The 288,358-nt window shown below is 36.8% G+C and overlaps 1 protein-coding gene across 2 annotated transcripts; it reads right to left on the reverse strand.

Moving 5' to 3' along the window:
* Window positions 1-25,269: 25,269 nt before the first annotated feature.
* Tet2 (tet methylcytosine dioxygenase 2) lies at window positions 25,270-162,878 on the reverse strand. Of its 2 annotated transcripts, none has more exons than XM_005339807.5 (11): window positions 162,557-162,878; window positions 120,510-120,655; window positions 73,797-77,257; window positions 71,939-72,029; window positions 70,512-70,605; window positions 69,571-69,779; window positions 54,340-54,490; window positions 52,900-52,989; window positions 34,367-34,504; window positions 31,863-32,217; window positions 25,270-30,007 (listed from the first exon to the last, which is right to left on the reverse strand). In XM_005339807.5, the coding sequence occupies exons 3-11, from the start codon at window positions 77,209-77,211 to the stop codon at window positions 28,518-28,520; spliced, it is 6,033 nt and encodes a 2,010-aa protein (XP_005339864.2). In that variant the 5' UTR covers window positions 77,212-77,257; window positions 120,510-120,655; window positions 162,557-162,878; the 3' UTR covers window positions 25,270-28,517. The 2 variants fall into 2 exon arrangements, with proteins under 2 accessions (XP_005339864.2, XP_040148950.2); XM_040293016.2 differs by lacking the exon at window positions 162,557-162,878 and adding an exon at window positions 161,709-161,827.
* Between the last annotated feature and the right edge of the window lie 125,480 nt (window positions 162,879-288,358).

Genomic DNA, 288,358 nt, shown 5'->3' on the forward strand with positions numbered 1-288,358 from the left:
TATTATTTATAAATGCACTTTCCACTGATTGCTTTTTTAGATTAAACTATATTATTTTGTCCATGATTAAATCCCATTTGATTGAAATGTATCTTTTTGATAAGCCATTGAATTTGGTGTACTAGAATTTTGCTAAGAATTTTTACATCGAGATATTCATAAAGAATTTGGGTCTTTGGCTTTCTCTTCCTGGAGTGTCTTTACTTCGGTGCCAGAATAAAGCTGGCATCATGGAGTGACTTAAGGAGTGTTCTTTCCTTTTCAGTTCATTTGGAAGGGTTCGAGGGAAATTTATGGACCTTCTTTATTCAGTAGAAGTCACCCTGAAGCCATCTCAAGGGTATTCATTTCTTGGGAGGTTTGTGATTGCTGACTCAATTGCCTTAATAGTTACTAGATCCATTCAGATGTTCTACTTCTTCATGATTCAGTCTAGGTAGGTTGTATGTTTTTAGGAATTTGCATTATTTCATATAGGCTATATAATTTATTGGTATATAATTATTCACAGTGATTTCTTATAACCTTTAAAAAATACAGTATTTGTAAAAAAATTTTATTTGTTTCTAATTAGTTATGCATGACAGTAGAATGCATTTTGACCTTTTGGTTGCTCTTGGTGTGCAATTACACCAGTTGTATAATTATTTATGCACACAAGGTAATAATGCCTGATTCATAAAGCAGTTTTAGAGTCATAGACAAATTGGAAAGTACAGAGATTCCCTATCTGTAATCTGCCTCCAAACCGGCATAGCCTTCACTGAACATTATTCATATCTCCCACCACTGTGGGTAGAACTCATTGACACATAATTATTGCCTGGAGTTCATAGTTGATGTTTAGATTCACTATGGGTGTTGTACATTCCTTGGGTTTGGACAAATGCATTATGACATGTACCTACTACTATAGTATCACACAAGAGTAGCTTCACTTCTCAAAGTCTTCTCTATTCTACATATTAATTCCTCCCTAAGCTCTGGCAATCATTGGTTTACCCGTTTCTATTTTGTAAAAATGGTAGTAAAGGCCCTTTTACATTTAATTTTGTTTTAAGTGTTATCTTTTAAAACATTTTGGATAAAGATTTTATTGTCAATTTTGTTGATCTCTGTTCTAGTTTTCTAATTGACTTTTTTCTTTTTTTTAAGATTGTGTCTTATGGGCTGGGGATGTGGCTCAAGCGGCAGCGCGCTCGCCTGGCATGCGTGCGCCCCAGGTTCGATCCTCAGCACCACATACAAACAAAGATGTTGTGTCTGCCGAAAACTAAGAAATAAATATTAAAATTCTCTCTTAAAAAAAAGATTGTGTCGTCTTATGTTTCCCAGGTGAACTAAAAAATTCCTGCCTCAGCCTCCTGGGTAGCTGGGATTACAGGTGTATGTCAGCCTGCCTAGCTTCTTCTCTAATTTTCAATTTTTTTCCTTTTCCTAGCTTTTAGTTTAGTTTTTTCCTTCTTTTTATATTTCCTTAAAATATAAAGTTTGAAATCGTCCTTTTTAAAAAATGTAAGCCTTTATAGGTATGCATTTCCATCTTAAACCTACTTTTTCTGTGTCCTATAAGTTTGGGATATGTTGCTTTCATTTTCATTTTTCTCAAAACATTTTATAATTTGTGATTTTGTCTTTAAGCCATTGCTTTTTTAATAATATATTGCTTTTAGCAAATACCACATTATCACTCTCTTCTTATTTTCCTCTTACAACAAAACTTCTTAAAAATGTTGTTTCTTCATCTTTGAACACAAAATACTAATTCCAGTTAGTTGGATTATACACTGCTGCAGATTTAACAAAATTTTAGGGAAATTGAAAAAGACATGTATATTTTGTCCAGACATATAGTTAAGATATCTACTTACATTAATTTTGTAAATACATTTTAGTCAAGATTTAAAATCAGTAATTGCCAGTGATTATGCATTTATAGAACTTCTAAAGTTTCCAGGATGACTTTTAAGGGATTTTTATTAATTTAAAGGTAAATAAAGTGAGCTGAGTCCACAAGTTTCTTATTTAATTTCTCTCTAAACTTAAAAACAACAAATCTGTGAATACTGCAAGACACACATTGTACTGTCAACCTATTGTTATTACGGTTATAGACTCTCTCACTCCAGACTTTACCAAGAGTCAAACACTGATCTAAATTTTTAATTTCTATTTTTTTAAAATTTAAATTTATTTATTTATTCTAATTAGGTATATATGACATTAGAATGCATTTTGATTCGTTGTACACAAGTGCAGCACAACTCTTCATTTCTCTGGTTGTACATGATGTAGTGTCACATCATATGTGCAGTGACACATATACCTGGGGTAACGATGTCCATCTCATTCCATCATCTTTCCTGTCCCCATGCTCCTTCCCCTCCTCTCCCTCACTTTAACCCAATCAAAGTTCCTCCATTTTTTTCATCCCCCCCCCCCATTATGGATCAACATTCACATATCAGAGAGAACATTCAGCCTTTGGTTTGGGGGGATTAGGTTACTTCACTTAGCATGATATTCTCCATCTTCATCCATTTACCTGCAAATGCCATAATTTTATTCTCTTTTAATACTGAGTAATATTCCATTGTGTATATGTACCACAGTTTCTTTATACATTCATCTATTGAAGGGCATCTAGGTTGCTTCCACAGTTTAGCTATTGTGGATTGAAGAGCTATAAACATTGATATGGCTGCATCACTATAGTATGCTGATTTGGGGTCCTTTGGGTATAGACCAAGGAGTGGAATAGCTCTGTAATGGTGGTTTCATACCAAGTTTTCTAAGGAATCTCCATACAGCTTTCCAGATTGGCTGCACCAATTTGCAGTCCCACCAGCAATGTGTGCCTTTCCCCCCACATCCTCACCAACACTTACTGTTGTTTGTATTCCTGATAAGTGCCATTCTGACTGGCATGAGATAAAATCTTAGAGTAGTTTGGATTTGCATTTCTCTAATTACTAGAGATGTTGAACACTTTTTTAAATGTATTTTTCCATCACTTGTATATCTTCTTCTGAGAAGTGTCTGTTCAGCTCCTTAACCCATATATTGATTGATTGTTTTTTTTTTTTTTAGTGGGTGTTAAGTTTTTTGAGTTCTCTATATATCCTGGAGATTAGTGCTCTATGTGATGTGCATGTGGCAAAAATTGGCTCCCAAATGTAGGCTCTCTCTTCACATCATTGATTGTTTCTTTTGCCGAGAAGAAGGTTTTTAGTTTTAATCCATCCCATTTATTAATTCTTGATTTTATTTCTTGCACTTGAGGAATCTTGTTAAGGAAGTGGAGGCCTAATCTGAAATGATGAAATTTGGGCTGATTTTTTCCTCTATTAGGCTCAGGGTTTCTGGTCTAATTCCTAGGTTCTTGATCCACTTTGAATTGAGTTTTGTGCATGTGTGAGAGAGGGGTGTAGTTTCATTTTGCTGCATATGAATTTCCAGTTTTCCCAGCACCATTTATTGAAGAGGCTAGCTTTTCTCCTAAGTATGTTTTGGCTCCTTTGTCTAGTATGAGATAACTGTATTCATGTGGGTTTGTCTCTGTGTCTTCTATTCTTTTTTAAAAATATTTATTTTAGTTGCAGTTGGACACAATACCTGTATTTTATTCAGTTATTTTTTATATGGTGCTGAGGATTGAACCTAGGGTCTCACATGTGCGAGGCGAGTGCTGTACCACTGAGCCACAACCCCAGCCCCTATTCTGTACCATTGGTCTACATGTCTATTTTGGTGCCAATACCATGCCGTTTTTTTTTAAAAAATTATAGCTTTGTAGTATAGTTTAAGGTCTGGTATTGTGATGCCTCCTGCTTCACTCTTTACTGCATAATGTAAAGTAAAAATACTAACAATACTTTTAGAAGGAAGTTTTAATTCACTTCAAAATGAATAGTATCAAGATATTTCATATATAGGATAGTCTAATTATATTTGCTTAAATATGTTTTATAGGTCCAGATTGTAAATAATAATATCTCCAGTCAGTAATATCACTGTCTATATGTTCCCATGTCATATGTGAAGATGTTAATAAACTTGCGTTAAGCTACCTGCTTTGAATTCCTATAATTTCCTCTCTCTCTCTCTCTCTCTCTCTCTCTCTCTCTCTCTCTCTCTCTCTCTCACACACACACACACACACACACACATACACACACACACACACACTGACCCAGTCATCCTGGGTTGGCATAAGGAAGTATGTTTGGCTTTGACTCTTACAATGAAACTAAGCTGATGTAAGGAATTTGCTTTTTTGTGTTATGCTGTTTCCTTGACCTACTCAAGCTACCCTTCTTAAACCAACCTTTCTGCCATTCCCAACAGAGCTACCTCCATTCTGTAAACAGAATATTTAGTGACACATGAATCACTAATAAAAGACAATTTGATCTTTAAACTATAATTGTTAAAATTTTGCTTTTTTAAACACTCAGGCTATCCCACATTATATGAAATATATACTTAAAACATTGTTTTAATGATTTTTCAGAAATTATTTCTTTTAATAATAATAAAGGAAACAAAGAATTGAAAACTTTTTTTTAACTACATAGGCTGTCATTCAAGGAAAATTTTATAGGATTAAAAAAATGCTCTCTTTAAGAGAGTCTATTCTTTTCTGGTTATACCACTTTTGGATCCCTGGTTTAAAGATAGATTAACATAAAATTTGTTCATCCTTTTTTTTAAAGCTACCTGCATTGTAAGTGTATTAATAACTTATATTTTTAAAAGAAGAAAAAATTGTTGTTTCTTCTTTATGTCTCTACTTACTCTGCCCTCACTTGATCCCACCCGAGTAAGGCTGTGTTCACCACCACAAGAACAATTTTTCCTGCCAGGGTCATCAATGACTTCCCTCAGTGGCTTCAAAAAAGAGTATATTTTTTAATTTACATGAATGTATTGATTTTCCTTCTGATGTTGAGTTCTAGTTTCATCCCAATGTGATTAGAAAAGATTTTGTATGACATCAGTCTTTTCAATTTTATTAAGAGCCAGGTGCAGTGGTGCATGACTGCAATCCCAGTGACTCAGAAAACAGGAGGATGACAAGTTTGAGACCAGTCTCAGCAATTCAGAGACCCTGTCTCAAAAAAATTGAAAGGTTGGGGATGTAGCTCAGTGATAAAACCCCATGGATTCAATTACCAGTAAGATATATAATTAAATTAAATTTATTAAAATTTAATTAAGATAATTTTGGTGGCCTTATATATTATATATTCTAGAGAATGTTCCATATGCACTTGAGAAAAATACATTCTGTGTTGTTGGATGGAGTGTTCTACACCTGTCTTTTGGGTCCAATTGGGCTACGTGTTTAAGTCCTCTATTACCACTCTTAGGGTTGGTTGTTCAGTTCAATATTGAAAGTGGGATATTGAGATCTCTTGTTACGGTAGAACTGGTTATTTCTCTCTTCAATTCTGTCAGTGTTTGCTTCATGTATTTTGGACCACTGATGTTGGATGTATATGTGTTTATATAATCTTTATGGTAAGTTGACACTTCTATAAATATATAATACCTGTCACGAGCCATCCATGGGCTGCATGTGGGCCACTGTGCATTGAGCCTAGTGGATAGGAACATCTGGTTTCTGGGAATGACGAGTGGACATTTTCTCTGGCTAACTGCCCTGACACATTGTGAATTTCATCCTGCTCTACCATGTGCCACACAGTGCCATGGTCTCGTGTGACCTGCCAAGACACCAATCAACCTGCTGACTGCAAGACATCACGAAGCAAGAGTCTGCCCTAGAACCCTGCCTTTGATGTATCCCCTTAAATAAACCACTGGAGCCATCTTTCCTTTGTCTAGTTCCAGCTCTTGTGTGAAGTGGATCTATCACTATCTTTTTAAATCCTTTCACTTTCAACCTAGGTGTTTCCTCAGACCTAAAGTTAGTTTCTTAACACAAGATAGGGTTGAGTCCTATTATTTTCATCTATTTTCCTGATTTATGCCTTCTGATTGGGGAGTTTAACCCACTTATATTTAATGTGATTACTGACTATGAAGGACTTTGTCATTTTGCTTGATGATTGCACATCTTTTACATTTTTTTCCTTCCTTTTTGTTTAGCTGACTTCTTGTCATGACAAATTTTGACTCCTTTATTTCCTCTTATACATATTTATGGATATTTCCTTTGTGATTACTATGGGAGGTTGCATATAACATGTTAACATTAATTTATTCTAAATTGATACCAACTCAACTTATAAAAAATACCCCATGCTGCCTTATACTGTTCTTCCCCCTGCTTTGCTATTGATGTCCCAGACTACATCTTTTTTAAAAAATATTTTTGTTGTCGATGGACCTTTATTATTTATTTATTAATTTACATGTGGTTCTGAGAATAAAACCCAGTGGCTCACACATTCTAGGTGCTCTACTACTGATACATACATCAGACAATTTTTATAATCAAAATCATAAAAATACTTATTTTTATATGCCCATGTTTTTATCTTTACCAGAGACTTTCATATGTTCATGTAGCTTGGAGTTACCTAATATCCCTCCATTTCAAATTGAAGGTCTCCATCTACCATTTCTTTTAGTCTATTGATTATGAACTCCCTCAGTTTTATGAAGAAATAATATTTCTCCCATATATTTTTTAACTTTATAAAGAAAAGAAGCTTATTTAGCTCATTTTCCCTCAATTTTATAGTAGTCTTGCCACATAATTGAATTTTTTTTCTTTTATCACTTTATATATATTATTCCAGTGTCTCCTGACTTCCAAGGTTTCTCTTTCTTTCCTTCCTCTGTGTGTGTGTGTGTGTGTGTGTGCGCGCACACTGAGCTACACCCCTAGTCCTTTTTATTTTGAGACAGAGTCTCACTAAATTGCTGAGTCCTTGAACTTGGAATCTTTCTGCCTCACCCTGCCAAATCACGGGTGTGTACCAACATGCCCAACTCTGACAGCCAAGGTTTTTGCTGAGGCTCTCTTTTACATAAGTTATTTTTCTTTTGCTATTTTAAACTTTCTCTGTCTTTGGACAGTTTGAATATAATGTGTTTTGGTACTGGTCTCTTTGGGTTGATTCTAATTCAGTATGTTGAGTTTCTTGGATTTGAACATTATCTATTTTAACCAACTTGGTAAATTTCTAGTCATTACTACTTCAAGTAATTTCTCTGCCCTTTTCCCTCCCCTTTCTGATTTCCCATAATGCTTATATTGGTCAGCTGTAGGATATTTCATAAGTCCCTTGAGCTCTATTCCTTTTTAAAACATATATTTTCCCTTTTTGCTCCTCATACTTGACAATGCAAAGTCCTATCTTCAAGTTTAGTTTTTCTCTTGCGATGGCTCAAATGCATTACTGAACCTTTATAGCGTAATTTTCATTTCAGTTGTATATTTTTCAGCTCTAGGACTTATTTGGTTCTTTTTTATAATTTCTATTTCATATTCTTATTTTGTAAAGGTAAAATTTCCAAGCTGATTCTAAGCCGCAGAGCCTGAGTTAAAGTGTAAAAGACCAGGCATCCTAAAGTTTCCAAAGTGCAGGGATTGGGTTAAAAAGTAAAAGACTAGTATTGTTAGAGTCCCTCTGCTACCCCCAAAACCTGTAATCCCTGTAGCTGTTAGGACAATACTGGAACTGCCCAGTAAATATTTCCACTGACTTTCTGGTTGTTTAATAGCTAAGGGTTCCGAGTTGCTTGGCACGTAGGCATTGCAGGACCTAAACCAATCAGTTTGAATGTGTACCCCACCTAGGAGCACCAATCACTCCTGCCCTAATTGTTCCTGCCAATGTATGCACTAATCCTGACTCAGGGTTGTTGTTCAATTTTCCCGCGCCTCATGATGATTTGTTCTGATGTATGCAAAGCCCCCCACCCTCTCCAAAAAGTGTACTTAAGCTCCGCTTGAACTCTGCTCTGGGCTCTGGGCTGCTCTCCCTTCATGAGTGGGCACAGAGTCCCAGCGCGCTGGAATGGATCCCCAATAAATCCCCTTTTGCCAATTGCATGGAGTAAGTCTCTTGTGTGGTCTCTCCTTCCGATGATCCGCTGGACCCCCCCCCTTACAATTTGTATTATTTTTCTGATTTTTTTCAGTTCTTTGTCCATTTTTTTTTAGTTCTTTGAGCAAATTTAAGATAGTTGCTTTTTAATTGTGGTAAAATATACATAGCATAATATTTACATTTTAATCATTTAAAATGTATAGTTTAGTGGCTTGAAGTGCATTCACATTGTTGTGCAACCACCACTACCACCATTTTTAGAACTCTCTTATCTTTCTAAACTACAATTCTGTACCTAACAACCACCAACACCCCTATTCTCAGCCCCTGGCAATCATCATTCTAATTTCTATTTCTATGCATTTGACTAAGTTGGTTACCTTGTATAAATGGAATCATACAGTATTAGTACTTTTGTGTCTGACTTATTTCTCCTCATATAATGTCTTCAAGGTTCATCCATGTTGTAGCATAGGTCAGTATTTCCCTTTTTTTTTGAAGCTGGATAATATTTTATTACATGTATACCACACTTTGTTCATTAACTGTCAACAAACACTAAGGTTGTTTCCACCTATTGTGAACAAGTCTTCTATGAACATTGTGTGTGTGTGTGTGTGTGTTTATGTGTGTGAATTGTTTGGGGTATATGCCAAGAATTTAATCATATGATGATTGATTATATTTTGAAATTTTTTTAGTAATTGACACACTGTTTTCCACAATGACTATACCATTTTACATTCCTACTATCAATGCACAAATGTTCCAGTTTCTCAATATCCTCACCAATATGCTATTTTCTGGTTTTTGGTTTTTTTGGTAATTCACCATGACAATAGGTGTAAAATCACATCTGAGTGTGGTTTTGATTTGTATTTCTCTAAAGACGAATGATTTTGAGCATCTTCTGATGTACTTGTTGGACATATTTGTATATTTTGTTTGGAGAAATATCTATTCCATTCCTCTGCTCATTTTTAATTGGGTTGATTGCTATTTGTTTTGTGGAATAACAGTTATTTTAAATGCTTTGCCTAGTAAATTTTACGCCTGTGCTTTTGCTTTTCTGGTGGTGGGGAGACAGGTAATGTCTGCCACTTTACCTTCTTTGAAATGAACCATGCATGTTTTCTTGTTTATTTGTATGCCTTCTGAATTTCTGTTGAAAATCAGGCATTTGGGTATAATTAGAAGCCACTAAATAAATAAATAAACTTTGAGCAGTTGGGAAACAGCCATTTTTCCTAGTCTTTATAAAATGGCTTTGCTTGGGGGAATTCTTCAATAATTAGCTGAGCATGCTCTAGGCTTTAAAATAAGTCTAAATTGAAAGCTTAAGGTGGTCTTGGGTCATTTCTGAGCACAAGCCTTTTCTGGGCCTGTGTGTGACTCTTTTAACAACCCCTGGAACACTACAAGGCTGTTTTGAATGTTTTACTTCCCCAAAGAATCTCATAACACCTTCTCAGGGCCTTACATGGCCTACTGCCCTTCTCCACCTGTCACCTCTTGTTCCAAACAACTGCTGATCTAGTTAACCTGAAAATTTTCATGAAGAGCAACCACTGTTCTTCCCTGAGCCCACATTGGTTAGATCCTTGCAAATAAATTCTTCTCTGCCCTGTATTTCACAGGAGGGAACTGAAATCTGAAACGTTGCCTTTTCCACATCAAGATTGAGCCTTGCCAGGAGATGGTAGAATGAAGATGTGCTAAAATTTGTTTCTTAAAAGGGGAGGTGGAGTGGGGGACATGGACATCATGACTTTTGTGGTTTAGATATGGTGTTCCCCTAAAGCTCATGGGTGACACAATGCAAGAAGGTTTGGAGGAGAAATGATTGTATTATAGCCTTGACCTAATTAGTGGATCAATCCCTGGTGGGATTAACTGAGTGGTAACTGGAGGCAGGTGGAGTGTGACACTTTGGGGTATATATTTTGTATCTGGAGGTGGAGTCTCTCTCTCTCCATCTCTCTCTCTTCTTTCTGATCATCATGTGAGCTCGTTCACTCTGTCACACTCTTCTGCTGCTGTGTCCTGCTGTTATGTCCTTGAGCTCTGAGGATTGGAGCCACCCACTTATGAACTGAGACCTCTGAAACCATGAGCCCCTAAATAAACTTTTCCTCCCCTACAGTTGTTCTGGACAGATCTTTCAGTCACAGCAGCAAAAACAAAGCTGACTAACAGTGATATTTCCTACCATTTCAAATGTGGATTTTCTTGATTGGGTGCTCTCTTGATTACCTTTAATTATTTTCCTAGAGGTTCTATAAGGTTATTTTAGCTGGTGGGTTTTTTTTCTTCCCTCTTTTAACATTTCCATGGAGAAGTGAGGGCTTCAGCTTTCTAGCCTGCCATTTTGTTGACATCATGCATCAATTACGATTTTGTGACTTTTGGAAGAATAGATTTTGGAGTGTTGATGGAAATTAATGTTTTTGAGTACATGCTTTACTAAAATTTCTCTTAGGTATTCTGGATTTCTCAATTTTGAAACCATAAAAGTAACTAGAAATTCCTACTAGAAAACAAAATAAAGAGGACTTGGAGAGTTATATTTGAAATTGGGGAGGAAAAAAAAATCTTTCTAATGTCTCCTAAGAGGAACTCATTAAAGGAATTACTCAGAAGATCAATATGTGTTATTTATGAGAGTCCTAGGGGAGGTGTTTATCTCTTTTCCTGATAGGGTTTAGTGCTGTGCCCCTCCCCTGACTCAGGCAATGGCAAAGCCCTACTGAGGTGAATGGCGCAAGGCGTCCATCCTCTGGAGGAGCGCAGTATGTTTCTGGGAATGGGCTGGTTTGATTTGTATTCCTTTAATAAGTATAGTTGCGACTTCTCGTATGACCATTAAGTATGAAGGAAAAAACATGACTTTCCCAATTAATGCAACTACTTCTAAAGAATAGATCTGTTTGCTCTGAATGCAATGATTCAGCTGTGGAGCGTAAATTGTTAATGTCTAATGAAAAACTCCCTGTATTCCTGTCAAGGAAGTTTTTGAGAAATTAAATTAAAATCTAGAGAAGAAAAATTAATGTTAAGAAGACAGATTAGTGCTTAGTACTGGGCAACTTGTTCTTGTTCCTGTGCACAATGGTTTGTGCTCTTACTCTTGTTTGATTAAAATTAATAACAAGTTAACCACTTGCCGTAACCATGGCACCGGTTCCAGTCAGTAAGTCAAGAAAGAATAGTCAAGGTATAGGCCAATAGTCTGGGACATTTCTAACTATTATTAAAAGTTAACTAAACAGAAACAGCTCAAAGCAAAACTCTAACTGAAAGGAAAAATGCTTGCTTATGCATAAGCCAAGATACATTCTTCTATTCTAATTGTAGCTACGTAATATTTTGTTTCTTTGAATAATGATTCCTGTTTTGTAACCACAAAGTACTGTGAGCCTGCCAAAATGAAAAGTATATATGATCAACTTCACAAGTAAAGATTGGGATCAACACCTTCACTTTGGTGTCTGTGTTGTTTCTCCACCCCCCTTTCGCCTTCTCCTCACCATCCATTCGTCTCCTGAGACCCCCTGCAGGAGCTGGACTCCGACAGTTTAGAATATATAAATATACTCTGAAAAGTAGGGAGGACGTTTGTCAAGTCCATTTGCCTTGTGAAGAAACCAAAACTTAATAGATAGAAGATTCAGGTGGCATTCTCCCCACTCTACCCTCCCTGAATATGGAAGATTCCTTTGCAGCGGAGAGCAGGATGTCTCCTTTGTTTGCTGGCCAACCCAAGAATGGTGCCTGGCACACAGTAGGTATTTAATAAGTGTTTGAAGTTAGAATAAATGATGAGAGCTTCTTTCATATGATAGGAGAAATGAGGACTTTATAGTTTTTAAAAAACATTCTTTCTTCAATGAAAGTTATAATGAAGGCTAACATATATACAGAACAGTGTAACTATCATAATTACATAGGTCTGTAAGTTTTCATCAAGTCAACACACTGTGTAACCAGCTTCCAGAAACAGAAACAGAATATTACCGGCACTTGCAGAACTCTTCCTATCTCATGCTGTCTATTAATCACTACTGACCACCAAACTGTATCTCCCCGGCTCAAGGGTAACAACTGCCTTGACTTCCTAAATCTATGAATTTCTTTTGCCTCTTATTGAACTTCATAGAGGATAAAAAATACAATTTGAACTCTTTTGTGTTTGCTTTTATGCTTAACATTGTGTGAAACTTTATAAAAACATTTTATTTTTGAAATTAATCAATATCATGTAAAATCCCATATTTCTAGAAAAATAACCTCCAGTAAGTACCATTTTTTTGGCACAACGTGACACTCTTCTGAGAACTCACATACGTGAATGTTGTTACTTGACAGTTTCCTAAGTTGTGGGTATCATTATCCCCAGTTTATTGATAAACTTAAAGAGACGTTAACTAGCTTGCAAGTAAATAACAAACTTGGAATTGATGCCACCCTCATTTGGACCCGTGTCCCTCTGTCAACCATGCCCAAACTTTACTAACCACAACTCTAATTGGTCTTTCCCACATAGGACTCCTTTAACAGTTTTAAATAAAGACACATTTGGACAAACTAGGGAGAAATGTGGGGCTGGTACTAATTTAGAAATGGCTGTCTATGGCCATCTGTACCACATAATACAAGTTTCCCAGGGCCTCTTTGCTGCCTTGAACTCTGCGTATGGTGAGTCCTTTGGGTTCTTTGCCCAAGGCTGACTCAGGGATGTGGAGCCCAAAAGGAGAGGAGTGGACCTAGCCTGGCCTTTGTCTTACAGATGTGGGCCTCAAGATGAATTCAGGGAGGACTGTCTCCCTCCACGTCCTGTTTATCTATGGGTCCCAACAGTCACAGGGCACAGGCCCAGTTAGAGGTCAGGTTCACACCAGCTGTTCTCAATTTCTTTGTAAAAGGTGGTGACCTTGGTTTGAATCGGTCCCAGTTGAGAAGGGTATTCCTTTTTCAGATTGTGATCTGCATCTGTGGAACTTTTCTCCAGAGGCAAAATCTCCCAGCCAGGGATTTAGTATGTTTAGTTCCCAGCTGTTTTTAACACACTATTCCGAAAGATGAGGGTTTTTGTTTTTTTTTCCCCCTCTTATTAGGATTTCCTTGTGCCAACATTATGCCTTTCCTATTTTTGTAGGCCTTTCATGCTTCAGGCTTACACGGGCTCTTGCTTTTGCATCAATTTTTATAAGATGTAAGCAAGCAAGGCTGGAGACATCCATTTGGCACCAGCAAAGGCTGTACTTAACATTGTGTTGTCTCACCAGATGTAGCTTATTTCCTCTGCTGATGTAATTCTCTTTAAAAGTTTCCTTTCCCCTGGCTCTCCTTTTCTGTTGTGCTTCCTGTTGTCTCAGAGAATGACTGTAAGGTGGTTAAGCACAAATTCATTCTCCCTGCAGCCTCCTCATCTATCTCTAAGAGCCCAACTTCTGTTGTTCCTGACATCCTGCTGGGCACAACCCCACGCTTAGTTTAGCTCTTGTGGTCCTCACAGCTACCTCTGGGGGAGACACACTGCTATTTCCATTTGGTACAGATGAGGCAATCCTTTCAAAAAGTTGATGTAACTCACTCCAGGGCAGAACTGGGAATTATTTAAATTATTGAAAGTCAAATGGTCGGTTTTATCCCATTGCCTCTAAGTACTTTGACCATTAATAATTATAAAAGAATACTGTCTAGAGGAAAAGAGGTCCCATCTTTTAAAAAAGATATTTAAAAATATTTTTAGTTGTAGATGGATACAAAACTTTTATTGGTTTATTTAGTTTTATAATGTGCTGGGATGGATCAAACCCAGTGCCTCACACGTGCTAGGCAAGTACTCTACCACTGAGCTACAAACCCAGCCCCAAGAGGTTTCTTTTAGTTTGTTGGGGGAACTTCTAAAATAGAGATCCCCTTGTGTAGTATTTCTCTGTCTGTTGCCCCTATCCAAACACCTCCATCCTGAAAGCCCTCTCTAGGTGCGTCTTCTCAAGCATTCCTTGGGAGTGGTTCCTCCCAATGCCCTCCATGAGTATGTTTGGTCACCTATCTGGCACCTACTTATTGGACACTTTTATTTCATTTTTCAAATAACAGTGAATTCCTACATCCCATCACCAACCTTTTACTGGTGGCAGTTTTCTCATGTGTTTTATTTTCCAAACTGCCCTGAACATAGACTGTACCAGGAAATATATTTTTTTCCTTTTATTTTTATTTTTTGGATACTGGGGATTGAACCCAGTACCAAATGGGTTCAATGCACTTAACCTCTGAGCAATATCCCCAGCCCTTTTATATATTTTATTTAGTATTTTATTTAGAAACAGGGTCTCTTTGAGTTCCTTAAGCCTGCTAAGTTGCTGAGGCTGGCTTTTGAACTTGGGATCCTCCTGCCTCAGCCTCCAGAGCTGCTGGCATGTACCACTGAACCCAGAAGGAAATATATTTTGATGAATGGGGCATATCTCTGGGTTTTGCAGATGTTTTTTCTTTCATTTGGATTCTGTCTCCTCCCACCCAAATCCATGATTTTTCTCTTTAGTTTCTCCCTTAATTACTTCTCACAGAAGCCCTTTCCAGTTTTCTCAAGAGTCACCATCCAGGCTGTGTCAACCCATGCTGTTGTCTTCCTCCTTTGAGCTTGCATTCACATCTCTTCAGTCTTGAGTGAAATTTAAATTGTTAGCAAACTCTAAATTATGGCATTTGCCAGTCAATGGATGAAACTGGAGAATATCATGCTAAGCAAATTAAGCCAATTGCAAAGAACCAAAGGCTGAATGTTTTCTCTGATATGCATGCAGATGCTAATTAACAATAGAGGGTGGGGAGAAGGTACTTTGGACTAGATAAGGGGAGTGAAGGTAGGGGAGGGGACATGGTGGTAGAAATGACAGTAGAATGATTTGGACATTATTAGACTAAGCACACATATGAGTATATGGCCTGTGTAACTCTACATCATGTACAACCAGAAGAATGAGAAGTTATGCTTCACTGTATCCGATGTGTCAAAATGCATTCTACTGTCCTGTATACCAAATTAGAAGAAATAAAAAATATTTTAAAAGATCTAGATAATCTCATTAATAATCTCACAATTCTTTTAGGAAAATACTATTCAATATCATTTAAGATGCTATTATGTACCAGGCACTGATTAAGTGATGGCAGAATGGGCTAAAGTATAAAACCAAGGCCGTAGTGACCTGACTTCAAGGAGCTTGACCTCATAAATGTCATGAGAGGGCTGCAGGGGGCAGAAAAGCTAACCCAGGTTTTTGGAGGAGTTACTGTAGAGGAGGAACTAAAAAAAATCCAGCATGACTAGGGTGGTGTCAAATGGGATTGAGGACAGATTGTCCAAAAGGAGAAAGAGATGTGACCAGAGGCAAAAGTGGGGTCCATCACAAAGGGCCCCACAAACCTTGGTGAGGAAGTGAAACTCAAATCTGAGCACAATGAGAAGCCTCTGAAGTGGACCAGTCAGGAGCAGGAGCCACTCTTTAAGGCCTGTCTCCCTGACGATGTGCTAAGGACTTTGAAGGCAGATGCCAGGTGTCCTCTTTTTGTAATTCTACAGTCCTTACACATAATCACTTTGGTATTAATAGTGACAAGACCTCAGAGGCAGGGAGGTGCATAATTGTGGTTTTCCTTCTACCAGCCTGATTACCTGAAATGGAACTGAAGGAGGAAGGAATTGGGTAGAGTTACTCTTCAGTACTTACTCTGTTCTAGGCTTTGTGATACATATTTTGTTTTGAAAACTTTCTATTAACACATATTGATTGTATACATCAATGGAAATCACTGTGATATTTCCAGACATGAATGTAGCATGCATTGATCAAATCCAACCTTCCGGTTTCTACCCCCACCCCGACACTTCCCAATCTCCAGTGATCCCTACTCTGACTTTCAGGTTGACCTTTTTTTCACTTCTACATATGAAGGAGAAAATTTAATTTTTTAATCCATTCAACTATTGATGGTCCCCTACAGAGATTGGACCCCTATCATAACTATGGTGAACAGTGCCTCAAAAAACACAGGCATGCAGGTGTCTCTTTGATAAGCTGATTTCAATTCCTTTGCATATATAACTAGGAGTGATTATAGCTGGATCACATGGTGGTTCCATTCCTAGTCTTTTGAGAAATCTCCACACTAACTTTCTAACTTTCATAGTGATTTCACTAATTTATACTCTACATTTTCATCAGTTTTTTAAAAAATAATAACCATTCTAACTGGAATGAATGGAATCTCATTGTAGTTTTGATTTGCATTTCCCTAATGGCTAATGATATTGAGCATTTTTTCATATATTTGTTGGACATTTGTATTTTTTTGAGAAGCATCTATTCAGATCATTTTGTCCATTTTTTAATTGGGTTACTTGCTTTTATGTTAAGTTTTTTGAGGTCCTTATATATTCTAGATACTAACTCTATCAGATGAGTAATTGGCAAATATTTTCTTCCATTTTGTAGATTGTCTCTTCACTAGGCTCACTGTACAGAAGGTTTTTTTTTTTTTTTTTGTGTGTGTGTGTGTGTGTGTGTACTTTTGGGGTCCTTCTCAGAAAATCATTGCCTGAACAAAGATCTTTAAGAGTTTCCCCTATGATTTTTTAAAAAGCAATTTCAAAGTTTTTCTTTTTTTTGCCCCCCTTCTTTTTGTACTAGGGATTGAACCCAGGGGCACTTAACAATTGAGCCACATCCCCATCCCTTTTTTGTTTTTTTTAATTTTGAGAGATGATATCACTAAATGTTAATGAGCCTTGCCTATTTGCTGAGACTGGCTTTGAACTTGTGATCCTCCGACCTCAGTCTCCCAAGCCTCTGGGATTACAGTCATGGGCCACTGCACCTTGCCAAAGCTTAAGGTCTTGTATTAAAGTCTTTGAACTATTTTTAGTTGATTTTTGTGCAGGGTGAGAGATGGCTCAAATTTCTTCTTGTACATGTGGATATCCCTTTTCCCTAGCACCATTTGTTGAAGAGGCTGTCCTTTCTCCAATGTACATTTTTGGCACTTTGACTGGTGCTCACTTCAGCAGCACATAGACTAAAATTGGAACGATACAGAGAAGATCAGTATCAGTTTATTTCTGGAATCTCTATTCTGTTGCATTGTTATATGTTTTTGTGGTTGCTCTGGCTCTTTAATATGTCTTAAAACCAGGAATTGTGATACCTCCAATTTTGCCTCTTTTGCTCAAGACTGCTTTGACTTATTTGAGATCTTGTGTGCTTCTACATGAATTTTAGGATTGTTTTTGCTAGTTCTGTGAAGAATGTCATTAGTATTTTGAATGTCATTGGTATTTTACATTGAATCTGTAGCTCACTTTGGGTATTCTGGACATCTCAGCAACATTAATTCTTCTAGTCCATGAACATGGGAGGTCTTTCCATCACTTAGTGTCTTCAGTTTCTCTCATCAGTGTTTTGTAATTTCATTGTAGAGATCTTTTACTTTCTTAGATAATTTATTCTTAAGTATTTTATTTATTTTTTTGTATCCTCTGTGAATGAGTTACTTTTTATGATTTAGTTCTCAGCAAATTCATTAACAGTGTATAGAAAAGCTACTGATTTTTGTGCATTGATTTTTGTATTTTGTCTCTTTAATGAATTCATTCATGAGTTCTGAGTTTGGTCAAGTCTCCAGTTTTTTCTATGTATAGAATCATAGCATATGGCTGGGCACGCTAGCACATGCCTATAATCCCCACTACTTAGGAGGCTGAGGTAGGAGGATTGTGAGTTCAAAGCTGGCCTCAGAAATTTAGTGAGGCCCTAAGCAACTCAGTGAGACCCTGTCTCTAAATAAAATATAAAAAAGGGTTGGGGATGAGTCTTAGTGGTCAAGTGCCCCTGAATTCAATCCCTGGTACCAAAAATAAGTAAAAAATAAATAATTTTATTTACTATTTATGTGATTTTACAGTGAATATGTTAACCCTAATTTCTCATGTGTAAACAAAGCTGAAGAAGGTTTGTGACTTAAAAATACCAGTATTTAATAATTATTATTAGGTAAATCAGGTTACTGCAATTGAAGTTGCCATGAAACAATGTAGCCAACTATGTTGGTTATATTAATTTTATATTCTCCCTCAAATCTCTATTGTATCTTCCTAATATTCACAATGGAGGTGTGTGTGTGTGTGTGTGTGTGTGTGTGTGTGTGTGTGTGTGTAAGAATAAAACTCTGCAAAGTTAACTCTTATACAAGTTCTACAATGATTTGGAGTAGACAGTACTGTGCCCTTGTAAATGTTTTCTAGTTTAAATACCATGTACATAGAGTAAGAGATATGTACCTACTTATAGTTAAAATAAATCTTTTCAGCATTTGGGACATATATTATCATTATACAATTTTTATGACAGTTGTAAGCCTCATTTATGAAAGACCTACTGCATAAGGAAAAAGACCGACTTTAGTTAGAAATGTGATGCACATTTGATTGCAATAAAATGACACTCAGTGAAGAAATGGAATTTATCAAGTCAGTGGGGTTTTACCTACTTCTGTCTTCCCCTTTCTGTTACAAAGCATGCAGCTGTGGAAGAAGTCTTGGAGGAAGTAGAGGAAGGCTGGGGCTCTACCCCTCACTGCTGTGTTTCCTCACCCAAGTTACTTTTCCCCCAGGCCTCAGTTTCCTTATCATTTCTTTCTCTAAGATAGCTCTTGAAGCTGGACATGGTGGTGCACACCTGTAATCCCAGTGGCACCAGAGTCTGAGGCAGGAGGATCATGAGTTCAAAGCCAGCCTCAGCAATGTCAAGGTGATAAGCAACTCAGTGAGACCCTGTCTCTAAATAAAATACAATATAGGGCCAGGATGTGGCTCAGGGGTTGAGTGCCCCTGAATTCAATTCCTCATGCTAAAAAACAAAGCCAAGGATGGCTTTTTTTTTTTAAGAGGCAACTCATTCTTTATTCAGTTGGTGTTCATTGCATACACATATGTACCAACCAGTATTCCAGAAGCTGGGGACAAAATTGATAAAAATTCCTGCCCCCACATAAGTCATGTTCTGTTGAGAGAAAAATACAATTAAAAACATGTGATATTCTAGATGATGGTAAATGTCATAGAGAAAACTGAAAGGAGAAAGAGTACAGAGAGGGTTGTTGGGGAGGGGGTAAAAGAGCAGTGATAGAGTCAAAGACAGCTCTTGGGTCTGGAGACGTAGCTCAGTGATACTTGCTTAGCAAGTTCAAGACCCCAAGTTTGAGCCCCAGCACCAGAAAGTAGAAAGGGAATCTCTTATCCAAGTTCTACAGTGACTTGGAGTACATAGCAGAGTGCCTTTGTATGTGTTTCCTAGTTAAAAAAAAATATTCTGTATGTATTTGGAGTAAGAGATGTGCTACTTACATCTAAAACTAATCTTTTTAGGAAAGAAAGTCTTCTCATGTGTACAATTCCAGAAATTCCTCAACTCTTTCTTCTGTACGATTTTCCATCACAACTGAACCATTCCCGTCTACCTACAGAGAAAATTCTGTATCCTATCCCATCTGCTCTTTCTTTGCTTTCAACTATAATGGAGATAATGTCTGATTTCACTTCTCTCTTTATAAAAAATCTGCTTAAAGAACAATCTTGACACATGGTCTTCAACTCCTTTCCTTCAATTCTCTCTTGAACCCTCTCCAATCAGGCTTTGGCCCTCACAATTCCATCAAAACAACTATAAATATTGTCAACAGGAAGCCAGCGGTTCTTTCTCAGGTCTCCTTATTTCAGCAGCATTTGACATAGTTGGTCAAATATAGAAGAGCTTCAAGCTTTCTTTTCGAAGCCTTTCCTTCAATTGTTTCTAGAAAATCTCCCCATCTCATTCCATTTCTACCAACTGCATCAACTGTCCCTTTCCTATCCTCCTTGTAGGTTTCTTTCCTGCATCTCAACCTCTGACTACTGGTGTAGCCTATGGCTCTATCTTTGGGTGTCTTTTCTTTGTACACGCTTCTTCTCATCATCTTATTTAGTCTACTAGATTTAATATACTGTGTATGCTGATGACCCCCACATCTGTATCTCCGCCACACTTCTTTTTTTGGGGGGAGGGGGTATCGGGAATATTGAACTCAGGGGAATTCAACTACTGAGCTTCAATCTCAGCCCTTTTGTGTATTTTTCTTTTCTTTTTTTTTTTTTTTTTTGAGACAGGGTCTCACTGAGTTACTTAGTGCCTCCCTGTTGCTGAGGCTGTCTTTGAACTCCCTATCCTCCTTCCTCAGTCTCCTGGGCTACTGGAATTACAGGCATGCACCACCACACCCAGTTCTGCCACACTTCGTTTCTGAACTTGAGATTTCTTTTCCAAGTGTCTTTTCAGCACTGCCACTTGGATGTCTAGTATGCTTTCAAACTCAGCTCTTAAAAATAAATTCTGGACTCCTTCCACTCCAGTGCTCAAACATTCTTTCAGTTTCTCATACCAAAAATTTGAACTGACTTCCTTGACTTTCACACCTACATCTTGGGCTTAACCACTTCGTCTGACTTCTACCCTGAGAAGCTTTGTTTATTACAGTGGCCCCCTCGTTAGTCTCTTGTTTTCATCTTTGCCTTTTAATATTTATTTTTCAGGGTTATCTTTTAAAGCCTGAATTAGATTATGCCCTTCCTCTCCTGACAGTTCTCCAATATTATCATCTTACTTAGAGTAAAGGCCAAAGAACTTACTGTGTTCTACCATAAGCCCTGGAATGTTCTGAACTCATTCCCTAGTAGGCTCTCCATCACTCTGCTCCAGCCACTGTCTTCCTGTGCCCACGATGCCACTTCAGGGACTTCCACTTGCTGTTTTCTCTACTTGATTTGCTCTTTTCCCAAATATCCACAAGGCTCGCATATTCACTGACCCCAAATGTTTCTTAATCCGTGAAGACTTTCTTAAGCAATCTATATGTTAAAAAAAAATCCTCCATCCACCCTTCCCAACAGCCAGGATTCTCTATCCATCTTTACCTGCCTTTTTCCTCTCCACAGAACTTAATGCCTTGTGTGTGTTGTCCTAACTCTCCCAACTAGAATAAATATCCCAAGAGAAAGATGCTTAGTGGCTATGTTCACTGTTGGATACCCAACACCTGGAAAGGCACCAGGCACAGAATGAGCTCCTAAAACTACGTGAATGGATGAAGGAAGGAATCCATAAAACCAGTATTAGAAGAGGTGATCCCTAAGATCTCATTCAGATCAGCTTTTTGATGACTTGGTTCAGCTAATAAGTACTTATTATTTCTCATTTATGATTTGAAAATGCATAAAATAAAATCACGATGGTAAGAAATGGCCTGGATTGAGCTGATCAATTATAACAGCTAACATTTTTTAGTTCTTCTGATGTGCTATAAATGAGCTTGCTTATTCCTCACTAAATCCTTGTGAAATAGATATTATGTCTATTGTTCAGATGCAAAAATTTTAAAAAAGGAAAAATTAGCACCTAAGTTATGGTCACAGAGTAACTGGTGAAACTGGGGCTTGACCCCACACACCAGACTCCAGACTTTTAATTCTTTAACATGCCATCTCCCATGTGATACACAAATAATTGTCTCTTAAAGTCAGTGCTTTATTTATTTTTTTAAATTAACTTAAAATTAATTTTCTAATCATACTTAACAGTGGGATATATTGTGACATATTTGTAGGTATACATAACATAATTTGGTCCATTTATTTCCTCAGTGAATCCTTTTTTCCTCTCTTTTCTCTCCCTGGGTCTCCTTTTTCTACTTATACTTAGTCTCCATTCAATGATATGTTTAAAGCATAACTAGTGTCTCTCTTCTTTCTTAACATACTCTGCTTTAAAATATTTTATTCAAGTACATGTTTTAGACATGGATATTGCAAAAATTAATTTTATGATCTATATCCTGTTAGTAGGTGACATTGTGCTGTGCATGGTGGTGCATGCTTGTAATCCTAGTGGCTCAGGAGGCTGAGATAGGAGGATCTCAAGTTCAAAGCCAGTCTCATCAATGGTGAGGTGCTAAACAACTCAGTGAGACTCTGTCTCTAAATAAAACACAAAGTAGGGCTGATGAAGTGGCTTAATGGGCAAGTATCCCTGAGTTCAATCCCTGGTACTTCCCCCCCAAATTTTATTCAAGTGCATGTTTTAGACATGGATATTGCGAACATTAGTTTTATGAAATATAACCTGTTAGTAGGTGACATTGTAAGTAATAGAAATAAAAACAGGTATAAATCCCTGGCATTTTTTTTTCTTTTAGCTCAGAAATGGTTTGCGCTTCTCATTCATCTTTGTTATATATTTGGTTTGTTAGAAATCGTAAAGTCACTACAACTACTGGAGTTTCCATCATCACCAGGGGATTGTAGACCCTTTGACAGTGATGTCAGATTACAGATGGGGAGCTATTCCCTTGTTTTGTGATTGTCTTCTCTCTAGCTTTGATTTTCTAGTGATGGGTCCTGATCTTGTGTTTTCATGTAAACCTGTTTTGTTTGGGAAGGGAGCCAGGGGTTCTGTTCATAGGGAAAGGGGGAGGGGGAGGGGGCCACAGGAACCAGAAGTGGGGCTCTGATATGGGGTCAGGAGAGGAACTTGCTAGCATGAAGCAAAGGGGAAGAAGAGAGCTGAAAAACTCTTCATAAAAATTACCATTTATTCTACTGAAAACCATTTATTCTACTGAAAACCATTTATTCACAACCTTATGATGGGTGCACACTGATTTTTCAGAGGAGACTCAGCAGCACTCAACTATATACACTACTACCTGATCTTCATCATATTCTTTAAAGCCAAATCAAGAAACTACCTGTGAGAAGGGTCAGGATACCCTAGGCAGCATGTTTACGTGGCTATGCATGGAATTAAAACCACATGGTCAGTGGAACATGCCAATAAATCTTTACTTCTGAGAATTCAGATTATTTGAATTCATTCTTGGGCAGTAGGAGGTTGTAGGGTCTTTATATAACTACCATTTTACCCAATCACTTAGTGGAATTCACATTTCGGTTTGAATTAAGACTGAGAGAGGAAAACATGTCAAGTGCAGTACACTAAAGTCCTTCTAAAACAGCATAAAAAGAAACCCTCAAAGACAGTGTATTGGCCAAAGCAAGAAATAGTGGCTCCTTTGAAGAGTGACTGTTGGACTAGACAACCAAAGAAATGTGTGAGAAATTACCTGGTAAGGGAGAGGGGAATTTAAGCAAGTGATTCCACATGGGAACAAAAATATCTTTGTTCTTTGAAATGGAATTATTCTGGTAAAACTGAAGTAATGTAAATTGCAGTTAATTCTTTTCCAAGCATCAATTTTGTCCATTTTCTCACTTCAACAAATGGAGTGTACTTCTCCAGTGGGGATTGGGGAGGGAGGCCAGCAGTTGGTACCTGAACCCAGACTGATGTGTGGAGTGGCTGAAGTCAATGTTTCATGCACCAAGCACTGTCCTTACCTGAAACATGGAAAGAAAAGAGGCTTCCACCAGACCTCTGTTTTTGTTGGATATTCACTTCAGATGGTCTTTAAAACAAAGTACCAATTTAAAAACTCTCAAGGACTTGAGGACCTGTCGAATACTGACTTTTCTGCAGGAGTCTGGTTCTCTAGACAGCTGAGAAGTGCAGAGAGGTAGAACCAGGCAGGAGTCACAGCTGAGCCTGAATTCTACAAAGCAGGAAGGTTTTCACAGTAAACCAACCAGAGGCCAAAGCAGCAAGTGGCACAGCGTCACAGGGCAGTTGTGTGCACCCCTGCCGGCATAAAAAGGTTTGTTCTTGGCAATTCTTTCTAGGGGAGGCAAAGAGCCAATAAAGCTTTTTGAATACTGCTCATCTGTCATTTCCAGCTGTCTCCTGCTACAGTATTATAAGCAGCAGGCCTGCTTGCAGCCCCATCTGTAGCAGGCCAGCCTCCCCAGCTCCATGGGTCAGTCATATGAGGACTGGCAGGGGCCTTAGCAGGAAGTCTTTGAGCTTGCAGTCTCAAATTCTCCCTGCCCTAGGCAAGTGGAGACCTACGTGCGAATGTGAAGAACAGGTTTCCAAGGTTCAGCCAGATGACAGATGATGAAATGAGGGTTGATGCAGGGCCCAGAGTGTTGAAGTTAAAAGAAAAAAAGTTATTGAGTCACTGCTTTTTAGTGATGTTGCTTTCCCCCCACCCCCCCATAATATCCTGGCTTGGAGCAGAGCCCTGGAGGAATCTCCCAATAAGCTCAAAGGTTAGTAGATGGTAGTCACTTCCAGGGTGGCTCTGTTCAAATCAGATGTGGTCCTGTCTGAATAGAAAGAAGTATTGAAAAGGGAATTCCCTTATTTTTTTGCAGATAGAAATGATTTGTCTGCTATTTTGGGAAGGGTGGAGGGTGGGAAGGTTCTATAACTATTGACAGTTTCACATCTAGTTCTAGGTACTAATTCAGAAGAGTGCACTGGGGTAATGGGTGATGATTCACATGACAGAGAATGGGTGGAAATGAGGATAATTTTGCCTCAAGCTCCCTGAAGCCATGCGTGATGAGATGAAGACACATACTCCTGCCTGATGCCTCTCAGGCTACCTTTCCTCACTTCTGATGCTTAAAACTTAACTGCCTTTGTGATGGACATGGAGAAATTTTCATTAAAAGTGAGCATGAATAGGAAGCTGACAGTCCAGAAACAAAGTTGGCCTTAGATTTGCAAAACAATTTCAATGTTTTGAAATTGTAAGAGCTGATGGGAAGAGCTCTCCTAGACAGCACACAGTCCAGGATCAGACATGTTATTACTTCATTCTTGATTTACACAATCTACACAGGAAAAACATAACTAAAAAGTAAGCTGGGGGGAAAATGAATATTTAGACTCTTTAGCCAGAAATATACATTGGCCTTAATGTTGGTATTAGATATATTTAACACTAGGAATAACTGCAAAGTGATGGGCATGGTGGCTCATGCTTGTAATCCCAGTGATTCAGGAGGCCAAAGCAGAAACTCAAGTTCAAAACCAGCCTTAGCAACTTAGTGAAGCCCTGTCTCAAAATTAAAACAGCTGGGGAGGTAGCTGAGTGTTCAAGTGCCCCTGGGTTAAATCCCCAGTACCTCCCCCACCCCCAAAGAATAAATGAAAAGTATTTTAAAAAAATTCTTCATATTTAGTTTTACCTCAGTGAGGGGCAGTCATTCAGGAAGTAAACTCCAGCAACATGACACTTGGAGTGCATTAAATAAATATAAATTTTATTAAAAACACTCACATAGCGTTATCAGGAATGATATAATAATAAACAGCTTTCAAATAACCTGCATTCATAACATTACAATACTTACAGTATTTATAACCATCCTCAGATTTTATAAACAAACCAAACATCTCATGAAAATGAAATAACTACATTAAAAAAATAAAGCATAGAAAAATGCACACAGAAGTTCATTATCTTAGTGTCGAACTGCAAAAATCTCCTACACAAGTTAACCACTAGCTTTAGAAGTGAACTGTACATCACTGTGCGTCAAATCAAGATGAAAAATTCATTCAAGTAAAGTTGACACCACTCAGAAGCATTTTCAAGTATGGCTATATAGTCAACCTGATATTCCTATAAGCAAATTGTAGATCTGCTTTCCATTCATTCTGAGGCAGGTTTGATATTTACAATGATAGATCTGGTATTTACAATATGCCACTTAATTTTCTCTCTTCCTAACTTCTTTCCAACCTCCCCCAAATATTTTTACTGCTCTTATTGGCCAGCAGTTTGACAAATGACAGTGGATGATATAGAATATTTGTTCATTAGGGATGGCTGACTCAGAATCACCAAATGCACATGCAGTAACCAAATGTTCTGGGTTAAATATTATGGTATATGTAAAACATTAAATATGTGGTGCACAGCAAACATTTTAAAAATGCTTGAGCAATTTATTTTAAAAACAAAAATCAAAAAGGTTTCAAAAAACCCAAAGTCTCCACTGATTAAAACCCAAGTCTCTATTGATTAAGAATTTATTTGAAAAGCTAATAAACAAACGTGTTTAGACTGAAATGCAATTGTACAGTCCTATTGCACATCATACCTCCAGATGTCAGGCATGTATGGGAGTCCTCATGGAGTATGTACCTGTTTGATTACAAAATCATAAAAGCTTTATCGAGAGTTAAAATACTATGGCCAACAGCCACTTGCCAAACTCCTGCCTTACAATTTTCCCTTTATCAGCTCAGTGCATTCTATTTTCATTTTTTTCTCCTCCTCGAACAGTCAAAAGTCCTCCAACTTTTAAAATGCTTTTCTTTACAATTAAAAGCCAACAGATTTACAAAATTAGTTTTACTTACATCAGTACATATACAAGTAAAATAGGAGGGATTCAAAATAAAGGGTTAAATCCCTGAAAAAAGAATATATTTATTAACCTACAACAATTTTACATAAACACAGGTGACACATTGGCATAAGGAGAACATGAGCTGAAATTTCCCTGAATTTTTAGAACAAAAAGGTTGAAGTTCAAGTTACACTTGCTAAGAAATCAAGTATTGAAAAAAAAGGTATGTTTTTTAACAATTAAAAAAAAAAAGACTTGGAAAAAAAATGATGGTACACAATGCTATTAAGCTTTCACTCTCAGTTCAATATCCTATTGCCAAACTAGTGTTGAGGTATATGACAAGTAGGAACATCACTCAAACCTTTAATGAATTCTTTGCTCACATTATGATATATTTGTAGCAGGCTGAATAGCACCATCATGATGTGAATTCTGCTTCAATGCCATATATATAGATATATATGTATATATTTAAATTTTTTACAGTACTAAAATACTAAAGCATTGTTAAAAAAGTTTTGTTTACAATTTAATTTACTATACAACTCTTTCATTTCTTCTTTATACAAATTAATGATTTTAAAACCACCACAGCAAACCAGCTGCCTGTTTATCTTTTTAACCAACAGATTCACATGGAACTAACCCTGCTTATTCATCTTCTACAGGCATCAGTCCACTCAGTCTTCCTTGGAAAGGAGGACACGCTAAGAAATGACAACATCACAAAGTACATAATCATAGACACAAAGGCAGACTGCCATTTAGTTCTCTGAAGAGCATATAGATCCATAAAATAGCATAGGTTGAAGTGTACAAGCTTTGCTGAGTCGGTAGCATGCGGCTAATTGTTACCTGCAGTTAACAGAAAATCATTAAAACTGTACATATTTGAGCAATGACCTTGTCATATAATTCTGTGTAAAACTGTTTTTACAGTATAGCATGTGAGATGAGCACCAGGAAACACATGTTTTGTGGACTAATATATCCCCTTGAATCCAGTAAGCCTCATTTTGGATTTAACTGGCTGTGTTAAAAATGAACACATTGCTCATCAGCAGATGCATGGCTAAAAGCAAAAAATGTTTTAAAAGCTCTCCTTTATTTCCTTTAAAAAAAATCAACTTTTCATACTAAAATGAAAGTAAACTATATTTTTAAAATGTCTCCGTACCTTAGCATTGTTCAAGTTGCCAAAGCTTAGGTAGACAAAGTGCTTCTAAAACACCATTTAAAATATTTATACATATACATGTATGTGCACATATACAAAGGTGTGTGCATATATGTACATATATACGTTTACTGTCCTACAAGGACGTCACTGGATGAGCAAAATCCAGAGGCCGTTAAAATGTCCACATCTTAAAAACTAAGCTTTGTGTAAGAACAAGTAATTATGATAAAAACTTGAATGAAAGGTGCCCCTTCTTTAAGGGCACTGGAGTACACTGATAGCATCTTGATGACATAAAGGCATTAAATTTTTAGCTATTAAAGACACCATTTTCTTAGCACCATTTCGGAGAACATCCAAACAAATTCAGTGTTTTGCTGCTATTCATTTACACTTCCTGTAGCTATTTTGATAAATAAAAGTTAATAAGATTACAGTAAAAACTGCATGTTAAAAAGTCATAATTCCAGTATTTCAGTACATTGTGTATTCAGCACCAGATGGTATGTTAAGATTCCTACAACCGTAATACTACAGTACTTGTGTTCCATGACTATGCAAACTTGGTATTATTAAAAGTGGTCACAGATGTGTAAAATTATAAGAGAGGGGAAAAGAAAAGCACATTTTACATATCATCTCATCCAATAATAGAACCAGTGTTTAAAAATGTAAATTGTGGAACACTTCCTTCCCCACCTTCTTTTTGCATAGAATGCTTTGGTCTTTTTCCTGGATGCCATCTGTGACCACCTGGGAGTCGGCTGAAATTAAGTGCTATGGTAAGATGACCTTTTTTTTTAAATTTTTTGCTGGTGAGTGGAGGTTTTTCCCACCGCATTTGTCATAAATACTGTGACCTTTCCCCACTGCCCACGTCACGAGAGCTACACTACTGACAAATTGGTTGTGGTCTATCCAAACGAGGTTACCAACAAAAAGGACATCATCATATGTATCTGTTGTAAGGCCCTGTGACCCGAGTGAAGGCATATGGAGATGTAGTTATTGTGGAGTCTGTGGTCCCAGATGTGGTCTTTTCAGCAAGGGACTTGATGAAGCGCAGGTAAGTAGGCTCGGAAGGCTCATGCGGCTCAGTGGGCTCCCGTTTCACTTTTTTGCCATGGGTTTTCTGAGGCACGTAGTCCGGGCCATACTTTTCACACTCCTCTTCTTTCTCACGGGCTTTTTCCGCCATTTTGGCCTCCCAGAGAGCCAAGCCATGTTTTGGCTCATTCATGCTCTTGTGCTGGTAAAAGACAAGGGAGATCCTAGTGGGGTGCATCCTATTGGGATTCTTTAAGGGGGTTGTGGCATGCAGCTCGCGCTTTGCACACTCGATGAGAATTGACCCATGAGTTGGAGCCACAGCCACTCCCCCAATGTCAGAATCTAGAAAGCACTGCTCACTGTCTGACCAGACCTCCTCCTCCTCCTCTGCAGTAGGAGCCACTCCCTGGACTGGTGTGGCAGGCTCCTTCTCCTGACTGTTAGCATCACTTAATTTATGTAATATACCTTGGACAGAAGCAGTTCTATCATGGTTAAGCCCTGGAAGCATCTTAGCTAGACCATTAGCTGTGTGGGAAAGCATGTCATTCTCTTTGTTTTGGAGATGCAGGGCGTGAATAGAGCTGTTGATCATGTTTGAAGCTGCGTTGTAGTTATGGATTATGTGAGAAGGTGGATGATGTTCACCGCTTTTACAGTCTATGTTTGGATTGCTCAGATTAGGTGGTAATCTAGAGGCAGCACCCATGAAGTGGCCCTCCATCTCGTGAGTGGAATAAGGAGGAAATGTCCCTACGTGGTGTACATTTGGTCTAATGGTACAACTGCTGAAAGTATCTCCCTGCATATTTTGGTTTCCATAACCCAAGTACTTAGTGGTAAAACTCTGGCTATTTCCAAACCTGTGCTGGTAAAGTGTATGGATAGGTGGCAGATTCAGCTTAGAGAGATGGTCTTGGCTTGGATACCTATACAGATCCATCGGCTGAGACTGGGGAGAATAGGAACCCAGATAAGGGGAGCAGTTGTCCATTGACACATTTCCATTGCACTGATAGGATGGATATTGGTTATTTGGATTTAAAAGTCCAGGGTAGGGGTTCATGGGATTAGAAGAACTCAAATATGAACTTGCAGCTTGGGATGAGGTGGAATAGAGGTTCATAGCGTTGGCGCCTCCATAAATCTCCGAAGTATGTGAAGAGCTTGGATAAGGATTGATGGGATTGGGCCGTCTCATGTATAGATTGGTGGGTCCAGATGACGAGTAAGAGCTGACAGACTCTGACTGAGGGTGATTATTCAAGGTGTGGTGGGGCTGCTGCGGCTGCTGATGAGTGTGCTGGGGCTGCTGGGGTCGCTGCTGCTGTTGTTGGGATTGGGGCTGCTGGGACTGCTGCGTGACTGGTCCTGAAAGTCGCAAAAGTTCTGTGGAGAAGGTAAGAGAGCAGGATCAAATGCTCCATTATTATTTTATGAAGGCTAACAAGGAAACTTAAATGTACAAGAGAAAGCCCACCAGGATTATAAAACCCCTGTTCATCAAGGGCTTAACCCTAAAGCAAAGTCAAGAGTTCTCATCACTGGCATAATCTTTTATGTCTAAAGCATTAGAAATAAAATGCAGAACTTTTAACTTGTACGGTTTTGTAAGTAAAGAGATATATAATAAACATCTAAATGTATTCCACGGAGAGCATCCTATCCTCTGGAGTTTCTAAACAGCTGTATGAAGTACTCTCCTCTCTACCCACTTTAGTCATCCCTACCTCAAGAAAGATCTGAGACCTCACCTTCTAGTGCTTTTGTAAAAACCCACTGCAAATGTGGGTCTGATGAAGCAGGGGTCACAATGCATTATAAACCATCTGTTTTTAGCACTCCCTCACCACCTCTACTATGAGCCAAATTCCTGCAGGGAAGGGAACATGTCTTATCTTACTTATTTCTTCACATTGCCTAGCATGCACTAGAATTTGTTATATTATTAAAATAAAATTTTGGGGGGGAGATTTATCAATGGTAGGAGACAAACAATGACATTCGTTGAAACGTAAAAAGTATCTTATATAATTAGCCAGCTCTACTCCATGAGTAGGTATTCCAGAAAGGAAATTTGTATCATGGTAAATAATACTTTAATGAACTTTCAGCTTTGTAAGTGAAACTTTTAAGTCATACTTCTGTTTTAGGACCTTATTCTACAAAAGTCATCTAAGTTGACAAATAAATGGGACTGCAGTGATACTTTTGAGAGCTGACCTGATTATTATCTGCAAAAAGCAGAAAGAACCAGAGACAAAGTTTTATCTGGTTATATTTTACAATTAACCTAAAGGAGATATCAGGTAGTAAACAAACTTGAGTTTTTCATGTAAATTAACCAATCAAGAAACAGTTATTAAGCATGTTTAGCATAGTGGTCTAAATAGTTTCTCTGGACTTAGAAATGAATCACTAGGGAAATTTGACTTTATGAAGCAAAGATAGTTGGTTCTAAGCAAACTGCTACACTAAATTTAAGACACTTTTGTTGTGGCTGCTATTATTAATGGTCAGACCAATACCATTTCCAAAATTTGGAATTTTTATTGTGTAAACTATAGACATGAAGCAAGGGCCTACGGAAAGAAAGTATCCACTTAGTATTAATAAATAATACTCTATTGCTATTACTATTCATGTAACCTTTTCTGATGGTGAAGTTTTTTTAGAATAGTTACATGTAGGACCCCAACTAAACCAGACTCACCATGGCTAAGGAAAAGTATTAATTTCTCTCTTAATCACATCTTCAAGCCTATTTTAATAAGTAGTTTTAAGTCATCCTTAAATTTTTCTTGTCCTTCATTCCAATGGTTTGTCCCTAATGTATCTAACACCTCTCCCCATTTTAGAAGAATTGCCTTGCATCATTTTTGCTGCTACCACTAAAATTTAAGGTTTTGTTACCTCAGTCTTGGTTTATGATACCTATCTCCAAACATTCTAAGTTGGCTACTGGCTACTGGTCAAGCAACTTGAATTTTACCATATCACTATTGGGGAAACAAAACAAAACAAAACAAAATTTTGCTATTTATCATAGAGTAAAATCTCATCAAGCGGGGGTTGATGGCAACTCTCTGCCATTTCCATGAGTAAAGCCTGCCCCTGAATACTTCAGGAATGATTCTGGTAGGGAAACAGGACCATGAGGGATAACGTTCCCAACTGACAAGGTCCATGTTTAATCCAAGTATCACACAGAACAGATACCCACTAAACTTCTAATTAAGCTTACCTGTCAACTGCTTTGTCTGGTTTGTACTTTCTGTGTGTTTTGTGCGTGATGAGGCCACCTTTTCCTTTTCATTCTTGTTCGAGTTGTTCTCCAGAGAGGAAAGCTTTTCCGCAGCAGCTTTCTTGGCTTCCAGTTTCCTCTGTCGGCAAGTCTTGACGGGCTCTGCTAACATCCTGACCTTCCGCCGAAAAGAACTCAGTACCTGAATGGCACCACTTCGTTTTTTCTCCTCCTGACCTTCTACACTCCCAAACTCATCTATATCAGAGACTTTATATAAAGGCAATACGTGGAGCTGTTCCTCCTCAGGTTGTACTCCAATTTGTCGATTGTCTTCTCTAGTGAGGGTGCAGACCTGGTAGGAGAAAGACATTACAGCCTCAGTTCTAGGTCCCAGAGAACTGTGTGTGTGTGTGTGTGTGTGTGTGTGTGTGTGTGTGCGCGCGCGCGCATCTCTCCTCAATATTTAGATCTGTGCTCATCAGGGACATGCACATTGCCATAAACCCTTGTTTCTGTTATGAAGAAGTGGTGCCATCCCACCAAATACAATGAAGTAATTTGTTTCCCATACTTTAAAAAAGAGGGGATAGAGTTAAAGTTTCTTTCAAAAGTCTAAAAGCTGTTTCTACCTAATGCCCTACTCTGATGTTGGTAGGAATATGGTTGTTTCATCTTATACTTTTGTACCCAAAGAAATTTCATATCTTTTCTCATACCCAATTCCTAACTCTGTTTAAGAAATCCACTGTGTTAAAAAAAAGTCTTCAAAATATCTAGGTGAGATTTAAATAATGAAAAGTTGAAGATTTGGCCAGTAGAGATTACGTGCCACATAACACTTTTCTTTCCTCTGTACTCTGTCAAACCTTATTGTTTCTTTTTCCTCACTGTTTTTCTGAAATATTATCACATAAAAGTGGGTACTCTGAAGAGGAAAAATGAAAGCTGCCTCTTTTGCTTTGATTATTGGGATGGTATTTTTTTTGTTGTTAATCATAGTCATTTGGTTTTGATGAAAGATTATCTGTTCTAAAAATACTATTTTTTAAGGTATTTAGTGTTTTCTATCAATGGAGAAAATAACAATGGAAGGACAAGGTAGTATGAAATCACTGGAAGATACCCCTGAAAGGAATGTGGTCCTAACAGCCTGCTCTTTATAAATACCTGTAACATGAGGTGGTACATTGAGCTTTTCCAAATTCATGTCTAAGCACCTTGTTACTTTTTCGTCACACATACTGAATCCTCACTCAGTTTTTATCTGGTGCTTCTTTCTGTTTTATCTCCTATATCCTGTGATTTATCAGAGGCAAACCCCCTTGGATTCTAAGCATCCTTCTTGACTTCCCGATCCCTTGCCCTGCTGGAATGCAACATGGCTACCTTCAGGACCTACTACAGCAGCACTTCCTAACAAGCAGATTCTCAATGCATGATGAATGATGATTTTAGATGTTAGGCTGGTTAGCAGGCCTTGTATTTATTCTTCTGGGTCAATACTCAGAAAATTAGGGCCTGTGGTTAATCTGCTTTGCAGCAGGTTTTTAGATGACTAGCAAACTAAGAACAGCTTTTACATTTTCAAAGGGTTAAGTAAAAGCATCCTTTGAAATAAAGAGTATAACAGATGTGACCTATAAAGTCTGACCATCTTTGCCCTTATAGACTACTAAACCTATACTTCTCTGCTCAACAAAAACATTGCACCAGCTTCTTCAAATTATTTCAGTTATCATCTACTACTTAGCTATGTGCTTTTTTCCATCCTAAAAAGAACTTCAATGCCTGTCATCTACTTTTCATCTGAAATTTCACTGGCCATCATCCTTAATTATACCCAAAACCATGTAAATGGTACATCAGGTAGATTAATTTATAACTTTGATTTCTTCACCTGAATTCCCTCCTGTCGCCCAGCACCTGTTTACTTGCACCCTGGATTGACCTTTTAGAGGTGAGGCAAAATATGGTACTTTGTCAGTATGGAGCACTGCTGTGCCTAAAGACCTTATCCATACCTTCCCCTCATCACAGTCTCCAGAAACAAGACCTAGTCATCCCACCCACTGGAATATGTAGTAACAATGAGCTCTTCCACACTCTTAAATGTGGGATAGTAGACATTTTGACAATGATGATGTCTTTTTAATCTGTACTTCTCTCTGTGATGTGAACTGGTACCTTGGCCCACCAAGATTTATCTTACATACCAGGTTACTGAAACTGAATTTTGAAAATATTGTCCAGGTGGTTAATTGGAAATGACAGTGTATAGACATGGCTTAAATCAGCATGAAGATTTCTAAAATTCTCACGTGCCTGCCAATGGCGTTCCACTAATGTGCCAACCTGTTCTGAGAGTGCTAATTATACCAAAGGGTACCCTGCAATTGTAGTTCATGAAAACACCTACAGAGAACATACTCTGCTGACCAAGTGCTACCAGCATACTCCACTTTAACAAGAGTTGCCGCTAAGGGGGTCTCAGCAATACTTACCACTGTGCTGCCATTCTGCATGTTGTGCAAATCTCTATGGGCGTGAGCACAGAAATCCAAACATGCGGTGACCCCTGAGAATGGACGGCCTTCCTTCAGACCCAGACGGCACTCTGGAGCTCTGTGTTCATATTCAATCTGAGAGAAATAAAAGTGTGTATTGTGAATGGAGAAATACTTAGTTTTACTCTTAGATGAAAACATTCCTTAGTATTTAGGTTATTTAGATATTTAAAAATGTTTTGTACCTTACATCCAGAAAGAAAATGGAATGACTCAAAACAGAACAAATACCTAGACATAACGTTTTTATTTTATTGTGTTATTAGGGTATGATCAACATACCATTTGTTTTTGGCACACTGGGGATCATGATGGGAACTGAACACAGGGCCTCCTGCATATGAGGCAAGCATTCTACCACTAAGCATATCTTAAGAAGCATATATAAGGTATAATTTGATAATGTTCAATATATGCACACATTCACATAATCATTGCTATATAAAAAAGTACATACGAATTAGTCCCAAATTTCTTCATGCCCCTCTGGAAGTTATGCCTCCTGTTTTGTTTGCAGATAACAATTGATCTGCTTTCTGCCCCTACACAGTAGTGGGCCTACTCATAAACTCTCGCAGTTCTAACCTGCTGGTATATAATGGTGTGTGTGTGTGTGCACACGTGCCAATATCAAACTGTTTCTAATACTACTAAGTACAGATTTTTAATAAATCCTGAAATCAAGCAGGATACATATTAAAATTGTGTTTTGTTTGCTCATACACACATGAATAAACAACAGTCAATTCCTTCAAAAAGCCCTCAAATTTTGATAGGTCATGTATTGAACCCATTAGTTCGGGGAGAACTAAGATCTTGACAATATTTGCTCTTGTTTTCTATGAACATGGTATATCTCTCCAGTTATTTAGGTCTTTTATAAAATTTATCTCTAATTTTTTGTAGTTTCCAGTACACAGATCTTAGAAATTTTTGTCAAATTTATGCCTAAGGATTTAATATTCTTGATACAATTGATTGTTACTGATTATTTTTACATCTATTTTTAATGATTACTAGTAAACAAAAAATTTTTGCATTCTACAACTTGGCTGAATTTCTAAGTTGTAGGAGTATTCTGTAGATTGAGACATTCTCAGTATACAAGATGACCATGTGTAAATAAGTACAGTTTTATTTCTTCATATCTGAATGCTTTTGATTTCTATCTCCTGCTTTATGGTACTGTCTAAAATTTCCAGCTTATATTAAAAAGAAATGATAAATATGTTTTCTTATTCCTAATATTAGAGGAGAGCAATCTTTCATACTTGAAATTTGTAGGATGAAACTATAACACATTTAGAGATATTTGTAGCACTTAGATATTATGACGTATAATATTAGCTGCTGCTACTTTTTAAATCCATGCTCCATTTTAAGGTAGAAAAAGATCCCATCTATGAATGTTTAGTATTGTCAATGCTTCTTCTGCCACCCCTCCCCCCAATAGGAACTGAACTCAACACCTCAGCTGGTCTTGAACTTGCAATCCTCCTGTCTGAGCCTACTGAGTAGCTGGAATTACAGGCATGAGTCACCACATCTGACCTTATTCTCTCTTTTAAATACCATTTGATCCCATTGACTAAAATTCAGGAACTTTTACATTAATATTTGTAGAAGCACTGAACCATAACTTTTTCTTGAATTCCCTTAACTAGTTCTATTCATATTTTTAGCTTCACAGAGTGAGTTGGGAAGTGTTTACATCTTTTCTAGTTTCTGTAGAATTGGCATCGTTTCCTCCTTAAATACCAGGTTAATTTTGCCAAGTAGACTTTGAGGTCTAGTGTTTTCTTTGTGGGAAGGCTTTATTACAATTTAAACCTACTTAATAATCTATGACTATTCACGGTTTCATGGTGCCCCCTTTTTTAATGTTTCAAAATTTGTGTCATTAAAGGACTTTTTCATATAATTTGCTCGACTTATCAGTATGGTTTTGCTAATATTCCTTCTTTTAATGTTTAAGGATCTTTGCTCTCCAACTGTCTTCCTAACTCCCCCACCCAGTGTTGGGGATCAAACCCAGGAACTCATGCATGCTTGGCAAGCTCTTTACCTCTGATCTAAATGTCCATTCTCCAATTATTGATACTGGTAATTTATTCCATCTTTTTTTGGGGGGGGTAAGTCAAATTGTTTCAAAGTATAGTTTTTTGTTTCTCAGACTCAAGGTTTTTATTTATATATTTTGTATTTTCTATTGCGGATTTCTCATCTTTTTTTTTTTTTCCTCCTTCTTTTAGGGCTAAAAAGTTTCCTAGGGTAGATGTGTAGATTGACCTGGTAGTTTACATTTTTTTTCTAGTATGTGTTCAATGGCATAAATATCTAAGTAAGTCTTAATAGTTGTATCCCACAAATTTCAGTATAATTTCTTCATTTTCATTCCATTCAAAACATTTTGTTTTCCAATATCTGTGGATTCTTTGGGCCCATGTTATTTGGAATCATGCTGCTCAGTTTCTAGACATTTAGGCATTTTTGTGGATATCCTTCTGGTACAGATTTTCATTTTACTTCACTGTAGTCAGAGAACATATCTGAGACATAGGCTGGAGTTGTGGCTCAGTGGTAGGCATGTGTGAGGCCCTGGGTTCAATCCTCAGCACTACATATAAATAAACAAAAGATTCATTAAAAAATAAAAAAGGAATATTAGAAAAACCTATTGATAACTGTTTTATAAACCAGAATATGGTCTACCTGGAAAAGCTAATATATAATGCAAATTCTGACTTGAGGCTGGAGCTCTATACATGCATGGTACTGGGTCAAGTTGATAGAGTTTGTCTTCTGTTCCTCTCATGCTTTTCTTTCCACTTTTTTTCTACTAGTTGTTGAGAGAGAGATATATATCCAAATCTATTTGTTTTTTCTATTTCTTTGGTTAGCTCTCTTAATTTTTTAATGTAAATTTTGAAGCTGTTATTAGCATGTAAGTATTTGAAATTATGCTTTTGATGAACTGATCTTTTTATCATTATTAAATAATATTATTTTTCCTTGAATTATTCTTGGCTTTGAAATCCACTTTATCTATTTGTTTTACTCCATCAGTTTTAATTAATGTTAACATGATGTATTTTTATCATCTTTTAAATTTTATATTTAAAGCAGCTTCCTCGACTTTACCTTTTAAATAGGGGTGCTAAAAGCATTTACATTAAGAAAGGTTATTAATATGGTTGGTTTTATATACCATCTTGCTATTTTTTTTTCAATGTCTTCTATTCTCTCTCTCTAAGTTTCAGGATTATTTCTAGTTTTCTCTCTATAATGGCTGACTAGCTGCACCTCTTAGTGGTGCTTAAGGTACACCATACCTTTTTAAATATATATATATATTTAGTTGTAGATGGACACAATATATTAATTAATTAATTAATTAATTAATTAAGTGGTGCTAGGGATTGAACCCAGTGTCTCACACAGGCTAGGCAAATGCTCTACCACTGAACCTGCACCATACTTTTTTCACTTATGACAGTCTATGGTGGAGTAATTTATCAAGCTGCATAATAAATAGTATAATAAACTATCAACTCCAAGATTCTGTGCTACTTCTGTATTTGTGAATTCAGTATAGGTGGTGAATATTTTAATATAGCAAGTTATGAAGATATTTTTAAGTTAAGGAAAAAAGTTACATATGTTTAGTATTTCTAATACCTTTCATTCCTTTTTGGTAGATGTGTATTTCTATTTTGTTTTCTTTCTGTTGAAGGATTTAACGTTTAAATGATAGTTTGCTAGTGCTGAATTTTTTTCAGCTTTTATATGTATGAAAAAAAATGTTTGTCTTTTTTTTTTTTTTTTTACCTCTGAGAGTTGTTTGTGCTGGTTATAGATTTCCAGGTCAGTAGTTTCTTTTCTTTTGTTTTTTTAAGTACTTTAAATATTCATCTATCTTGCATCATTTGGACAAAGTCTCAAGTCTTATCACTTTTTCCATTATATGTAACTTTTAAAAATTTTTTTCAATATCACTAATTAAGCAAATTGATTATATTGTGCTTTTATGTGCTTTTATTTTTCTTTAAGAATTTCTCTTTCCTAGTTTGATGTTAACACTTTTTTTTTTTTTTTTTTTTTTTAGTCAGGCATTGAACCCAGGGGTGCTTGACCCCTGGGTCACATCTCCAGTTTTTTTTTTTTTTTTTAAATCTGAGACTATTTCTATTGGTTAATTACTGCCTCTTTCACTGTTGGTTATGTTTTCTTTTTAATTTTTGAATGGATGCTGGAAATTGTAAATTTTACTGTTGGTTCTTGCATTTTTTTAAAAAAATATTTTTTTCTCCTGAACTGCTATTGATTACTTTGAATCATGACCTTAAACATTTATAGATGGACTCAGAACAGCCAAATCACGTGAATACAATTTGAGTATTCTTTCTGGAAGGTATGAACAAGAACTATTAATGAGATCAAAAGATTATTCTGCCTGCTGTTTTTGAAGGTACTTGTCCCCAACTTTGGTAGTTTCTCGACATAAAATTCTGCTCAGGACTCAAGTGAATACTAGAGCCCCATTCTTTGGAGCTCTTCTCAAGGAAACTTTCTCCTCTGTCATACTAAAAGTCCTGAATAAAAGCCACTTCATCAAGATTCTTCACGACAAGATGATAATAAAGTATTTGATGGATTATTATCTGCCATTGGGTTCATATAGCTTATTTTAATGTGGATTACTAGAAAGTTACCTCCGTTTCTGGAAGAAAGTTCTAAGTGCCTAGCTTTCTGATAGTCTCAGGTTATGCTGTCTAATTGGCAGGTACTAATCATATATAGCTGTTGAGAGCCACAGCCAAAGGGGCCCCAGCAAACTTCCAGCTGCCGGCTGATGATTGGCTCACAGCGGCCCCAGCAACAGCTAGCTGATTGGCTCCTCTGCGGTGATGTTCATTGGGCTGTTTCCCTGCCCTTCAGACTGCCAGCTGATGATTGGCTCACAGCGGCCCCAGCAACAGCTAGCTGATTGGCTCCTCCATGGAGCTGCTCATTGGGCTGTTTCCCTGCCCTTTCAGACCACGGAGCTGCTCATTGGGGGACTTCTTTGGCTCCGCCCACACGACCCAGCCAATCAGCCTCAAGAGCAGGAGGATTGTGGGAGGTGGTGAGGTTTGTGTGGGTGAGAGGCTTGTGGAAGCCAGTGGTGGCAGTTGGGCTCTGAGGGCTTTTTCCTGAGGAGCTGTTTTGCTTGGCGTTTGTAGTTCTAAAAATAAAGTTAGTTTCTTTTGACAAGTGGCTCCTGAATTGTGCCCAGCCAGACTGCGGCATTTGGTGGCTCGTACGGGGAGCAACTGAGGGTAAGTAAACTGCTTGCCCCTGAGGGCAGGGCGAGAGGATGGGTAGCCATTCTAAGTTTCCTCTTTTGTTTTGCTTCATTTTTGTTTTAACTTGCCTGTCCCTGGAGATGAGTGAGATGGAAGAAAAACCACTCACATCTGAGGAAAAACTATTTACTTCTGAGGAACAGATAGGGAGAAAGGACAGATGCACACGTCAGGAGGATAGAAAGGCTATAATGAATTTTTGTTGTTCCATTTTTATTGGATTCTGTCTCGGTGTTGTTTGGTGTTATCTTGTTGGGTTGTATTATAGTAGAAATACGGGATCAGCAATTAGTAAAAAACAAACCGAAAGACTGTTAAGTAAATTGTTAGAGGAAGGAGGCATCTCAGTAAAATCAAGAACAGTCAGGGCATATGTTGATACAATACAAAAATATAGCCCATGGCTTTTTAAGGAGGAGTTGTTAGATATATCACAATGGAACCATCATGGTGAAGGTTTAAAAAGAATAGAAAAGAACAACCCAGGGACTCTGCCAGTTGGCACATTGACATTGTGGGTGTTGGTATCTGGTTTGCTTAGTCAAAGAATTCAGTTCAGACAAAGGTAGAGGAAGGAGAAGACATATTGATTCAAGTAAAAGAGAAGGTCTCTCAAGTTAGTCAGAAAGAGGAAAAGATTCAAGTAAAAGAGAAGGTCTTTCGAGCTAGTGAGACAAAGGAAGGAAGTTTAGAGCAGAAAAAGCCATCAGGGGAAAAGTTACAACAGGAGACTGCTAATAACACCTTTCTATCAGAGAGCGTAAGTGTCCAACCAACAGCACCACCTCTACAGGAGACTGCTACTAACAGCATTCTATCACCAGAGGGCATAAGTGTCCAATCAACAGCACCGCCTCCATATGCTAGGAGACTCCCAACCCCCGCAGTTGATAGTTGGGATCCTGAGACAGGATCTCAAGTATGCCATGTATTTGAGGTAGGAGGGCAGCGAATTTACCAGGGTTTAAATTTCAAATCAGTGAAGGAGCTAAAAGAGGCTGTAACAACCTATGGTCCTCAAGCACCCTTCACTGTAAGCTTGGCTGAATCCATTACCAACTTAAACATGATGCCAGCAGATTGGGCTAATATTTGTAAAGCTGTGCTAAATGGAGGACAATACCTGTTATGGAAGGTTGCCAATGAGGAATTTTGCAAGGAGACGGCTAGGGGAAATGCAGCAGCTGGTTATCCTCAGAGAAATCTAGATATGTTGTTAGGAAAGGGACCTTATGAGGATCGGCAGCAACAAATTGCATATGATCCTGGTGTATATTTACAAATTGCTGTAGATGCAGTTAAGGCATGGAAGACTTTAAAAGGACATGGAGGTTTACAAGGTCAATTATCTAAGATAATACAAGGAGCTAATGAACCTTACGCTAAATTTGTAGATAGGCTTATTCAAACAGCTAACAGAGTTTTGGGGAATACAGAACAAGCAATGCCATTAATAAAACAACTGGCTTATGACCAAGCGAATCATTAGTGCAGAGATATCATTAGACCATGGAAACAGGAAGATTTAAACACATATATTAAATTATGTAGAGACATTAATGAATAAGAGCAAGTCATGGCAGCTGCAGTAAAACAGACTTTAGATGCCAGAGACATTAATGAACAAGGGCAAATTGTGGCAGTGCAGTAAAACAGGCTTTATATGCTAGGCCAAGAACATGCTACAATTGTCAACAAGCAGGACATTTTAAAAGGAATTGCCCCATAGGAGGTGGGTTTAACAAAACTAGGTATCAAAGGAGTAGAATACCGGGTATTTGCCCACGATGCCATAGAGGGAGACATTGGGCTAATGAATGTTGTTCTCAAACCACCATAGAGGGTACTCCATTATCAAAAAATGAACAAGGACAAGGTGTTTATCCACAATATTGTGGACAAAGGCATCGGGCTCTGTTGCCAAAAAATGGACAGGGGGCCCCAATGCTCTGGGGCCCCAAACCACAAATATACGGAGCACTGGAGGAACTCAGCAACCCCATCAACCCCATCAGGGTAGTGCCCAGGACATCAGATCCCTCATCAGACAAACCAGAGGGAGTACAGGGTTGGACATCTGTGCCTCCGCCAGATCAGTACTAATTCCAGAGATGGGAGTTCAAATCATTCCCACAGGGGTGAAAGGACCCCTTCCCAAAGGGACGCAGCTCTTCTACTCTAAAAGGACTTTTGATAAGTTCTGGGGTAATTGATCCCGATTATAAAGGTGAAATAAAAATTATAGCCAGTTCTCCAAAGAGTATATCAGTAATTTCACCAGGAGATAGAATAGCACAGTTACAAATAATACCAAGCCTACATGATAAATTTTCCAGTCAGGCTGTAGAAAGAGGTTCCAAGGGATTAGGCTCCACAGGTGTAGATTGGGCTATGCTTTCTTTAAATTTAGATTCTCATCCCATGCTAAAACTAAATATTCAAGGACATGAATTTAATGGGCTACTGGATACAGGTGCAGACCTTAGCATCATCTCTCATCAAGAATGGCCAAAACATTGGCCATTACAACAAGCCACTCAAACGCTTCGAGGCCTAGGAGTGGCGACTAATCCCAATAGAAGTGCAATGGTATTAGATTGGAAGAATCCTGAAGGATGTGAAGGAACTATACAGCCATATGTATTGGATCATCTTCCTGTAAATTTATGGGGACGAGATGTCTTAGATCAATTAGGTTTGACATTAACAAATAATATCAATCAAAATGCACCCACTATTATGGCTAGACAAGGTTTTAGGAAAGGAAAAAGATTAGAAAAACAAGAACAAGGTATAGCAGCACCAATACAAATAGATCAAGGAACAGGCAGACATGGGTTGGATTTTCACAAAGGGCCACTGAGACAATAAAAATTACATGGAAATCAGAAAGACCAGTATGGGTTCCTCAGTGGCCCTTGACTAAAGAAAAGATACAAGTAGCCCATGATCTGGTCAAACAACAATTAGCGGAAGGACATATACAACCTTCTGTATCTCCCCATAATACTCCCATTTTTGTCATCAAAAAGAAATCTGGTAAATGGAGATCACTGCAAGATTTAAGAGCCATTAATAATGAAATGGTCATTATGGGACCTGCTCAATCGGGGATTCCTCAATTGTCTGCTTTGCCAAAAACTTGGTATGTTTTAGTTATAGATATTAAAGATTGTTTTTTTTCAATTCCAATTCATCCCGAGGATAGTCCACGTTTTGCATTTACTATCCCTGCACTAAATCATGAAGGTCCTGATCAGAGATATGAATGGAAAGTACTCCCTCAAGGGATGGCTAACAGCCCAACTATGTGTCAAATTTATGTTAACAAAGTAATCCAGCCACTTAGAAATCAAAATCCTGAACTACAAATATTTCACTATATGGATGATGTATTATTAGCACACAAAGCTAAAAACACATTGCTAGAATGTTATGCCACACTTACAAACTTATTAAAAAATTATAATCTAGAGATAACAATAGATAAAGTACAATTAAATTTTCCAATTAATTATTTAGGAGTTCTATTATCCTCAACCATGGTCCATCTACCAAAAATTCAAATACGAGTAGATCAACTCAAATCACTTAATGACTTTCAAAAGTTATTAGGAGACATAAATTGGATAAGGCCTTATCTAGTTATTCCAACAGGAGAATTGGGACCTTTATTTGATATCCTAAAAGGTCCATCAAATCCAAATTCACCCCAAATGTTAACGCCTGAAGCAAGAAAGGCATTAAAAATCATTGAAACATGGAAAATATGCATTTGGATAGAATTGATATAAGTTTGCCTTTATTATTTATTGTACTATCAACAAAAAATATTCCTACAGGAGTATTTTGGCAAGAAGGTCCATTATTATGGATACATTTATCTTATTCTCCTAACACTATTCTTACTAGGTATCCTGAGGCTGTAGGACAATTAATACTCAAAGGAATAAAAACAGCAAAGGCAGTGTTTAGAATTTCTCCCAATAAAATTATTACTCCATATACTATGAATCAAATTGATGAATTAGCTAATGAGTTAAATACTTGGGCAATAATCATGTGCAAATCTAATGTTTCATTTGATAACCACTTATCATCCAATCCTTTATTGTCTTTTTGGTCATTGCATCCTGTAATTTTTCCAAAAATGACAAGAAAAACACCTATCATGAATGCTCCAAATATATTCACTGATGGGTCAAATAATGGCACAGCAGCAATAGTTACACCTGATCAAACTTTTACATTTTTAGTACCCAAACAATCAGCTCAAAAGGTAGAGCTTAATGCAGTATTACAAACTTTTGTGATGTTTAAAGATTCTGTATTTAATTTATTTTCTGATAGTCAGTATATAGTTAATGCTATAGTATCCCTTGAAGATGCTGGTAGGATTTCCCCTTCTTCTACTGTTTTCTCTTTGTTTTCCACTATACAAAGTTTAATCTGGGACAGAAAAGATCCATTCTTTATAGGACATATCAGGGCACATACAGGATTGCCTGGAGCCCTTAGTTTGGGCAATGATTTAGCAGATAAAACTACACATGACATACATATTTTCTCTACACTAGAAGAAGCTATAAATTTTCATAAAAGGTTCCATGTCAATGCTAATACTTTACAAAAGAGTTTTAAAATAACTAAGGAACAAGCTAGACAAATAATAAAACAATGTCAAAATTGTGTGACCTTTTTACCACAAGTTAATCTTGGAGTCAATCCTAGAGGATTGATACCTAACCATATTTGGCAGATGGACATCACACACTTGCCAGAGAATTTGGAAAATTAAAATATTTGCATGTTACAGTTGATACCTCTTCTGGATTTTTGATGGGCTCCCTTCATGCCAGAGAAAAAACTAAAGATGTTATAGCTCATTGCTTACAAAATTTTGCCACTGTGGGCATTCCAAAACAGTTAAAAACAGAGAATGCCCCTGGTTATACTTCTACCTCTTTTAAACAATTTTGCTCATCATTTGGCATTACTCATATAACAGGAATCCCATACAATCCACAGGGACAAGGCATAGTTGAAAGAGCTCATCAAACTATTAAAATATACTTATTAAAGCAAAAAGACAGAATTGGGAAGGGGTATATATTCCCCAAAGATAAACTTAAAATAACCCTTTTTACTCTAAACTTTTTAAATTTGGATTCATCAGGACTTAGTGCTGCAGAAAGGCATATGTGTCCAAAAAATGTACATAATCCCAAGGTACTTTGGAAAGATATTCTAACAGGACAATGGAAAGGTCCTGACCCAGTAATTGTCTGGAGTCGGGGGTCTGTTTGTGTGTTTCCACAGGGAGATCAGCAGCCGATTTGGATTCCAGAGAGATTAACCAAGGTCCTGACCCAGTGATTGTCTGGAGTCGGGGGTCTGTTTGTGTGTTTCCACAGGGAGATCAGCAGCCGATTTGGATTCCAGAGAGATTAATTAAAGCGATTTCTACAGACCAAAAAGAAGATGATTTGGCTCAAATCCATAATAGCTGATATCCAAAACTCTAATTTGGCTATCCTTACATCTGCGACAGAACCAGGATGATTTTTTCAATATCTGTTTTATTATTGCCCTTTCCCATATCATGAAGTTCTATTTTGTTTTTTGAGCTCATACAGACCTAGGTTAATGTTTTGCTGATCAGTTCTATTTTATTTTTTTTGACTATAGAGTTTTTAAACATTGCAATGGAGATTTAACCTGTAAAGTTATAAGGCCTTTACTATTATGTGTTATATGTATTATATTTGTGTGCACACTTGTGTTTTGTGTTATATGTTTGAATGTACGTATGTCCATATATCATATATGATGAGCGCTCATGAAAAAATGGATCCAAATATTTTTTTTATTCACGTGATTTAAATAGTTTAATTTAAATTGGGTAAATAACTGTGAAGAATTGTTTTAATATGTAAACAAAAAAGGAGGTTAACAAATCTGTTTGTTTACTTTCACCTTTCCTTTGCATTATATTTAATAATTCTCTTCAAGATAATGTAAATTGTTAAGAAAATTGTTTTCTTTTAGTGCCTTCTGGAATGTTACACAATTTTTTCTTTAGCCATTATTGCCAGAATTCCTATCTTCATCCCAGTGCCAGTGAAGACAATGTAAATTGTTAAGAAAATTGTTTTCTTTTAGTACCTTCTGGAATGTTACATAATTTTTTCTTTAGCCATTATTGCCAGAATTCCTATCTTCATCCCTGTGCCGGTGAAGACAAAGATAAAACTAATCTACAGTTTCTGCAATAGCCATCACTGAACCGCTTACAGAAATTGCCTAAACTATGTGTCATTTGTATGCATTGTGAACTCACTTGTATGCATTGTGAACTATCTGTTGGTGCAGCGACTTGTGGTAGTGTTGGGGTATTTTTGCTGATGATGTCATCAGTGGTACAATTTTCACAAAAGGAGCCGTCAATTGGCTTGGTATATCTTCCTCCCTTCTGCTTGTCATGATCGTTCAGCTAAAATTTGGGGGCCAACAGAGGTGAGGCAAAGAACCTCACCCCCCCCCCCGCCGGTACCTCTCCACAGGTTTGGCTGAATACTGGACCGGTAGTCAATGACGGGTAGGATCCAATTACAATGGTACCAACCTAAGACAGGAGGCTGACGCCCTGAGGTCAGCTCATCCGAAGACGGGTAAGGACCATATGTAGTATTGGACAACCTAAGGCAGGCACAGTCCCTAAGCCACATGCTTGTTGTTTAAACAGAGAGGGGGAGATGTTGAGAGCCACAGCCAAAGGGGCCGCAGCAAACTTCTAGCTGCCGGCTGATGATTGGCTCACAGCGGCCCCAGCAACATCTAGCTGATTGGCTCCTCTGCGGTGATGTTCATTGGGCTGTTTCCCTGCCCTTCAGACTGCCAGCTGATGATTGGCTCCTGAATTGTGCCCAGCCAGACTGATTCCCCTGATGGCTTTTTCTGCTCTAAACTTCCTTCCTCTATCTCACTAGCTCGAAAGACCTTCTCTTTTACTTGAATCTTTTCCTCTTTCTGACTAACTTGAGAGACCTTCTCTTTTTACTTGAATCAATATGTCTTCCCCTTCCTCTACCTTTGTTTGAACTGAATTCTTTGACTAAGCAAACCAGATACCAACGCCCACAATGTCAATGTGCCAACTGGCAGAGTCCCTGGGTTGTTCTTTTCTATTCTTTTTAAACCTTCACCATGATGGTTCCATTGTGATATATCTAACAACTCCTCCTTAAAAAGCCATGGGCTATATTTTTGTATTGTATCAACATATGCCCTGACTGTTCTTGATTTTACTGAGATGCCTCCTTCCTCTAACAATTTACTTAACAGTCTTTCGGTTTGTTTTTTACTAATTGCTGATCCCGTATTTCTACTATAATACAACCCAACAAGATAACACCAAACAACACCGAGACAGAATCCAATAAAAATGGAACAACAAAAATTCATTATAGCCTTTCTATCCTCCTGACGTGTGCATCTGTCCTTTCTCCCTATCTGTTCCTCAGAAGTAAATAGTTTTTCCTCAGATGTGAGTGGTTTTTCTTCCATCTCACTCATCTCCAGGGACAGGCAAGTTAAAACAAAAATGAAGCAAAACAAAAGAGGAAACTTAGAATGGCTACCCATCCTCTCGCCCTGCCCTCAGGGGCAAGCAGTTTACTTACCCTCAGTTGCTCCCCGTACGAGCCACCAAATGCCGCAGTCTGGCTGGGCACAATTCAGGAGCCACTTGTCAAAAGAAACTAACTTTATTTTTAGAACTACAAACGCCAAGCAAAACAGCTCCTCAGGAAAAAGCCCTCAGAGCCCAACTGCCACCACTGGCTTCCACAAGCCTCTCACCCACACAAACCTCACCACCTCCCACAATCCTCCTGCTCTTGAGGCTGATTGGCTGGGTCGCGTGGGCGGAGCCAAAGAAGTCCCCCAATGAGCAGCTCCGTGGTCTGAAAAGGCAGGGAAACAGCCCAATGAGCAGCTCCATGGAGGAACCAATCAGCTAGCTGTTGCTGGGGCCGCTGTGAGCCAATCATCAGCTGGCAGTCTGAAGGGCAGGGAAACAGCCCAATGAACATCACCGCAGAGGAGCCAATCAGCTAGATGCTGCTGTGAGCCAATCATTAGCCAGCAGCTGGAAGTTTGCTGGGTCCCCTTTGGCTGTGGCTCTCAACATATAGCTAAATTATAATAACAAATACTTGCACTTGTCATATAGCAACCCTTTAAAAGACACTAGCCACATAATGAAAGTACCATATGTTATACTGAACAGCATAACCAAGAACATCATATAATATCTATAAATGATGAAAATAGTACAATTTAGAGAGTTGAATCTGTTTCAAGTTTACTTGAAAGACAAAGATAGAACATAGTTATCTATCATAGGTTAAAAAATTAATTTAAATTGATAAAATCCAGGCATTAATTCCATGAACCTGAAAGAATAAATTCTGTGATGAGTCAATAAAGCTTCCCTATACAATAAAACTATGAAATCAAGGAAGAATGTTTAGATGTGAGACATGGAGATAAATCAGCTAGAGAAAAGTGGTAAAGATCAGATGGTAAGTTTTATGAAGCCCATAACATCAAATGATCTTCACACAATACTGTGTGGAAAGATCACATAACTATTGACATTGATGAACATTGCCAACAGTACCTACCATGTGAAATAAAACACCTTATCCATTCACAACCATTAATTGCCTTAATTTAAATATGCATTGCATCTGTACATACACTCCCATATCTTAGGAATTAAGATTTTGTTGTAATGTCAAAAAGATTCTGTACACTCCAGGTTCAGGGAATAAATAAAACAATTTAAAATTCTCCAAAACAAAATGTAATATGGTAGAATATAAATGCTTAAGAAAACCAAGTGGCTATGAGACAGTCTGTAATAAGAATCAAGGTTATAAAAAAGAACAATGCTTTGTTATTCTGTTCCTTTCTCCCAAGAAAAGCCACTTGATTAATAACACCTATAAAAAAATTCATTCACTAGAACATGTCCAAACTTTAAATCTAGCAACAGACTGAATTCATTTTCTTTTTTATAGCTTAATTTATTAGTTATCTCTTACCCAGCATTAAACTTTTACAAAAGTACCAAAGCATTCCTTATGCTTTTCTGTGATACTGATTAAAATAAATAAGGTTGTGAAATAACAGCATTGCCCCCAATATTTTTTAATGGCATTTAAAATAATTTTCAGAATTATTTGCACAATTTATAAAAGCAATGTTGTACATAAAATATCTATTTAGGGTAAGTCTAATGTCTGGTTTTGCTATATAGTCTAAACACGTTAGCATCTTAAAAAGTACCATGCACTTGCAAACATTAGTTATTAGCTACTATATTCTCTGCTGACATCTTCTCACCACCTCCAGCTTTCCTCTATCAGGTTCCCTCTTTCCCTGTAATCTTTAACCATCCTCCACTCCATTTCTCCAACCCTCTCCCAGCTCTTACTTGACTAGCTTCTCTTCCTCCACTTAAAACTAAAATATGGATGGGTGACATCACTAAGTGGCTGCTGCACTTCCCTTCACAACAAAGGTCCAAACCAAGGGGTAAAAACAAAAACAAAAACAACAAAAAAACACCCAGCTATTTTGCTGGTATGTTTGAGGCAAAGTGTCAGAGGACAGTAGGGATGCGTCAGAGATATTGTGCAGCATGAAGATACACACGATGGTCTTAAAAAGAAGGAAACTAAGTGTATAGCACCTGTCACATCTCAGACATCAACACTGAACCAAGAGGGACTTCAGTTGGTTGGGAAAGGCAGAAGATCCCCAGCAATCCCCACTCACATGGATACCTGAAGCATTTGCTGCTGGAGAAGCCAGTGGCTTAGTCTGGGAAGCTGAGTTACCACATGGCTGCATTCACCTGCCTGTAACATGGGAAATGCCTACTGTGTCCATCAGAAACGTTATATGACCCATCCTCCATCTCTGAAAGGAGCTTGGTGGACATCTGAGTAGTCGGTCCCCTGGAGCTCCTCAAAAGACACTGATGCACCCCCCAGAAACCGACAACCAATCACTCTACTATAGACACGCCATCCCCACCTGTGCCCACAGTGATGGCTTTACCCTCACATGACCCATAGGAGCTCCACACTCAGAGCCAGATCCAGTGCCCAGAGCTGTAAACAAACCAGCCTTGCCTAAGAGCTACATCCCAACAAGTAGTTCATACTTTCTGAAGGAATCTAGATTTGATGTAATCCTTATCAATATACCAATTATGCTCTTCAGATAAGCACACACAAAAAAGCATGCCTAATATTTGTAGTCCAAAAGATCCCGAATAGAAAAAACAAATCCAGGGCAAAAATATCAAAGCTAAAGATGTTATATATAGTACCTGACTTGAAAACATAGCACAAAGCTAGAGTAACCAGAGCAGTATGGTTGCTTGCATAAATAGATTGGAAAAATAGCGTCTTTTCAAATAGCATCTTTTCGAACAATAGTGTTGGGAAAACTGGATATCCATATGCAGAAGAACAAAATTCAACCTCTACACCATATATAAAAACCAACTCAAAATGGACCAAAGATTTGAATTTAAGGCCTAAAATTATGAATCTACTAGAGGAAAATATAGGGTTCAAAACGTTTCAGAATTTTGGTCTTGACAAAGATATTATTTTGGTAGGATCCTAATAGCACAAGTAACAAAAGCAAAAATTGACAGGGATTACAACCTAAAAAGTTCTATAGATCAAAGTGAAAGGACACTGTGGAATGGGGGAAAATATTTATAAGCTATTCATGTGATTAATTTCCAAAGGAAATTAAGAAATACAAAAATTTAAAAATTGTAAAATGGACAAATGACCTGAATAGACATTTAACAAGAAAGTTAAACAAATGGCCTATACATGAGAAAATGCTCAACATTGATGATCACCAGGAAAATGCAAAAACAAAGCCACAATGAGATATCTCACACCAGTTATCAAAAACACAAAAATTAATGTGGTGAATATGTGGGAAAAGGAGAACTCCCAAACATTATGGGTGAAAATGGAGATCAGTACAACCATTATAGAAAATACTATGAAGATTCCTTGAAATATCAAAAATAAAACTGCCCTACAATCCAGCAATCCTACTACATGTATACATACACAAAGAAATTAAAATCTGCATCAAAGAGAAATCTGCACTCTCATGTTTGTTTGAACACTATTCATAGTAGCCAAGATATGGAATCAACCTAGGTGACCATTGATGGAGAAACAGATAAATTGTGATATAAATACAGAAAGGAATAGTATTCAGACACAATTAAAAGGATAACTGTGTCATTTGCAACAAAATAGATGGAATGGGAGGGCCATGCTAAATGAAATGTCAGGCACAGAAAGACAAACACCACATGTTTACACATATGTGGAAGATAAAAAAGTTGATCTCAAAGAAGTAGAGAAAAGAAGCATGGTAACCAGGGCCTGGGGAAGGTGTAGGGGAGGAAAGGAGGGAGGGCATGGACAGTGGGCATAGGGGTGCAGTAGCCATACGTTCTTTAACATGATAGGATAACAATGATGACAATAATTAATTAAATATCCCAAAACAGCCAGAACAGAGGATTTTGAATGTTTCCAACAGAAAAATATGAGATAATAGGTCTTTCTTCTATTGTGATCATTACACATTTATATGCATTTTGAAGTGTCCATATACCTCATAAATATGTACAATTACTGTGTCATAAACATATGTTCTAGAATTCCATCAACCCTTTCTCCTCTTGATAATGTCTACTCTGCAAAATTTCTTTAATTCTTACATATTAAAATATTTCATCTCCTTCCTATGTTTTCCTAAAGCCCAAATAACCAATGCTAGCTTACGTTTTTCTTCTGATTCTTTAGTTAACCTAGAATCATGTCAAACCAATCATGTCAAAAGTAAAATTTAATCATCTTCCCTTCTCTTACCAAAACATACTATTCCTCACGAGTTTTTGGTACCGGTTAATAAAACCGTCTCTCCAAATTCTGTTGCTTGTTCTCACAAAGAATGAGAAATTATATTTCTTTGATTTAAGACCTTAAAAATCTCTTGACCAATTATAATAGCTTCTTTTTCTCTTTAAACTTACACCAATCCAAGTTTCCATATCAGAAACATAATTTGTCTTGTTGAATGATCTTTTTAAAATGACAAACTATGGCCTCCTCCCTCATATCCAACACATCCTCGAAACACCTCAATGGTTACTTCTAGAATTGGGTCTAAAGACCTCTGTTTAGATATAATGTCCTTGAAGACCTCTGTTAGGCATTCAAGGACATTATATTTATACTTTTTATTACCTCAGAAATGTTCATAGCCCTATTGTTTCTGTTATTTCATCCTCCAGTTGCTATTTCATATGTCTCCATCTCCCTTAAAAGGCACTGCTTATCTTTATGTCTCCAGTGAATACCCACTGTTTGATTTCTATTGTTGATGTTGTTATTGAAACCATAGAGCCTTAGAGCCTTTTATACCCTTTTGCTTAAGTAATGAAAAATTTTTGAACAAATCACTTAGTTATCTTACTATAGTAGCCTAGCATACAAAATAGGCCACCCCCCACCCCAGCCAACCCATGGTTTATGGAGCCAAGGCCAAACAAAAGAAGAAAATATGGCAAAATCTAACATATCTGGACATATATATGTTAGACATATATGACACTACATCTCTACTTCTGGGAGTAATCTGAAAGTGTACAATACAGTATATTCATAGCTTCCTATTTCAAGAGCTTCTGTGAAAATCATTAATGTATGATTAATTGAGGTCACATAATTTTGATGTAATCACAAAACTCTGCTTAAAGAAGCAAAATTAGTCATGTGAAAACAAGATTAGTAGATAGAACACCTGAGGCTTAAAATTTCATTGTTTTTAAAGTTTAGAAGATCACAACTCTTTTGGATCATATCAGAAACAGAACACTGCAGCACTTCCAAGAAGGAATAAAGAAAAATAAGGGAAAGCTATTTCTTTAAGACTATTTTTTATTTAAATGGATCAATAATAACGAGGCAGTTAAAATCGTTGCCAATAACTGTTTACACTTACCTGATTATTATACGCATCAGGTGCAAGTTGCTTGTATATTGGTGCGATAAGAGTTGACAGGTTTTGAAAATAAGCCTCTAGTTTCTCTTCCTGTATAAAATAAACCATTTGACATTAAATTCTAAATCTATTCTCTACACGTAAGAACACTATTAGTTATATTATTGCCCCAAATATTGGACACAAAACAATGAATGGTGCCTTTCTTATCAAATAACTAAATCATGTTAAAAGTATGGACACATCCAACATCACCTATTTTTGTGCTATGAAATAAGTAGCTATTTGGATTTTTTGTTATATTAACTGAATTTCTACTAGGCATGTAGATAGTTTATGTTTTACATATGCTACGCTTCCCTATGCTGTGTGTGTGGGGGTAGGTTAAGGAAGCTAGATATTATAAAGGGGTCACATTTCCACAGTCATCATCCAATCATTTATTGAAAGGATTTGTTTGGTTTACTTTGTCTATTCTCAACCTCTATTTTATAGTGTTTATAAAGAGCAAGTCAAGCTTTGCTCCAAAGAACTAAAAAGTACTGAAAATTTCAATTGTGGATAAAATTCTCAGAACTAGAATGTGTTTTCTATGAAAAAGTTGATAAAGTTTACTTGACAAAGGAAATGCTAACTTATAATCCTACCATCCAAGTTTTTACAAATAATATGCTTTTAAAAATGGTAGGTGATAATACTTGGCTATTTCATTCGAACACAGAAGTTCTCATTTCAGATTATTGTGAGGGGCGGTGTGGTGGGGAGGGAGAGAAAGAAACAGGGAGCGACTGAGAGATATACACACTTGACAGAGAGGTGAACTTTAGAAGGTGGGCAGTTTCTGTGCAGAACTTGAGAGGAGGGGGTTTCCCAAGCATCTTCTGGATTGGGTTTACGTGCAAATTGCTTAAAGTTATAAACCTGTATGAACTAGCCATGAAAATCTTTCAGAGTGGAAAATTGCTACTTTTTATCAAGTCTACTAAACACTTTCTTCTCTTATCAAACAAAAGAGGATGCCCAGCATGCTTAAACATTATATTATCGAATACATGATTGTTTGAAAAATATACCATGATTGAATTTTATGTTCACTTACTATTTATTCAAATAAAACTTTTAAATTATAAGAACAACCCCCCTGGTGTACAAGTGTGTATTTTAATTGTATTTAAAATCTGAAAGATAAGGTAGAGGAAGTGAAAGGAAAACATTTTTCATATTCAATTGCTAAACATATTGAGGGTTTTCTAATCTTTTAATTAGCATACTGTAGACTGCATGAACCAATGGCTTCAACAAGAAATCAAGGTTCATTTGATTTACCCGAGATGAAATTCCCTCTGCTAATGAGACTGTAACAATATATATCACAATTTACCTTACCCATGCTCATCAGTTTCCTAGAATGAATAGTTTATAATCAGGAAATAAACCAACCTCTTTTGGATCATCCCCAAGTAGCTTAAATTTCCTTGGAATCTTGCTTCTGGCAAACTTGCATCCATTATAATACATACTCCATGAACAACCAAAAGAAAAGGAGGCACCACTGGTCTTTGGATCTAGCCCCTGACAGGCACAGGTTCTCCTAAAAAATTAAAGGATCAAGTTCAAGACTATGAACAGCATTACCTAGGTTGCCAATCTCATAATCTGGGTGTGTATATATAAAATGAATTTGAAAATAAGTCTAATAACTATTAACCTGAGGCATAATCACACCCAGAACAATCGCAATTGACTTTAAAACACAATTTATGGGTGAATTATTCTATCACACTGTTGCTTGTAGTTGTACTTAATTTTCATTGAATACCATATTCCATTTGCCACAAATTAGCTAAATCTACCATTGATGGGAATTTGAGTGCTTTAGAGTGTGTAGCTAAAAGCATACTATTACAATTGTAACAGCCCTGGTCAGATATATTTTAATAACAATAAACAAACAATCCAAAGTACAAACAATAAAACAACCTAGAAAATAGGACTTAAGTAGTCTTATGAGTATTAATGTTATTTTGACATTACTCTGTGTATAGTGATATAAAGAATTGCTTAATGTAAATAATCTTTACTAGAGATAGGAAAAAAACAGCATAAACCCATGATATGAATTAAAAACTTTTATTTCTAAAAAATAATTACTTCATGTGTCTGCCTAGTGAAATGACATCTCAGTAAAAAAGTTCACATGTAGATACATTGTGATTTCCAATAAAATGTATATAGATTATTTTTAAGAATTTGTCATTGATGACCCTAAGCAACCAAACAGCTGGTAAGGAAAAGTTCTTTTAATTTATTAGTATTATTTCTATTAATTTATCAGAATTTCAGCTAATAAATGCAGGAGAAATTACACAAGTAAACAGAAATTCCAATACATGAATGTTCACAAAAATGTCAGAATAAGGATCTTTGAAAATTCCTCCATAAAGGAGATGAGGACTGGAAAAATTTATCATAATCAACTTTTTCAGAAATCTGGAATTAATAAAAATCTTATAGCAATATACAGTGTGTTAATTAAATAATAGGAATTGGGGCTGTAAATCAGTGGTAGAAGGCTTACTTAGCATGCATGAGGCCTTGAGTTTGTTTCCTAGCATCACAAAACCAAACAAAAAGCACCAGAATTTCAGTAAGAGTCATCTTTGTGGTGTTTGAACCCTTCCCTATTTTCATTCTCCCGAGGCAGCCTTAAAAACAGCTCATTTCATTTCATGATGAAAATCAAGCAGGCTGGCACTAGGTCACCAAATGAGTTCTATAACCTCTAAAGATCCATTCCCAAAGTGCTGACATTATTTCACCTATTTAGTAGTTCCCAGGAAAGAACTCACTAATAAGGTTATCTTTATTTAATATGACTTGGAGCTCACTTAATGTGAATAGATTTTTCCCACCTGAAGGCATTTGTTGAAAATAATCAGAGGTAACTGTTGAGTACTGGCATTGCCTGACATGGTAACAGCAAAAAAAATAAATAAATAAATAAATAATAATAATAATAACGATGACCAAAAAAGGTTACAAGTAAAATTGGAGATCCGGGTATAGTTCAGCAGTAGAGTGCATCCTACCTAGCTTGCACAAAGCCCAGGGTTTGATCTCCAACACTTAAAGAAAAAGTAAAGCATGGAAAATTAGGTGTTCATAGCTTTAAAATGTTCCAATATATTCCTGGGAATATGGAAAGCCATATGCACACATGGTAGGGTTCTTTGCATGATCACGAAAGACCTGAGGAAGCCTTCAAACCTCATCACCATCTAATCTTGAGACCCTACACAAGCAGAAAACGAAGGGTAACACAGTGTCGTAAACATCTTGGTTGTGTGTTGAATGCCTGCCCTACCACACATAAAGACTACCACAGCAAACACTGACTTTCTGGATTTTGGCACCTAAGAAACTGTCTAACCATTAACTGGCTACTAAGCTAACCAAACAGAGAGTTACACAAGAAAGAGAATACAAGGTTTACAGAAATAATACAAAACCGTCATAAGGCAAATAAACAGAAATCAGAACTAATTCATGGGATGAAGGGTAGTGATATTTCCAAAGTTACATTATTCTAAAATGTCCAGTTTTAACAAATAAGGTCCGTACAAAGAAACAAAGTATGAGTCATACTGAGGAATAAAAGTTAAAATGTCCTGGGGATGTCCACTAGACCAATACTTTATATCATCTATTTCAACTATGTGCAAAGAACTAAAGAAAACTATGTTCCGGTAACTAAAAGGAAAGTAGAAAAACACTGTTGCCTACCATTTATTGATTCTTGATTTTAATTCTTGCACCAAAGGAGTCTTATTAAGGAAGTTGGGGCCTAATCCCACATGATAAAGATTAGGGCTTACTTTTTCTTCTATTCGACATAGGGTCTCTGGTTTTATTCCTAAGTCCTTGATCCATTTTGAGTTGTGTTTTGTTCATGGTGAGAGATAGGGGTTTAATTTCATTTTGTTCCATATGGATTTCCCAGCACCATTTGTTGAAGAGGCTATCTTTTCTCCAATGCATGTTTTTGGCACCTTTGTGTAATATAATTATAATTTTGCGGGTTAGTCTCTGTGTCCTCTATTCTGTACCAGTGGTCTACCATTCTGTTTTGATGCCAATACCATGTTGTTTTTGATACTATTGTTCTGTAGTTTCTTCTTGGCAAAAGAAACAATCTGTGAGGTGAATAGAGAGTCTACATCTTGGGAGCAAATTTTTACCCCTCACACATTAGATAGAGCACTAATCTCTAGGGTATATAAAGAACTCAAAAAGTTAAACAACAACAACAACAAAAACAAAAACAAATAACCCAATCAATAAATGTGCCAAGGACCTGAACAGGATCATCATCTCTAGCAACTAGAGAAATGCAAATCAAAATTACTTTAAGATTTCCTCTCACTCCAGTCAGAATGGCGCTATTATGAAGACCAAACAACAAGTTGGCGAGGATTGAGGTAAAATGTCATCCACTGCTGGTGGGACTGTAAATTGGTGCAGCCAATATGGAAAGCAGTATGGAGATTCCTTGGTAAATTGGGAATGGAACCACCATTTGACCCAGCTATTCCACTCCTTGGTCTATACCCAAAGGACTTAAGAACAGCATACTACAGGGACACAGCCACATCAATGTTTATAGTAGCTCAATTCGTAGTAGCTAAACTGTGGAACCAACCTAGATGCCCTTCAATAGATGAATGGATTAAAAAAAAAAGGGCATATATACACAATGGAATATCACTCAGCAATAAAATTTAAAAAAAAAGGAAAAACACTGTCTCATAAAAGAGATGGGGAAGAAAATTCCACAGAAGCTGATATAATAATGTGTAATACAAATTGAATTCTGGAGCTAAATAGTATAAATGAAGTGAAAAACTCATTAGAGAATTAGCAGATCTGAACAGGAGGGAAGAGGAAGGAAGGATCTTGAAGCTACATCAAATGGAATCTTTATTTATTTATTTATCATTTTTGCTTTTTAGTTTTTTAGACTGAATAAAAGAATGAAACAGAGCCCTGGAGAGGTGTGGGACACTATAAACTGTAGGGACATATTTATTATGGGAGTCCCAAAAGTGTTGGAGCAAGAGTAAGGAAAAGAGAAATAATGACTGAAAATTTCCAATGTTTGTGAACATTAATCAACATGTTCAACAAGCTTAACTATTTCTATAAAGCATAAACTCAAAGACAATCCTGCAAACAGCATAAACTGCTGGAAGCCAAGACTAAAGAGAAAATCTCAAAAGCTGCAAAAGACTCATGTATTAGGTAGCCACGGTAAGATCAACAGTGGATGACCCACCAGAAACAATAGAGACCAAAAGGCAGGAGATTAAATATTAACATAAGGGAACTTTAGATAGGACTAAGAAGCTCTGGTATGAATAACAACCATACAGTATCTATCTCAAAAGACTAGTAGACAGGATTGTGAATGTTTTCACCATAAAGAAATGCCAAAGGTTTGAGGCTATACATATGCTTAACCTGTTTTAACCATTGCACAATGTATAAATGTATCACACATCAAATTATATCTCATTTAAATATACAAATTTTGTTTTTATGTATCATTTATAAAGTGCTACCATTAAAACACTATAAACAAAGGATTTTATATCTAGAAAAACTACCCTTCAGAAATGGCTAATAAATTAAAACATACTATAATAAACTGACATTTTATTGTTATCAGGTATGCCCTACAAAAAATCCTGTTTCCTTCAGGTTGCAAGGAAATAACACTAGGCAGAAACCTGAATTGTATCCAAGAACTTGAAGAACACTGGTAAAGGTGATTACATAAGGAAACAGAAAAGACAATATGTTTGTGTATGTGTGGCTGCATATTTGAAACTACTTTTTATCCTATTTTATTTTAAACAATTGCCTTAAATAATAATTTAAAAACTATGTTAATGTGTTTATACAATATATAAAAAAGTAACCTGACCAGGCACGCTCATGCATGCCTGTAATCCTAGTTACTCAGGAGGATGAGGTATGAGGTAGGAGAATCAAAAGTTCCAGGCTAGCCTCAAGAGAACTTAGTGAGACCCTGTCTAAAAAAATAAAAAGAACTGGAAATGTAGCCCAGTGGGAAAGTGTCCCTGGGTTCAATTCCAACATGATAAGAAAAATAACTTCTATGATGTAGGAACAAGTTTTCCTTTTATTACTGTAACTAATTGGTATTATTCCAAACTTAGTTGTTATATAGTTAATTCCAGGGCCATAAGAAAATGACTAACAAATATAGAAAAAGAAATAAAAAGGGAGCTAAAATGGTACACTAGAAAATATTTACTGAACACAGAAAAGGCAGTAAGAGAACAATAGAGAAACAAAGACAAAAAGGCAGAAGTAAATTCTACCTTATCTGTATGGATATTAATGCATATAGAATAAATGCAATTAAAAGGCAGACACTGGCAAATAGACCTTTACGTAACCTAATTATATGTTCTTTATAAGAGAAACACCTTAGTTTTGAATACACACATAGCTAAAAGTAAAAGGACACACACACACACACAAGTAAAAGGACTTGTGTGTGTGTGTGTGTGTGTGTGTGTGTATAAAGTAATGCAAATAGTAGCAAAAATTAGAATGCTTGTTTAGCATGTGCAAGACCCTGGGTTAAGTCTCCAGCATTGAAAAAAAGAATGTATTGGAGTAACTACACTAATATCAAGTAAAATAAACCTTAAGATAATATTACCAGAGGGAAAATAGGCACATTTTATAAAGGTCAATCCATTAAGATGATATAACTTTTTTTTTCAGGGTGGGGAGGGGGATGGCGGGGATTGAACTCAGGGGCACTCAACCACTGAGCCACATCCCCAGCCCTATTTTGTATTTTATTTAGAGACAGGATCTCACTGAGTTGCTTAGCACTTTGCTTTCGCTGAGGCTGGCTTTGAACTCATGATTCTCCTGCCTCAGCCTCATTACAGGCATGTACCACCATGCCCGATAAGATGATGTAACTCTTACAAATATATGTACCTAACAAAGCACAAAAATAAATGAAGCAAAAAAAAAATGACAGAATTAGAGAAATACACAATTTAAGATTCCATTTACAGCAATGGATAGAACAATTAGTTGAACAAGGAAAAATCAAAATCTGTGAAAGTGCTACACACCAAGCAGACACACAACCATCAATAAAACACTCCACCCAATAACAGAAGAATACACACTTTCTTCAAGTGTACACGGGCCATTCTCCAGGATAGAATATATCATGTTCTCTAATGAAATTAAAATTTAAAAACAGGATACTACAGGGACATAGCCACATCAATGTTTATCGCAGCACAATTCACAATTGCTTAACTGTGGAACTAACCTACATGCCCTTTAGTAAATGAATGGATAAAAAAAAATGTGGCACACATACACAATGGAATATTACTCAGCAACAAAAGAGAATAAAATCATGGCATTTGCAGGTAAATGAATGGAGCTGGAGAAGACAATGCTAAGTGAAGTTAGCCAATCTCCAAAAAACAAATGCCGAATGTTTTCTCTGATATAAGGTGATTGACTCCTAGTGGGGTAGGGAGGGAGAGTATGGGAGCAATAGATGAACTCCAGATAGGAAAGAGGGGTAAGAAGGAAAAGGAGGGGACATGGGGTTACAAATGATAGTGGAATGTGCTGGATATCATTATCCAAAGAAACATGTATCAAGAAACAAATTGGTGTGGATATACTTTGTATACAACCAGAGATATGAAAAATTTGTGCTCTGTATGTATAATATGAATTGTAATGCATTCATCTATCATATATAAATAAAAAAATAAATAAAAATTAAAATAAAATAAAATTGGTTAAAAAATAGTGAGACTGATAAATACAAGATTTAAATAAAATTAGAAATGAAGAAGGAGACACTACTACTAACCTTATATAAATTTTTAAAAAATTAAAGGGAACACTATAAAAACTACATTTCACCAAATGAGATAATGCAGATGAAACAAAAACATCCCTATAAATATAGAGTCACAAACTATATATGATGGAATGAGGTGGATATCATTACCCTAAATACATGTATGAAGACACGAGGAAAAAAAAAACTGACTCCAGAATAGAAAGTCTGAATTGACTTAAAAATAAAAAGATGAAATCCACAATTACATGAACCCCACCGTACTTCCAGTTTCTGATCTGGCATGGAGGAAGTTTAGAAGTTGTCACTTGATCTTAACATGTCAAGAGTTAAAAAAAAAAAATACAAGAAAATAAAAAACAAAATCACTGCTTAGATGCGTCAGAAGTGAGGTCACGGTCCTGCATATTGGAGAGACAGGCAAATAGAAGGAAACCCAAGGCAGAATCCTCTGTGGGATCCCAAGCTGGCACAGGAAAAGCTTAACTGTAATTGATGAATTGCTAGAGGCTCAGGGTGGGCAACTCTGAGAGCTGAAATCTCTACCGCTATCCATTAGTATGTGGACCTAAAACTTTTGTTGAGTTTTTACTCTAGGAAAGGGATCTGATTTTCTCAGTGAATGCTGGAAAAACTCCATCCATGCAGACAGAGAGGGAGAAAGGAACTGTTCTGGAAAATGTCACACCATTTTATTCTTAAGATCTGCCCTAAGGAAAAATGAACTGGAATCTAGACTGCAGGGGTTTTACCTGTGCATTGACCTGGAGGAAGAGGAATACTCAACACCAGCACACACTAGCCTTCCACAGGTAAGAAGGGAAATACCAACTCCACTACAACAATCAGAGATGGAAGAGGGACTATAACTCCAGACTCCATGGATAGTAAAAGAATATTAAGAAATCTATGTCCACAGATTTGATAATCTAGCTGAAATGTACCAATTCCTTATAAGACACAATCTAGCAATATACACAAAAAGAAAGACAATCTGAATAGGCTTCTATATATTAGAGAAATAAAATCAAATTAATAAAATAAATTATTAATAAATAAAATGAAATTAATAAAATTCCAATAAAATTAGTAAAAATTAATAAAATTAATAAAATTCCAATATAAAAAGCACCAGATTCTGATGGGTTCCTAGGTGATATCACACTTATATTTTAGGAAGATGTTGTGCCAAATCTCTACAATCTTTTTTACGAGACATACGTAAAGGAAGAACCTCATAATTTATTTTATGAGTTGTGCATTTCTTTAATGTAAAAACCAGACACAGTAATCACAAGATAATTTTAGATCAATATCTCTCATGAATATGGGTGTAAAAGTCCTCACCAAGTAGCAAATTGTATAAAAAGAGTAATATACTACAACCTAGTGAAATTTGCCCAACATAGAGCAGATTGGTTAAAAAATTGATAATCAACTAATGTAGTTCATTGCATCAACAAGCTAACGAAGAAAAAAACACATGTTCACATCACCAGATGCAGAAAAAGCACTTGACAAAATTCAGCATCATATCTAATCAATAGATCAAAATACAGAGGCCAGAAACAGACCCATGTAAATATAGCTAAGTGCTCTTGGACTAAGGAGCCAAAGCAATACAATAGAGCAAAAATATTTTGCTATTTAACAGATGGCACTTGGACAAATACATATCTCCATTGCAAAAAAATGTGAAATTATTCAGACTTTTCAGTTGTTACAAAAATTAACTCCAAGTAGATCCCAGTCCTAAATGTAAAAAGCAAAACTATATAAAACTCTTAGAAGATAACACAGCAGAAAATCTAGATGGAAAGGATAAAATATTTTCAAAATATTTTCTGATACAAGACTCTTGTCCAAAAGTACACAAATAATACTTGTAAATAATCTGGTTGTAAAATGTGCCAAAGACCTAATAAACACCTAACCAAAGTTGATACACAGATTAGAAATAAATGTATGAAGAAATGTTTCACATCCTATGTCTTTAGGCAAATATAAATTAAAGGAGTATTCTAATGTCATCTATTTGAATGGCTAAAATTCAAAACACTGACAATACCAAATGATAGTGAGGATGTGGAGCAACAGGAACTACTATTTACTGCTACTGACAATGAAAAATGGTTGTTACTGTGGAAGGCAGTTTGGCAGTTTCTTAACACAACTATACTCCTGTCAATACTTAGAAGCAATCCAAATGTCCTTTAGTACGTGACTGGATAAATAAATGGTGGTACAGCAAGACATATTTTTTGGCTCTATAAAGAAATGCATTAGCAAAACATGGAGAGAACCTAAATGCATATTATCAAGTGGAAGAAACCACATTGAATGATTCCAACTACATGACATTATGGAAAAAGCAAAAATATGAAGACAGGTGTTAAAGAGATCAGTGGTTATGATGGCAGGGGGTGAGGGGTGGAGATGAACAGGTTGAGCACAGAGATCTTCAGAACAGTGAAACTACTCTTTATGATACTTAATGGTGGAAACAAATCATTAAATACTTATCAAACCCACAGAATATTGAACACTAAGAATAAACCCTATCATAAAAACTGAACTTTGACATATGTGAAGCACTGAGTTCAAGTCTTAGCATGACATATAAATAAACAAATAAAATAAAGGTCCATTGACAACTAAAATATATACATATAATTTTTTTTAAATTTTACCTTTTTAAAAAAATTTCCCACAAAGAAATGTCCAGGGGTAAATGACTTTGTTGATGAATTCTATCAAATACCTAAAGATGAATGAACATTAGTTCTTTACAAACTCTTCCAAACAACAAAGAAGGGAACATTTCCTAATACATTCTATGAAGCCACCATAATACTGACACTAAAATCAAAGACAGTACATACAACTATAGACCAATGTAACTCATCAATATAAACGTGAAAATCCTCACTAAAATGTTAACAGACTGAATCCAGCAACATATAAAAAGAAGTATACAATATGGCTGAGTGGGTTTTATCTCAGAAATGTAATCAGTCCAATAAACAAAAATTAATTAATACAATATGCCATATTAACAGACTGTAGAAGAATCCCATGATCATTTTATTAGCTGCAGACACACCATGAGAAAAGTCCAAGACCCCCCTTTTTTTTAAATTAGCAAACCAATTATAGAGGGGAACTTCTGAACTTGATATATGGTACTATAGCTAGTACCATATGAAATATTGAAAGTAAGAAAATTGCCCATTGAAATGAGGAGTGGGACAACGATGTTTTCTTTTGTTCACTCTATTAAACATTTTTTGAGGTTCTAACAAAGGTAATTAGGCAAGAAAGAAGAAATAAAAGCATCTGAATTAGGAAGATATAAAACTTTCTATTTCTAGATGACATGATCTTATATGTAGCAAATCCTAAGGAATGCACTAAAAAGACTTAATAAATTTAATAAACTACTATAGCAAATTGGCAGGATATAAAAGATAAACAAAATCAAACACTAAAAGCACAAGTAGCAAATTTAATAAAAGACTGAATTTGAATTAAATTTAAAAATGCTTTGCTTTAAGGCATTATGGATAAACTGAGGACAGGACCTATGGAATAGAAGAAAATACCTGCAAACTATACATTTGAACACACAAAGAACCCTTCAACTCAAAAAGGAACACAAATGTGGGCAATGATTTACGTAGACTTTTCTATAAAGAAGATATGTGAATGAGCAATTCATGTGAAAAATGCCAATGTTACCAGACATTAGGAAAATGGAGATTAAAACCATGTGATACCCTTCATATACACCGGGATGGTTATATTTTTAAAAAGACAATTAATAACTAGTTTTCCTGATGATACATTATTGGGAGGAATATAAAATACTACCGCTGCTTTGGAAAGCAGTCTGGTATTTCTTCAAGAAGTAAAACACAGAATTACAATGAGAAAATGTCATTTATAGGTACATACACAAGAAAACTGAAAACATGTCAATGCAAAAATTTGAACACAGATGTTGACAGAAATATTACTTATAATAGCTAACTGGTGAAAACAATTCAAATTGCAATCAACTATTGCATGGATGAAGAAAATGGGCTTTATACACACAATGAAATATTATTCAGTCATAAAAAGAAAAAAAGCTGCTGACTAATATTACAAAATAATTGAATTTTGAAAACACTAAGGTATATGGAAGATGCCAGATAGGCCAAATGTTATGATTCCACTAATATGTAATTACCTGAATAGACTATTCTGTTCACCATAGAGACCAAAAGTTTATAAGTGGTTGCCTCTTAGGAGGTGAAAATGGGAAAGGACTGCCTAAAAAATATGAGGTTACCCCCAGGGAGTGGTCCAGGTGTTTAGAACCAGGGAGAAGTAATGACCATATAACTACTTTGTATACTATAACAATTGAACAGTATAATTGAAAACGGCGAATTTTATGGGTATATGAATTTCCTCAAATTAAAAAAAAAAAAACTCTCCATAACAAGTTTCAATAGCCTTAAATTGATTTTCCTCATGAAATGGCTACAAAAGGGCATTTTTATGTCAACCAAGGGTCTTTCAAATACTATTAAAAATAGCACCAAGACAGTTTTAATGACTCAGATTTTGGTTCATGATTAAGTGATGATTTAGTAGACTAAATATAATAAAAATATTCATCTATATAATAGATTTTCTAAAAATTATTAACCTTTAATTGTCATCTTATAAATATTTAAAAAAGTGAATATATATCTATATCTAAACTAGCAAAATACATTGATTTGGGGCTGGGGATATAACTCAGTTGGTAGAGTGCTTGCCTCACAGGCACAAGGCCCTGGGTTCAATTCCCAGGACCAAAACCAACCAACCAAACAAAAAAATACCTACATTAATTTAAACTTAGACAACACTAAAAAAGATGAAACTATCCTTTTGCAAACTAATAAAATAACGGAGACAGATAATGTTCACCAGTGAATTTTAAACCATCACATGAGAGTTTGCTGGGTGGTTAGATCAGATTGACAGCTCCTAAACACACTTAACATCACTAAAATTAGAGCCAAGAATATACTGTGTGCTGGTCATGGTGGCAAACATCTGTAATCCCAGCTACTTGGGAGGCTGAAGCAGGAGGATGGAAAGTTTGAGGCCAGCCTGGGCAAATCAATAAGACCTTGTTTCAAAACAAAAAGAGCTGATATGAAACTCAGAGAGAGAGAGAGTGCTTGCCTAAGATGCATGAGGGCCCTGGGTTCATTCTTAGTATGTTCCCACCCCTAAATGATAAATGCCAGTGTAGAGAAGATACGGGGTAAATAAAGGAGAAGAAAATTAAGCCAAAGAATAAGGATGAAATCACCCAAATCTAGAATGTGGGAAATTTCACAGAGAAAACCATCTGGTCATTTAACAAATGAATTCCTGAAAAGAGGGGGAAAATATTACACATAAAAAGAAGCTTGTGAATCATAAAAGTTATTATCCTAACTGGGACACTTTCAAGAGAGAAAGAAGTTCTATTTAATAATTATGCCAGAACAAGCATAATCTGGAACCATTTCATTCAAGAGCTCCATCAGATGTAAACGGTATTTGCTTCCTTTAAGTCATTATCTTTTCCCATGTCTGTGTTTAGATAAGATCTTATCAGGGAATTTCAATAGAGTTTGAATATTAAATGATATGAAAGCATTCTTGCTTTTAGGTGTTTGAACATTTTACAATGAAAAATGTCTTAAAATGCTTCACATCATCCACCATGGCAGAAGGCAATTTTGGCTTTGACTTCCTTATGATGACAGATAACACTCCCACAACTCTTAGTTCCCAAAAAAATATTGGTTAGGCTTAGTCATAAACTAGAAATCTCAAAGGAAAATCTTTAAAAGAAAAACAGCTGGTTTTGGTTCAATAAAAATGTAAAAATCACTTTTTGACTTTCCCACTGCAAAATGTTCTCAGTGTTCTTCCCCGGACTCACAGTGGGTGGTTATGGTGAGTGTGGACAGAAGGATTTGTAAGAACTTGGTGATGAGGGGGTCACAAATCTTTAACCATGCAACTGAATTAGCAATCCCAGAGATTATTCTGTTTTTGGCACAATTTTAACTTCTAACAGCCATAAAATAAAATTTACTTAAGGGATAGACAAAACTTCAAAAGGTTTTTCTTGCTTAAGTCTCCAATGCCAGTGGATAGTGTCTGATTTAATCATGTATTTAATTATTTTGGAAAATTGCTCTAAGTATGCAAAGACTCAAGTTAAAGCATCTCTTGGTAATTACACCTTTACTCAATACAAGAAAAACAAAAGTGTATAACTAGACCTTTAACATGTCTTTATATTGGAAGCATATCTTTTTTGTGTATGTGTGTGGGGTGTTGTGTATCAAACACAGGGCCTTAAGTGTGATAGGCAAATGCCCTATCACTTAGCTATATCCCAGACCTGAAGTGTGTCTCTTAGTAATTTTGTGCTTGCGAAGACATAAAACTATTTAAAGGAGTTAAAAAAAAATGATCCCTTTTTGAAGTCAGGCATGATGGTGCATGATTAATCCCAGTGGCTCAGGAGGTTGAAGCAGAAGGATAGCAAGTTCAAGGCCAGCCTCAGCAACTCAGCAAGGCTCTAAACAACTTATTGAGACCCTGTCTCAAAATTAAAAACAAATAAACAAACAAATAAATAAAAAGGGCTGGAGATATAGGTTAATGGTAAAGCAAGCCTAGGTTTTTTTTTTTTTTTTAAAGATCACTATTTGAAACTCTGGTCCAATCATTATCAATGGTTTCCAAATGCAAATTAACAAAATTTAGGGAAATTCTTAACATGAAAATTTCTCTCTTGGGGCTGGGGTTGTGGATCGGCGCACATGCGAGATCCTGGGTTCGATCCTCCGTATCACATAAAAATAAATAAGTGAAATAAAGGTATTGTGTCCAACTACAACTAAAAAAATAAAATAAAAATAAACATTTAAAAAATTCTCTACATATGTCAGATTTCACTCATAAAAAGGCATTTATAAGAAATTAAAGAAATATCTTCAGGGAAAAATACCAGAAATGGGCTGAGGTTGTGGCTCAGTGGAAGAGCACTCACCTATCATGTATGAGGCCCTGGGTCTGATGCTCAGTACCATGTATAAATAAATAAAATAAAGGTATTGTGTCCACCTACAACTAAAAAATATATATACATATTAAAAAATACCAGAAGTACATGAAATTAATGACAAATGAATATAAAAGTTTGCATCAAACTTTAGTTAATTTAGGGCTGAGGATGTGGCTCAATCCCTGATTCAATCCCTGGTTTAAAAAAAACAAACAAACAAAAAAAAACCAATAAACCAAAAAACAACCACCACCACCACAAAAAAAACTTCAGTTAATTTAAATGTAACCACAACTGTCATTTTCATAAGAAATCCTTTGGTGATTCATATCTTCAAGCCATCAAGTTTAAGAGGAATTCTGCTTTGAAAACAATGTAGTGTTGCTGAATTCCTGAGAACCAAATGCTACTATCAATATCAGCCCAAGATGTCTTAATTTTTATTTTCATTCTGATTAAATGTACCTCCACACACTTTTTTTTCCTACGGGACTAAGAAATCAGTGTAGATTGAAAAGTATTTTATGCCTAAAGTGGTTCATCATTAAGTTACAAGTCATGAGTTAGGAACTGGCAACTTGTGCCTTCCAATTAATGATTTGTAAGAGTGAACTGATGTCAGTTAAGTACACAGTATGAAATTTTGGGATCATAGCCATCATGGAAACCCAAGTCATCCTTTTGGAAGAATAACTTTCTTAAATACATTATTAATTGACGATTTGACCCCTATGACCCAAAGAGTGACCCAAAGAGAGAACCTGTGTTAATAATGTTAGTAAAGCCATAAAAATTAGTTCGGTCAGCAAACACATACATTTGATCAGTAATGGGTGGTTGCAATGAACTGAATGAGTACTTCCATAAGCTCAGCAAACTAATTTGTAGTTTGGTGGTTGCAGAGTTAGACTAAAGAAAGTGAAAAACTGAAATCATTTTTGAACCAACTACTGATTTGAGCATAGTACCAAGAACCTTCCTATATTTTAGTGTTATGCAGGAATAATATATAGCATAGGTATACTAAAACTGAAACTCTTTTAAAGCAACAGATTTGACTTCCTGTCAAGTGGAGAAAGTTAACCAAATATTAACAACTGAACGCACTCAATATATTTAGCCACATACTCTTGCTATCCTATTCCAAATTTCAATGTTCTTGGAAAATAATGTTCAATCTATAGTCTGTAACTTCTCAATTATATAGTAGCAGCAGTAAAAATGGAAGCAATTTTGATTACTATTGCAGAAATAATAAACTAGATTTTATGAAGTAAAACTAAGCTTGCTAATGTGGTAGCCAGGCATAAAAGAGCATTTGGAGCATAAGATGTATACATTTTCAAGTTTATGGTGTATTTGAGGTCATGTGGGTACAGATAATTGGATTTCTAATAAACTGCTCCTAACGAATATATATACTGTCTGAATGTACAAAATGTTAATGAAATAATCTGAAATTATTCATGTTAGCAAATAATAGCTTAATTCCCTGATTACGACATATGCGTTTTAGTCCCCACTTTAAAAAATGCAAGTTCAACTCTCTTCCACTAAGCCCAAAGTTAGGCTTTTCTACCAGTGGCCTCAGAGAGGGGAAGAAGTCTGAAGTTTCACTTACTCCTCATTCAGGGCACAACGACGATTAGTGAACGCGCCATATTTCCTCAGGGTGCTGGTTAGCTCCACGTAGAGTGTGTCAGCCAGAGACAGCGGGATTGCTTCCCACACCAGGATGAGAATCACAATCACTGCAGCCTCACAGGTGTGGCCAGCTCGCTCACGCACCAAACATAGGAGCTTCTCCTCGAGGCAGCTTCTGCGAATCACCTGTGAGGTTCACCATTGCACCACCCCACCACCAAAAAAGAAAAAGCCCAAAACAGTGAGATAAGAGCATTGGTTTATGCATCTTTTTAAATGTCTCAATCAAAATTATGGCAACATGTCTATACAGTGGGGGCTACTGATGTCAGAAAAGGGAGAGAAGCAAAAATAGTCCTTAATGTTTAGCAGACTATTCCCAGTTTGGGACGAGGGAAAGGAGGCAAGAAACTAAATGCCATCTGAGTTAAACTCAGAGCTACAAAAAAGATATGCAGGGTCTTAGTTCAAGGTTTTCATAAATGACACTAGGGTATTTTAAAAACTAAGAACCAGACAGGCACGGTGGTGGCCCATGCTTTTAATCCCAGCAGTTTGGGAGGCTAAGGCCATGTCTGGAAAAAAAAAAAAAAGACTAAGAATAATTTTTCAATTTGTCATTTATTCACATTCCAAGGAGGCAATACTTCTTTATGTAAGCAACAGCAAAGACCTCCACCTCACCACTGAATTCTTCCAATTGATATGGTTTGCTCATGATTTTATAATTAATCTGCCTTCTCCTTAAGTAACGCACTTCATAAAACACAGTCAATATTTAAAAAGGAAAAAAAAAACAGTGATGTTCCTGTCAACTGGCATGACCTTTTTAATCTGTGCACCCCAGTTCTCAGGGTTAGATTAACTAATCCAAATGCCCGAGATTAAAGATCAAAGGCAATGCAAAGTCATACTTACCCATTTGGCAATAGGACATCCCTGAGAACTTTTGCCTTCTTTACCAGTATAGATGACTCTTTCAATCCTAATAGCTCTACCCTTCTGTCCATACCTTAAAGAAACCCACAGAAACACACACACACATAATTAGCAAATGACTTAAGCGGCAACCAAAATATTTGAAACAACTGAGTATGATTTTATTCTATGTCCATATCCTGAGAAATGAATGGTTTGAAATTTAAAAATTTAAAATAGGTCTAAGCCAAGTAAACTAGATATCAGCTTTAAGTCTTGTTTTTCTTCCACATCAAAATATAATATAATAAAACATGTAATGAAGCATTTTGTAATTTACATGTTAGATGAAAATAATGGGAAACTTATTTTTATACATAATTTCACAAAGCACAGAATGTTAGTTGGCTAAATTCAGTCTTCTAAAACATATACTATTTGATTTTGTTCTTTTCCAATTGAGCTATTTTAAAACTTGAGAAAATCATAATAGATTTAACCTGCTCTAACAAACAATCCAGCCATTTATGAAAATACAAGATGGTTCTAGAAACAAGACTATTTCCCTTTATGACCAAAGCATGTATACTGCTTGCAAATTTTTTTTTTAAAACTATGTAGATTAATTCACTATTTCTGCCAGGCCACTGGTGATTATTTGGTGGATTACTACACATTATTTAGAAATATTTGGAAATGTATCAAGAATGATACTGAATTTGTCCTTGTTGCCTAAATGTATCTATATTTTTCTAGATAACACTGTCTACCTCTAATAACAAGACACTTAAGTGGGATAACAGCTCAGAGCTGAAGATACCTATAGGAAATGTCTTACAAGCAGGAGTTAGCTGTAGGTACAGGAAAATACTTGCATACATGTGATTCACAGTAAAAATGAACAACAAAAGAACAAACAAAACAAAGCAGCTACAAATGGAATCGTCTCTCTATTCAACTTGTCATACTGGTTCTCTGTTCATAAGAGAAAACTTCCTTAGAGATAACTATCTGCTTACAACACAAGGTAAATGTATTGCAATGATTCTTTTTTCACTACTTTCCCTCTTTACTCTCTGATGCTTTATCATCAAGTGGGAAAGCTGGAGTGGGGTCCCTCTTTGCAGCCTGTGCCAGTAACCTTGTGCCTGGCAGGCTGGCTGGCTGGTTCTTGTTCCTGCCTGGGTTTTCTGGCATTCATCTCAAAGTGGGCAGCCTGTGCCAGCTAACAGACTATTAGTCCTGTCAAATATTGTGACTCTCTGGTGAATAGCACAGTGTGTAGTATTGGCAACCCTGGAACAGCTAAGCCTACTAATAATTACTCGATTTGCAATTGTTTACTGCTTTGTGTGTGAAAGCTGAAAAAATTCTGACATATACAAAAGGATAAACGTTAATCTGCCCTGTGCCTTTGCGTTAATTACCTTTCTTCCATGATTTCTCTAATAGCTGCCACATTAGGACCTGCTCCTAGATGGGTATAAAAAGGACCTTCATCTTTTTCAATAATTTGCTCTGTTGAGATAATAGAAGATTATTATTTTAGACCTCAATTATACTAAATATAAAGGCTACATCCACAAAGATTATCCCCCAGATGCACAATAAGGGCCCTAAGTGACTTTAAAAATTTTTTTCCTTAAAATTAATCAAATGATGTACTATCTATTAGAAAATGTGCCAAATAATCAAGTATATGTACATGATGGCTAATGGAAAAATTATCAAATTATATTTTAGATATGGTATAAGAAATTATTTTAAACCAAATAAGTGAAACAAAACAATAAAGAAATTAGACTATATTATATGTAATACCAACTACAACTGAAATTTCTTAAACTGAAAAAAATTTTTAAAGCTAAACTAGAAGCTACCTGCCATTTGGATATTAAAAGATTATAAATAAAATTTGCTGCTCTGGCCCACCCCCAGAATATATTCATTTTATTGCCAAGAACCCCCTTTTCTGCTCATTTCCCCCACATTTAATTACTGTTTTGACAATAAGAATGTTCAACCCAACCCATATCTGTGTGTACATTAGAGTCAGGTGGAAGGGGTGGTGGCGAGCCAAAGATGGAAGAGTGAGAAGCCAGGATCATAGTGATAAGGGAGTGAAATGATCATAACTTACCTAGTATTATCTATGACACATGTAGCATTTAGCCCAGTGAGAAAACTTAATAACCACACACAAAGAAGGGCAGGATGGTGCCTTTCTCCATCAACCTACAAAGTATGGGGCAGCTCCCAGTAAGAGTGATAACATGGGTGGGTGGGCCATTAGCCACACTAATTCACATACATTTGCTTTTTCAAATGTCTTCTGCTACTATATGTTTGCTTACTAGCTAATAAGATTTTCTCTGCCCACGTATGATGATGTATCCATCAGTTAAAATGTTTTCTTATTCTCACAGACCTATAAACATTCTGTCTTTTAATAGAAGGTGTCTGTTTAAAAAAATGAAATTACCATTTTAATAAAAAACATGAAAGGTTAGGGCTGGGGATGTAGCTCATTGGTCGAGTACTTGCCCAGCACGTGCAAGGCCCTGGGTTTTTCCAGCATTGGAAAAAGAAAAACAAAAGAAAAAAAGAAAAATAAAGAAATAAAGGTTAAAGAGAAAATGAAATCAAAATCAGTATAAATCACAATGATTCAAGTGTTTTAATGGAAAAGGGGTATTTTCACTAGTGCTCAGAGTTTGGCATTATAAATTCACCGACTCATCAACACTAAAGATAATTGCCTCATTATCCAGATATCCAATCATAATTTTAGAAAAACTATCCAGTAGTACTAGTAGTCTATATACTATATAATCATACTACATAAAACTACTATATACTCAGTCTTGAATTTTCAAAAACAAAAGGTTTCTAAATTCATTTGATTGTGGCAGTTATTTTCTCACATTAATGATTTTAACTAGTCTCCCCAGGAGATAATTATTCATATAGGTGGATCAACCTAAAACAGATACATTTTTATTTTAAAGGGTCTGAATAGAAGGGAAAACAAATGTGCTCATTATTAAAAAAAAAAGAAGTTTTTTTGGGGGGGCGGGAAACAGTGCATGTAAATGAAGTTTTCTCTTGCATAGCAGAAGCATCTGTAATTTAAAGACAAAAAAAATGTAAGCTTCAGATTTTTATGAGCTTTATGAATTGCTCCCAGATTCAAGGACTTAAAAAAAGAAAGAAAATCCCATATCTGAAGATCATTTGCTAATTCTGGATAAACACCATGTGCTTCAGGACATTTCTGGCACTTACCTACACATCTGCATGATGGGAAATCATATTGAGTCTTGACAGGTGTATCCAATAAATTTTTTACAGGAGTATCTAGTAATTTGGAAGGTGACTCTATAAAAGTACCGAGAAGAGAACCACCTGTTCTTTTGGTTGGTGTCTTTTCTGAAGTTGTGGGCTGCTCTAAACCTGGGGTGTGGTTATCAAGATCGGCAGCAGTGGTTTGTCTAGTTAAAACTGTGATGGATCCTGACATTTCAACTTTTACTTGTTTCTGTGATTTGAGACTAAGAGCCTTATGGTCAAATAATGATTTGACATGAAACTGCTTTAGATGCTGCTCCATGGTCTCAATGATGCTCTTCTGCTGCACACTGTCACAGCTTGGAGATGAAATCTCTTGCTTAGTTATTTTTTTCCACGTTTTGTTTTCTTGCTGTGCTGACACGGGACGCATACAGGCATGGGGCTTGGATCCAGGTTCAATCTTAATTGGCCTGTGCACCGGATTATGGCAAGACTCAGGTTGGGTTTGCTGCGCTTGCTGCTGTTCTTGCTTGTGTAAGAGGTGCCACCTTAGTGCAGCGTGCTTTTGAACGTCCTTCTGGGGAGGGGTCTGAATGTGACTTCCTCCCTGGTCAGGCACTGGGAAAGTCTTTGCCTGGTTTTGCATCAAGTACCTTTGCTGAACTCCTTGTACAGCTTGTTGTCCAGATATATCTTGGTTTCTGTTTTTAAATCCCTGTAGAACTGAAGCCTGTTGAGACTTCTGCTCTTGTTCTTGAAAGCACCTGTGAAGAATATTTTGCTTTGGGGTCACATTATTTGGAAAATACTGCAGTTGATGCAAGTTTTGGGTCTTGTTCACTGTAAAGAGTTCAGAACGTATAGTTTGTTCTTTATTCTCTGGAACTGGGTGCGTATTGTTTGAACAGGAAATTTGCACTTTGCTTGCACTTGATTTTAAGATCTGGCCATAAGATGAATTTCTATTACTTGTATTCTGTACTTGCTCCAATCCCATTTGAGCATTCTGCGTTTGGAACTCACTTGATTTTGAATACTGATTTTCACCACTATAGCATTCTTCCATTTTAATCTGGCAAAAAAATGATCCTTCTCTTTGCTGATCACTGTGACCTTGGGGATGAGGCAAAGTCTGAGGCATTTGTTCTTTATTCTTCATTTGTAACTTTTGCTGCTGCTGGTTTCGAGGAAACTGTGAATTCTGGGATGGTTGTGTTTGTGCTGCCTGTTTATGAGGCTTATATTGCAAAAGGTGTGAGTTTGAAAATGGCTCAGTCTCTGAAGCCTGTTGATTCAAGGGCTGTTTTAACAATGGGGACATGAGTTTCTCAGTTTGGGGATCTGTTCTTTGTTGAAAATTATATCTAGGGGCACAAGGTGCCTGCACATGAGCTTCAGTTAAAGGGTCTGTCTTGGAGACATGCACCTGGTGTGAGTTTTTTTGGAACTGGAGATGTTGGTCCACCATACCTTGAGGCTGCCCTTGATTCATCTCAACTTGGTACATTTGTGACTTCTGCTCTGGCCTCATTGTTTTCTGGATGTAAGCTTGCCTCTCGAGCCCTGCAGGTGTGTTGGAATTTCCAGTGTATTGTTTGGAGGTCATTTGATTAGGTTTGGACTGAAACTGAAGAATGGACCGCAGTGATGCCTCATAACATTTTGGATGGGATTCTGCTTGGTGGAAATGAGGGGACTTCAATTCGATCCATCCTGGTTTCAGGTAGTGCTGTGCTGGGAGCGCAAGATCTTGTGTTTGTTTCTTGTCTCGATCCTTCAGCATCTCTTGTTCTTTGTGTCCCATCAACTGCTGGCAGTGATCCTGCAAATCTCCACTGCTATCAAGAACTGGTGGATGATGCTTGAGATGTTCCGATGATGGTCTTCTTTTCTCAGGACACATCGGGGCAGTCATTGTCCCCGGCATCAGTAGGCCATTCTTACTAACACAGTTATTCTGAGGCTCTTCTGGAAGGATTAGGGAGGGGGTGGATACATGTATAGATGGATTAGGATTCTGTGATGTTGGTACCTCAGGTTGACCCTCCACTTTCACTTCCCCCAAAAGAGTTGCGTTACTTTGGTTGGGGTAGTGATGGTGTTCTTCCAAAACTCCATTGTGCAGAGTGCTCTTTCCTTCTGAAGGAAGGTGAGGAAGAGCAGGAGAGAGAGGAGGAAGGGGAGAAAGAAGCAACTGAGATGGTGGTGGTGTGGTAGTGGCAGAAAAGGAATCCTTAGTGAACACTGAGCTTTGCTTGAAGTAAGCACCATTCATTTCATTTTGCTTTAAATACTGTTCAGAGCTGCCACTGGGAGCTTGCATGTTGCTGCTGGGACCTGAACAGAATTCTTCACCAGACACTGGCTTCGTGTTTCCTTGGATGTTACCGTTTTCTGCAGAAGACGGGCATATCTCAAAAGCTGACTTTTGTTGTTGTTGTTGTAGTTGTTCTGGTTTCTGGAAGGGACAGGTACCTAGCACTGCAATCTGTTTACTGGCATTATCAGCATCACAGGCCTCAGTCACCACGGCAGCTGGCTCTGGAGGCAGCTCTGAGCTCGAGGTCTGTGGGGAATTGATCTGCCCTGAGGTATGTGATGGGTGAGTGATTTCACAGGACAACTCATTAGTAGCCTGACTATTAATGGCATTTATGTGAGATGTGGTTTTCTGCACCGCAATGGAAACACAATCTGGATAATATGGAGACAGTGTTTTTTCCAGGAGTTCACCGTGTGTGTTTTCCATGGAAGAGGCAGAAACTGTAGCACCATTAGGCATTAGCACTGCCTTGTTTTTAAGAAGTAACTCAATGTTCTTGTCATGGTAGTTGTTAGCATCTTTTTCCTTCTGCTCATTTAGAATCTGAAGCTCTGGATTTTCAGACCCATTGCAGTTATGAGCGGAAAAACTGGTGAAATCTTGAACTGCATTTTCTTGGGTTGTGGAGCTTTCAGATTCTCTCCTACCACTCGAATCGGAGACGTTTGGTTGACTGCTGCTTTCACCTGGATTTCTTTCTTGGCTTTCCCCGAAGTCATTTTTTTCTCCCTTAGCTTTTTGGTCTGCTTTTAACTTCTTGTTATGATGGAGCCCAGAGAGAGATGGTTCACTAACTGTGCGTTTTATTCCTCCATTTTGCAAGTGATTGGAATACCCTCTGTCTTCCTGCATTAAGTCTGGACTTCGGCAAGTACTCTGGCTACCCTTCATGTGGGGTATTCCATAACTGTTGAAAGACTGCCACTTGGTGTCTCCATTTACCTCTGGAGGAGGTTTCTCAGTTAGTGGGCTTCCATTCTGGAGCTTTATGGCCAGAGGGTCTGTCTGGCAGATGGGAGAAGGTGATGGAATCAGGAATGGACTTAGTCTGTTGCCGTCAGCATGGTTGATTCTATCCTGTTCCATCAGGCTTGCTTCGGGGCCATCCACAAGGCTGCCCTTTGAATGAATTCTAAAGAGCATGAAAACAAAAAATTAAAACACATTAATATGTCTAACTCGTAACACAGCAAATAGAATAATTGTATACATTATATAAGGATCCCTAGATATAGCAACCTGTAATACCGGTACCCATTTCTGGTCTTTTGTAGTGAGAATGAATAGCTACTCAGCAACTCTCAAATATTTACAGTCATGGAGAACAAGGATAAGAAAAGTCATCAGCTAACAGAACTCATATTTTATTAGTTTTTAGTATCACCTTCCTCCCCATTTAATTGTGCCTATCCCCAACCCTGGGACTGGGCCCAGAGGTGCTTTACTATGGAGCTACAATCCCAGCCCTTCTTATCTTTTGAGACAGGGTCTCACAAGTTGCCTGGGCTGGCCTTGAACTTACAATCTTCCTGCCTCAGCCCCCTGTATAGCTGGAGTCACAGGTGTGGGTCATTGTAATCAACGAGGCCCAGGTAATTACTTTTGGTCCAAACTAATAGAGAAAGACAATCTTTCTATTCTCTAGCACTTCACTTATCCAATCACTTGCTAAGTTCTATCGTTTCTAGTTCCTGTATTTTCCTTGCAGCATCTTCACTGCCACTTCATAGCTCCTATCTACATCATCTTGGCTCACGATCATAACAGTAGTTTTTAAAATGGTTTCTCCCTTAGTCCACCCTACTCTTCCCCACAAGCCTGTCAACTGGCTGTCAAAGGGAATGTTCTAAACTACAATTCTGATGTCATGCCCTTCTTCTCATCCTTACTGGCACCTTGTGATTTTCAACTCTTCCACTCAAACACACCGGAGAGGTAAGGCCGACTTCCCCTTCAGCATTAGCAGTACCCTGGGGGGTAGGATGGGCATGAAACCAGTAGTTCATAAAATGCCCTTTCAAGATAGGAATGTAGCTCAGTGGTAGACAATGTTTTTACCATGAAAGAGGACCTGGATACAATCCACAGCACCAAAACAAAAGAAAACATGCCCTTTCTAGATGACTTTGTTGTTTTCTATAAGGACTGGCTGCCCACTTCTATAGAGAATTCATACATAAATAAATAGTTGTTCATGGGCAGGTTTCTGTCTTTACCCCCAATTCCTCTCCCATTTCATACTTCATCAGTAACAGCTTTAAAAAACCCAAACATGGAAAACTTCACCACATCTCTATGCTTTTTTTGTTCTGTCTCTATGCCTTCTTAATCATATCTGCCAATGGCTCACATGATAACTGTCTCATATATCACTTCTGCCTAGGATTCCTTCTTGGACTCTCTGAGAGTCAACCACTCCCAGGTCTATGCTCTTTCTGCATCTTGCAGATGGTTGATTACTAGACACAACACTCAATGGTACTGTGTCTACTCTCACTCAATGGATTCCTGAAGACTTTCCAATTTGTTCATTTTTGTACCCAATGAAGAGTGAGTATACACATTTGAGACTGATGAAAAATTTAAAGTCCAAATAACAGGGCATGCAGAGGGGTAAATGGGTACTCAAAAATTAACCTATGTATAAGGTGAATGTTTCCCCATTTATGATGCAGTCATTATTTTTCCCAGAGTCTTTCTCATTACATTTATTTTAAGAATGTAAATGGGGTGGGAGATTATTTTCCATCTAGGCTAAAAAAAATACCTCCACTAAAATAGTCATTGCTTATCAAATAAGACAAGTGAAGCAAGAAGAAATAAGAAACGTTAGAAAGCAACACTAAGGTCATCATTTTTTTAAGATATTAAGATTATATACTGGTCAGCCAAAATTCACAGGTGATGAGAATTCAGTGAGGTAGCTGAATAAAATATTATAGCCTAGATAAATAAAAGCAGCTACCTTTTGGAAGCTTTATTTGAATAATATTCTGCAGTTATATAATAGAAAAAAAATTCAAAACCCACTAGGAGTAAGAGAAACATGAAAGCTCTATTTGCATAAAAATTTTAATACTGAGGAACATACAAACACAAAAACAAAATAATGGGAAACTATAATATATTATTGGATAGGTGTCAAATAACTCAATATACTCAATAAAAATATTATTACTCTCAAAAATATTACCAGAATATTTTGAGGAATGAAAAAAGCCAATTCTAAACTTTGGGTAGAAAAATAAACTGAATAGATAGAAATATTCTGAAAAAGAACTTTAATGGGGCAACAGTTTTATTCAAACAAGTCTTCCAAATTTCTTTTCAAGCTTATTCCTATTATTTTAATGTACTTTATTCCTAGTGTTCTACAGATACCTCAGTTTCCTTAGATGATTTGAGATACTTCCATTTGAAAATACAGGTAACAGCTCATTCATTTAACATCTACATGACATTATATATATATATATATTTTTTGCTGTCCCATAACTTAACATATTACTTATTTAAATAACTGTTTTGATTACCTGGGATTGAACTCAGGGGCACTGAGCCCCAGCCCAAGCCCTATTTTCTATTTTTTATGAAGAGACAGGGTCTTACTGTGTTGATTAGTGCCTCACTTCTGCTGAGGCTGGCTTTGAACTCAAGATTCTACTGCCTCAACCTCCTGAGCTGCTGGAATTGCAGGCATGCACTACCGTGCCCAGAAACATATTCTTTATTGACGGACACTTTGGTTGTTCTTAAACTTTTGCTATTGCTAATAAATATGTAACAAAAATGGTCATACTATCTACAAGAAAAAGAATGAACAGCTGAAGAATTACACCGAAAGGAAGACTGCTCTTGATTCTTTGTAAAATAAATTTTAAGCATGTGTATTTCTAAATAGATAAAATTGAAACTGAAATTTTTGCTTGGTCTATTTCTTCCCAAATGTTGAGAGGGGCTAGTATTCATCATCCAATACAGTCACCAAGTCACATGTAGCTTTTGAGCCCTTGCAATGTTGCTAATACAAGTGAAAAATTACTTTAAGTGTAAAAAATGGATTTCAAAGATTTAGTATGAAAAATAATTTAAAAATCTCAATTTAAAAAATATGCATTACATATTAAAATACTACTACTTTTGATATATTGGGCTAAATAAAATATATCATTAAATTAATTCCATTTCTTTTTACTTGCGAATATTGGAAAGTTTTCAATTCCATACATGGCTTGCACAAGAATTCCGTTCAATACATTTGGGCTAGAATAATACTCTTAATCATCAACAGCCCCTAATAAAGAGTAGGTTTTAGAAGCATGGAAATTTGTACTCTTTTGACATAATAGACTTTGTGGCCACTACTTCCTTCCCCAAATTGAGAAGAACAAAAGCAAGCTTAGATAAATTCTATAAACACTAGGTTGATTAGCTCTCCAAATATTTTTTAAAAAGTTCTTTTGACAACTATAAAACCAGTTTGTATACAGACCAATGAAAAGATATTTACATCTACATTCATGTGTAAATTTATGACAAGTTACACAAATAAAACTTAGAGACTCTATACAATGCAAGTTGTCCTGTATGATTTTCTAGGGATAAAAATATTTTAAGCACTCAATGTTATTCTCCATTATTTTGGATATCTTTAAAGTATCAAGAGCAAAATTATAATAGATGGGACTTGCAAATTTTTATGAATATAATAATTCCTATGAAGAAATGAAGGTGACTTATGATAAAATTTTATTTCAATGCAGAATTTTAAACATAATAGTCATTTTCAAACACTAATTTAAACTTATTGACAGAATGCTGTCTTTGGCAGTAATTTTTTTTCTAAGTAAGACTACTGGATTTGAAAGGGTTAATGGTGGTTAACTCTCTAGGAAAGGCAGGAAAATTATACACTTTCCCATTTTAGGATGAAAGATAATCTGTCATTGAGTTCCATTTGTCTATGAATCTCATTCAGAAAATTTAAACTATCATTTTAGTAAAGTTAATGATTTCTTTGACTTCAGTGTCCTAAACTCCACTTTTTTAATGCTTAATCTTGATATTCTATAATTTCATAACCATTTGACACAGTGCTTTTTTGATTACTTATTACTTTTATATGGATAGCATTATAAAGAAAAAAATGAGACTTGTTCATTTTGTTTTTTGTAGAAATATTGAAAAAGCTTTCCCATATTCTACCTGCCAGATTCACATAGATTTTTTCAAGCTGACAAAAGTTAATTATTGTATAAGACAAAAAAAAAATCTTTGGAGGTTCTATTTTGTAGCTATTTTCCTGCTTAACAGTAATAATGGAATTAGGTTATTTGTTGACAAATTTAAATTATTGCAAAAAGGGCAACATTTAAAAAAATAAACTAAGTTTCAGATGGGTTAAAAACACATATGGGTATAAATTTTGGTTTTATTTTTCTGTGATATTCCTTAGTCCCTTTTCTGTTGCTAACAATAGACCGACAGACTAGGCAAGTTATAAAGAGGCTTACTTTGGCTCTTGGTTTTGTTGCAAGTTTGAGTGGCTGCAACTGGATGACCTTCCTTCTGGCCAAGTCTGAAGGTAGCACAGGTATCAAGGTGAGAAACAGGTTTTTCTCCTTCTCTTATAAAGCCACTATTACTATGGGGTTCCACCTCAATGACTTTATCTAATTTTAATCACTCCTGTTGGCCCTATCTCTAAATACCTCACAATGAGTATTAAACATGAGTTTCGCAAGGGAAAAACCACACCAATTCCATTTACTTCTCTGAGATTGAGAACACAAAGAGTTTGAGTTTATTTATTTTTGAGCTAAGAACTCACCAAGTTGCTTAGGGCTTCACTAAGCTGCTGAGGCTCTCTGGCCTCAAAGTTTCAGTTCTGCCTCAGGCTCCCAGGTTGCTGGGATTACTGGTGAGCATCACCATGCCTGGATTTATTTTCTGATACTGAAATCAAACTTTCACATTTTCCTACACCATAGACCATAGAGTATACAAAACTAATTAGGACTATTCCCCTTGCAAGTGAATATTTAAACACTTTAAAAATACTCAATTTTATTTAAATATTGGAACTGCATACATGGTAATTCACTGTATGTAAAGCAGTTTTTGTCAAGTAATGGGTTATATACAATTATTCTCTAAACAAAGACAGAATTTTAGAATGGGGAGCAATTTTAAAAGACGGATAGTAATTCACCTAAGAGGACAAAGGCCAATTAAAATTTGAACACTAATTTTTCTTAAAACTATTATGAAGTTTATATACAAAGGAATATGCAGAAAATCCTTTGAAAAAAAATCTAGAAGGGCTGATTGGCTAATCTTCCTGGGAGTGTTCTTCATGGTATTACATTTAGTTAGAATTTGAAACTGTTTTTTTTAACATATTCCTTAAGAGATGCTCTTAATGGTCACGGATAATGTCAAGCTATCACACTCCCTCCCATGAAATTCCAGAACATTTCACAATGAGCTCCTCAAAACTATCATGAGCTAGTTTTCAGCACGCCACTGTAAGAACTACTCAAATACTAACAAATCATATTCTTTTTCTTTGGGGAGGGAATAGAAAACAACTTCCTGGAGATAAAATACATGCCACATTATTTTGGGAGCCTTCCTGAACCTCAGAATTGCACTGGACAAAAGAGCTCCTGCTCATAATCACTGAGTGTCATTTTAGTCTTTTGAAAATCTAAGAAATTTTAAAATGACATTCGAATAAAAGTGATGTGATGATGATGATGGCCCTAACAATGTATGAAACATCTGTAAGTATCAGAAAAAAAAAATCTAGTTCTATTTTCATCCTTTGTATGTGGGAAAACTGAGGGATTTATCTAAAGTGAGGCATCAAATAGTGAGTGGTTCAAATAAGGCTAGGCCTGAGCTCTTCCGGCAGTTCTTCCATCACATAATAGCAAATGCCTGCAATCCCAGCAACTTGGGAGGCTGAGGCAGGAGGACTGTGAGTTCAAAGCCAGTCTCAGGAGATTAGCAAGGCACTTAGCAACTCAGTGAGACCCTGTCTCTAAGTAAAATATTTTTTAAAAAGGCTGAGGATGTGGCTCACTGGTTAAATGCCCTGGATTCAATCCCTGGTACCAAAAATAAATAAATTAATAGATAGATAAGAGCTGGGGATATAGTTTAGTAGCAGAGGACCCTAGGTTCAATCAACATACCACCCTCCTCCCCAATCTACTTTGCCAACATTCAAGCTTTTTACCAGGCTTAGTGTTGATACTTCAAAAAACCCACAAAATGTTTTGGTGACATTTCTGTGAGCCTGTTTATTAACACAACTAAAGGTATTTTGTAAGTCTTCAACAAGGCATCCTTTCTTTATATGGATTGGAATAAATATTTAAGACATGGAATTTTAAGTTGTCACAGTTACTCTGTCCCTTTCTATGCTACCTTTCCAGATTATATTTGCTGTGTTGAACTGCTAATGTTTCTTTAAAATATTTGATGAAGACTTTGTTATCTCCCCTGATAATGTCATTGAGAGAACTGGAGGCCCATAAATATTAGTTCATTCACTTATTCAGTCAAGCATTCATTGAACCCCTTCTCAGTTGAAGCGCCATGGTGTGGCGCTAGTACACATCCTATACTGCCTGATGCATTGCTATGCTGAGGCAATGGAGCCGTTTAAGTGTCATGGAGTGATGGAAAAGGGAAAACCATTTTGTTTGTTTGTTTTGGTACTGGGGATTGAACCCAGGGGCACTGAACCACATCTCCAGTCCTTTTTAAGAATGTTTTATTGAGAGTGTTGCTATGTTTTTAGGGCTTCACTAAGTTGCTGAGGCTGGCCTTGAACCAGCAATCTCCTGCCTCAGCCTCCCAAGTCACTGGGATTACAGGCATGCATTACCATGACCAGCATGCAAAGCATTCTGAAATGCTGTCAGTGTCTGCATACCATCCACCCAAATCATGCATGAAATTTCACTTCATTTCACTCTTACTTTTGCCTTAGTAAAAGAGAAAAAAGTATCCCACTAAGTCAAAGTTAGTTTTAAAAGGTAAAAATGAACGATGATTAAAGTATCTATCAATATTACTGAGACAGAAGATACAGTGACTTAAGTAGAGATGTATATCCATTGATCCAGTGATCATCAAACACAGAAAAGAGCACATAAAATACTCAATGAAAAAAAAAAAACTAGCAGGTTGGGGTTGTGGCTCAGTGGTAGAGCACTCGCCTAGCATGCATGAGGCACTGGGTTATTTACATACAAAATGTAAATAAACAAAATAAAGGTATTGTATCCATCTATAACTAAAAATATTTAAATAAAAAACTAGTAATATTTAGCAAATGACTTATGGAAACTTTCCTGATTATTGAACACTTACCCTAGGAAAACACATGGCATGTTTTATTTTGTCTCACTAGTTATCTTTGCTAATAAAAATGTAATATCTCATTATTCAAATCACATGAAGGATTTGACTATGTGATACAGCATAGGGTTTCATCATCAGTTTACAGGAAGAGCTAAAAGGTGAATTAAACTTGAAAAATGAAAGAAATAGCTGTGCATGGTGGCACAGGCCTGTAATCCCAGCAGCTCAGGAGGTGAAGCTAGTGATGTAGCTCAGGGGTAAAGTGTCTGAGTTATTTCCACCTGGTACTCGCCTCCCCCAAAATAGAACAAATGAAGAACAATCCTCAAATTATAAGTATTGACCTTCTTTTAAAGGCTAAAAAGGTAGTTTAGAAATTATTATTCATTTAAGTGACAGATATTAAAATATAATTAATGAAAAATGACATAATTTAGATCCCACTAGTCATATTTTTTTGCTTATTCTTTTATTCCAATAGTCTAATATTCCCTCATCAAGCATGGCCTTCAAAGGAACCAAAAGAGAGTAGTTCTGTCATAAATGCCACCATTTTTTTGAAATTAAAAAGGTCAAATTATAGCTGGGTAATTTAACATAAATAGTAATGTGCAATGATTATCTTATGGCCACTTCATGATTTCAGCTAATGCCACAGAATAATTTTTCATGGGTTAAGCGGGGGTGCAGGAGGAGATTGATGGAGATGCCAATTATGTCGACCTTTATCTTTATGTCAGAGGCACAGATTTATGAAGCATGTTTATTTCAGTTGAAAATACTGGCCTTTTGACTAGTAGCTAACATTTTGGTTTCCTAAGACTAAAACAGGTTTTAGCCACAGCAGTTTTCTTTTGATATTTAATTTTATGCCTTCTCCTGCCTCTCTGACAATAATTTATAATAAATTCAAGTCGCATCTGCAGCATCTGTGAAACAATTACTGCATCTAGGACTGACTCTGCAGTCTAATCCATCATAATTATGACAGTCCTCTTTGAAGAAACTATGATGCATGACTTAAAAATAGCACATTAGTGTGCAAATGGATCAGCATCTCATTTCACCAATATGCATTTAGGGTTGTAATTTAGCTCAACACCATTTGACTCTTTTTGAATCATTCAAATGGTAGCTGCATCTCTCACCACATAAAGCTGTAGATGATGCTCAAGATTTGAAAAGAGAGCTTTTTGTTTTCACTTTTTTTTTCAAATTTCAATTTTTTAGATGATATGCCTTTTCCTGGTCTAGAAAAAAAATACACATTTAAATTTCATGTCAGCTTTTTTCAAAGGACAAAAGAGTCAATTTGCATGTTGTATAGCTTTTATAAGGTAGTAATCTTTTTTCCTATTAAAAAAAAAAAAAAAAAACCTTTGAGCTAGGTACTGTGGGACATGCCTATCATCCCAGCTACTTAGGAAGGTAATGCAAGAAGATCACAAGTTCAAGGCCAGCTTGGGCATCTTGGCAAGATCCTTTCCTAAAACAAAACAAAACAAAAAAAAAAGCAAAGGCAGGGGGCATATGACTCAGTGGCAGAGCACCCCTGGGTTCAATTCCCTGTCCTGCCAAAAAACAAAAAAAACAAAAATAGACACACAAAACATTTGGCTTCAAGTTCTAATACTACAAGTATATATAAAATACCATCGGGGAGTCCTGTTTAGTGGGGGTTAATGCTTAAGACTGGCTGCTTGTAGGAAATGCATCCTCTAAGGTCGATGTGTTTCAGCATTAGCCTCAGGGAACTACTGCTTTTACTCCTGTCACATCCGCTGAAGAATGTTGCTCCATTGGTGGTTCAGGCTATTAGCAATTATTTCTCGACATGGAAAAACATTAGGAAAAATGATACATTAGATTAAAACTCCTGAACAGATGACAGTATTCTCCAAATTATTTTAGATTCTTCTTTCCAAAATGGAACATAATTTATGTCAACCATATACTTAATTCAAGATGTGTGCAGAAGAATGTATTTCATTATGGAACGTCTATTGGATAACCTTGTGTAGAGTATTCTAAAACCCTAAACAAAATGTTGTTTTGAATTCCAATCTTAGGCCAACTATTGAATTACTTCTATTTAGTTTGATTTTCTTTTTTGGGGGGTAGGGGTACCAGGGATTGAACTCAGGGGCACTCAACCACTGAGCCCCATCTCCAGCCCATTTTTGTATTTTATTTAGAGACAGGGTCTCACTGAGTTGATTAGTGCCTCACCTTGCTGAGGCAGGTTTTGAACTTGTGATCCTCCTGCCTCAGCCTCCTGAGCTGCTGGGATTACAGCATGTGCCAGGTGCCTTGCTAGTTGGACTTTCTTAATTACATTGTAATTATCAGTGGTTGTTGAGTCCCAAGTATCCTTCATTAATTTAACACTAACATTAATTTAAACCTAATACTAAAATTTTAAAGTAAACTAGAGTCAATCAATCCAAAACATCTACTTGCAATAGCAAATGTATCTAAGCTATATGTTGAGTCTGGAATGTAGTATTTTTTTAACTTGTTTTTTTTATAGCTGTAGATGGACAGCATGCCTTTGTTTAATTTTTTATGTGGTACTAAGGCTCGAACCCAGTGCTTCCTTCACACATGCTAATCAAGCTCTCTGCCACTGAGCTACAGCCCCGGCCATGGAATGTAGTATTTCATATGTGGATTAAGTATGAAGAATATGAGGCAAGGTATGGTGGCACATACCTGTAATCTGAGCAGTTTGAGAGGCTGAGGCAGGAGGTTTGTTAGTTCAAAGTCAAACTTGCTATTTAGCAAAGCCCTAAGCAACTCAGCAAGACCCTGTCTGTAATTTAAAAAAAAAAAAAAAAAAAAAAACAAAGCTGGGGATGTGGCTCACTGGTTAAGCTCCTATGGATTCAATCCCAGTACCAAAAAAAAAAAAAAAAAAAAATTCTAAAAGTGCATTAGACAAGTTGCTGCCGCTCAGTGTGTACATTGCCCCTGTGGTGCACTGCATGCCTAGACAGGAGGTCCTACCAGGTTTTTCAAAATATTCAATAGGTATTATTTAATTTCTACTTATGAAGCCTCAAAATTTGTTTTTTTATCTTAAAGAAACCGTATAGATAAAATTTAATAGTGTATAGATTGAGGGGGGAGACTTCAGGAGAACTCACTAAAGAACAGAAGAAAGTGCTTACAGATCTGCAATTAAGATGAGCGTACACCTGGCAGTTTAGAAATGAATCTGTTCATAGTTTGCAACCCATCTTAACCAACAAGTTTGCCAACTGGTAAGATGAAAATGACCATGTCAATTCCCAATTATCCACACTTTAGTTAATCCTGGAGTTGTTTCTTGAATTTGGGTTTATTCCTGGCCTCTCTCAACAAACTAATAGATACTACAGGAAAGAAAATATCATCAAATGTAATTGGAAATTATTTTTATCGCAAGCATTGTACATTGTCACAAGCACTTAGAATCATAAATTGTTTTAAAAAATGAGGTTTTTAATTGCACTTTTGTCATTAGAATAATCAAGAGCTGGTTGTCCTTATTGGGACACCATCTAGGAACATTTAGTTGGATACAGTCTATCCAGTCCTTTAAATTTTCAATTTAAAGAAAGTACTACAGAGAGAGAGAGAAAAAAAAAAAAAAAAGAGTAGTCTTGATCATGCTGATACCCTGATAAATTTTCCAAGGAACAAGGAAGTACAACTGAAAGAGTCTGTGGAGTGGGCAACACTGGAATGGGTACAGAAATGGTGATAGAAGAGATGAAGGGGAGACAGATCTCCCATGTCAGGAAGTCATGAGGCGAGAGCCTTTGAGGCCTCAAGAATCCCCCCATGTGTCATGACAGAATTTGGATGCCTGCCCCAGAGAGGGCATCCAATAGCCAGTCAATGTCAGACACAAAAATAGTGACATTTAAAGAATACTGCAGCATGCACAGGTGCAGAAGGAGCTCTAAGCCCCTCTTCATCCTCTTTCAGTCCTGCCTAATCTCTTAGGGGTTGGTGCTGAACAGGGAGAGGTAAAGAAGGTGTTCAGAGTAAGACCCTCACTTTCAACTCCAAGTGTGAGGGCTGGAGTTTAACACTGCTGGGGAAGAACACTGATTGTCTCAAGGCTTGAAGGGTTCATTTTAAAACAATGAACAGAACTGAGTTTTCAAAATCTGAAATAACAACCAAAAGGTGCTGTAAAAATTATGGAATTTGTTCAACAAGATACCAGAGGGAAAATGGAATGAGGGATGATTGTCACGCATTTGAAGGGAAATTATAAGAAAAAGTTTCATTTTTATATCTTAAAGTATGATGTTTTTCAATAAAACTATTACATAAGTCTACTAAAGTGGTTTCTAGTAATATATTAAACTTCATGTAATTTCTAACAGAGTTCATTATTTAAATGTTTTAATGATGACAATGACGGTTACAAAAATAACCCTTCAAGGTATTCATTTTTTAATACTGGGGATTGACCCAGAGGTACTTTACCACTGAGTTATATCCCCAGTCCTTTTTGTTTTTTATTTCGGGATAGCACCTTGCCAAGTTGCTGAGACTGGCCTCGAACTTGTGATCCTCCTGCCCCAGCCTCTCCAGTTGTTGAGATTATAGGCAAAAGCCACAGTACCTGGTTCAAGTTAATTCATTATTTTAATCAGTAAATAACTGGATAGCTCCTGTGTGTCAGACCCTGTTGTAGCCATCAGAAATACACCACTGAACAAAAAAGACAAATATCCCTGTCCAAGAACCTGATAGTCTAGTGAAGAAACAGTAGACATAATAAGGAAATAAATCGTGCAGGATGACAAGATGTTGAGTGCTAAGGGGAAAAAATAAATAATAGGGCAGTCTATGGGGAATCAAAAACATCAGGGTAAAACTGAAGGCTGCAACATTAAATCCTATATAGTCAGGCCAGGCATGGTGGCGCACACCTGTAATCCTAGTGGCTTGGGAGGCTAAGACAGGAGGATCATGAGTCCAAAGCCAGCTTCAGCAAAAAACAAGGCACTAAGCAACTTGGTGAGACCCAGTCTCTAAATAAAACACAAAATAGGGTTGGGGATGTGGCTCAGTGGTCAAGTGGCCCTGAGTTCAACCCCTAGTACTCACTCTCCCTGCCCCCAAATAATACTATATAGTCAGATTCCACTGATAGTGAGATTCAAACAAAGTCTTATAGCCAAATTACATAATAAACTTCTAATTAACCAAGATGACTTAAGTCAGTGTGTTAAGTCTCTATTTTTAGATATACTGGGTCATGTCCTCAGTCCTAAAATCAAGAATGCAAAAATAAAACTAACAAATGTAGGTAACTAAGTTAGAGTCAGTAAATTATTTCATCCCCAGGGAGCTTTAACAATATTAATGTGGAATAGACTAACAAAATATCTAATGTTTTCTTGTAAAACTTTGTAACAGGGATACTTGCAACACAGACATTTTGACAATATACACTGTATTGTATTCATGAAATCTGCTGTTCTCAAAGATGCTTTGTTCTCTACCACTGTCTCAAAAGGCATGCCATCTGTGTTTCTCAGAAGTTTTGTACAAACTTGAAAAGCGCCATCTTCATACTGATCTAATCTTAATCAACCAGTTACCATGACAACCTAGTCAATTTTCTTCTCATTTTGGAACAATTAGTGACTATATTATCTTGGTTAACTTGTAGAATGTTACAAAGTTATTCTTGAAGGTAAGGTGAGCGTTCTTAAATCTTGATACTTAAAGATTAATAAAGCAGATGTCATTAAACTTATCAATGGTCTATTTTTAAGATACTTCAATGTGCCAGTCCTAAAGAAAACTGCATTCATCATTTCATAACATAGATAAAACTATTTTTTGGTTCATTTAGAAGAAAATAATGTAAAATAAATTCTGAAATGGATTAAGGTATCAGCAAAATGAAAAACACCAATTGTGTTGATACTTTTCAAGAACATCATGCAACCATATATTCATCAGAAACATAAGATGACCCAAAAGTCGAGTGCTTATTTTAGATGGCAATCAAAATAGAAGCAGAAAGACATTATAAATTTTTCTTACAAACTTTCTTGTACAAACAACCTATGGGATCTAGACTTAGTATAAAATGTGTCCTCTATCATTCAGTATTTTTATTTATGCAATAGGAAGACAAGACATAGAAGAACAGCTATTTAAAATATGAAAAATAAGTTCTAGTTCTAGATGTGGAGTTGAGAGCAAGTTATGACCTCTCCACATCTTGATTTTTAAAAGAGAACAATAATGCAATCTATGGAGAAATCACTGTGCTTACATGTAAGAACTGAGTTCTTGAATTCTAAGGTTCTCTAAAACTGGCAATGGTAAATATCTACAGCAGCTTCAGCTTCGATGACATAAGCCATCAGAAAGACTACATTTTGCCTGATAGAAAGTTCAGCTCACTTTCACTTTACAGGTTAGTAAACAGAAACTTAAAAGGGGGCTTGATGTAGTTCATACCAGGAAGAGGCAGATATGAAATGCAGCTGTTCAACTTTGGAGTCAAAGTGTAAGGAGATGGTGATGGTCAGTTTAAGACAAAGAAAAAATCTGGTGCTCTTTATCAGTCCTCTCCTGGGAAAAAGAACTCTAGATTGAACACTGTGAGTCAGTCACTAGGCAAGTAAATTCTCTAATGGGGCAGAAATGATTGAGGAGCTATGTTCACTGAGGTTCCAATAAAATATTCCACAACTCTCCATCTCCAAGAAACATTGGGTTCAACTGATGCAAGTAGTACCCTGATAAAAGATATAAGTCATAAAATTAATTATTAATTGATAAATGTATACTTTTGTTTAAGTATGACTCTGATGAGTTTGGTTATATCAATTCAATTCCCTTTGATCGTATTAACTTTGAGGGAAAGATAAGATTGTTTTTGCTTTCTTTTTTGGTTTGGTATTTATTAAGAATAAGTCTTGGGCAATGGTGTCCACCCCAAAGTGATGTCTTCTGGAACAAGTCCATGATCTCTCTTTGTAAATGCCATGATCCCGAGTTAGAGACGTGTCCTAATGTGGACGTGCATGAATAAAGGTATGCAGAGTCAAATCATACAAGCATTGATGAGAACCTGTACACTGGCAGAGTATAAATTCTTCAACACTTTCAACTTACATGGACATGTTCATATGCAAGTGTTGCTTTAACTTCAAATTAACTGGTAAAACAAACTATCCTTCCTTTCATATTTTTTTAAATCATATTGCTTTTCTAACTATTCAAACTTTTCCCTAGAAAAGTATCTTACCAGGATGTAAAAATCAACATGTAAAAAACAAAAGTTTTTCTATACACCAATAATAAATTCACTGAAAAATAATTTGAGAATGAAACAGACAAAAAACCTAGGAATAAGTCAAGAAGGTGAAAGACCTCTTTGATGAAAATTACAAAACACTAAAGAAAGAAATTGAAGAAGACATTAGAAATAAAGAACTTCAAGTTCATGGACAAACAGAATTAATACTGTTAAAATAGCCATTTTACCAAAAGCAATCTATAGATTTGATGCAATTCCCATCAAAATACCAATGACATTCTTCAAAGAACTACCAATACCCCCCGCCAAAACAAACAAACAAACAACAACAAAAAACCAGTCCTTAAATTCATATGGAAGAATAAAAAATCCAGAATAGCCAAAGCAATCCTCAGCAATAAGAGCAATACCAGATCTCAAATTGTACTACAAAGCTATAGTAACAAAAACAGAATAGTATTGGCATATAAACAGACACATAGACCAATGGAATAAAGTAAAATACATCAAGACAAACTCACACAGATACAGTCTCCGGAGCCTTTACAAAAGTGCCAGAACATATATTGGAGAAAAGTCAGACTGTTTAACACAACTTCCTTAGTAAGACACCTAAAGCTCAAGAAATAAAAATAAACCAAAAATCCTTAAGTTTTATAATGACAACAAATTATAAAACTTCTGCACAGCAAACATAACAATTAGGAGCATAAAGAGAAAGCCTAATTCCAAATGGGAGAAAAGCTATGTCAGCTTCTCTCTTAATGGAACATATCTAGAATATATAAAGAACAAAAAGATTTGTTAAAAAAAAAAGTTGTCATTCTATAATAATGACATATGCATACCCACATTTACAGCAATGCAATTCACAAAAGTCAAGTTATGGAAACATTATTGGTATCCATCAACATGTGAATAGATAAGAAAATGTGATATATGTCTACCAGAGTTTTTTTTGGCCTTAAAGAATGAAATTATGTTATTTGAAAGACAACTTATGGAACAAGAGTGTGTTATGTTAAGTGAAATAAGCTAGATTCAGAAAGTCCAGGGTTGTACATTTTCTGGAAGCTAGAGAGAAAAAATGTGTGCGTGTTGCGAGGCAGGTGTGTCCCATGAATTTCAATGGGAGACAAGCAGAAAAGGGAACCAGTTGGAGGGAAAAGGGGAGAGGGGAGAGAAAGGGGAAAAACTGGGGGATGAAACTGACCAAATTATGTTATATGCATGTATGAATGTCACAATGAATTCCACTATTATGCATAATTATATATATATAAATATCAACAAAAATGAATTAAAATAGAAATGCCTTGTTTTTAACTCAATTATTTCTTCTTTTAAGATGAAAATAGTCAAAGTAGTTATAGAACTGTAAGCCCAAATATTAGTTATGAAAGAGTAAATGTTGTATTTTCAATATTGGGGACTAAACTCAAAGGGTGCTCTATAGCTGAGTTACAGTTCCAGTCTTCTTCACCGTTTTTAAAAATTTGAGACAGGGTCTCACTAAGTTGTCCAGGCCGGCCTCAAAAATTTGCAATCTCCCTGTCATAGTCTCCTATGTTATACAGCTTTCACCATGGCACCTAGCAGAAAGTCATTCCTAACATTATAATTAAATAGTAATCTTTTTTCTCAATAACTTCAAGAGTAGCCATTAGTTACCTCCAAAGTGATTTGTCATATACATATTTTAATTTCAGAGACAGATGAGACTTTAGGATTATGATTAAATCTTAAAAAGAAAGCTTCTGTGATCTCTACATTCCTACATGTCACTTCAAGAAAATCACCTGGGGCCTGGTGGTGAATGCCTATATTGCATAATCCCAGTGGGTAAGGATGCTGAGATAAGAGGATCGAGTTCTGGCCCAGCCTCAGCAATTTAGCCAGGCCCAAAAAAACTTAGCAAGACCCTGTCTTATAAAATATAACCAGATATGGAGGGTCATCCCTGTAATCCTAGAGGCTTGGGAAGATCTCAAATTCAAGGTCAGTCTCAGCAACTTGGCAAGGCCTTGAAAAACTTAGTGAGACCCTGTCTTAAAAGAAAAAAATAATAAGGGTTGGGATATAGCTCAGTGGTAAATTGTCCCTGTGTTAAGTCACCAGTATCAATCAATCAATCAATAAATAATAAAAAATAAAAAGGGTTAGCAATGTGGCTCAGTGGTAAAGTACTTCTGTATTCAATCTGCAATATTCCCCCCGCCAAGAAATCAAAAGAGTTATCACTCCCAAGTATACAATTCCAGATCACAGAAAATGTTATGGATTTATATTTCATAAGGTTTATAAGTAGAATAGAAATAAAACCAGAGTTGAGGAACTGCATTAGCATAAAGAATCTAGTAAAGGAGGGGCTGGGGTTGTGGCTCAATGGTACAGCGCTTGCCTAGCATGTGTGAGGCACTGGGTTCAATTCTTAGCACCACTAAATAAATAAATAAATAAATGTCCATCAGCATCTTTAAAAAAAGTCGAGTAAAGGAAACAAATCTTAAAAAATTAAAAAAATGCAAATTAAATTTTAAAAAAGAATTCATAAAGGATAATACTAGGGTATAGAACTAAAATAAATATAGAACCTTAGCTTTATTTATTTGAGCTCCTGAGGACTGAACCCAGGGCTTTGTGCATGCTAAGCAAGCACTGATCTACATCTCCAGTCTGAAACTTAGCTTTCAATAGCTATTTTCTAAATGTCACTCTTTATGTCATTGGAGAATAGAAAAACAAAACATAAATGTCAATATGCTCACATATAAAAGGGAAAGAATTCTTCTATCAACAGTTCATCAACCTTGAAGTGAATAAACTTTTTATAGCATGACTACAAAACCCCTGTATTCTTCTAAACTTTCCCAAATATGCCATGCATCAAGTAGAACAGAATCGTCAGTACTAGTATTGAGTGGAAAATAAAACAACCCTAACACATAATGAAAACTTAAAAATAAAATTTAGAGCCAGGCATGTAACTCAGCTTCTCGGGAGACTCAGACACTGATTACAAGTTCAAAGCCAGTCTGGAAAATTTAGGGAGACCGACTCTCAAAATAAAAAGGGTTGGAGATGTAGCTCAGTAGCAGAATACCTCTGTGTTCAATTCCTGGTTCCAAATAAAATTTAGTTAAATTAAGTTGGGTGTGGTGGTGCTCACCTGTAATCCCAACAACTCAGGAGGCTGAGGCAGGGGATCACAAGTTCAAAGTCAGCCTCAGCAACTTAGGTAGGCCCTGTCTCCAAAAAAAAAAAAAAAAAAAAAAAGAAGTGGCCTGGGGATATTGCTCAGTGATAAAGCACCCCTGGCTTAAATTTCAGGTACAAAATAAGTAAATAATTTAGTTTAATTAAATTTAGAAAGTCAAACGGGAAAATTCAGATTCCCAGTAAAAACCTTATTTACATTAAATCACCATGTATAACTCTGTTATTTGCAACATACAGAAAATCACTTTTTGTCCCTAATGTAATTTAAATAGACCATCTAAGTTATGTTTCTGAAGTAAAATAAGGGTTTGTTCAAAAGGGGTAATATGAATGATGACCCCTTTTATTTTGAATAGCACCGATACATATCTTCACAGCTCATCAAGTGAAGAATAAAGAAAACATGAAAAATCATTACAAACTCACTAAATCTAGGCTTTCAGGGAAAATAATGTAATTCTGTGTAACACTGAATTCAAAATAAAACCTAATACCCTGCAAAGAAATTTCCATATAACCTCAGCATTACTTATGAGTTATCATAAATACACATGTCACACTGAAGGATGTATTTAAGATTGATTTTGCCAACAGTTGGTTCAACATACATCGCTATACATCTGTTATCATGATTATAGCTGTGTCTGCTGAAAGATAGATTAGCTTTTGTTTGAAAACAACTTCAAATTAATCAGTGAATGATTCAAGTTTAAGGCATTTTTTCATAGAACAAAAATAGTATTTTCTAGAGAAAAAGTCTATAAAAATTATATATTAACTTTGTCTTAACCTGTGGCAAATCATTACTTTTGCCCTACAATTATTGTTGAATATGGTATATAAAATGCAAATCTGAAGCAATATACACTTAAAGTGTCACCAACCACCTTCCCTTCCTTCCCCTTCTATGTATTTAGAATAAGAACTCTGGCTTTAACAGCCTTCTTATAAAAAGGGCACCATAAGAAAAGCATGCCAATTAAAATAAGCTCAAAATGGGAAGAAGAAAATGATTCAGATTAATTTAATGGTCACCAAACTATTAAAACCAGAAATGCCAACATTTCCATGAAACAATTCAAAATAGGCCAGGTGGTGGTGCATACCCGTAATCCCAGTGGCTAGGGAAGCTAAGGCAGAAGAATTGGGAGTTCAAAGCCAGCCACAGCAATTTAGCAAGGTCCTGAGCAACTGAAAAATGTAAAAAGGGCTGGGGATGTGGCATAGTGGTTAAGTGCCCCTGGATTCAATGCCCAGTCCAACACACACACACACACACACACACACACACACACACACACACACACACACACTTAAATTCAAAACAGTACTTCCCTTAACCTGATGCAAAGAATTATAGTAAAATAAACACATAGGAAACATTATTTTTATTTAGTCTTTGGCTTTAACATTCTTTCTTCTATGCCTGTCCACTTTTTCTCTTCCCTAGGAACACCAAGTACACAAGCTCTAACATTCACTGCATAAAAATGTTTTACACACTGTCTTCTAAACCCCGTTAGTTATTAAAGATCATAAAGTATTCTGAAGCTAAATTAATTTGATTTGAGGATAGAACAGAGAGTAGAAGCAAATGGTTATTAGACTCTTAATGGGAAAGTTAACTCTTCAGCCACATGTGGAGAAAACAGAACTCTGAAGTGTCAGATCTGTATTCATAGGTATTGACTTACAATGAAAAATGTTACTCTGACCATCCATTTATGGTATTGCGTAAAATTCAACACAGCTCTACTGAAAGGGGTGATGGGTTAGAATCCCAGATCTGAGTTGGCATTCCAGTTCAAATTCAAAATAAATTCATTTCTGTCTTTAAATATTCTCTTTGTGGCAATATGCAGCATGAAGAGATGGTGAAATCACTGCAGCTGAGGAAAAAACTGGCTGATCTCATTTTCACTGCAGTTAATGCCGAGATGAGACTGAAAATGGCTTTATTGAAGCATTGCTGGGAAAATGCTGTATTCCCGTTTCTCTTTGAAAATATTTTCAAAACTGAGTCTTTCCTCAGAGCCCACTCTGGCATTTCCAACTTTGGAAGGCTGCCACACAGCTACCCAATTTTAAAAACATCTAAAAGTGCATCCTAGCTAAATTAAACTTCAATTGAAATTATAATGCACTGAATCAGAATGCAGACTTTTTAGTAATAAATATAGGTCAAATGTTATAAAGCTTTAAAAGCTCTTTCATTAATTTTCTAATACACGTATTTCATGGTCTGGCAAGTGATCATAAGATATTATTACAGAGAGACACTGAAATAACCCATTCTTTTCTATTTAAGTATTACTCAGCTGAAGAAAATTACATTTTATACAAAGGACTCATGGCATTTTGTATAAAAGTAAGCATCATATCCTGTGGGACTAGAGACAACAAATTTTAAAGGGATACTTTCTGACGCATACTCTCAAAACTGAAGTTGAAACTCATTGTTTATTGAGCGCATGAGCCAATTCCTGTGTTTAGTGGCACAAGAAACAATGATGACTGGTCACAATTCTCTCAGAGAGCCTTACAACCTAATATATGGGTAGGTCATGAAATTTTAACAGAAAAATGCCATCAGATTCATGACAAAAAAAAAAATAGAACAATGGGGACACTCAAGGTTGATAGCTGAGTGTGGTGGAGCAGGCCCATAATCTCAGTCAGCTCAGGAGGCTGGAGGCTGGAAGATAAGGGGCTGAGGCAGGAGGATCATGAATTCAAAGCCAGCCTCAGCAAAAGCAAAGTTCTAAGCAACCCAGTGAGACCCTGTCTCTAAATAAAATACAAAATAGGGCTGGGGATGTGGATCAACAGTCTAGTGCCCCTGAGTTTAATCCCCCATACTCAAAGGGGGGAAAAAAAAGAGGTTGATCATCGTAACAGAGATTTGGGTAATGGGTGTTAATAATCTTTAAAATTTCTTTAATTGTGAATGGAAGAAGATTCTATGTGAAGGGAAAGGTGGACAACACTTATATAAAGAAAATTTAGCTGGGCATGGTGGCACTTGCCTGTAATCCCAATGACTTGAGAGACTGTGGCCCCAACAACTTTTCAAGACCCTGCCTCAAAATAAAAAATTAAAGGGTGGGGAATGCTGGGATATAGCTCAGTGGTAGAGCACCCCTGGGTTTAATCCCTAGTGTATATGTATGTAGCTATGTAGGAATTCAAATTGTAGGCCAGTGACACACAATCTCAGTTTCTAAAATTTTGGGACATCTAAGGTGATTTTGTATTCACTAAAATGCACAATTTTAATCTGTTTTACAATGTGTATGTGTTTGTGTGTGTGTATGTGTACACAAATATAAGCAAATACTGGTTAAACAACCTACCAGATTAAACACATAAGAAAAATGACTCAACACTTGTAACTTGTATCAACTTGTTTTAGTAGTTTGAGTCTTTGAGACTAAATGCAATCTCAGAATCCTGCTATACTTAAATCTGAAAGGTACATTGAGTCATTTAACAAAACAAAAAGTGAAGGTATTCTTCATTATGATTATGGGTAAAATGAACTTTTCAGCCCTCTTAGTTGATAAAGACTCTGACATACTGAAGTTTCTCAATTCAGAACAGATAAAGTACTAACATGGTAATAGTTATTTTATCCTCAACCTCAATTTCCCTTGAGGCTATCTATCATGGGCATAATCAAATTTAAGAAACTGTCTTCATTGTTAACCCTGCTTGCTCAGACCTCCTTCCAATATGGGCATCCTGTTGATTGCAGGTTGAACACAAGCTACCTGTAGACAATGGCTTAAGTTGCAGTACATAGGGTCAACCAAATCAAACTGTATTTCAATCCTTTATTCCACTCACTGTGTGATCATAACAGAGTGTTTTTCCCTCTAGTGAGAACACCGACACTAAAAAGTGAGATATGTGAAAGATAAATTGTATGACTGTTTGCCAGTCACGCATTTTCTTCCTCTATACCTCTGTTCTTCCATTTACTCTTTATAACACTTCCCTACTTATCTTCCAAGGTTCGATTAAAAATATTCTTTCTCCATATAGTCTTTCCTGTTCACCTAAAACCATGAATTCCCTATTCTTCCAAACTCTTGTTTTCAGCTTGTATTAGGGCACTACTCTCACTTGAGTGACATCTTGTTCTTGGTTTTCCTCTGTCATCACTCCTATTCAGTGCCCCCTGAAGCTCCCTTCTTCTGCTTATTCCTTAAATGCTGAAACCTCGGGATTCTGGCCTAGACTGTCTTCTCTCGAACTTTACTCATCTTTTCATTTCTCCAGGCATTGTTCTAGGGAGAAAGCAATGAGCATGCCAATCTGGTTTCCTTCATTGGTGAAGTTTCTATAAATAAACCAGTAGACAAATGAGACCATTTTAGGTTGATAAGTACTACGCTATGAAAGAAATGAATGAGTGATGGGATAGAGGAACTGAAACAGGACTCTTCAGAAAGAGCGGTTAGGGAAAAGACTGAGTTGTTGACTTCTATTTGAACTGAATGAAAAACCAGTGATAGGTGAGCCGGGGATGGTTGTTCCAGTCAGAGGGAACAAAAAGTACAAGTTCGCTGAAGCATAAATTAGCTTGAAATATATGAGGAATAAAGAAACCAATCTTGTTGGTTCCCAGCCAGCAAGGGAATGAGTGGTTTTAAGATACAGTTGCATGGGGTGGAGCTATGGTTAGAGGGGTAAGGTGTTGAGATTATCACTTAAATTCAATGGGAGTCCATTAGAGCATTACATGTAGATTAGTGACATACCTGATCTGGACTTTACAGAGGTCACTCTAATGGGTTGGGGACATAGCTCAGTGGTGTAATATGTGCAGAATGTGTACAAGACCCTGAGTTGGATCTCTAAGCATCATTAAAAATTAATTAATTAATTAAAAAGTAAAAGATCATTTCCGTTTTTTGTAGAGAGAAAGAACTGAAGGCTTAAAGAGTAGTTGCATGAAGTTAAACTGCAGTAATCAAAAAGAAAGAAAGTAGATTTAGGAGACATTCTAGAAGAAACAACTTGGAAAAGAATTGTGTGTGAGAGGATGCATGAAAGGCAGTAAACCAGGATAATGCTTAGTTTTTTCTTCTTCTACAAGGTTGATGACAGTGGTATGTACTGAGATAAAACTGAACTGGAAAAAAACATGACTGATGGGAAAATTAAGACTTCTGTTTTGAACAAGCTAAATTTGAGGTACGCATAATTCAAGTAGATATCTTAGGCAGTCACATACAAATTAGGGACTCAGTAAATGTTGAAGCTAAAGATTATTTTCAGTTACATCAGTCTGTCAATAGTATTCAAAGCCATACAACTAAATAGATCACCAAAAGTATAGTTTGAGAAGCTGGCTCAAAATTGGGGCTTAAAAGATTGCAAAAAGAAAAAAAAAAAAGTCAGAAAGGTAACCCAAGAGATGGCCAGAAAGACAGATAACAATTTGCTGGAGGACCTCTCTTACTCTCAACATAGCCGATACTCTCAGATGTCTTATAGCCTGATACAATTCCCCATTCAAATTTCTCACTTTCTCTAATAATCTATGCCTGGACGTCACACTGCACATTATACTCAACATATCCCAGGAGGAATTCACTGTTTTTTACTTAACACCTGCCTGTCTATAATGTATATCATAATATGATGAATCCTCAGGTGTTTAATTTTTTTTCTTCCCTCTTAACAAACATCCCATCAATAACTGCATCCTATTTGCTCTGTTTTTACTGTCTCTGGAATCCATAGGCACAATGATGAGTGGGAGTGTTTCCAATTAATCTCAAGGTTTGGAATGAATTTCACACCACCTCCTTTTTTGGTGTCTATCAACACACACACACACACACACACACACACACACACACGCGCGCGCGCGCGCGCGCGAGCGAAATAACTTCTGACCTTCAGATCCCATTGTAATAGAGCAACCTGGCATATGTATTATTTTAGCCAAAAAAGCTATTGGAAATATATTATGTCAGCTATACACCTGAGTCAATGAGCAAAGAATATTAAGATATCTTGGCCTTGGAAGTCAATCTAGATGACTAGTGTAAGATCCAAAGCTGATGGACTCTGTCTTGGCTTATGTCCAGGGCGTTTCAGTTAATCCTAAGAAATAAGAAATTTCAGATTTCCTCCCTGTGTGAAGACTCATTTTGACACATAAGGCTGCTATTATGCTAGCTATTAAAACTTCAAATATTGTTAATCAAACTCAAATTTAATGACCTTGATTGAATAACTCACAGCTGGAATAAAACTAATGGTGAATGCACAAAAAAATACCGATATAGACACTTACACTACTGTATTCTGCTTGCCTGGAAATAGCCCTCACTCAAATACATACACCATGCATGAAACACTTTTTTTTTGTCCCTCCCCTCTTTTATTTTTTGGAACTGGGCATCGAACCCAGGGAAGTATCTATTTTTACATCTGCTCTGTTGTCATTAATTATTAAATATCAAATTTAAACTGGTGCGCACTTTATTTTCCAGTAGATGTTAAAATTTAATAACTTTGTTCCTTTATTCCTGTTTCAGCCTGAAACACTTATCACTATTTGAATTTGAGGTTATATTTGCTGACTGTTCAGTTCTTTGGTGGAATGAGGCTGTTTTAATTAGTACCAAGTTTCCTGCTGTTTCCTCTTTGTTATGGCAGAAAGAACAGAATTCATAGTAAATTACTCCCAAATTTTGAGATTAATTAGAAAGACTACCTACTCACCACTGTGCCTTTCCCCACTTCTACTTAACTCTTTTTGATGCTACGGAAGCTAGTAAAGAGTTAGACACGTTCAGCAACTTTTGATTGAGAAAAAAAGATTCGAGAAATAGAAAAAGGGTGATGAAATAAAGATGACTTAATTAAGTTTTTAAACTTACTGAACAGTAAAGTAAATCAAGTCTTTGCGTTCCTAATACTTCGCTTAAACGTAAGAAAAATAATTAGAAGATAAAAAAAAAAATGAAGGCATGGTGGTGTGTGCCTGGAATCTTAATGGCTTGGAAGGCTGAGGCAGGAGGATCACAAGTTTGAGGCCTGCCTGGGAAACCTAGTCAGAGCTTGCCTCAAGGGAAAAAAATAAAAAAAAGCTGGGAGATGTAACTCAAAGTCAGAATACTCCTGGGTTCAGTGCTCAGTACCACAAAAATAAATAAAACAAAACAAAATACAAACAAATTGAGAGTGGAGGCAGCAATACCAGATTCCCAACTCAGTAAGTGGATTCTTCAGGACTCAAAATGTAGATGAGAGGGCTGGGAACAGTGGTAAGTGCCTCTTATCACAGTAGCTGGAAGGCTGAGGCAAGAGGATCCTAGAGTTCGAAGCCAGCCTCAGCAACTTAGTGAGGCCTCAAGCAATTTAGTGTGACCCTGTCTCAAAAGAAAAATAAAAAGGGCTGGAGATGCAACTCAGTGGTTAAGCAACCCTTGGTTCAATCCTTGGTACACACACACACATGCAAAAAAAGTTGTAGATAAGAAATAGTCTAGGGAGTGCTCAATGCTGGCCACTTCAATTTTTCAAATGAAAATCTACTAGCTTGCACAAAAACAAAAAAGTATATGAAAATATTATAGAAAATCATTATAATTAAAGTTTGTCCCTAGACACTGTGAATCTTTTTGCTAATACTTAGCTGCAGAGTCAAAGTATTCACAGTGACTTTCATAGCAAAAAAGATTTCTTATGATCAATCATTTCAGTTATTTAGTTTTCTTAATACAGTCACTGAAATAGAAGCCATAGCCCAAACTGAACATGTTCCTTAATTTTATTTTATTTTTTATTTTTTGCAGGATTAGGAACTGAGTGTCCAGGCCACTTGTTCTTTCTCACTGAGAGACTTTATTTATTTATTTATTCATTTATTTATTTTTGAGAAAGGATCTTGTTAAGATGCTGAGGCTGGCCTCAAACTTGAAATCCTCCTAGCTCAGCCTCCTGATCCTCTGGAATTACAGAGAGCACCACTGCTCCTGGTTAGTTAAGTTTTTAACTTAGAGTTCAACTTAAATTTGAAATGTAAAAAAGTTTGCTTCAGAACTTTAAAAATATGATCTGCTTTTTATCTGGGTGACTGGCTGATAAATTATTCTCTCTTCTTGAAAGACTTCTATTTTAAACTTTCTCAAAAGCCTTACCCAATATGAAATCCATTATGGCAGGCAAGGTGGTGCATACCTGTAATAATCTGATCAAACCATGGGCTGAAACAGGAGGCTTGCAAGTTTAAGGCCAGTCTTGACAAAGTAGTGAGGTCTTGCCTCAAAAAAAGCCGGGGATGTATTTCAAGGGTAAAGTGCCCCCTGAATTCAATCCCCAATAGTAAAAAATAATCCTTTTAAGGAGCTAATTTCTATCATGTTCATGGAAAAAAAAAATCAAGACTTGTGGAGAAGCAGGAATGTGCCCTTATTCCCAGGAAATTATTAAAATAATCAAAGAAAAAAAAAACAGTTATGGAAGGGCTGTTGGTAGAGGGTTTGTCTGGCATGCCCTTGGTTCTATCCAGACCACCACCAAAAAAATAAAAATAAAAAAAAAACAAAGAAAAGAAAAATAAATAAAAGTGCTATAGAAGTGCTGTAAAGGAAACTCTGGCAGATGGTTCTTTCACCTCTTCTTGGACAACATGACTTGTCCAAACAGGGGACAACACAAAACAGGGGCGAGGGAGACTGTGATGAAAGCCTTGTCTTTTGGGGCACAGCTGGAGAGAAAATGGAATCACTGAACTTACAACAGTGCTGAGTAGTGTGCTCACCCTGAGGTAGGGAAGGTGTCTTCCCAGCCAAGGGGTTCCCTCCTACTACATACTGCAAAGACTGAAGAGTGGGGAAGGTTTGGAGAAATGGGCAAGTCTCATGCAACCACAAGGCAGTGGGAGGAAAAGTCAATACTTAGGTACAATTGCAGCACACCAAATGCCTGTGGATGGCAGGACTCTTCTCTGCCCTGGCTCCTCATTCCCAAGGGTCTCACTGAGGAGCGTACTCAAGTTTTTACAATGGTAGGATTCAGGGGGAGAGGGAAAAAATCTCAACAGGATAGGTCTTAACTTGGCGGGCTGAAGCACACACAAAAAGAAAATCACATAACCAAATTATGAACCTAACTGGACTCTAAAGCCAGGACCAGAAAAAAAAAGGGAAAGGGCAGAGGACGGAGGCAGTCGGATCTCTTAAGCAATATTTTGAACGAATAACAAAAAGCTTTCTAGTGATAAGGCCCCAACCAAAAGAATGTCTTGAACAGTCTAAGAAGATTTGATTATTCTTTGGTGGGCACAGGTGAATCAGCCCTTCTTAAGGATATGTGAACAGGGGGAACAAATCCAGAATGGTACCCGTGTTGCAAAAAACACACTGCCTTCTCCTCCACTCTCACACCACAGCCAACATAGGTTTACAGGAGTGCAGGTTTCTTTCTTCCCATCAGCAAGGAAGCAATTCAGCAGCAAGCACCAGCCTGGTTTTCTAATTTAATTCACTGCAGACACTACATAGATTGTATAAAGCATCTGATCTCAGGTTGAGGATGTAGCACCAAGACTGGCCTCTAGACCCTGTTCCACTTTAGCTCCCACTTGAAAACTGCTATGAATCCCAGTTCCAACAACTCCCTCCTTGGGTTTAATTAATTTGCTAGAACTGCTCACAGAACACAAGAAAATTTACAGGTTTATCGTAAAGCATATTACAAGACACAGATGAAGAGATACATAGTTTAAAGCACAGGAGAAGGGGCTTGGGGTTTCCGTACCTTCTTCAGGGTGCCACACTCCAGAAATCTCAGTGAGCTCGGCTCTTGGAAGTTCTGCTACCTGGACTTTCAGGGTTTTTTCTGCAGACTTCACTCCAAATCTAATACTAATAGACTGGGTGGGGGAAACCCAGAAAGCCTATCAGCTTCAACCTTCTTCTAGGTCTTTCCTTACAGCATTCCTCCCCTAGGGCATGGGGGCTGACATTCCTTGGGAATTGGGAGATTTTCTAAGACCCACGTTGGGGAAAAAATCCTAGTTTCTGTGGTAGCCTTGGGGAAGGAGTTACAAGCTAAAAACCAAGGGTGGAAACCAAAAAATTAACATAATTTTATGGTACCTATGAAAAACAAAGACTAAAATAAAAGAAGAAAATAAAGCCTGAAGAAGTGATGCACTCTGGTAATCTTAGTAACTCAAGAGGCTGAGGAGGGAGGATTCCAAGTTCAAGGCCAGCCTCGGCAGTTTAAAAAGACCCTGTCTCAAAATAAAAAAAAAAATAAAAGGGTTGAGGACCTAGCTCACTGGTAGAGGGCTTCTGAGATAAATCCCCAGAACCAACAAAATACTGCAAATAACAAAATGAGTGAGAACAAGCTGTCAGAGAATAAAAATAAAATAGAGTACTTTTGGTTTGAGGCATTGAAAACGGAGACAGAGGCCGCCACTGTTAATCAGATCTTAGACAAGCTGCTACAAAACCTTTGAACTGGAGAAGCCCTTCTTTCATATCGACCTTGGAAACACTGTTCAGCTCTGCTGACCTGCACCCAATCCTTTTTCATAAAATAATACTTCTGCCAACACTAATCATAATTCCTAACTAACAAATGATATAGTTACCAACCGTCTTCAGGTTTAAAGCTATAAATACAGCCACCATGTCATAAAACCTTGGAGCACATTTTCCAGATTTCTTGTATCTGTTTTTCCCAGATTATAATCCTAATTATCCCCAAACAAATGTAATCTTCTTTGTTCTCAACTGGATTGACTTTATTCAAGGTCAACAAAACTAAAGATATTTTGATTCTTTTACTAAGTAACTTTGCTTAAAGAAAACTTTGAAATAATTTCTAAAAGTAAGGTTAATGAGCACAGCACATCTCAAAATGTATGGGCTATATCCAAATTTTAACTAGAGCCTTAAAAATCTTTTTATTAATAAAACAAAATAGAACAAAAATAAATTAAGTAATCTAATTCAATAACTTAGGAAAACAAGAAGGAAAAAGTAATTAACAAAAACAATGTAAAAACATACATAATAAGCTTAATAAATAAACTTGAGTAGGTTCTTAGAGAATCTAGTGAGTAGAAAAACTAAGGCAATAAAAAACCCACATAAACTAAATTAGTGTAGACAGAAATGCTATATCTGTAGGTACAGAGAATATTTTTTTTTACAGAGAATATTTTTTTTTGAGAGAGAGAGAGAGAGAGAGAGAGAGAGAGAGAGAGAGAGAGAGAGAGAGAGAGAATTTTTAAAATATTTATTTTCTAGCTTTCAGCTTTTGTTTATATGTGATGCTGAGGATCGAACCCGCTTGAGCCACATCCCCAGCCCCCAGAGAATATTTTTTAAAATGGTAAAATGCCATGTACTTTTTAGATCATCAATTAGATAACCTAGAAAGACCAAATGGTATCATAGGGAAATATACCCTAGTAAAATCATTTCAAGAAATAATGCCTAAATAAATTTGTAGAAAATAACGGTTCAACTTTTCAAATTATTTTTCTGCAAATAGACCCAGAGTTCCTGTTGCCACAAACATACTCTTTCAAGTTTAAAAAAAAAAAAAACCCACACATTCTTATTGATATGTGTTTAGGATAAAAAGAAAGAAATACTCATAAGACATTGAGACTTAGCAGGGTTGTAAATCTTGAATGACACACCCTTAGCCCCTGTGCTTGGCTCCTGCCCCTGGCTCCTGCCCTTGGCTCCTGCCCTTGTAAAATGAGGGAAATAAGCAACCACAGGGAACAGAGGTGCAAAATTGTTGCAGCTCCACCCTGGATCTACTTCCAGTCTGGACCCTGATACAGCCCTTCTCTAAATATTGGACCCCAAGCCAGAGCTGCTTCTTACTGTTCAGATAGCCCGTGAGTATCTTCCTTCCTAAATAAACTTCTGGCTCAGGCTGAAATTCTTTTCTGTCACATATGCCTACTGGTCCTGAGAATCCCACTGCTTGTGAGTTGACTTCCCCTTCTCCTTTGGGAACTCCTGGGACCCTTCTTCAGAGACATCTCTTCTCCAGTGACAAAAGGAACTTCCTAGATATTGATAAATAACACAATGTGGCCATTGTTCATTTATCTATTTTTTTGAGAGAGAAAAACTTTTTTTAAAGAGAGAGTGAGAGAGAGAGAGAGAGAGAGAGAGAGAATTTTTAAAATATTTATTTATTTATTTATTTTTAGTTTTCAGCGGACACAACATCTTTGTTGGTATGTGGTGATGAGGATGGAACCCGGGCCGCACGCATGCCAGGCGAGCGCGCTACCGCTTGAGCCACATCCCAGCCCCTGAGAGAAAATTTTTAATATTTATTTTTTAATTATCGGCGAACACAATATCCTTGTTGGTATGTGGTGCTGAGAATCGAGCCTGGGCAGCATGCAAGCTAGGCGAGCATGCTACCTCTAGAGCCACATCCCCAGCCCACAATGTGGCCATTGTTATGATGTAAATAAACACTCACTGTTATTTAGAAAAGGCAAAAAAAAAAAAAAAAAAACAACTACTGACTTTGACAAAAAACAGAGTTTCAGGAGAAAAATCACCAACATGGAACTAGGAACAATGAATAATTAAAAAATTACTTCCTGTATTTCTTTAATAAAAGATATTTAAAAGAAAAACTGAATTGCAGATTCTCCAGGTAATGTGTAGAAGTAGGATGGGAATTAGGACCCAGAAGACCCGACAGACAGACCCAGAGCTACTCCACTTTGGAGCAGTCATCTCGCCTTAGAAGGCTCAGGTTTCTCAAAGGCATGAGCTTGCAGAAAAATAAAATTAATTTGAATTTCATTTTGTTTTAAGTATGTTACTCATTAAGTAATATGTATGTGTATTGCTTATCTAGAATTTTGACAGGACTTCTATAACAAAGAATCAAAGTTTGTAGAAATATCTCAGTAGGGACATATTACATATATATGTTAGCTCAAGGGACACATATCTATATATGTGTTATATATAAAAAAAGATAGGGACAGGTGGTATTTGCAAAATATGCAGTAATTTCCAACATTCACACAAACCTAGAAGGCAGTAGTTGATAATCTATAGATTTTGGAGGAAAGATGCCCTGTGAATGAAACCATTTTTTTACCTACATTGGCAGGAATTCAATTTTAGTCAAATTAGAGGTAATCTATTGCTTTATATTTTGCTTGGTAAAATATATAATTAATGGTCTTGGAAAAACCCTCAGTTAACTTAAAAAAAAAAAAAACAACTCTCACCAAAAAGGACTACCTTTATTACTGTTTGGTTAAAATGTTTTCCACTGATTATTTTATTTCATACCTCCTATTTGCCATCTTTTATATTTTTTTGTTTCATGTCTATTTTGTTAATTACTATCATAGTAACTAACATAGTTATTCATGTTAGTTACTATCATACTTGAAATAATAGTTGCACTTTTCATAAACTTTTTTAGGAAACACATTGTATTAAACAACAGAGCAACTGAGATGTATAACTACAAGCCATATCATTAGGAAGCAATTGCTCGATCATGTATTTAAGGGAAGATGGTGCTTTCTTAAAGAAAATGGTGCTTTTATTGTTTTAAACTTAACCCAACTTTTTAAAATATATAAACTCTAAGGTTTCTAAGTTAAATTTTCGATTTAAGTATTTGAATAATTCAGATAAATAACTGAATTTAAAGGGAATCTTCAATTCTCAGAGAGGTTGAGGGATTCAACAACAGGGATTTCAATCCATTATCAGGTATCTCAATATATAATTATCCTATGAACATAAAATTTAAAGCTTGAACATAAAACAAAAGCCCACTAGTGAAATTAACTTTCTCATTTTTAAAAAAAATTGTTTTTAGTTGTAGGTGAACATAATACCTTCTTTTTATGTATTTATCTTTTTATGTGGTGCTGAGGATTAAACCCAATGCTTCACATGTACAAGGCAATGCTTTACCATTGAGTTACACCCCAAGCCCTTTCCTTCTTGTTTTTACATGCATGTAATCTCACTGACTCAGAAGACTGAAATAGGATGATCCAAGTAAGAGGCCAACCTTTGCAATTTAGAGACCCTTTCCCGAAATGAAAAGCTACATCTTTAGTGGTAGAACTCCCCTGGGTCTAATTCCCAAGTATTGGGAAAAGAAAAAAAAAAAAAAAGAATTTGACCTGGGAGTTAAAAATACATACATATTCACATGAGACACATAACTTTGGACTGCATTAACTGATAAGCAGGAAACAGTGTTCCCAGAAAGGGAGGAAAAAGGATCAGAGAAAATGAGATCAAAGTGAAAGGGTACTTAGATAAGGGCTGAGTGAACAGATAACAGAAGGGATGTGGCAGAAACTTTTCATAAATATATATTTTCGTAATATAGATTTGCAATAATAATAATAATGTAAATTTGCAATATAGGTTTGCAAAACAAAAATATGGAAGGTATTTTCCTAAATGGAAACAGTTAATGAAGTAACGCTTAGGGGAACAATAGTGGAACTTTACTTAGCAGTGCTGAAGGTGATGGGCATAGAACTAGGGCTTCCCCCTAAAAATGTGACATATTTGCACAATGGAATTTTACTCAGCAATAAAAGAGAATAAAATCATGGCATTTGCAGGTAAATGGATGGCATTGGAGAAGATAATGCTAAGTAAAGTTAGCCAATCCCAAAAAAACAAATGATGAATGTTTTCTCTGATATAAGGAAGCTGACACATAGAGGGGTACGGAGGGGGGAGCCTGGGAGGAATAGATGAATTCTAGATAGGGCAGAGGGGTGGGAGGGAAAGGGAGAGGGCAGGGGATTAGCAAGGATGGTGGAATGTGATGGACATCATTACCCAAAGTACATGTATGAAGACACGAATTGGGTGTCAAAATACTTTATATACAGAGATATAAAAAATTGTGGTATATATGTGTAATAAGAATTGTAATGCATTCCGCTGTCATTTATTTTTTAAAATAAAAAAAAATACTAGGGCTTCCCTACATATACATGTTGGCCATAAGCATGTCTTATATAGAGAAATTTCTATTCAAGTTTCAAGTCCACTCATTGAGTTATTTGTTTTTTGCTATTTATCTTCCCATATATTTTGGATGTCCCCCTTGTTGGTTCTATGGTTTGTAAGTAGGGCTGTTTCTTCACTCTGTTGTTTCCTTTGCTGTGCAGGAGCTTTCTAGTTTGAAGCAACCTCACTTGTCAGTTTTTGCTTTTGTATTTGCCTGTGCTTTTGGTGTCATAACAAAACAAAAACAAACAAACAAACAACAACAACAAAACAACCCTCCAAACAATAGCAGTAATCATTGCCTCGGCCAGTGTTAAAAAGATTTTGCCCTATGTTTTCTTCCAGTAGTTCTATGATTTCTGGTCTTATGTTTAACTTGATTATCAGTTGTGATTTGATTTTTGTATGTTATGTAAGATAATAGTCCACATTCATTCTTACACTTGTAGAAATGGAGTTTCCTCAATATCATTCACTGAAAAGATTATTTTGTCCCTACTACATATTCTTGGCACCTTTGTAGATGATCAGTTGACCTTGGGCGCATTGACTTATTTCAGAGCCCTCTATTCTGCTCTATTGGTTTTATATGTCTGTTGTTATGCCAGTATCATACTGTTTTGCTTATTGTAACTTTTAATATATTTTGAAATAAGAAAGTGTGATATCTTCAACTCAAGACTTATTTAACCTCTCTCAGGATCTACTGTGGTTCTGTATGAACTTTAGGATTATTTTTTCTATTTCTGTAAATAAAATAAAATAAAACCCATTTTATTGAATTCATTTAGTAGTTTATTAGTTCTAAGTTTCTTTCTTTCTTTTCTTTTGTACTGTGGATTAAACCCAGGGCCTTGTAAATGCTAAGATAAGTACTGTGTCACTGAGCTAAACTCCCAGCATTTCTTAAATTTTATGCTGAAACAGGGTCTCACTAAATGGCCCAACCTGGCTTCAAATTTGTGATCCTCCTGCCTCAACCTCTGGAGCCACTGGAATTACAGGCATGAGCCATAGTGCCAGGCTTATCTCTTATCTTTAAAAATGCTTGAAACTGGGGCTGGGGATGTGGCTCAAGTGTTAGCGCACTTGCCTAGCATGCGTGAGGCACTGGGTTTGATTCTCAGTACCACCTAAAAAAATAAATAAATAAAGATATTTTTAAAAAATTATTGAAACTCAGGAAGAAAACCTCTTAGAGAACATCTGCTTTCATGCTTATTAAATCTATGGCAAAAGGCTATAATTTTTTTTGTTATGAAATACTTGTGAAGTTCCCAAACATTAAATTCTGCTTTCAATACGGGAAGTGTATTGCCATCTTAGCTATAGGTTTTAATAATCACTCTACTGTTTATTGGGAAAACCTGGAACTCAGCACTTTTTCCTAAATGCTCCCTAGAAACAGAGCCGGCTGCTTCCCTAGAGCTTGTGTCTCCCCTCTGCTATGTCCTCATAATACCAAAAAGCTAGGGGACAGCAATCCAAACACATGACCTGTGACAAGAGCTACATTCCTCTTCTCTGACAATGAAAACATAGAGGACTATGGTAGCTAAGTTGAGAGAGCTACCCTGGCATGTGCAAGGGCCTGGATTTGATCACCAGTAAAGGAAGGAAGGAAGGAAGGAAGGAAGATAAAGTAGAGCAAAACAAAAACTTCTAGGTAAAACAACCTGTCATCAAAAGAAATTTAAGTAATTTTAAAAGGTTTTGAGTATATTTATTAATCAAAAAAATTCACCCCAAGGACTGGGGATATAGTTCAGTGGTAGACAATTCGCCTAGTATGCTTGGGTTTAATTCCCAGCACCACAAAAACAATACAAAATGAAATGATCACCCATTAGACATCAAATATTATCCATAAAGTTCTCAAATTTCTCTTCCTATAGTGAAAACATCTATAATACCAGTGAAATTTGAATACTAAGTACATTCCTAAATTCTCCCAAAATAGCCTAAACCACATAAACTCAACTGTAACAAACTTAATTTTGGTAAGATACTTTAGGGAAAAAATTTGAAGTATCAAATATTCCACAAGTGTTACTTACAATTAAGTAAACTGAGATTCAACCTCTGAAATAATGTAACTGTGTGCACATGAGATTATCATGCTTTGACACTTGAAGTCCTAACTCTACAAACCCTACAACCCCTCCCAGCAATGGGCAGGTGCTATATCTATTTTAAGAAGGGTTCAGCAAGGGGCAAAGAGAAATAAGAGATACAAAAAAGATCATAGAGTGAACGCTTTCTTTAAAGGGTATGACTAAGTACCTATGTAACCAGACACTGGGCATGATATTAAGACACAGCCTTTGTCCTAGGATTTTCAGAGTTTGTAGAGCAGACAAACATAAACAAATGATTAAAGGGAGTTTGAAGTCTGAGGAACAACTGTGCCACAAATATTAAGTGCTCTCGATGAGTGCTCCCGAGCTGGGTCATTAAGGAAAAAGGGCAGTTCATTAGGAGAGGTACAGCAAGGACACAGCAAATGTGTGAATAGAATGTCATGTTGAAGACCTACAGACTGAGAGATCTAAAGGACAGCACAGTGATGAAGAGGCTGGACATGAGTTACAGCCAGTTCAGGAATACCAGTCACAGGATTTGATATCTTCCCTGCAGACCAATGAAAGATTAGGAGCCAGATCAGGACCATCAGGCATAGAGTTTGATTTTTTTTTTTTTTTTTGCTGTTTTTTTGGGTTTTTTTTCCAGCATTGGGGACGGAACCCAAGGGTACTCTAGAACTGAGATACATCCATAAACGTTTTTATTTTTTATTTTGACACAGGGTCTCACAAAGTTGCCCAGGCTAGTCTCAAAATATAGGGAGTAGGAAAACATTTTGAAAAATATATAAAATAAACTCTTCTCACTTGCTAAATACATTTTATTAAAAATTAAAAGCAACAATAATAAAATATATGTAGTAGGGAAACTGAACTGAGTTCTTTAGATTCCTGATATCCACGGATATTGAAGAGGGGGTAAGAACTCCTGTATCTCATTCATCTCCGTGATGATCAGATAAACTCTCTTTGGGGAAGGTCCTACAAATGTGGACTTAAGAATGAGCCTACTGGAGCATTTAAAACTGACCACTTAAAGGAGGGGGAAAAAAAAAGTCCACAACCAGGCTCAATGGTACATGCCTATATCCCAGCAATTCCCGGGCTGAGGCAGAAGGATCCCAAATTTGAGGCCAGTCTCAGCAAATTAGGCCTAAGCAACTCGGTGAGACCCTGTATCAAAATAAAGATTAAAAGGGGTGAAGTATGGCTAAGTAGTGAAGTGTCCCAGGATTCAGTCCCTGGTATCAAAAAAAAAAAAAAAAAAAGAAAAGAAAAGAAAAGAAAAAGAAAAAAGAGAAGCAGGGGTAACAATGAGGGAATAATTCATAGAACTAAGGTGATTCTGAAGACTAGAAAAATAGATAAAGGTGTATCTAAGCTTATTTGAGGGTATGGATAGAACGAAAAATGTAGTTTTTACTGCCCAGCAAGCTCAATGTTCTCAATGAAGTGGGAGCAATTGGCAGAAAGGATTAAGGATGGTTTTGTTTGTTGTTGTTGTTGCTGTTGTTTGTGCATGAGCCCACATGCAAGTATATGGGGAAATCCAAAATCCTGAGACATGGCAAAGGTATTTTTAAAAAGTCCTTCTAAGATCTCAGCAAATTTCCAGGACTGTACATGTCCTTGGGTTGAAAATTATAAGTGTTAGACACAAACACAAGGTAAATCACATGATCATAAACTCTCCTGGAAAATCATTACAATTCTTCCAATCTTCTCAATGTTAAAAATCTAAGATAACTCACACTATCCTCATATTTTGAGAATAGTAGTCTCTAGATTAACATCTGCAATTTTGAGTAAACATTTCAGAGGCTTTTTTTTTTTCATTTCAACTTTCTTTGAGAAAGCAAAGTGTTTTCACCAAGACTCTTTCATTTCTGCTTAAAATATCCTGTGAGACGAATAGAAGCAAGTGATACTTCACCTTTTGATGAGGAAACTGAAATACAAGAATGGTGAAAATGACTTTCTGGAGCACAGCCTAGTTCAGCATGACTTACTTGTTCTAAACGCCAAGAACACATGGTATGTGGATACTTTTTAATGCAAAAAATGCTACAGAGCTCTTTGTGAATTTAGGAATTACCAAAGTTCTCAGGTAAATTCCATGAGAAGGTCAATGATCTTCTCTGAGTTTCTTGAGGTAAACAGATTACTGAGACCACTCTGGCCCTCAACGTGTATCCAAGGCACCATAAGCAACAGAGGTTTTTCCTTTCACCTAGTTCAGCCACAGTTTGTACCATTCTGTGGCATGTGTAATGGAAAGAGTAAAGAAATGCATAAGGAAATAACTATAGCGCTCTTATCAACGGAAAAAAAATTATTTAAAATTAACTCTGCTCCCTTGCTAAATACATTTTATTAAAAATTAACAATAATAAAATATAAGTAGTAGGAAAACAGTTTGAAAAGTGCACTGCATTAGATGATCTGTAGGATCTAATTTTGTTTTAAAATTCTGGGACAGTCTGATGTATGGTTATATGCACTTTTAGTCCCTGCTATTTGGGAGGCTGAGGTGGGAGGATCACTCATGCTCACAAGTTTGAGGCCAGCCTGGGCAATAGAGCAAAACCCCATCTCAAAACTAACTAACTAAATAAATAAAATTTATTTCATTAGTCTTCACAGAACAATGAGTATGAACATCATATCATAAGAATGATCTGTAAGGAAGAAACACTGAAGTTTTAATCTTAAAGCCTAGGTGGTGATTTAAATTTGAAGAACGATCAGGAGGCAGATCAAGACCATCAGGCATAGAATTTGATAATTTTTTGTTTTGTTTTGCTGGGTTTTTGTTTGTTTGTTTTTCAGCATTGGGGACTGAACCCAAGGGTACTCTACAACTGAGCTACATCCCTAAACCTTTTTATCTTTTATTTTGACACAGGGTCTCACTAAGTTGCCAGGCTAGTCTCAAACTTGGAATTCTCCTGCCTCAGGCACAGAGTTAGATCTATTTTCTATAGCCTAATAGGTAGGTTTTCCATTCTGATAAGAAAAGCCTTTTTTGGGGGCTGGGGATGTGGCTCAAGCGGTAGCGCGCTCGCCTGGCATGCGTGCGGCCCAGGTTCGATCCTCAGCACCACATACCAATAAAGATGTTGTGTCCGCCGAGAACTAAAAAATAAATATTAAAAAAATTCTCTCTCTCTCTCTAAAAAAAAAAAAAAAAAAAAGCCTTTTTTTTTAAAAAAAATATATTTTTAGTTATAGATAGATAGATATGATACAGTTACCTATCTATCTATCTATTGTGGGGCGGGTACCAGGGGTTGAATTTAGGGGCACTCAACCACTGAGCCATATCCCCAGCCCTGGTTGTTGTATTTTATTTAAAAACAGGATCTCCTTGAGTTACTTAGGGCCTTGCCATTGCTAAAGCTAGCTTTGTTTTTTTTTGTTGTTGTTGTTGTTTGTTTGTTTTTTTAAAGAGAGAGAGAGGGAGGGAGAATTTTAATATTTATTTTTTAGTTTTCGGCGGACACAGCATCTTTGTTTGTATGTGGTGCTGAGGATCAAACCCCTGTGCATGCATGCCAGGCAAGTGCCCTACCGCTTGAGCCACATCCCCAGCCCGCTAAAGCTAGCTTTGAACTCGCGATCCTCCTGTCTCTTAGCCTCCCAAGCCACTGGAATTATAGGAGTGCACCACCTTGCCAGCCTATTTATTTATTTTTATGTAGGCTGAAGATTGAACCTAGTGCCTCACACATGCTAGGCAAACGCTCTGCCCCTGAGCTATAGCCCCAGGGCCAAGAAAAGCCTCCCTCCCCCAAAGATTAACAGAAAGAGTCCAACATTAGAAATAACAACTACTTCTCAAATGACTGAATTTATTTTGATTTATTTTAATTCTGGCAACTTCAATAATGAATGTGAGTGGAAGAAAAGTGATTAATTCAAAAGTGAAGTCTCTAAACAAGTTAGATTTTCTTCATGAGAAACAGTTTTAAATGTCCACACTTATTGGAAATATGGCTGAAGACAGTGCTAATAAACCAAACTGCTAATACTTTTCTCCACAAGCAAGCTGGCAAAATCTCTTAACATTTCTTAAAGACCGCATGGAAAAGAGGGGCAAAATTCTCAATGTGGAGACCTAGGGAGAGACCAAGTTCTGTAATAGCTGACAACATGAACTTAAGAGAATTCATGTGACATCTCTAGGTAGCCTTGACAGATGATCCGGTAGAACAAGGTGTTATCTACTAGATTCCAATCAATAACATTTTTATTATTACCACAACTTGGAATAAAAATATAGGAATTGGCGACTGGGATTGTGGCTAGTAGAGCACTTGCCTAGTACATGTGAGGCCCTGGGTTTGATTCTTAGCACTACATATAAATAAATAAAATAAAAGTCTATTGACAACTAAAAAAATAAATAAACACAAATATATAGGATTTGGATATATATATATATATATATTGATGTAGACAGATTTTTTTCACCATGTTAGTATTTGCCTGGGTTTTAAATAAATAGGAAAAGTGGTTCCTAGAAACTTAATTCAGTTTATATGTCAAGAATTACATGAACTTTATCTTTAATAGCCTTAAGGATGTATACATTGGGTTGTCTTACCTCATTTACCTTGAATTTAAACTCCAATATACCCCAAATTTCTCTTTCCTTTAATGCCCAAACTGGTCATTTTAAAACTGAGAGAAATCTTTGATTCTTTTTCATCTCCTTTGTGCAATTAGCAATTAAGTCTACATGATTTTTCATGTAGATACCAGATCTACATTCCCATTTCATTCTTGCCTCTCTTCTTATAATCCATATTCTTAGTCTCACTCTTGAATCAATGCAGAATAGCACCCCTCTCCCTACTCTTCCAAATTTGTCAGAAATAATATTACTAAAGATGTGAATCCTCTACCTATCTGCTTTATTTGTTTGCAATATTTGCAGGACAGCACCTTTAGTCTGGTCTTAGGATTTTACAAACTTTGGCCTTACCCTGTTCTTACACCGTTCTTCTATTTGCCAATGTGGACTCTCTACAAGGTAGCCGCCCCACCCCTGCCCTCGAAGCTAAGAACATCCTTATTTTACTCCATCTCATACTCTTTCCCCTTCACTTGTCTTCACTCAGATGCTATTTCTTATTATCTACCCAAATTCTTCTTATCCTTTAAGATCCAGGTGCTAGCACACCACCTCCCCTTGTGAATCCTCCTTTAACTGGTATAGTTCAAATGAACTGCGCCCTTTCTTGAACTTCTAAAGTTCTCATTTATTCTAAGTTTTTTTTTTTTTAGAGAGAGTGAGAGAGGAGAAGAGGAAGAGAGAGAGAGAGAGAGAGAGAGAGAGAGAGAATTTTAATATTTATTTTTTAGTTCTCGGCGGACACAACATCTTTGTTGGTATGTGGTGCTGAGGATCGAACCCGGGCGACACGCATGCCAGGCGAGTGCGCTACCGCTTGAGCCACATCCCCAGCCTATTCTAAGTTTTCCTTGGGTATTTAAGTAAATACTTATTGTTGGTATATGATGGAACTGTATAATCTTCCCTTGAACATTCTCAACTACTGTATTTCCAATTACTACTTCAATGCTATGCGATTTCTTTTTTTCTCATCTTCCTTCCTTCCTTCTTTTTTTAAGAAAAAAAAGAAAAGAAAGAAAAACAGATGGGGTCTAGACATGTTTTCCAAGCTGACTCTGAACTCTTGGACCCAAATTCTTGATTCTCCTGCCTCAGCTTCCTGCTTATCTGGGACTTCAGGCATGTACCATAATACCCTGCTTTCTCATTTATATTTGTTTAGTACTTCTTGGTATTTAGCATAAAGTGCATATTACTTATTTACCTTGATTTTGTTTGTCTCCTACTCCAGATTCTAAATTCAACAAGAAAAGATTTTTGTCTATTTTGCTCATTAATACATTCCTAGTTCCTAGTATTTGATAGGTAAAGAAATACTTTCAAGGGCTGGGGATGTGGCTCAAGTGGTAGCGCGCTTGCCTAGCATGCGTGAGGCACTGGGTTCAATTCTCAGCACCATAAAGATATTATGTCCACCTAAAACTAAAAAAAATATATTTATGTGTGTGTGTGTGTATGTGTGTGTGTGTGTGTATATATATATATATATATATATATATATATATAAAGAAATAGTTTCAAATGAGTTCATATTTTTAAAACTGAAAGAGGGCTGAGGGTGTAGCTACATGGTAGAGAATTTGCCTACAATGCATAAGACTTTGGGTTTGATCCCAGCAATACAAAAAATAAATTAAAAAATGATAAAAAATAAAATAAAATAAAAAGTGAAAGAAACATTAAGAATACTAATAAGTAATAAAACAAGTACTATTATAAAATAAAGGACTTCAGATGTGCCAGGCCTTATACATATTATCCATACAGCAATCCTTTCATTATTACTTATTATTACTTACTTTCCTCACTGCCAAATAAAGCAAGTCTTAAAAGAAGTTAAATAATTTTCCCAAGAACACACCCCTAATAAATGTACTAAAAATAAATGTCTCAGTCCTATTTAGTACTGAAAAAAGTCCTTAGCTAAGCTAATCTAACTGTATAAACTACAAGTAAAATAAGATGTTGGGGGATGTGGGAGAAGAACTCTTCAGAAAGCTACTTATAAAATCTTTTTCCCAAGCAGTGAATTATTTTAATTTCTTATTAGCAATTTATCTTACATTTTTCCATGAACTTATAACTTCCTTTCTTACCCACCCTTCACCTCCAAGTAGAAAAAAGAAAAAATCTTCTGACTAATGTTGTGATTTCACTAAAGAGATAAAAATTCCATCTCAGTTCTCATGTAAAGGACAAGAACAGAATGAGTAGCCACAGTCCTTACCCACAAAGTGAAGAAAAGCAATCATTAAGGAGGGGGGGAAAGGTAAAGAATGCTTTATTCACGATTACCTAAAATTTTCCAGCATGAGAGGGGAAAGAGGAAGTCTATTTTCAGTGACAATTATTACTCTAAAAATATTAGCATGCAAGGGGAAAATTTTCATTCTGAGAGTCACTACTGTGCTGAGTTCTCTTTCTCTCACAATGACTTCAAATTCCCAGAGTAGAGAGGTAATCTAGGCAGATGCTCTTGCCCTATGAAAATGGCAACATCCAGGAATCATGGGAGTTGAAATGAGGACAAACTGGAAAGGATTTCTCAACACCAGGTCAGTCTCTAAGAAGTATCAAGTGTCAGAGTGGATACTTATATCCTCAGGCGGCTGGGATGAAGGCAGAGATTACAGCCACATAGCTTTTTAGAAGATTTGTTATGCTCAATGCATAAACAAGATTCAGTGAAACTGAAGCTGAATTAACAGCTGAAAGAATTACAAAAGGGAAAAAAAATGCCTAATACTTTCTTTTCTCTACCTAACCTCTAATTTCTTCCTATAATGCCCCTACCATTTTAACTGGCTTCTCTACAGGCAAAGATAGAGTAGGTTTCAAGCTAGTTTTCATCTTAAATATTTTGGAAAAAATCATATTTGTTCCTTACTTCTATGCATGCACGTAAGTGAAAAGGATTTGATAAAGAACACATAGCTTGATATACTCATTAGCAGTTCAGTGGCATTCAGAGCAAACTGCTCTTTGGGTCAATTTTAAGACTCTGATGAAAAAAAGTGTCTGGTGTTTTCCTCTCTCAGTGTCATGTATTTCCAGAAATTCTCAGGAAGAATCACAAAGACTCTCCTGACATCTATCATTCCACACTTCAGTTCTCTGACATGTTGTTACGAGAACTGGCTGCTTAGACTCAGTAAGTATGTGCTTGCTGGTCAGACCAAATAAATACAAATGCCACTGATTTGGTCCTTAAGAAGTTTGAGACAATGTGGCCACAAGTAGATGAAAAAAGGAGAGAAATTATGTAACAAGTGATTACAGGTATAACAATTCTCCATGCTTATAGTTACATTTGAGTGATTACTTCTTTTTAAAAAATTCTGAGGTATCATGAATTCGATGGGAACAAAAAAAGCTTCCTTTAATGCAGGAAAATATAGACATATATAGAGGTCAGCACACAAGGTTAGCCAACTCCTTGATCTTAAAATCTATCCCATGTGTCCTAAGCACAGATAATGAAGGTATTTGAGAGGGTAACTTAGAACAGATGGTTGGAGCTAGACATGGTGGCACACGCCTGTAATCCCAGCAATGTGGGAGGCTGAGACAGGAGATCACAAGTTCAAGGCCAGCCTGAACAATTTAGTAAGACCCATCTTCATTACATAAATAAGGCCTGGAATGTGGCTCAGTGGTAAAGTGCCTCTGGGTTTAATCCTGGTACGAAGTAACAAACAAACAAAAAATTATATTTTCAAACCAAGCACCAACTGTCCCCATTGTCATACCAGCAGTTCGATCCCTCACTGCTCCTCCTGGATCATGTCCTGCTGGCTGCCGCTGAGCCCATCTCCTGCTTCCACATGTGGCAACTCAACAGGAGCAAGGGCAAGTAGATAATCTTGAGAGGGTCTGCTGCTGAATGTTTGCCAGCCTAGAAAAGACAAGAGTTTGAAAGTTTTTAAGTCTGCAAAATGAATTAAGTCATATACATCTGTTATTAAAAATATTACATGAGTTGTTGGTGGTTTTAGAATCCTATATGTGATGTTTCCATCACATGGTTGGCTGTTACAATATTTCGGGTTAGAGGATCTTTCTCAAGCAATAATGCCCTCAAAAACACCAAGAATAGTATTCCCTAACATGTGTAGAGAGCATTGTGCAGTGCCCAAAGCACATGTGGTCTCCACATCTTGACTGCAATAATCCATTAGGCTTGGGAACCAGTGGTTTAAATTATGATCTGTTGAATCCAATGTTTCTTAGCCTGGGCTACTAAGAATATCATTTGGGTGTGAAGTTGAGCCCTTATGCTCAGAGATTCTGATCTACTGGGTAAGATGTAAGCTACTCACAGGTAATTCTATGGTGAAGCCAGGATTGAAAATCATTAGTTTCCACCCTTGTACCTAGAGGATCTTTATGTAGGATGAATTTAAGTCATAAATAGTAAATACGTATCCAGTTTATACCATGTTAAGGCAATGTACTACATGCTCTGGAATAGGTATAGCGTAAGAACGTGTGGGTCCTATGCTCAAACACTTTAATTTAGTGGGAGACACCAGACACATAATTTTTAAGAGATCACTTAAGAAGATAGAGACTGTAAAGGCATAACCTAAATAAACAATCTGTGGTAAGCTTTTATATTTTCTATTAAGTGAACTCATATGATACTGACTCTAATTAAATTAAAATGTTAAGATGGAAATTATAATCATCAAAGCAACCAGTAAAAATAAAATAATGTGTCATTGAAATGCTCGGAAAGAATCTGAGTGATATAGTTATTTGTTAAGAGTATTGATAGGCATAGTAGTGCTAATTGTCCAATACTAAGAAATAACTCAAATGTTCTTAAAGCACACACCCTGATTGACTCTCATAGATTCTGTATAGTTCAGCAGCTGTATACAATTATATATATACATTACAATTATAATGCATGATGTCAGGCAAAATAAAATTATGGTTAAATAAAAAAAAAACATAAGCCAAATAAGACTTCGTTGGTCAAAGATATAGTAAAAACCTTGGGTGCTATAAAAATCAGAGATGACTATGCACTGGAATAAGGGAGAAAGTTTAAAACATGGGAGAACATGGGAGAAGTCCACTAAGTCTAAGAGCAGGGTGAAAGAGGAGGGAGAGGGGGGGGAGGGAGGGAGGGAGGGAGGGAGGGAGGGAGAGAGAGAGAGAGAGGGGAATGGGAAGAGAGAACTGTTTTCAGGCAAAAATACAGCTGCAGGGATAAATGGAGGGAGATGAAAAAGCTCACTTTGAAGGATTTCTCTAAAGGTACATTAGAAATATTTGGGGAGACAGATTGAAAATAAAATCCAAACAGTTTTAGTAAAATAGCTAATAGAGTTGAACCATTTTCCTGAATATCTGTAAATAGTATTTGAATATCCTGAAATAGTATCCAGAATAGTATTAGAAGATGTTCAAGTTCAGGTTCTGAAGGTTTTCCATAAATTACTGGGTTCTTAGACAATGCCAGCTACTATGCTAAATGTACTACAAGTTATTTCATTTAACATTCTCAAAAAACCTGGCAAGGTAGTTATTATTATTATTTCCATTTTATAGCATAGGAAAGGAGGGCTCAACTTGTTCTCAAAGTCACAGAGTTAAGAAATAATAAGCTCAGTCTGGGATACAGTATTACTTCAGAAGTATAGCATCATAAAAGTCAAGATTTAGTTTTCCTGAGATATAATTCACATACCATAGAGTCCACTCATTCAAAGCATAGATGTTAGTGGATTTTAGTATTTTCAAAGTTGGGCCACTATTGCCTATCATGACTACGGAATTGTAGATTATTTTCATCACCCCCCAAACACATCCAATACCCTCTAGGAGTCAGTTCTCATTCAACCCTCCCATGGCTCTTGGTGACCACTAAATCCACTTTGTCTCTATGGATTGGCCTATACTGTATATTTTACACAAATGAAATTATATAAAATTTGACCTTTGAGTCTAGTTTCTTTCCCTTGATATGTTTCTGAAGGTTCAAGCATGTCATACTCTGTTTCTTTTTATGGCTGAGTAATATTTCACCCATAGATATACCAGATTTTCTTTGTCTACTAAGGAGGTTCATTGAAGTTATTTTTGGTTTTTAATATGACAAATATTAACATTCATTTAATACATTTATTAACATATATTAACATTCATTTCCAAGGGATTTCTTTTATTGTGATAAATATATGTAATATAATACTTGCCATTCTAGCCACAAGTATAGATTTTTGTGTCATTGAGGACACACTTGAGCAACCCTCATCAACAGCCACAGAGAACTTTTTCCTCTTCCCAAACAGAAACTCTGTACCTACTAAGCAAAAACTCACCATTCTCCCCTCTCCCAGCTCTAGCAACCACTCTACCTTCTTTTTATTAATTTTTTAATTTGTTTTAATTATTTTTACATGATATAGAATACATTTATGCACTTTGATAGATCATACATAGATGGGATATAATTTCTCATTTTTCTGAGTATACATGTTGTAGAATCATATTGGTCATAGAGTCACATATATGCATAATGTAATAATGTCTTTTTCGTTCTCCTATCCTTCACCTGCCTTCACCTCCCTTCACTTCCGTTTACCTAATCTAAAGTAATGCCTTATTGTGAATTAGCATCCACATTAGAGAAAATATTCAGCCTTTGTTTTTTTTTTTGGAATTAGTTTATTTCACTTAGCCTGATATTCTCTAACTCCATCCGTTTACTGGCAAATACCATAATTTCCTTCTTCTTTAAAGCTGAGTAATATTCCGTTGTGTATATATACCCCATTTTCTTTATCTATTGAAGGACACCTAGGTTGGTTCCATAGTTTAGCTATTGTGACTTGAACTGCTGTAAACATTGACATGGCTGTATTACTGTAGTATGCCAATTTTAAGTCCTTTGGTTATAAACCAAGGATAGCTAGATCAAATGGTGGTTCCATTCCACATTTTTCTCCATACTGCTTTCTATTTCTATGAATGTAACTGTCCTAGGTGTATCATATAAAAGGAACCATAAAATTTGTCCTTTTGTGTCCAGGTTATTCCACGCGGCACAAAGTCTTTACAATTCATCCATGTTGTGTATGTATCAGAATGTCCTTCCTTTTTAAGAAGGACTAATAGGCAGGCCATTGTGGTTATGTGTGCCACATGTTGTTTATCCATCCATCCACGGATGGACACTTGGGCTCCTTCTACCTTTTGGCTACTGTGAATAATGTTGCAATGAACATGGGTACATCATTCATGACTCTGCGTGGGCATGTTTTCGATTCTCTGGGGAGTGAAATTCTTAGGAGAGGAAGTGCTGGGTCATATGGTGATTCTGGGTTAGACTTTTGAGGAATTGCTAAGCTGCACATTAGCTGCATCACTGAACATTCTCACAACAATGTACCAGTTTTTTTCACATCCTGGCCAACACTTGTCACTGGATGACTTTTCAGTGGTACCCATTCTAGTAGTAAGAACTGGTAGAAGACTTAGGTCAAGATATTGGCTTACTGCAGGAGTTTGTGTGTAAAGTGAGAAGAGTCAGAGAAATAGATAATTCCAGAAATTAATTTGAAATGAAAAGATAAGTCCTTGATACAGTACTTCAGAGGAAATCTGTGTATGCCAAATAAATAATCATTAGGCAGGTAAAGTTCAGGAAGTCTGGTTTGGAGAGAAATATTTCTTTTCTTTTTTTTTTTTTTTGGTACTCGGAATTGAACTCAGGGCCACTTTATCACCCATCTAAGCCCCCAGTCCTTTTTATTTTTTTATTTTGAGACAGGGTCTCATTAAGTTGCTTAGGGCCTCGCTACACTGGTATGGCTGACCTTGAACTTGGAATCCTCCTGCCTTAGACGCTGCTTGGGTCACTGGGATTACAGGAGTACATCACTGCACCCAAACATTACTTTTTTTTTTTTTTTTAAAGAAAGGTTCAGGGCTGGGATGTGGCTCAAGTGGTAGCGCGCTTGCCTGGCATGCGTGTGGCCCGGGTTCGATCCTCAGCACCACATACAAAGATGTTGTGTCCGCCGATAACCAAAAAATAAATATTAAAATTCTTTCTCTCTCTCTCTCCCTCTCTCGTGCTCTCTCTTTTTTTTAAAAAAAAAAAAGAATTAAAAAAAAAAAAAGAAAGGTTCAAGGACACAATGGTAAAACTGCAAGAGGTCACTGCCTATATGTATGTACTGAGTTTAGTAATTTATGAGCCAAAAACTGGCAAAGAAACTTTTGCCTACCTGGCTTTGTTTGTTTGTTTTGTTTAAATAGTAAAAGAATACTTAAATAGTATCAGAACTTCAGCTATCACTCTCTTCTGTTGGTAACACATGTTTATCTATTCTGCAGGATGGTAGCACCTTTGGCTCTCTGAGTGCGCCAAGCAGGCTCAGTGAACTTGCCCTCCAAGGGCTGTTACGAGATGAGGAGTCCTAGAAAGCCACAATACGATACATTGTTATCTGGTTGGCTGGAATTCATGCCGGCAAACTATCAAGGAGAAGATGAAGTTTCAGTTTTCTGGGCCCCAAACAGTCCTTTTAGTAAAAAAGAAGCCATTCCAAACATATAGAAGAGTCTCTAGGAGAACACACTTTCTCAATGACTGATGATCCTGGTTTTGCTCAGCTCTGGAAAGATTCCAAAATGACACCATTCCAAGGGGGGGAAAAAAAGCCACAGTGATGACTCAGATGTTTGGACGCTTGTTTTGACAGAGAAGCTTAATGATACTATTTAGGATCCTGAGGTGAGCATTGTAGGAGAAAATGCAAAACATTGTCAGCTAGCTTCTACAGTAGGTTTCCCCTCTGACCGAACATACTGCAAGTTAAAACAAAGAAACAACTAACTCATCACTTAGTCCAACAGAACAAACGTGAGAGTAAATGCTGAAGAGTGTTAAGGTAAGAGGCCTGGGGACTGGGGGGAGGACTCCAACAACGACAGCCTGTGGGCACCTTTAAATGTTCTCACCCCCTCACACCTCTATAGTTTTAATTGAATGAAATAAACTTTATAAAAGTTGTCATCTTTCTGAGGATAATACAGCTCGTGTGGTTTTTTTTTTCTGAGACAGAAACCTATTCTGATTTCATCTGTATTAAGTATTCACTATATTTTCAAAGTAAATATCTACTTCTGCAATATTTTCTAGAATGTAGATTTAAAAAAAAAATAGTGAAGATTTACAGAAAGCATTCTGAGTCACTTGATCTTTAGCATCCTATCAGTTGTGTGCAATAGCACCGGCTTCACAGGTGCCAGGGCCTCCAGAGCCTGCCCTCCTACCCCCCTCCCCCATGCTTCCATAAGTTTACAGGAGACACAAGGAAGAAAACATTACATTTTGGCGAAAGATAAGTTATTCTATATTTCAAACCCTAGAAGCAGACTTTTCTTTCAAAACAACAACAAAATCTCAAAAACAAGTCACTCAAACTACAAACACGTACGCATCTATACAAGCTATGCACATCTTGCAGAAGAATTTTTTTTTTTTTTGGACACTAAATGCATTCTTTTTCAATAAATGGATCCATCATTGATCAAATGTCATCAAGTACTTCTGTTACCAACAGGAAGCCATGTTTATCATGCTGGATCTAGTCCTTCCTTTTCCTTCTGTGCTATTAGCATGCCTGCCTTGCAAGTGCCTTCGAAGCTTCTCAGCAAAAGATGTTTCCTTCCTGTTGAAATGCTGCCTCGGCTGCTTCTCTGCCCAATGCAGTTCTCCTCTAGGTCTAAATGGGGTCAGACCAGACTGCACTGAGCAGCAGGTTACAGACCTCAGCGGGTTATATCCACAAAATGTTTCTCCCCTTACTTTCTCTCTTTCTCCAAGTAAATTATCCCAACTGTCCAGTGCCCAAGGGACAAACTATTTCAGCATGTCAGCAACTTGGCTCCTATTAATACTTTAAAAAAATCACAACATAAAATAAAATTACTACTTGGCAGTTAAAGCTCTAAGAAGAAAGTTAAAGAAAGACCATGTATACTCTCGGTTCTAACATACAAAAAGTGGTAACTCTCAAACAAATTCAGTAAGCATTTGCAGAACAAATTCCAGAAATAAAACCCAGCAAGCTTATTTCTAGTTGGCAGTCTTTACAGAACTAAAATCAGCAAACGAATTTAAAATAAATTAGTTATAAACTATCAGTAGTTATAAACTATCACAGTGTTTACGATGCACAGAGGTTTTTTGAGAACACAGGAATGTAAAAGGTACATGAATAAATTCAGTTGGCACTGTGTGAGAATTATAAATTAAGGTATACAATTTCTAGAAACAAACAAAAATTATGAGGAAAGAGGTGAAAAATAGGTATTTTTTAAATCCAAGATGGAAAGCCCACATTAAAGGAAGACACTGTGACACTGTATTAAAAAAAATTCAAACATAAAAAGTCTGTATAAATTCCTGCACCTGAGACACAATTTCTATGATACTCCAACACTTGTTAATACTTTAACTCTTTGGTCAGAGACGGGAACAACATAAGGTATGCCCAAAATCTTTTTTTTTTTTTTCCCAGTAATGGGATTTGAACCCATGGGCCTCGCACATGCAAGGCAAGTGCTCAGCCACCAAGCTACATTTCCAAATCCTTTAAAAATTAATTAATTAAGATTGAGATAAAGTCTTGCTAAGTTGCCCAAAATTGGACTCAAACTTCAGATCTTCCTGCTTCAGCTACCCAGGTGGATAGGATTACAGGCGGGGCGCCTGGCACCAAAATCTTAATTCTGAAAAGTCAGTGAATAATATGATTTACTTCACTAAAATAGAATATGTAATTCCTACAACAGAATTGTCTCCTAAAAGAAATTCTATGTGGTAAAAGTAGAATAAAGTTTTAAAGGGATATAAAGGGGTAAAAAAAGGGCTTCAATGAATTTAAATATCTCAACTGTCATTTCATAGTTCATTTTTCTTCATTCAAAGACCTTTTTTTTTTTCTTTTTAGATATTGGTGTTTGTCTTTATATCACTGACCACAGGACACAAATTCTACCCAGATCTAGGATGTGAGTTGACTCTTAGGACACCTTCTCTCCCCTGTTCTCATAAACTCATAAGCAAACCAAGAATATAGACTGTAGAAGAAATACCAAAAGATAAGTTAATCCCAGGTCCTAAGTTTCACTTTAATCACTCTTAACCTTATGACCTTGGGATGATCATTTAAGGAAACTGAGGACTAGAGAAGGCTATAGAGGGTTGAGTTCTATTTTCTTTGTTCTAACTCTACTGTCCAATTTGATACAGATGGAACAAATACATATTTAAGAAAAAGATCACTGCACAAATTGATAAGGAACAAAAACAATGAGCAACATCCTATTGATAGAATCATGCCAATTTATACACACTTACACATTAAAACTTTACAAAGAATACTCACTAAAATGTAACATGTAACTGTAACTGACAGTCACAATGTTTATTCTTGAGTCCAAAGAAATTTCACAACACATATATTCCTTTATATTTGATACTTTCATATTGTAAAGTAATGTACTGAATTCTTGAGAGTAATGAGTCTGCTGCCAAAGTTTAATTAGACTGAATTACTAACTGCATGCATTCATAATAGCCATATATTAAGAATCAATAAGTAGACCCTAAGTGCCTTTTATGAACTGCTTCAAATCTACACCATTAACTGAGATATTAAAAAACGGCTCATTTTTTTATTTTATTTTTTCTGAGGAAAGTTATTAGGCTTATATTAATCCTACTTTCCAATTTCTTCAAGACAGATAGGAAGTAAAAGAATAAATTACTTATTTATTTATTCACTTACTTATATTTTGTGGTAGTGAGGATTGAACCCATGCACACTAGGTAAGCACTCTAACACAGAGCTACATCCCCCAAGAATAAATTTCTAAATCATTATGTTATAAATTATTCACAACCCAAAGAATATCTTCTACTACGGATGCTGTAAGTCATATGACCTATAAGATTTGAAGCCGTTACATTAATATCATCAATACAAACATTAAAGGATCAATCTGAAAACTTAATACTTGATGAGATGGCAAACTATATATAAAATAAAAATTTTTATACTATAAAACTGCTGACATTTGTTACTTTTTTTTCCCAATAGCATTACTTCAGAAACAATACTGACAAAGTTTTCTTTCTTTCTTTCTTTGGTATCAGTGATTAAGCCTGCGATACCTAACAAATGAGGAACACCTCCAGCCCTTTTTATTTTTTATTTTGGCACAGGGTCTCACTAAGTTGCTTAGGACCTCCCTAAATTGCTGAGGCTGGCCTCAAACTTGCAACATGGCCTCAAACTTCCTCTTTCCTAAGCCTCCTGATCTGCTGGGATTACAGGCATATACCACCACACACAGCTTCAAAGTTTTCATTCAAAAAATTTAAATGAGCAAATTTCATCAAGTTGCATTTCCAGTGAAAGGGAAAGGAAAAATGAACTCAGAATATATAAGAAAACTCAGGGGCTACATTTACCAGGATTGTTAAATGCAAAGTGGAAGTGTCATAAAATACTTCTTTTATAAGATATTCTTTAAAGCAGTTAAGTAAACATCAAGTTAAGACAAATAAATGGTGTCTCTTTTGCTATACATGAGTGGTAACCAAAATAATTAATGATTGGCATGTCAAAGCCTGGGTCCTAATGCTAGAAGAGGGCTCTAGAAGCAACTATAGGCCATAGGTAATTCTAGTTGCGGGACATGATGAGGTTGAGGGAAGTATGGGAAGGGAGCATAGTGGCTTAGGGCAGCTGAATTACCAGCTACCTTGGAAATACTTCAGGGACTCTCAGCATGGTCACTCTCTTGTGCATCTGCTACATATCAGCTCTGGTATTTTGCAGGATTCTTAAATCAGAGATTAAAAAAGGCATTAAGCAACTGTTGCACATGAAATCTACCACTTGTTGGGAAACAAATGTAACTGTTGACTTTGCTAGTAGCTAGAGAGCAACATGAGGAAAGAAAAATGATGGAGGAAATTTTAAAGAAAAAATACTTTTAACACCTTCAAAATTAAAGAAAAGTTTACTTATAGTATTAAACTTTTATAAAAAATGAGAGTATAAAGTTAAACTTTCAAGTAGTGGCCAAGATAATAGAATTTAAATATATTTCTAAGTAAAGAAGACACATAATATAAAAATTATAAATTGAATTACACTTAGGGTTTAAAAATCATATAAATGATTGAGAAGTCCAAATAAATACTTTTATAACAAATTTACAAAATATTTTTCATAAAAGTAATTATTATCATATTGAACTAGACTTTTGTGTCTTAAAATTTCCTGGAAAAGTGGTACAACTATTGCTACTTACAAACTAATTTCTTATGACTTTTCAAGACAGAACATCATAAATTTAAAAAAAAAGATGAACTGTTACAGATATAGAATGGTCTACACAGAGCCATGCTTTTTAAAAAATGTATTAAATTATTATTTTATTTGCTAGATCTTTTAAGTAGTATATCTAAATCTTAAGAGAGCAGGAATTTGTTGTTGTTGATTGTCTTTTGTTGAAAGGGATTAAAGTCACCTAGCAACCTCTATGTTGTAGAAACCAAAATAAGAACTGGTTGTCTACCACCAGCTCTTCTAAAATGAGAGAGTGCAAGTAAATAGAAACATACTCTGTGTGTGATGGAGCTTTGACACATGTTCTTCATCACATGGCAAAGAAAAAAGCATCAAGAAATTCCCAGGAGAAGGAAACCTTCTTAGAGTCTATTAACTGACTGATTTGAAGCTTTACAACCCATTGCCCTATAGATACGTACACATGCATGCACAACCTCAAAAAAACAAAAAACAAAAACAAAAAACAAACAAACAAAAAAAACATGGCCAAAGAGTACAGAGATCATAGCTTAGAAAAAGGAACTGAAAACTGGAAACCTTAGTAAGGACTTTAAAATGTTCTAAGGAGAAATACAGATGAGCATAATGATGATGACTTGTAGAACTGGGGGCTTTATTTTAAGCTTGCTTTGATATAGTCAAACAAGGAAAGGAGACTAAGCTAGAAAGGAGGCTAGGGAAAGCAAGTTCAACCTGGAGGAATAAATGTGAGAAACCAAGTTATAAAGAAGGCAACACTGATTAGAATGTGAAATACTATTTGTGATGATTTGAAGGAAACAGTAGAGATATTCATATTTTTGAAAGAATTAAAGTGTCAAGAGATTCTAGAATACCCAAACTAAGTTCTGAAGTAAATAATTAAATTATTTTTTTGGTCTGGGGATTGAACTCAGGGCACTCAACCACTGAGCCACATCCCCAGCCCTATTTTATGTTTTATTTAGAGACCGGGTCTCACTGAGTTGCTTAGCACTTCGCCATTGGTGAGGCTGGATTTGAACTCAAGATGCTACAGTCTCAGCTTTCCTAGCTGCTGGAAATATGGGTTTGCGCCACTGCGCCCGGGTAAGAATCTATGTCTCTTAAAACAGAAGAGCTTAATAATTACAGAACAAGTCTACATATATTTCACACATGTATAAGAGAGCAGAGAAGAGGTATGACAATTTATATTTTTCTCCTGTATTAATGACTGAAATCATGGAATGTGAAAATAATAAAATCATCATTTTTAAGTCTTTCTGAGCAAAGTAAAGTTTGGAAAAAAAGAAGTCACTGACTTTGCCTTCAGAGAACCTGGTCTGGATAAGGCCAGTGTTGAGTGGACTGAGGATCACAGGCCTTGACAATCCACACTGAGAATCTCCATCGTTGACTTTGGATGGGAACTATTTGAAGACTGGAGCATCTAACATCTTACACTCTGAGATGTGAAAGTGTCATTTCTAAGGCAGACCTACTGTGGGCTGGTCAGAAAAGCATAACAATGCCTCCAAGAATGAACACATAAGAGAAAGGAAGCAAACCAATGAACAACTATGGCTATAAACAACTTCATTTGACTCAATAGCTACTAAAAAAAAAACAGATAATCTGCATATTAGAAAAATCTTCTTCCTCTTAGGAAAGATAACAAATACCAAAGAAACCTCAGAGAGGGATAAACACAATCATGTCTCACTAGGAATGCAGCTGCTCTACAGGACTTCACTGCAGACAGTTTTCCAGTGGGGTGTCAATCATCCCTTCAGCAAGTGCCACTGACATAAATTAACACTCTAGGTTTATGCCAGGTCAGGGGACACCAGTCACCTCCACTGCCATGAATGAAGTCATGCATTATCAGAAAGCAGGTCAGAGGTGACATAAATCATCTAACAGCTGACTCCCAACAACCTTCTATTAAAAGCACTCGCTTCCCAAATGAAGAGGTTATATACCATCTTTTTTTCAAAAGGTAACATAAGGAGGGAAATCCTCACACAAAAATCAAACAAGATGCCACTGCAGTGGTGCATGTCTGTAATCCTAGTGGCTTGGGAGGCTGAGGCAGGAGGATCATGAATTCAAAGCCAGCCTCAGCAAACATGAGTTGCCAAGCAATTCAGTGAGACCCTACCTCTAAATAAAATACAAAATAGGGCTGGGATGTGGCTCAGTGATTAAGTGTCCCTGAGTTCAACCCCTGGTTACTGCCCACCCCCCCCCACAAAAAAAAAGAAATCAAAAAAAGACTTTCACTTAAATATTCTATGAAAAAACAAGGAGTTTTTTAGACATATAAATTTGACTTGTAGCCTCTGAAATATTATGGGCATTGGTTGAAAGCAACTGTTTGAGTGGGTCTGATTGTTCATTCTGCTTTGTTTGAGTGCTGGGGATCAAACTGAGGGCCTTGTCCATTGATATAACATAAAAGGCACTCTACCACTGAGCCATCTCCCCAGACCAAAGAAGGGCACCTGAACTGTGCCCAGTGACTGTCTCCTGTAAATCCCCTATTGCTTCCAATACATGTCTTTTAATGGAATATTGGTGTTAATTATTTTTGTGAATAATTGTATGGGTCAATGAGGAAGAAAACTAGGTTATTTTCCTTAACTTCAAATTGGGAAACAGAGGACAAACAGAGAACCTGAATTGAAACAGTATAACAACCTATAAATTGAGGATATATTTTTATTACCTACTTCCTTTTCATAAATCAACTTTTCAGATTGCCTATTTTTCCTATTATAATAAACTTTATTTCTTGGTTCACTGTAAAACTGAGCAGAAAGTTCAGAGAGTTCTCATATACGTCCTGTCCCCCCACACCAAACTATCAACACACCACACCAAGAGTGGTGCATTAGTTACAACTGACATGTCGATATATAGCTATTGACATATCATTATCATTTAGCCAAAGTCATCTAGATTTTCTCAACAGAATAAAACTCCTATAATAAGAGTTTTTTTTACCGTTGCACTTTACATTTAGACTTATGACCATTTTGTGTTAATTTTTGTTAAGTGTGTTAGGTCTATGTCTATATTCTGACTTGGTTTTGTTTTTCTCCACATGGATATTCAGTTATTTCAGCATCATTTTTGAAAAGACTTTTTTTGTTCCATTATATTGACTTTGCTCCTTTGTGAAACATCAGTTGATTATATTTATGTAGGTTTTCTTGAGCTTTGTATTCTGTTCCATTGGAGTATTTTTCTATTCTTTAGCCATTGTCATGATTACCAGTTTTACAGTAAGTCTTTAGATTGGGTAATGTCAATTCAATACCATTGTTCTTCAATACTGAGTTGGCTATTCTGGGAATTTTGCCTCTCCATATACACTTTATAATTACTTTGTTGATATCCCCAAATAAGTTGCTGTGATATTTACTGTGGTTACAGTAAGTTGAAAACAACTGACATCTTGACAATACTGACTGTTCCTAGCAATGAACATGGAATACTTCTCCCTTTGTTAGTTCTTTCATCAGAGTTTTGTGTTTTTTTCATATGTGTTGTATAAATGGTTAGACTTTTAGAAAATTATCTTTGGGGTGCTAATGTAAATGGTAATGTATTTTTAATTTCAAATTACACTGGTTTATTGCTAGTATATAGAAAATGATAAAGTTTGAGTATTAACTTTGTATCCTGCAGCCTTGCTATGATCACTTACTAGTTCTAGGTTTTTGTAGTTTCTCACCATTATGATATTAGGTAGGTATCTTGCAGATAGTCTTTATAAAGTTTAGAAAGTTCCATTCTGTTTCTAATTCGCTAAGAAGATTGCTTCCACTTTTGCTTTTAAACTATGAATGGGTATTAGGTTTTGTGAAAGACTTTTTCTACATCTATTGATGTAATTATGTGATTTTTTTTAACCTTCTTGATGTGATTTTTCAAATACCGAACCAGACTTATATAACTGGAATAAATCCTACTTGATTGTGACACAACAATGTATGAAAAGAATTAGTATATCTGATTTGCCAATATTTGATGAGAATTTTTGTATCTATGATCATGAGAGGCATTGGACTGTAGTTATCTTTTTTGTGAAGATTTTAGTTTTATTATTAGGGCAATATCAAAATAGGGTATTGTTGACTTCATAGAAGGAATTATAAAGTATTTCTTTTGTCTTTGTCTTCTGAAAGAGATTGTGAAGAATTGGTACAACTTTTCCCTTAAATGTTCAGTAGAAAAACTCACTCGGGGCCTGTTCCTTCTGTATTGAAAGGCTGTTAATCACTGATTCAATTTATTTAATAGATACAGATTATCTATTTCTTCTGGAGTGGGTACTAGCAGATTGTGCCTTTCAGAAAATTAGTCCAAATGATCTGCATTGTAAAATAAGTGGGCATACATTTGTTAATAGTATATACATGATCATCATCCTTTGAAGTTCCACGGGATCTGTAGTGATGTCCCATCTTTTATTTCTGGTATTAGTAATTGGTATACTCCCTGTTTTCCTGAGTCAGCATGTTTTCTGTTGCTAATAACAAACAGACAGGGTAGGTTATATAGACATTTATTTTGGTTGATGGTTCTGGAGGTGCAAGGTGGAGGAGTTGCATCTGGTGACAGAATTCTTGTAGCAGAGTTGGAAGGGGACAAAGAGGGAGTAACACATGAATATATATGTGGGGTCTCCTTTCCTCTTCTTTTATAAAGCCACCAGGATTCACTCATAGGGGCTCCAATCTAATAATCTTATATAATCCTAATCAATTCTAGAGGGCCCATCCTTTGAAAACCATAGTCAGATTAAGTTTCTACCATCTTCATACCTCATATTAAAGATTAAATTTTAATACATGAATTCTTATGGGACATATAAGTCATATCCAAACTATAGCACCTGGCTAGAGATTTATCAGTATATTGATTTTTTTTTCAGAAAAACAGCATTACTTTGTTTTATTTATTTATTTATTTATTTTTTAATTTTCAGTTTCATATACTTTGGCTTTAATTTTCATTATTTCTTTTCTTCTGCTTACTTGGGGTTAATTTTATTCTTTCTTTTCTTGTTTCCTAAAGTGAAAGCTTAGTTCACTGATTTCAGATTTTTTCTAATATATCATTAGATGCTGAAAATTTCTCAAACAATACTCTCACTGCATTCCATAAATTTTAACAAGTGAATACTCACTTTCACTTATTACACATATTTTAAAATTTCTCTTGAGATTTCTTCATTTAGTCATGATTGATTTCCAAGCGTCTGGAGGATTTTCTTGCTATCTTTCATTCTTGATTTCTACTTTAACTCCATTATGGTCTAAGATAAATATTATTTGATTCTTTTAAAATTGTGTATGTTATAGCCCAGAATGTGTTGAGTATTCTATGTTCTTTTAAAACTAATGTGTAAAAGTAGGCCTAAATCTCCATCATTCCAGATTAGGCCTGGACTTCCTTAATAAGATCCTATAATGCAAGAAATAAAATCAAGAATCAATAAATGGGATAGATTCAAACTAAAAAGCTTCTTCTCAGCAAAAGAAACAATCAGTAAGGTGAAGAGAGAGCCTACAGCTTGGGAGCAAATTTTTACCAAACGCACATCAGATAGAGCACAAATCCCTAGGATATAGGAAGAACTCAAAAATCTTACCACCAAAAAATAAATAAAATAACCAATCAATAAATGGACCAAGGAACTAAACAGACATTTCTCAGAAGATAATATACAATCAATCAACAAATATATTAAAAAGTTCAACATCTCTAGCAATTAGAGAAATGCAAATCAAAACTACTAAGATATCATCTCACTCCAATCACAATGGCAGCTATCAAGAATACAAACAACAATAAGTGTTGGCAATGATATGGGGGAAAACGTACACTCATACTTTGCTTATGGGACTGCAAATTGGTGCTGCCAGTCTGTAAAGCATTATCAAAATTCCTTGGAAAACTTTAAATGGAACCACCTTTTGACCCAGCTATCCCACTCCTTGGTCTATACCCAAAGGACTTAAAAACAGTAAACTACAGGGACACAGCCACATCAAGGTTTATAGCAGCACAATTCACAATAGTCCAACTGTGGAACCAACGTAGATCCCCTTCGGCAGATGAAGGGATAAAGAAACTGTGGTATATAAACACAATGGAATATTAACTCAGCTTTTAAACGAGAATAAAAATCATGGCATTTGCAGGTACATGGATGGAGTTGGAAAATATCATGCTAAGTGCAATAAGCCAATCCCAAAAAAAACAAATGCCAAATGTTCTCTCTGATAGGAGGATGCTGATCCATAGTAGGAATGGCGGGGGGTAGGTGGGCATGAGAGAAATGGAGGAACTTTAGATAGGGCAAAGGGGAAGGAAGGGAAAGGAGGGGGATTGTGGGTAGGAAAGATGGTGGAATGAGATGAACATCATTACCCTAAGTGCAAGTATGAAGACACGAATGGCGGACTTGACTCTGTGTGTAACCAGAGACATTTCATGTTCTTTTAAAACTAATGTGTAAAAGTAGGCCTAAATTTTTCAATTGTGCTTTCTATAAATAACAGAATGAATTTCAACTCATAACAAATCAGAATAAATAAATAAATAAATAAATATAAAACTAATGTGTAACCTATTGGTATAGGATAAAATAGTTTATAGATATGAATTATATGTAGGTGATTGGTTGTGTTACTGAGTTCAACTGTTCCCTTACTGTTTTTCTCCTTGCTGGATCTAGCCATTTCTGAGAGAAGGGTGTAAATGTCTTATTCATAACTTAACTTGCTCTAAAGTTTACTCTATCTGAAATTAAAAGAGCTTTTTTTTGGTATAGAGTTAGCATATCATATCTTTCATTGTCCATTTAGTTTTTAATATATGTACCTTTTCATCTAAAGCAGGTTCATTGTAAACAACGCTAACAATCCCTTTTACATATATTAGACCAATTTATATGTACCAAAAGTAAACTTTTTTCTCATTTTTGTCCTTGTTTACTGTTCCTATTTTGTCTTCCATATCTTTCTGTCATGTGCGTTTATTGATCGACAGTGTGAAGAGTTAAACTTTAGGCCTGGCACATGCTAGGCAAGCACTCCACCATAAAACTATACCCCCACTTGTCTTTTGTGGGGTTAGCTGAGTGTTTTCTATTTTCCTCCCCTTTCTTAACAATATGCTTTTTTTTCCACTTTGTTAGTGGGTATCCTTGTGCTTGCAATATACATTTTCAAATGGTAAAATAACTTTTTGTTTCAAGTAATACTATACAGCTTTTGAGGACATATAAGTACCTTATAATAATAAAATATTCTTAATTCCTCCAACCCATCCTTTATATCATCACAATGATATAATTATATGTAAGTTGATTAAAAAAATACACAAAATATACACAAATATATTGTTGCTATTATAACTTCAAACAAACTCTTTCCTGTTAGATCAATTAAGAATTTTTTTAAAGTGGCATGGTGGAGCACATATGTAATCATCACATCTTACTTGTGATGTTAAGGCAGGAGGACTACAAGTTTGAGAACAGTCAGGCAACTTAGCAACACCCTGCCTCAAAATAAAAATATAGAACGATCTGGCGATGTGGTTCAGTGGTACAGTGCCACAGGGTTCAATCCCCAGTACCATAAACAAAATAAAAATAAATTTTAAAAAGTTTTCATGTTACCTTTATTTATTCATCTTCTGTGTTCTTTTATTGCAAATCAAAATTTTGTCCTTTTTTTTTTTCCACCTGGGGATTGGGTGCCAGGGATAGAACCCGGGGTGCTCTACCATTTAGCACCATCCCCAGACTTTTTATATTTTGAGATAGTGTCTCACCAAATTGTGGAGGCTGGCCCCAAATTTGTTATCCTTCTGCCTCAGTCTCCTCAGTCACTGGGATTTCCTACATGTGCCGTTCTTGATGCCTATACATGGAAGTTGTTAATCTACATAAATATGCTTCTCTGTGAAGAACTTCTTTGACATTTTTGCAAGGTAAGTTCACTGACAACAAATTCCCTTAATTTCTTGTGAATATTTTTGTTGTTTTTGCAGTTCTATGTACAGAACCCAGGATATCACACATGCTACACAAGTGCTCTACTACTGAGCTATACTTCCCTAAGAAACTATTTCTTTTTCTTTCATTTCTGAAGAACAATTTTGCAGGATCCAGAATTTTACTATATACTCCCCCTCATCCTCAACTATTTTGTAAGTGATAATATAATATACAGTTTTCCTCTTAAAGGATAGGTAAACGTTTTTATTCTATGTATAGTATGTAGGTGTGGACTGGTTCTTAAGAACAAAGTATATATTCTTAAGAGGTATGACAAGATGATTCTTTTTTATATTTCCTATTCCCTAAAGTTTGGTTTATAGAAATTTTGCTTTCTGCTGTCAGAAAAGCAATATCACCGCATAAGGAGAGATCAGTAGCATGGCCAATTTAGAAAAAGTTGTTAATTGCCCATATCAATTCCATTACCAAAAATATCATCTGTTGGAACACTTCTGTTGAATACTGTTTCCTCAAAGATTTTCTTTTTAAGTTAGGTGAAAGAATGGATCGCTTTCAAGTCTTAATGCCACTCATATTTTCACATTTTGAGAGATACTGCAGAAAATATAAAGAAAATCTGTTAGGAAACCTTGAGTTCATCTTCATAGTTTTGAAATGTTTCTAATAAACATAAGGTATGTGAATCAAACACTATTTCCCCCTGAATAAAAATAATAAGGTCACTTATAAAATGAAATGTAACAAATACTTATTCATTGTCTGTGATATACTGCAAACAGTCACACACACACACACACACACACACACACAGCTAAGTCTGAAGTTCAGTGAATTTCAGACAGTATCTTGCTTACATTTTTCATTTTACAGATGAGGAAATAGCAGGCTGTCCTACCAAATTCATCCAAATCTTGTTTTGTCTGTCTGTAAAGTGCATACAGTGGACGTATGAAGGGAATTGTAAGCCTGGGAAGATGATTAGGAAACAGACTTCCAAAACAAGTAAAAAGAAGAATATAAAATGCATATAATAGTCTGGAAGAAACAGCGTGGTCTGTTTCTTTAGGTCTACCCTAGCTACATTTGCTGCTTTTCCTTCGTCACCATCCCAGGTCCCAACTGTGCTGTCCATGGTAAAATGGCAGATACCAAAAGGGCAGTAGGGACCAGCATGCTTTACAGAGAGGCAGCTGTAGCTCAGCAGATGCACCTGAGTAGCACCAGAATAGTATTTAAGAATTAAAAAATATATGTCAGAAGAAAATAAAATCATGGCATTTGCAGGTAAATGGATGGCATTGGAGAAGATAATGCTAAGTGAAGTTAGCCAATCCCCCAAAAAAACAAATGCCGAATGTTTTCTCTGATACAAGGAGGCTGATTCATAGTGAGGTTGGGAGGGGGAGCATGGGAGGATTAGAAGAACTCTAGAAAGGGCAAAGGAGAGGGAGGGGAAAGGAAGGGGCATGGGGGTAAAAAGATGGTGAAATGAGATGGACATCATTACCCTCAGTACATGTATGAAGACACGAATGGTGTGATTACACTTCATATACAACCAGAGATATGAAAAATTGTGCTCTATATGTATAATGTTATATATAACAGTAGAATGCATTACAATTCAAATTAGAATTCAAATAAATAAATAAATAAGAGAATATATGTCAGTATGGTTCTTTGAGTAAGACCTTTTTTCACTCCTAATTCTTATTTTCCTCTTCCTCTCACTTTTTAAAGAATGGAAGATGAAAAAAAATTCTAAAAAATGGAATGGAAGATAAATGAGGGACCATTGGCTTCTGTTATCTGGTTATACGACTGAATATTATTATCAATAACAAATATTAAAACTCACAAATTAATTTACCTGATTTCAGAAAGCCTCCTATATTTGCAGGGAAACACTTTAAAAGAACTAACAATCTGCACTTAATTTCACTAGCATGGCATACATTGTTATTATTTTTCTTTTTTGGGGGGGGCTGCGGTTACTAGGGATTAAACTCAGGGGCACGTGACCACTGAGACACATCCCCAGTTCTATTTTGTATTTTAGTTAGAGACAGGGTCTGAGTTGCTTGGTTGTAAGTGGACACAAAAACCTTTATTTTTTATTTTTTATGTGGTGCTTAGATGGAACCCAGTGCCTCACACATGCCAGGCAATTGCTCTACCACTGAGCCACAGCCCCAACCCCCATTGTTATTATTTTTCGATGCCACTAAATTGCTAGAATGAGAATTCTCTAAGAATACTTGTCTCTGTTCACCAAATATCTATTGTGGGCTTGATAACATGCCAGACATTGTGCTAAATTCTGGAGAAAATACTTTGTAAAACATAAATGGAACTCCCATCATGGAGCTTATAAATCACATAGAAGTTCTTCTGGATTTTGAGCCAACAATACAGCAACAAGGAAACTGTACTCCAAATACCATGATTTATTTTGTCCATTTACAAAATAAATAAGGAAGGTGTTTTAAAACCAGCAGAAAACAAATGTACATGACAAATCTACCTATAACTGTTTTTCACTATGGGAAGAAAAAAAGTCAAGAACATGGAAACTCTGCGCCAAAGAACTAGTTGTAACATATCACCATGGCAGTTGCTAGAAGGTACTGGTGGCAAGGCCATTTCTCCTAACCTAGAAAGAGAAGTTAGTAGAGACACACCTGAAAGACAGGAACCAGCAGAGTAAACACAGGTAGTGCTCATCCTGGAGGAGGCTTGAGCTTCCAGTCTACTTATAAATCAGCCATTTGAAACTGGAGAATAGTGTTGCAAATTATGTTTACATTTCGAAATAGCCACAAAAATCTTTTAAGCACAAAATGAAAGCCTGGTGTGGTAGTGGCACACGCTTGTAATTCTAGAGACTCAGGAGGCCGAGACAGGAGGATCACAAATTTGAGGCCAGTTTTGGTGATTTAGTGAGACTCTCAGTAATTTAGTGAAACCCTGTCTCAAAATAAAAATAGCTGGATCCACCAATGTAGCTCAGTGGTAAATCCTCAGGACCAAGAAACTAAACAAAACAATGTTGCTGGGATACTATTAAATTATAATAATATTGGGAAAAAGTAGAGTTGCCAATGTGTACTAGTATTTTAGCTACAGACATTTCCTTTGCCTCAGAAGTTCCTGGGAAATTGTCATAGTCATGCCATAGGGACAGAAAGCCTAATTTCACCTACATGTGCTCAAGGGATATTTTATCTACCTTTATTTATTTATTTACTTTTTGTACAGGGGATTGGACCCAGGAGTTTACTATTGAGCTACATCCTCAGGTCTTTTTATTTTTAGACAGCCTCTTGCCAAGCTGACTTGGAATTCTCCTGCCTTAGTCCTTCAAGCTGCTGGGATTGAAAATGTGTACTACTGTGGCCATCCTTCTTGTCTTCCATCTTTTCTTCCTTTTCCTTCTTTTTATTCTCATTCATTCTTTGATACTGGGGATCAAACTCAGAGCCTTGTGCATGCTCGGCAAGCACTCTAACATGGGGCTACATCCCCATACCCCTCAACCTTTAATTTTTAATGGGGACAATTCAGATAGGAAACAAAATATTGGTAGCCTAGAAGAGAAAAACAATTTTTTTAAAAAAAGTATATATCTTCCCCCCTTTTAAACCATTTTCATTCATTTATATATTTACCAAATATTTATCGAGTGCCTACAATGTGCCAACCATGGTTCTGTGTGTGGAAGCTAAGTATCAATGGGCCAAATCATGTCCCTGATCTCACTGAATTCACCTGTGGTATAGAAGAAGGAGGAGGAGGAGGAGGAGGAGGAGGAGGAGGAGGAGGAGGAGGAGGAGGAGGAGGAGGAGGAGGAGGAGGAGGAGGAGAAGGAGGAGGAGGAAAGGGGCAGGTGATAAACAAAAGTTTTTAAGGTAAGCAGAAACAAAGACATACTTTACAAGTAATGATAAATTCTATAAAAGAAAACAAGGTAAGGTAAAGAGTAGCAGCTCTAATAAACAATAATGCTCAAGGAGAAATTAGAAGAAAAAAACAGAATATCTATCTATCTATCTATCTATCTATCTATCTATCTATCTATCTATCTATCTATCTATCATCTCTGAAGAAAGGGTATTCCGGGAAGAGGCAACAGCATGCAAAAAAAGTATAGAAAAGATGCTTGTCTTATTGTCAGGGCAAAAAAATGCCATGGAGATTAGTGTATTAGAGTAGACAGAAGTGTGGCAAGAAATAGAATCATAAATCTAAATGTTGGGGATGCAGCTCAGTGATGAGTCCATGCTCAGCCTGTGTGAGGCCCTGGGTAGTTCTTACCCTCAGCACTGATGGAGGAAGGTAGGAAGGAAGGAAGAAAGGAAAACAGTGGCCAGATCATCTGAGGACTTGTGGGCCATGACAAAAACAAATGTTTTGGTTACTCTGAGCAAAATCAGTGTCCAAAGATGGTTGAAGCAGAGGAAAGGCAGGACCTGACTTCATTTAAGAATGATCACCATTTTTTTAAAAAAAATACATATGGCAAGGAGAGAAAGAAGAAGCAAAGAAAGAGACAGGAAGCTCTGTTAGAAGGAAACATCAATAGTCCAAGTGACACATAAAGGTGAGCTTGAAGAAGGTGAAAATGATCAAATGGCATTTGTAGTCAGATTCTGGACATGCTTGAAAGATAGAGTTGACAGGCTTTATTGCAGGATGGGGTATTCCTCATCTCTCTCTTGTTTAGTGTTTCCTTCATTACTTGAAGCTTGGCAAGTAAGGTTCTGGGAAATGGATTTCATCCTTATGGATTGTACATTTATCCTGAAAGATCCCTGAATGGTGCAAAGTATTGACAATTAAGTTTATCTCCTTTTCTTGCTTTCTATTCCTGTCACCTTATGCGTACCTTGCTGCTCAGTAAGAAGATGACTGAAGTATCTTCAAGGTCTCAGGAATCATAGATAATCATACCTTAGATCTTTGTAGGATACAACTCTACTGTTGGGACTAATGAGCACAATCAATGACTGCTTGGGGCATGATGGGGATACTGAGGGGCCAACTCAACAACCATGCACACCAGGGTTTAGAAATCAATCACAGACTCTAGTAATATTTTCACCTCTTAAAGAGGAGTAATAAAGCACAGTAAAACTATAAATATAGGCATATATGTGTACATGTGTGTGTGTGCGTACACATACACTTTGTCTTAAGATTGATACTGTTTCTTAGTGATGACTGGGATAAACTACTTTCCACAAAATTTAATCAACTCCATAAGACCTGAGCCACAAAATAGGATGCCATTGAAAATAATAAATCACAAGACATAAAATGAACTTTTTGAAAATTATTCAATTACACAAAGCTCAAGGGTTGGGAACACAAAATAGAGAAACCAGATGAAAAATATAAAAACGAATTTAATAAATATGAAAAATCAATTCAGGAGGTTTAATGTACAATTAACATGAGTTCCCAAAAGATAGAGAAGAAGAAAAAAATAAAGGTAAGGAAGTAGTCAGTATATGCCTGTAATCCCAGCTATTGAGAGACTGTGGCAGGAGGATCCCAAGTTCAAGGACAGCCTTGGCAACTCAGTGAGATCCTGTCTCAAAATACAAAATAAAAGGGGCTAGGGATGAAATTCAGTGGTAGAACATGACTGGGTTCAATCTCCTGTACTGCAATAAATAAATAGATAGATAAATAAAATAAATCAAAGGCCCAATAGAAGTAATGTTCATTACTCTGAATGAAAGTACTTGTTTCAAAATTATACAGGGTCATAGATAAAGATGGATTTAAAAACAGCTATATCTAGATATATTTTCATAGACTTTTAGAATTACAAAGGTAAAGATCCTAATAAGCAGTTAAAAACTTTAAGTTATCTAAAAAGGGTGGCAATGGAGGCAGAGAGGTGTCAAATTGGCATTTGAGCAACACCAGATAGCTAACAATCTACCAGTATCTCCTAAATTGTAGATTAAAATGACTTTGAACTTGTAATTCTAAACAGTTATTTATCAGTTAACCATTAGGAAAAATGTAAAGCATTCTGGACAGGTGATAACCCAGTTCATCTCCTACATACCATTTTTAGAAAAAATAAAAACAAAACCTAAGAAATGTATACCAGTAAAAAACAAAAAGAACCAACTACAGAGAAAGATGAATGAACAAACCTGGATGCAAATGAACAGAAATGCTAGGTCTGAATAGAAAAATTAGACTTAAAGAAGAAAGCATATTTCATTGACCAAGTGGTAAAATTAAGAAATTAGAAAACTCATCTTAATGATGAAAATATATGTTATATATCAAGGAAAATGAGGCAATTAGAATTTAAGAAATATTGAAAGCTTATAGGAAAATCTAAGTGAAAGAAACTATAATATGGCATAATTTTGAGGAATTAAAGAAATTTAAGAAACTCCAGTTTACCTAGATGTTTAAAATATTATCTTTGAGACAAATCTAGTACTAGTGTCCGGATTGATATTTCTTCTCTACATGTTCAACTATACTACTGGGCAAATTCTATTTATTACAATCATAACATTGTAAATTATTTTCCCCCCAACTAGCACAACTAAGAATTAGCAACTAAGAATGCTCAAGAGAATTCTTAAAAAGACAATTCTTTTGCTGATCTGGGGATCAAATGCAGGACCTTAAGCATGCTAGGAAAGCACTCTACCACTGAGTTGCATCTCAAGCCCTCTGAGCAATATAGAATAATGGTATAGAATACAGAAGTCAGAGGAAGGCAGGAGAGGAAAAATAGATGGAAGTGAGAAATACTAAGTTTCAAATTTTACATGGTGGGGAGTCCGGAAGGCACAATATAACATTGATAAATAATTTTAAAAGTTAAATGGACTGTGGTAAGAAGAAAATCATAAAAACATACTTTTAATCATAATTAAAATAGTTTTGCCAGCCATGGTGGCACATGCCTATAATCCTAGCAACTTGGGAGGCTGAGACAGGAGGATGGTGCTTCAAGGTCAGTCTTGACAACTTGGTGATACTTGTCTCAAAATAAAAGAATAAAAAGGGCTGGGAATTTAGCTTGGGGATAATATGTACCTCGGTTCAACCCCCAGTACCTCCCCCCACCCACTAAAATCCCCAACCAACATGTGGCAACTGGCCTACACAAGCATTACTGAGGCCCTGCTATGTAGTTGGTTGGATGCTAATTATTGCAGGAGATGCATAGGCACATGTTAGGATTTTGGATCTTAGAGAAACTTCAATTTGGATGAAAGACAGTTTCTGACACATAAATAGCTGATATATACTTAAACTGTTAACTATTTTGAGAAATACTCCAAAAAGAAGCTTTCACATGGGCCCCAAATCCTATGACTATCATGTAATGAATTTTCTTGCTCCTCTTCACTGAACAAGTTATTCATTCTTTGTGTACAGTCCTCTGAATGTCTAAATTTGCTTATTGTATCCCTATGTTAAAACATTCATCAGTTCGTTTATTCTCAATAAATATTTAATTGAATTGTTAAAAAAAATCCAGGAATTTTCATCCTCATAGAAGCTTCTGGAATTAGCAAAGCAAGACTATCAATCCATCTTTGAACCCAGTGTGCCAAGGTATCAGTCCTTTTCCCTAAAATTGGGATACAAAACAGGAAGAATATAGAACATCCGCAAACCTCAGTAATTTTGAAATCATACATACTATCATTATTGAATCCCTTCAGTGTACCTATGAAGAATAATAAAGAATGATACCGAGCAGCTGACACAATGAGCTTGTTGATTCTGACTGATGGAAATTATCCTTCATCTCTTTCTCCTTGGGGCATTCTTCAGAGAGTATGCTATGAAGCTTGTGCAGTCTCTCTGTGAGGTCCCAATGTTGAAAACTTTATGCCAACTTTAGACCCTAGTACCATTCAGATAATATGGAAATCACACCTTCAAGAAGACAACTGGAAGTATCTTGAGAAATTCTACAATTTACCTCTGAGTCCTTGGTTTCTGGCTAGTAATTTTTAAAGGATCACAGCATTGATTCTTTCCTATGTACTCCACAGTGGCAAAGATGATTTCCAATTCTTTCCTGATATAGATTTGAAGAATAAATAACTATTTATTCAATCACTAAAACTTTGCCAATTAATTTTTCTTTTTTAATTCCTTTTTTGTGATACTAGGGATTGAACCCAGGACCTTGTGCATGCAAGGTAGGCACTTTACCAACTGAGCTATATCCCCAGCCCAACTTTGTCAATTAATATGCCAGATATTTTATTTATTTTATTTCATCTGATCCACTCAGGAATATATGAGGTAAGAATTACATATGAGGAAGCAGATACAGTGAGGATAAATTAACATGATAATGACACAGCTTATTAAGGAAAAGCAGGATTCTAAACTAGATCTTCCTTCTGTATGATCTCACTATGTCCAGAATCTAAAGAAGTTGAATTCACAGAAGTGGAAGATAGTCAACACTGCCTATTATTAGAATAATAAATAGTCTATTAAGTAATTTGAGGCAATTGACTTTACCTTCCCATTCTTCCTTTTACTCATCTGTAAATTCAGCAGATAAGTTAGAGAGTATCTAAGATCCTTTCTGCTGATAGCAATCCATAATTCTATATATGGAAATGAACTACAGTTTTGCAAATCTAATGGATGACTTATTTAAAAATTAGATTGACATTTGTGGGAATTCAGGTGACAATGTCTTGTACATGGAAACATCTCTAGTTTACATATCTACATTTAAAACATGAAAATGTTATCAGAACTGGGCATGTGGCAGAATGCTTGGCATTTAGAAGAGAAGTCCTGGGTTTGATCCCTAGCACCAGACACACACACACACACACACACACACACACACACACACACACACAAATAGCAAACAAAAACATTCACACCCACAACACATTCACAGAATTAAACATATAGTCCAGAAAAAAATATTAAAATTTCATAGAAAAGTAGATGAAAGGTCTTTGATAATTTTTTTTATAAGTAGGAAAGAGTTTGAATAGATCTCCCCTCTCCCCCAGCAATGAGCTACTTCACTAACCCTTTTTACTTGGGGGACAGGGTCTTGAGAAATTGCCAAGACTGTCCTCCTGCCTCTGCCTCCAAGTAGTTGGGATTACAGGTGTGCACCACTTTGACCAGCTTGAAATAGAGCTTTCAGTTTTCATTATTTGTTGGGGCTGGGCTGGGGCTCAGCGGTAGAGTACTCGCCTAGCATGTGCGAGGTGCTGGGTTGGATCCTCAGCACCACATAAAAATAAATATAATAAAGGCATTGTGTCCAACTACAACAACAACAAAAACTTTTAGAAAAAAATCATAATTTGTGATGGAGCATTTATTTTTCATTAAAAATTCTTTTGTATTTTTCCTTATTTTTCATGTTTTCCCCTTACCCTTCTAGGAACTTTTCCATTTTTTCCACATAGCAGCACAGTTTGCTTATATTTAGTTGAAAAATGACCACAACTTAACATTAAATAGTTTCAAAATTATTTCCCTTTTCTTTCCCTTTATCATGAATCTATCAGCTAAGAAGGGGTTTTTACTCAAACTGCAGATATAAGCTCTGAAACATAATCCCATTGCTAAGCAAAGTAGTTCCATACAAATACATTCAAGAGTTTTGGAAATCATTAGTGTATCTAATAGGAATGGCTTATTTCTAAAAATAAATCAGAAATAATGAGTGAGAAACACTTTAAAAACAAGAGAAAATGGAGCCCTAACTCTGTTTTCGTGCAGGTATATAGCAACATCATTAGAGATGGCAAAGTTACTCCATTAGTTTCTAAGAGAGTGAGGTTGGTTACGAAAGAGTAATACTCTTCAGGGGTTTGTCACCTCCAGTCCTTAAAGTGCTTAATCATGTGTCTAGGTAAAAAAGAAACAAAAAAACAAAACCCCACTATTTTAAGTCTAAAGAAAAAAAAACTATCAGGTGGTAATGATAGTTAAAATAAACAATGAGGGGTGTTGGGGGGGCAGTCTCCATTAGGCATCTACCAACATTTCTCATCTAGTCAAGTTTATTACAGCCTGTTTTCTTATTCTCTATCAATATCACAGGATCCAGACCAACAAACAGTTTGTGAGACACAGATCCCCATCATTCACTGTGGTAACATTGGTCTTCAGAATTCTGAATAATGTGCAGTCATTAAAGCCACATGTGCTTGAACATATGGGATGGCATCAGAAAAGCTTGGAACTCCTACTTGGAGACCCTGGAACCAAACATCACAAGCCAACTGTCTGCTTTTGTGTGTTGGGTTGTATTTGAAACCTCAGTTGTTTTTTACAGGGCCATATAAAAGTATGGCACAGCCTGGCACAATGGTGCAAATTTGTAATCCCAGCAGCTCAGGAGGCTGAGGCAGAAGGATCTCAAGTTCCAGGCCAGCTTCAGCAATTTAGCAAGGTCCTAAGCAGCTTATTGAGACCCTACTTAACATTAAAAAATAAAACGGGATGAAGAAGTAGATCAGTAGTAAAGAACCCCTGGGATTAATCGAAAGAAAGAAAAAAAATTTACACAAAAGAACTTGAGTATTTTTGGTAGTGTTAAGATATTTGGGAAAAAATGCATGACACAAGTACTTTTCACTTGTATTTATAGAGAGAGACTTAGCCAGCCTGTTTTGCTCCTTGGTATGCACTTTTCATAGTCCATCCACCATTTTGAAATTTTATAATACATATAATTGCCACTCTCATCTTTATGAGGACAGTCCATCCATCAAATAAATTCATTGTATGTTTGCCCTTTCAAGGGAAACTAAAGTATGGTAAAATGCAAGTAATATTTAAATCCACACCCCCACACCTTTTAGCAGAAATGCATTAACTTATAGTCTTAATCAAATTCTGAACATTTTTAGCTTATATCCTTATGATCTTTAATCTAACAAAGGATGGAGATGAGGGAATATCAATGTTCCAATATAAGACAAGATGATTCTTGCAAAAGCCCATTCGTGTTCAGATGTGCTATGCTCTGTGAGGGAAAACATACCCATAGGTAATTTCACACAAGCACTCACTATTTGGGCATGGGGTAATTAAAATAAATACATCATTTCTATTCCAAATCAATGAAAAGGAAACACATAAAACAAGCAAATAAAAAAACCTTTAAAGTCTAACCTGTTTGCCATATCTTAATTCAATGTATTAGAAATGTATGGCAATAATTTATAATAAACACTGAGTTATCTCTTTTCAAATCCAGAAGGTTTTTTGCTCATAAACACAAATGAAACACATCCATTCTTAGATTTCATTGTGTTAGTTAAATGAGTCACTCTTTTAGTGATTTCTTCCCAGTGAGAGCAAATTCAGATGGTAAATGTCTGAAACTTAAAATTTGAGTCTCCTATGTAAAATAATGGATTTGGGCAAATATTCTCTAAATTATTCCAGATCTAATATTCAAGTATACCAAACATTACTTAAATCAAAATAGACTTAGTGCTTGGCTTATCTCTTGGGAAAATCCTTTATTAAAAAAATTAATTTCTGGGACTGGGGAGATAGCTCAGTCAGAAGAGTGTTTAACTCACATGCACAAGGCCCTGGATTCAATCTCCAGCACCAAAGATTTATTTCTCTCAATTATAATTACAAATATAAGTCACATTTCAAAGACTATTTTTTTTCAGTTTTCAGAAAGGTAGTGCAATTAACTAAAAAAAAAAAATTGAATGCCGACAATAGTTCAAACAAGCCAACCCTTCAATTAACAACAAGTTCATCTTTTGATGATCTAACTGAAACTCTTGATTAGGCAAAAAGAGTTCTACTTTCGGGTGATCAATGAGGGCATCTACCGAAAACTATCCTTAGATACAAAAAGAACTCAAAATCTGCTTGTAGTTTAAATGTTCTAACCAGGCTGCATACAATTAATGAAAGACAGCACCAAGCACACACCAGACCTATAGAATTAGTCATTTAAATCCATGATGCTTTTTTTTTAAACTCATAACTTTATTTTATTGATAAATATAAATGAAAAACTCTTTAAAAATCAATCTGGGTAAAGAGGAACAACTCCCTAAGTATAGAGACTTCCAGCTTTGTTTGTGTTGTTTTAACCCCAGGTCTCCATGTGGAATTACAAAGAAGGAGGATGGAGGGAGAAATGGAGACGGGATGAAGGGAATTGCAAATGCAGGAGGGGGAGGGGAAAGGAAGGATGCCACTAGGAAAAGGAATGAGTTCTCCGGAGTGTTCTCCGAAGCTAGCGTTGAATTTTAAGTGGGAATCCTGAATTCTCTTACTTTTCAAGGCAGTTCCAAATATTAACATATACTTCTTCTTCTTTTTGTTTTAGGCCTTGGTGAGGCTGGGTGGCAGGACATGCATGCCCACACTTTAAATTCGCGGGCCACTGTAAATCGTCACCAGAACCAGGGCATAATCTGCCCCCAAAAGGCTCCGCATCGCTGGTTCTCATCGCTGGTTGCAGGAGATTAACCCTGGACACAGTCACAGACTTCGCTAGGAAAACTATGCACCGGGCAGATACCGACCTGGACACCTTGATCTCTAGTTCATGACCCCGTCAAAACAAGACCAGGGCTCCCAGACTGTGGATCAAAAGGTGCCGATTCCTCCGCCTACGGGCACACAAAGCCTAGACTCCCGCGGCTGTTACATAAGAGTCTCCGGAATCCTGGGAGCGTGTTTGTAAATAGCGCTGCCACGTGCACATAACCCACGTGTACAGAACCCACGTGTCAAATGTTGGCCGCCCGTAATTGGAAGACTACAAAGCATCAAGTTCCACAGGGAAACCTACCTCTTTGGCCCTAAAAGTGCATGTGGATGTGAAGCTGAAGTGGATTTATTTTTCTTCTTTCCATTTTTTTTTTCAAGCAAAAATTAATGGGGGGCAGTGCTGGGGTTGTGGCTCAGTGGTAGCGCACTCATCTGGCATGTGTGAGGCGCTGGGTTCGATCCTCCGCACCACGTGAAAATAAATAAAATAAAGGTATGGTTTAAAAAAAATGTTTAAAAAATTAATGAGAGGAAGAGTGGGACTGAGATGTGCAAAAAAATTTCCTCCATCTTCTTTTTCTTCTTTAATAGGGACAAGATTTATGTATGTAATTAAACTGGAAGCAAGTTTTTGCAATCTTGACAATGCATTTCAAATGCATTTCTCTACCTCGTCCTGTCCAAGACTTCCTTTTTCCTCCTTTACTTCAACCTGAACTGAAACACGAAGTGAGATGACATAACCATTAGAGGAACACCGTAGGCAAATGGTTTGCAAAGTGACTATTTACACCATATAAAATTACAACATGACCCTTTTATTATTGTTTGGGTGAGGAGAAAAACAATTTAATAGTTTCCCTGGCTTCTTATTTATATTTATTTATTTATTTATTTATTTTTTAACATTTATTTTTTAGTTTTCCGCCGACACAACATCTTTGTATGTGGTGCTGAGGATGAAACCCGGGCTGCACGCATGCCACGGGAGCGCACTACCGCTTGAGCCACATCCCCAGCCCCATACCTGGCTTCTTATTTTATATTGTACCCTCATCAATATTTATTGTGTGATGAGATTCTGCAAGCGGTATACGGGGTAAAATGGGAGTTCATAACCCACTTGAATCAAAATGTGAAATATGATATATCAAGAACTATGTAATGTTTTGAACAACCAACAATAAAATAAAAAAAAAGAAAAAAAAATATTTATTGTGCCTTACAATTTGTGAACTAGAAACAATCTATTCCTCAAAAGGGCTGAATTCTTACCAATATTAGAGAAAAACAACAATGTCAACAACTGAATTTTTATCTATGAAAAAAATCCATAATTTTGCAGAATATCAAAGCATGACAAGTTGTAACAAAGAAAAAAATGAAGCAGAATTGACCGTTTTTACAATTATTTTGACTTCAACCAAATCTCAAGCATGGGTAGTTAAATCATTTTAAAATGCCATATCCTATATCCCTCATAAAGCAGAAAAAATACTTTGTAAAATTGTTTTAAAATTACGTTTAAAAATTAGCTGATACTTATAAGACTTACTATGTGAAACAAGAATCACATTTTTTAAGAGTAGACAGGTTGTTTCAGAATATTGAAAATTCACTTTCAAAATTGGTAGCCAAATGTCCATTCCAATTTTCACATTCAGTGGTACCATATGATTGAATGACACGCATTAGTAAAGTAAGCCATTAGCAAAATGTCTGTTGACTTTTGTTTTCTGCCACTGCTTTTCCACAAACTATCACATAGTAGAAAATTCTAAAATTAAAATATAACCTTGTTTTAATTTCAACTTAAAGGTGATATAACTTCACAGGACAAAAAAAATAACAATTCACATGACTAGACTGGAATAAAAATAAATAAAACTCAGAATATAAATTTTAAAATCTGTTCTTTCTTGCTAAGATGTACCTGCTTCTTTTTTACTGAAATGATTTATGTGGCACATAGTTTTAAGTTGGAGGATTTGTTCTTCTGGTATTTTTGCTTTCATCAATTATGTTTGGTACATTAAAATAGGAATGCAAGTGAATTAACATTTTAATAATTTAATTTGCTTTGTAAGATGCTTGCTCTAATATTACAAACTATCAGCCACTTGATTTGCTGATATGGTTTCTTGTTCTGTTACAATGTATGTAGTAAAACAAACAAAAAGCTAATAATCATCTGTACTAATTAGAGGGTGGTTAAAAGTGGTCCTTTTAATGCAAAAATCATGAAAGGTTATAAAAGACCTAAGAGAACTTTATAGCCAACAGCAAATATGAAAATTCTATAACTTCAAAGTGAGGGACTTCAAACAAAAGTAGAAAATGCTGAAAGAACAAATAGATTTAAAAAATAAATTAATAGGAACAAGAAAGTATGTTAAGTATGGAATCTAGGCGTGGTATTATTGCAATATTTTTAGATTCTGGTGCTTTACTTTAGAAGTAGCACCACTAATAATTAAGGGTTTTTTTAATGGGTAATTTTGTTTTTAAGTGCAGACAAGGAAGAAAAAACAAGAGGAATAACTCAAGATATTTCATGTCTGGCTTCCATTATCATTACTTAAGCAGTTTTTCTTTTATTTCCTGAGATAAAAACAGAAGACAATACTGTAATAAAAACCCATTTAAGAGTTGGGTTAATAGTTCCCATTAAAGTGTAATCTGACATAGAAACTAGATTTAATACTGTCAAGAAAATAAGTGATTTGATAAGGCAATTTTGAGCAGTGGTTAATGAGGAATGACAATCCTAATTAAAATTGGAATTACTTTGTGGCACCCATGGAACAAATGTGAGAAATCTCAAAATAGAAAAAGAAGAAAATTTGAAAAAATCATAATTATGTATGGTATATCTTTTTTAAAAAAAATTTGTTTATTTTCTAGTTGACACAACACCTTTATTTCACTTGTTTATTTTTGTACGTGGTGCTGAGAATCGAACCCAGGGTCTCGCACGTTGGAGGCAAGCACTCTACCGCTGAGCCACAACCCCAGCCCTGTATGGTATATCTTAATGTCAGATTGCCTGGCTATGTCCATGCCTGACCATAGGTAACTCTCTCTGAAGACAGTAGTTAATCAACAGTAAAAACAATGATCTAATTTTTCATTTGAATATACAGTATCTTCCATAGACAATTATTTATTTAAAAAGCATTTTAAAAATCAACAAATCTAAATACTAATTTGCTTGGAAAATTTTATAATTATTGAAAGTACATTAAAAGGTAAAGATGAAGGAGTACACTCAAACTTTGAGAATTACAAAATTACTGCTAAAAAAATCAGTTGTCAGCTAAGGTGATTCAAAAAGTATTTACAGAAACAAAAGGGGGTAAAGTAAGGTATTCATTTCTCTGGGTAGAACCTATTATTTTTCATAAAAATCACTGTACCAAACTTCTTGACTGGTAAATATTCGAAGAGGTGTCTAACTTCTGCTTGTCACAAATACACAGAAAACCTAAAAGTAGAAGTTATGATCACACTCTTAAAAAGTAGAATTCTGTGTTACCTCCATAGTCATTTCCTTGAAAGAGTGATTGTAGCAGTTTTATGAAGCCAAAATAATTCCTTTTTGAGTATAATAACATGTATACCTTAAATATGTCTCTGAAACGCAAAGCTTGGTAGTTCCAGATCAGTGAATTTTCCCTACTCCAATGATCAGTCCTGGTCCCAAGGTATGGGACCAAGTTGGCAGCAATGCACTATTCTCATCAGAATAAAACTGGAGAGAAGCACTGCAAAAGAATGTCTGGTATTTGAAATTATGTAAGGTTAGAAATTCAAATACAACCAACTCCGAGTGATTAACCCTCTGTATCTAAAACTACAAGTCCTCCCAGCAACTCAGCAGGATGAGGCAAGAGATTCACAACTTCCAGGTCAGCCTCAACAACTTTGTAAGGCTCTAAGCAACTTAGTAAGATCCTGTCCCTAAAATAAAAAATAAATAGGGCTGGCAATGCAGCTCAGTGGTAAAGCATCCCTGGGTTCAATCCCCGGTACTCCCCCCATGCACACACACAAAATTCCAAGTCCTAATTTTATGGGACTAGCCCTAAAAGTGTGCACTTATTTTACCATGAACAAATCTGTAAACATTCTGCTGGTGTCTTTCACTACTGGCCATGTGTAACAAAACATCATCATTCTGACTCAATTTCCCACTCTGCCCTGGCACCATAAACACTGCTGCAATTTCCTCCTCAACCTTATTTTACGGTTACAACATGACATGACGTTAGTACACAGAAATAGAATTACTTGCTTAAACTCTATGAAATACTGTCATTTTAACTTCAAAATGTGAAAGATGACAAGAAGTTGAGATGCATGCACACGTTAACAAAATTAAAATTTGAAACCTACTCTATGTCCTCCTGTGCTCTTCTGTTTTCATTCAGAAGAATTACCTGAACAAAAAAAAATTCACTTTTTTGATATTTAACATTTCATTTAACTAGACAAAAAATTATCTAGTTATTTATGTTACTGAAATATGCAATCTAGAGATTTCTCCTTATTCCTAGATTACACTACATATTTGACAACAGTTTAAATAAGGATGGTAATTTCTACAGACATTCCTTTTAACACTTGGGTTACATATCCTGGACTAACCGAAAAATGATGAGGTGACTGAATATAATTGAGAAAACTTCCTACTTCAGACAGTAATCCCTGTTCATTAACTCACCTACTCCATTGCTTATCCATGCAATCAACCTATATTAAGTGCTCAAGCCTTTTTTTTTTTTAAATTAAACACAATGGTGAACTTTTGTACAAAAGTATACTTCTCATCTATGAGAGAAAGGCAATTTAACTACACAAAACTCTCTGGTACCATATTCCTAAAAAGAGATGCCTGGACCCATTCTATTAAAATATTATCGACAATTCTTGTACATTATACATATTTGGCTTTCAGAAAGTATCTCAACTCAATTGTTCATCTTTAAGTAATAGTTTTACAGAGGTATAATTCACATAAAGCAAAATTTATCCTTTTAAAAGTACACAATTCAGTGTTTTTTTTCTGTATATTCATAGAGTTGTACAACCATCACTATCTAATTATAAACCATTTCATCACTCCCCAAAGGAACCCCATATCTATTAACAACCATTCTCCCGTTACCAGTCCTCAGGAATAATCTATTTTCAATCTCTTAAGAATTGTCTATTTTGGACATGACATATAAATAGAACCAAACCATATGTGGCCTTTTGTAACTTCTTTTAAAGTTCAGCTGTCATAGCATCAGTAATTCACTCCTTTTCATTGTTAAATAATATTTCACTATATGGATATACCACAGATTGTTCATCTATTCATGAATTGATTGTTTTGTTTTGTTTTTTGGCAATAGTGGGAATTGCACCCAGGTGTTCTCTACCACTGAGCCATATCCCCAGCCCTTTTTATTTTTATTTTTTATTTTGAGACAGTCTCATTAAGTTGCTGAGGCTGGCCTCAATCTCCTGGTTCACTGGCATTACAGGCATACACCATCACATCCAGTTACACTTTTTGATAATTGTTAATCACACTACTATGGATATTTGGGTACAAGTTTTTGCATGGGCCACTGATGGATTTTAAGTCTCCATGACTTTCCCTATATAGCCTACATTATAGTTAAAATTTTATTACTGATAACAAGGCAGTATAGCATACTCATTAAAAGACCTGGCTTTAGAGACAAACTTCCTAAATTCAAATCCTGACTAAACCGCACATTTGATTGCATGAAGACAAGCCATTAAACTCATTGTGATTTAGTTTCCTCATCCTTAAAGAAACACTAGTATTACCTATATAGAGAGTCACAAGAATTAAATGGCATCAACTTAGTGTCACAAAACATCAGAATAACTGATAAGCCATACTATGCAATAAAGAAAAAAAACTTAAAAACACAGTCTGATACACATTTTGATATAAAAGAATAACACAATCATATGATTGATGAAATAGAATTATGCTAAACTTATGTTTTCAGAGGGGTCAAGGCTTAAAATATATGATCGTATAATAAAATAGTACAGAATACACTAATAAATGAGTACAAACTGAACTGAGAAAATCTTTGTAAGATTGGTAGTCGAGGCTTAGGTATGTAGCTCAGTGGTAGTGTGCTTGGATAGCAGTACAAGGTCCTAGGTTCAAGCCCTGGCAATGCAGGGGGGGAAAGATTGGTACACTGTATCAATATCAGTTTCCTGGTTGTAATATGTTACCACTGGGAGAAACTGGGCAATGTTCATGGAATCTCTCTATATTATTTTATATAACTGCATATGAATCTATAACTATCTCAATAAAATTCAATTGAAATATCTGATTCCAGTTTAAGTTTATTAAAAAACATTAAATTGGCTGTATGAAGTGGTACCTGCCTATAATCTTAGTGACTTGGGAGGCTGAGGCAGGAAGATCACAAGTTGGAGATCAGCCTCAGCAATTTAGTGAGGTCCTAAGCAACTTAGCAAGACCCTATTTCAAAATAAAAAAGGGCAGGAGATGTGGCTCAGTGGTTTAGCAGCCCAGGTTCAATCCCTTCTCTAGTAAAATATATATTAATATTATATTAAGGAAAATATACCATCACTACCTACTATCATCACCACTAACAAGACCTCATATTTTTCTGTTCTGCTTTGAGAATAGATTACATATTTTTCACTAGGTTCTACTAGGGAATATAAAAATATACAAACCAGTAACTGTTTTCAACAGACAGAAAGAAATCTAATTTAAAAGGAACATCTGCAGTACTTTAATGAAGCAAACAATTTGTTTTATGTCCTAAACTGTCCTTCATAAATACTTTGCCCCAGTTCACTCATCTCTTACTTTAATTCTCAGATTACTTAGACTGATTTCAAGTCAGTTTTGAGTAATTACCTGCAATGAGTATAAAACACTGGGATCCAAATTCTGAAACCTGCAGATTGGTTGCTATTATAATTAAATTTGTTTTTCCATGAAAATATTTAAAATTTACTTACTATTTCTACTTCCTTCAGCATGACATACTTAACTCCATTTAAAGAAACATGAAGAAAATATAAATCAAAGCTGAAAACAATCCACTATCAGTTTTATTAATTCATCAAATTTTATTGAGAAAAGATTCCCCTATATCAAGAATTCTTTGCAATGTACAACAGAATCAGAATAATGCTGGAAAAAATTAACTATGTACACATCTTTTTTGCTTGTGGTCACTATGATTCATGTGCTGTCACTTCATCTTCTCCCCTCTGGAACCCTTCTATTCAGCCCTTCTATTCGCCAACCAACAGACTTACTGTATAACCTCATTCAATAATGTCACAGTACTCACTGAGTTTTGGCAGTGAGCTGAAATAGAAATTGGAGCCCTAGACCAAGTAAATGCTGTGTATTTGGCTAAATCACTTGTGGTTGTGTTCTTCAGCACAGTTTCCAAGATAACCACCAGCTCCACTTGGCAACTAGACTCTCCCACAGTTAAGACTCCAATTGTAAATTTGGCTTGGGAGATATTTTCCTGCTGTTGTCTTCAGTGCCAATGCTATCCCTAAGAACTACTATGCAGCCAGGCATGGTATCACACAGGAGGATCTCAAGTTCTAGGCTAGCTAGCCTCAGCAACTTCATGAAACTGTCTCCAAAAATAAAAAGGGCTAGTGGATGTAGCTCAGTGGCAAATCACCCCTGGGTTCAATATTATTACTTGCTCTCAGCCCTCAAAGGAACTACTTTGCAATGGTGCCATAATTATTAAGAAAGTGCTATTTTGATGAAACTATACTGCAGCTGGTCCAAAGTTTTTGCATGTCCCTATGTTAGGAAACATGGATGTTATAACAGTTTACCTGGTTATTTACAAAACCAAGATTCCTTTCAGCAATTTGAGATAGCTGGGAAAGATTATAAATTCTATTAAAACAAAACCAGTAGAATTTGTATTAGCAACAAATACAGCATAAAAACAAATACGGCAAATCTAATATTTTCTAAATATCAGACATTCTAAAATATTCACATTCTAGCTGGACATGGTGGCACATGCCTGTAATCCCATCTGCTGGGAAAGCTGAGACAGGAGAATCATGAATTCAAAGTTAGCCTCAGCAAAAGCGAGGCACTAAGCAACTCAGTAAGACCTTATTTCCAAATAAAATATAAAATAGGGCTAGGGATGTTGCTCAGTGGATGAGTGCCCCTGAGTTCAATCCCCAGTACGTGTGTGTGTGTGTGTGTACCCATACATATTAATTTTTTCATTCTACAATGTCATACATCCACAACTTTCAAAGACGCTTTCTTTCAAGGTATTTTTTTTCATTTTTTTAATACTACTAGATATTGAACCCAGTAATCTACCACTAAACTACATCCCTGTCCCCTTTTATTTTTAATTTTGAGACAGGGCTTCACTAACTTGCTAAAGCTGGCTTGGAACTTGCTAACCTCCTGCCTTAGTCTACAGAGGCACTAAAATTACAGGTGTGTGCCAACACCCTGGGCTATTTCAAGGTAATTTGATAAGAATTTACTAACTTGGACTAGCGCAGGATGGAAAACAGAGTTTCTGCTAGGTGTGTCTGTGAATCATAAGAAGGACTTCTTAATAAAGTCAGCAAATAAGGAAATACATTTCAATAGTTGACACTTGGCTTACAATACTGTGTGTGGGTGGAGTCCTGGAGGAATTGCCAGAGAAATTCTAACTTCAACAAGTGAAACCAAAACAGAGTCCAGTTTTTGTCACCTAATACAAATCTAGTGCCCAATAAGGAGTTTGGAGGTGTGTCATAACAAGTCCAGCAGGTGCACTTCACTTGTTCTGGAAGTAATGTTGACCTGTCGATACCTAAGACCATATGCCATTGCATCAAAACCATATCAAACCCTCTGGTTCCTGGCATAGACCAAAACAATAGCAGATCTAATGAAAACCTTAAAAAGAGATTAGTGGGCAGGGGATACAGCTCAGTTGGTAGAGTGCTTGCCTCATATGCACAAAGCTCTAGGTTCAATCCCCACCACCACCAGAGAGAGAGAGAGAGTGAGAGAGACAAAGAGAGATAGAAAGAGATAGAGATAGTTATTAGCAAATATATGAATTTAAAGAAAGTAACTTCCTTCATTTCAAATTAATTTTGCATTAATGATTAGTTCAATAAGAAAATAAGTAAAACAATACTGTAATTTTATCTTATTATTGTCATTATCTCTCCTAAATTTAACTAACCAAGAATGATCTATGGAATTTTTTAAGCACCCAAGTGGTATCACGTATGATAAATGAAGAACTGAGGTTATGTCTTTCATTGTAAATTATTTGAAATTGTTACTTTTATTCAGATTGGGAAATAATATACATAGCTCCTCCTCATACTCATTGAAACCCCTTCAGTAATATTACCAGCAACTATTTTCAGTATAAAAGTAGGATGTATAAAGTAACAAGAGACTAAGTTTAATAATAGTAAAGAACTGCAATTGCCACATTCAAAATTATTAATCAATGAGAGTATTCCAATTTATTGATTCGAGTGGGAAATACTCTATTATGTGTTAAAAAGCTTGAAAACTGTAAGTATCAAAATATTTAAAAAGTTGTCCACAAAAAGTAGTTAGATACTAGTCTGTTAGCAAAACATTATTTCTTTTTAATCCTGAATTGCTGAAATAATTAACCATAGTTTTCTCAACAAACAGTAAACATTTAAGCTAAAATTCCTCAGTGTTTTCTTTATTGACTTAGGGCAAATAAGAACTAACCAATGAACCGCTTCTACGCCACAGAGATGAGTAATGCTTCTCCCTTGTAATCATATGAAACAACCTCTAGTATGAATGATTAAAGCAAACTTAGCCACTTTTTAAAGATCTGAATAGAAACAGTTACAAACTGAACTACTAAGGATAAGTAGTTTTGGAAATCTGATCTACACAGCAATGTCCATTATTATGCTTTTCCTTCTATCCACCAAATGCCAATTTAATAAATGCCTCCTGAACTTAAGTTTAGCTCTGCAGTGCTTCATTAATGCTTCTCTGCTTAATAACATTTTTTAAAAAATCAATATTTTGTTGAAATTTATATTCTATTCAAAATCTATTGTGAAACACACATGCAAACATGTAAAAGAATATAACTCCCCTTTAGTATTTCAACTTTCCATTAAAATGCAAATGTAATGATTTCATTAGCCAGGCAACAATACCCACAGTCTTAAACAAAACCAAACCACATCAATATCTTTTTCTCCTAACATACAACATTATTCCTACGTTGGATCATTTGTTAATGACTATTTTTGGATTTGGACTTTGCCAGTATAATCCCTAACTGGAGAGGGAAAAGTACAATGTATGATTTGAGATTTAAATTCATGTATGTATTCTATTCCCTAGACAGGCAAACACAGAAACATCTCACTAAAATTTAAACAATCAATTTGAATATAACCCTTGCTTCAAATTCTAAACACTAGATGAGGGAGGGAAATCACCTAATGCATTAAAAGTATATCATCATGTCAATAACCAGCAAATAACACGTATTTCTTATTCGACCTTCCCAGGAGTCTATTCAGGCCACACTTTGTCATAGGTAGAAAACTCTCTCCTTAGAAACCCCGTTAGCTTCATAACATTGGGCAAGCAGTCCCAGAGAAAAGACTCAGCAAGATGTGAGTGAGGAGTGTACGTGGAGAGAGGAGAGAGAAGAGAGGGAAGAGGAGAGAGGGGAGAGGGGAGAGAGAGGGACATCCAGACCACATAGAGAAAGGCAGAAAGATAAAGACCAAAGAAAAGAGAGAAGCCAAGAGGGAAAAATTGGATGGGACTGTTACAAATCTGCTCTCCACTCCTCTGCTGGGATTGGGTTTCATTTCTTTAGGCGCCCCTGACCTTGCAGTCTACCAACTCTCAACGCTTCGCCCCCCGCCCGCCCCCCTCCCCGGGCCTGCGCCTGCCTTTGTGTCTGCCTGTCACTTACCAGGGAACCGAACGAAGCTGATTCGGGAGAAGCACAAAGCCAGGACACAGATTTGCCCACAAATTCTCTCACACACACATTTCCCAGACTGGAAGGCGCTGCCCACGCAGAGCTTCTGGACCTTGAGAAAAGTGGGTTCTGGTCTGGTTTGGGGAACCAGAGAAACTATTCTTTCCTCTTTGACTCAGCGCCACTAACAAAACGCGCGGACTTAAGGAAAAAAAAAAAACCAAAACTCCACTCAGTGTATTCCAATTCCACTCCCGGTGACATTCGCTTAGTGCACTTCCCAGGAGGGGGACGAGGGGGTAGGAAGCAGCAGATACAAACCAAAGACCCAGACCCAAACCCTAGAGCAGATAAAAGGGTCCAAAAAAACACCCCGTCCGTGTTTCTCCCCAGGGTGGTTTCGGATAAACCAGAGACTCCTTTGACTTTCCCCGAAAGAAATCGGGGAAGAGGATTAAAGGGAAAAGTAGTGCCCCCCAAAGCTGAACTATTTGAAAAAGGAAAGCAAAGAAAGCAAAATCACTTTCCTGAGGATAAAAGGCCGGGAAACCGGCTGGTCGGTGTACAAAGGTAAGTTTTCTGGAGAAGGAGGGATCGAGCATGAGTAGGAGAGGGAAGAGACACAGGACTACAGGTTTAAAGGGGGTGGGTGGGGGGGGAATTAAAACTATATTTGTCAGCCATGTTGAAGAAGCTCCAGTAATTTGTGAAGCTTCCCTCTTCCCTCTTGGTATTTGTGGGTGACACTACCAGGTTTGCTCCCCAGTCCCTGGAAGCCCAAGAGAAAGCGAGGGAGAGAGGAAAGGGAGAGTTTCGCGGCAAAAGAGAAGCGCTCTGACCTCGTTCTCGTCCCTCAGCCTTGCAGCAATCCAGCAGTTGCAGTCAGGTCTCCTTTCTAACAAATCCTAAAGGGCAGCCATCTTGCTTCCTTCTGCTTCTCTACGAAAGCAGCCTAGCCTCCGCATCAATATTCATAAGGCAGTTTGACGTCTGTTCTCATCACTCGGCGGGGCCGGCGTCTCGGGGCGGCCGCGCCGAGGGGGCGGACGTGACTCGCATGCGAGCCGGGCCTGGGCGCGCGGCGCTGGCGAGGAGGCGGCGGTGGCCGCCAGAGCTCTCGCCGCTGCAGCCGCTGCCTCCGGCTCTTCTCCGCACGAGCCTCCTACTCCTCCTCTCCTCCTCCTCCTCCTCCTCCTCCTCCTCCTCCTCCTCCTCCTCCTCCTCCTCCTCCTCCTCCTCCGGTGCCCCGCTCTCCTCCTCCGCCCGGATCTCCACCAGCTCCGCCCCGGCCTCTGCCGCCGCCCTGGAACCCTCAGCTCCAGCTCCCAGGGAGTCAGTCCCCCGCCCAAGGCGTCCCACAGAAAAGCTCGGGAGCTGTACAATGGGGGTGCGCAGCCCAGGCCAGAGCTGCCTTCACTCCGTGCTGGAAGAAGGGGGGAGCCGTGCGCCCGGATGAGCGAGGGGTGGGGGTGGGGAGGAGGGAACCAGGGCAGAGTGCAGGGGAGGGTCCAGCCCCCCAAGGACCCAGAACCCTAGGCTAGGCCTCCACCTGGGTCTTCTGCCCTAGTAGACTCCCTACCCTGCTCTCCACTCTTGGCACAGTGTCTACTCCCAGGAGAAGGCTCAGGGAGGACTCAAGGGAGAGGTGGCCACAGCGCATGGACGTGCATGTAAGATCGCAAATTTCCTGAAACTTTGTTGGTCCCGTGCTCCACCACCCCATTAGAAGTATCCGCGCCCACGCCCCCACACGCACCCCCTAGGTCCTGCTCCTCACCTCCTTGCAGGTATCCCAGTGCACATCCCTTACGGACCCCTTCCTCCACCACACCCACTGGCACCTTTCTCACACACACCCCGGTGCCATCTACGTTCTCCTCCCAAGCCCGCACTCCATCGCCTTTTAGGTTCACGGTGACATCCTCCCTTCCTTGTCGCCTTAACCTTGCTCAGCAGAAGCACTCCTCATTTTCACCAAGGGCATGCCCTTAGTGCTTTAGGGGCCTGTATTTTTAAAGACTTGACAAATTAGGAAATTGACCGAGTCCTGTTCCTCCCCGCCCCCGGCCCACCTTCTGTTTACTTTCGCCACGTGGGCTACGAAGGGGAGGGAGTCTCAGGGATCCAAGCTGAGTTTCTCACCAGTAACCCTCTACTTCTTGCTAGTAAGAAATAACCGTGCACTTTCAGATGCTACAGTTGCCTCCGTTAAGTTCCTCTATTTTGAGGAAATTTCCACTTGTACAATTAATGAAGAAACTGTTCCATAAACACTTAAATTCCGAATGACCAACGTTCGATTTCCCCTGACATTTGGTACTCTGTAAGAACGCCCTTCCACTGACAGTTTTTCTTTTCTATTGCTGAGTAGTTTTACTTCTCATTTTAATGCTCTTTTTTCTAACCATTAACTTTTTTTTTTTGAAGACTAGATAAAGAACAAAGCTTGCATGATTCATATCAGATAGAAGTTTTTGGAAAATGCCCTTTCAAGTAGTTTTCATATTTGTGACATTTACATTTTAAATAGGTAATTTGAATACATCTTTTAGGTGATCATTTGTAATTACAGTAACCTTAAATCAGCACTAATTCCATTGTGTGCAGCACACTTGTTTTTTTTTTTTTTTTGTTTGTTTGTTTGTTTTGGTTTGGTTTTTTGGTCTGTAACCTAATTCTAAGACCACCCCACCACACTCGCACTCCTATCTGGGTATGGAACCCAGGGCCTAACATATTCTAATAGGCAAAGTTTCTACCAATGAGCTACAGACACAGACACAGTAATTTCTTCAGAAGTGAGGCCTTTATCCATGTTGTAGTATGCGCCTGTAGTACCAGCTACTCTCAAGGTTGAAATAGGTGGGTGACTTGAGGTTAGGGCTTCTGGACTAGCCTAGGCAACAAAGCAGGATATCCAACCTCAGGCATACAAAATCTATGCTGCATCTTGAAAGAAAGAAAGAAGGGAAGGAAAGGGTGGGGCAGGGAGCAGGGCCTTACCCCAATTTTTATGAGATCAGTATATTTCCTCCTTGTAAAGTATTTTAAAAGGGGCTGGGCGCGGTGGCGAATGCCTGTAATCCCAGTGCCTCAGGAGGCTGAGACATGAGAATGGCAAGTTCAAAGCCAGATTCAGGAAAAGTGAAGCACTAAGCAACTCAGTGAGACCCTGTCCATAAATTATCTTTAAATACAAAATAGGGCTGGGATGTGGCTCAGTGGTTGAGTGCCCCTGAGTTCAATACCCAATAGAAAAAAAAAAAAAGAGTATTTAAAAAGGGAACTCTTTCTACATGTCACATTGTTACTAAGAATTCTTAAAGTGTGTCCTAATGAAACATTGTGTAGTACTTTTTGAAACAATTCAATTGCTGCTTTTGCTAGGCTAAGATTTTTTTTTGAAGTGTTTATTTTCTAAGCATTTCATACTAATTTAAATGTTCAGCTGTTAACTAACGTGTCATTGAGGTCTTAACAATTGTTCATGCACTTTAAATCCTAAAATATTTGAAGGTTTTCTTGTAATTTGTATTTTCAAGTCCAAGAAGAACAGTTTCCCAAGACCAAGACATAGGTAGTGCACAGTATTGCAGAAATGTTGAAGGCATGGACTTTGGAGTTGGACAGACTGAGTGAATACTGTCTCCATTTCTTGCCCACTGTGTGACTTTGACCCTGCTACTTAACTCTGTGCCAGTTTCTTTATCCATTTAACAGTTTGCAAAACATGGGTAGTTGTGAGGACTAAGATACCAGGTAAGTGTTCAGGTAGATGTTAACTATTACCAGTAGCAAACCATGTGCATCCAGGTGTTTTCTTGACTGACTATAGGAATATATAAGTAATTATGCTTTTTTTTTTTTTGGTACCAGGGATTGAACTCAAGGGCACTAAACCTCTAAGCCACACCCTCAGCCCTATTTTGTATTTTATTTAGAGACAATTTAGAAACAGGGTCTCATTGAGTTGCTTAGTGTCTTGCTTTTGGTGAGACTGGCTTTGCACTCGCGATCCTCATGTCTCAGCCTCCTGAACCACTGAGATTATACACCCAGCTATGCCTATGCTTAATATGTTTAGTAAAGTATGAAAAATATATACATGTTTTTGATATAAGTATCTTATGTTCCTTTATTTATATTATAATTAGGAAAAGAATGATTGAGGTCATCTCATTCCACCCCCCCTTTTTGCAGTTGAAGGGATTGAATCTAGGAGTGTTTTTCTACTGAACTCCATTCCCAACCCTTTTTATTTTTCATTTGGAGACAGGATCTCACTAAGTTGTCTAGGTTGGCCTCTACCTTGCAATGCTCCTGCCTTAGATTCCCGAGTTGCTAGGATTCCAAGCATATGCCACCATGCCCAGCTTCATTTTATCTTTTAAAAATCTCTATTTGGCTGGGCACATTGGTGCAGTCCTATAATCTCGGCAATTTGGGAGGCTAAGGCAGGAGATTTGCAAGTTTGAGTCTAGCCTGGGCAATATAGTGAGATCTTGTCTCAAAATAAAATTAAAATAGTGGCTGAGGATGCAACCTAGTAGTAAAGCACCCCAGGACTCACTCCCTAGTAACATAAAAATAATAAAATAAAATATCCGTTGAAACAGGTGGTTTTTGTCTATCTGGAGTCATATTTGGCTGGCAGTTGGTTTTGTAAGAGGCTCTGAACATTTTCTTGCCAACTTCTTTCTCTGAAACCCCACCCTACCCTTAACCACCATGTCTTTTATTAATTTAAAAGGAAGTAGATTACTCCTGTTGGACAGTGGAGCTTCAACAGCAAAAGTAAAATTTTGAAGATCTTTACATTAAAATATTTGCCATTTTTTGTTAATTAAAAACAACAACAAAAGAACTTATTTCTTAGTTGCTGTTTCCAGGAAAGAAGGGATACAGTGTGAATAATCAGCTTTTTACTGGACATTAATGCACATTTGTAGGAGTAATTCAGAGCCAGCTTTTAACAATTATATGCGTATTTGAGATTCCTTCTCCTTTAGGTGTGAATAATGTATTTTTAAAACATATTTACAGTCAATTGTCGAATTCTTTGCCATTTTTTTTCTTAACCTAGAAATAGCAACACTATTTCCATACAGAGAAATTCTTGCTTCCTTTACAGAGAAAAAAGACTAATAGAACAAACTCCATGACGTACTATTCTGTGTAAGAAAACTGACTTGATTGGCCTGGGCATCTGCTGTCTAATTCAGTTGCTCAGTCACCGAGCCTCTTAGGGTAGAAGCAACTTGGTGTCTGTTGCTGTCCATTAAAGAGCAGACAGCAGCAGTTTGCTTTGCAATGCCCCCTCCCTTTTTTTTTTTTTTTTTTGCATTGTAACAACAACAACAACAAAAACAACAAAAAACAGGTACATTCTTAATTTCCTCCCACTTGCAGAATAGGAAATTTTCTTTAAGGACTTGGTTTTCTTTTTAATAGGAAAAAAAAGAGAGAAAAGCAATATTGCGGTACATAGTGCTTTGAAAAAAAATATGGTGGTTTAACAGAAACATTCAATCATGGCCTGTTGTTTTTCATCTCTAAAAACATATTTCTGAAGTAAAACAGGATAAAGATTCTTTGCATGGTTAAAAGGCAATTGACCTTCAAAAAGTATTACATTTGTTGCTATGAAGGGTCTTTCTTGATTCTTTAGTTTGGTGACATTACTGCACAACATACTGAGGTATGCATTTAATATAGAATGCTAATTTAAAGAAAGCTTCAATAGATGAAACATATGTAACTCTAACTTATTCGTATAAATTATTATTATTATTAATAAAAAGTATTGTTGCCTAAAGTCAGGTATCATAATATCATGAGAGCCTTGATAGTATCTCTTTTCTTAATATGATTTCTACTTGCTTTTTTCTGGATCTGATTTGATCTAGCTAATTTATCCTTATATAATTCAGAAAGTTTAAAAGAACACATATAAATTGTACAATCCTATCCTCAAACCAGGAGCTATCCAGTGTGTGCCGCATTTTTTGTTTGTTTGTTTTTGTTTCTGTTACATGGGGATTGAACCCAAGGGCACTTGACAAGTTTCCAGCCCTACATATTTATTTTAAATTTTGAAAGAGGGTCTCCTAAGTTGTTTAGAGCCTAAATTTCTGAGGCTGGCTTTTAATTTTCAATCCTCCTGCCTCAGCCTCCCAAGTCTCTGGGATCACACATGTTCACACTGTGTCCAGCACGTGTACCAATTTAGTGGGGACGAAGAATGAAACTCAAGTCTAATCTTGTTAAGATATTGCCAAGAGCACTGTAAAAAGACAGTTAAGATCATTATTGGGACGAATATCATGAGAATTCCTCCAAAAGTATTACAACTATGTTGCTAATGTTGGTCTTAAACTTGGGGAACATCTTTTCTCTTCAGATTTTGATTTAACAATTCAGTAACGACTCTTTTTATTCTAATCCAAATTTGCTAACTCACTTATAATATCTCACATTGCGTGTAAATTTTCAATGATGAACTTCAATAGTAAATAAATTTTTGCTATTACTAATTACTTTAGTGCCATTTATATCTACATAGGACTTCATAGATTTTAAAGCATTTATGTACACCATTATGAATATTCAAAACCTTATGCCATATTCAAAATTATAATTATTTTTTTTACCCTTTGTTGTAGTTGGACACAGTATCTTTAATTAATTTGTTTATTTTTATGTGCTGCTGGGCTCGTACCCAGGGCCTCGCCTGTGCTAGGCGAGTGCTCCATCACTGAGCCACAACCCCAGCCCCTATAATTTCTGTCAGTATGAAAAGTGAGATTAAGTGACTCACTCAAGTTTATAAAGCCTGTAAACAAAGGTGTACATCTCAAATATCAGACTTAAAAAAAGCTAACCTTATATTTTTTTCCTATTCATCTCTAAGTTTTTCTCATGATTATTAATACTGAATGATACATGAGTATTCTCTTCAAAACTCACAATAATTTTCTGTTTTCAAAAAATATAAGTATATGGCAAGGTGCAGTGGTGCCCACCTGTAGTTCCAGTGAGTCAGGAGGTTAAGGCAAGAAAATCACAAGTGAGAGTCTAGTCCAGGAATTTCATGCAACCCTGCCTCAATTTTTTTAAAGAAAATTGAGGGGTAGGGTTGTAGGTCAGTAGTAGAATGGCCCTAGGTTCAATCACCAGCTCTAAAAAAAAAATAGCAAATAAATAAATAAATAAATGCTCTCAGCATCTACATTTATTTTTTCTTAACACTTCAGAGATATTTGTTAAATACAGACTATGCACCAAACATTTGAGACATTTGTTTTACATTTTTTATCTCTTTTAATTTAATGTTTGTTGCAACTGAGTGAGGTAGGTAATATCTCATTGAGAATTATTTTTTTTAGTAACATGAGTGGAATTAATGAGCTGGAACAATTGTCTATGTCTAGGTTTGTCTGCCTTTAAAGCTATATTGACTCTAACCTCATTTCGTAGACATACACACAGCTATATATACATATCTATGTGTGTGTGTTGCTATATATTATGTAAACTCTTATATCTAAATCTCTACTTAGTGTGGGTCTTTGGTTTCTAATTTTCTTCTAGGAAGTTGGCCTGCTTGAATCCTTTGGAAGAATGGTAAATTTGTATAATAAACAAATGTGATACCACAGCCCTCCCTCTCAACCACTTTAACATATGTATTACCACACTAACAAATCATTTGCAAAGTTCTACTATTTGTTTTCAATATTGGTCTGGCAAAAGTGAATTGCATCCTTCTCTCTTCATTTTAGCAGTTTTTTGATGGGAGTTTGATATAAGATTACTTTATTCCTGCATCTTCTCAATTGCTTTTGTCTTACGTTTGCTCTTCTTTTTTCCTACTTGGTGAGATTCAGCTTTCTGTTCAAGGACCTTTTAATATAATTCTTATCATGTAAGTATAAAAAGTGAGACTGTGGCTTACTCAAGGACATATAGCGTGTAAACAAGACAAGCACTCAGAACTAAGTTTTGTGAGTGAAGTTTTGGGTGGTCTTTGTCCAGTTTAGGCCTAGCGATAGTCATCTTGCAGGGGTGAATACCCACCTGGGTAGTTGTACCATTAGCCTTTCCCCGATGCTCTCATTCAAATATGCCATAGATGGAATATTTCCTAGGGTAAACCTGGACTGGTTTTCCAATTTGCTAATCTTTATCTTATCTTTTCACAACTTGAAATTCTTATGCTTTCTGATAAACAGAGAGAGAACATTTCATTTCAGGAACACATAAGACATATAATCTTCTGTGAATGTAGGAAATGCAATGGAAGTGAATTTTATGGTTCTTGCTTCTTTCATCAACAAGGAATTGAACTTCATTTTGGCTACTGCCACTGAAAAAGCCAGAATTGCTCCTTTGCTCTGCACTTGACTTCCATGAGCACTTAGGGTTCTCTCCGCCAAGTAAGGAAGTTGGCAGGTGGAAAGAGCGCCATCTACTGAAATTGTTAATAGGGCATGGGTCTTTGGGTATAATATAGACAAAATGATATCATACTTAACCTTACAATTGCAAAAAAAGCAAGTCAGAGTTACCTAGGGAGCTTTTAAAAAAATATGCACAATTAGGTTTCAGTTCTTTAACCCCAGCATCCTTTTGGAGATTTTTATGATAAAGGCTGGGATACGGCTTATAACTTGTACCTTATACCTTATAGAAGGTTTGCGAGCAATCAGATGTATAACTGCTAGAAAATCACTGGGATACTTTACTGTGTGAAAAATTCAGTAAAAACATTCAGTATTTATGCTTATAATTAATAGCTAATAATATTTAATAGAAAGTGGGCACTGTGGCACAGGTCCGTAATTCCAATTTCTGGAGAGGCTGACACTGGATTATTGCAAGGGAATATAGCTCAGTGGTTCAGTGCCCCTAGGTTCAATCCCCAATTGCAAAAAAAAAAAAAAAAAAAAAAAGTTTTTTTTTTCATAGACACACAATATTATAATTCACAGATCATCTCATTGCAAAGACCAAATAATGTGTATCTCTCTGTGTATAATGAAGCCCTGACACCTTTGGCAAAAATCCAGCAAGCTATCTGTGACTCTTTTCATTTTTCAGGTGTATTAAATCCTGAATTCTCTTGTAATGATACAAATATAATCTTCAAGGAAGAGATAAGCAACTACTGCTTGCAGAATGGTGCATTAACTATAGTGGAGAAGAAAGACTGGGAGCAACATAATTGGAAGGACTGATATCCTAAAACAATAGAGAGAAATAAGTTTTAGAAGTTACCTGAGTCTAGTTGGTGGATAATATTTGGAGGCTTTTGTTCTTATTTGAAAATTCTGTCAGTTGACTGATGTCAAAATTTTTCTAAAATATTTAAACAATTCCTGTCATCCTGGCAAGTAGATAAACTTTTTCTTTTCCACAAATAATGACCATGCAATAGTTTATGAGTATATTATATTGCATCATGGAAAAAAAAACTTTTACAATTCTTACTGGAAAGAATGCCTATAGAGATTAAACTAATTTTAGGCTCTTATGAAATTTCTTAAGAAATTTCCTTTCTTACAATTATTCTGAATGGAGAAGAGACAAAGGAAGGAAGGATGGAAGGAAGGAAGGAAGGAAGGAAGGAAGGAAGGAAGGAAGGAAGGAAGGAGTAGCCGTTATTTGATAACCATTTTTCTTTAAATCTTCTGAAGTGTTTTCATACTTTCTAATGATGTGTGTAGAAATACAGTGAGATTATTCAATGCCAAATCAGTGCCTGCAGGAGCATGAGAAGCCAAGTAGTTTCCCACAGCTCTGTATGCTAACAATTTCTGCTAAATTTGTTTTCTTGTTTTATATATCCTAGAGTACAATATTATTACTATTTGGCAGAAAACTCCCTTGATCTATCAGTAATTAGGCATGTCTTTAGGTTGAACATGGGTTGTTCGCCAGGCAATTGTCTTTCATTTCACAATGACTTGTATTCCCAAGAGAATAAATTATGTCCAGGCATTAACCACAAACCAGGGGTTCCTGACAGAAAGATTAGATACACAGTAAGTTAGAACATAAAAAAACAAATCTCAAAGGAGCATTTCATTGAGGGTCCCCAGTCTTCATTCATCTGATCACCTGCTTTAGTTATGCTGGGTAGGGAAATGTAAGGGAGAGAGAGCTACAGGAAAAGGTATATTTAGTATGTGCTGGAGGTTATCAGGTGTGTGCTGATCCTAGTGTGAAGATACCTATCTTAATGAAAGAAACTATACTGAATCCTTTAAATCACAAAATGTCAGTAGGCACTGTCTAATAGAAAGCCAGAACTAGAAGAGTCTCTCTAGATTTAAATTTGGGGGAAGGATAAAGTCATAATTTTGATGAATGAGGACAGCTGTTAAAGATAATGACAGTGTAAACTCAAAAATAGTTATTAAAAATTAGAAAGAAAATATAGAAAAAAATGAAAAAGAAAAGTATAATAATTGAAAATGTTAAACTCAGTCTTCTGTAAGTCCAGGAGTGCAGTCTAAATTTGCTACTAAAAAAAATTTTTTTCCTCCTCTCAATGTGCTAAGCAAATATTCTACCATTGGGCTGCACTTCCAGCCCTTCAGTAATCTTTAAAATATGTAAGACTATTATAACCCCCATCTTGTGGAGTTTTATTTTTTTAATATGAGGAAACAGGTATTTAACACATATAGGAATATGTCAGAGAATAGGTAATTTGTTTAGCGTCACAGAGCAGGTAGGTAATAAATTCTGACTCAAGTTCTCTTCAGTCTTCTTTCCATAACTGAATTGAAACAAATGAGCCAACTTTAATTCCTTCCTTAGTGTGGGAAAGCAGCTCTTACCAACTTGTGACATTGTATCTTAAACTGATACATTTTCACTCTTTGCCTGAATTTGTTTTGAGGACAGTGCTCCAGCAAAGGAAATGGGGAAAGTAAGCTTATTGCCCCATACTGGGGATCCAACCCATGACTCCCACATGCTAAGCAAGCTCTATCATTGATCTACATCCCTGCCCCTTAATGTATTTTTTTTCCTAAGTAAGCCATCCACTGTGGCAGGAATTCTGTTTATTCTAAATGTAAAATGAAAGTTAAATATATTTTCACCAGCATAATGGCACAGGCCTGTAATCCTAATGACTTGGGAGGCTAAGATGGGGGAAATCTTAAGTTTGAGACCAACCCAGGCAATTTAGGGAGATAGCTCAGTGGTAAAGTATCCCTAGGTTCCATCTCCCCATTATGGGGGATAGGGGAGAGTTGATGTATTTTAGATTTCTAATAAACAGAAGAACAAGTTGCTGAATGACATGAAAAATATGGAAGATAAAGTACTAGAGCTCTCTCTTTCTCTCTCCCCTCTCAAGCCAGAGGCTGAGGCAGGAGGATCACGAGTTCAAAGCTAGCCTCAGCAAAAATGAGGTGCTAAGCAACTCAGTGAAACCCCGTCTCTAAATAAAATACAAAATAGGGCTGGGAATGTGGCTCAGTGGTTGAGTGCCCCCGAGTTCAATCCCTGGTATCCCCCCACAAAAAATAATTAGAAATATGTTGAAATATTTCCCACTTTATTGATTAAGGTTGGAGTGGTAGGGTTTGTTGGATTTAATAGAATGTCAAATTCACTGGTTTTCTTTATTTTTCTTTTTGGAACTGGGGATTGAATCTGGAGGCACTTTACCACTGAACTATATCCCCAGCCCTTTTTCTTTTCTTTCTTTATTTTTGAGACAGCATCTCACTAAGTTGCTTAGGGCCTTGTTAAATTGGTAAGTCTGGCCTCCAACTCCTGCCTCAGCCTCCAGAACTGCACCCACCACATCTGGGTAATTTACAGATTTTCTAATGAAACCAAAACTCAGAATAAAACTTTACTATGTACACAATCAAGAATGTGTGAAAAGTCTTGATCTAAACTATTTTATGAAAAGACAAGTTTTGTACAATTTTGGCAATTAATGCCCCCCAGCAGGGCAACTTACCAAGCAATAACACTTTGTTCTGTATATAAAGTTACAGAATATGTGGCAAACATAAAGTTCCTTTATTATACACTGTTAAGTTTGGAAAACAATAATTATTTTACTTGTTAGCATGTATTTTTACTTTTAAATTTTAGAGACTTCGTGGATGGCAGCCCATGTGAAAGATTTGTATTTGGGTGGGGGAGTGGGGTTCAAACCCAGGGGTGCTTTGCATGCCCAGTGCTTGCTTTATTTATTTGTTTATTTGGAGACAGGTCTCACTAAATCATCAAGGCCACCCTCACACTTGTAATCCTACCATTTTAGCTTCCAAATGTCTGGGATCACAGGTGTACCTGTCCCACCACACCCTCCTGACTACTTGGAGCCTTTTGAATTGCTTTGCACCTGAAAGGTTTGTGCCATGCATTAGCAGTGGGGTGGGAGGAACTTGCCAAGGGATTTGAGATGAGTGAAAACTAACCTATTCAGGGTATCTCAAAACAACTTTAGAAATGAAGGGTTGTTACTTAAGTTTCCATTGAATCAAATGGTTGCTCAATTCTGAATTTTTAATGTATCCTACCTTAGGGTGATACATTGAGAAACTGATATGTCATTTGCATTTCAATTTCCACATAAAGAAAGATGGTTTAATCAGTGCATGACCATAACCAGACAGAGTAAACTGCATCTTCATGAAGGGTGTGGCCAGGAAACCCTCACAACACAGAAGGATATTAAGTGGATGGAAATACCATTTGAGAACATTCTCAGAAGGGTGCTATAAGAATGACACATCTGTTCTTCATTCTTGTTTCTCATGAGTGGTGGCATTTCCCATATTCTGTCTTATACTATGCTTAAAACAGGTGGTGATGGCTCACTACTCTTTCCAGGATATGCCATATTCATTTATTCCCTCATCAAGGGATATAGTATTGAATAAGCAGTGTCCCCCTGCCCTCAGAGAGCTTATATTTAAGTGGAAAACACATGTAAATGGGTAATTCCAAAACATTTTAATATATTTAAAGAGAAATGTGCTGGTGTGCAATAGGAAATGTCTTAGCTCATACTTGATGTAGAGAAAATTTCCCAATAAAAGTCATGTTTAAAGTGAGATCTTAATAATTAAAAGAATCATTTAGAAAGTCAGAGAAGCATAGTTGGTGGACAGAAACATCTATGTGGATAGCAGGGGCATAAGAGAACAGGATATATTAGAAGAAAAAAATAATTCCAAATCCTTTTATAGAAAGTCAAGAGGAAGAGTTCAGACTATCATGGTGCAGCAATTTGCAGGGATCAGATCATGAAGGCTAATGCAAACCATGGTAAGGGGTAGGGATGGAGTCTTAAATGTACTAGAAAATCAAGGATGTGTTTTGTAAAAGAAGAAAATGATCCAATTTGCACTTTTGAAATATGTCTGTGGTTGTATTAGGGAGAATAGATTGAGAAAACCTACTAGCAGAGGCTAGGAGAGCTATGAGGAGACACTGGAAACCACATAGATCAAAAATAGAATGCTCTAGATTGGAGATTTGAAGGGAGAAACGAAGAGATCCAGGGCATTAAAAAAAAAAAAAGGTAGAAGAAATGGAGCAGAGCAACTATCTCAGATCAAGGCAAGGCAGAGGCAGGGGCAGGGATGGTACCCACATTGCTTGCATGGCCAGTGAAATGCTGGTTCACTTTCATTGGCAATAGAGAACAAGGAGAGAAGAGATTCTGAGAGTAGGAGTGGGAGGGTTGAGGAAGGAATAAAAAAAAATAATCCGTGATGAACAAATTAAGTTTGAGGCACCTGAGAGATAGCATGTGGAGAATGGTTGTTCATATTCATTGGTAGTTGATATGTGAGCGTGAAACATTCATGGTGGAGTTGGAAATTGTGAATCATTAGGATAAAGATGACACTTGAGGAAGATAACCTCATACACTGAAAGAGAAGGAAAACTGGGACTCTGGAAGAGAAATAGAAAATATTATCCTTCAGGTTTTAAAAAAAGAGGAAACCCCAAAAGAGAAAGCCAGAGGTGTGAGGTGTTATGGGAGGCAATTGAGAAAAGGCTTCATGAGGCATAAACCCTGGTTAGCAGATCCATATGCTGATGACTTGTCACCAGAGACAAATAATGAGAACTATCCTTGGACATACAGTGAGCAGGTCATTCTTCACAACCTCTGGCAAAGTAAATTTCAACAGAAGAGTAGTGGTAATAGAAGACAGATTGCCTGAGGTTAAAGCCTAAACAGGAAGTAAGGATGTGAAGATAGTGGGTACAGATAACTATTTAAAGAAGTTTGACTAAAGAGAGGAGGAAAGAGATAGCAAAACTGCTATAGGGGATGTGAGTTGAGAAAAGGATTTTTTTTTAAAAAAAATATAGGAATGGCTTGAGTATGTTTTAATGCTGATGGGAGACAGCAAATCCAGGAGAGTTTTTAAAGAAAAGATAATTTCTTGAATAAGGTCCGTGAAAGATGGAGCCTTTTGAATGATCACCCTCTGGGCTGGGGTGTATGTAACGCAATGGTAGAGCACTTGCCTAGCCATGGGCTTGATCCACAGCAATGCAGAAAAATAAGATAAAATAAATCACTCTGCTGACAACCTTGGGTAGAAGATAAAGAAGCAGGGCTAACCATTCAGTGTAAGAGTATAAGGTTTTCTTTACATTTTTTTTAAAATTTTAAATGGTTCAGGTATATTATGGATTTAGTTTCAAGAACTAAGGGAATTCTGATCACATACTCTTTCAGGATTAGTGGATAGCCCACAGTTACTGACACAGCTAAAAGATGTGTTTCACCGTCTCCTTTCTATACCACCCATCTCTCTTACTGTGGCGAGAGAGTCTCCCTCTAGGTGATGTGCAGTGATGGGTGTGATTTCTATCAGGTTTTTTGCTGTAGTGACAATTCTGTGATCCAAGAACAATCATAAAAGCATTGCTTGCCTAGTATGTCCTGGGCATAAAGCATAAATTACTTTTATATTCTTTCAAGAATCCTGCAAGGTAGATATCATTATCTTCAGTAAAGGCTCAGAGTGAGTAAATAAATTCCTATGATCAAAAAAGCTAGTAAATGGCTGAACTAGCACTAGCTTGTCTGTTTCAGAGTGTGAACACTTTTCACTGAGAACCATGTCATCTTCCTCCAAAATATCTAACTGAAAAAAATTGTTTTTCATCGAAGTTTCCCCTCATTGAAATGTCTTGTTATACAATTAAAGTTATCTTCTCTGTTAGACAATGCCGAACAACTAACAGAAGGAGAAATTGGTACTGGTGTACAAGGCAGAGAATTGAAGGAAAACTAGATGCAGAAATGCAATTGGAGAAACCAAAACGTCTTCAGCGTGATGAAACACTGAAACACTTTATTTATTCATTAAAAAAAAAAAAGAAGTATTGTTCTGAGGCAGGAGGATCTCAACTTCAAAGCCAGCTTCAGCAAAATGAGGTGCTAAGCAACTCAGTGAGACCCTGTCTCTAAATAAAATACAAAATAGGGCTGAGATGTGGCTCTGTGGTCAAGTGCCCCTGAGTTCAATCCCCAGTACCTTCCCCCCAAAAAAGTATTATTATTATTATTATTATTATTATTATTATTATTGAAACGAGGGATTAAACCTAGGAGTGCTTAACCACTGAGAAAAATCCTGGTTCTTTTTCATTTTTTATTTTGAAACAAGTTCTCAAAATTGCTTGGGGCTTTGCTAAATTGCAGAGTAAAGTCTCCAACTTGCAACCCTTCTGCCTCAGTCTCCCAAGTTGCTGAGATCACAGGCATGCACCATGGCCATTTTTTTTTTGAATTTCTACAGATCATTTGTCCTCTAAGAGCTAAAACTAAATACTAAATGAAAACTTGCTTACAATGCAAGGTGGCACACTCCTGTAATCCTAGAAGCTTAGGAGGCTGAGGCACAAAGATGGAAAGTTCAAAGCTAGCCTCAGCATCTCTTCAAAGCCCTCAGCAACTTAGCAAGACCCTGTCTCAAAATTAAAAATTAAAAAAGGGTTGGGCACCCACAAATGGGACACAAAGAAAGAAGGCTTGTGAACCTTGTTCACTTGTTCATTGCAGAAAGGTGTGTGCCACAAGGCCAGAAGTGACTGGAAACTGGAGCCCAAATGGTAAGTAGGAGAAAACAGTGAAATGGGGCTGGTAAGGTAGGCCAGGGACGGGACACACCGGGCCTTCCCGGGAAAGGGAAGCATAAAATCCAAGCCAGGTCAATAAAAATCATTAAGGCTAATTCTGAACCTTTTGCTTATATTGTTAAGGAAACTTTCTTTTTCTGCTGGGGTTGCTGGTGCTATAGGGTGTATAGCTACTGGCAACCAGGTGAGGAAAACTCACTTCTCCCAAAGGAAATGTCTGTCCTACAGTGTAAGCAGCACAGAGGAATGTGCAGCAGAGAGATGAAGCAGGGGTCCAGAGGACATCACTGAGCAGATCTACCCTGTCACTTTAGTTTTGTGAACCAGTACACTCCTCTTACCAAACAAGCCTGTTTGAAATTTAGCCATTTTGACCTGGAAGAGTCATGATTTATTTATTTTTTTTAATGATAAAGATTTGAAGTATGATAAGTAAAATCTCCTAAAATGTAGTGTTTGCAGAATACAGGCAGGAAAGTGGCAATGCAGACCTGTTTCTTAAAACTGAGAAATGAACACTCATTGGATTAAACTGCTACCCAATGTATCTTAGTACCCAGACCATGTGTCGACTGAGACTGGAGATGAGAGAATGTGTTGGAGGGGGGGAAAAAAAAAGGAAAAGAAAATCAGGAATGAATTCATTCCTCCTTGTGAAATTGAATGATGTTCTACACAAAAAGGACATTGCAGTTAAAGCTGACTCATCTGCAAAAAGTGAAGACACTGGCAGGAAAGATGGTGGAATGAGATGGACATCATTACCCTAGGTATGTGTGTGACTGCACATATGGTGATCCACTACATCCTGTACAACCGGAGAAATGAAAAGTTGTGCTGCAGTTGTACACAATGAATCAAAATACATTCTGCTGTCATACTTACCTAATTAAAATTAATAAATAAAGATATATATTATTTTTAAAAAGTGAAGCCGCAAAAATTATCCCTTTTACCCCTTATCCTGATAGGCAAACCAGCCAAGAGTCAGAAACAATTTTACTGTTTGAGGTTTGGAAATTCAAGGGCTCTGCCTCTGTCTAAATTTAGTGCTAGCAAAGATGGGGAGGTTAGAATAAAATTGGAAACAAAAAAATGGAAACCTACTCCCTGTATAGACAGAATATCAAGTTCAATGGTTAGAAGATAGAAACAAGTTTGCAGTTTACAGGCAAGGACTGGGTGTTCATACTAACTCAGGCTTTTGCTGCTAATTCACTGAATTCACTAAAACAAATAGATGGTAGAGCTTATTAAACTTTTAAGGAACTTGGTTTTCCAGAGAAACCCAAACACCCATCAACTGGGGGCTGTGATTGCTCAACCCCACAGCAACACTCAGTGAGGACCTTAATCTGCACCAACAGCAACAGCACTAGGAGTAGGGGTTTGAGAACCAGAAAGTAAAAACACCTGGCCCCCAAGTGCCTTTCTCAGTTGTGGACATAGAGGACAAGCAACAGGAGAAATCATACCAAACAAACAAAAGACAACAAAACAAAACAAAACACCCCAAAACAACAACAAAAACAGATCCAAGAGCAACCTTAGGACTGACCAGGAATTCCCTCTAAAGCCAGAACAAGAAGTCATTGCCACTCCTGTCCAGCAAGATAATAGATATGCTAAAGAATAATGACCATCTATGCCACTTCCCATTTTCCCTTTTTCAAATAGGAGTTTTTTTATGTTTTTGTTTTTGTAGTTGTAGATAGACAGCATGCCTTTCTTTTATTTATTTTTCTGTGGTGCTAAGGATTGAACCCAGTGCCTCTCACATGCTAAGCAAGTACTCTGCCACTGAGCTACAACCCCAGCCCCAAATAGAACTTTTGATGGTAGTTATTTTGTTTCTTCCCCATACATGTATATTATGTTTGGTGGAGATGCTTTAATGTGTCACTTTATAATAGACCTTACCATGAAGAATGCACTTTAACAAGAATTTGGAAGCCAGGAATAATGGTTGCATCCCTGTTAGTCCCAGGTACTTGGGAGGCTGGGACAAGTGGCTCACTTGAGCCTGGGAGTTTGAGGACAGCCATGGTAACACAGTGAGATCCTGGCTGGAAAAAAACAAAACACACTCATACATTGCTGATGTGACTGCAAATGGTACAACCATTATGGAAAACAGTATGGAGATTCCTTGGAAACCTTGGATGGAACCACCACTGGACCCAGCTATCTCTCTCCTTATTTTATACCCAAAGGATTTAAAATCAGCATATTACAGTGACAAGCCACATCAGTATTTATAGCAGCTCAATTCACAATAGCCAAACTATGTAATCAAACTAGATACCCTTCAGCAGATGAATAGATAAAGAAAATGCAGTGTATATACACAATAGAATATTAGTTAGCCTTAAAGAAGAATGTATATACACAATGGAATATTACTCGGCAGGTAAATGGATGGAGCTGGAGAATATCATGGTAAACGACATGAGCCAATCCCAAAAAACCAAAGGCCAAATGTTTTCTCTGATATGTGGATGCTCATTCACAATAAGGGGGTAGGGCTAGGGAAAAATACACCAGACATACTTTGGATTAGGCAGAGCAAAGTGAAGGGAGAGGAGGGGGCATGGGAGTAGAAAGGATAGTAGAATGAATCTGACATTATCACCCAATGTGATATATGATTTCATGACTGGTGTAATTCTACACCATGTACAACCAGAAGAATAAGAAGTTATACTTCCTTTATATATGATGTGTCAAAATGCATTCTACTGTCATGCATAACTAATAAGAACAAATTAAAACATAAACAACAAAAACACAAAAATAAAACAAAACAATATGAGCAAAACAATAGTCTAGACCCAGACTGGATAAACCTTTACTGGTGCTAGCACATGCTTTTTTTTTTTCATATGACATTATTACTTATTACAGACTTGGGGATTTTTAATGTTTAAATACATAAAATTGATACCGCTGGTTACCGGTTACTGCATCTAGTTCTGCTCCCCCAAATGCTGAAGTATAGCATCAGAGAAGCAAGTGGAGAGTAGAAAGTGAGAGGCTTTTTTTAAAGGATAGTAAAACAGACTTCTCCCCAGAGAAGAGACCCTAAAGGTGGACTCCTGCAATCTGAATTGCTAGTGTTTTTGATGAGCCAAGGAAGGGAAGCATCCAGGAAGGAATGGGTATGGGGGAGTGTTGCCTGGTCCAAATAGAGGCAAATGTAATTGAGGCTTTCCTCAGTGCCATTTATCCACCATCCACAGGATCACTCTAAATACCCCTTAGGGCCTGGGGCGGTGTGTGTGTGTGTGTGTGTGTGTGTGTGTGTGTGTGTGTGTGTAAAGAGAAGCAACCTTAGGAATTCACCTGAGGGTGGCCAGAGCCAGAATCCTGCAATTGTTCCAAGCTCCTTCACCACCTCCATGCATCCAAAGCAGATTGGGACTAGGGGCACTGTGTATGTACTCAGCCAACTGCTGTCTGGGCCTGGACAGAAAAGTAGGAAATGGCTTCAGCAGAACCCAACATGCCAGTTCTGTACTTAACAGGTGATTGAGGGCTACCTATGCTGGGAAACCTTTCACCCAAGTCTTGAAGAGTTGTGGCCACACTGACTACATTTAAGTAGCCAACAGATGCCCATCACCCCCCCAAAAGAAAGAGAAAGATGCACCTCAAACAGATGTAGGGTGCATGGAGAGGAGCTTACCTTGGTGTAGATCTCAGTGGGACTTCCAAATATGATACTGCCAGTTCCCGTGTGGAGTCCTGTTTTCTCCAATATTGAAGTATAACACCAGAGAAGCATGCCAGACTTTATTTAAAGAATAAAACAGTCTTTTCTTGGAGGAAGAAGGGGACCTAAAAGTAGGAATCAGTGGGATGAGGAAGTCCTATCAGTTTTATATCTAAAGTTTTCTTCGACCCTCCACATTCCTCTCTTTTATCTTGTTCTTTCCCTCTTTCTGCAAGCCTAATTGGGAATTCGAGTAGAAAATGGTGGGCTGAAGAGGCCTGGGAGGAGTGATGGGGGGTGGGGGGACAGGGCGAATCAATTAGCAATTCCCAGTCCTCTGCAGAGTTGCTTCATTAACAGTTCTTTAGGATGAAGTGTTTAATCTGGGCTTTGGGAACATTAACGTTGCAATTTCCCAGGTGTGGTTTCTGATTTCCTAGACGTAAATTGGTCTCCATTTTCTCCATCAGACCTGACTTACCTAGCTACACTTTAAATCTGGATTCAAAATGATACCTGTATGCTGTGCAGCAATGAAGTGAACCATAATATACCTCTGTGTTTGAACCTATCCAGAATCTGTTTCTGCTGGAATCAGCCGTCATTTTCACAGATGAGCTACATTTGCTCCCCACTATTATTTCCTGTGGCTCAGTGAATCTCTGACTTTGCATCTAGCTTCAGAAGGTCATCAGTGACAGAGAGACACCTGGCCAATCAAACATAATATCCCTCTGACTTTAGTAATTGATTCTGGACATCTGGACCACATGTTCATACTTAAACCAGTTAAAACTCTGAGTCTCAGTTCTGGGACTGGAGAAGATCCACCTCACCCTGTGTTTTTTTTGTTGTTGTTGTTGTTGTTTGTTTGTTTGTTTTTATTTTGTTTTATTTTTTCTTTCCTTTTTTTTTTTTCTATTTGGATGTTGCAAGTACAGAATGTAAGCCTGGAGTTTTTAGTATCTATCATGAATGAAGAATTTACCTAACGGGAGAGCTAAAAGAGACCAAATGGGAGCAATAAAGAACGAGATGAGACAGAGCTCCACATGAATCCAAAAGCTTGGGCATGTCCCCAATGCCAATCTAATAACAAAAACACAGTTATGAGAAAAAGGAAAAAGAAGGTATATTGCTTTGCTAGCAAAGGAGAAATCCAGGAGACTCCTGTCTCAAAGGCTATGATTCTGATTATCAGCAGGAACAGGGGGCTTTTAAAGAGGTAACTCAAAGGCTATATTCCACATATTCTTGGTCTGGAGTTGTGATTCACTTGTTAATTTGGGAGACAGTCATTTCTGAGATCTTCTGATACCATACCCAAAGTCTGGATTACTTCATTCCTATGACAGATGTGTACTCAAGACAGAATAGTCTGCCTAAAATGGGAGAGAAAGATAATCCTGTTTCTCCTGAGATTAGGGAGGGGGGAGAGATTAGGGAGGAGCAGGGAGAGAGGAAGAGAACGAAACATGTCCGTTTTAAAAATAAATTGTAGCCAGGATTGGTTGTGCACTCCTGTAATCCCAGCCACTCAGGAGACTGAGGCAGGAGGGTCGTGAGTTTAAAGCCAGCCTCAACAAAAGTGAGGTGCTAAGCAACTTAGTGAGACCCTGTCTTTAAGTAAAATACAAAATAATTCAGTCCCTGGTACCTCTCCCCCAAAAAAACAGACTAACAAAAAAATAAGTTACAGTGGAAGACCAGCAAGGGCTACATTCAAAACATAAAGTAGATCACTATTACACTTCATCTATCTGAACTAAAGATAATCTAAAATAATCTATGTGTGGGATATTTCATTAAATTAATCACCTGCCCCTCTTTCCACTTATTTTTATTTATTTATTTTTTTGGTACTTGGGATTGACCCCAGGGGCACTTTACCACTGAGCCATATCATTGCTCAATTGCTTAGGATCTCACTAAATTGCTGAAGCTGGCTTTTGCAATTCTCCTGCCTCAGTCTCCCAAGCCTCTGGGATCACAGGCATGTGCCACCACGTCCAGTACACTTCCCATTTTAAAAGACAATCTTGTTTATTTTGGTTTTATATCTTTCCACACTGAAAGAGTAGAACCCAAAAGCAACAGGAAGTCATGAAATGAATTTAATCAGAGTGAAGGATGTGATTAAATTTGAGATTATGAAGAACAAGCTTTGAGTAACTCATCTTCAAGGAACATCATTTCACAGTTAAGAAAAATCATAAAGAAGCCAGGTGTGATGGAGCATTCCTATAATCACAGAGACTTGGGAGTCTGAGGCAGAAAGAATGCAAGTTCAAGGCCAGCCTCAGTAACTTATCAAGGTTCTGTCTCAAAATGAAAACAAAAAATAAAAGAGAGCTGAAATGTGGCTTAGAGGTAGATCCCCCTGTACTGAATCCCCAATATGGAGTGTGTGTGGTGGGGGGAGTCATAAAGAAGAATAATCAGTCAGCTGATGGCTTCCACCAATATTTGTTCCCAAGGTATATAAAGAGACCAAATAAAATTCCAGTTAGACTCCTTACTAGGGAGTATTAAACACACACACACACACACACACACACCCCAAATAGACGAATGTTATATATCCATCATTTTAAAATTTTTCTTTAGTTTCTGCCTTTTTATCTCTCAGTGTAAAAAAGGCTGAGTTGGTCAATCTTTCTTCTGAGGGTAAACAGACTTTATAGTAGTTTTATCTACTCCACTGGGGTGGCTTTTCCCTCAGGAATAACCTCCCGAGTATCTGCATTACACAGCTAGCCTTCTCGGATGGTTCCAGACTGAGCAGTGGGCCCTGCATCCACCCTCAGGTCCTCTCCACTCTGTGTGCATTCACTGCCACAGTGCTTCCTAAATGTCCCTTTCAAAGTCAATTTTAGTAAAGGCTCCTCAGGAAGCCAGTCTACAAAACAATATAGCCCCTTCACACTGTACCCTCTGGGCTTCATACTTTCTTGCTTTTGCCTTCGCCTCATATTGACCCTCTTCTTTGGTGACCAAAGGTCTTAGAGGTACTTTCTATGTTCTTACATTATATCCCCCTTGGTGGGTAGATTGGAGGCTTGTGGCCCAAGTTTGGATAGACTACCATGAGAACTTGATCCGGTCTCAAGGCCCAACCCAACTCAGTATTTCTTTCTATGTTCATTTTAGCTATTACAGATAGGAATGATCAAGGCATGGCTTATGTCCCTTTTTTCTTACGAGTTTGCATTTCCTTATAGATTGGTGAACCAAGTCTCCAAGATTTGGATCCATCTCTCAACTCCATGGGACATTTTCACCTTTAGTAACTGACTGCCACACCACTGCTGCTCTATACCGTGGGTCGTCAGCCCATGGCCGCCAGGAATCAAAGGCTCCTCATCCCCGTCCTTTGATTCTTTCTCTCTTTTAACCGCATAACTAGGACTGTTCCAGCTTCATAGATACCAAATCTGTTGGAAAAAAAATATGGACTGTGATTTTTCCTTGACTCTCACACCACAATCAACAGACTTTTGTGACTCTGAAAAGTGTAAGGATTTCCCCCCCCCCGCCCCGCAAGCAAGCAATTCTGCAACAGTATCCTCTAATTTAATCCAATTTTTGACAATATCTACCTGGAGATAGCATCAGATCCTACAGGTTGAAGGCTCAGTCCCAAAGCTGTCCCCCCAACACTTTAGATGCCAGTCACAGGTGCCCGGTTGCTTCCCTGAGTTTTTGACTAAGTGGTTATAAGTTGGGGTTTTCACTGCCCCTTTGTCAGGCTCAATGAATTTGCTAAAGTGGCTCATGGGGTTTAGGGAAACATTTACCATTCAGGGCTGGAGGTGTAGCCCACTGGCCTGACACTTTGGGTTCAATCCTCCCTACTTCACACAAAACATCTTCTGACTTATTATAAAGGAAATTACAAAGAAGGCAGATGAAGAAGTTAATAAATTGAGGTAGGGGAGAAGGGGCATGGAGCTTCCACGCACCCTCTAGGCCCGCCACCCTCCAGCAACCTCCATGTCTTCAAGCTGTCCTGAAAGTCCTGTAATGGTGTCAGTGTCACAAAGTAAAGTTCATTCTTTCCTCCAAACTGAAGATGCTATAAGGAGAGCCTTTTCAGATGTTTGTTACAGGCAAACTGCTTAACCATCTGAAAATGGTTCTTGTGTGTGAGAGTTTCACCTCTTTGTTTTTAAGTTGCATCAAGTTCAACTAGTTCTTCGTCTGAGTGAGAGACACTTAACACCTCTTGTCTGGAAGAGAAATGCGCTTCTCCATTGCAACCCAGGCCCCCTTTTGTCAGTTGCTTTTTTGCCCTGAAATATGTGCAGGCACCTGGAAGGCAAGTTTGCTTTAGATCATAATTTTCCTCTTTTGGGAGATGTAGCTCAGTGGCAAAGTACACCTGGGTTCAATCCCCAATACTACAAAAGAAAAAAAAAAGTCAGAAATTACAATGAGAAATCTTATTTGAATTGTCTGGGGCAATAATGAAGCCCATTAATTGAGATAATCAAGATAAAGATTGACCTAAGGGTTAGGCCTCCTTGGCTCAAAGACTCCCTCCCATCCTCCTACTCCCTCCTCCCACCAGAAACCCAAAGCTTGTTGTACAGGAGAGGATAAAAAAAAACATTTGGGGTGCCAGGTGCGGTAGCCCATGCCTGTAATCCCAGCGATTTAGGAGGTTGACGCAGGAGGATCGCAAGTTCAAAACCAGCCTCTTGGCAACTTTGGGAGGCTCTAAGCAACTTGGCAAGAGTCTGTCTCAAAATAAAATAAAAATATTATTTAGAATTTGAAAAATAAAATTTTTTTCAAAATAAAAAATAAAAAGGTTGGGGGAATGTGGCTTAGTGGTTAAGTGCCTCTGGGTTTAATCCCTGGTCCCCTCTCCCCCCCCCCAAAGAAAATGGTCTTGGGGTGGAGAAGTTTCTGGCACTACAATATAAAAATGTAAGAATAGAATTATAAAAACTAAAAAGTTTACATAAGCTTTAGGTAATGAAGTTGTGTCTATTTCACCTGATTGTTTTTTTGGGGAATGGACATCCTGTCTATCTAGGGAAATATTTTTCCTAACATTATAAAATGGAGGGCATGTACATCTTCCTTTTAATCAATATTAATTAAACATGCTAAAGGATGACCAGTTCTATTACCTGGGTGCACACAGTGTAGAATGGAAACTGGGTTGTTAGTAGGAAAAATTCTCTATTGAATAGTTCCATGTGAAACCCAGGCTAGTGCTTTAGGCAAAAGCTTATATATACCTCTCAGCAATTCCTATAGGGATTTTGGATTAGAGAATTTAAGTAGTTTATAGAAGATCTCTGGGTGTGGTGGCATGCTTCTGTAATATGAATAATTTGGGAGACTGAGGCAGGAGGACTTCAAATTTCAGGTCAGTCTGGGAAATTTAGAAAGACCTCATCTTAAAATAAGGTATAAAAGGGGCCATGGATATAGCTCAGTAGTAAAGCACCTATGGGCTCAATCCCCATTACTGCACAAAATCAATCAATTAATTAAATAAAGAAAAATAGATTTAGACTTTTTTAAAAATTAAAAGGACTAAGGACATAGCTCAGTAGAAGAATGCCCCTGTTCAATCTCAAATATCACACATGAATAAATAAAAAATAAAAATAAAATATCATGTTACCTGGGGAATTACAGGAAGAGATACCCTAATGAAGAGCCTTTTTCCTCCTCTTACTGACTCTACCACTATGTGAGGAACTCCTAGGTTCTCTTGACACTTGGACAGTGCCCTATAAACAACTCTCAAATGGCCACCCAAGAGTTTCTGGGCTTGGGAATGGTGGCTCCAGGGTGAATGAACAGTATCCTATTTGGCAGGATGCCACTCTAATAGAAGAAGGTAGCAACAAGCTCCTGTGTTGAGTTTTTACTTAGTCCTAGGCAGTGACTAATGGCTTGGTCTTATGGTCAGGCAGAAAACAGTGGAATCCTGATCTATTAAAGCAATACCCATGTGGAACATGGCCTTATGGAACTTTGAAGTATGCATTAAAATAGTACATGTGCATGCCCATCAGAAGAACCCATTTCCAGGTTTGAGAGGTGATATGCACAAGCAGGTACCCCGTGTATTGCCTTAGGTGGCCATATGGGCCCATGAAATGAGTAGATATGGGTACTGCAGCCATGCTGAGATGGGCTGAATCTGGGTATTCCTTGGTACCCTCAGAGTCACAAAATGCCAGGAAGAACTGTCTTCCAGCAAAAGAGACCTAGATTATCAATGGGTCTGGGGCAGATCCCCTAGTGGGAAGGCAACTGATACCTGATGCTAGTAGCTTTGGGTGTCCTGACAGGAGTAGACATAAATTCTGGACTGGGCTTTGCTTAGCTTATAGAAAAATGCAAATGTTCTGAGTGCTACACAAGAAGCAGAACTGAGCATATCACATGAACAGCCAACTGTCCTTTTTTTCAGACCAGAGGACACACTGTACAACCCATAACATGCAACAATGTTAGAGATACCCTCCTCAGAGCAATAAGAGAGAAGTGAACTGGGCAATTAAAACAGTGGTTGTCTAAAATGGGGGGAAAACAAGCCTGAAGTGCTGGCCCTTCACAGTGTGAGCCCATACTTAGACTGAACAGGATGAAAGTTTTTTTTTTTTTTTGTCTTGGGAAGAGGGTGAAGAAGGATGCTGATATGACTCCAAGGGACAAGTACACTGGTCTAGTAATCACTATTTTTTTTCTTTCTTTCCTATATCATTTCAAGTCCTGCCCCTGTCCTCCCCCACCCTCACACACCTGATTTCTGTGGTCACAGGATCAGAGCTACAGCTATAAGTGCTGAGAGAAGAGATGATTTCTAAACAAGGAATTATGTTTTGGGATATTATGATGGAACTCCTAAGGGCCTGATAGCGGTGTGTTGTGTGTTCACCCCACCTGGCAAAACTGGGATTATCAGTGACTACAGCTGTATGGCCTCATGGTGATCCTAGTCCACTATGTCTACACCTGAGTAATCTTATCCTATCTGAATGGCAGTGGACTCAGTGGGAGGCACTTGCTAGACTAGTATTGCTGCCTGTGGTCCCAGAGAGCACAGTGGCTGAACCTAATGTCCCTCCCAAAGGTGAACTGTTTTGGTGTTAATGGAGAGAACAAAGAATAGTAGCTAAGGCTAAAGTGATCAAGAAATAGGATGTGTGATGAGGGAAATCCGACATTGCATTAACATCTGGAAAGAAGCTCAGAGCAAGGGATGACATTGCTCAAGAGATGACATACCCAGCTTAAGATGGTTAAGGGTGAAGCTACCTGTGTGCTGAGACTCACACTCCTGCTTTGGAAACTGGTAACATCACAGGGAAGCCTGCAAACCTTGGAGGCCTCACTCTAAGGGATGTCCATACAATATGATGGTGGACTAAACTAATTAGTAAAGATTAAATGAGATTCTAGTAGCAAGGCAGTAAAAAGCACAAATATTATTGCTGAATACAAACCTCTTTCCCCCAAACACTAAAAAAATTGTTTTGCATAGGCAGATTTCTGGAACATGAAGTCTTATTCAATATATATATATATATATATACAACTATCAATAAAGATATCAAATTTCTTGACAGTCTGTTGTGAATCTAGATGTGAATAAAATGCTCTTATCTACATTATATTGCAATGAGAAATTTGTGGAAATGAGATTTTTACCCAAAGATACTCACTGTGTGTCACACTGCTGTGAGGGATAACTGTGTAACATAATCCAATACTATGCCTCTTAGGGAGACTTTCAGGAAAGATAATTTGGAGAAAAATAAGTCAGTTTTTCAGTGGCTTTGTATGATTATGGAATAAATTCCACAATAAATAAAGTTTTAACTTTAAAAGCAAATAGTGTTTTGTTCCCCATTCAATGTTACCACCACTCTACCACATATTAGGCGACTCTCAATTTTTGGAAGTCAACAAATTTAAGCAGATTTATATATATATATATATAATTCCCCTCTCAAGAATTATAAGGAAACAATCCCGTCTCAGTTTATTATTGAGGAAAATTTTCCTCTTTGAAATAAATCTCTATTGATAATGATCATTCATGGTGGTTTCATATATCTTTGACTGACCTCATGGTTGTACATGTAAACTAAAGCTCATATTTAAAATGAGAAAAAAGCTGGGAGTGGTGGTATATGACTGTAATCCCAGTGGCTCAGGAGGCTAAGTTAGAAGGATCCTGAGTTCAAAGCCAGCCTCAGAAAATGGCAAAGCACTTAGCAACTCAGTGAGATCCTGTCTCTAAATAAAATATAAAATAGGGCAGGGGATGGGTTGTGGCTCAGTGGTCGAGTGCCCCTGAGTTCAATCCCTGGAACAAAAATGAATAAATAAATAAAAATTTAAAAAAAGAAAGAAAGAAAGTAATAGCTTATGCATATATTTTGGTTTATTACTTACTTTCCACCCATAAATATTCCAGAGCGGCGATTTCCTTCTTAGTAACAACTATCATCCTCTTTTATAATTCTCAACATATTTTACTGTGGAAGAGTGACCTAAAAATCTTGGTCAATGCATTTGGTAGGTGAATTCTTGTTTAATGATTGACTGACTAAGAGATATTTGCATGAAGAACTCAAGACTATTTTGGGCCATTTATCGTACTCATTTTCAAAAAAGGAAATGATTTGTAAATGTAGGTTTAGGAATACCCCTCTTGAGAAAGTTTATTCAATGAGGTAATTGCTTAATATTCTAAGACTAAAGGTTTTGTTTTGAGCAGAAGCTGAGGATGGTAAGCATGAGACCTAATTAATTTACTGTTTGAGTTGGTTTTTCAAAACCAGGCTTCTGTGGCTAGTTATAGTTATAGGTAGCTGGGGCTTAGGGTAACCCTCTTGTGGTTTCACTAGTAACTGTTCTTAAAATCCTTATTTCTTTTTGGGGGGAGGCGGGTATCAGGGATTGAACTCAGAAGCACTCGACCACTGAGCCACATCCACAGCCCCAATTTATTTAGAAACAGGGTCTCACTGAGTTGCTTAGCATCTCGCCATCGCTGAGGCTGGCTTTGAACTTGAGATCCTCTTGCCTCAGCCTCCCAAGCCACTGAGATTACAGGCATGCACCACCATGCCGGATAAAGTCCTAGTTTCTTCATATGAATCTACATACGTATTGGTGAAGGCCACAGCTTAAAAAGTAACCTCTCCACTCCCTACTCTATTTTAACCACAATCATATTAGTTTAGCCACAAGAAAATTGGCTGCACTCATAATGTTATAGTGTTCTGGACACTTGCCAAATATTTCAAAATATGGAGGGCATTGGTTGGCACTGAGGAAACAAATGGAGTTTAGCCTCGAAAACTGATTTTGTAAGGGCTTTTGTTTCTACTTTGTTTCTGGGAATCTAATTTAAAGACATTTTGCAATATTGTGATTACTACTACCATATTGATTCCTGAAGAAAGGCAATCTCTCTCTTGTTTTTTTTTTTTTTTTTTAGGGGAAAGATGGGATGACATTAGGTTAAGGTCAATTTGTGAAGCCCAGTTACTTTTCGGGGCAGATACTTAGGATGGAACTTAAGGGAGCTCTACCACTGAGCTACATCCGCCCAGTTTTTTATTGTTTATTTTGAGAAAGAGTCTTGATAAGTTGCTGAGAGCTTCTCTAAATTGCCAAGGCGGGCCTCAAATTTATAGTACTCCTGTATCAAAACTCTCAGTCACTAGAATTATAAGTAAGCACCACTGTGCCCAGAAAACTCTAGTTACTTTCCATTTCAGCTTGGATTTTGGCATCTGTGCCACGAACAACTTTTTTAGCCAAGAAGAACACCTACAAAGGCAAGCATTTTATTGAAATGTTTGGTTTTCTTTAGAGAAAAGGAAAAGCACTGGATTTTCTGTTTCATCAAAATTTGAAAATATGATCATAGTTTGTGATAATAGAGACATACATTTCCATTAGTCAAAAACAGCTTTTAGAAGTTTCCCCAAACAGCGTACTTAAGGGATTAGCCTGTGCTATTGGATAGACTTTTTTCCTTCCACAAAATGGCACAGAGTAAGTTTTCTTATTAATATATGGGCTGAAGACCATTGCTTAGAAATATATATATTTATATTTCTAAACAATAACAACAACAACAACAATATATATGTAGCTGTTGTTGTTGTTTGGTACTGGGGATTGAACACAGGGGTGCTTAAACACTGAACCACATTCACATTCATTTTTTATATTTTATTTCAAGACAGGGTCTCACTGAGTTGCTTAGTGCCTCACTAAATTGCTAAGGCTTGCTTTGAACCTATGATCCTCCTGCTTCAGTCTCCTGAGTTGCTGGGATTAAAGGTGTGTGCCACCACTTCTGGCTAGAAAGACATTGATGTAATTTTCTTCCTAGAACTAGTTAACAGTCCTTTGCAGTCAAGATCAACCTTACAAATCAATCATAGAAGACTAGTGCAGTCCGTTTTGGTGTTAAGTGGATTTTCAAATTTTATTTTACTTTCTTTTTGAAAGGATATTTTGATCCATAAAATGTATGACCTGTCAGCATTTCCAGAGTCTTTTTTTTTCAGCGAGGGTGGGGGGTGGGGGGGTGGGGTGGGGTGGTGACTACCAGGGATTGAACTCAGGGCCACTCCACTACTGAGCCACATCCCCAGCCCTATTTTTATATTTTATTTAGAGACAGAGTCTCACTGTGTTGCCTAGGGGCTCATTAAATTGCTAAGGCTGGCTTTGAACTCAAAGTCCCTCGCAATCTTCCTGCCTCACAATCTTCCTTCCTCCCAAGCCACTGGAACTACAGGCCTGCGCCACTGCACCCAGCTCCAGAGTTTTTATTCTTTTAAAAAAGTACTGTTCAGGAATGTGGGAAAATACTGACTTTGAAACCCTTAGATTGTTTTAATTTTTGAAAACCTGTCTTGTTTTCAATGATGCTAATTTCTTGTTTACTGTTCAACAACAGTCATTGAACAGAGAAGATAAATCCCTATTAGTTAACTTTATAAATTACATTAAGTATCAAGAGCAGTGGTACATCCCTATAATCCCAGCTGTTTAGGATTGAGACCAACCTAGGCAATTTAGCAATATCCTATCTCAAAATAAAAAATGGAAAGGGATAGGTACAGTGGCATATGCCTGAAATATCTGTGGTTTTGGAGGCTGAGGCAGGAGTATGGCAAGTTTGAGGACAGCCTCAGTAAGGCCCTAATCAATTTAGTGAGACATTGTCTTTAAAAAAAAAAAATTAAAAGGGCCAGGGATGTAGCTTGGTGGTAGAAAGCTTATTTTAGCATGAATGAATCCCTGGGTTCAATTCCCAATGATGAAAAAAAAAAAAAAGAATTTTTATTTTATCAAATTCTAACTATGTTTTGGGTTTATTGGCATACTTTTTACATAGACCACTCTATTATTTTATAGGTGTGTTCTAAGAATTGGTCCCTTTTGAAGTAATAATTCTAGGAATGTATCCCTTAAACATTTTGCAAAAATTCCAATAAAAATGAATCAGGAAAGCCCAGCGCGGTGGTGCATGCCTGTAATCCCAGTGGCTTGGGAGGCTGAGACAGGAGAATAGTGAGTTCAAAACCAGCCTCAGTAAAAGTGAGGTTCTAAGCAACTCAGTGAGATCCTGTCTCTAAATAAAATACAAAATGGGGCTGGGGATATGGCTCATCGGTTGAGTGCCCCTGAGTTTAATCCCTAGTACCTCATACCCTCCAAAAAAAGAATAATCAGGAAGTGGTCCAACCAGAAAGAGCATACTCAAATTAACATAATTTGAGAAGGATTTAAAAGAAGTGTAGGGGAATCACAAATAGCAACATCAGATCCAGAGAAGAGAGCAGTGGAGAGGAGGGTACTTGGAGAGGAGTCATGACCAATGGATGATTGATTAATTCTAAGCACTGAGGATTTAATCATGAAATGTTCAGAAGAGAAAATGAGCTAATCCAATCAGTCTTTCTGCTTCCAGAATCTTGACTGGAGATTGTTGGAAGAACTTCTTATTAAGGTGTAACAGCAGGTTCAGCAGGCTGGTGAGGAGAAACAGATACATACCACAAGAGAGTGACCACAGGAGTAGTAAAAGAGGAAGTGAAATGTCCCCAGGTATTTTGGTCATGTAATACTGCATTACAAATTAACCCAAAATGTATTGCTTTGGAACAACCATTTTATTTGCTCCTGACTGTGGGTCAGAAGTTCAGGAAAAGTTCAGTTGGGCAATTCCTCTGCTTCCCCTGGCTTTGACTGGCATCATTTACTCAGTTACACTCACACAGTGGTTGAGCTGAACTTGGAAGTTGCAAGAAATCTTAACACTCAAAAAGGCACCTCTGTTCTCCAAGAAAAGTGCCCACAAGGTTGCATGAGGTTTCCTCTCTGCCTGGTAGTCTTGGGGTCATTGTACTGCTTACCCTGGTAGCTCACCTCCAAAAAAGAGCATTCCAAGCAATAGCAGAATCTACGTAACTCTGAAGGACCAACTTTGAAAGTTACCCAGTCACTTTTGCCACGATCTATTTTTCAAAGTCTGTAATCCCAGTGTCTAAGAAGGCTGAGTCAGGAGGATAACAAGTTCACAGCCAGCCTCAGCAATTTAGCGAGGCCCTATGTAATTTATTGAGACCCTGTCTCAAAAAAAATTATATTTATAAAGGGATGTGGTTTGGTAGTAGAGTGCTCCTGGTTCAGTCTCCAGTACAAAAAAAAAAAAAGTCTGCGATGGGGCCAGTCTACATCCAAGGAGAGTGAAAATAGACTTCAACACTTGGTGAATTGTGGCCATATCAGGGTTATCACCATATCAGTGTTAGCTTGCAATCATGTGGCTTTCTAGTTCAGCATCTTTGTATTAAGCAAACAGAAGGTCCCAACAGAAAGTAGATTTGGGAGGAAAAGGATGATTCCATTATCCTTTAAATCATGATCAGCTGACAATCACTGTGCTATTTAGCAATGGTTTCCTTAAGTCATGTCACATATACAACATCCCTCTACTCCAGAGACATGTTAAGTAAAGATTACAAGACGACATTGCTTGATTTTTATTTATATATTCATTTATTTTTTGTAGTACTGGGGATTGAACCCAGGGTACTAAACTACTGATTTCAGCCCTTTCTCTATTTTTTAACTTTAAGACAAGGTCATCTTAAATTGCTCAAGCTAGCATGGAACTTGTAATCCTCCTACCTCCAGCTTTCAAGTTGCTGGGGTTATAGGCATATGCGACTGCACCCAATTAGAGGACATTATTTTAAATTAAACTTCTGAACAGACTAGAATGAAAAATCAAAATGGAATCACTAATGCTAAATTTCCTTGTTGCCAAGTTGAAACTAAGCTGTTTATCTGACTAATCAGGATTAGAGAGATGACAGCCAAATTTCCCAAACGCACTGGTTTTGATTGGAATGATAATGAAGTTTCCTTTTCTCTAATCCTCACATAAAAAAGTAGCCTAAAATAACCTGATGTTAATTAATGAGTTATTTTTCTATTATTCTGTCTTCCTGTCCTTCCCTTATGAGGAAAGTAACTTTGAAATGACCAACCTGCTTTTTGTTCTTTTGTTTCTGCTTTCTTCAACCTGTCTCTATCTCTAATACTAAACTCCTTTGCTCAGCACACTAAAATACTTGTTCTATTTTCTGGAATGAAATGTTTTCTGATTCTAAAATTGTGAACAGAGCCAATTAAGATCTTTAGCTAAATTGTTATAATTTTATCTTTTGACAGATATAAATAGAGACATTAACATTTCTTAAAGCCCTGCTAGCAATTATTTTTCTATGGGATACCCTTTAAATGTATTACAAACCCCTTATTAAGTTACTAGAACAATATAAAAATAAAAATAAAAAGTAGATTTTTTTTGTTGTTCCAGGGATTGAACCCAGGGGTACTTAACCACTGAGCCACATCCCCAGCCTTTGTTCATTTTTTATTTTGAGACAGGGTCTCACTAATTTTCTTGAGGCTTCATTAGGTTGCTGAGGTTGCCATCAATCTTTTGTTCCTCCTTCATCAGCCTCCTGAGTTGCTCAGATTACAGGAGTATGCCACCACGGCTGCCTTATAAAGTAGCTCTTAATGAAAGATTTCTTTAAATTCTGTACATAGATTGGAGATGAACAGCTCAGTAGTAAAGCACTTGCCTAGCCTTCTGAGGCCCTAGGTTTGATGCTCAGTAACACACATACACACACACACACACACACACACACACACACACGTACAAACTGACATACAAAAATAAGTGGGTTTTCTAGATATTAATAACAAACCTGCTGATAAAAAAATAAGGAAAAAAAATCCCATCCTCAATTGTATTAAAAAATACCTAGGAATAAACCTCATTAAAGAGGTGAAATACCTTTATAATGAAGAGAATAAAACACTGAAGAAAGAAAAGAAGAAGACACTAGAAGATGGAAAACCTCCCATGTTCATGGATAAGAAGACACAACACTACTAAAATGGTCCTATTACCAAAAGCAATGTACAGCTTCAATGCAATCACCATCAAAATGCTAATGGCATTCTTTACAGAACTAGTCAAAACAATCCTCAAATTCATATAGAAGCTTGAAGAGCCAGAGCAATTCTGAGCACAAAGAGCAACACTGGAGACATCACAATGCCTGATTTCAAAATGTATTATAGAGCCACAGTAACAAAACCAGCATGGTATTGGCATAAAAACAGACAGATAGACCAATGGGTTAGATTAAAAGGCCCAGAAATAAGCTCACACATCTACAGCAATTTATTCTTGAAAAAGGCTCCAAAAATATATGTTGAAGAAAAGACAGACTTTTCAACAAATGGTGCTTGGAAAACTGAATATCCACATGTAGAAGATTGAAGCTAGATCCTTATTTCCCCCTTGTATAAGAGTCAACCCAAAATGCATCAAAGACTTTAATATAAGACCTAAAACTTTGAAACTATGAGAAGACAACCTAGGGGAAACACTTCAAGATACTGCATGTTCAATGATTTCCTAAATAGGACTCCAATAGGTCAGGAAATAAGCAAGAATTAACAAATGGGATTACATCAAGTTAAAAAGCTTCTACATAAACGAAGCAGTCAGCAGAATGAAGAGATGATCTACAGAATGGGAGAAAATCTCTGCCAAATATTCGTCTGACAAAGGATTAATATCCTGAATATACAAAGAACTCAAGAAAAAGTTATCAACAAAAGAATAAGTAACCCAATCAATAAATGTTCAGAGAATCTGAATGGACACTTCTCTGAAGAAGTACAAATAACCAATAAATATAGGCAAAGGTGCTCAACAGCTTTAGCCATGAGAGAAATACAAGTGAAAACTACATTGAGATTCCATTTCACCCCAGTCATAACAGTTACTATCAAAACAAGAAACAATAAATGAACAAGAAAAAAATAACAAATGTTGGTTTGTATATGAGAAAAAAGAACCCTCATGTATTTTTGTGAGAATGTGAATTAGTACAGACACTACAGAAAGCAATATGGAATTTCCTCAAAAAAATTTAAAATAGAGCTACCACATAATTCAGCTCTATCATTCCTGGGTTTATACCTGAAAGAAATGAAATCAGTATACAAAATAGACACCTATATATTGATGTTTATTGCAGCACTATTCACAATAACTTAGTTATGGAATTATCCTAGGTGCCCATCAACAGATAAATTTATTAAGAAAATATTATATGTAAGTTATAGTATTATACATATATCATATATAATGGAATGTCTTTTTCCATAAAGAAGAGGAAATTGTGTCATTTACATTGAAATGAATAGAACTGGAGGTCATCATGTTAAGCAAAATCAGTCACACCTGAAAGACCTGTATCAAGTATCACTTTTTTTCTTATAATGTGAAAACTTAGGGGAAAAAAAAATACCTAAAAGTATCTAATAGGGAAGGAGGATGGAATCAGAGAAGAGGGCAAGAAAGGATGATAGTAGGGAGGGTGGATACGATTAAAACACAATATACACATGCACAGAAACATCGAAACGATATTCATTATTTTTTATAAGTAATATGAGCTAATATTTTTAATAAAAATTTGTACAGTAAAAGACAAGTGGCCTGTTTATTCATTGACAGTATTAAGTACAACAGATGTGAGTATGTGTTCATGAGGGAATATTACACAGATTTTATTGTGCCCAATTAATCAAGTGAATATTCCTATAAGTCATATGAGCAAATGTGTCTCTACTCTATCTGAAATGTAAAGAACTTTCCAGAATAAGTGCTGTTTTCCTATTTCCAGGGCCAGAAGCACATTGAGAATGCCTGAGGCATGTGTCTCAGGTGCCTGGTAGAGGGAAGTAGGTTGAAGGGAGGTGAAAAGAGAGAAGAGCATATGCCCTGGCAGAAATGAATGACCTGGGCTGAAAAAGAGGCCCCTGTTACTTTGTGGCAAAGAATCCAGGGGACTTGTAGACAAATGTCACACGAGGAGTATAGGCCTTCTATCTTGACTCTCACTTTGAAATATTTCCAACAGAAGTTCAGAAACTTACCTGAGTCACACAATCATTTGCCTATGGCCATTTGATTTCATGCATCTGCCACACCATACACACAAACCACGTCTTGGACCTTCCAAACTTCCTCTTTGTTACCATTGCCATTTCTGAGATTTACTTCTCATGTGTTTCTCTTCAAAGCAGGCTTTGATATTTATTTTAAGACTCTTTCGCTTGTTTTAAAACAGGTTTTTGTGAAGTTTAATGAGCAGATTTTTTCAGTGGGTCTGATTCAATAGGTTTATAAAACTTAAATTTAGGAGGCCGTTATTTTAGACTAATCTCCTACACTAGGTCCCAGTAGACCAGTTAAAAATCCAAAAGGAGTCACTCGTATAGTTTCATATCACCAAGCTGAAATAAGGAGAGATAACAGCTTAATTTCTCAAATGGCCCAGATTAAAATGGCATGATAATGAATTCCCTCTATTTTGATTCTTACAAAAAATAAAAAAAGGAATCTTAAGTACTCTGTTGATGACCAGTTATTTTTCTATTGTTCCATCTCTCTGTCTCTGCCTTACAAGGAAAATAACTCAGGGCTGGGGATGTGGCTCAAGCAGTAGCGATCGCCTGGCATGCGTGCGGCCCGGGTTCGATCCTCAGCACCACATACAAAAAAAAAAAAAAGAAACAAGTCTGCCGAAAACTAAAGAAATATTAGAATTAAAAAAAAAATAACTTAGAAATAACCAATCCACTTGTTGTTCTTTGTTTCTGCTTCCCTTAGTCCTTTTCTGTCTGTGAAACCAATCTCCTCTGCTCAGCCCATCAGAACATTTAGCCGATTTTATGGACTCTAATGTATGATTATATAACAGCAAATAAAGCCAATTAAGGTATTCAAATTTGTTCTCATTTTTTTTGACACACCTGAGATTTTTCAAGTCTCACACCATTCAAGGTTATGGCAATGATGCTTGTTATTTTGGCTAACAAGGAATTAGATTACTAAGTGTCAAAATTTGTCTCTATAATACCTGTAGAAATTACAAAGAAATTAGTATTAGGTTTAAATTACAAATTCCATTTTCCCAGGCTAGCCAAATATTGATTCAATAAATATTTTTCAAGACTTACTGGATATTTTTTTCTGGGAAGAGCAAAGACAAAATTTTTACTGTCATTTGTATGATCATAATAAAGCAAAGTGCCAAATCTTTCTTTACTTAGAAATCACTTTTTGTTGTGTTCAGGGTTGGTTTATAATGTACTTTGGACATAGTTTATATATGCTGAAGACATTTTTCAGAAATAGACTCTTACTCTATCCCCATATTATTCAAGTTCTTGGAACTTGCAAATACTTTTGGGGATTACTTTCAGTGATATGTTTCTCAAAAATAAAAATATTTCATCAAGCAAGTAAGTGGAAAACATGTTTTCTTTTAAATCTGGATAAAACTCTTCTATATTATTGGATACTTGAATCTGTTAAATGTGCACAGAATTCTTGGTGTGACCCTTGTGCTGTGTTACTACTCATCTGCTTCCACAGCTGCTCCATGTGGCCTTTCATAACATAACCCATGTCAGGCTGATCTGCCAGATTAACTAGCATTGCTGAGTGCCAACCAGAAAGAGTGGGCTGAATGATTCTGTACTGCCATCCTTCTTTGCAAGGGCAATAACCCCAGCATTTATTAATCTAAGGAGATGCTTACTTTATAATTAACCTGGGAGCTACATCAAATGTCTAATTGCACTCCTGACAGCCACAGGGGGAGTTCTGTGGTGCCTTGAACTTCTCTCAACACATCTCTAGGAAATGCAGCTTTGTAGCGATCAGTAGGTGGCTACGAGAGTGGAAAAATAGCAGTCATGCGATTGCAACAGTGATTGCTGCAGTCTCTTCTTTCAGTTAATGAAGTGTTGAAAGTTCAAGACCCATGTTATTGGTAGAACTAATGAGAACTCAAAGCATACAGCTTGCTGGAATAAAGCTTTTAAGATTTAAAGCTATTCACCATCGTGCATCAGTAAGACCCTATTTTGTATGCATTTACCAGGTCACTCTTATTTACTTACTTGCACATCTCTTTTTTTATCATGTAAACTTTAAGATACTTGAGAGCAAGATGGTGCCAACGGCTTCCACACTGGCCTGACTACAGCCTTGTTCATGACAATTGGTCAGATTGCTTGGTGAGAGTAAAACCAGAACATGAGCTCTCTACTAATCTTTCCTTGCACCAGATTCTTTCTGTTTATTCCAAAGAGTTTTACTTGGCCCATTCTTACTTTCCCAATTATGGATGGATTAGAATATTATTAGATCAATTCCTCTAAGACGTTTTGATCAAATTGCTATGACTCCACAATTGACTTCTCTTTAGAAACAGGGAAATGTAGATTGCAAATCTTCTGGGGGTAGTCAAACTCTATATTGGGAATATGCAAGAGGTTTGTGAAGGACCAAAATTAAATCTTCAGCCTCCCTTTAGCCCTATTCTGACTCCTCCTCCTCCTCTTTTTCCTCCTCTTCCTTCTCTTTCTTCTAATACTGGGGATTGAATCCTGGGGTGCTTTCCCACTGCAATACATCCCCAGCACTTTTTATATTTTTGGTTTAAGACAGGCTCTTGCTAAATTGCTGAGGCTGACTTCAAAATTGCGATACACCTATCTCAGCCTCCCAAGTTGTTGGGATTATAGGCATGCACCATGGTGCCCAGTTCAACCCTATATATTCTTATTCTATGAGGCGCACAAAGTAACATATCGGGATGTAAATTTTCATGGTACTCCTAAAATATCTCCTATACTCTACTATTACATTATTTTATAATATCTTATATGGCAACAGAAGTAGGACCCTGAAGGTGGTTTTTTGGGGGGGGGCAGGAGGTGTGTGGGTACTGGTTATTAAACCCAGGGTCTTACACATGCTAGCCAACTGCTCTACCCCCTGAGTTACAACCCCAGGCCTACTAAAGGTATCTTCAAGGAATATTACCCATTGAATATTTGGGCCATTATGGAAATAAGTCTAAATAGAGAAACAAGTCCTATAATATTAAAAGATGTACCTTAATTTGACCACTCTCAGATCCAACTGCTTGCATAAAAGTGGTAGACTAAATGAAACCAGATATCTCTATAAAATAGGGATGATGATACCCCTAAAAAGTAGATGACTTTTGAACCCACTTTACAGATGGGGGAAATGGAGCTACAGAGAAATATAAAGATATTTGTCCAAGGACATTCAACTAGAAAGCACAGAGGAGATTCAAACCCCAATTTACCTCACCATAGAACCCCTGTTCTGACTCCTGGCACTCTGTGTGGCCCTTCTGAACTGATCTTCCTCAAAACCACAAATAGAAGTGTCTCCAGTTCCACAACAGCACTGTAAAGGTGCAATCTACAATAACTGCCTTTATCCAATTGGCATAACTTTTTTCTAATCTTGTAGATATCATTTTTTTTGTGTGTCCAGAAAAGAATTTTTTAGAAGGGAGAAAATGTGAGCAAGAGAACAAGCTATATATAACAAGAATGGTCATATAGCAGAAAAGACTGAAGAGTAACGCAAATTTACATAATTTGATATGGATAGTCTGAAGCAGAGGTGAAGACAGAATTCGTATTTATCGACTCTCCAAAAGACATATTCAGCTTAGTAGATTTTGTTGCATTCCAGACTATCCTATTTACAGAGCAAGAAATTAAAATATCTACAATTGTAACAACAGCAAGGGAGGCTTAAGATAGGACAAACCTCACTCAAAAGATAAACCATCCTGTTCAAAGTTCTTGTACTTACCTTTTACAGAGTTGAATCATAATGTACATGTCATATTTAATATTCTGCACTTCACAGAGCATTGTGTGAGCACTTTTCCTTCTTCCTGCACAATCCTAAAATTTGAAAATATTACATGTACTTAACATTGAAATGTGTTATGTAAACATTTCCTCATGGTTGAGCATTTTCTTTCTCTTGCTCCCTTTGTTTGTTACCATATGTATTCTGCAATTATCATTGTGCTATATATAGCTTGTCTTCTTCTTCCTTGATATAAGATATAAGATATAAGGGGGTACCTATATTGCTTTCTCCTTTGTTCCTCAAAATATATTCTGAGAAATAGCCAAAGGATAAGAACATTTTTGTAACTCTTGAAACTTCTTGCCAAATGGTTTACCAAAAATGGTGTAACATTGTACCCTGACATCAGCAATGTAGGGATGTACCATTTCTTTTCACACTTGCCAGAACCATTGATTATAATTTTAAACTTAATTTAATGGTAGAATGCTTCCTCATTAACAAAAAATTCTCTCCTTTTGGAAAAGGTTCCTTTTAAGTTTTTCATATTCAGATTGTTGGAGAAGATAATATTTTGATAAAGCATGCACAATGACCAATAATTCTCTTTTTGGAGGCAGACAACCCAAGTCAGTCTATTCTCTACCATATCTGCCTGAGATGTAGGAGGCAAATCACTGTATCTATCAATTTATCCTCTCCTTGCTTGTCCACTTAAGACATTATGTTCCCACCTCAGTTGAGGAAAAGAAATTCCCCTGGGTGAGCTAATGTCTATAGTTTTTTATATTCTATTTATTTTTCACAACAAGCTTAATTTGCATTTAGAGGTTCCCATTTTTTTTTCTCTCAGTGTTACCCAATAGATACCACAATGTAACTGTTTCTGTCCAAACTGGCAGTACAGAACTCTTGTGGTTCTGATTACAAGAAAAGCACTAACCTCCAAAGAACCAGGAATCTTATTTGCAGAACTGATTAATAATTAGTCCCGATTAAGTTTCATACATTCTCCTTTTGTTGGGATTCTAGAGGGAGAGGAGGACGGCAAGGCTTGCGCATGGCTGAAAACTCAGTACATTACACATTTTTGGTTTTTCAACCGGTTATTGGCAAGTTATGTGTGATTTTATTTTGAAAAACATTTTACTTTTGAGAACTTCAAACCTATAGACAAATTACAAAACTAATTCATTGAATATTTGAATTATATATTCAATGAACATATAATTCATATATTCAATGAATATATAATATATATTGTAGAATTGTCAACAATTTGCCACATTTTCTTTGCTTTTTTTCTTTATATGTTTTCCTCTGAGCTGGTAGAGAGTAAGTTGCAGGAATCTCAGCACATTAATTACCCCTAAATATGGCAGCATGTGTCTTCTAATAATAACACACACACACATACACACACACACACAATATATATATACACATTACCACAACACCAACATTATTACTCTCAGGAAATGTATCATTGGCATAATATTATTGTTTAATGTATGATCCATACCCAAACTTTTTTTTTTTTTTAAACAATCCAGAATTCTTTTCTTTCTTTCCCTCCCCCCGCACCCCTTTCCCATACTGGGGACTGAATCTAGGGTTCCTCCAACATTAGCAAATTTTTTTTTGCGGAGTGGAGGAGTGGTGGGGATGGAACCCAAGGGCACTCAACCACTGAGCCACATCCCCAGCCCTATTTTGAATTTTATTTAAAGACAGGGTCTCACTGAGTTGCTTTGTACTTCGCTTTTGCTGAAGCTGGCTTTGAACTCTTGATCCTCCCGCCTCAGCCTCCCAAGCCACTGTGATTATAGTCGTGTGCCACCATGCTGGCTTTAATTTTTTATTTTGAGACAGGGTTTCCTAAGTTGCTGAGGCTGGCCTGGAACTTGGGATACTCCTGCATCAGCCTCCAGGTTGCTGGGATTACAGGTATGTGTCACTGTGTCTGGCTAAAACCCAGAATTCCAACAAGAATTATATATTGGTGGTGTACTCCTGTTTACCCAGAACATGGGACGCTGTGGCAGGAGGATTCAGAGTTCAAAGTCAGCCTCAGCAATTTAGCGAAGCCCTAAGCAACTTAGTGAGACCTTGTCTCTATATAAAATATAAAAAAAGGGCTGGGGATGGGGCTCAGTGGTTTAGTGCCCCTGGGTTTAATCCCTGGTACCAAAAGAAGAATTATTTGTTTTCTTTAGTCTCTTTTTTTTTTTTTAAAGAGAGAGTGAGAGAGGGTGGGACAGAGAGAGAGAGAGAGAGAGAGAGAGAGAGAGAGAGAGAGAATTTTAACATTTATTTTTTTTTTCTTAGTTCTCGGCGGACACAATATCTTCGTTGGTATGTGGTGCTGCTGAGGATCGAACCTGGGCCGCACGCATGCTAGGCGAGCGCGCTACCGCTTGAGCCACATCCCCAGCCCCCTCTTTAGTCTCTTTTAATTCAGAATAGTTTATTGAACTTTTTGTCTTTATGCCATTTTTAAAAGATTCAGGGATTTCCTTTCCTACTCTATTTTTTTGAATATGAAAGACATTTTTTGATGTCATATCAATATACTTATTTTTTGTTGTTTTGTTTAGTTTTGTGGTGCTGGGGACTAAACCCTTGGCTCTGCACATGCTAGGCAAGCACTTTGCCACTGAGCTGCACCCACAGCCCTTCAATTCTTTTGACATCTTTACTGTGTGTGCAGCTTTCTTTCATATCTTATCCTCTACCCCTGCATGTTACTGTACTTTCTCTAGAAAGTCTCTCTCTCTTTTTTTTTTTTTTCGTTTTCATTTTAGGGACAACTTTCTGTTTTATATTTACTTTTCCCCTTTCCTTTCCTTACTCATCTTTCCCCCTTCCCTGTAAGCTTTCATCTGTTTCCTTGAGATAATAATAATTTTTAAATGGTTGGCTCAGTGCCATTTGTCTTCTTTCTGACTCTAGCATTTCCCTTCAGGATGACTTGCTCCCTGTGAAGACAGCTCTTTGTTTTACACTGTTCAAAGTGTAACTAAAATTCTCTTTCAAGAGTTATTCTTGTTCTTTCTCATCTTCCCAGTTCTTTCCTTTAGGTAAGTCTTAACTCATGTTCTCATTTTCCAAATTGCTGTAAATCACAAGTTTATTTTTATTAAAAATATGTTCACTTAGAATATACTATGCAATACTGGACTGTATGACAGAAAAAATGCATTTTGTCATATTCCTAGTTCAACAATGATAGGATTGTGTTAATTTAGGTGGACCTTAAACTTAAGACTTAAGGTTTAAATAAAGAAAAAAGAGCTTAACATACTGAAGTAAATATATGTGTTGGAAAATGATTATTATAAAATGACATCTGAAATATTTCAGGACAATGGCATCAAATAGTCTCATAGGAGAGAAAATTAGAGCCAAAGGGCCTTAGAAATTATAAGTTTACTCCGAAATTATAAGTTTACTCCCAAATCACTTAAGAGTCACAATCAGTTGGTGACAGACAAACTTTAAGGAACCCCATAATCTGATTCTCAGTTCAAATTTTTTTCTCCTAGCCTCATTGCATTTTAATTTAATATTTTCTTAGAAATAATATTCAAAAGTATTAGAGAAAGTATTGTAAATTTCTTAGAAATATGTGACCACAAAGAATTAAGAAAACCAGTTAAAACTTTTATTATCCTCTGGTTACTTTAAAAAAGTAGTCTTGCTTTGATGACAATTACTATTGACCTAGTGAACATTTAATTATTGTTTTGTGCCTAGTCTTATTCTAGTTATTTTATATAATTCATCAATTTAAACTTTACAATATCACTAAATAATAATAACATATTATCATTTTCATTTTAAAACGAAAAAAAAATGAAACATGGGGTTGGAATAACTTTTCTAAAGTCATTTACTGATGCTAAGTATCAGAATGGACTACAAACTCAGGAGATATGTTTCCGGGGGTGTTTCCTCTATTGATCTTAAGATACTCAAATACAAATGTCATTCTTTTATTTTTCTTTTCAGAGTAATGAAAACTGAGACATAGATAGGTTTGAATGATTTCCTAATTGTTACTCAGTTAATAAAATGACAACCACCCAGAAAAAACTTTGATTCAAAGTATAAATTTTCCAATATCACAAAGTTTTTAAGAACATGAACCACAGACTTGTCCTGGAAATTTTATTTAACTTTTCATTGCTTGGTTCATATTAATTTTTTCTTACCAATATGAGTGGGCAAGAGATTGCACATAGGTTATATCATCTTTGGTTATGGAATTGTGTCTTGCTACGCAGAATTAAGTCACTTGTTTCTGCTAGTCAGCAGATATTTACAACTAATATTTTCTTTTATGGAAATGGAAAACAAGCTGGGCACTGTGGCACACAATTGTAATACTATTGACTTGAGAGACTGAGGCCTCATCCAAATTAGGACATGTGCATAACTGAGCAAGGATTCTGATAAAAACAAAACAAAACATCTAGACAGAGAAAGAAAGAGAGAGAATAATAACAAAGTAGAACTCAAAACACAAACTTCTCTTTTGGTCTTCTAGACATTGCATCAAATTCCAGACTCTAGGGTCTGGGTGTGTAGTTCAGTGACATAGCATGTGCCACTGAACAAGGCCATATGTTTAGTCCCTAGCACTGAAAAAAAAAAGAATCCAAAATCTTATGCCCCATATGGTTATAAAGGCATTATGTAGAGAGTCTTATGCGAGTCTAAAATGTAAGTGATACCACAATTTTGTTGCGAGGATTTATTGTTGAAGAGCATCAAATTGTAAGTTTGTTTTCTTTGACAGAGACCTGGGGTACACCCTAACACCAGCATTAAGCCCTTCATTAAGTTCAAATGAGTGGTCTCAAGTTGATAGGAACCATTTCTCAAGGGAGACATGATAAAGGACACGGCAGTAAAAACCTCTGTGAGGAAAAGGTACATTAAGGCTGATGATTTCTTATGTTTACAGGGTGATGTGTGTGTGTGTGTGTGTGTGTGTGTGTGTGTGTGTGTGTGTGTGTATTTCTTTTTGTTATTATTATTAGTCTTGCTTTTTATCATGAGGTTTCTGGGCCATAGGGAAAAGTGCTACTGGAACATTTTAGGTTTAGAAAAGACATAGGATTGAGATAGAAAAAAAGGTAACTGAAGGTGAAATTGTATTTAAAGTACCATTAAATTTTTTAAAATTACAAATAAAATGGAAAAGATGATTTAGGCTCGTATATGTCAGATTGGAATTTGGATAGCACTTATACCTCTCCACACATTTGTCCACCTATCTGCCTACCTAATCTATCATATCTATCTATCTGTCTGTCTGTCTATCTTGCCACAAGAAGAACTCTATTTTTGGCCTACTTCAAAAGCTGACTTTCCTCTGATCCCTCCCTTCTAAGGTTACTGTGACTTATGACTCCAAAAACTTGAGACTTATATTCAACATCTGGATCATTCAGATTTTCAACTGCCTGTGATTTAAGTAGAATTTCTAGAATACCTCTGGGAACTTGAACTGTAGATTTAGGAGGGAAAGTGTGTTCTACTTCTAATCAACTGGTTTTGAAGCATTTTGGAACACATTCTGGGGTTTTGCTTGCTTGTTTTTGCAGTGGTGGGCATCAGTCTCGGGGCTTCACACATGGTAGGCAAGTGTGCAACCAGTGAGCCATGCCCTCAGCCCCACATTCTGTTTTTAATCTGACTGTTTCCAAAACTCTGTGCATGTAAAGACATGTAAACTGTTTTTTTTTTTTAATCAAGTATTTCTGTTTTTGGGACTGCAGGTGCTATATGGATTTAGAGGTCTTTAAAAGCACACACACCAAAAAAAAAAAAAAAAAAACAAGAAAAAAAAAAGCACAAAGCCTGCTCTCCTTACTCTCAGCTGACTTCTGAGGAATTACATCTCCATCCTGACATTTGACGTACTATCTTCTTTTGGTGCAAGATAGGCAATTTTTATATTTGCTAAAAGCTTCTGGGTTTGTCACAAGAGAAGAGATGTCTCCAAAGAAGGATTGGAGGAGTTCCCGTAGAGAAGGAGGAGCTTGACTCTGCATCAGAGGGGTTCTGTCATATGTGACAGAAAATAATTTCAGCACAAGTCAGTCAAAGGCATAGAAAGATTTTTATTAGGAAAGTAGCTACATATAGCAGATAGAATTGGAGCAAACTCAAGATAGATGCCTTTGGGGTAAAGTGAAGAATATGCATTCAAGGGAAAATGTGGGCTCTCTCCAGAAGGAAAGACAACAACTCATTGGTATGGGGTGTTAATATTTATACAGGGATAGTTATCTGGGGCTGAACTGGAAGTGGACCCAGAGTGGAGCTCTATAATTCTACATTACCTTCCCTCACAATTGTGCATTTACCTCATGCTATTTTTTTTTCAGACAGTTTTTTTTTCCCCTTTCTGTGGTACCGGGGATTGAACTCAGGGGTCCTCTACCATTAAACTATATCCCCAGCCCTTTTATTTTTGATTATGAGACAGGGTCTTTGTAAGTTTCCCAAGCGGGCCTCAGTTTTTTGAGAAGCTGGTATTACAGGTACGCACCATCATGCCTGGCTAGCAACTTATATTTTAAAGGAGAAATTTACTCTTTTTTATTTTTATTTTTTAATTTTCAAAACTCTCTTTAACTATTCAGGTCCCCCAGATGCTTCTTGTCTTGCTAGTACTGCTCAGTCCTACCAGAGCCAGCACCAATTTCCCAATTTTGATTCCAGAGATCAGTGTTCTATGTTGAATGCCATAAACGGTGAGGTGGCATAGAACTCATTCCTTGGCTCTTGTAAGTTCTATCAATTGCCTCTCTCTCTCTCTCTCTCTCTCTTTTAGTTTTTGCAAGTTGATGTCCTTGTCCCTTCCTCTCTTTTGTCCATTAGCTGTTTAACAGATACTGTAGTCAACATTAGGGTGGCTAGCAGAAAAAGAGAAAATGGCTAAAAGTCATCCTCTTGCTATCTACATCATTCCACTTTGAGTGTCAACCACTGTTTTCTTGTCCCGTGTTTGAAATGGGGATGTAGATTAAGAAACACAGAAAATATATATATATATATATATATATATATTACCATGTGGAACATGGCCTAGTTAGAGAACAAGTCCCTGTTCCTTATATGCTGAAAGAAATTTTCACAGTTCTAGAAACTAGAACTGTGTCTCTTATTGTGTAAGCTCATCTATTGGGAGGGATGATGGATGGATGTGCCATTTGGAGTATTCAAAAAGAAATTCCAGCTCACACTGCTTCAAAGCGCGCTTTCTGGAGAACTGCACACAGTATACAGATGGCTGTTGTCATGACAGCTATCTTTCCAGGATAGTGCAGTACCTGCTCTTCCTCTGGTTTCCCACCCTCAGAGTTCCCTGTAATTAAGATGCAAAAACAACAACAACAAAAACTCTAAAACCCAGGGGTCTATACCTTAACTCTTAGGAAGATTGTAGCCACATCTCGGTTGTTTAGGATTTCTGTAATGCACACAGAACCTATCCATCGATAGAGTGAAAAAAAAACATATCCCAAGTTCCAAATATCTGTATCCACAGGTTCGGCCACAGAAGTTGGGACTGGTTTGATGGGCTCTGGCAAAGTGGCGGTTATTAGAGTTGCTAATATTTCTGATTCAAGGATATTGGGAACTTGTTATTGTGCTTAGGGCTTGGCCTGTCAGGCCAAAGTAGAAGAAGCAAGAGAAGTCAAAATAGAAGTAGAGGTGGGAATAAACTGCAGCAAAAACACAAGCAGGGCTATTTATGAAGTTAGATGGCAAGAGAGATGGCCTGAGGTCATTATAATCTAATTTTAGAATGTTATCCTCATCTCCAAAAGAAACTTGATGCTTACTAGCAGTCATTCTTCATTCCTCACACTTCTCCCTCTGCTGTCCAACCTGGTCCTTGGCAACCACTATTCAACTCTGACTCTATTAATATGACTATTATGAACATGTCATATACATAATTTTTTTTTCTTTTTGGTGTTGGGAATGGAAGTCAGGACCTTGTGCTTCCTAAGCATGTACTCTAGTGCTGAGGCATATCCCCTACCCCTGTCAAATAAATAGAATCATGCATTATTTGGTCTTTTACTACTGCCTTCCTTCACTTAGCATTTCTTTCTTCCTTCCTCCCCATCTCCCTCCCTCCTTCTCTCCCTTCTTCCCTCCCTCTCTCTTTATTTCTTGTACTTGGGATTGAACCCAGGAGTGCTTTCACTGAGCTACATTCCCAGCTCCTTTTTATTATTTTATTTAGACTACAGTGTTTCTCTAAGTGGCTTAGGGCCTTGCTAAGTGGCTAAGGCTGACCTTGCACTTGTGATTCTTCTGCCTCAGAGTAGCTGGAATTACAGTTATGCACTACCAGAGCCAGCACAATGTTTTCAAGGTTCATCCAGATTGTAGCCTGTACTGGAAATTCATTTCTTTTTTATTGTCAAATATTCTATCACATGGGCACAGCATATATTGTTCATCCATTTACTTATTGGTGGATATTTGGGTTGCTTCTATTTATTCACTAACAGGAATAATTGCTGCTATGAGTATTCATTTACAAAGTTTTGTGTTTGCCATGTTTTTACTTCTTGTATGTATATACATTGGGAAGGAATTACTTGGTTACATGATAAATCCATGTTTACCATTAAAAGTCAACTGCCAAATAATTTTCCAAAGTGGCTGCAATATTTTACATTTCTACCAATGATATGAATTCTACAATTTTCCCACAATTTTACCAACATTTGTTTTTGTCTGACTTTTTTTTTTTTAATTTTTGGGACAGAATCTTGCTATTTTGCCTAGACTGGCCTCAACTTTCAGGGTTCCAGTGATCCTGCCACCTCAGACTTTGGGTATCTGGGACTACAGGTGCTTGTCATAGTGGCTGGTTTTTGTTTGACTTCTTGAATTTTCTCATCCTAGTGAATGTGAAGTAGTATTTTATGACTGTTTTGCTTTGCATTTTTCTAATGACTAACAATAATGTGCATCTTTTCATTTCCTTATTGACCAGTCAGGTATATTCTGTGGAGAAATGTATATTTAATCCCTTGCTCATTTAAAAAATTAGAGTAGTCTTTTTATTGTTGAATTGTAAGAGTTTTAAATACATTCTAGCCAAACATGTTAAATAAATGATTTTAAAATACTTTTCTTGCATTTCATAGGTTGATGTATCCATCAGGATCTTCCACAAAATGAAAGAAGAAAAACATATATTTATGGAGAAATTTATTGATGTTGTTATGTTTTTTTAATTTGTTCTTTTTAGATATACATGACACTGGAGTGTATTTTGACATTTTATACAGACATGGAGTATAACTTACTCTAATTAGGATCCCGGTCTCATGGATGTTCACGATGTGGAATTTCACTGTACTATATTCGTATATGAGCATAAGAAAGTTATGTCTGATTCATTCTACTGTCTTTCCTATTCCCATCTCCCCGCCCTTCCCTTCATTCCCCTTTGTCTATTCCGTTGAACTTCAATACCTTCACCCCCTTGTGTGTTAGCATCCATACATTAGAGAGAACAATGTTGTTCTTCTTTTTGAGGCAGGGTCTCACTATGTCGTCCAGGCTCTTTTTGAAACCTGGGCTCACATGGTCCTCGTGCCTCAGTTTCTTGAGTAGCTGGGACCACAGAAGTGTGCCACCATACCAGATTTAGAGATTCCAAGGAATTAGCTCTCATCATTCTGGGGCAGGCAAGTCTGGAATCTGTAGAGCTGTCTATCAGGCTCAAAATCCTGTCAGGAGCTGATGCTCCAGTCTTGAGTAGGAAGGCTGTTTGGAGACAGAATTCCTTCACTCTCCTTGTATGTGTATTTTGTTAAGATCTTCTTCAATTGATTGGATGAGGTCCATCCACAAAACGAAGGGGGAAATCTGTTTTATACAGAGTCTACTAATTTAAATATCAATCACAGCTAAAAATACCTTTGCAGAGACATCTAGATTGATGCTTGAACAGAATACCATGTCCTAGCAGAATCACACAAAAAATTAACCATCACAATTGTCTTTTCATTTGTTTTGATGGTGACATTTGAAGAACAAAGTTACTTGGGCTTTTGGTGTGGTAGCTAAAAACTCATTGCCTACTACAAGGTAATGAAGATCTTCTCATAAGTTTTCTCCTAAGAACTTTGCATTTTTAGGCCCTTACATTTATATCTATGATTGATTTTGAGCTCATGATTGTGTATGGCATGAAGTATGGGTCCAAATTTATTCATTTGAATATCCAGTTGTTCCAACACCTTTTGTTGGAGATTCTTTTTTCCATATTACATGTTCTTGGACCCTTGATAAAAAGTTATTTAGTTTATATATGAGGGTTTATTTCTAGAATCTCTGTTCTATCCAATCAATATATATGTCTAGTCTTATAGAACCATACTATTTTTATTACTGTAGCTTTATTATAAGTATGTGTGTATGTGTGTACATGTGTGCATGCTGAGGATTGAACCTGAGGGCCACACATGCTAAATACACACTGTACCACTGAGATACATCCCCAGCCCCTATGATGACAAGTTTTGAAACAGAAGTGTGAGTCCTCCAATTTTGTTCTTTTTCCAAATTATTATTTTTTCTATTCTGGAGTTCTTGCATTTCCATTGAATTTTAGAATCATTTTTACAATTTTTACAAAATATCTGACTGGGATTTTAATACATATTTTCCCAAAGATGTAGATACATTTAAGAAATATTGCCATTTTAGCATAATAAGTTCTCTGACCTATGAAATGTCCCCACTTAATTTTTAATTTTTTAATAAAGCTTTTCAGTTTTCAGTGTGCATGTCTTGTACTTCTTCTAGATTTATTTCTAAGCATTTTTTTCGATGCTGTTGTAAATGGAATTAATAATGTCATTTTCATATTCTTCATTGCTAGAGTACAGAATTATAATTGATTTTGTATATTGATTTTATATTATGCAATCTTTTTTTTAAAAGAGAGAGTCAGAGAGAGAGAGAGAGAGAAAAAGAGAGAGAGAGAATTTTTTAATATTTATTTTCTAGTTTTCAGCGGACAAAACATCTTTGTTTTTATGTGGTGCTGAGGATGAAACCCGGGCCACCTGCATACCAGGAGAGCGCGATACCGCTTGAGCCACATCCCCAGCCCCTATTTCTTAATTGTCTAGTTTTGGTGTCATGATAATGCTGACCTCATGCAATAAGACGGGAAATGTTCTCTCCTACATTTTTTGGAATATTTTTGAAGGATTGGTATTAATTCTCTTCTAAGTACTTGGTAGAGTTCAATAGGGAAGCCCTGTGGATCCGGGCTTTTCTTTGTGGGAAGTTTTAAAATTACTAATCCAATGTTTTATTTCTTATAAGTCTGTTCAGCCTATTTTTTAAAATTGAAGTAGTCCTCCTAAGAAGCTGTAGATTACATTTAAGTTCTCTAATTTGTTGGTACACATTTGTTCATAGTATTCTCTTTTTTTTTTAAAGAGAGAGAGAGAGAGAGAGGAGAGAGAGAAAATTTTTAATATTCTATTTTTTAGTTCTCAGCGGACACAACATCTTTGTTAGTATGTGGTGCTGAGGATCGAACCTGGGCCGCACGCATGCCAGGCGAGCGTGCTACCGCTTGAGCCACATCCCCAGCCCCATAGTATTCTCTTAAAATCCTTCTTAGTTTTCTAAGGTTGGTAGCAAGTTTCCTCTTTATGCCATGTTTCAGTAATTTCTTTTTTTTTTCTAAAGTTTTGTCAATTTTATTAATCTTTTCCAAGAAGAAAGTTTATGTTTTGTTGATTTTATATATTGTTTTTCTGTTCCCTCATTCATTTATTTCTTTCTAACATTTATTACTTCCTTTCTTTTGCTTGCTTAGGACTTTAGTTTGCATTCTTTTTCTAGTTTCTTAAGGTGGATGGGTAGGCTATTGATTTAAGAACTTCCTCATTTTTAATACAGGTGTTTGCAGCTACAAATTCCTAAGCATTCTGTGAGTTGCATCCCATGAAGATTAAATTCTCAAGAAAGTTACCACTGAGGGCAACTGAAATAATCTCATTAGAGAAGTCTTGTAGATTTGGGGAAACGCAAGGCTTAGAATTTATTCCAGTTAAGAGCTACGGGAGTATCCCCTAAATCTTATTAGTCACTAGTTGAAGGTTAATCTTGGGAAATGTTAATTACCTGGCGCTTCTGGCCTTCTCTGTAAGCTGGCCTCCAGAAAGAGATCCCTCAAGCAAAAATGTAGTGTTGGCAATAGGAAGTTGGCCTGTAAGTACAGGAATGGAAAGTAATAGGGTATTCTGTGCAAGGAACTGAGAGCAATGGTTGTAGCTACCACCAAATGTTGTGACATTTAATTAGCAGTAAAGTTGCAAGGTACAATGATTTGTCCTTCATCTTAGAGTACACAAGGACATGTCCCAACATTTCCAGACCATTGCTGCCCTAAAAATCTTCAAAATATGTGAGAGGTCCTAAATATCTGTAGTTTATCTATGACTCACTGAATAGATTGTCTTGCTGTGGCAATACAACTACTTACTTCTTCCTGTTCATTAGTCATCAATATAGGAGAACAACATAATGTTCTGTAGAATGCCAAGATGATTCATGTCTCTTTGTACTAGATTTTGACAGAGAACAGGAGAAATAATAAAGGCCTGGGATGAGACAGTGAATGTTTACTGCTGTCCTTTCCAAACAAATGTGCATGACTTTGATTTTCATTATTTATTGGGATTTAAAAGAACATGCTTACCAGATTAACATCTACATACCAAATGTCACCACTGGATCTAGTGATTTTATCAGTTCTTGTAAACATACCACATCTGATACAGACATATAATTGTGGCTTTCATTTGGTAATTTAATCTATAATGATGTTAACTGGGTAGCAAAATGACAAAAACCACAATACCTATGTCTCTTAGGTCTATATTGAAGCATAAAGCATCTATTCTCACAGAGTGTGATATTGCTTCTGATTTAGTATCTTAACTGGGTAAGGGTAGTTTCAAAACCTTATCTTTGGCCTTTCATAATATTCCAATTGCATACTTCAGGGGATCATGTGAGTGTTTGTTAGCTGATAAGTGTATAAATCCCATTTCTACACTCAACAATTGGGAAATAACAGATTTAATCTATGGACTCAGTTTGGTCAGGACTCATCTGACCTTTAAAGGCCCCTCCTCTAACTGAGGCCTCAGGGACTGAGGGCATCTCATCACTAAAAGAGTTGGCCTTGTAGTATAACTAAAAGTTCTTGAAAAGTTAGAGTCCTCCTCTCTCCCTACCACAAAATTTACTGTATGATGTGGCCGTAGGTCATTTCAGTAATGTATTTAGGGGACTTTATTGTATATATTTTCTGGAGCAGCATATACAATATGCTTTCTTTAAAGGATGTGATTCTCTTCTCAAATCGCTTCTTTGTCTAAGAACTGGATGAGATCTTCCAGCTCGTAGAATAATTGTGATGTGTCACTGTGGGTATCTGATGTCAGCCTTCTATTGATCGGCCATTCATTTTTTTCTATAGTCAGCTGCCTATCTGGCTTATCCCTAAGAACACCATAGTCCAGGTAACCTGATTGTCATTCTAGATTCATTCCCTGTTATAGTCATCACTTCCACTATGTGTCTGACTGTTGAGTCTTACAACCTGGTCTGTACATTTTTGGAATTCTATCATACTCACTGACATAATGGAAGTGAGTTTCATCATGTATCATTTCCTTCTATCTAGTCTGGCCATGGAGAAGATCTATCATTGAAATTCTTAACTTTTTTTTGGTACTGGGGATTGAAATCAGGGGTAATCAACCAGTGAGTCACATCCCCAGCCCTATTTTGTATTTTATTTAAAGACAGGGTCTCACTGAGTTGCTTAGCACCCTGCAGTTACTGAGGCTGGCTTTGAACTCGGACTATCCTGTCTCAGCCTCCCAAATCGCTGGGATTATAGGCATGCGTCACCACACCTGGCTGAAATTCTTAAAGATATTACTGGCTACTCTTCCACAGAAAGTTTATTCTTTATTGTATTAGTAATAGCAGCATCCTCTGGGCCTTCCTGCAAACCTAGTCAAGATGACTTTTCTCTTCTACTTCCATGAGCCTTCCAAATCCTTCTCCAATACTCTGCTGAGGCAATTCCAGCACATCTACCTTTATTACTATAGGCTATGATTGTGACTATGTTTCAAGGAGGCTTCCTGACTCCAGAGTAGAACTGAATCCAGGTAATCTTGCCAAGACACCAATCCTGAGTCATGGTTGAGAACTCCAGTGTCATAATAGCCAAACTGTGGAGTCAACACTCTTTGCCATTTAGGATTATATACTGCCTCCTCACCTTAACCTTCAAAATCCACTTGCACATATAACCTATTCATTCCCTCCAGAACTTATAAGCCAGTGATACATTCTCAGTGAATAAGGTATTTCCTTCTGGAGTGGTGATTGGATCTCCCCACTCAGCCAACAATGAGTTGGCTGAGTGAGTTTCCTTTTGGCTTAGAAACTATAAGGAGAACTGATGACGAGTCTGGAGGAAAAAAATATCATCTTGTGAGGCATCTGCTTCATGTAAGGTCTTGAAAGATCTTGAGGTAAGAGACTTCTTTGTCGCAGAGGAAAGGTGTAGCTCATGCTGGATTACAGGTGCCACTGAGCCTGGCTTTATTTTTTATTTTGAGACAGGGGCTTACTGAGTTGCCAAGGCTGGCCTAAAGCTTGTGATCCTCCTTCCTCTGCTTCCTCATTGGCTAGGATTACAGATGTGCCTCATCATGCCCCACAGGTCTAATATTTTAACAAACACTTCTAATATCTTAACAGACATCTCTATGTAAAGAAGATATACATAGCCAAGTGTGTTGGCACACATCTGTATCTCCGGCTACTTGGGAGGCTGAAGCAGGAAGATTGCACGTTTAAGGCCAGCCTGGTAGATAACATAATGGAAAAAAAAATCCAGATGGCAGTAAGAAATGAAAAGATGTCCCCCTCCATACATTATTGGAGAAATGCAAATTAAAAAAAAAACAGCAAGCTCCAACTACATACTTATCAAAATATCTGAAATCCAAAACACATCACCTAGTACTGGTGAAGAAAAGAAACAACAGGAACTCTCATTCATTGCCAATGGGAATGCAAAAATAGCTGCTGTGGAAGATGGTTTGGCAATTTCTTATAAAACTAAGTATATTCTTATACAACCTAGCAATCATATGCTTGGTATTTATCCAAAGGTGTTGAAAACTATGTCCACACAAAAATCTGTAGATAGATGTTTATGACAGGTTTCTTCATAATAGCCAAACTGGGGAGGCAACCAAGCTGTCTTTCAGTAGGTGAGTGAGTAAATAAATAAATGGCATATCTATACCATGGAATTTTATTCAGCACTAAAAAGAAATGAGCTATCAAGACTGAAAAGACATGGAAGAACCTTAGTGGTATTCTTAAGGTGAAGATGTAAGAATTTAGGAAGGAGGGCTAGTGTAGAGTTACAGATGTGAAAATTATGTAGAGGTAATGTTGAAAACATGGGAATGAAGGAGAACATCAAAGATGAGATGGAGAAAATAACATAACACCTGTTCTTAAGAGAACATGGAAGACTAAGAATTGATGGTCTGACACAGAGAGAGAGCATTAGGAGAGCAAGATGCCATGCAAAATGAAAGAAGAGGATATTCTTAAGAGAGAGAGAGTTGAATACATCTTCAAATATCAGAGAAATTCAGAAAAATTAGCACTAGGAAACATGCATTGTATTTATAAGTAGGTCACCATGGACCTCTGTGTTGGTGATTTCTAGCAAGGAAATAAGGAGGGAGGGTGGATTATGGTTGGTTAATAAATCAGGTGAGAGGAAGCAGAAACACTAACAGGCAGCACTTCCAAGACGATTCGCTGAGAAGCAAAGCAAAGATACAGTATTCAGGATTATCAGGAAAAAAAAGACTTTTTTTTTTCTTAAAACATGGGGTGCTTAATCACTAAGCCACATCCAAAGCCCTTTGTATTTTATTTAGAGACAGAGTCTTGCTGAGTTGCTTAGGGCCTCGCTAATTTACTGAGGTTGGCTTCAAACTCCTGATCCTCCTTCCTCAGTCTCCTGAGCCGCTGGGATTATAGGTGTGTGCCACCGTGCCGGCTGGAGAGATTATTTTTTAGGTGGGTATTCAGGTTCCAAAACTCTAAATTGCTACTTCAGTTGACTCATTCCTTAGCCAGTGAATAGGAGTGTTCACTACTTGACATGCCAACCTTTTATTTATCCCACCACTTCCTCTTACAAAAGGAGACTAAGGTCATAACTTGGTTGCATTCTACTCTAACCACTAGCGTGTAAGCAAGAAGGCTGGGGTTGTCTAGAGCCTGGAAACAGGAGGGAAAAAAAAAAGTGATTAAAATACACACAAAGCATGTTTACGAATTCACGGGAAACTTCCCACAACCCATGAAAATGGAAACAAAGAGATCAAATTCGAGAAAGGGATGCAAATGTTGAATTTCCCTGAATCTGAGGAGGCCAATTTTCTTTACAGTAAAAAGCCCTAGAAAAGAAAATTAGTCAAATGCACTACTGTTTTTGCTGGCTGCCAGCTTTTCAGCATCCGGACACATCGTTGCACTGATTTTCTCCTTCATTGTGGCAGGCGGGAGCTTGAAATTCCCTGCTGGAGCAGAAGGGATCCGTGCAGATGCATATCATGGACAATTTCGAAGTGACTCATAGGCTGAGGGTGGGGATCTGGGGAGTTGAACTGAGGACGAAATGGGAGGGATTTCCCTTCCTTAGGCTTGGAGAGAGGTGTTCTCACAGTACACTCACTTTTTACACACTCTGTGTTTAATGAAATCTTTCCACTTAGCTACGCATGCCTGGTGGAGAAAGATTGTGAGAGTGCTGGAGAAAGGGCTTGCAGCCTTCTGTTTTTTCTTACTTTTACTGTCTGCTTGGCAGCGCTCCTACTGTCCCCCCGCCCCACCACCCTTTTTCTTTTTTTCTGAAGCTCCCCTGTTTTCATGTTTGAGTTTACGAAAAAAAATTTTAGAGCTGAGATTGGAGATGATAATACTATTACTTAGAATGTGTGGAGTAATTCTTATTGGGGAATCAAAAGAACTATGTGGATCTTAACCTTTATAGCACTTGATAGGGGTATTTGGGGATAAAATTAGGATTAAGACTGATATCCTATTACAGGAAGAATTGGGTAGGCAGCTTTCCACCTTCCTCCCTCTCTTCCTTCCCTATCTCCCCCTCCTTTCTTTCTCTTTTATCCTTTTTTTTTTTTTCAGGTCTTAGACATAGCTGTTATCTTTTAAAGTTAGTACAGGCATTACAGGAAACAAAAAAACAAAAACAAAAACAAAGAACAAAGTCATCCAGTTGCGAGCAACTTCGTTGGACATCCTGCTTCCTCTTCTTAATGCTACTATTTCTGCTCGGATAGCTTGCTTTTCTCACAGGGTCATTATGAGATTTCATAATGCATAAGAAAGTATTTTAAACTTCATAGAGTCCAGCGTATTGTTTTGCAGTTATAGTGATCATTCCTCTGCTACTTTGGTGGGAAGATCAAAGATGATATCACTGAAGGCAATACAGCAACTAATTTCAATATTTCTTTCTTCCTACCTTGTATATGAAACTGAAGTAGAAATAGTTGTGAATTTGTCTGTTTTTTTTTTTTTTTTTGGTACTGGGGATTGAACCCAGAGGTGCTTTATCACTGAGTCACATCCCTAGCACCCCCCCACCCTTTAAAAAATATTATATTTTGAGACAGAGTCTTGCTAAGTTGCTTAGGGCCTCACTAAGTTGCTGAAGCTGGCCTTGAACTCATGATCCTTCTTCTTCACCCTTCAGAACCACTGGTGTTATAGGCATGTACTTTTCATATATTTTTTAAAATTCCACATTGAACATCAGTTCTTCAATTTTTGATACAATGTAGTTTTAGGATATTTGATACTCACAAGTATTAGATACAAAGTCAATCCTAGTTTGTGCCCAATTTGGACTATGCAGGAATTGTTGGAGGAGACTTTTGAGCCAACCATATTAGGCTCATATGTCAGGACTAGGTAGCAGGTTGGCACACACTTTAGGTGAAACTCTCTGTCTGCCCCACTGTTTTTAGCACAAGATCTACTTGGAGCTAAGATGTTTGCTTTTTGCTTCAAGAACATTACCTTTCATTTATGCACTAATATGATTTGCATTATCTAAATTTTCAAATGGAAAAAAAATTTGAAATAGAACCCTCTTTGATTCCTCTAGATAGTTCTTGGTCTTCCAAAGGTTGACAGACTGGGTTTTTTTCCCCTCCAGATTTCTTTCTTTCTCCTCCATCTCACAAGAGCTGAATAACATCAACAGTCTCACATGGTGCTTGCCATTTGCTGAGGAGTCTGTAGGACCAACAGACTTCTGGGCCCAAACACTATAAGCACCTGCCTTGCTTCTTCTGTGGGGACAATTGAGAAAAGGATATTGTACACCACCTCTAGGTAAGGCTCTGCAGATTTGATTATCTAATAACAAGATTACCCACCCTTTCTCACCGATATCCTATATAAGCAACTGCCCCCTGCAGGTGCCCTCTGGATGTCACAGAAATAACCAAGAACTTGCCAACTCTAGCTGTCATTTTGGATTGCTCCCTAATGGGTGATTCTGGGTTGATGATCACACTGGCTACTGAATTTTCTCAGGGAAATCAGTGTTTCCTTCCTAAGAGTTGCTTCTTGCTTGACATAAGAGATGACAAGAGAAGAGACTCTCTCTCACCTCCCCCAATTTGGGCAGGACCATGGAACTTCTCATGAAAAGTTCCCATAAAATGCTGTCATCCACCCTCCACCTACAAATTAGCTCAAGGTTTTATTAGCTAATCACTTTGGCTCAGTGTTGTATAGATTACAATGGCACATTGAAAATGTCTAAAGACATTTAAAGTTGCAAATGCAAGGCAGTTTTACTAAACTGGAACCTAAGCTTGACACTCTTGGCTATAAAGCAGAATTCTGTTCAAGGGGTTTTAGTTTCATTGCTGAAGTGATGTTGCATGAAGATTATCAACCTTTAAATAATACTCCATTCACGATTTAAATTTAGTTCGAGACCAGTGGGTGTTCAAAATGAAGCACAGAGCTGAAGTCTTTATTTCTAGGAGAGTGGCTGCAGATGCTAATTTAGATTTACGGAGAAACACAATGGTCCATGGCAAACTAAGCAGAGCAGCTGGGAGGTCATTGGTATTCTGGGAGGACCTTTTTTAATTAAGCTGCCCACCTCTCTCCCCTACTCTTAGGACCCAGGAAATGTTGTTTATGACAGATAACTTACCATTTGTTATTGTTTATATTTTCCTCCTTCAACTTACTGGATTTTTTTTTTCCTGCTTGCAAATTCACTGGGTGTGTCTTCTCCCAAGGGAAGGATACACTAGAATTAAAAATTAATTTCTGCTTTTGAGCCTAGATGTATAGAATTTTTCTCCTTTGCTGCATACATGATAAAAGAAGCTTTTTATAATTTTCCTTGTGTGTGCTGTTTTCTCATTGAGATACTTGGAGAATTGTGGGTGAATGCAGATTTGATTTCAAAACATCAGGGAAGCCCTATTTATAGTAGAAGTTCAAACTCTCACAGACTCACTCACTTCAAGGTGCCATTCTTTATTTCTTATTCATTCTTTCTTTTCCCACTGTCCTTCCCTATTTCATTAGCTCTGGAGTTTCCTTTAAATTTGTCCAAAGTCATATTTTCTAGCAGATTTGGTTTAGGATGTATCTATACTTATGATAGGCAAAGGGTGTTATCTGATCAAAACAGTGATTCTCGAGAAACCCAAGAGAGGTGATTGAACTGTTCACAATTCTGGTTTTTAGGGAGAAGTCCAGTGCTTCAAAACTCATGTTGAAATTTAATTGCCATTGTAACAGTATCAAGAAAGGGACCTTTATGAAGTGATTAATCACTGTGCCCCACCCTCATGAATAGATTGACAGATTGTTGTAAGAGTAGGGTCTTGACAAAAGGGCCAATTGGGCCCTTTCCCCTTCTGTTTCTTTTTTGCTGTCTCTTGTCCTTCTACTTTCCAACATGGCATGACACAACAAGAAGGCCCTTGTCAGGTGCTGGCCCCTCAATCTTAGACTTCCCAGCTTCCAGAACCACAAGTTGGTACATTTTTGTTCATGATAAGTGACCTAGGGTCAGTTGTTGTGTTACAGCAGCAGAAATTGGACTAAGACAACCTGCATGGTGGAGAAGGCATGGCCAGAGAAAGAATATGCTGCCGGATTTCCCCAGAAATCCCTATGTTGGAGGGGAGGCAACACACTGGTTACTTTCTAGGTTATCTGTTATCAGGACTACTTGTACTATGGTGAGGTGCTTCCTTACTTTTTATACTCTTTCATATTTTTCTTTCTCCCTCTTTTGCTCAAGCATGCTTTCTTGTTGATCAAGCTGCCTTATAAAGAATCTGGCCTAAGAACAGAGATGCAGTGGTAAATGTTTAACAACTGTCTTATGTATAAAATGTCCTGATTCAGGCTAGGCACAGTGGCACATGCCTGTAATCCCACCGGCATGGGATGCTGAGACAGGAGGATCGTGAGTTCAAAGCCAGCCTCAGCAACATCGAGGTGCTAAGCAACTCAATGAGACCCTGTTTCTAAATAAAATATAAAATAGGGCTGGGGATATGGCTCCGTGGTTGAGTGCCCCTGAGTTCAATTCTTGGTACCCCTTTCTCCACAAAAAAAGTCCCGATTCAGAGTATTTGCTGATTTCCACCACGGCTGATTTCAAGCTACCAGTGTGAGGCTCCTGAATGTGGAGTTAGGAAGAAATTTGGATTGTCAGTTTTTGAAAGCTAGTACTAGCTAGTCTGAGCTAGTCCTAGGAAACCACTGAATGAATATATGTTAAGTGCTTAATACATAGCCAGGAGCATAGTGAATTCTACACTAAGTTGTGCTTTTATCATTTATTAGTACTATCAATGATTGTGATATTTATTGTGCTGTTTCTCTTCCTCTTCCTTTGTCTATGTTTGTATGTATGTATACATCCAGTGATTTGCTGGAAAACTTCAAGGAAAAATGTACCTTGCTTGTAGCACTTGTCACTTTCCATAAAAAGGTGCATATACTGGATGATTCCAAGCTACCAGTGGTTTAACACTTGGTTTGCAAAATTCATGAATATTAAACAATCTTCTTCCAGCCCACAACTATTAAAAAAGTTTCCAGGGATATCTGTATTGTTTGCAGGATTTTGTTCATAAGCATTCAAAATGCAAATTGTGAATTTTAGATTCTTTGTTAAGTGTATGTTTTCTTTCGATTCTGTATAAGTATAAATTTCATAGGTAATAATCTATGAGTGTTTTCTTTATCTTTCCATCAACTCTTTTTTCTCCTCTTGAGTAATTATACCTTTCGATTTACAAAAATGTTTTAGAATGAAATCTTATATTACACTACTCATCTGAAATTTCCTACAAAGTCTTATAAATTTAGGCTTGTACTTAGAACTTATAGATTTAGCATTTGGATTGTTATTCTTGCTTTTTCTTCTTCTTTTGGTACTAAGGATCTATCTAATCCAGGGCCTTGCCCATGCAAAGCACATGTTCTACAACTGAGCTGTACTTCCAATCATGTTATTCTGGCTCTTAGTATTTACTAAACTATGTAACTTTGGAAAAAATCCCAAAGTGAGGACTATAAGAAGTACCTCAAACCAAGGGTTTAACACTTGGTTTAAACTCAAGAAGAAGTAACTCAAAGGATAGTTTTTAAATATGTGAAAGGATGCTACAAACTGTGCATATTTAAGTTGAAGGTATGTTCTTATTGTCTCAAGAACCAATATTTTGGCTAACTCCGTATTTTCCTGTGCATGGTGGCCATGGACTGCTGGAAGATTGACAGTTTTAGTGTCAGGAATTTAAATGAAGGAAGAGATCTTAGGATAGTCCAGAGAGCAGTTGAGATTAGAGAAATTAGAGAAAACAGAGCGGTCTGGATAGACAGAAAAGCATGAAGAGAGTCTCCCAGGTGAAGAAAGTGACAGAAGTGGAAATAAATTCAGTCGTCTTAACCAATAAGACAATATTCCTATAATACCTGACTGGAGAAGGTGTCTGGGGAAAATGCAATGTCCACCTTGTCAAGTAAATTGAGGTGAGTTGATGGAATGCTCCATTTGTAATTACCATACACATAATAACAAGTCACCATGGAGTTGTTATTAGATGAGTGGCAGAATTAAAATGGTGTTTTTCAATGATCAATTTGATTGAGGTGTGCAAACTAAAGATACGAAGATAGAGAGATAAAAGAATATAAAAATAACTTAGAAATGAAGACAGCCTGACTTGAAATGTCCCTGATTTTACATAAAAAAGAATCAGAGGTTTAGAGCAAGGGTAAGAGGATTTTTCTATAAAGGATGAGATAGTAAATTTTTTAAAAAAATTCTTTTGCAACTTCTCAATTCTGCCCATCTAGGTGAAAGTAGCCATAGATGTCAGAAAAATAAAAGAGCATGGTTGTGTTTTGATAAGAGTGACAGTGTTGTATTGGCTGCTGTCTGAGTATTATGTGACTCCTGATGAGAATAGATAAAATGAGAAAGTTCATTTTTGGGGGGAGAGAACTCTAAGTTTTGGTTATTCCAGTTTTGAGGTGATAAAGGAGAAATTCATGTGGAAATATCCTGAAGGTCTTTGGAAATTTAGGATTGGATTTTGAGATTGGATTGGAAGAGAGACTCTGCCTAGATTCAGATTTGAGAGTTACCAATGTTTAAATGAGAAAGTAGCTGCACATCTAGGGTCAAACTAGGAACATAGAACCCAGCAGTCTATCTAATGCAAGCAATGCGTTAAACAGGTGGCAATGCAGCTAAGGATACAAATAGGGGACAATGTAGAGATTAGAAATGGGACAAACTCTGTGTTGGAGAGAGTTGTTGCTTCTGGGGCTCAGAGCCTGGGTGAGGTAGATAATAAAAACAATCTTCTAAAGAACCATGTCTTGCCAGGTAAGGTGGTGTTGTAAACCCAGAAGTTTGTGAGCCCGACACAGAAGGATCACAAGTTCAAAGCCAGCCACAGCAATTTAGCAAAGGCCCTAAGCAACTTAGTGAGACCCTGTCTTTAAAAAAAAAAAAAAAAAAAAAAGCCGGGGGCAGGTGCTTGGGATGTTGTTCTATGGTTAAGCACCCCTGGATTCAATCCACAGTATTGACCATAAATAAATAAATAAATAAATAGGTAAGTAAAAAAAAAAAAAAGTAATATTGAACCACATCTCCTTTCCCCATGCAGTTTACAACAGCATATTGCTGTTCTTATCAAGAAGCAAAGTCTACTTTTCCTTTTTATTTTGCTTTATTTTTTTGGAATAAGATCTGGCCTTGTGATTTGCTCTGAGCAATGGAAGGTGTCGATGTGACATTCTATAAATGCTAGAAACTCTAGATAAGAGGTCCTGCAGCTCCTGTCTGGCTCTCACAAAACCCTTAGACTATCATGATGTCAAGAAACCCTGTCTAGCCTGCTAGAAGATGAGAAGTCACAGGGAGGGGAACCCAGCCAACAGCCAGAAGATATAGCCAAGCATTTAAGTGAAACAACCAGCTCTAGTCAAGACATCAGAGATGACATCCAAAGCGGAGAGAGGAAGGGAGAGAGAGATCCTGGCTTGCCCCATTCTTTACCAGCTACCTTCTCTCAGTGTCTTCTTCCAGGGCCTGCTCTGTTTCTCAAGTGTCTCCATTTGGGTTAGCCAAATGGAACAAGCTGAAGGGTAGGGGTTGGTGGAGGGGGCCTAGGAAATGCACCCTGAAGTTATGAAATGGAACTGGAAAAATGGTCCCAAGATCAGCACAGAGGATTAAACAAATCAAAGTGAGCATGAAGTGGGAGAAAAGCAGAGGTTTACATTTCTGTTGTGGCTCTGCAGAAGGGAGCAACAGGTATGCAGAGATAAGTCAGCCAGATGGGATGGAGTGGCAATAATACAATGTTGACTTGAAATAAAAAGATGAGAATATTACAAGGAATAAGGAGAGTCTGATAAATGATATAAAATAGTACAGAGTTCAAAGAGATTATTATATTTGATGAGATGTAATAATTAGTGATCCATTATTGGTCTACAAGCATAGATTAATTTTTCTTTCCCAAACTGTGGTTTGAATATCTTCAGAGGTTTGTAGAAATGCCACAGGGATTCAACATTAAAAATGGCAATGATATCTGTTTTGATTTCTTATATGTTCACAATCCTTATTATTATTATTATTATTAATGGTACTAAACCTAGGGGCACACTACCACTGAGTTTCATTCCCAACACCCTTTAAAAAAAATTGAGATAGAGTCTTCCTAAGTTGCTTGGGTCAAACTCAAACTTTCCATCCTCCTGCCTCAGCCAGTTGTGATTACAGTTGTGTGCCACTGTGCTCAGATCCAAAACTCTTTATTAGAAGTTAGGTCTACAGATTTTTTCCAAAGGTAATACATCTCTGTTTAAAGAAAAAAAAAGTAGAGGCATATAAAAATAAATATTTAATTCTGTTTTAAAAATGTTTAAATTAAATGATGGTGTGATTAGTTTTTTTCCTTTCAAAACTGATTGCTTTGCTTGTACAGTGCATTGAGTAACTGGGTACACTAGTGTTTAAATTATTATATTTATATTTAGTCAATTGAATATCTCTAGCCATGGTGTTGATTTTTTTTTTTTTAGTGCTGGGCCTAACACATACTAGGCAACTACTTTTACCACTGAACCACATCCCCAGCCCTTGATTTTTTTTTCAAAAAAATTTTTTAGTTGCCAATTGATGTTTATTTAATTTATTTATATGTGGTGCTGAGAATCAAACCCAGTGCCTCACGCATGCTAAGCAAGTGCTCTACCATTGAGCTACAACCTCAGCCCCATGGTGTTGATTTTGATTACTATAGAGTAAAGAGTTCTTTTATTCTTAGGCTTCTTTAAAGTTTAATTTATTATCCATGATGGGACCTTTGATCAAGACAAAAATCAAAATGAATACTGAAGTAAAATATAAGTTAATTAAGAATGAAAAGTGATACATTCTGCTAATTTGCTTCAAGTTTTGTTAATAAAATCACACTTTTATTACAGCACATCAAAATCTCTCTAGAACTTCTAAAACAAGTGGAAAAAGAGAATGAATCCCAAAATATATCCAAATCAACTTTTTTTTTTTTTTTACTTATCACAGCTAAAGATAACCCATATCTGTTTTTCTCTTTTGGTGCTGAGATTACTCAGTAGTACTCAGGAATATTCAGCCACCAAGTCACATCCCCAGCCTTTCCACTTTTAAAATTTTGTTCTTTTATATATACATTTCAATAGAGTATATTTTGACATATTGTACATACATGGAGTATAACTTATTCTAATTAGGATTGCATTCTTGTGGCTGTACATGATGTGAAGTTTCACTGTAGTATATTCATATATGAACATAGGAAAGTTATGTTTGATTCATTCTGTCTTTCCTATTACCATCTCTCCTTCCTTCCCTTCACTCTCTTTTATCTAATCCACTGAACTTCTATTCTTCCTTCTCCCTCTTCTTCTACTGTTTCATTTAAATTTTTTAATTTTTCCTTTTTAGTTATACATAACAGTAGAAAGTATTTTGACATGTTATGCACAAATGGACTATAACTTCCCATTCTTGTAGTTGCATGAGATGTGGGGTTACTCTGGTAGTGTATTCATGTAAGAACTCAGGAAAGTAAAGTCCAATTCATTCTACTATCTTACCTATTCCTATCCTCCCTCCCTTCCCTTCATTCCCCTTTGTCTAATCCAAAGTAGTCTTATTCTTCCCTGCCTCCCCACTCTCCTTATTATGTGTTAGCATCTGCATATCAGAGAGAATATTTGGCCTTTGATTTTTTGGAATTGGCTTCACCAGCCCTTTTAAATTTTTTAAAAATTTGAGATAGGGTCTCGATAAGTTGCTGAGGCTGACTTAGAACTTTTGATCCTCTTGCCTCAGCCTTCTGAGCTGCTGGAATTACAGGCATGCACCACCACACTTAAGCAATAATGCATATCTGTTATGAGACATTTTTAGAGAAGTGCTGCCTTCGATATTTTGCATATCTTGTTTAAAAACAAAATGTGGGTGTTGTATTGTTCCATTTATATATGATTATGAAAAGTGAAACCTAAACTCTAATGATATGCAGATCAATGGTTCCCTGGGAGGCATGTAGAAACAAAGCAGTCCAAGGGGACTTTTGAAATGATGAAGGTGCTCTGTATCTTGATTGTGGAGGTGGTTACATTGTTAAATTCAATAAACTATATACAGTCACCATGGGTGCATTATATCAAATGCAAATTAGATAATAACACAGATTAACATGTATTAATATAACTGGGTTTATTTTTTAAAATATGCAACAATTCTAAATATGAAATTACAAATATGAATTTTTTTTGTATAAGGGCCAGGCCCAGGGTGAGGTATATGAGGCATTCAGAGCCCTCGATCTAAGGAGGTGTTCACTGTCAGGTTCCTGAAAAAAACAACCTTACCCTTGTCCCTAAGAATGGGGGGGGGTCTTCACTTGCCCCACCATTTCTGATGAATTCACAGAATTATTTTAAAAGATTGAATTTCTTTCAATCTTTTAATATATATTTCTACTTAAACACAATATTATATGTTGCCATTAAGTTTTATTTGTTGCCAAATACAGCTTTTTTCTCTTGTTCTTTTTTTTTAACAGTTCATTTTTTAAAAAATATCTATTTACTTTTTAGGTGTAGATGGATACAACACAGTGCCTTTATTTTTATGTGGTGCTGAGGATCGAACCTGGGTCCTGCCCATGCTAGTTGAGTACTCTACCACTGAGCCACAATCCCAGCCCCTTCTCTTGTTCTTAATCCTGGTGTGTTTTGCTGGGTTTCTTGAGTGTGAGGATTGTTCCCTTTCAGTTCTAGAAAACTCTCACCCTATCTCTTGGAATATTGCCTCTTCCTCAAATATTCTTCTTCTGAAGCTCTGATCAGATGTGTGTCAGAACTTCTCTGTTTTTCACATCCTTTAACTTCTTTTTTTTTATATTCTCCATCATTTATTTTTAATTTTTCTCTGTTTTCTGAATGAATGCCTGAATTCTCTCTTTGTTTGTTTTAACCCATGACTTATCTTTTCCTCTGAGCTTCTAATTTCAATGATTATTATTTTTGCTTCAGGTTTTATTTGTTTCATTGTCAAATCTGCCTGCTATTTTTAACACTCTCTTTATTTCTTTAAAAAAATAGCCAGGCTTGGTAGTACATGCCTGTAAGCTTAGGGATTTGGGAGGGGGATTGTGAGTTGAAAGCCAGCCTCAGCAATTTAGCAAGGTCCTAAGCAATGGAGTGAGACCCTGTCTCTAAATAAAATACAAAATAGGGCTGGGGCTCAGTGGTTGAGTACCCCTGTGTTCAATCCCTAGTACCCCCCCAAAAAATGAAGTCTATTAAAAATAGTTTTTTTATATACTTTAAACATACATAATAAACGTGCACCACAAAGCAAAAAAATTCAATTTTGCTGTCTGACATAGAAACTCAGAAATAGAACTTGGCACAGAGTAGGAAATCGATAAATATTAAGTTTTCAGGTTCTATCATTTATTGTATCTGCTGACTCTTGCTAATGGTGGCTTGATTCCTTGGGAAATTTTCTTTTCTTTTATTGTCAGCTCATGTTTCTTGGAACTTCATTTGGACAACTTTCTGTCCTGTGTTTAAGGTGCTTTCCTTTGGAAATTTTCTATATTTACTCTTTCCAGATACCTTGGAGGCACTAACAACCAGGGGCCATTTTAAATTAAATTCTCAGCTTGGGATTTTTATGGCTTATCCAGGTATTATGAATTCTAGTCTCAAATATACATGAAGAATAATTTGTGATTAAGAATTTTCCTGGGAAATGTCTTCATTTTCTTCACCTAAGTTCAAGTCAGAATTTCTTACTACTTCTTTCAAAAGCAGGAATGAAGACTTAAGAAGGTTAGGATTATAAAACTAGAAGAAAGTGCTAGAATGAATTCAGATATTTAGAGAAATTTGAAGCCAATGTATTTTCCTTATACAAAATGCCTTCAAGTGATGTGTATTGCGTTTTGATGTGTGAACCTGACTTAAATGAGGTCTAGAGTGGGTAAGTATGTTAGAATTTTCAAGAAGCCAGTCATGTCCAGCTGTTATAATGGAACCAGAAATGGGACTGGGACAGAAGTCTACAGACCATTACTGAGTTTTTTTTGGCTAATATCTCTGAGTTCACAACAGGGTAGTAGCCTGTTGGTAGTATCCTGTTACTATTGGTCCACAGGTCAGGCTGTCAGGTAGAGATGTAGATCAGAATGAGTAGGACAAACTAGATCTTACTGGTACCTCTTTATGCCTCTGTCTTGAGCAACCATCAACTGAGCATAAGGGCTGCTGGTTCAGTCCCTCTCCCAGATCTCATGCAAACTTCTCATGTGATCAACACTACCCCAAGACTGAATGGGAAGAGATTCGGGGAAATATATTTCCAGCTTATCTCAGCACTCATGGCACAGAGCCACCAAAGAAGGGAAGAATTGATAACCCACACATGTCAGTTGCATCTCTTTACCATCTCTGAGCAGAAGATATGTAACGCTTAAGGGCTCTTTAGAAGTGACCACCAGACCTTCACCTTCTCACCTCTCAGTATATACTCAGTATGGGACTTGTACATGTGGGGCATCTAGTGTTAACAATGAATTGATTTTCCTGGGATATTGGTTGGTTTCAAAGTAAAGATGTACCATGGTTTTTCATCCCTAATTTCTACAACTTTTTAAGCATCCTATTTAAAACCCTTTTGTTCCTATAACAATGGAAAGCTGTATATTCTGGAGCAGAGATATGGTAGTGAATACCTGCCATTGACTGGTGAATTCAGGAAGGTATTGAGAGAGAAACAAGACCTTGACAAGTTAACAAGATTCCCCTGTTCTGTGGTCAGAGGTCATTTGAAGCTCTTTGAAGAATAAGATCTTGTATCAGCCCACCTTTTGCTTTTTATAGACTCTCACAAAGATGTGACTTTAATTCAAGGTCTTCAGTTTCTTTCAAAGAACGGGTGCTAATGTAGTCTGAGGTCCACTTTATTCAGAATAGACTTCACCTGTTCCTATGAGACTATAGGGCCCGTGTGTCTCCTTTTCCTCTAGTTGAGAACATAAGAACATACTCTGAGCTGTGTCATCTGTCAATTTTCATCATTTTTGGGGGCAAAATTCACTATTTTTGATAATAATAATTATTGCATCATTTAATATTAAATATTATAATTGTTATGTATTGCAATTACAACAATTATTCCTCTTGCTCTTCCCTTTCTTTCTGATGCTCTTATGATGTTTACCATTTGTAAAGTACTTCACAAACATCTCCCCATTTTCTGTTCATGACAGCCCTGGTAAGGAGACTTTTACCATTTCTATTTTATAGATGAGGAAATGAAAACTTGATAGAATTGAGTGATGGGCCTAGACTCTCGCCATCAATGTTAGAGCTGCACTCAACTCAGGTTGTTGTTCTTTATATTTTATCACTCTTTCTATTTTTTAAAAAATAAGACTGATTATTCCTATTTCTGACATTTGCTCACTTATACAATATGAAACTTTTTTCCTAATAGAAATTTTGAGAAAATCACCAATTTACTCAAAATTTAAGCCGGTAGGCTTAAAAGGCAAATGTGACAATGACCTCCAGAATAAATTAATGAATTCAAACCCTTTTTTCATGTTTCCTTAAAAGCAATGTCTTGGGATCAATTTTCCAGGTAAATTATATATTCTCAAAAAACTGATTAAATATGGGAACATTTTCACTTCTCAAGATGGCCAGCCCACAGAGATGGGTAGAGGATATTTCCTTTTGCCCACACGAACAGAATAAAAAATGATTCGTCATGCACTGATAATTAGAGTACAAAAGAAATGTGACTATTTTTAAAGCACCATTTTTCTCTCTAAGACCCACAGCTTGCCAACCTCTTATAAAAATCCATTCACCTGATATTGAAAGCTCCCTTCCCTGCACCAAACCTCAATCTCTGACCTGAAACATAATGGCAAGTTCCAAGAAAATGATGCAGCCGCTGCCACAGTGAAAGTCTTTGTTGTTTGCACTAATCCTCACACGCAGTCATCTCTGAATAGAGAGGCAGGTGCTGCTTGATAAAAAAAAAAAAAAAAAATGGTCCCCACAGTAAATGCTAGCAGCAGTCAGAGCACATTTACATTTCTGTGTTTTGTGAAGGAAATGTTAGATAAGTTTGGAATCTTGGAATATCCGTCTGCAGTTCATCACCCACTTCCCTTCCACACTGATCAATTCCAATATTTTAAAACTCTGTGATTAATTCATACAGATGGATAAGATTTAGGCTTCCCGGTAGGTGACAAAACAATGACAAAGAAAATAACCATTGTATATTTCAACTAATGCTCTGGATTTAGAATTAAAGACTGGGCTTGAAGATTCCCATTTTTATTATTTAGAAAGATTCTCTGGAGTTGCTTTTTGCAGATACAGCAAATTCATTGACAGGATTAAAAAAATTTGGAGCTGGATTTTAGATGAAAGTGTTTCAGTCTGCATATCAATGCCAGCTACAAATCAGCACAAACAATTGTTCCGTCATTAGCAAAGCCTGTGAACAGGAGCAGTCCTAATATTAAGCCTTCTGGCGCTCTCACTGGATTTGTTGGACTTGATTGCATCCCGTTACATTTACAATCTGTTTCGTGTTATCGGCACATAGACTGACAGACTTTTAAATTCACATTTAGAAAATTTGAGAGCAGTTTAAAAAAAAAATTCCCGAAAGAGTAATATATCAGCAGCAATGATTTACACTGACAATAAATAATATTTAGCCACTGGAAAAAAATAATATGATCCATTTAATTCTAGGAATCTTAGAAAATGAGTACTAGATTTTGTTAAGGTTTTACCTGTGACTTTGGGCATGTAGAGTTAACTCTCTATACCATAGTTATTTTAAATAACTAGGCCATTATATGTACTTCTACCTATACTAGTATAAATAAAATAGGCAAGAGTTAATATGTTCCAGGGCTTTGGTCCTCTGAGATGAAAGGAGCTATGGGAATGCAAAGACCTATTAAAATTGTGATTTCCAAATGTTATTATCATTCAGCTCAGACGTATGAAGTAGCTAGTTTCATGCACAGTAAAAAAGTAATAATGAGGATGAATTCCTGTTTAATGAGTATTTATCATGTGCTGGCCATGTGGCAACTATTTTACATTTGCTCTTGCTTTTAATTCTCACAATAACACTATTATTATCTCTATTTTACCTACAAAGAAACTATATTTGGAGAGGTTAGTTAACTTGTTCAAGGTCACACAGCTCCAGGGTCACAAACAAGATTCAAAGGAAGGTTGATCTGTCTCCAAAGTCTGTGCTTTATACCACAGTGTAAACCTTGAAGGTCATTGTCAAGGTCGTATTGCCTGAAGTTACCTTTCCTGACCTGTTTCCCAAATCATATGCACTCTTTACATTTATGCTTCTGATAGTCATTTCTGCATGTAGTGGGAAAATCCTGAGATAAGGATTTCCTGCTGATTCCTATAACCTACCTCTATTGTTCGCCAAGGAAAAAGCTCAACAAATAGAATTTTAGAGATTTTACAAGACTTTTCCACTAAGATATAGGTCCTATGGGATAAAAAAAAGAATGTGTTTTAACCTCTATAGTATTCTAAGTTGTTAAATCAGAACAATCAGAGAATTATCAGAACCATGAACTAAGTTGTTAGTCTTTTTCTTATTTGGCTCAACATCTATAACTGCATATGACATTCAGGCCTACTTCTTGTTGATTAGGGATGAGACAATTTAGATGTGATAGTTGCCCTCAAGGGGTTTACAATGGGGAGAAAGAGGTCTACTAACAACTCAATGTTTAAAATAATATGTTATTAATAAAGGTAGAAATAAAATTCATTATAGATTAAAAAATTTTAACACAGAAAAAAAGGTTTTTTTGGTGGGGAATAAAGTTATTTCTTTTCTTTTTTGCATTAAATTACTTATTTATTCTAAAATGTTATACACGATGACAGAATGCAATTCATTTCCTATTACACAAATTGATCACAAATTTTCAAGTCATTGATTGTACACAAAGCATTTTCACACCATTCGTGTCTTTATACATGTACTTGGGGTAATGATGTCTAACTCATTCCACCATCATTCCTACCCCCCTAGCTCCTTCCCTTTCCTTCCCTCCCCTTTGGAGTTGGAGAATTTCATGCTAAGTGAAGTAAGCCAATCCCCCAAAAACAAAGGCCGAATGTTTTCTTTGATATGAGGATGCTTACTCATAATGATGATGGCGGGGGAACATGGGAGGAATGGAATAAAATTATTTTAAATTGAAAATTTTCTTGAATTCTTGAATTAAGATACACTTTACAGACAAAGTTCTGAAAAAAAATGATCATTTCTGATAACTGGATTACCATGGATGATATTTACCTCTATAAACCTTGATTTTTTTTCATATTTGAGATGTGGGTAATAATTACTACTCTAAAGAGTTGTGAGGATGCAGAAAACATTTGTAAAGTGCTGAATTAGTAGACACAGAACAGCATAGGTTGGCTTTATCCTACTTCCTGCCACAAACCCTATTTTTCTTCTTTCTGATGAACAAATAGGTGAGAAATATTTGAGTTAATAATAATAGTTGTAAAGCAGAACACATTTGGCCATATCTATAGGTAATAAGTGCATCCTATTCCCTTCCTTGAGCTCTTTAATATTTAAAGTGCTTAACCCTGATTTTAATGAGAAGTCGGGGTTGTTATAAAAGCTGAGTAGGGGATAGCAGCCTCCTTGTCTATCTGTCAACCCTAGAAATAAGAGGCACTGTATTTCTTTGAAGGACACGCTGGGGCTCTCCTTATTATTTTCCTATTCTTTGCAATGAACATATAACTTTATAGTTACCAAGGATCTACTCTGTAGAGAGCTGAGGTAGGCTTTTCTATGTATCTCCACTTCTGGTTCTTCTACCAACTTATGAGCATAAGTCGTGAAAATGGGAGCAGTGCAGAGTTATAAATCGTATGAACCAGGATCACAAACTTTGTTTCTTCTTTTCAGCTGTCAATTTCTCATTGTGATCCGAAGGTCTTCCCTACACCTGCGGCCCCCAACTTTCATCTTTCACAAGAGTTTTCCCCAATAAATATCTCCCATGTGTATCTTGTCTTGCCATCTGTATCTGAGTTGACCTGAAATGCCACAGTTGATACCAAATGTGTTCTCATAAGTCAGGTAGTCAGGTAGGGCTTGGGCCTGGCTGACTCCACTGCCTGACAGGCAAAGAGGACCACATCTTGAGAGGGAAGTTGGGCCTAGATAATCCCCGAGGCCAGGCGGCAGTCCAGTTGTTGGATGTTTCACCCACGGTGACATACAACATGGAGAACACAGGTGTAGGTGTCGTGAGCGATCCAGGGATTTGAAATATATGGGAGTGGGGGGAGCACAATGACAGAAGAGTTGGCTTATTATCACTGCTATATTGATGCTTTGCAGTGGGATAATGAGAAAATGAGTGAGGATCATTAACAAAGAAACCTGAAGCTTGAGAGCCAGAGCAACTCTTTGGTAGTTTACAAAGAGGTCCTTATCTCCTGAAGTTAAATCATGAATAGACGGAAGAGTGAAGAACAGACTCAGGCCATGATAAATAGAGTTCCCGATGCTCCAGAGACATGTAGATGTTCAACCAAGGCAAGTCTCTTATGGATCCTGGTTGGGAATATCTAAGATCTTAAAACACAACCTGGAAACATCTGGGGTGATGTCACGGAATGATTTTGTTCTCCAGATATCCCTGAATATTTAAAGGTTGCAGGGGTGTTATATTCCTTCAGAGTAAGAGTTGCCAATCCCTGGGTGTGGGAGGTAAATCTGGTGAGTTTCAGGAATCTGCCATATCAGTGGAGTATTTGAAGCTCCCAATGGTTAGGAGTATGATGGAATAACTCCTCCAATGTGAAAGTTAAATTGCTGCTTCTTGCATCCTGACCACAAGGCACTGGTACATACACCTGGTTATACAGCAGCTTTGAGTGGGTATCCCAGCTGGAAAGGTCTCTGTAAGAGATCTAGGATATATTGGGGTCTAGGTTCTATTGCTATCAACCTATCAGACCCTGTAGTTTTGGAGATGTATAATGGTAGGGAAAGACGGGGTTTGGAGTTTATGGCAACCTCGAGTGGGACAGTCTTAAGGCAGGACTTTGAGATTCTGGAGTAAGACCGTGCCATGCCATCTTTTGGAAAAACAGGTCTTGGAGCAATACTGAATCCTACTAGAAATGGAACGCTTGACCATGGGTGCCAATTGGGTCACCATTACGAGTTAATTTCTGTTGGATTGGCCAAGTCATAAATATGGAGAGGATTAGCAGCAATCTATCATTAGATGGAAATGTACATCTAGAAATGTCACATAAAATGACTGAGATTACACATAAGTGGCATGAACAGAGAACCCAGAAATGCAGGTCATCCACTATAGTCACTTCAGTGACACTCAAAGAGACCACACATGTATGTCTGTGGGAGGGTCCTGTCCAATCAGCTGAAGGAGACAGCAAAAGCCTGAGCTTGGTTTATGAACAGGGTAGTTCAGGATATGGAAAAGGAAGGTGACTTGTGACAAGTATATTTATCATAGATACAACCTATTAATTACAATTTGACTGTAAAAGCAGATTTTTTTAAAGCCTAAATATGTCTCCATTTTTTTCTTTTTTGAAGTTTCCCCACTAGGAGTAGAATTTTAAAACGTTCATGAAACTTATAAATTATTTGGGCTACAGTTACATATTCTCATACTTTTTATCCCTGACCACTAATTTAGGATAATAAAGTTTTTAGACTTATACTTAAATATTTCCATCTGCCCAGCAACTGGAGTCCATCTGGAATAATGTATTTTGATCAAATTGTACGGGTAACTCAGACCAGGATCACTCATCTGGAGAGAAAATGGTTGTATTTCTTAGGTTTCACACATGAGCAAATTGATCTATAGCTGTGAAATGAATAATAGTATTATTTGACTATCCAGATAAATGAAAGTCTTGGAAATTACATAGTTGAATATTTTGCATTATTATTGCTATTTTCTCTGAATTTTTCTTTGGGAGGGCCATTTTACTTAGAATTTTTCTTTACTTTCACCTTTTTCACACAAAAAAGATCCTTGTGTTCATATAGGGTTGGTCAGCAGCTCTGTTAATGTTCCACGGGTGTGATGATAAGTAAAACACCTCTTCAGAGGAATTTATAAGCTTGACGTCTTGCAGTGCCTTTCTAATTATTGACTGATTCTGTCTCCAAATGCAATCCCTTGACAATGTGGGATACAGGGTAACTGGATAATCTTAACTGGATGCAGTTTTATTTCATTCCCAGTCCATATAGAGACATGGGCCAAGCTCTGGAATCTAAATGACCTGTGTTTGACATGACTCTTTCACTGTATGAACTTCTGTAAGTTATTCAGTTGGTTTGTGCCTCAGTTTCCTCATCTGTAAGATGAGAAGGTTAGAGTAGGTTGTCTTTGTGTCTTCTCTCAGCCTTGATTTTAAATTTCTAGAAACAGATTTTTGAATTCAATTAAAACTGTCTAAAATGAGTATTTACTGCCTCAAAGTTTCTTCCTAAATGGTTTCTTACAATTCTGTTTGAAGGTTAAATAGATGATATATGTATCATGACAATCTTTTGTCAATTGTGCTAAGTCTTCATTATTAATTTGTTATTCTCTCTTCAACAAGATGACATTAAAATGTCCCATTGCAATATTCAGAATTTTTTTTTCTGGTAGAGTCAGACCTTGAGAGATATTGATCATACTTTAAAAACTCAATTATCTTAATAGATGACACATATCACCATTTACATAGCACATACAACACTGAAATTCCTTAAAGACTTCCCATATGCAGTGTGCTGCATTCTCTGTCCTTCCCCATCTACTGATTAGTGGTCCTATTTCAAGATTTTTTCAAGCGTTTTAAAAATCCATTTACATTTCTGATATTTTTGAAGTTCATAAATTCATTACACAGAGTTAGCATTTCCTGGTATTTGTTTAGAACTCCTTCATTTATATCATCCTAATATTTGTCTGTGTTCCCCATATCCATTGATAGAATCATATTTAAAAAAAAATTCTCAAACTGCTGATAAACAAACTTCTTTTGAAAATACATCATGGAAGAAATAAATATGACAGGAGGACTGGACTTGGAAATCTTGAAGAATTATATGAATAGTTTCCATGTAACATGCATGGCTTACATGCAAGAAGGGAATGTGCTGTCATCTTCGTAACTCTAATGCTTATAACATTGCCTGTCCTAGAGCAAATACTCAGTAGATATTTGCTGAGTAAATGAAGGGAACAATTCAAACATATATTTTTTTTAAAGTCCAATGCAGATGGTGACGATGAGACAAAAAGATTATCTCAGATATTTCCTAGCAAGCAAATATCCTCCCATCCCTCTCTTAATTTTGGAGATTTTATCATGTCTAGTGACAATATTGTGGATGAAGATCTGAAAACCGTTTCTTTGGTTATGAGGCACTGAAAGTATGATAATTAGTACAATCTGGATGCTCACTCTTCCTGTTGGGATTCTATTGGTATTATCACTTCATTTTGTTTATCTATTTGTTTCCTCATAACAGCATTCCCATCCTGGTACTTTAGTAGAAAGCTTCACTTGTTATGGTTGTTTTACAGTTGATTCCACCCCCTGACTTCCTGTTTTCACAATTTGCCAGCCAATCAAATATATCTGTGGTTTTAAAGCACATATCAACTGAATAGATATCAAGAATAAAACGCACATATGCATCCCCAAAGACCTCTGTTAAAATCAGTGAGATTGCACAAGTCAGGAACCTTGGATAGCATTTTAGCAGAAGAAAATTGTCAGAAATTAGTTCATTCAGTGTAGTATCCTGGCTTTAATAAGCCATTTCTTATCTCTTTTGGCCAGTGAACAACTTTTAATTGGTAAGGGTCCAAGGTAAGGCAAACAAATGCAAGGAGGTCTGTCTGCCAGGCTTTATACATCAGCAAGATAGCCCTATCGTCCATCAACCAACAGCCTTCAAGTTGACAACAGGAAAAATGTGACTCAGCTTATACAAAAGGGGAAGTCCCAGCGTTGGTCTCAAACAATGGGCCTGTCATTTTATTGCTTTGCTAGTCTGTCTTTCTTATTTTGAAGATATGCAGGGGGCTGAGAACTCTGTATTCTCTGGGTCCTAGACAGGGACAGTGAATTTAGTATAGAAGGAGAGGTATTATTCAAGGGTGGAAGCTGAGCAGAGGAAACAATGGGAAATTTGTGGCCAGGCTGCTGAAATGATACCTTCAATTCAGGGGCACCTCATTTGGGAATGGAAACAGGATAGGCCAAGCAAACAAAGAAAAGCAGCATAAAATCCTCCTTTGAAGGCTGAGGCTAGTGATTAAATAAAACACATGGAGCAGGCTATGAGAGTTGCTTATTTTTTTTTCCTTGTGGATTTGCATATCTGCAATTCTCACTGCAGAAAATCCCAGTAATGGCAACCTGTTCATTGATGCAAAAACATTTCAAACATGAGGCTGAACACTGGTACATATGGTTCACATGTTATGAATTCATTTAAGCTTTAGAGGAAGTTGTACTCCTCCTACATACATGAAGAAAACATGTATTTCAACAGATTCCATCTTACATAAAATAACATCACCGACACCAGATGGACAGGTCTCACTGCGGAGCCAAGAGCAGAAATAGCATGGTCTCCAAATGAGTCACTCCACGAAGAAGTCCTGTTGTCTCCATCAGCCTGGCCAGTGTCATCCTCTGTGCTCTGACGTTGTTCTTAGTGGCTCCCTCAAGACTTCATTGTTTCCAGTTCTTCTTTACTGATTTTTGTGAAGTCTCCATCCCCCTTCCTCTTTCCTGAATAGTGATAGTGTGGTAAATGTCAGTGAAACAGACCTATTAACAGGAACCAGAAGGAGGGGCTCAATGTTGCTGGGGTTTTAGAGTTTTATGGGAAAGACAGTGACAATCATGAAACAATATCATCAGTAAGAACATGACTCTTCTTAAGTTTCACCCTTTAGAAGCCACTAGAAAAAAAAGTTTATTTTTGATTAAATTGTGTCTAGCGGATGACAAGCTTGTTTTACTGTTTTCTCATAACTTGCAGTTATTCTATTCTGGGCTGTGGTGTAGCACTGTGCCAGTAAGTTATTAAGGATCTTTTTTCACTACTGTCCAATTGTGTCTTCCCCACCTTTGCGTCTTTGGTACTTAGTCTGTGCCTGAAATGTAGCAGTTACTTCATAAACATTTTTAATTGGATGACTAAATTTTCAACTATGTTTTGGTTATTTTCTTTGAGAGAGTCCCAAGGAAGAGAGGAATATCATGTAAGAAGAACAGTACAGAGCTAGGATGAAAGCAACAAAACCAGAACTTTCTCTGCTGGATCAGAAATTATAATTGGGATTGCTCTCTTTGGTCACCATGGAAATATATAAAGAAGGAAAAAGACCAGCTGAAAGAGGTCTTTACAGGCAGCCGAGAAATTCTGTAGAGTTTAAGTCAGGTTTGGAGAATTTAAACTTATTAGGAAATAGGTTGGGTTTTCATTTTGTTCTACCCAGAAACTTCCTTGATCTCAGGTCAGAGGGGAGGCCCCCCCTTTCCCTCCCCCACACCATTCTTGATCACTGTGCTGCTTCTTCTTTCTCTGTTCCTGTTCTTGCTCTCCCCCGTCACACAGCCTTTGCAAAATGACTAAAATCTTACTCACTGAACTTATTGTCTGAGCCCAAAGCACGAGGTCTGGCAGCTTCTGCATATTTACCACATCTTCTGTGTCCCAAGGCAGCAATGGCTGAAAGTGCTCTGTGGAGCTGGGTGAAGAAATACCCCACTGGCTAACCCTGTTGCCTCCTTCAAGTCTTGTCAAATCTTGTCAATGAGAACTACCCTGATTCTTCTCGTTAGTGCTGTAAACCACCCCACCTCCAGTCCTACATCCTGTCACTCCTGATCTTCTTACTCTGCTGATGCTCCCTTTCAATGGCACTTATCTTATAACACACTAGTTTATCCCCTTATGTTTATTTTCTGTTCCTGTTTCCCACTGGAATGATCATGCCACAAAGATAGCTACGACCTTGTTTACTCACATATCCCAAGCCCCAAGAGCGATGTGGGTCATGGACTCGATGCTCAGTAAAGATCTGTAGAACGAATGGGTGGCTATCCATCCACTGCCCATCTGTTGTCTGAATTTTTGAGTGGAGCAGCTAGAATGTAAGTGGGATTTGTAGGGTTCTGTAAAAGAATTGTAACCAAAGTCTGAACTTTATAGTCATATAGGATGACAGATTATAAAAGAAATATTAGGGGCCGTTCCATTAGATTCAGCCCATGAAGTCTTTTAAAATGCCTATTCTGGTTCAGGAAATGATGCTGGGTGCTGGAGAGACAGGGATGGATAAGCTAGTACTTCTGCTCTCAAGAAGTTTGCCATTTACTAGAAAGACAGATGCATCAAGAGTGTGAAGAATGCTAAATTAGCAGTATCAGCCAAGAGCTGCAGATTGGGGAGTTCCATTGAACCCAGAAGAGTTCTGTATTCTAGGAAGGTAACCAGAGTGGATCTTTGGTGAGCAATGATGGGTCTGGAGGCATTAAGAGTAGCTCAAATGCATTATCAGTGTCTCTTTCCTCATTGGAATTTTCTCTTTAGGGTCTTTCTCCGCCTTTTGGTATTCCAAGTTTGAGCCACCAGACAAAAAAAGAGTAAATTGGTTGACTGGTACTCACCTACTGAGTATCTTGCCTTCCAGTTGTCTGCTTGGCTAAAGTATAGGCCTCCTTTCCTTTCCCATATCAGTCACTGCAGGTTTTTGGTTTTGTAAAACCTATTTCCACCCAGCCTGCACAGTGTGGTTCTGAATCAACCCAGTTTCCTTATGATAGCTTCTCATAGGCTTCATCTTTCCTTCTATCATTCTGGAAGGAAATAGTTTATTGCTTGTTACTTTCTTGGTATTTCTTTACTCCTGGTTACCTGTACCTTGACATATTTTTTTCTGGATGAGAAACAGTTGGCAGATGACTCATGAGCACAATCATTATGACTTTCTTTGCTGCCCATGATAATTTCGGATTCCTGGCCTGATGTGTCTTGCTACTTCTGCTTCAGATGAGTCATATGTTTTCAGGTAGTGGATTAGAGTCACTTCTTTCATAGCCGTAACTGGGTCTGAGTGTCCTCTGGGGTCTGATGAGTATTTAGAACTTATGCTGCTGAGTTGTCCCTTTCCAGTGAGGATAAAGGGGAGCAGTTCTATTTTATGACATTATATTTCTATTGATTGGCAAGAGATTGTCTTATTTATCATTACCCTAGAAGTCTCTAATGGTTTCATGGATGAAGACTTTAAGTATATGTCAGGCATTTACCCTGTTTATTGTGTTCGCTGTGGCTTGAGAGATTCACAAACAAATGAATTACTTCTCTTTGTGAAGTCTTTACCGATTTCTTAAGACAGGGGCTGGGAAATACAAAGGGAAAATACTTAACCATCTGATTACAAAGTGTTAGTAAGATTCTTTGGTAATATTCATTTTTTGCATACCTACCACATGCGCATTCTCTCTTTTTCTCTTTTTTCTTTTTCATTATTAGGGGATCAAACCCCAAGTGTGGCACATGCCAGGCCTGTCCTCTATCACTGAGCTATATCTCTAGCCCCTTTTTATTTTGAGATAAGGTCTTGTTAATTTGCCCAGGCTTGCCTTGAATTTGTGATCCTCCTGGCTCAGCCTCTTGGATAACTGAGATTATAGGCATGTGCCACACATCCAGTGATAACCTAGCTCTTACCACAGGGTTATACATATAATAGGTACATGTGTTATGAATTAATAAATGGAAGAATACATGGATTGAGCTTGAACTATTGGTTGAAGCACTGCTGGGATTCAAACTCAGGATCTCCTGTATGGCCAAGTGCAGTGGCATAGGTTTGTAATCCCAGCTATTCAGGAAGCTGAGCCAGGAGGATCACAAATTCAAGGCAAGCCTGGGCAACTTAGCAAGGCTCTAAGTAACTTACTGAGACCCTGTCTTTTTTTAAAAAATATTTTTTTAGTTGTCAATGGATTTTATTTTGTTTATTTATATGCAGTGCTGAGAATTGAACCCAGTGCCTCACTCATGCTAGGCAAGCACTCTACCACTGAGCCACAATTCCAGCCAACTGAGATTCTGTCTTAAAAAAAAAAAATTAAAAGGGTTGGTGATATAGTTCATTGGTTGTGTCCCTGGATTTGATCCCCAGTACCAAACAAAAGTTTTGGATTAATCTGCTTTACGATATGAGGAATAGCATGGTCTACAGAGATTCCTGTTTCTATGTGTGTAGAAAGAAAAAATTATGCCAGTCAACTATCTACTAATGAGGGACATTGCAGGGTAAATTAAGCAGCTGAGATCTTCAAGAAAGCCTGTAAACATTAAATTTCTCTGATTTTACAACAAGAGAAAATTGCCTTAGAAGTGCATTCAGTATGTACCATCTACAAAGTATAATTTGAGGGATTCTCAGTCCCTTGAATGCTTCCCATGACACTGCCTTCCCTCTTATCTGGATTACCCAATCCCCATCAATTGCTCTGATCATCAGAATCAGAAAATAAGTATCTTTGCACTTATCCTGACATATTAATGAGAATGAAGGAGCATCTTGAGGATTTTATCAAACTTTCTCTTTTCATAGGACTTTGTCACCTCTGGCAGCACAAGGGTATACACCTCACGCAGGACTTCCTAGTTATTCCCTGTGGATTCCTGTATCCCCTATACCCTACTCTCAGCTGCCACTATTTATCTCCATGCCCTACTTTCTTTCTGTTAATGGCATTTATTATTTCCTGAAATCATACATTATTTTTGTCTTTACTATCTCCCTTCATCAGTAGTAGTGTAAACTCCTGGAGTTCATGGTTTTATCACTAGTGCAGAAAATAGTGTTTGGCTTATACTAGGCACTCCATAAAATTTGAATAAATGAAGGATTGTCATGATGTAAAAAAAAGACTTCTGTGGACAAATTCATTTTGAAAATGCTGGGTTAAACAAAGATAAGTAGGTTTATCTTCTGCAGGACTCACCGGGCAGTTTAATATACAATGTGTATTATGAATCTTAAGATGGGGAGGAAATATTCTGCCTTTCTCCAACACTTCTGATCTCAGACCTTTTATTTATTTATTTATTTATTTATTTATTTATTTTACCCCTAGCAGTATTGTGCTTATGTAATGAAATAAGCATTTGAAAGATGAGACAAAGCAGGGCATATCTTAAGAGGTTTACTCTGGTAGTGGTAAGGGCTTTGGAGCCTTACTGTTGAGTACCTTAAAGGAAATTCTTGGAAAATGAAAATATAGTAATGGGAGAGGCAAGGAGAAAGAATGGTGAAGGGCCAGGATGGAAAAGATGGGCTTTGCTTACCTCATTATGCTCCCTTTGATAGTGCTGGAAAGATGCCACAGAACAGGCCAGATGTAGCTTGGAGAAAAGAATTCCTGGCCATATGCCAGAATAGTGTGTGTGTGCTTCTTAATTTGACTACATACAGAAAGATGCACAAACCATAGCATAGACTATGATAATTTTTTGCAAAGTAATTGCATGAATATAACCAGCAATTAGAAAAAAAATTAAACCCCAAAGAACAATATTACCAGAGGTCTTAAAACGAACCTTTCATAATTTTTACCTTAGGACATGGCTGATTTTCTATATTTTATAGTTTTCTATTTTTAAAAAAATCTTGACCTATCTTTTAAATTTGTTTTCTTTGTACTTATTTAACTGTTGTGTTTTCTATTTTCTTGAGATAAACACTTAGTCATTGCTTTCATTATTCTTTTCTAATACCATATTCTTAAGTCCACTCATTGCTAAGTATTTTTTTATATTCAATCCACGAGTTTTAATGCATCACCTTACTCTAATTATCTTTTAGCTAAACAATAGTTTAAAATTTTGAGTTTTTTTTTCAAGATATATTTTTGGGTTTAAGTATATTGCTTACTTTTCCAACTTTTGAGAATTTTCTAATTATGTTTTCTATGCTTCATATTTTGCTTGCTTTACTGTTGTTAGAGAATATATTCTGAATTATTTCAATAGTCTGAAATTTCTGACATTTGATTTATAGGATAATTTTGCCAAAGGTGACATGTATATATGGAAGGATATATATTCTGCAGTTGTTAGATCCAGGATTCTGGATATATTAATTAGGACTGGCTGGGGGTGCAGCTCACTTGTGAGGTACTTTCTTTGACATGTTCCAGGTCCTGGTTTTGATATCTGGCACTGAATATAAAATTAGGCCAGTTTTTTTTAATCTCTATAAATTTTGAGATAAAAAACACCAACTATTTTTGTGATTGTGAATGTGCCTATTTCTCTATTACATTCTACAGTTTTTGATATATATTTATATATGTATTCATGTATGTATACATAATATACACACAATATATATATTAGAAAAAAATACATATATATATATTGTGTGTGTGTGTGTGTGTGTGTGGTACAGGGGCTTGAACCAAGGGATACTCTACTACTGAGCTACACTCCTATCTCTCTATCTTTTCTGAGATAAGGTCTCACTAAATTGCTGATGCTGGGCCAAGGTTATGATCTTCCTGCTTCAGTCTCCTAAGTTGCTAGGGTTATAGGTATATGTCACTATGCTCAGTTTGCTTTATGTATTTTAATGTTATTAGGTTCATACATATTTAGAATTCTTTATTTATTTTATTTTATTTTTTTGGTGCTAGAGCTTGCACATTCTAGGAAAGTGCTCTATCACTGAATCACCTCTCAGAACCCAAAGTTAGAAATTTTATCTCTTTCATGAAATGCACTATTTTAAAATATAATATATAGAAACCTCTGTATAACTACTAATATTATAACTAGAATTATTTTTCATTGCTTACTTTGATATCAGTATAGCTTTACCAACTTTATCTTGTTAATGTTAGTATGTTAAACATATTTTCATTTCCTATTGTTATGGTTGGGATGTCAGGTGTCCCCTAAAGCTCAAAAGTGAGACAATGCAAGAAGACTCAGAGGTTGTGAGAGTCTCAACACAATCAATGACTTAATCCCCTGATAGGGATTAACTGAAGGTAGGGTATGGATGCAGGTGGGATTTAGGGTGTGGCTTTGGTTGTGTGTGTGTGTGTGTGTGTGTGTATTTTTTTTCTTTTTTGGTACCAGAGATTGAACTCAGGGGCACCTGACCACTGAGCCAGATTCCCAGCCCTATTTTTTTTTTTTTTGTATTTTATTTAGAGGCAGAATCTCACTGAATAGATTAGTGCCTTGCTTTTTGCTGAGGCTAGCTTTGAACTCGAGATCCTCCTGCCTCAGCCTCTGAGCTGCTGGGATAACAGGATTACAGGCTTGCGCCACCATGCTCGGCTTGGGGTATATATTTTGTATCTGGAACGTGAATCTCTCTCTTCGCTCTCTGATTCCCTCTGCCATACTCATCCACCGTGGTGTTCAGCCTCACCTTGAGCCTCTGGGAATGGGCCTGGCTTTCTATAGACTAAGACCTCTGAAACTGTAGCCTCCAAATAAACTCTTTGGTCTTTACAGTTGTTCTGATCAGATCTTTTAGTTACAGCAATGAAAAAGGGAACTAAAATACCTATATTCAACTTTCAATATCCCTATACTTAAAAATGCTTCTGTTTTAAGAAGACTGTATTTTGGGTTTTAATTTTCCTGAGGATTGTCATCTTTTAATTGTAGCACTTAGTCTATTGTGTTTTTCGTAATTACTCAGACATTTAGGTTATCACCTGCCATTTGCTATTGTTTTCTATTATATGATTTATACCTTTCTTCCTTCTTTATGGCATCCTTTTTGATCATTGTGTTAAAATATTATATACATAAAATTTAACATTATACTACATGAAATACGTTTTATATACCATGTATGCATTCATCCAATTCTTATAATGGTCACCTTACTTTCCAAACAATACTAGGACAATGGAAAACCTTAATTCCATTTATCCTTCTCTTGTTTTTGTGTAATTAGTATAATTTATTTTAATTTTACATGTATTTAAAATCCTACAATATATTGTATCTTTTTATACTCATATTCACTGAGATTTATCTACACTTACACCTTTCTGTTGTAATTCATTCTTCCCAGCATTTCATATGTTTACACTGAGATTTTTTGTTTTCTGATGGAAAAATTTCCTTAGTACTCATTATAGTGTGGGTCTATTGGCAATGAACTTTGTTTCCCCAAATATTTTATTTTGAGACGGGGTCTTACTAAGTTGCTTAGGGCTTCACTATGCTGCTGAGGCTATCTTTGAACTTGGGATCCTCCTGCCTCAGTCTCCCAGCCACTGGGATTACAGGTGTGTGCCATCACACTTGGCTAATTTTCACCTTTGAAGTAGTATATTTTTATATTTGTGTTTATTATTTTAGTTTGGCAGATTTTTTTTCACCACTTTAAAAGTATAATTGCTTTATTTCCTGGCTTCCATAGTTTGTGTTGAGAATTTCACTATCATTCTTATTGTTTCTTCTGTAAGGATATGTATGGTCCCCTCCTCCCAGTAGTTTTATATATTTTCTTTAGTTTTTAGCCTTTAATTTTTTTTCTTTCTGATTATGGGGACCAAACCCAGAACCTTGCACATGCTAGGCAAGTGTTCTATCACTGAGATATAACCCTAGTCCTAGTGTTTTGAAATCCGAGATGTTTAGGGATGAATTCATTTGTCTTTGTATTGCTTAGTTGATACAACTTTCTGAATCTGTGGATTAATGTCTTTCATTAGGTTTGGAAATTCTTGACAATCTCTTTTATTTATTTATTGGTACCAGGGATTGAAACAAATGAGCTACCTCCTCAGCCCTTTTTATTTTTTATTTTGAGACTAAGTATCACTAACTTGCTGAGGCTGACTTTGAACTTGCTATCCTCCTGCCTCAGCCTCTGGAGTCTCTGGGATTACATGCCTGCCTCAACAGTTCTTTTTTAAAAATATTACTTCCTTCTATCATAATTTCCTTCATCTTATGAGACTCCAATGATACATTATTTATAAAATTTCAATGTGTTGTATATGGTGCATATACCCTTTAAGTTTTTTTATTTGCCTTTCTCTCCATATTTCTGTCATTTTTTATTGACCTATTTTCAGTTACATTATTTTCTGTCAAGACTTTTTCTCAGTTCTTACTTTCAGCTATTGAATATTTTAATTCTAGAATATTCATTTGATTCTTTTCTGGATTCCATTTCCTGATGTAATTTTCATCTTACCTATTTTCTTGTATATATTAATCCCAATTATTTTAAAGAACATGTCTTTTAATTCCAGTATCTCTAGTCTTTGTGGGTTTATTTCTGTTATACTTTTTACCTGATGGTCTTGTTTTTTTAGAATGCCTGGTAAGTTTTAAATTTAATTAATGGGCATCATATCTAAGAAACTGTGGAATCTTTAGAACATACCCTTTGTAGAAAGTGTTACCTTTATCCATTTGTAGCTACCATAAAGGTCTCTCACCTTAATAATATGGCGGGTGAATTGACTGGAGGTTAGATTTCATTTGGGTAAGTTTTGGTTTGCCTCTGGATAGCCACCACTGCTAAAATGCGACCTTGCAGTGTTCTCATCTTAAAGACCTGGATATTTACTTGAAAGCTCCTCATAAGTTACTCTTAAGTTCCAGCAGTCTTTTCCTCAGTATCAGAAGACGGACCATGTGTCTACTCTCCTCTCCAGTGACTTTGTGCCTGGTTTCTCAGGGAATCCATTGAACACTGACTCACTGCTCAGAACCAAATTTCTCTCTGGGATTTTTATCACCCTGGGCATCTCAGACTTTAATCATTTTTTTCTTCAGCACTTTGAATTTTATTCAGTTCTGCTGGGTTCTTTGCCTTTTAGAAAAGACTTTTACCCCCCCCCCCCAAATTTATTGCACCATTCCAGGCTTTGATATTTATTAGCAATCTTTTTTTTTTGTTTTGATTTAAAGGTTTATTTAACTCCTCAGTGAGGACACCAGCAGGAGGTAGAGTCAGTTGTAGGAAGACTTGAGGAAGACAAGTTTTATATAGTCAGGAAAGGAAAGCTGAAATAAGCTTTGTCAATTACATACAAAACTCGTTAATGCCCAAGAGGACCATAAAACTATGACCTATTATGTGGTTATCTTTTTTCTACTAGACACAAATCATCTGCCTCTCCATGGAACCAAAAACAAATAACATCAACAACAAAGAAACATTTTCAACTTCACTGTTAAGTTCAAAGGATGTGGACATTAAACTATGATTAGCAAGTCAAAGGTGCATTTTTCTATAGATGTAATGTGTTCTTGGGTGTGTTTCTTAAAACAGTGTTTCCAAGTATAACTGAAAAAAAATACACAGTAATCTTGTTATTGTATTTCCAAGTTTGGGGTAATTTAATTTGTACCCAAAGTCAGAATATTGAGCTTAAAGAGTAAGAATAGAATTGTACCACTTTACTTATATTTACACTAAAGGATACTTATGGGGCTGGGGATGTTGCTCCCTGGTACAGCACTAGCCTGGCATGCACCAGGCCCTGGATTCTTATCCCAGGACTGGAAAATAAAATCAGGAAAGAAAAAGAATATAAAGATACATACAGAGAATAAAACCATGGCATTTGTAGGGAAAAAGATGGAGTTGGAGAATATTATGCTAAGTAAGCCAATCCCAGAAAACCAAAGGCCAAATGTTTCCTCTGATATGAGGATGCTGATCCATAATAGGGATGAGTGGGGCATGGGAGGATTTATTAGCAATCTTTTCTTCATTTTAACTAAACTACCTGACAAGAACAATTTAAGATTAGAAAAAAATATTATTTTGGCTCAGGGTTTTAGAGGTTCAGTCCGTGGTTGCTGGGTTCTATCCTTCTGGGCCAGAGATGAGATGGAGCTTCGTGGAGGAAGGGCGTGGTAAATAAAGCTGCTCTGCTTTTGGCAATCAGGAAGTGGGATGAAGTGGGAAGGGTGGGGTGTGTGTGTGCGTGCAAGAAAGACACCCCTCCACACATGCCCCCAGTGACCCATCTCCTCCAGCTGCACCCCACCTGTCCACAGTTACCACCCAGTTAGTCCACTCAAACTAGTACGGACTGATTAGAGTATAGCTCTCATAACTTCAATTCACCTCTAAATATTTCTGCATAAACACTAGAGATTAGGGGAGATAATTCATATCCAAACTATAACAGATTGGACAGCTATATATTCAGAGTGTCACAGTGCTTCTCTGAAGTTCTTTTCTCTGTACGTGTCCTTTTAAGTTTGGTTGCTTTGGCAGTTGTTCAATGCCATTAGATATTATCTGGAGTTCTTCATTTCTTTTAGCTGAAAATTGGGTTTGCTGTTGTTCGTTTATACATATAAGTAAATGTTCTCCTATACTATATTTGGTTTATTATTGAATTTTAGAGCACTTATGTACCAGAAAGTGTGGAAAGTATATATCCATTTACTTATTGAGTAAATATTTACTGGCCACCTAAGTGTCGGGTACTTTTTGAACACATGGGTCATATCAGTAAACACCACCATAAAAAACCATGTTGTAAATTCTAGTAACATTAGATATAAGCAATAACATTTTAATAATCTTTATTTAAAGATGAGAGTACAGAGATTTCCTTTTAACCTGCTGAAGGTCAAGCTGGTGATGAGTGATAACAATTGGAGTTTCTACTTTCGGCTCTCTTTGAAGCCTTACACTATCCTCGGTGGCAAATATTTATACTTATTTGACCCTTCCCAAGAGTGAGAACATGGCTATTTATATGTTTTGAAAATCTTAGGAGGACTACCTACATAGACTCATGAAATGAAAGCTGATTTTTATGAAGAATTTTGTAGATAAATATCTTTTTTTTTCTTTTTTTATTGGTTGTTCAAAACATTACAAAGCTCTTGACATATCATATTTCATACATTAGATAGATAAATATCTTGTTCTATGATGGTTACTTTAAAGAAGCCCATTCAATCGAGGATGAGTTACTGTGGAGGAACTGGCCCCAGTTGGTAGGTAGTACTATCCCTGTTGCTTCTCAGATGCCTGACCCTACTCATTGTTTCTGGCTCCCATTTTCCCTGATTTTCAAGCTAGCAGGGGCTTTAAGTAATTACTGATGAGCAGACTTATCTCTTAATATACCCCTAGGGCATGAGTTTAGTTTTTGCCTTTCAGCCTTACATACCATAAGGGCAGGCAAAGAGCCCAACGCCATGCAACCTGCCACCATTATGTCTGATTAGCATCAGGTTGAAATTTAAGTATTTCAACCGCTCGCTTAGTCCATAAGTCAAATTCTTTGCAGTTGAGTTCCTTTTGGCTCTCTAGACACACACAGTAAATTGTTTTTTAATCTGGAATTTATTTTCACTTGACTCATTTTTAAAGTCTTCTTCATTTTTTTCTTATGTTCATTTATAACTCTATTAGCTTAGAGACACCATTCATTTTGTAAGCCGTGCTTTAAACACATTTCATCTATCAGGATTAATTTTGCTGAATGCACCACCAAATAAATACATTAAAAACAATTGTAACACTTCATTAATCAAAATGTCGACTTCCACAGATGTGAAATGTCCCCCCACCTTAAAATTTCACTTGTGAGTGCTTGTCTATTTGACTAAAATATAAAAAGTGATGTGAAATTCTGTCATCTATTAGAATATGTGTGCAGGACTTGAAAGTGCAATCCATAATAATTAAGGCTAATTAATTATTATATGGTCAAATGAGCAACAAATGCACATGCAAAATCTAAAAAGTTAATTATTTGAAAATTGGTTAATCAATTGTGCATTCAAATGCACATTTGTTTTAGCATGCAGACACTTTGCACTTTTACAAGGGATTAGTCTAGATAAAAAACCATTAAAGTAAAACATTTTTGAAATACCTCTTCTTTATGGGGAAAGAAAATAAATTAGGTTCAAATGGATCTGACTTTTAAAAACCAAACCTGTTTTTACAATTAACAATCTTCAAAAGAAAGAAAAAGATTCATATGAACACTCAGAATGTCAAAATTAAATCAATCTAGAACACCTGCTTTGTGGAAGGGAGTCAACCTGCACATAATTAATATTTCTTCCATGTTTAGTGGCCTGCCACTGGAATAAAGTCCCCCCAAAGGCCAATATCCAGATGGAATTACTGTTCTCTTTTAAAATAAAACTAGAATCGTGTAAAGATGAACAAATCCCCAGTCAGCTAAATGGTGTCAACCAAGCTCTTTTCATCTTCTAATTTCAGAACTGCATAACTAAAAAAATAAATAAATAAAGAGGGGTGATGTTAGCGTCAGGCACAGTGGCAACAACAACAACAACCCTAACGAGGAATAAAGTGAAAAGAGAAAAATAAAGTGAAAAGAGAAAAGAGCAAATGAATCAAAAAAGTGACAGTTGGAAGCATAGAAGCATAACTAGAATAATACAGAATCACAGAAGCCAACTGTTGAGTGGGTAACTGGTAGCAGATCATCAGTAGCAAGGGATGAGGAAGAAAACGACTTCTATAGTAGAGTAGTGAGGGTCTGAAAACAAAAAGATCAGTAAGATTGAGACATGACATGGGGTCATGGAATTAGGGTTGAGGGTAAATGCAATGTGATATCATTAAGCAGAGGGAGTTATGAAGAACAGGAGTAATAGAGGCAGTCAGTTCTCTAGAATTAGCACTGACTGATTGCATGAATGGTATGCTCAATGCACTAGGCTAGTGATGTGCCCCAGGATTCCTACTCTCAAGGAGTTTACACTCTAGATTAGGAGGTGGAAAGAATAACAAAGACATAACAAAAGAATACCAAAAGCAGCAAGTGATTGTGCTTAGAAGAAAGGTAATAGTGGTTAGCAGTTGATACATGGAAAAGAGTAAACCCCCATGGATAGAGGAAGGTGTTAAAGGCCTTCATGGAAGTAGCCTAGATAGAGCTTGGGTTTAAAGGTCATCTGGATAAACAGATGAAGGGGGAAAAAGATCCTTTGTATAGGAAAGACAAGATGCTGACAAAGTATTGGGTGTTATGCGAACATAAACTAATGCCTACCTAGTGTCCATTCTCTAACCCCTCAAATTTCTGCTCACAGAATTCACATTTATTCAGGCAGCTGTGGAGAACCCCTGATCTTAAGTGAATCAGGACCCTCTACTAGTTTCAGGAAATGGATTGGGTTGGTGTGAATCAGCCACGATACTCTTATGTGCATTTGCCACTGATTGCTTTAGGGTGATCACATAATTCAATTCTGAAAATGAAATATAAACCGGGTATGGTGGCACATGCCTACAATCCCAGCTGCAAGGGAGTCTGAGGTAGGAGAATTGTAAGTTCAAAGCCAGCCTAAGCAAAAGTGAGGATCTAACAACTCAGTGAAACCCTCTTTCTTTTTTTTTTTTTTTTTTTTTTTTAGTTTTCGGCGGACACACCATCTTTGTTTATATGTGGTGCTGAGGTTCGAACCCGGGCTGCACGCATGCCAGGCGAGCATGCTACAGCTTGAGCCACATCCTCAGCCCATGAAACCCTCTTTCTAAATCAAATACAAAATATGGCTGGAGATGTGGCTCAGTGGTTGAGTGCCCCAGAGTTCAATCCTTGGCATCAAAAAACAAAAACAAAACAAAACAAAAAAGGAGATTAAATTAACCAAGTTAATTTAATTTTATAATAAAAAGGGACAAACTTGGTTGACCCAGCCTTTGTCCTTTTGGCTTTTCTCCTTTGTTTGTACACTGTACTAACTTCTGAAGGAGCAGTAGTTAACATATAATCATTTTAACAAATGTAGATTAAAATCCCCAATACTACTTTGAGCAGAAAGGTAGAAAGAGCCTTGGTCCTTGTCATTCCATAGAGAATAGAGCAGCTGCACTGGCTGGGTATACATAATAACTACAGATATTGTTAATGAGAAAAGGTAACTATCTGTAACAAAATATATACATATATATATATATATGTATATATATATATATATATATATATATATATTAAACTTGCAACAAATAGCTCAAAACACGTTGGTCTTTGATCAGTTGTCACTATGGTACACTGACAAACTGAAAAGTAAAAGAACAAAAGAAGTTTCTGGATAAAGGAGAGACTAGACTACCTGTTTTCTTCAGAATAAAATGCTGGATGAAATATAATTATCAAGAAGTATGGCCTATTCAGGCCAGAGCCTATGATGTACATGGGTACCCAGATAAGTGAGCAGAGAACATTCAAAACAGGCTATTTTTCCTTTGAGTGCATTAACCATACCATGGAATATGAACACTGTTTTGGTGAGATTATAAAATTCTAGGAGAGGAAAAAAAAATCCTGAAATCCATCTAAAGTGAAAGTCCAACAAAGACCTTACCTAAAATGAATCACAAAGAACTCTATACTCAGTGTATATGTCAAGCAAAAGTAAGGCTGATTTCCTTTCTTTCAGGGAAATATATATGAAAAACAATGAGATTCAAACCTTGATATCTAGAAGAAAAAAATATCCTTTTATATTTGTAACCACAGTGCAGTTTTGTGACTTAGTTCTTACCACCTGAATGACCAAAAACCTAATTTGAGAATTCAATTTAAAGTATTCATAGATGCCCGAATGGGGCAAAGAGAAATTATTTCTGAAATAACACCTTCAAACCAGACATCAGCACATATTCTGTAAAATTCCAAAATATAAGGGAAGTTTATAATTTGAAAATATCAGTAAGTATAAGGGATGAAACCATCCTGTGTGAGAAAAAAAATAGATTTTCAAAGTTCACATTTTAGAACAGCAAGACATAGAATATGAAAGCATGTTAATTTATTTCAGCAGATAAAATCTAAAAAATTTATAAAAGAACAAAACAAAAGCAGAGCTCCTAGAAATGTGAACTTTAATTATTAAAACTTAAAGTTTAATGGAGTAGTTTGATATCAGATTTTATACAACCAAAAAGAAGTAGTAAACCAGGTAAAAACAAAACAAAAACCAAACAAATGAAAACAAAAGCTACAAAGCAAACAAAAAAAAATTCACAGAACACCTAAAGAGACTATCTAGAAATCAGCCCAGATAGAGACAGAGAGGTAGAAAACATCCAAGACTGATCAAAACAAAGGCAGATAAACAGAAAAGGTCAAATGTGTGTGTATGTCTTTGTATGTGATTGAAATTTCAAGAGAAAAGAGAGAGAAGGGAAATAGAGAAAGAAAACAGCAGAAAAATATTTAAAGATATTATGACTGAGATCTTTCTAGAAATATTGAAAGATATGACTGTCATTTAATAAATCCCAAAGGAGGCAATTTGGATGCATCTTAGTAAAACCAAACAACAACAAAGTCAGCCAGGGAATTATAAACCTTTTGAGAAACATGGTACTGGGCAATGTGTCTAGAACTTCCCATCATGAGTGGGGGCTCTGTCAGACTCATGAAGATGTACAGTTTGGTTGACCAGCAACAACCCACTGTAAAATGGAAGTTGTACATCTGGAATTGAGTATGAGCAGAGGGCAAAAGTCAGCTACATAAGTAACCTAGACCTTCATTTCATCTGCCATTATTGTATCAGAAACCCTTGAACTCACATTTTAGTTAAATGACATGCTGCCTACAGAAATATGATTGAGTAAAACAAAGCCTAAGATTGTTTATGAATGAGCTAGTTTGTATGTTGGTTCCTGAGCCAATGGACAGCAACTTCATTATACCTTATTTGCTGGCTTTGAAAGATAGTAGTGAGAGAAAACACCTCCAGTAGGAAGAATTTCAGGTGATGCATTTGGCCTTTTACTATGCTTACCGGAGTATATGAAATGATGGACAGTGGTGAATGGTTAGGCAGGATAGTCTGTGACTGTAAGGAAAAAGATCCCGTATTCAGGCACAAAATGTCAGGAAGCATGTGGATGAATATATGGAAGTGGGCACAAAGTTTCAGTTTCATATTACTTATTAACAGTCACCAAAAAAGCAACCACCACAGGAGACTAACAAACGAAGCCGATCAAATAATGTGGCTGATTGATATCAACAGATTTTGTTAGTAGTTACCTCGTGCTAGAACAATAGGCACATGAGCAAAGTGGCCACAGTGACAGGGATGGAGGTTCTGCATGAGACCTTCAACATGGATTCCTGTTTCATAAAACTAACCTTTTTACGATTACCACTAAAGTTTTGATCTTTCAGCAACTGATACCAATTGTGAACTTCCAAAACAGTATCATTCCTTGAGGAGAACACCTGGCCACATGCTGGCGGGTGAGGATCAGGTGCGCAAGTTGGAGTACTTCAACTCAGGGCAAAGTGTAGGCCATTCCCTTCCCTTTCCAGGCTGAGTTTTCAACAGGCAATTCTCTTGGGGCCTCTCATTCTCAATCCCGATAGTGAGTACATCTTTTGGGGTTGTCTATCTACCATGGTTTGGGTGGCCAGGACTTCCAGAAGGAGATATTGGGATGGGCCACATTTTCATTTTGTTAGACACTGCCAATGATGAAGCAGGCTCTGCCTGTAGGAACTGAGGGGGCGGACTTCATCATATCACTGATGAGTTATAGTAAGGTTAGGCGACTGGGTAGTCATGTGTAAAACTCTTCTCCCAGTACTTGACAGAGTTCAAGATATTATCTCTTTTGTCATTATAGATATCAAAGAGCAAAAGCACAAAGGAAAAAATAATGTTAACTGTTTTATAGGAACAGGAAGGCTTGGTATAATATGTATGTGGATTAAACAAGTAACTGATTTATATCTAGGTATAATACAATCAAATCAGGGGTAGCAAAATTTTCATATTTAAATCAGGATATACAAGGGTGTCATTTATTATTACATATTTTTAATTTAATGAGTTGATTTAGTTAAAAGGTTTACGTGTTCTAATAGTTTTGTGTCAAAAAAAAAAATCTAACTTCAAAATTCTCTTCAAAATGGTAACAGCGTAACCTAGAAAGAGAAAATTAGATGTGAAAGCTATACGTTAAGGGTTCAAAAGATTAAAATTATATAACCAGTAGTGGGAACAGGAATTCTAGAAACTACCTTTCTTTGAGGAAAACGATTCAGCAATCACAAAAAGAGTTCAAAAAAAGTTGTAATTAAGGGGCTGGAGATGTGGCTCAAGCGGTAGCGCGCTCGCCTGGCGTGCGTGCGGCCCGGGTTCGATCCTCAGCACCACATACCAACAAAGATGTTGTGTCCGCCGAGAACTAAAAAAAAAAAAAAAAAAAAAAATATTAAAAATTCTCTCTCTCTCTCTCTCCCCTCTCTCACTCTTAAAAAAAAAAAAAAAACAGTTGTAATTAAACTGGGCCTGGTGGCACACACTTGTAATCCAGCTACTGAGTGTAAGTTCAAAGCCAGCCTGGAGAACTCAGTGATAATTTGTCTCAAAAAACAACAACAACAAAAAGTGTAGAGGGGGGGAGGGGTGGGGGCAGGGATGGTGCTGGGGTAGAATGAGATTATAGGGCAGTGATAGAGCCCTTATCTACCTTGTGCCAGGTCTTGGGTTCAGTTCCTAGTACTTAAAAAAAAAATTGTAATCAGATGGTGTAAAGTGTTGATTAAAATGGACACAATTATATTACTTAATTAAAAAAAATTTTCCCCCCACAGAGCTCAGGATTGAAGCCAGGACCTTGAGCTTGCTTGGTAATTGCTTTATCACTATGGCACACTCCAATGTTTTTTCCCCTTTTTTAATGGTCATTCCCTGAGTGTTTGTGAGTTGTATGTCCTGTTCTAGTGGAGCTTATTTAAAAATGAAGACAACTGATCATAACAGAGTTCCTCAGAGAAAAATTAGTTAAATAATGTTGTTCCTTTTTATTTTTATTTTTATTAGTAAAATTCACAAATTACAAGTGTCCAGCTTGATAAATTTTCACATGTGTACATACCCATGTAAAAACCACAAATCACCTAGATCAAGTTTTATAACATTTTTATTTCTTTTAGAAAATTCCCTTACACTCTTTCCTGTGAATAGCCATTCCTCTCCTCACTGGGAATCACTATTCTCATTCTCACTTAGAAGTTATTTTTGTCTGTTCCTAAACTAAACTCTCTATGAATGAAATCATAGAGTTTACAGTCTGCTGCGTCTGGCTTCTTTTGCTAAATATAATGATAAGATTTATCTATGTCATTGCACGGATGCTTATCTCTTTTAAATATTTGCTATTGCTTAGTAATGGTATTCTCCTGTCTGAATTTAGCTGAATTGATTTATTAACTTATCTCTTTTGTTATAGGCACTCAGGGTGCCCCACACTCCTGCTTTCTTTTTTATACTTGGGATTGAACCCCATTCTTAATGCATGCTTAGCAATTGCTCTACCACTGAGCCATTCCCTCAGTTCTTAGATTGCTTCTTGATCCATCTTAGCAGGGGTCTATACATTTTTTCCCCCTTAAAGCTCAACTTGTGGTTTTGTTGATATTCTTAATTGCTTACTTATATTTATACATATATATGTTATACATATATTTGTTTACATTTTTTTTACAGTAATGAAGGTAGAACCCAGAGGAATTTTATCACTAAGTTACATCCCCAGACCTTAGATTTTTGGTTTTGAGACATAATATTACCAGGTTATCCAGGTTAGTTTTGAAATTCTTAGGTGTCTGAATAGCTGGGATTACAGACAAGGGCCACTATGCCTGGGAAATTTGAATTTCCTAATTTTCTTTACAAATTATCTTTTAGCATAGCTCTGTGTAGTCAGAAAACATATTTTATATGATTTCAAGACATGAAATTTTTTTGACTTGTCTAATGTATCAGCACATTCTTTGTGTACTTGAACATAGTGTTGGAATGGAGTTCCATAAGTTTAAATATTGGTAAGTAGTGTTATGTAACTTCTATATTTTTACTATTTCTTTTCTTAATAAATGAATTATGAAAGCATTGTATTAAGATAGCCAACTATGCTTGTGTGGTAATCTATTTCTTTCAAATTTGAATTAATTTTTTTGATAAGTTTTGAAAGTATGTTACTAAACATATACATTGATCTATATCTCCGCATATTCGAGTCTTTATGATGAATTAACTTTTCATTATGAAATACTTTTCTTTATATTATATATGAGTCTCTATCATAAAGCCTATTTTGACATTTATATAACCACACTCCCCTCTTTAGTGTTTGCATGGCATATAACTTTCCATTCTACAATTTTTTCTCTTTATGTTCTATTCCATTTAAATTGTATCTGTAGTATATAGCACATGATTGTTCTTATGTGTTTTCATAACATTTTAATTAGAATCTTTAGTCTATTTATATTTAATGGATTTACATATACCATCTTGCTATTTTGGTTTCTATTTGCTTTCTCCTCTCTTATGTCTTTTTCCTTCACATTTTAGATTGGGTATATTTACTCTTTTCTGTATTTTTTTAATTCCACCCTGAACATTCAGTCTTCTTTTTTTTGGGGGGAGGTCGTGGTTACAGGGATTGAACTCTGGGGCACTCAACCACTGAGCCACAATCCCAGCTCCTATTTTATATTTTACTCAGAGACATGGTCTCAATGAGTTGCTTAGTGCCTTGCTGTTGCTGGGGCTGGATTGAACTCACAATCCTCCTGCCTCAGCCTCCTGAATCTCTATTCTACCTTAGATTCTGGTGATTAGAGGAAAAATCTTAAGATAATTGATGATTCTGTGCTAGTGCATACTCTAGAAAGGATCAAAATGATACTTGATTGGAACTCAGATGCCACAGCCATTAGGTATAAGAATTGAAGCTTTTACACATTGTCTTTTGGGAGATAAAGCTCACTTACTGATAACTGAAAGAGTTTTGGTTAGGGTAACATCCTTAGGTAAAATCTGAAGGACAATAATTATGAAATTTGAATTCTGATGCCCATTATTGTAAAGAGACCTCTTTTTCTTCCTCTTATCCTCTCATCTTTGTCTCTGGACCAACAAAACATTGTGCAACCAAACTCAAGGCCCATATCAGTGTGAACTCTAATTCACGACTAAGGTAAAGAGGTACCCTCCATCTCTTTGGGTCAGGATGCCCTATTGAATACACTTTACCTCTTATGCTTAAATCAGCAGATTTCCTTACTCCTTGGCTGACTATGAGATATCTGTCCTTCCAAGGCTTGCATTTGGAATGTAAGCTGCATAATCAACTGCTCAAAACTGCTTTGAGACCAGAGGGAAAAGTGTCACTTTTATTTATTTTTTATTTTTGAAAGTTTCACTTTTAAATCTAAGCCACTCTGGAACATAAATGCCTGCTTTCTCTTTTCTTGTATTCTGTGATTCTGCTCTCTCATTAAGTACCTCCCTAAATAGTAGAGAAAGGGGAAGACAGAGGAAAATATCTGTACCAGGTCTCAGATATTTTGAGGATGCTCAAAGGTGTTATATTCTGCTTTGGGGATAATTCAGGTATTTCCCCAAACTGCAAGGACTCAGCTCCATAAGAAAAAGAAGTAGACATGACAGACCAGGGAATGTCAGGAGACATCCTACTTTCCACAGGAATTTCTTATCTTTCCAGATGAGAAATGAGTGCACAGGGAAGGAAAATGTAAAAATTCTGTATGCAGACAGTTTCTTTTTATTGAAAACATTGTCTTGAGGTCTACTCTCTCCTTGGATCTCAGAGGCTCTCACATTCCTTAATATTTGGACTGACTCTGATCTGATCCCAAAATGGACTCTGTACTGATATGGATGTTGCATATGCCCCTTTTACTAGAGTCATGACAGTCACATCATAACCAACCACAAGCCACATGTTTTTTTGCTCTTTTTTTTTTTGGTGAATTCACATTTGATCCTGTGCAACTACATTAATATTTTTGTTCTGATTTGTTTTATCAAACTGGGTTTTTTTTTTCTAACTCAATGATTTTTCTTTTTCTTTTTTCCCTGCTGTCTTTATTTAGAAGCTGATTTTTCAAGGGCTAACTTTCAAATACACTGGAAAAAAAAAGATCTTCTCCTTTAGAAAGTAGTAGGAGGAAGAGTAAACAGTGGTGATGGTTGGTGTGGATCTACCTCATGGAGGGACAATTGGCCACCTGAACCATTGATTCAGTGTCTAGACATCACTAGTAGAACCTGCCCCAGCCATCCCCAACTCTAGAGTCCTCCCCTAGGTCTATGCCTTCTGTTCTATGATCTGTTATTCACCATCACACAAAGATCATCTGTGAAAGACTACTTTGGTTTCTGAAATTCTAAATTCTAAATCTGCTGTGCATTCTTTTTAATAAGCAATTTTAACTTTCTTATCTCCTGTCTGTGGGTGCCCAATACCAGCTCTCTGCAAACTCACAGACCCATCTTTTTTTCCTTTGCTGGTCTCATTAGATGCTTTCTTTTCTGTTGCTTGGTTCAAGGCAATATCTGGCTACTGGTAATTTTCCTGACTCTTTAAAAAAGCAATTTCCATTTTAAGGGCCTCATCCTCTATTGACAAGCTCTTAACATAGGAAACTAAGTTTTATGTTTTCAAGATGTAAATTTCCTCCTTTGTTTCAATTAAGTCATATCTTTGAAAGTGCAGATTTAAGATTCAGAATTGTTTATGAGTATGGTAATCATAGTAACAGATTAATTTTTTAAAAAGCCTGGCAGCCAGGCGTGGTGGCACACACCTGTAATCCCAGTGGCTTGGGAGGCTGAGACAGGAGGATTGCAAGTTCAAAGACAGCCTCAGCAACAGTGAGGTGCTAGGCAACTCAGTGAGACTCTGTTTCTAAATAAAATACAAAATAGGGCTGGGGTGTGGCTCAGTGGTTGAGAGCCCCTGAGTTCAATTCCCAGTACAAACAACGACAACAACAATAGCAACAGCAACAACAACAACAACAACAAAAAAAAACTAAACAGGAGAAACCTGAATAAATTACGAACTTTAGTTAACAACAAAACGTGGCAAATGGTAAATCTAGATAAAATCTATAAAATCTTTTGTTTCTTGTCTGTTTTATGTATATTTTTGTCACCCTAGGTATGTTGTATCTACATATATGCTTATGTCTCTATATCACATTATACCAAAATTGACTTAGATGAGTACTCATTAAAAGACAAAGGAATGGATCCAAAAAAGAAAAAGTCCATGTTATTTAAAAAACTGGTTAAAATTTTTATTTAATGAAATTTAATTTTTCTCTTACATCTGTCTGTAATAGGCAAAGATAAGTCTTGCTCCATTATCCTTAAAGCTCATTAAAATCGTTAAGTGTACTTAATGAAGTGTATTATTTTAGTTTATAGGGACAGTGTGATGCTATTTGGGTAGCTCTCACAGGCAATTTACAGATTTATTTTGGCTGCTCCACTGAGTTATTTGACTACTTTCCCTTCCAACTTAGTGGTAATGTCCATTGTACAGATTGGTGGGATGTGATGTTTATTTATTTATTATTACCCTGTCGCAGTGTTGCATCCCAGCAGCTCAGGAGGCTGAGGCAGGAGGATCGCCAGTTCAAAGCCAGCCTCAGCAATGGCAAGGCACTAAACAACTCAGTGAGACCCTGTCTCTAAATAAAGTACAAAATAGGGCTGAGAATGTGGCTCAGTGGTTGAGTGCCCCTGAGTTCAATCTCCAGCATCCTCCAAAAAAAGAAACCAGGATTTTAAGAACAATCTCTATTCAACCTTCTCCTTAATTTTGTAATCTACTCAAAATTTTTATTAATACATTTCTGATTAACTCAGCTATAGTTACCTATAGTGGCTTAAGTGAAAGAATTCTCCCTGACATGGGCACCTTTGAAGTGCCAAGTGCCATTCTAGATGCTTAGGTCATACACATAAAAATACATTGATTCTGATTACATAAAAGTCCTATACAGTGTGGAACTAGATATATTAACCAAAAAATATACCCTAGGAAGTACAATGGTAATGTCAAATGAGTAATTATATGTAAAGGGGCTATGGTGGAGGTATGTCTATGGGGAAGAGGACTAGAGAAAGAGGCATCTGTGCTTGCTTATGGAGTCATATGCTTTTCACTGCTGGTGATTCTAGAGGTGAGGAGAGACAGCTGGTAGAGGAGAGGAGCCATGAGGAGGATTAAGGAGTACCAGGGAAGGGATTCTAGACAGAGGGGATAGCAAGTATGGCAATTCCCTTCTCAGGGAAACCTAAGAAATCGCTAAGATTATAGGAGAGATACATGGTAGAAAAATGTCAGGAGAAAAGATGGAATATGCAGATAGATGCCACGGTAAGTACTTGGAGAAGAGAAGAGAATGTTAGGAAGATATTTATGGTAAGAAAAGAATGTAGGGCAATGAGTCAAGAGGCAAAGAAATCAGTTAGAATTGTGGTGTTTCTCTTAGTAAATTTCATATTTTTTCCAGATATTAAGACTTACAAGTATCCTTTTTACTTTGCATAGGTATATTTGTCATTATATTTCCACTCTAATTCATGCCTTCACATGTTATTGGAAGACAATGAAAAATTTTACCTTGTCAGAAGGAATGATCAAAACGACTTGGAAGCATTTTGTGCACCAACTGAAGTTCATTGACTGAGCATATTGCTGTTGCAGCAATTGCATTGTCAAAGGAAGGGGTAAAAAGTATGAATAAGTACAATGTGCATAGGGACAAAGAGTAATAGATAATGAGAGTGATCATATAACAGGAAGCAGCATGAAGCCAAAAATACTTTAATTGAAGACAATAGTTAAGCTGTTGTGGTGCACATGCCCAGAATCCCAGTTACCTAGAAGACTGAGGCAGGAGGATCACAAGTTCCAGGAAAACTTCGGCAACTCATTGAGGCTATATATCAAAATAAAAGATAAAAAAGTGCTGTAGATGTTACCTAGTGGTAATGCATCCCTGGGTTAAATCCCAGCACCACACAACAAAAAAATAAGCAAACAAAAAACAATGATCAAATTAAAGAGGCCCTCTTAAGCAGAAGGCAATGTACAGGCTTAAACCTCTGCAAATGAAAACCATTTCTTCCCTCTCTAGTAATTGTACTCCTTTCCTGCCCTGTGCCAGGCCACAGCCTGATGGATTGGGAGAAACAATTGTAATATTATAATTTTTAAACTAAAGTCTATTCAGTTCTTTCAAGCTATGGCATACATCATGTTTTGACTCTCAGAGCAATCCTGAAATTTTGTTTCAGCACATACTTTAGTTGAAAATTATGGATGGTGGAAGCAGTTTTGGTGGTAATGTTAGAAGACATAGGAGCACTCATAGGGAAGAGAAGGAAAAGGATGGGAGAGGAAGAGGAGGGGGTAGCAAACAAAGAGGGGAAGGAAATAGGAAATAAGCAAAGTCTCTCAAGGCAACGAAAGTAGATCAAAGGCAAAGAAAAAACTGAATTCGTTTCAGCTGTCAATTGGTTTCAATGGAGTTATATGTCAGCCATATAACTCCATTCTTCATAGCAATCATTCCAACCATTGTTATATGTTAAATCAAAACAGCTTAAGTTGACTTTTGGATTTTAAAAAGAGAAAGAAAAGGTAGGGTTAAAGAGAACTTAAAAAGAACACGTTAAAAAGAGAAGATGGAAATGATAAAACATTATTGGCCTAAAATGAGGAAGTAAATCATTTATAATAAATGAGGGAAAATCAGGAAGTCTGAAAGAGTTATGTTAAGGCTCAGAGAAGTTGAACTTTGTATAGTCTGTGACATTTAATGTGTCACAGAAGAAGTGTAGAAATAAAGCTTGCTTTTTAGAAAGAGTAGTTGTATAATGCCTCTGAGGTGATTTCAGTTCTTTCAGATACTATAGGCTCAGGACATGTAATTACTTGGGGTCTGTTTACCTTTGTATTTTATTATGAGATTTAAAAACTAATATTTAACTATATTTTGCTTTATTGAGAGTGAAGCTGGCCATATATTTAAATATATAATATAGTTGGGTGCAGTGGTGCATGCCTGTAATCCCAGTGGCTCTAGAGGCTGAGGCAGGAGTATTGCAAGTTCAAAGCCAGCCTCAGCAACTTAGTGAGATCCTAAGCAATTTAGTGAAATTCTGTCTCAAAATAAAAAGGGCTGTGGATGTAGCTCAGTGGATAAGCACCTGGGTTTAATCTTTTATAAAAAAAAATATATATATGTATATATATACATATATATGTATATATATATACACACATATATAATATGTATACATATATATATGTAACATATGTATATATAATTTGTATAATACTGATACATTTCTGAAGGGATATACACCAAATTGTTAGGGGTGGCACACTGTGGGAGTCTGCTTGGGTTTGAGTCTGAGCAATACTTTAACCTTTTATGTCACAAACATAATTTATTGTTAATTTTTAAAATTAATTTTATTTTGAAAAAATTTTAGCATCAATATTTGAATATTTGCTGAAATTACAAAATGAATAGATGCTTGTAAAATTTACAAAAATATTGTAAAAATTATTGATTAATTTAATCAATGCCCATTGATAAATTTTTAGCTTGCTTCTAATTTTTTTGCTAGGACAAATATTATTGTGATCATGCCTATATATTTAATATATTTCTGTTTTAATCTAGGATAAATTCATTCACAGAAGTAGAATTACTGAGTCTAAATGTGCATTTTTATTTTGAGAAATTTTGCTAGATAGATTATAGAAATATTATAGTAATTTATATTTTTACAAAAGTGCATGACTTTGCTAATATTTTCTTGCTTTCACCAATACAGGAGGTAATTGCTGTTCTTAATCTTTTTTTTTTTTTTTGTACCAGGGATTGAACCCAGGGGCACTTTAACCCTGAGCTGTAGCCCTAGCCTTTAAAAATATTTTAGTTAGAGATGGTGTCTCGCTGAGTTGCAAAAAGCCTCACTGAGTTGCTGAGGCTGGCTTTGAACTTGAGATTCTCCTGCCTCATTCTCCCCAGCTGCTGGGATTACAGGTATGCACCACCACCCCTGGTTGCTCTTCTTAATCTTGTTCAGTCTCATAAGGAAATTTAATTTCATCTTTTTAAAATTAAATCTATTATTAGTTAAATTTGAGATAGTTTTATATTCTTAATGATGGCTATGGTTATTTAAAAAATGGTTTTGTAAGAGCTTTTTTATATAGGTGATATATACTTCTGCTATATATGTTGAAAATATTTTCTCCTTGTTTATGTGGTCTTTTAACTTTGTTTATACTGCCTTTTCATATTAAAGTTATGTAGTTTTATACAGTTGAATATGATAAATTTTTTAGTGCTTTCAGATATTACATCATGATTAAAATATAATATAGATTAAAAAATATAATATAGAAATTACAGAAATACTCTCATTAACATAATATTGGTGAGTAGTGGAAACTTAAAACCTGTTTTTAAGAGTCTTAGGACTATTTTACATGTTATAGGTTGATGGAAAATGTTAGTTATCAAAATTATTAAATTTTTTCTATCTTTTCTTTCTGTGCACTATTTCCTTCACTCTTTCTAACATGGTAGTTCCTTGTAGTTATTTCCTGCTACTTAGAAGGTTAAATGAAGGTTAAATTTAAAAAATAAGGGAAATCAGAATAGTAGTATGCTTTCCCAAATGAGTAAGAGAGAAATCTTGGTATAGAAGAAAAATAAAATGCCTATCAGTTACTAACATTTGTTATCTCATACAATTATGACCATTTATTTTCCTGTCTCACCATGTATAAACCCTATCCAATCTTTAGTGCTCAGCTCAAATAAAACTTTCTCTTTGATACCTCTTTGATCTCCCTTTCTAGGATTAATCTTTCCATTTTTTGAATTTTCAAGTAGATTTATATATACCTCTCTTTTCCATATATCTTTATCTGTATTCTTTATAGTGTTTTAAGTAACTATGACTTTTTTCTCCTAGAATTGAAACTTCCTAGGGGAGAGATTCTTAGTTATATCTTAACTAATTCAGAATATCTCCACAGTGCTTACTAGAATAATTACTCATCCAAATAGGTAAAAACAGAATTTAACTAGGTTGAAGAGAAATTCAAAAATTTTAAGTTATATCTCAGAAAAATAGAAAAGCTTGGAATAAATAAGGAGTGTCCATAAAATTAAAAAAAGAGTACAAATTCAGACTTTCTCATTTTTGTTATGTGAATAATTTGAAATAGATGTAATCTCAGACTATCATGATTTATAGTGGTCTGATCTGATTTTTGAGGAATTATTTGATATTCAAAATTTTTTTTTATTTTATAGCTATTATTATGGTTTGGATGTGAGGTGTCCACCAGAAGCTCATGTGGGAGACAATGCAAGAAGGTACAGAAGAGAAATGATTGAGTTGTAAGAATCTCAACCCAATCAGTGAATTAATTCCCCCAATAGGGATTAACTTAGAGGTAACTGAAGTGGTAGGGTGTCCTGGAGGAGGTGGGAATTGGGGGTATGGCTTTGGGGTATATATTTGTATCTGGTGATAGGAGTCTTTCTCTCTGCTTCCTAGTCACCATGCGAGCTGCTTCCCTCCGCTACACTCTTCTTTCAGATGTTCTGCCTCACCTTGAGCCCCAAGGCCTTCTATGGACTAAGACCACTGAATCCGTGAGCCCTCAAATAAACTTTTCTACCCTAAAATTGTTGTGGTCAAATCTTTCAGTCACAGCAGTGAAAGAGCTAAAACAGAAATTTAAAATGTTCAAATTATACTAAATAAATCTATAAAACAAGATAGTTTGTTGAACTAGGAAGAAGAGAAAATTAATGACTGATTTGTATTTTAAAATTTCTGATTAGTTTTTCCATCTGGATGATATTTGTCATTCTTCATGTGAGGTGATTCTAGCAAGTGTGTATTTATTTTTTAATTTTTTTGTAGTTATAGAAAAACAAAATGACTTTATTTTATTTGTTTATTTTTATGTGGTGCTGAGGATGGAACCCAGTGCCTCACACATGCTAGGCAAGCACTCTGCTGCTGAGCTATATCCCCAGCCCATGGTGTATATTTCTTATAATACACCTACTCTCTTTTTTTTTTTTGATATTGGGAATTGAACCTAGGAGTGCTTAAATACTGAGCCACATCCCCAGTTCTTTTTTTTTTTTTTAAATTCTAATTTAGTTATCATGACAGCAGAATGCATTTTGATTCATTGTACACAAATGGAGCACAACTTTTCATTTCTCTGGTTGTACACAATGTAGAGTCACACTATTCATGCAATCATACATGTACTTAGGGTAATGATGACTGTCTCATTCCACCATCTTTCCTACCCTGAGGCCCCCTCCTCTCCCCTCCCTCCTCTTTGCCCAATCCAAAGTTCTTCTATTCTTCCCATGCCCCCCATTATGGATCTCAGTTCTATTTATTTATTTATTTATGGGGGGGGCTGTACTGGGGATTAATCTCAGGGGCACTCAACCACTGAGCCCTATTTTGTATTTTATTTAGAGACAGGATCTCACTGAGTTGTTTAGGTCCTTGCTTTTGCTGAGACTGGCTTTGAACTTGTGATCCTCCTGCCTCAGCCTCCTGAGCTGCTGGGATTATAGGTGTGTAATCCAAATACAACAAAATACAACAAAGTTTTACTGATTTTCTTCATGAGATTTTTTTTTAGTTTTACACAGTAACTGTAGAGCAGAAGGTATGTTTTGCATTAAAGCAGAATTAATCATTTACAATGACAGTTAAAATAGGTTTCATATTGTTGCATTTGAACCAAAGGGGCTAGATTTGGAATTCCTTGAAATCTACATTGCAAACTCAGACCTTCTGGATACCTTGCATGGGCATGCTTGAATCAAAGAGATGTGATTTTTTTTTTAAATGGAAAAAGAGCTAATTAAGTTACTATCATTCTTCAGTCATCAACAGAGAATAGCCAATAATTGATTTGTAAACGAAGGGGGAACTTTTCCTTAGCTGGCACTGTTTTTTTTTTTTTTATTGGATCTGTCTCTTGATGATTAACACAAAAATTCCTTTAGCAATTATAGACTCTCTCATAAATGACTCTCATAATTTACAGCTTGCCAGGAGCGGCTTCAACTCAAACATGTGTGTAATTCACTCTTCTGGCTCATTTCCATCCCATCGCTCCCTCCCCATTTCCAATTCTGAACTCTTTATACATGTGAAATGCTTCCTGCTGAGGGAGTGTGTATTCCTCTTGGCCAGTAAGCTGGCATATTATATAGATAATACTATGGCTGACTTGGATACATTTTTTTTTTGGTACTGGGGATGGAACCCAGGGGTGCTTAACCACTGAGCCACATCCCCAGACCTTTTTCTATATTTTATTAGGGTCTTTCTGAGTTGCTAAGTGCCTTGCTAAGTTGCTGAGACTGGCTTTGAACTCACAAATCTCCTGCCACTGGGATTACAGGCATGTACCATCATGCCTGGCAACATGCATGGGTACATTTTGATGAAAACTAGGGATAGTTTCAATAAAGGAATTCCATAGATCAGCTCTACATGTATTTCTAATTTCCAGCCTACTACCCTTTCTAACAGTTTTTCCTTTGAATTGTTGTCTTAACTATCAGAGTAAGAGCAGGTGACTTACTTAATAAACTAGAAGATTTCAAGATGACTGAGTAAAGATTCCCGGCAGTCATCCACTTCAGACAGATGTAAAGCTGCATTTTGAAATGAGGGACCATGGGAAAGCACTGGAAATCAGCAAGAGAGACACTGGAACCTTGTAAGATTTAGAGATTTGGGACAGGAGCATAGTAAGAGAAACAAAATATCCTGGCATCTGTCATCCCAGCTCCACAGCCAGGGGTGGGGAATTCTCTTCTTTGTGAGAGTCAGGGGTAAAAAGAGGATCAGCGAGCTGACAGCACTGATGCTGGTAATCTTAGCTGCTGGATGGTTTCACAATCCTCACAGGCTGGCAGCCCCTTTAAATAAGTGTCCTTACTTAAATTCTGCACATTACCCTTGGTTTGCAAAGTATCTCACAGCATCTGCCAGTGAAAACCAGGGGGCTGTAGCTAGGAACCATCTAGAGAAGGTAACTATTGTCTTAATTTGGATTTCTCTAGGGTTAAGAAATCTCTGGATATTAACATTTCTAAGACCCCACAGACATTCATTCCATTGCACTGGCTAAGAGGAGAGCTGCCTTTGTGAACCCAGCTTGGCCCAGCACAGTGAATCTTACTCAAACCTGCTGGGTGCCCTGTACTGTGGGAAACAAATGGGACATGGAGGGAAGAATAGGGTACCACTGTTAAGAACCTGGATGATGTGGAACTTTTTCTCAGAGATCAGGGGAATGGTCAGGTATGTGTGGATTCTTGCCAGTGCCAGGACTAAAGGCAGTTGGCTACGTAGTTTGTACATCCCTCTCCCTTGTGCCCCATTCAAGTGCCTCTTATTGGCAAGGTAGGAAGGTACTACTGCAGTTTTACTGTTACCCTGTCCACAGGGGGATGCTGAGGGAACTTTGAGCAATGCTGAGAGCAAATGTCTAAAGGGAGCCCCCAGAGAAATTTAGCCCCACTCCAGTCACCTCCTGTTACCAGGAGGGTACTACAGCTGAAGGATTTGTAAAAGGCACTTAAATGTGGCACAGTGCTAATATCAAAAGTGCCTAAAGAAACCTTTAGCACCTTATAGGAGCCATTGGCCTGTTGTTGGAGTAGCCACAAGTAAGCTCCCTGTGCCCGCTTCTGTCTACACCACACGTGCCTGAACTGCTTGAGTGCCCCCACTTGTTGATGGCCTGCAAAGACAGTGGATCTCTCTGACTCTGACACAGTATGCACTGAGCCCAGACTCACTGATCAAAGCCATAGAAGTTAGAGGGAGACTGACTACAATGTGGTGCTCAGCAAAGTGGACATTTCATAGCAAACTCATGCTTCAAGACATGTCTTTAGGAAAAGGTTGTTTATTAATATAGCTACCCCAGATAAGTGGCAGAGATCATTGATCTACCAGATGTGAAAAAGACAAGATAAAAATGCATAAAATATGAGAAAACAAAACCAGAAACAAGGTACCTTCAAAACTGAGGGAGAAATAAAAACCTTCCAAGACAAGCAGAAACTATAAGAATCCATGACTCTTAAGCTGGCACTACAGAAAATACTTAAAGAAATGTTTGACACAGAAGAAATAAAAAACAAGTGACAGAGAAAACAAATGAACAAATCTCATTTGAAAAGTAGCTAACCAAACAAGGAACAAATCACATTAAACATTAGAAGTAAATCAAAATGGCAAGAATCAATAAACATCTCTCTGTAATAACTTTGAATGTAAATGGTCTCAATTCTCCAATTAAAAGACCTAGATTAATAGAATGAATTAAAATATAAGACCCAACTCTATGTTGCTTCCAAAAGACTCACCTTATAGGCACAGAGCTACAGGCTGAAAGTGAAAGAACAAAAAATGAAATGTCATGCAAACAAGCAGGAGTAGCTAATTTCATATCCAACAAAGCAAACTCTAAGCCAAAATTAATCAGAAGAGAAAAAGAAGGTCACTTCATATTGATAAAGGGAACAATCAAAGATGAAGATATAATAATTATGAATATTCCCCAAATGATGGTGCACCTAATTGTATAAAGTATCCATATTCAAATTAAAGCCTCAAATAGACCCCAGTACAATAATGCTGGGTCATTTCAATATACATATCTCATTAATAGATAGGTTACACAGATTTAATACAGTAACAATTCTTTGGATCTGAAAAGTATTATAAATTAAATGCACTTAACAAGTACTTATAGAATATTTCATCTGAAAACAGTTAAACACACTTTATTTTCAGCTGCTCATGGAAACTTCTCCAAAACAGGCTATATTTTTGGCCACAAAACAATTCTTATCAAATACTAAACCGAACTAAAACAAAACAACAACAAAAAGACTGTTATAATTCCTTGCATCTTATCAGATCATAATGGAATGAAATTAGAAATCAACACTAAACAAACTTATAGAAACTACATAAACACATGGAGATTGAATAAGACAATTTTGTAAATTGTCTTATTCAATTTACAAAATTGAATAAGACAATTTAAATGGGTGATGGAAGTAATCAGAGGAGAAATTAAAAATGGGTTATGGAAGTAATCAGAGGAGAAATTAAAAATTTATTAGAATCAAGCAAGAATAGTGATATGACATACCAAAACCTCTGAGACTCTATGAATGTGGTTCCAAGAGGAAAGTTTATAGCTATCAGTGCCTATATAAGAAAGTCAAAAAGATCCCAAACAACCTAATGATATTTCTTAAGGCCCTTAAAAACAAACCAATTCCCAAATTAGCAGAAGGAAGAAAATAATTAAGATCAGAGCTAAAATCAATGAAATAGACAATAAAAAATACACAGGATCAAGAAAACAAAGAGTTGGTTCTTTGGAAAGTTAAACAAAATTGATAAGCCCTTAGCCAAAATAAACAAAAGAAAAGAAGATCTAAATTAATAAAATCAGAGATTTAAGGAACAATCGCCACAGGCATCTCAAATCCAGAGGATCATGAGGGACTATTTTTAAAACATACTCCAATAAATTGTAGACCTAGAAGAAATGGATATTCTTAGACACATATGACTTGCACAAATTGAATTAAGAAAACATAGAAAACCTAAATAGACCAATAACTAGCAATGAGATAGAAACAGCATTAAAAAGCCTTCCAACAAAGAAAAACCCACGATCAGATGAATTCTCAACTGAATTCTACCAGACCATTAAAGAACTAATGCCAATATTCCTTAAATTACTTCATGAAATAGAAAGGGATGGAATACTTCAAAATTTATTCTATTAAACAAGTATTACTCTCAAACTAAACTAGATAGGGACACATCAAGGTAAGAGAACTACAGAGCAATATCCCTAATGAAGTGAGATGCAAATACCCTTAATAAAATATTACAAATCATACTCAACAACATATTAAGAAGGTATCATTATAATCAAGTTGGTTTTATCCCAGGGATGCAAGGATGGTTTAATATATTCAAATTCAAAAATCACATTCTGCTGAGGGCCATTACCAAGTAGGAATGACGCATCGAAATTTCCTTGCCAAGCGTACCCCATGCTGCTTAGAGGACATTTGATGGGACATTGCATGCATGCTTTAATGAGGTGACCTTGCTCAAGGACCTAGGCAGATCCGGGTTTAGAGCTGATCAGGTTTGAGGAAGTAACCGGCTCCTTGAGTTTAAGGCGCTTAAGGCGTTGCCAGTTTAAGATAATGGGTTTTAGGGAAGTTGGAAGTTGAAGATTATTGCTGGGATTAGGGTGTTCCTGCTGCTTGTTCCCGTTGAGTTCTCGTGAGATTAAAATGGGATTTGGAGAGAGCCTCGTGGAGTAGGTGGTTGGTGCGGGAGACAGCAGAACGCGTTTGCCCCTGGACCTGTGTGGAGGTGGTGTGAGAGCTGGAATAAAGAATTGCTGTTTGAACCTACAAAGCTGTGAGTGCCTCGTGATTCTGGTGCCAAGCCGAGACATTGGCCTTGGCAACATTCATCACATAAATTGAATTAAGGACAAAAATCACAGTCACTTCAATAGATGCAGAAAAAAAGTCTTCAACAAAATTTTGTACCCATTCATGATAAAAATGCTAAAAAAACTAGAGATAGAAGGAACATATATCAACACCATAAAGGCTATATACGACAAACACAAAGCCAATTTTTTCATAGTGAATAGTCAAAAGATGAAAGTATTTTCTTTAAATTCCAGAATGAGATAAGGATGTTCACTCTTACCACTCTCATTCAGTATAGTACTAGAAATTCAGCCAGAGCAATTAGTCAAGAGAAGAAAATGAAAGTGATAAAAATAGGAAGAAGTAAAATTATCACTATTTGTATGTGATTTGATACTAAGAAAATCTACAAAGGTCTATCAAAAGGCTGCTAAAATTAATAAACAAATTCACCAAGGTAGCAGGTTAAAAAAATCAACATACAAAATTCAATGGCTTTCCCATACATCAATAATGAATTTGCTGAGAAAGAAATCAGGAAAACAATCCCATTCACAACAGTCTCAAGAATAATAAAATATTAGGAATCAATCTAATCAAAGAGGTGAAAGAGAACTCTTCAAAGAAAACTATAGAACTTTAAGAAAGAGGTTGAAGAAGATATAAGATGTTGGGACTTCCATATTCATTGACACACAGAATTAATGATGTTAAAATGCCCATAGTACCAAATCTGTATGCCAATATACAGATTCAATGCAATTCCCATGAAATTACCAATGACATTCTTCACAGAACTAGGACAAAGTCCTAACATTAACTTGGAAGAATAAAAGACCCAGAATAGCCAAAGAAATTCTAAGTCAAAAAGCAATGCAGAAGGCGTTACAATACCTGACTTCAATGCTGAGGGCCATTGCCAAGTAGGAATGATGCATCGAAATTTCCTTGCCAGCGTACCCCATGTTGCTTAGAGGACATTTGCTGGGACATTGCATGTATGCTTTAGTAAGGTGACCTTGCTCAAGGACCAGGGCGGATCCGGGTTTAGAGCTGATCGGGTTTTAGGGAGTATCCCGTCCTTGGGTTTAAGGTGTTCCCGGTTTAAGACAAGTTTAAGGCGTTCCCGGTTTAAGACAATGTGGTTTTAGGGAAGTTCCAGGTTTAAGTTTATTGGCTGCTGGGAATAGGGCATTCCTGCTGCCTGAGTTCCCGTTGAGTTCTCCTGGAATTGAGAAAGTATTTGGGGCGTGAATTGTGTGGGCAGATTTTAGATTTCCCCTGAACATGTGTGGAGGCCGGTGTGAGTTCGGGAATAAAGAATTGCTGTTTGAATCTACAAAGCTGTGAGTGGCTTGTGATCTTGTGCCCAGCCAAGACTGCAGCACTTCAAGTCATACTACAGAGCTATAGTAACAAAAACTGCAACATAATGGCATAAAAATAGACATGTAGACAAATATTATACAATATAAGAAACAGATATGGTCATCTGATCCTTTACAAATGTGCCAATAACATATGCTGTAGAAAAGAAAACCTTTTTAACAAATGGTCGTGGGGAAACTGTTTTTTCATATGTAGAAAATGAGACAAGACCCGTGTCTCTCACCCTGCATGAAAATCAACTCAAAATGGATCAAATATGTAGGAAATAGACCAGAAACTAAGCAACTCCTAGCAGAAAACAGAGGGTAAACACTCCATCATACAGGCACAGGCAACGTCCTTCTCAATAGGATCAATAGGATCCTTAAAGCTCAGGTGAATAAATGCTTTGGCATAGCAAAGGAAACAATTAGGAAAGTGAAGGGAGAACCTAAAGATTGAGAGAAAAATCTCTTCTGACAGAGGATTTATATCTAGAATATATAAAGAACTCAAAAAACTTAACTCCCCCCCCCAAAAAAAACCAACCCAAATAATAAATGGGTAAATGAATTAAACAAACACTTCTCAAAAGTAAAAATACAAATTGCCAACAAATATATAAAAAATGTTAAATATCATCAGCAATTAGTAAAATGTAAATCCAAACTACACTTGAGATTTCATCTCACACCCGTCAGAATGGCAGTCATCAAGAATATAAACAATAATTAATGTTGGAGAGGACGTGAAGAAAAAGGGACATTTTTTGCATTGTTGGTGGGATTGTGAATTAGTACAACCACTATGGAAATTAGTGTGGTGGTTCTTCAAAAGACTAGGAATGGAACAATGATACAATTCAGCGATATTACTCCTTGATATTTCTCCTAATAATGTATCCTATCGTACAAGAGTATTCACACAGACCCATGTGATACACACAAACTATGGAATCAACCTAGGTGTCCATCAATGGACTAATGGATAGAGCATGTGGTGTCTTATACACAATAGAGTTTTATTCAGACATAAAGAAGAACAAAATTAGGCAGGAAAATGATTAGAACTTGAGACTAACACATTAAGCAGTATAACCCAAATCAGAAAATCAGGGGTCACATGTTTTATTTCATATGTGGAAGCTAAAGAAGGGGGAAAAAAAGAAGAAATTTGAGTGGAGGAATATCCTGATAACTGAAGGGAAATCAGTAGAGGAAAAGGACCAGAAGGAGGACAAAAAAGGGAAATACTGGGGAATGATATTGGCCCAATTTTATTGTTATGTTGTGTACATGTATGGATATGTAATGTTGAATCCTACCATTAAAGTAACTATAATGCATCAATAAAAATATGGAAAAAGAGATAATGTGATACCGCAAAAAGATTATCTCCCCAGTAACAAGTTCCATAGAAATCAAAATGGATGATAAGAAATTCAAAGGAATGAACTTTTTAGAGCTCTGTGACATCCAAGAGAATGCAGATAAAGTTAAATGAAGGAGATAATGCAGTATATGAATGAGACATTCAGTACAGAGAGAGATTTTGATAAAGAACAAAACCTCGAAAATAAAGAGCTGAGTCAAACAAAAAATTCAGCTGAAACCTTCAACAGTAGTGGAAGAAAGGATAACTGAATTTGAAGACCAGTCTTTTGAAATAGAAAAAAGAAAAAAAAAGAAAGAAAGAAAAGAAAAAGAAAGAACGAGGAGAGCATTCAAGTGATTTGGGACACCATTAATGAACAAAATCTGGAGATATTGAATGCTCAATGGTGAAGCAATAAAGGTTAAGCACATAGAAACCTATTCAATGAAATACTAGAAAAAAATAGACACATGGTTAACAGAAATAAGAAAAAATGTTCAATATTATTAGCCATCAGGGAAATACAAATCAAACTACAATGAGATACTACTTTGCCTCTGTTGAAATGACTATTAGAAACAAGAGTTACAAGTGCTGGTAAGAATGTGGTGTAAGAGAGGAACACCTATACACTGTTGGTGGAATGTAGATTACTTTAGTATGGGCAACAGTATGGGAATTTCTCAAAAAACTGAAAATAGACATTCCATATGATTCAATTCTCCCCCACCTGGGAAATATCCAAAGGAAATAAAATCAGCATATCAAAGACACACTGCATATCCATGTAATTGTAGCACTATTCACAATAGCAAATGCATGGAGTCAGCTTAGGTACCATCAGTACATAAGTGGATAAAGAAAATGTAGTGCACACACATACACAAACACACACAATGGAGTCTTAGCTATAAAGAAGAATGAAATCCTGTCATTTGTAGCAAATTTTATGAAACTGGAGGACATCAAATTAAGTGAAATAAGCCAGACACAGAACGATGGGAATCAAGTGCTCCCTTTCATATGTGGAAACTAAAAAATGTTGACTTGAAAGAAGGATAGTAGATTACTTGGGATTAGGAAGGGTGTGAATGTGCAAAGGAATTATGGAAAGAGGGTGGTTGGATATGACCAATGCATGCTGTATGGGACTATCACAATGAGTCCCATTACATGAACAATTAATATGTGTCCATGAAATAAATTTGAATATTGATTCTTTTCCTCATATTTCCCCTACTCTAGTAGAGATATTGATGACATTAGAGATGATAATGAAATATACAAAATAAACATTAGCAGATTTAAAAAAGGGCAAAGACCATTTCCACCAACAAAATCTTCCTTGAACAATAAGCAGAACCATATAAAAATTTCCCATTTTTGTAAACAATATATAATTTGACTTTAATATATCTCTTAGCTCCATTACTAGTAACATTTGTGTTATTATTAAGTGGGTTAATTTCTTTCCTATAGCACCAAGCAATAGTCAGCAGAGAAAAAGCTAATAGCCATATTAGTAACCATTGGGCCTTTAGAGTGGTAGTTTATGTTTTCCTGAAGACTACTTGATAAAAGTACTCTGTATGTCTATTTCATGTGCCTTAACATACCTCCTAACAGACTTGGTGGGTAGATATAAGGAAAATTTTCATCAGTAGACCGAGATGCATAAACTATCACATCAAAAGGGGCTATCCAAGGAGCCATTAAAAGGAGCTACAGAGACCAATTTGGGATCAATACTAAGTTATTATTCACTTAAATAATATTTGCCAATAACCTACAATGAGTTTGGGTGTGGATCAAGATTCTGGGCATAGAATAGTAAATATAGGAGTTGTTAATCTTTGTTCACAAGATTTATGATCTAGCATGGGGCTGGAGAGGTAATGGCAGAAGAGGAAACAGGCTGTCACCAAGAAAGAGTGAAGCATGGTGGGCCCTGGGAGGCAGGATTCCTGAAACCCAAAGCACTAAGTGTGAAGGTTCATTTTATGTTGCCTTAAGAGGGCTTTATTAAGAGGAAGACCCAGAATCAATGGGCTGAAAGACATGGAGATGACTAAGACATAGTCCTTGAATGCAGGCACTTAAATCTAGGAGGTGCCACATCCAATGAACATGAATAAGTATGTTACAAAGCAGAATGTGTTCCATGTCATTAGAGATGAAAGAAATAATTAAAAATTTACTGAGTGCCCCTACAGTGGATATATCACACTGTTGTCATTGCCCTGTGCTCCTTTGATAAAGCTGCCTTGTCTTTAGGTGCTAATTCAGAAAGGTGGCGATGGGTTAATTTTTGCATAGTACAATCTGTGATTGGACTGGCAGTTTATATTGAACAAAGTCAGCTAGTCTGTAGCCTGGTGGATACTATAGGTTGTAGCCCGGCATGAAAATATGAATTGGCGAATTGTATTATTTCACTGGAATTGAGCCTCGAGCCACTAAGAGAACAAAGCAATTAGCACTGGGGCTAAATGTGAAAGTCATAATTTAGGGGGTGGAGAAGACTATGCAGCTGGGTTAGTGGAAAACCTGAGGGCTTTAGCATAGCTGTGGACTGCTTCGAGGGCTCCTACAATGGATATATCACACTAACTTACAAAAGGATAAATTACCATGGCCTGATGTAATGGGGGGCAGGGGAGGAGTGCAAATTTGGAGGGATAGAGTTGGCGAATACCTGAATTAGTTCAGGAAAGAATGGGAGAAGGAAAATTCACAGCAGCAAGTGTAAACAATCTGAGGCATTTTGCAGTGAAAGAAAGGGGAATAAAGGGGGAGCAACAAGAGGGAAGAATACCAATCGGGAGAGAAACTTTCTTCAAGATGGAGAAGTGGGGAAAATAACCACATACTTGCATGCCACGGGGAAAGATTTAACACAGAGGGAAGAAACAACGACACAGTAAAGAAAGGATGGAGTTATTAGAGTGATGCTCTTGAGCAATGGAGGGAAAGTAAGAAACGGGATGACAAATGAAGTCCATCCACCATTGTGGGAAGAAGACAATCTGCAGGGCCAGTTGCACCCAGGCAAGAAACAGGCAGTGAAAGCTATGGATACTCTTTTCTGATGGTCTTTATTTTCTCAGAGAAATTAGAAACCAGATGAGAAAGTAGGTGAAGAAGGGACAGGAGGTGTAGGAGACAGAAACATGTTCAGTTAGAGAAAGAAGGAACTGCAGGAATGTCATGTCACAGCTGTGTTCAGGGCTCACTTGATGGTGAACAATCAGGAATTTAAAGCACAAGTCATGAAGGTCAGCTGGAGTGGGCATGGACTAGGATATAATCATTGTTGTGATTATCCAAGTGAGGCCTGAGAAGGGAAATAGACCCAGGAGCATATGGGGGCGTGACAGGGGATGATTACAAGAATTGATTTTGGAATTAAACCTCATCAGAGAAATTGTGAGGTCATGAGGTTGGAGGAGAGTGAAAAGGTGGCAGGTGGGAGGCCCTAGTTTTGGGGTGAGTGGTTAAAGGTAGGGCAGAGGGCAAGATCACAGAAGGAACAGTTCTCACATCATATCGAAACAACACATGTTTAAGTGTGTTTCTCCTACTAGAATTGGGTTTCTTAACCTTGCTACCATTTTGGACTGAATAATTCTTTATGGAAGTTGGCAGGAGTCAGGCTGTTCTGTTTCTATTGTAGGATGTTCAGCAACGTTCCTGACTTCTACGTACTTGATGTCAATAGCAATGCTCTAGTGGTGACAATAATAAAAAAAAAAGTCTCAAGATACTACTGAGAGGCAAAGCACACACACACACACACACACACACACACACACACGCCCAACGTCATGGGTGAGAATCACGCCATTGGTCCATAGGCTTTTAAATTGCCATTGTGTATAATTCATTACACTCTCAATGCTGAAAAAGCACTTGAGCATATAGTTAAAAACTCAATAGATGTGTTACCAACTGAAAATTTTTAGTAATAATGAATATAGTACTGTGCTGAAGATTGCCAAGATCACCCCCAAATTTGGTGATCCACCTGCCAGACACAGGACTCAGCAGGCAGTTGTACTCATGACTTTGGTTTATTGCACAAAAGGTAATCAGCAAAGGGAAAAGGTACATGGGATGAAATTAGGAAAACCAGGAACAAACTTTCAAGGATCCTCTTCTAGGGGAGTGATACGGAACACACTTAGTAACTTCCCTAGTAACATGATCTGAGAATCTTGCTGGCTGTGGCCAACCAAGTAAGCTCTTAGAATTGCAGCACTCAAGTTTTTTTGCTTGTTTGTTTTGGTGGGCTGATCACATAAGCACTCTCTGCCTGGCATCTGAATTCCAGACTCCTAGAAGAAAGCAGATGTTGAGGACAAACCATACTGTTTGCACAGTTCAGGCACAGTGAGACCTTTGTATCAGTTCTGAGGATGGTGGGAAACCTCATGATATCCAAGTTCCCACACTGCTGTCAACGGCTTGCCCCATGAGCAGGCTTTTAAAAGATAGAAATTGGGTCTGTTATGTTAACTTTTTCTGTGCAGGGCATTTATATTACATACCATAAGGAAAAACAATACAATCTCTGTTTTCAAAATTCCTAATCCCTTACCCAAATGCCCCATATGTCATATATTTTTAAAAAAGATACTCTAGTCTAGCTCTACACACAGCATTGTATATGCCCTTTCTTTAGCAAGCAGTACATTAATTGTGCAGAAGCAATGCTGCCCAAAGATCCCAAACCTTTTATTCCTCACTCCAAACTGCCAAGAAAACAAAGTATTTTCCATGTGTTTCATACAGGAGCAAAAGAAATGCTTCTATTGTGTAATATTCAAGAAAATTTTGGTACATTCCATGACAGCTGCTTCAACCTTAGAGCAAAATAAAATATATTTAATATGGAGTAAACTTATTCTTGAAAATAGGGTTTGCTGTAGCAAAAATATGAACACTAGTTGCTTGGTCTATTGACTAACTAAAAATTATCCAATTATTTAATGCCGTGTCTCAAAAAAGAGATGGTTCATAAGATAATTTACAGTCCTTATAACTATGAAGAATGTATTACTAAGGGTTGCTTACACAGGCGGCTCAGAGGACTGGGGCTTCAGGAGTGAGAGAGGATGAGCTGCTCAGTGACTCTATCCCTTGCTCAATTAAAGTTTCCTATGAAAGAAACTTGAGTAAAGAAGAAGGGAGATAGAATGCATACTTTAGGAAACAATCTGAGATATGCTCAAAAAGTTTAAAAAGGAATTTGTTAGCTTCACGGTCATTAAGAGCATGGAATCAGACACAATGTTCTGGGTCATTAACTTAGTCATGACACCTGCGAAAATGGCCTGATTTCTTTAAGCAGTAATTTCCTCATGCATCTGATGAAGCAGTCATCATACTTTTTTCATCGGTTCTGAGTAATAAAGGAGATAACACATGAAAGCACATAGTACATCCTCTTAGCACTGGCTTATAGTACATTCAAAATAAGTTTCATCTCATTTTAGTAACCCATGATTTCTATTGTTATTTCAACCATTCATGCATTCATTCAGAACTTCTATTTGACACTGGATCTTGCTTTAGGTGGAAGGGACACAGCTGTGAACACGACAGTCATGGTCTCTATCCTTTCTGTGCTGAGTCTAACAGGCCATTCATGTGTGATTACAACAAGTGAAAACCACTCTTCTAAGCAAAGACAACAAAATAATTGAAACAATCCACAAGTTACTAGAAATTAGTGATGAGTTAGATACTAGCTTTAGCAACCTTTAAGTATCAAAGATCTGTGAGCCTCTTCCATTTTGTAAAACTATTATCAGTAAAAATAATCCTATAAATGACCAATTTTGTGTATGTTCATGCAAAAGAAGAGAAAGGAGAATACTGCTTTGTTTGGGGTACTTTGACAGGAGGAAGAAGTGATTCTTTTATTTGCACATCTTTCCCTAAATCCACAATTTGGGATCAACACTTTTGAGAATTTAGGAAAAAAAAATTAATCTTTAAAATTAATTTTAAAATTTTATGAAAAATCAAATTTTATCCAGAGAAACGATTTTAAAGCCTGCTAGGAGGTTCTGTGTCTCTGAATCCATGCGTTGGAAATAAAGAAGATACAGGGTGAAAAGGCATTAAGTTAACATTATTGAAAGTTGTAAAGGATATGATGTAGTAGTGAGAATTCCCATAATATCCTTACTTTCTCAGCCATCTCCATTGAAACTAGGGGTTTGTTTACCTTTGTTTCATTTCTGCCCCATGAACTGTTGGTGGAGATCTTGTTGGTTTTGTGTGGGGCATGGTTTTGGGAAAACTTTGGTGTGTCCTTTTCCTCCCCATTTTGTCCTACCTTGAATCAGGTTATAATAGCCAGAGCCCTGGCAGCCACATTGCACCCATGAATAAAAAGCCATGAGAACTGCTAAGATGTTGACTCCCCCATCTCAGTGAAGCCATTGAGCCAAAGGCAATAATTGCAGAAATCAATCTTCTGTTTAAGGCAGGAAACATTCTTAAGTAATAAATCCTCCAAAAATAAGAGATGTGCTGAATGTGTGTGTTTTAGAATGTTTTGTCTTATGATGAATTTTATTTACCAATATCTTGTTGTAGGCAAATAGGGGAAGTGGTTTAACCAAAGGAAACTCATATATAGATTGTAGTTTAGAAGAGCCCTTAGTTGACTGTATGGAAGATTAGAGGGAGCAACTTTTTCCTTCCTTTGGCTAATTTTTCTTTACTCACTTCATATGGTTCTGGTGGGGCTGTCAAACACATCCTTGACTTCATGGCCTAGTAAGTATCCCATGGAATCAAGTGTGCAGCAAATAGGGCCAATAAGAATCAATCTCTCTCTCTCTCTCTCTCTCTCTCTCTCTCTCTCTCTCTCTCTCTCTCTCTCTCTCTCTCTCTCTCTCTCTCTCTCTCTCTCTCTCTCTCTCTCTCTCTTTCCCTCTCTCTCTTTGTCACCAGGGATAAAAATTTTTTAAAAAACTTGGCTGGGGATGTGGCTCAGTGGTTAATCACCTTGGTTTCTCGCTAAGTTGCTTAGGGCCTCAATAAGTTGCTGGAGGCTGGCTTTGAATTTGTGATCCTCTTTCCTCAGCCTCCTGAGCCACTGGGATTACAGGTATGCCCCACTGTGCCTGGTCAAAATCCATCCTAAGAATGTTCTTACTAGAGGTAGAAGAGGAGGACTGATTTCTAATTCCAGGATCATGGAGTTGGGAGTACTACAAAGTCTCAGTGGCTTTGTCATATAGCCCATATAACTCACTGTCACAGGCCATTTCTGGGGACTCATACTGAGATGGAGTTTGGGATGCAGAAGGTATAAAACAATAGAAAAGATGCCTAATCAGGCAGAGGGGAAAGCTGAGCTACAACGAGGGTCTGACAAAGCCTCTGTAAATGTGGCAGGGAGCTCAGAAACGAGATGAATGCATGAGTGTCCTGCAAGGGCTGGCTGGATTCCCTACAGTTGGAGAGTTTGTTCTTCCTGGGAAGGCAGTCCATCTTACTATCTAACACACTAATCATGGAGAAAGTCTATCTTTAATAGGTGACATTTGGGCAAACATAATCATAGCTGAGAAATGAAAAAAGGAATACCCAAATATATTTGTTTGTTTATTTATTTACTGATGGTAATGGGGATTGAATCTAGCATCCTTGTGCATGCTGGGCAAGTGCTGTACCACTACCTACATCCCCAGTCCTTTTAAATTTTTTATTTTGAGATAAAGTCTCATTCAGTTTTCCAGGCTGCCCTTGAACCTGTGATCTTCTTGCTTCAGTTTCCTCAGTAGGTGGGCTTGATAGGAGAAAATACTTTAGAAGCTATTGGTCCAGTTGTACTTGAGGGCAGAACTATTCTTATCATCCTTAGTGACTTGAGTCTATAAGTTATCTTTTGGGCTCAACCATTTGAGTCATGTCATTCATGAATGAAACAGTCCTGTTGAAGGCAATAATTGATTTGAAGACACAACAAATGGTAGAGCAACCTTTACAGAAATCATGGAGAATTGATGAAGGACTAAGCTAGTGGCAATAGTGATGCAAAAATGTTGCATGAAAGAATTAATAATCTATATTGACTGGTTTAAGGGAAGGATCACAGCAAGAATCCTCAGACAGCTTTCCAGTTTTTCGTTTAGGTGATATGGGAGGATAGTGAGGCTACATATGAGACAGGACAAAATGGAATAGGTGAAGAGTAGCGTGGTTATATGTTTCAATTTACAATATGGTGTATTTTAAGTGCCTGAAATGCCAACTAACAAATTATCAATGGAAAAATATTACAACTCATGGGTGGAAAAACTTATAAGAGTCAACTAAAGAGTCTTTTTGGTTAGAAGGGTATCTCAGTCTTTTTGTCTTACTATAATAAAATACTAGAGTCTGGGTAATTTATAAAGTATAGAGGTTTATTGAGTTTATGGTTAAATAAGCTGGGAAGCTCAAGTGCATGATGCAGGTATCTGGGAGGGTCATCTTACTGATGGAGAGACTCTATAGAGTTCTAGGACAGGAAAAAGCATTGCGTGTGAAGAGACTCCTGATATATGACCAAACTGGCTTTTATAACAGACATGTTCTAGTGATAACTAACCCAGTCCCTTGATCCATACATGGAGCCCAGCCCCCCAGACACATTCATATCCCAAAGGACCCATCTCCAAATACTATTAATGTCTAACTTTGTAGATGAAGTTGCCAAAACATGAATTCTAGAGCACAAACATTCACATCTCAGTAATGGGCCTATTTGTGAAGCTAAATTTAAATCAGAAATTTGCTTGAGTCAAAATAAAATAAGTTAAATGATGCGGTTTAATTGTTATGTAGCTGTGATACTCAACTTCTCTTCGAGAACTTATCTGTCAAGAATACTTGAATATTTTGTTAGCTGTCTGGGTACCTGTTCTAACAGTAATAGAACAAACCTGGAAAACATTTAATTATCACCTCTCTTTTTATCTCCAAGATTCAATGTAAATTTTCCTTTTGTTTATCATTATATCACACTATCTTCTGACAGGGTAAGTCCCAGTTTATACCATACATGTTTTAACAAAGTCACTTTTTGCCAACATCTAAGAGGTAACATTTTTTTTGTCTCAAAATAAATTATATTGAATCACATTGTGTGCTGGAATACCATGAATCTTATTTATATAAATTTTCGTTTACAGAAAATAATGCTGATTGACCCTTTCCCTGCATTTTGGTGCACCTTTTGCTCTAGCATCAATTACTCTCATTTTACTATCAAATACAGATAGATGAGTGGTGGAGAGAAGAAGAAGAAAAATAATCAGGGAGGGGTCTGTGATGGTTAAATACTGACTACATCCTATTCTAAAACCTGAAAATGAAGCTGTCACGTGTTTATACACACTTGTTTATTTCCTCAGATTATCTCAAATGCAGAATTGGCATCTGCTAAAGTTTAGATCTTGAATGTCTCCCAAAGGCCTATGTGTTGAAGGCTTGACCCCCAGCCTGTCATGCTACTGGGAGGTGGTGCAACTTTCAAGAGGTGGAGCCTCATGGAAGGAGGTTGGGTCATTTAGGGTTGCTCTTGAAGGCAATACTGGGACCCTGGCCTCTTTCTGTTTCTTTTATTCCCCATCACTGTGAGGTAAATAGACCTCTATCGTGTGCTCCCTGCCATGATGTGCTATGCCACCACAGACTCAAAACAAAGGGTCAAATGACCATGGACTCAAGCCTTTTAAAGCATGACCCAATATTAACCTTTCCTCCTTAAAATTTGATTATCTAAAGTATTTTGTAATAGTTTTGGAAAGCCTGCTGACAGCATCTATTGCCCTGAGAGGAATAATGGTGTACATAATGATGTACACAATATCTCTTAAATATAGGCTATGTTGCAACTTTATAGTTGACATTCATATGAGTTAGATGCTGCCCCAACCTTATACCATATAGAAAAATGTATAGACCAAAGGTATAGATAAATGTGTTGGTTAACTGTGTGCACTAATGATAGCTCCTCATGCCCTGAGACAAAGCCTCGTTATGATACCTCTGCCTCATCATTCGTCAACTTCTTTCTTTCTTAACTCATAATCCTATAGTTATCACTGTCTCTCACTGTTTGAAGGTACATTCTATTCCCATTAGGCCTCTAGTCACTTAACTATTCCCAATTAATGCAAAACATTAGTTCCCAATTTAAATTATATCACTTCCAAAGAACAGCTGTTAAACTCAGGATGAGCAAAAACATCTTAGAATTATATGTTTTTTGGTGTTCAAAATTTTAAAAGGAGTGTACCATATTGCCTTTATTGTGTTGAGGTATGTTCCTTTTTCATCTAATTTGTTGACAATTTTTAATTATGAATGGATGTTGAGTTTTATCAAATACTTTTTGTGCATCTTTTGAGACGATCATCAAGTTTTTGTCTTGGAGGTATCACATTTATTAATCTATACGTATTGAACCATCCTTGTACTCCTGGGATAAATCCCTACTGATCATGGTGAATGATCTTTTTAACATGCTATGAATTTGATTCACGGGTATTTTGTTGAGTATTTTTATACCTATATTCATCAAAAATATTAAACTATATATTCTTTTTTGGTTGTGTCCTAGTCTAATTTTGGTAATACTGGCTTTGTAGGATGAGTTTGGAAGAATTCTCCCTTAATTTTTTTTACAATAATTTGAGAAAAATTGGGGTAGTTACTCTTTAAATGTTAGGTAGAATTCAGCAGTGAATACCATAGGTTGAAACCCACAGCTAACATCAGACCAAACAGGGAAAAATTAAAAGCTTTTTCTTTAAGATCAGGACGAGAAAAGGATGACCACTCTTATCACTTTTACTCAGTGTACTACTGTAAGATCTAACTAGAGCAATTATGCAAGAGAAAGAAATAAAAGACATTAAAATTAAAAAAAAGGGAATTCAAACTGTCCTTGTTTTCAGACAACATATAGAAAACCTCAAAGAGTTCACAAAAAACCCCAAACAAGACAAAAACCTGTTGGAATAAGTTCAGTAAAGTTGCAGGACACAAAATCCACACACAAAATTAAGTAGTATTTCTAAATGCTAATAGTGAACTCTCTGAGAAAGAGAACAGTCCAATTTACAATAGCTACAAAAAAATGGCTAGTAATAAATTCAGTAAATTCAACCAAGGAGATGAAAAAGATCCACACAGAAGACTATAAAAGATTGATTAAATAAATTGAAGTGAATATAAATGAATGGAAAGATAGTCTGTATTCATGGATTGGAAGAATTAATATAGTTAAAATGCCCTTACTATTCAAAGCAATCCACAGATTTACTGCAATTCTTATCAAAATTCCCATGTCTTTCTTCACAGAAACAGAAACAACAATTCTAAAATTCATATGGAACTACAAAAGATCCTGAAAAACTCAAGCTACCCTGAGTAAAGAGAACAAAGCTGGAAGCATCACAATTATCTGACTTCAAAAATACTACAAATCTACAATAACTTAAACAGCATGGTATTGTCATCAAAACAGATGACATAGAACAATGGAACAGAAAAAAGAGCCCAGATATGAATCTACACATTTACAGCCAATTGATTTTTTTACAGAGGTGATGAGAACATTCATGGGGACAGAAGAGTCTCTTCTATAAACAGTGCAAGGAAAAGTGGATATTGATGTACAGAAGAATGAAATTACATCCCTATATCTATATCTATATCTTTCGTTCTATGTACATACATACAAAAAATCAACTCAAAATGAGTTAAAGACTTAAAGGTAAGACCCAGAACTGAACTGTGAAACTACTAGAAGAAAACTCACAGGAAATATTACACAACCTT

Source organism: Ictidomys tridecemlineatus, chromosome 9 (assembly GCF_052094955.1).
Source record: "Ictidomys tridecemlineatus isolate mIctTri1 chromosome 9, mIctTri1.hap1, whole genome shotgun sequence".
NCBI lineage: Eukaryota > Metazoa > Chordata > Mammalia > Rodentia > Sciuridae > Ictidomys > Ictidomys tridecemlineatus.

Bases quoted from the DNA above. Each gene is read 5' to 3' on its own strand.
- Tet2 (XM_005339807.5), bottom strand. From the start codon at position 77,211: ATGGAACAGGATAGAATCAACCATGCTGACGGCAACAGACTAAGTCCA. The intron at 70,606-71,938 runs GTAATTAACGCA...GGTTTCTTTAAG, and splicing joins AGAGAAATCATGGAAGAAAG to GTATGGACAGAAGGGTAGAG. The intron at 34,505-52,899 runs GTAAGTGTAAAC...TATTTCTCTCAG, and splicing joins CTGATGCGTATAATAATCAG to ATTGAATATGAACACAGAGC.